Genomic DNA, 288358 nt, shown 5'->3' with positions numbered 1-288358 from the left:
GTGTCATGTATTCTGGTGTCTACCAAAATAAAGACATTGTATAGTGTTCATAACACTATTTTAATTTAATAAATAGCAATAAATAGCTAGTTAATATAATAAAATACACAGTAACAATACAATAATTATACATAACAACCAACCTGCAAATCAGGTGCATTTGATTTAAAATAAAAGTAATAAATAGAATTCAATATTTAAATGGTAACAAAAACAGTAACACTATGTATGATAAGAAAAAGACAACAAAGAAAGTGTTTTTTGTTTTTCCTTGTTCATGTTCATGTCCATAATGTTTCCCGTTGTGTAGCGTCCAGCCTTTCCCAATCTGGCCTGCATTTCTGTCTGTTGAAGCCACTTCTTGTAGCAAACTGAAAATAAATGTACAGATATAAGTACACTGTAAAAAGAAAACTTGACATTTACGTTAACATTTGAGCTGCTGTGGTTGCCAGAACTTGACCGTTAAAGTATAATACATTATAAATGACAGTTGGTTGGCATAGACGTTACAGTCAACAATTGCTTATGGTGAATTACAATGGCAAAAACAAATAGAGCTACTCTACACGGTGCAGCTGTATTATCTGGGAAATAGAAGAATCGGATCAGGATTCGGTATTGGCAGACAATCAATATCAAATTAATCGGATCATTATCAGCCCTTGATCACCTTTGTCGACTTACAACCTAAATAAAAAGATAACTCCACTCCTCTCCTACCACTCTTACCTCTAATGAGCCTTGGTAGAACTAGTGTCCGAGTCATAGGGTCCAGAACTGACTGAAGACATGTGGAACAAAGTCACAGGGTCCAGAACTGACTGAAGACATGTGGAACAAAGTCACAGGGTCCAGAACAGACTGAAGAGATGTGGAACAGAGGACAGGCATGGTTCCATGTACAGGAAACTGGAACTTTGAACAGGTGTTTTCATCTTTTCTGCCTGAAGATTCACAAGTTCTTGATCAGGTGTTTGATGTGGGTTGGCATGATGCTTTCTGCAGTGATGAATAAAGAAAACAAAGAAAACATTTTTAATAATAGTAATGATGGTAACAACAATAATATTAGTATAACTATTGATATAGCACTTACACAATTGCAAAGTGATTCTCTCAACAAAAATAAAGAACAACACAATATCAACAATAAAAAAACTAATTATTATAGGAATGTTAAGAGACAAAGAAATTATATACATTCTGAGAGGCCGACTACAAAAGGTAGACTCAATGGCTCTTGATGACATCAATGAGCAGTCCCAATAGATGCTGTTGTATAAAAATAAATAGAATAGGTCCAGATTTCTTCTATTTTGTGTTGGATGATTTGTTTTATTGATTGCTGATGGATGTTAAGATGTGTTTTACAATTATAACAAAAGGATTATTGTAATTAGAATCAAAAAGATTGCAAATCATAGTTTTAATAAAATCACTAGCAATATAGGGTTTATTCATCAGCAGTAAAGCATTAAGTTGCTAAATTAACGTACACTGAACTGTAAAACAACTTACCACTATTTAGGAAAGGCTCTGATCAGAAGGGTTGACAGCAAAGAGGTGGAGGAGGTCTATGTCATGTACAACCATTGGTAGACGTTACATCTGAAAGAAATATAAGGAAATAAGACAACACAGGAAGACAAACATCCTCTTAAGTAAAAGACCAAATCATGTCAAGCTTTAACCTGTTAAGCCTTGAGCCTGTTTCTTCCATCTTTACAATGCACTGTTGGAAAATACCTTCCAAAGGCTACATTCAAACTCAATACCATAAATAACTGGGTACCAAAGTGCTTTACCTGATAGAACACGTTCCACATGGAGCAGCAACCATCCTCTGGGCCTTTTGCTGCATATCATCTCCTCCCTCTCCACTGTTTCCAGTAGATCTCTACTGTCCAATAAAACTGAAATTCCCCAAAAAATCATATTAAAAAAAGTAAAAAACAATAACTTGCTTTTGGCATTGAAATGGATTAGAATCTCACCTTTTTCCTGGATGTCAGGAAGGCCAGGAAGTCGTTCCCTTCAAGTCCGCAACCAGTCATAGGAGTTCAAATGCAAAGCCTGAACGATGACAAGAGCGGGAGACTTACATTTTACAATTATATTTTTAATTAATACCAGAGCAGTGTGTATAGGCCCTGTACGACAAGCAGAGAACTGCAGTGGCTCAGTCAGTAGAGCTTGGACTGGGAGCTGTAGGGTTGCCGGTTCAAGTCCCCGACCAGACCTAAAATATGGAGTGTGGACTTGTGGTGCCCTTGAGCAAGGCACCGGACACCCCCCTTCCCCCCTCACTCCCATCGCTGTGCAATAGCTGCCCACTGCTCCTAGTACTGGGTTAAATGCAGAGGCCACATTTCACTGTGTGTGCTCTGTGCTCTGCATGTGTGACCATTAAAGAGGGTTTCATCCCTCTGATTCTATTAAAAACAGATCAAATCTCCTGACAGACTCACACACTTTGGTGATGTCCTCATAATGTTTCATTTTTTAGCAGCAAAGTAACATTACTCAAAGTATGTCGGACCCAACTCATTTACAGTGTGTTTTGCGTCTCCTCAACAATGGTCTGTATCATTGAGTAGAAAAAAACTGTCCCTACAATTTCAGGTAGATTAACACACATTTGTAAGAAAAGTTTACAATGAAGCACCCTCTTTGTATTAAGCGAGCTGCCACATAAAGTACAGCTTAACATGCTAACCTTTGGTAGAGTGAGCTACAGTTAGCTAACTTCATGTTCAACACAAAACCTCTAACGTGCATTACATTGACGATTTTAACCCATAAGAACCCGGATCTACTTTTGGGAAAATTAAGGGGAACATAATTTAGACTAAATAGACCACCTAGAACACAATTCTGACAAGAAACCCCCCCCCTAGTGTCAAATATCTGAAATGTGACATATATGTCACATTGGGCTTTAATGGTAAAATAAGAAGTTTTAACTTCATTAATGAGGATGATTTTTTGGTTTAAATTAGTTTGAACATTCTTTGAATTGAAGAATAAGAACATATTAACTCAATATAATTGAATCAGCTAAATTAACTGAGCAGATCATAATAATATTTCTAATTGTGCATATATGTCACTTTGGGTTTACTGTGAAAGTTTAGGGTTAAAGTCCCAATGTGACACCAGTGTCACAGCAATGTTTGTCTCATTTGTTTCATATCAATTTGATCAATACTTTAGCAACAAAAAAAAAGCTTTTGAAATGTAGCTCGTTATGTCATGTGTTAGTCTGGCACATGGACATCTTGGACATGTTGTTATGGGAACACAAAATTACATGTCCTGGACCATGACCCACCAGACTGTTCAGTGTGTGTCACTTAGGGACTTCATGAGATAAAATAAAGGCTAAAGCTGTATAAGGAACTTTCCAGAACATTTAAAGTTCATGTGACACCCGTGTCACGGTGGGTCCTTTTAAACAAAACTTAACTCTCTCAACTTGTGAGATAACGTTAAGTTAACTTACGCTTAAATAACTACATCACGTTTTTCAGGGGAAACACAAACTGCAGAAAACGTTAGCTCAACACCCCCATCTGCGAGGCTCCACTAGCACCCGCACCCCCAAACGCGGCGCACCTACAGTGTAAGCGCGCCACAGTTTTGCCGCTTGTGTGTGTGTGTGTGTGTGTGTGTGTGTGTGTGTGTGTGTGTGTGTGTGTGTGTGTGTGTGTGTGTGTGTGTGTGTGTGTGTGTGTTTCCGAGCACATACACACACAGCCTAATTCATGCGCTTTTATGACTGCACTGACAGCAGGGCACAAAGCAGTGCTGAAAGGCCCAAGGCCATGCAGGACTACACATGCTTACACACACACATGTACGCACGCACACACACACACACACACACACACACACACACACACACACACACACACACACACACACACACACACACACACACACACACACACACACACACACACACACACACACACACACACACACACACACACACACACACACACACACACACACACACTAGATTTTCCCTCCAAATGTTCTTACCATCACAGAACTGATAGTAATGTATTTCTACACTTGGTTTTCACAATCACACAATTTTGTTCACTCATTTACTAAGTATCTCACTATCACACAGACACATACAGACACACCCACACCCACACAAACACACACACTGGCTGAATTGCTGGTGCTATAAAAAGAAAGCAGTGTTTAACCTGTCCTTGAAACTGAACAGACTGCCAAAGGCGCACACATACACACACACCCCGTGTCACAGCTCCATTCCTACACACGGCCTATATTGAATACTGCTAAGTTTATGTTTAGAAATGACAGGTCTGTCTGGCCGAGCGTCCCGTATGTGGTGGGGATGTAAAGTGCCAGTGTCTACTGAAATGACCACTCAGGCGTAAACCATACACACAAATACACACGCTCACAGCTTCGCTCGTTTCCTACAATCCTTCTCTTCTCAGGGCAGTCTCCCATGCACTTCTCCAAAATAACTAACTAAAATGGAGTCGTTCAGAGAGACAAAACGCATTCAAAACAACCAAACGTGTTCACTTCACAGATGTTTGGCCCATTTCATGAAAAAACAACTATTCATAGACCTACATGCGCACACATACATATTCTCCCCGATGAAACAACCTCCAATTACTGCCACATTAGTGCCGCTATCACACACTTTAACTATGAAATAAACAGCACTAAATCCCTCCATACAAAAGCTGACTCTCCTATGACACTTTTTTCAATACTCCCCCCTCCCTTGTTTTTTTTCAATAATATGTATGACTTTATTATGAATATTGTTATTATTATCTTTTATTTAATTTATTCCACCATAAACACACATAAAACCTCTGTTAATTTGAACCGTTTCCCCATTGAACATAGTGTAGTTACACAAATTGAACTTCCAGTAACAATGCACTATGTTAGACTATTATTTCATCCTATTGTATTTCATTTTTTATGTTGATATTTATATATATGTATATATCAATATATGTAATATAGTGTACGTCGGAACTATATTGAGTTCTGTACGTCTCCACCAGTCAGTAATGTTGTTTTTGCAATTGTTCTTTAAAGAATTCTCAAGAAAAAATACATGTTAAATCAAGATAAAATATGAAAGGTTGCACATTTTAACTTAGTGTGTATTTAAATGTAGCAGTATCTGGTTTAGGCCTGATACTCCTCAAATGGCCATCCTCAGTTCATCCATTAAACTGTGTGTGTGTGTGTGTGTGTGTGTGTGTGTGTGTGTGTGTGTGTGTGTGTGTGTGTGTGTGTGTGTGTGTGTGTGTGTGTGTGTGTGTGTGTGTGTGTGTGTGTGTGTGTGTGTGTGTGTGTGTGTGCTCTCCATCTGGTTTCTTTACTTTCTCCATGTTGCTATGCGTAGGGCAGAACTTCACTTTTACTCAGCTTTGTCCTTCTGCTGTTGTTTAGTTAGCTGCTTAGTGTCTGTTAGTCTCTCTCTCAATCACTGTCACTCACGCACACACATGCATCACATTACATTAGCGGGCAACAACACTACAAACAAAAACATGTAGCTAGAAACAAAGAGTGAGGACCCTAGAAGCACACACATGGAAATTAAAGCAAGAGTGCTGCTCAGCTATGTTAATGAAGTGTGTCGTCCTCCCCTTGTGTGCCACACTCGTCTGTTTCTCTCATTTACCTCCTCAGTCATCTCTTTATCTCTCCATGTTCTTCTCATCTTCTCCTCATCCTCCCTGTGATGTTGTGACCTTTGACCTGCTGTTGACCCACACTAGTGGCATTCCAGTCATTTGCTGCTGCTTGATGTCTGGATGTTAGCACAGGTCATTAGATTGTATTTAATTACTTGGTTAGTCTTTGGGCTTTTGTAGAACTTCAAAAGTCACAGTTTAAGTTAATTCCACCTGAACTCATGTTTTTTGTGTATCCTTTCATCAAGACTTTGAAGGAATAGGTTTGGGAAATGCACTTACTCTCTTGTCAAGATGTTGATCAAAAGGTTGATACCACTCTGATATCTGACTAACAAATATGGACATACAGCCAGCTTTTGCTTAGCTTAGCTGGAAGCAGGGGGAACTGCTAGCCTGTTATTAAACTCAACTGAGCCAATACAAGAAAATATTGGATATGTGACAGTGGTTTCCTGACATTATAGCCAATGTGTAAAGGCACAAATGTAAATTTCTGCCACTAGGGGTCTCATTCAAAAATGTTCTTCTCACAGTAAGGATTCCACTCATCGTTCATGAGGTTTTATGGGAGCAGAATTATCCGAAGGGGTCTTCTACTGTCCAAAACAGACAGATATAGTGATTACAATTGGTAAAAATACCTAATAAAGCAGTTTCACTTTAAACATCAGTGTTTCTCCAAAGATCTTTTGCTGCAGCTAACGTTTTCTTGTCTGGTTTCTCTGATAACTCCAACCCAGTCTCACGGCATTTCGTGTTATAGTCACAACATTTAATCTATTGATTCGTATTCACCAACACGATTTCCCCCTTTTTTTTGTGTCACACAGAACGATTTTAAAAGCAATGTATTTCTATTGGTAGTATGTTTCGTGCCTGCAACACGTCTTTTTGTCGGGTCAGGTCTCGGAAGACCGGAAGCTGTGTGGTTCATAAAAACATGTTCTTACTCAATATCAAGCCACGATTATTGTTTTTATTTTAAATCGTATAATCTCGGGATTTTTTGCCATCCGTCAGGAACTGAATTTCAAAATAAAGTAACAGGAAACAGACGTAGGCCTATATGGGACATTTCGAGCATCGTTGCGATACACACCCACTGAACTGATTACCCAAGATCCTCAGCTATGGTTTAAACTCGGCGATTGGATGTTTTAGCTACAATGCACGTTGGGATATGGTGTTAATGCGATATGAAATCCGAAAAACATTTCGGAGTTTAGGATGGCCGAAGACACTACACTACCCATAATCCTCAGCTATCGTTTGGGACTACAGTCCCTTTTGCTTGACAAACCCCGTGATTAATCTTCAAGCTCTGGGATTGGATGTTGGAGTGGCAGTGCGCCAAGGTTACGCCGAGCGTCAAACAGCACTCACAAGGAACGAAATACGGCACATTTCTTATACTATCTACATACATAAGAGTATAATTCATATGTATATCAGTTAAAATAAGTGCTTCAACATAGGCAGGAAAGCCATATATTAGACGTTAAGTACTTTGTCAGGCTTAATATTTATCTGTAGATACCCCCAAAGCTTTTTTCTTATTTAAACGAAGACCTTAACCTAAAGTATTCTTTAATGTTTAAATAAAGGTTCATTAGTTTTTCTGTTTTGCACATCCTCATATTAATATCTTTGTACATCTGGCACTAAACTGTTTTATTGTAGAGATCACTTACAGTATCTTCTTGATTTTTTATATTCTATATTTCTATCATTGACCTTCTACTTTCCCCCTATGAAAGTATGTACTCTTAATATTCTTTTCATCAAATATAACATATTAAAACAATTATTCAATAACGTGCTTTAACCACTAGGCGGTGCACACAAGGTACACACAGCATACAATGCCATAATATATTTGTATTATTAGTGTAGGACACTTATGTATGTATGTATAACATCTGAAGATGTGTAGTTTTATTCATGTTTTAACATAATTTTACAGGATATTGCTATATTATTTCACATGTTTTACTTCTACACATTAATATCTGATTTGTAAAACAGACAGAAAGGTATATCCGTCATTTAACGGTAAGCTATTGAAATCCTGATTCCATAGATGTGTCTCCCATCACCCAAAACCCCTGACTATTCTCTCAACTCAGTATTTACATTCTTATATTCAAAGAAAATCAGTAATATCTTTAAAAACTACAAGTCCCTGTCTATCAGCTGTGCACCGTTATGGTGTAAATATAACCGATCTACCAATTGGATCAAATATAAAAGTCAGCCGAATTAATGTTGATACTACAAGGAGACATATTGTGTGAAAAGAAATGTAAGATGTTGTTTAATTGCTGATATATTTATGATCCACGTCACGTATTCAGTTTCGGTGGCAGTTCTTCCAGTTTGTCCAGAGGTCTTCTAATCAGGGCTCTATAAATAAAGAACTACGGCAGATGTGTAATATTTAATGCAGCCGAACCGTGTGTTACAATGCTGTTATGTGATGACTTCCAAAGAGAAAAGCAAGCACACTCGGAATAAAGTATTATTTTCTTTTTCTTTATAAATGTTTTTCGGATTTCATATCGCATATACACCATATCCCAACGTGCATTGCGGCTAAAACATCCAATCACCGAGTTTCAACCATAGCTGAGGATCTTGGGTAATCAGTTCACTGGGTGTGTATCTGTTTCCGGTTATTTTATTTTGAAATTCAGTTTCTGACGGACGGCAAAAAAGCCCGAGATTATAGAATTAAACAAATAAATAAAAACAAGGATAATTGTGTGTTATTGTTGAGTAAATAACAGTGTGTTATTTAGAAAAGAATAACAAATTAGAAGGAAAAAAAGATTTAAAAATACAGATTTCAGTATTCTGAGGCTCTGAGCCCCATTTCTTTTCCTCACGGACGGCAAAAAAAGTCCGACATTATACGATGTAACTTTCTTTACCCACACCCTAATCTCTATGCAAGCAAATGACAATCAAGTGTCAAGCCTTCGTCCGCCATGTTCTCACAATTCCAAAGGTTTAAATCCTTTGTATGCAATGCATCGCCTCTCTTCATCCCACTGTACATACAAAAATCATACATCATGGCCATATATGATAGCTATGACTTTTACAATAATGGAATCAACAGTGTCTGTACAGAACATGCTGTGACTAGACATGGAATTCACAATCAGACCTTTAAAAGTCAAGTGTGCTTTACATTTGTGTATGTTACTTAAAATCTGATTTGTGTTCCTCTTTGCAAGACAGGTATCTATTTAACGAAAATGTAAATCAGCAGTAAAACAATAAACTGAAACTAGTAAAAACGATATCCCCTGAAAGAACAATAAACAAAACTAAACAATATTATTTGGATAAAAGAAACTGACAAAGTTCAATAACGTTTTTCAGGTATAATATAATACTACTGAAAAAAAGACACTGCATGAATTTCCGTCAAATTGTGACATTTAACCACATACATTAAATTGACTTTGCAGACAAAGAGAGGATGTTGTGCTTCCAAATTAACATTAACTTGTTTACACGTAGTCTAGCCCTGTAGGATTAAATATCAATAGAAGTTGGTTGTAGAATGAATGCCATTTAACTTGTGCTTTTCAGCTGTCGTCTAATGTTTACCAGCAGGGGAGTGTGATCGTGAAAGAAGTGTTAATTTATATTTGTATAATTGAAACATTATGGTAATTTTACTAATTATGTATGTAGGTACATAGTTCTGAACCTTAACCTTCTGGCCTTAACCAAAACAAATTAACCCTGGTACAATAAGTAGAACATGCACTATTAAAACAATTTAGTAATACAAAATGCAAGCCTTTATGGTCAACAATTGCTGTGTGTGTGTGTGTGTGTGTGTGTGTGTGTGTGTGTGTGTGTGTGTGTGTGTGTGTGTGTGTGTGTGTGTGTGTGTGTGTGTGTGTGTGTGTGTGTGTGTGTGTGTGTGTTTGTGTTTTTTGTGTGTGTTAGAAGGCTGTAGATCATTTGTAAGTACAGGTCAATCTTCAATCCAGATGGCCTCCCAGACTCCTGGGCTGCATTCCAAACAGAAACAGACTTCACTATAATGTCACCTCGTTCACAACCTACATATAAACCAAGCAAATACCTAATAGTTATTTATATCCTTTACTTGAAAGTATTAACTGTTCTTAATTAGTCCAAAGTCTGTAGTGAACAAGGAACATTTTTAAGGATGCATGATTTTGAATTTGAATCTCGCCTTACGTACTGCCAATTCACAAGCAACAGCTAGCACACAGGGATCCATAAAGAAATACAACTTTATTAGCAATCAATATGGATTGTATCAGTCACACACACATACACATACACATACACAGCACACACACACTTAAGCTGAATGGATGACTGGCTGAGTTTAGCTTTTCTAAGAGCCACTATCTCCTTTATCAAACAACACCGCCAAGTATCTCTGCTGCGATAGCCTGTGTGTGTGTGTGTGTGTGTGTGTGTGTGTGTGTGTGTGTGTGTGTGTGTGTGTGTGTGTGTGTGTGTGTGTGTGTGTGTGTGTGTGTGTGTGTGTGTGTGTGTGTGTGCGTGTGTGTGCGTGCGTGCCCATGTCATGCTGTTAAGTGTTTATTGTGGCAGACGTCCTTGGCCACAATGGCTTAGCTATAATTAGCATATTGCCTATATCAGCCAGTGCTCTCTCCAAGGGCTGAGAGGAAGAATTGAGAAATAGACAAGCAAAATAAAACTCATGAGTGGGATAATAAGGCGACCTTCAGTTAAGCAATTGTTTTGCTCTCTCACTGGAATATGATGAATGAAAATGGAATGAAGGGAAATTAATGAGGAGGAGGGGAGTGCTGATCTAAATCAGAGACAAATGTCAGTTTTTGGCTCGTCCATCTCCTCTCATGAGTCAGCTGTGATGTTCTCAACATCTGTCATCGTCCTCATTTCTCTTTCCTCTATTTTCTTTTTTCCATACTTCCAGTCCAGCGCTGACTCCAGGACAGTTGTGGATGACAGCATGCGATGACAGCTCGCTTAAAACGAGTGCACAATTTATGACTAGAGGTTCACCAGCAGATATATCTCTGTGCAGTAGGAATTTATTTAGTCTCTAATGAACAAGCACCAAAAAGTTGATCAATCTGTGACAGTAAATATTTTTTTAAATGATGAAAAAATTGCTAAAAATAAAGGTATTGTCATGAAAAGAAACACAACATGCTTGAAGCCCCTGAGGTGCCGCTCTGCTTATGTAAATGAGGCACACTTTAGCATCTTCAATAAGAATTGTTTCCAATTGAATGATTAGTCCGTTGATTTTCCATTACCGTTGTTCATTAAACCTAAATAAGATTCCATCAAGGTACAACAATGACACTTAAAACAAAACAACTATCTAGCCAAACTTTACCTAAGCATAGTTGTGTAAATACGAAAGCACCATTGTTTTATATTCCATGGGCAGTCTATGGTTTATACACGTGGATATTTATCCCATTTCTGTGCAAATAGGAACTATCACAGAGCTCTGGCTGCTCACATTTGGCTATTTTTTCCTCCTGCTGCTTTAATAACATCAGGCCATCAATGACAGAGAGAGCCAATTGGCTTTGCAACACAGCGCCACTGAATTGTGTCTATTTGCCTCATTCCAGCCATGAATTTGCATCTATTTGCTTCTTTGCATAGACTTTGTATGTTATCTCACAATGCAAAAAGTTAATCAAAGTGTCATGAATGTGTACGGTACATTTCAGTGTGTTCCTATTGTACTCATCTTCCTCATAACAGGATATGGCAGACATGGAAAGACTGTTGGCCATCTCCCTGGCCGGGTTGCTCTTACTGACAAAAACACACACACATACACACACACCGAACACACAGGTCAGTCAGGTTACCACTGAGATCAGATGTCCACCTTTTCCATGTAAATGTCGCTTCACATCTGTCTTTTTTTCCATTAAATAAACCCTCACAGAACACGTCCGCACAGCAGTCAATACGGTTTGAGTTCCCTTTTCATCATCACACTGTAAAAAGTGGAAATGACTTTGACTTTTACAATGTCTAACAACCTTCAGTGAGACATGAACATGACAGGCAGGACAATGGGTAATATACTTTCAGGATCACAGGGCAGGATACCTCAGATAACAATAGCACAAATATGTATTGGTTCGTCGTTGGACATTTATATGAGAAAAGGTAGGTAAAGGCATCATTACCTTCTGATATGATGGTTCCTCGACCCTGCTGCTGAAGATTGATCAGATAGCACGCAAAAATGCAAAAAAGACAAAAAGAAAAACTACCCAACAGAAAATTAAACAACTTAACATGACTTTAAAGATATAATAATATATATTAATATTAATATAATAATAGGTAATTTGTCCCATACCCTTTTTTCTAACCTGTTGCCCCCATTTGTAAGATGAATATACACTAAATGTTATTTGCTTCAATTGGACCTACTTGTCATAACAAGACTTTACTTCAGATAGTCAGATAGGGCAAGAAACACTAGTAGTCTGATGACCATACCAGGTTATGCCCTTTCTCTTGTGCATTGCAACTCTGAGCTGATTGAGAATGGTCTGTTTAATGTTAGATAGAGAAGTAAATAAAGCTGCATGGGATTAGGAGACCATACTCTGAGCAAGTGGCCATGTTACTACACTGGCGCAGAACTGGAAGGAAAATAAATCCTTCATCAAATTCAAATTTCATTATTGTATTGATCGAGACCAAAATAAGAAATTACGCAAATGATATCTAATTGGGCCTCTGAAACAGATGTGAGGATAATCTGAGGATAAAGAAAAAGGGTCTTTAACATGAAGCTGAAGAGACGACGAGAGTTGGGAGCTTCTGTAAAAAATGGCGAAAATAACTTTGGTCTGGAAGAGCCTGAAGAACTCAGGAAGAACTTTGGGAACAAAATGTGTCATTGGTCTGGAAGAGCCGATGCTTTGAATCTTTAGACAAATTCAAGGAACGGCAGGAGACTTAGCTGGTAATGACCCAATTACGAACCGGCTTCATTATAACTGTGTCATGTCCAGTGTCATGTCTGCAAAACCAAACGCAGTATTTCCAATATGTGAGAATGCGTCTGACATGGACAATCATGGAGTTGTCCAGAGTTAATATGAGAAAAGGGCGACACTATTCACACATCACTAAGTTATTTTATCCATTGTTAGTGTAATAATATTGGTCATCTTTATAGAAGATATCCCACACCAATATAATCTATATTTAACCCACTCGGCCATGATGGAGAAAGAAGGGGGGGGCAGGCAGGGACGTCTGTACCCCGGCCTGCCCCCACAGCCCCCAGCAGGACCATGAAACAACACAAGCCTGTCAGCACCTTCAGTCGTCCAAATCACAGCCAGGACACAGCTTTCAGCACACACTGACGCACACACACTCATTCACATACCACCACCAAACCCACACAGACCCCCCCCCCCCCCCCCCCCCCCCCCCGCCTACACACACACAGCAACTGAGTGTTTGGTTAGCCTGTTTGTATGGCAAGCCATTTGAGTATTTATTCCATATCCTTGATATCAGACGGCAGCTGCCTCTTTGATTTCACTTGATAGATATATGGTCACACTAGTTTGGCACTCTGCTTTACTAGTTCAATGAAACATTATACTAGTCACTCTTTTTCAGCAACTAGTGGCACTTTTGTCCGACTAGTTACCACATAAGCCTTACTAGTGACGCCAGGAGCAGCACTAGTAGAGCCAAAGTACCAACATGTAAGCTTTTTGATGAACTAGTGGCCCTCTGACCGTACTAGTGACACTAAAAGTCTTACAAGTTACTAGTTACTAGTTACTAGTGCGCTGCAAAAGCTCTGACATGTTAACTAGTTACAAAAAAGAAGCAAAACTAGTTAACTAGTGGCATACATTTTTCTGCACTAGTTAACTAGTAGCACCCAGAATCACTCACTAGTTAACTAGTAAAGGCAAAGTTTCACTAGTTAACTAGTTGATGCCTCTTTTGACCTTACTAGTTAACTAGTGAGATACATTTAAATTCCACGAGTGAACTAGTGAGGCTTAACATGTTCACTAGTAGTACCAGTGGGTCCCAAATGCGCACTAGTCACACTAGTTGCACAGAATGCTAATGAGGAGGAGGGGAAAGAATGCATCAAGGTCTCCTATTGGCCCTAAGCTATAGAGCGCCACCCAGCCCAAATAGTATGGGAGTTCTTGTCCTCACGACAGGCCGTTTCTCAATCGCGAGGATGCTGGCTTGGTAGCACAGCCGAGCCGAGCATCTTGCTTCAGAAGCAAGGCAAGAATACTTCCTGGCATTCGGAAAACGAAGAGTGGAACAGGCTAGCAAGTGTGCAGGTGTGCGTCATATGAGAGGCCCCGCTTTACATCTTCCGCCACAGATTTGGGGAAATTGGTCCATGCGCAAAGCATTGTGGGGATTTTAAGGACGCGAAGTCTACCCATGTGCAGCCTCGAAATTTCCCCCAAACCAAGGACGCGGCCTCGGTGGAATTCCAAGTATGCTCGAGATTGGAACAGTCCTTCGGCGGCACTCGAAGCCAATATCCTCGCGATTGAGAAACGGCCAGACTGTGCTTAATCAGCGTTTCCCCGCTGGAGAAGGGGCTAAGAGGTGAGGCTAACATTTGCTTAGCTTGCTATTAATTACAGATCCAGATGTTTGGTGCATGTAAATGGTCTGCAAAGGCTAAAATGTCAAAGTTCACTCCAGACGGAGTTTCTCTCCCGCACTCCCCCGTGCCTGAAACATCGTGACATCACTACATGATACTTGCGCTTCTATTGGCTAGCTCTCCAACAAATTGGACGTGATAGGTTAAGGGGTGGGACATCTCTAAGCAGCCGACCAATCACAACAGACAGTATGAGAAAAATAAAGAGCTTTTTTAACATTAAAGCATGGAAACATGTCACAGTAGAGGTACAAAATACAAATATGAACCTGAAAATGATCAAAATGGTGCCCCTTTATACTACAGAGTTAAAAACAACCATTTTCTGAACATTATTTTGTTAAAATGTAGCCTTAAAACAAAGATCACAAAGGGGATACAACACCACACTACAGTTAACTTACTTAACATTATGGATTACTTCAGCATTGAAAAGTGCATATGTCTTAACATAAGTCTAGTTTCCATTTGCATACGTAAATTCCCAAGTTCATCTTTCCAACTGTTTTTTTCTAACGAATAAATTGCAATGTAGGACAGTTATGTGATCAGGTTCTGCAGTCTAAACCAAGGAGACTTCCCAATCTAAAATATGCACCTTTTTTAATAAACATGACTTGCTCACTTTTTCCAACTCAATGTATTCCATAAGTGTCCTTCCTGCCCCCTCACTCTATCCTTATCCATTACTCATACATGCATCTCTCCATCACTTCCATATTAACTACTGTGTGCTTTGCCTCCAGCCGGGTCCTTCAGTGGGAGCAGTCCACAGATGGTGCTGAATACTGGATGGAGGGGCAGTACCGGCAGGAGGGGGTTAGATCAGGCCAGTTTACCCTCCATGACCCCATTTTGCAGAGTTTTTATGATTCTGACTGGGGGTGCTGTCAGTTTGAAAAGGCTAATTATTGTTGCAAATGTAAAAATTGCTAACAGGAATGTTATTTTTATTCTCATTTTTAATATTCTTTTTACTTTATCTGTTTTATGGTTTGGTTGGTTTGTTGTCAGATGAAAGAACTACTGGCCTGCTTTTAATGAAGGGTGTTCCATGGGCCAAGTAAGAACCCATTAAATGTTTTTTTTTCCTCTAAAAGGAGATGTTCTGTGTTTTAACACGAATGAAGCAAAGGTTGAATTGTATGATGTTTTGTCGGAAGTGATTTCCCAAATTTCAGCTAATGAGGAATGACCACAAGTTCCAAACTACATACAAATAAGATATATATGAACTTAGAGAAAGAAATCTCACAAGTGCCTGAAGAATTTAAGAATTTCTCCCAAATATTGCCTCCATAAATACATTAAGATACTACTTTAATAAAAATGAATAGCCAGCAAGTCTTGCGATGACAATATCTGCTAAAACGAGGTGTGAATGTCCTCAGTGTGCAGTTCTCTATACCTTTCTTAAGTAATGGCGTTGTCACCTACTGATTGGCTGAGAGGGACAATGCACCAAGCTGTTCTCAATTCTTAATTAGGATCCAACAGGTGATCTGAATAACCATCAATCAACTCGGGGGAATTGTGACAGTCAGCTAAAATCAATTGAAATAGGGAAAGGTCAACAAGTACAACGAAATGAGGGACTGCAACAAGGTTTCGTACAATCATTTTAGAAAAATAAGACCTTTGACTTTGAGAAACTAGGACATTTATCGATATATTCTGGTATGTTAACCCAAAACACTAGCATTACTTAATCTAGAAGAAAAGGGCAGATTATTCTTTAATAAAAGTAATCATTAGTTGAAGTCATAGTACAATCTAACGTTTAAAAGCTTAACGCCCTTATTTCCTCAGCTCTGGACTCTGGACTGTAAGTGACCCTCCTTTCCCAGCTAACTTGCTCTAATATTCTTTCCCGGGTCACCTAATCACATCGTACTGTAAGTTCAGAAACAAGCTGCAAGCTCATAATATCTTTGCTCACTTGCTGGTAGTTAAGCAGGGTGAATAACTCTTATATCAGTCGGAAGTGTCACCTAGAACCAAATTGTTTGAATGGAAGAAATGGGTCTCCTCAACACGCCCAAAAATGTGTCTGAAAACGGCCCTTCAACTGCCACTGCTCTTATCAGCTGGCCTAGACTGAGACAAATCTGGATCAGTGTGCATCCATGTGCTCTGTGCAACCAGAACTAAAACTGAGGGGATATACAGTATAACGCTGATGAGTCTTGAGTATCCTGAAATGACTCAAAAACTATTTTTCCAAAACCTGTATTTGCAGAAGACGTGCCCGGCTGCACATTCACAAACAATTAAGAATGAGTAAAACTTTCCCCGATGCACACACACACAAAGTGTTAAATGAAGCATGAAGGCCGGTTTGTCCACGGGGACCGCTCATAAAGTGAGTCAGGCATGACTGAGAGGCCTGAGACGAGGAAGCAATCACATCAGGGAGGATAGAGTTTCCATAAACAGGCCGCGGATCAGGTATGCAGCAGCAGATTTAAAAAAGATGTAATATTAGATGCACACAGACAGACAGGCGGGCAGGTACACACCCACAGAGACAGCTGTCCGCCATATTAAATAGCATTAGCCAGAGTATTGTTTCATAACCTATTACCCCCCCGGGGCAGAGATGTTCCTCACGCTGAATTATGGGTTATGACTGGTCTGATGACCAGATACAGTTCTCCGACTTTTATTCCACACCCCCAGGGCGTCTGCCCCAAATGGGCCACAGTAGCCACAGACAGGCAAGTCATTGAGTCGGTGTCACAGCCATTCTTTCTGACTTCTGCTACTGTAATGCTACATTTGAGCTATTAAGATTGAATGCATCTTGTGGTCACTATTCAGCAAAAGTAGCAAAGGCTCAATTTTATAATGCCTCAGAATACATATGCTTATCAAGCTAGCTTTAATATAAACATAGTAGAATCAAAAATGCAATATGTTGTACTTAAATAATTTGGGGTCGCAGTATGAAGTAACATGAAATGCATAGACATGTATTTGTTTGGTCTTAACTACACGTAACTCAAAATTGTAAATCATGTACTTGAGTAATATATTTAATTTTCACTTAGCTAATACTTCCATACGTACAATGTGTCAACGATATGCAGGGATAAACATATATTATTATTTAATTAGTCATTTAAGTCTTTTTAGTTTTGGCTCCTTAGTCTGGGCTGATGAAACAGAGGATGTTTTAAATTAAGCATAAATGCACAGAAGCCATCTGCTTGGACAGGGATGATCACTATGAATTGTCCCATGCAAGCGAATGAGTAATAAACCAGAGTCTGAGTCATAGAGCAGTTCATCAGGGGATAGATAAGACTCAAACAGCCTACATCACAAGAGCCTTTTTCAGTTTCACTCTAATCTGAATACGGTTTCAAATAAATACTTTCAGAATCTTCTGAGAAGAGATAAATGGGTGTTTCTCGGTAGAGCAGCATGACAAAGCGACAGCTCCATGGTGGGCAAATATGAGTCGGTGCTTCGAGGGTTAAACTGTCCCAACATGGTTTCACATGCAAATGACGTGTCGATGAATCAGGCCACATGTTTAGAAATACTGGTCCTGTTGGGAATTAGGCCAAGTTGCCCTAATTGTTATTTGTGTATTTCTAAAAACCTGTGTTGCCATAATGCCTAAAGGCACTGACACATACTCAGTGTCTGACTAATGCCATCATATCAAAGTCAAAGTCAACTTTATTGTCAATCTTCCAGTTTGTGTGTACAGACAGAGAGATCAAAATACCGTTTCCCACAATCCCGAATATAAAAACAAATGTATATAAAAATATGAGTGCAAATATGTATATATATACACGGTCAAAGACACTTTTTTACACGTACACACATTAAGACCTAATTTATGATGCTACCAGCCTGTCCTCCTCCAAAAAACGACCAAATAGGTTGATTGTTCAGCAGCTTATTACGACCTATAGTCACGTCGTGTAATAAACAATAATTTGCGGAATATGGGCTGATGCTCCCGTTGATTGCAAACGCTCCGGAGGGTCGTATATTCACAAATAACCCTCTCTGGAAAATCCTAAATTGTAGAATAGTTTGTGTACAATGCTTTTGTGTTTTTAACCTTCGATTCAGAGAAACAAATAGTTTCTTGGGAGTTTAGGATGGCCGAAGACACTACACTACCCACAATCCTCAGCTATCGTTTTGGACGTTTGGACGTTTTGGACTACAACATCCGCTTTGCTTGACAAACCCCGTGATTAGTCCTCAAGCTCTGTGATTGGATGTTGGAGTGGCAGTGCGCCAAGGTTACGCCGAGCGTCAAACAGCACTTTGAAAGGGAATGAAACCACGGCAGACTATCCAAAACTGGATTCGAACGGATCCACCCCCACCACCCCACCCCCCAGAACTACACATGCTGGCTGATCATTTCCCAACCATGTTCGCAACATGTTCTATGGCACGTCTCTACTGGGAATTGTAGTTTTAAAAGACGTTTTCGTATTTCCCACAATTAGAAGTTGTCAGTATTAAACTGTGTACACCCCTGGAGGTTTAGGGGATACGAAACACAGTGGTGTTATCAAATTTAAAACATATAATTCATAAATGGGTGAAAATTGCTTGTGTCCATAATGGGCAGTATTAATATACCCACATGACAGCTAAGGTCAGAATAGCTTTATTTAACAGCTGGTCTTATGTCTGTGACCCCTCCTGTTGTCAATTGATAAGCCTGAAACATGCACTTGTCAAGGTTCAGAGGCAGATTTTGCAAATATGGCAGTAGCCATCGATCATCTTAAGATAAGATAAGATAAGATAAGATATACTTTATTGATCCCAAGTTGGGAAATGTTTTTGTTACAGCAGCATGTACAACATGCAATTTATTGTTACTTTGTAATTCTACTCCACTACAATTCAGAGGTTAACCTGGTATTTTTACATTTATTTTAGTTACTTTGCAGATTCTGATGAATGATGTCAAATATATACAAGTAAAATTCAGGGAAGGTGATTGTCAAGTGCCAAAATAAACTATGCAATATATTAGACGTTAAGTACTTTGTCAGGCTTAATATTTATCTGTAGATACCCCCAAAGTGTTTTTCTTATTCAAAAGAAGACCTTAACTTAAAGTATTCTTTAATGTTTAAATAAAGCCTTGTTAGTTTGTCTGTTTTGCACATCCTCCTATTAATATCTTTGGACGTCCTGCACTGAACTGTTATATTGTAGAGATCACTACAGTATCTTCTTGATATTTTCTATTCTATATTTATATCATTGACCTTCTACTTTCCCCCTATTTTTTATGTACTCTTAATATTTAGATTTTTTAATCAAATATAACATATTCAACAAAAATATGCGGGTTAAAAAATGGTCACGTTTACACTGTTAACACAATAAATTATACTTTCCAGTATAAGTTTCCAGTTTAGTTTATGACGGATTTATTTTGTTATCCACACTTATATTGTTTTGATATTTGTAACACCAAACCGACAGAAAAGATGGTCCCAGTGGTCTAGTTAATAAAACATAATAATATCAAACATAATATTACTATTAACTTTATTGTGAAATTAAAACAGAACGGTAAAGAAAAATACAGTTTCAGTCTCTCGATTTGAAGCTTGTGCATTGTACCATGAACCTGTATAGACCTGTAACAGTCAACTGGTGAGGAGTTGGAAAGGTAGTTTCTGAAGATGTTACAAATAACACACAGCATACAATGCCATAATAACTTTGTATTATTAGTGTAGGACACTTATGTATGTATAACATCTGAAGATGTGCATGCAGTTTTATTCATGCTTTCACATAATTTTACAGGATATTGCTATATTATTTCACATATTGCAGTTCTGCACATTAATATCTGATTTGTAAAACATCACAGACAGAAAGGTATATCCGTCATTTAACGGTAAGCTATTGAAATTCTGATTCCATAGATGTGTCTCCCATCACCCAAAACCCCTGACTATTCTCTCAACTCAGTATTTACATTCTTATATTCAAAGAAAATCAGTAACATCTTTAAAAACTACAAATCCCTGTCTATCAGCTGTGCACCGTTATGGTGTAAATATAACCTATCTACCAATTGGATCAAATATAAAAGTCAGCCGAATTAGTGTTGATACTGCAAGGAGACGTGTTGTGTGAAAAGAAATGTAAGATGTTGTTTAATTGCTGATATATTTATGATCCACATCACGTATTCAGTTTCGGTGGCAGTTCTTCCAGTTTGTCCAGAGGTCATCTAATCAGGGCTCTATAAATACAGAACTACGGCAGATGTGTAATATTTAATGCAGCCGAACCGTGTATTACAATGCCGTTATGTGATGACTTTCAAAGAGAAAAGCAAGCACAGTCGGAATAAAGTATTATTTTTTTTATTTTTTTATGTTTTCGGATTTCATATCGCATAAACACCATATCCAAACGTGCATTGCGGCTAAAATATCCAATCACCGAGCTTCAACGATAGCTGAGGATTATGGGTAGTTCGATGTTTTAGCCTATCAAAACCTCTGAAAAAAGAAATGTGTCTCAGAATCGAAAGGGAAAAATCCATGGGAAAAACACAAAAGCAGTGTACACAATGGATAAACTGATGTTTTTTAGTGGATGAGTAGTGCAGATATCACTTTAAAATCATTTGACAGTGAGGGGAATACGGTTTTATTATGAAAACTTCAAGACCGGAAATACTGTTTTCACCCCGTGAGGGTTGACGCTAACTTTACTTGGACGCTGCCGTCAATAGAAATGAATAGGGGGAAAGACGTAGTATATTCACGTTCTCCTGGCGAGACCTCAAATAATCTTCGTAATATCTATCAAACTATAGATCCTACACATCCACTGGACGTGGATTCTCAAAGTACAATATACACTTCTCGCTAGAAATCTAATCAAAAAGCATTTTAATGGCCAGTTGTAGGGTAGTTTACCCTACAATTTAGGATTTTCCAGAGAGGGTTATTTGTGAATATACGGCCCACCGGAGCGTTTGCAGTCAACGGGAGCACTAGAGGTCGAAAACTTTAAAACGTGATTATAGGTCGTAATAAGAGCTTGAACAGTCAACCTATTTGGTCGTAATAAGCGCTTGAACAATCAACCTATTTGGTCGTATGAGTTGGAGGACTTGTTGGATGCTACTAGCAAACACATAAACCCCAAATGACCCAAGATTGATGTTTTTCTTTTAAATTGTACACACACAGCTCATTTTGGCTAAGTTCCTTAGGTGTGTCCAGGGGCCATCCGGGGTCACGCTGAAGGTCACAGTGTGTGTTGTGTGTTTAGGTCTGGCCTGAAAATCACACATACACATCAGGTGAGCAGCTCAGCAGTACGAGATTATATCAGACTTCAACCAGGAGGGTCAGGTTAGCTAAGTTTGTCGGTCAAAAGGGCCAAAGATCATCGTTCTGACCTGGTGGTGACACATACTGTAATGACCGTAATGTCCTGACTGCTTGACAGTGTAATGCAGTGGTTCTCAAAGTGGGGGGCGCAGAGGCATGCCAGGGGGGGCACGAGAGACCAGGAGGAAAAATAGTTATTTAAAAAATAAAAATAAATAAAAATAAATAGATCATAATTTGAAAAATTATTGATTCGAAAATAATATGATACAGTACAGTACTATTACGTCTGGGTCTCTGTGTTTCATTAAAGCTCGGCTCTGTGTGTGTGTGGAACGAGCCATTTTGTGTGCGCGAGCGAGAGAGAGAGAGAGCGCACCGGTACCTGAGATCGTTGTTGTTAGCTTCTGGTGCTAGCGAGCTACGCTAACGGATATAAGGAGTTTTTTCAACAACAAAGTGGAGGAGAGTCCTCTCCTGTCAGACTGAGAGACTCAGTGAGCTAAAGGACTCTCTCAGTGTTATCTCAGTGGGTCTCAAATGTTTTGGTCACCATTAATGTAAACAATTATTTCCGAGGCACACGTTTATATGATCATTATAGTTATAAAAAAATAAGAGAATAAATGAAAAACAGGTATGTAATTCTATATATCAGTAAAACAAGAATGCAGTTTAAAAGGGTGATTTGCAAAATATCCATAAAGAAAAAGTAAATCTGCTTACAGTTCTGTTTCATATGGGTGTTGAGAGATGTATCCATAGATCTCTTCATTTTGCTCTCAAAGTGCACCAGATTGATGCTTTTAACTTCAATATTTAAAAATAAATCTTCCCGGGGGAGCTTGCCCCCGGACCCCCCTATGTGACGTCCACACACCACCTGTAGAAATAGCACTTTACCCCTGCTTACACCTATATGCCGTGAGCTGATTATCGAGCCTTCATTGTAACAGTCGCGGGTACACTGTGTATATGCGTGGGGATTGTTGCAGTAGAAAATTCCACTGTAGCGACCGGTACATTAATGGGAAACCCTAAATGTTTGAGCACCCTTTGAGTGCTAGTGGAATTACAAAGAAGGAACATTGTAAAATACCTACATTTATTTACGAGATAACCCAACATTGCAGAAGATATACTGTGAAAAAAACAGGTTCCTTTGCCTCCTCCAACTGCTTCTAACAGCATTTGCTAAGAGCGCCCCAAGGAAAACAACCAATCAGAGCCTAGGAGTCTCTGACAGTGTCAATCACTGCTTGTCAACTCATATCGACAGTAAAACTAGGCAGCGCTGATCAAATATCACATCACGATTTTCCGCCTTACAAACATATTTAAGTGTACTGTAGCTTTAAAGAAAATAATGCTTTCTCATGTTTTCAATATGGCCGCCAGGTCACACCCTGGCCGTTTCTCAATGTCGAGTATACCTGCTGCAGAGCCACTATTTCAAGTATACTACGTCATCGAGTGGCACCGAATGCTGGGCATTTAACATGCATTTAAACAGTCCTTCGGTGCCACTCGATGACGTAGTATACTTGAAATAGTGGCTCTGCAGCAGCTTTACTCGACATTGAGAAGACCATACACATAATGTATACTCTACTTGTTTTGAGTGAGGTTGTTTGTTTTGTTTTATTTAAAACTCGTAAAGCCTTTGGCCATATCTCTCTTATGTAGACCATTACACAACGCATCCCTACTGTGTCATGTGTTTCCCACTGAGCGTAACACATGGATGGAGCAGTATGTTATGGAAAGAGAGCTCCTTCGTAAAGTGATGAGTCACAGGATACTGTTTATCTGAAATTGAATAGTAACTCTCATATGAGCAGCATGCACTGTGGGGCAGACCGCAGGCAACACGTTGTAAACATACTCAGTAACATGGAGTGTGCTCTTCACTGTAGATCACAAGGAAACCCCGAGAAGAAACGGATGACCTTCTTATATCTCTTGGATTGGAACCATGAAAACCTCCTCTGTTAATATTATTTTATTTCATTTCCTAAAAAATAAAGAGCTTTTTATTAACTTTCTTGGAAATCCTTCGTTATCCATTCTTAAGCATTGCAAACTCACACACACACATGCACACAGAGTTAAGAAGCCATTTTCCCAAAAGTACTGGGCCCTAGTTTTCCTGGAAATGTAACAGTAATTGAAAAATTGTTGCCAAGTGTTATTTAATTAAAGTAAATTGACTCAAACCTAAGTGGTGGACTTTCCCTTCCCTCTCCATTTTTCTTTTTAACCTCTATTCAGTGTTACGTGTTTCATTTGTGTCTTCCTCTCTCCCTAGGTCTCTCTTCCTACCTCTTATGAGTTACCCTGGTCTCATGATCAATTAGCCTGCAACATGAAAAAAAGGGGGTGGAGTCAAAGTAGCCATGACGTCCAACTGTTGCCATTTTGACAGCGGGTGGGGCCTGAAGAGTCAAGAAAGAGGTGGTGTGATGTTTCCTAACCAGGGTTTGTGTGTTTGTGCGTGTGCCATAGATCATGTGGCTGTGTTTTTATAGTGCAGTGATCCGGTCATATGATGGTCAACACCTCAACACAATACGTGTCACACAGAGAGGAACATATGAACTAGTTTCAGCACGTACAGTATTTACATAGCCAGTCATAAGTGCACTATGCTGAGTGAAAATAAGAAATGCTGCTTTAACAATGCACCTTCTAAGTCGTGAAAAAAGTGTGAAATGTGAAGATATCACATTCAGTATATCATGTCAACTTTGATTTTTTTCTACAAAACGAGGGTATTCAAGACTTTTGGACTCCAATGAAATGGCCGTTTTGCACTATTTATTGACATTCAACAATTAATGGATTCATCATAAAGAACAACTGAGGAATTTACCAATACCAAAAATCGTTCTACTCTTATCTTTCTATAATGTACATTTTTTACATTATTAATTAAGATATAATTTACTTTCCTATGTAATTTTTTTTCTATTAATTTGCCAAAGCAATTTATGTAAAAAAAACACCTACTTGAATAAAAAAGGAATTCTGAGACGAATTAATTTCAAAAAGTAAAAATTGATATAGTACAGATAGGCTTTGCAGAAAAATAAAATATACTACAATACAATTTTTCTAAAATGTATGCACCTCCTGATAAGCAGAGCATTATTTCTTGCATGATGTTACCTTGAAAACTGCAAACATATAAAAGGCACTATTAGTAACCTGATCTAATTCTAACCTGATACAGATTTCATACAATTATGAGTGAAAATATGGACTTCTTTGATGCTTTTCAGAGCAAATCGTCCTTGACTGTGTGTACTTTTCTTAACATTGACTGAGTTTGACTCCGATCGTCCTGGCCTGCCCTGGTTTGAGTGACTCCGCCCCTTTAGTTTCCACACTTTAAAACAAACACAGCGCACTTTGCATAATACTGCTTGACCCACTTCCACACTGCAATGTCATGTGTGTGACAGAGCCCTGTGTCATTTGACCGCTCCGCCATTTTCCACCAGTACAGAGATAGACTAGCAGTGTTTGTTAGTGTGTGTGTGTGTGTGTGTGTGTGTGTGTGTGTGTGTGTGTGTGTGGTGTGTGTGTGTGTGTGTGTGTGTGTGTGTGTGTGTGTGTGTGTGTGTGTGTGTGTGTGTGGGTCTGCAGCTTAACAAGATATGAAAGGCCAGTCACACGCAACTTCTGATGGCTTTCAAGAAAGTCTATTTTTTGTTAACAGTGTTTTTAGTGTGTGTGTGTGTGTGTGTGTGTGTGTGTGTGTGTGTGTGTGTGTGTGTGTGTGTGTGTGTGTGTGTGTGTGTGTGTGTATACACTGGGGTAAACACTAATTACCATGTGCTGCGATCAGCTGTGGCCCTGAGGCCTGCAGGGAGAATTCCTCTGTGGTCAGCCGACCCCGGTCATTCCGTCTATCTCCACCTTCCTCCCTCTCTCTCTGTCTCACGCACACACTCACACACACACACACACAAAATCATATACACAGTGAACTCACTCACCCCGCTGCTGCCACTCACCCAGGCACATAATGTAGAGGCCGAGAGACTGCGGGAATGGAACACACATATATACACTTAGGCTGTTATTAAGTTCTGTGCTGAACAAGCACACAAAGACATCAAAAACACTATTGTGGGTAAAGTGCTGGGTCCTGCTTCTCCCTGTGTAGTAGATTAGTGGCCTACTGTACATAGTGGCACAGTAAAGTAAGTGTGTCTGTGAGTTTTAATTTGGATGCTCGCCAGGGAATTCAGATGTTATCTAAGACATGCATGGTGTATTACTAGAAGAGCAGAGTCTAGTGTCTCTTAGCTGGATACTTACGGCCCGTCCACACGGCGGCGTGCGTTGAAGCTTCAACGCTTCTGCCCATTCACTTTGAATGGGGTGACGTCACGCTTTGCCGAACTGCATTGTGGTTCCGTCGCTTCGCTATGCTCGCGTTGCTCGCTTCAAAAGTTGAGCAATGTTCAACTTTTGAAGCTTCGACGGAAGCGTCAGCCAATTAAATGATATGCCAGTACAAGCTCTAGCCAATCAAACCGCGTGCTTGTGTGTCCGGGGCGGGAGATTCATGTGATTGGTTGTTGGTCGAGTTTCAGACACGCCCACCGGCAAGCTTCAACGCACGCCGCCGTGTGGACGCTGCGTTACTATCAAGCATTTTCAGGTTGAAAACCCACGTAAACAAAATTACTACGTTATAACAAAATAACTACGTCTTTTGAAAGCAGAAAGTGTTTTGAAGTTGGAAACTAAGCCTAAAAACTAGTTTAAATCTTCAATATAATCAGAGGTAGGATTTTATTAATATGATCCCAGTTCCATTACACCCACAATCAGTTTTATTGGCTTTTTGACGAAGGAACCAGCGATGCTAACTTTCAGTTTGGCCTACCCTACAGCACTCTATTACCAACTTTATTATCCCCGAACGTCAACAAGCGCTCTGGTCCCAGTTGTGTGCGTCACTTTTTAATGGCCCCATTTCCGAGCTTCTTGCAACATTTTTGTATTTGCGGCACTTTGCATTTGCAGTGTGTTTTTCAAAATGTAAGGGTTTTGAGTCGTTTTAGCGTGTTTGCCTCTGTTGGCCCCCGTACTATTTAGATGCCAAGGGCTGCTATAAATTGTTTTTTCATTTATATTTTCTGTTGTTACAAAAGTGTCACGTCATACAACCCTTGGGAAAAATACCTAATCCATTTGTTGTTTTTTATTTGTTTTGTAATGTTTTTTGTTTTATTGATTCACATTAAAAAGGTACATGAGGCCATATCCACAGCTCAGGTTTCGGAAACACTTCTACTTGGTAAAGTAACTTCAGTTGTTGAGCCAACATGATGTAAGATGTCTGCATCTGTTCTGTGTATTTATCCTGTTGTTGACATTAGTCCACATAGATCATGTGACTTATCCCTCGCTACCTTAAGGGAAAAGCAAATATATCCCGGGGCTATTTAAGAGGACTTTGCTGTGTCAGCTTACTTAGTTAATGTTCAAGCATATGAAGGACACCATTTCACAAGCACACACAGGCATGTGCACATTCACCTCTATTTCCAGTCAGTCAGGTTGTCAGAGGGCTGTCGGGGCGAGAGATTAGCAGCTGTCACGGTTAAAAACACAGGGTCTGCAGCGACGAAGCAAAATACTAGCATGAAGGAATCCAGGCAACCACCCACTGACCCCACCGACCCCTAACACACGCACAAACACACACACACCAGGCCTCTTTCCCACCTGCTGGGAGTTACTGAGTGTGTCACCTCAGTAACCCTAAACCTGTTTGAGACTTGTCTGACTCGCTCTCTTTACCTCATATCGCATAGGTTTTTAGGTTGCCAACCTAAAAACTCCCTGAAACACTCAAGAACCAAAATGTACCCTTGAATGAAAAAAATAATAATAGGTAGTAGGGTTGCAAATAGCAAGACGTCCACCCTCAACCCATATACTGTAGCTCCTGAATGGTCTGAATGTCAGGTTTTTATGGAACAAGGTTACTAAAAGCAAGTCAAAACAGAGCTAACAAAACACGTTTTGTGTATTTCAGAAACATCTGTGGTTCTATATGGAGCTTTGATAATACTCAATACTTTATAAGAAAGACAAATCAAATAAATAACTTTTATAAACTGTTGACCTTTCTAAAAAGGCTCTTTAGAAACCGAAGACTGCTCTGCTTGAGGCCAAATAACTATGTTCTTGTGCTACATCAAACCTTTCTTTTTGCTGCTGTAGGGGAAGAATAGGAAGAAGTGAGACAGAGAGGGAAATATGATCGAGAGTACACAGGACAGAGAGGAAAGCCATGTGTTCCCCTGACTGTTGATGCCCTGATAAAGACTGAATGGAGGCGGTGTTGTTTTCACAGAGCAGTTGAATACACGGTGACGTGATTGAGCCGTAAGAGAGCTCAAGTGTGTGAACCAGCATGTGATACATGGAGACAATATTACTTCCCATGATACCTCTGCAAAGACAGCAGCCTGGTTGGATAATCAATTGAGTTAAAGTTAAAGAGTGTGGACAGGATTTAACGGGTTGTGCCAGTTTTCAAACAAATATTTACACATTGTGTTCCTTTCTACTACTTGGAAAGGTGCTTCAAGATCTTTTTTGTGAAAATAAAGTGTCAAAACAAACAAAAATGATAGAGCTGTTATGGGATACATCTTCTTCTGTGCTGGTTTGTTATTTACGTAACTGTGGATAACTACTGTAACCATGGTCACAAAGATTACGTGACAGGTTAAGGGAAAAGGAAACTTGTAGAAAAAAGTAACATCTCTGAAGTATCTCTATAGGTCAAAATATAACATATTTAACATTATATTGTTTAACCAAGAACTTCAATATTACAGAAACAATTTATAAAAAATAAATCAAAGGGAATTTTATAGGGGCAAACTATGAAAAAAAGAATACAATTTGGTATCATTATAAAATAATAAGCAACTTAGAGTTAGCTTTCCATTTTTCCATATCAATGTAATGCTTGCATGTTAGAATTGCTGTTTTAATTAAAGAAGATAATTATAGTTAAGATTTTTCATATAGAATAAGACATGAATAACGCAAAATATGGGATTACTAGGTATGGTAATATGCAGACATCCATGTACATTCGTCCAAAATTGTTGTGGGAAAGGACGTAAAGGAAGTGTTTAACAGTTATTAACAATAATTTGATGTGGAAATTATTTGACTAATTTATATTTTGTAGGATGGTCTAATAACATACAGTATATCTGAGAGAATAACTCACTGAATGCTTCTTCCTTCTGCCCGAAGCAGTGATGTTAGAACACAGGTAAAAATGTGGATGCAAACTGCTATGCAATAATACTTTTGGACATATTAGAGACAAGGAATTATTTGAGTGGCCAGTCTTATCAGAATCTTATCCACAACAAGGAGAATTATCTCATGCAAGCAGAAAAGTAAACACACTCCAGCTGATAACAGTATTATTGCCTTGTATGACTTTTACCCTGCGACCTCCGAGGGTCTTGCACTTGTGAGGCTCGGGTGGGGTAAGGAGCAAATGTCAACACTTGGCTCATACTGATTGGTGTACAGACATACACACACAAACACTCAGAAACCCTCGCAGACGGGACAAAGACAGTAGGTGTGTGTTTGACGCGACTGACAGATGTTGCCTTCTAGTTCCAGCTGTTTTTTACCTGGCTTCTACCGTGGGGTGGGGGGTGTTTAACGCTAATGACACACATACTCGCACACACTCATTTGCACACTCACTACCACAGTTATCACATCAGCTATCTGTGACTCACCAGATTTATGTGCTGAGCGCCAACACACACAAACAGCCGTATTTCAGCCTGTGTATGTGTTTGTGTGTGTGCAGGACGGGGACGTGTTTACCATTTGGAGGAATATACAGTATTTGGTGATGTGAAAAGCAGCCCTCAGTGGTCGGCAGTCGTACAAACACACTCTGTTTTATTGGATGGGCCTGAGATTCCTTTGTGTATACCCAGGGGCAGGAGCGAGGAATTTAAACGCTTTAACATGATGTCTCACTGTTGGGGCTACTATGTATGTGTTTGTTACGAAAGTGATAACACACAGATGTTTATCTGTGTTTTCCTGTTAGTCCTTAATACACATGTCACTGAGTCTATTCATAAGTCGTAGACTTTTTAACTAAAATATTATATGAGATATTTACGGAAGATTACTGGGGCGAAAATGACGATAAAATGTCCGAAGTAAAGTTAAAATGTCCAAGATAATGCAATTTTAAGTGCCAGGTATAAGAAAAATAAATATATATTCTTTTTTTCTTCTTTGTTTAAAGTGTTGTGATCAAGTTGGAATTATAATTTTTTCAAAGTCAGAAATATTAAGAATAAAGTAGAAATGTCTTGAATGAGGACAAACTTTTAGTATTCCAGGCATAAGGGAAAAAGAATGTCCTTGAATTTAAGCAAATGTTGATAATTAGCTGTATACCATGTCAGGAATTAAATGGAAATGTCAAGAATAACACCAAACTTTAATAAAACAATCTTTTAGCATTTGTTCATATACTGAAATTTAAACATTATTCTTGAAACTTAAAATTTAAAAACACTACACCTTTTTTTCCTGTATTTCTGGCACGAATGGTCTTCCGTATGTTTCTGATTCACTATCATATATAATTTGTCATCTTCTTTTCACTTCAATTAGTAACTGTTTTTCCATGTCACATGAGTAGTCTGTGCACGGTTTCTGTTTGCAGAGTAAAGGCTTATGGGTTTAGTGAGTCACAACGACAGTATAACATGTGTGTGTGTTTAAGAGTGTGAGGCTCAGTTGTAAAGTACTCTATGGTCTTATTTAACGTGCTTCAGGGCAACAATGTGACCACCTGTGTCTCTCATGATACATATATCCACACACACACACACACACACACACACACACACACACACACACACACACACACACACACACACACACACACACACACACACACACACACACACACACACACACACACACACACACACACACACACACACATATACCATGTATACATCACTTCAGGGGACATTACATTGACTTACATGCATTTCCTGGAGACTTATCCTAATCTTAACCATAACCAACACATGCCTAACCCTAACCCTAACCCTAACCAAGTCTTCACCCTAAAATTAATGATTCCCTCATGGGGACCTCCCTTATGTCCCCATAAGGGAGGCGAGTCCCCACACGTGACTGTGTAAACAGATTTAGGTCCCCACAAGGATAGTAATGCTAGGTCACACACACACACGCTCGTGCACGCACACACACACACACACACAGCAATCTTTATGTAAGAATCTAGGCCAGTATTGTAACGATGAGTCGAGCCGAGCAGCACTGAAATCCTGACATGAGGTCGAGCGAAACATACCCAGCTGCTACAATCATCCTCAAAGTTATGATGAGACTAGGGACTTTATTTTATTGTGTTTTCCTCCCAGACATGTTTTTTGTATGAAACTCCATTAACTCTAGCTTATACGTAGTTCTCTTCATTCCTGGAAAAATACACGGAAAAATAAACGTTTCCTTCTTTATAGACATCAATAAGGCTTATAATTTGTAAAATAATTGTAGCAGATTTAAGATTTTGAGTATCTCATCATGATATTTAGCCAAATGGTTACATTTAAATGCTAACATTTGGTTAATAAGTACATTTTAATTTTAATTTGAAACTTTATTCCGTAACACAAAGTCTAAGAGAACACGAAGAAATGTATGGCAACTGCTGTGATAGAAACTAAAAGTTGTAGGATGGAATGAAATCCCATCTGACATAAAACTCAACAGTGTGAAAGACTTGCTCGTAACACAGCTAGGTTTGTGTCCTCTTTAACTCTACTTACCTTAATTCTCTCATACAAAGTCTTCACACATTTTGCATCTTGGCCTCAGTTACTCGGACAACCTCACCTCTTCTGGAAAGACTTTTACAAGTAAGTAAAATAACCCGTCAGAAAAATTGTAACCTCAGTGCTGGAAACTACTTCGATGAATATGAATTCACATGCCAAGATGTTTGACAGGGAATTAATGCAGAGACCAGAAAGTGGCTAAAACACTCTGACTGGTAATGAATGACTTCATACACTTCCCCGGGAATGAAAAAAGAAAACAACTTGTTTTTCACAGTTTATCTAACGCTCCTCTAATAAGCAGCAGCAGAGGCAAAGAGGACTTAAATGGGAAGTTCTGGCCCGGCCAACGGCGCTGGGAAGCAGCGAGAACGTGCCGCTCTGTAAACACATGGTGACAGGTTTGCCACTTTATCAACGGAGCGATCTCAAACCTCTCATTTCCTCTGAAGAGCAGCAGTCCTTAGGGATTTCAGTGAGGTGAGGAGGGTATGATGTTCTCTCCCATCAATATTATTTTAGTGATAGGCTTATATGGTAGAAAATGCCTCCAGCTGGAACTGACCGTTCACTCAACTCCTCGGAACAGGTCCCTCATTTTGGACAGTGGTAAACGAAAGGTAGCTTAGCAACCGTTAGCAAAGGACTGTCAAGCTTTGGATTTCTCCACATGTTGGAGTGTGCATATAATGGGGATGTATCAGAGTGTGGAATTTACAATTGTTCAATATATTTCCAAAAGCCAGTAATAGCAAAGAATAGAGTAAACTGTCTTTGACGATAAAGACACAGTTTTATGAAAGAAGCAATTTTAAACAAGTCCGGATAACTAGTAGCCTACGTTAGCCACACTGCGCTGTCCTTTTTTTCATTTAGTAAAATATTTTACTCAAGCAAACCGAGCAATATTATAAGATAGATATTACACACATAATGCACGTTAACTAGTTCATATTGTAAAAGCAATTTCGCTTTTATTGTAAAAAATATCACAAAAGATTATCTCTACTAAGCAGCTTAACATTAAATAACAGTCAGATCTTTACTTGTACATTTTAAGACAGTTTAATTGTAATCTGTAATACATAAACAGTGCTTCTAATGTTTTTTCATGTCTCCTGTACATACAATCATAAACTAGTGAGGATGCTACACTTTGCCTGGTCTACTTAGCTTTAGCATCATTCCTTTATCTTGATATCATGCAATGTAGCTGTCAAGATTCTGGGTAAAATAAGAAACAATTAGCTGGAAACCATTAGAGCAGTGGCGAGCCGTGAGCTTTATACCTAGGCCCTCTGACCCCACCAATTCCCTCGAAAAAAAGAAAAAAAAAGAGTTATTACGTCACAGCGTATACTTCAGCGGAATATCAAAACAACGGCCCAGGGTGCAAAACGCATCAATGACAGCGACCCTCTACCACACAAAACAACACCTGGGAACCCCATTTGTGTTCTTTGACATTGAAAATGATATTGCATTGTGTTTGTTACTTTCGTTGCAGTTGTATGTCTTAAGTGTAATTTGGCATGCTTTTATTTTGAAGGCGAGTTCACGCTGTTGACAGGAAGTTGTTGTTGCTATGGAAACAAGAAAAGTTTCACAGCGGGCGGAACTTGTCATAAAGTCCGCGATAATAAAACCCACCCATTTAGAGGGAAGATATGATTGGTCAATTGTACTGTCATTTGACATTACTCTCTCGTTCAGTTACTATAGCGGGCCCTCTGTGAATCGCAGAGAGGGCCAGACGAGTTTCTTTCATGTAACCCTTCACATTCAACAGAGACTGAACAGGCAGATTCGAAGGATTTATTTCTTTGGAAATGTTATTTTAAATACAATTAAATCAAGTTTTTTTTCGGTAAAACTAATGAAAAATATAACAAAAATAATATTAAAAAAATATATATTTAAAAAATATATATATTTTTTAAATGTTTTTAAATATTATTTTTTAGAATATCTTAGGCCCTCACAGAGGGCCTAGAGGGCCCTGACGGCTCGCCACTGCATTAGAGTCATCCCAAGACAAGTTTTCCAATTCATGGAGCTAAATATTGCTAATAAGCTAGCTAACGGCAGCTAATAGAGTGGCGAAGTCCCTCCCTTTCCGGTGGACCTCCATGGGACCTTATTTCGGAAAAATTATGAATTGTCAATGGAGAGAGAAAGATTATCTTTCGATCCCGTTTGAATTGTGCCACGAATTACACATATGATGTTTGTCAATTTAAAAGATAATTTTGCAAGTCAAAAAAAAAAAAATGTGTCGTAAAACTGTGAAGTAACACATTTGTTTGTGTAAAACGCTCAATGAACTACATCTCTGGTCAACAACACACGTCACCAAGATGGCCGTCACTACTGTCTTGTCAACAAAACGATTGACTACCCTCATGATCACCACAATGAAACACGTCCTGAAGAATGTCATGCAAAGCTGCCTGCCTGCCTTCCTTTGATTCTCTCTGAACTGCCTGGTCGTTTTAATGTTTAATGTCAACCATTTGTGCAGATAGCATGAAGTAGAGAAGATCGTCGATGCTAGCGTTAGCGTTAGCATTTCTCCCCCGGGCTTAAATTGTGTATTATAGAATGATCACACCGGTGACAGTACTCTTCAAAGGGTTCACGAAATATGACTACTACTCTTACTGTTTAACATTTTGGGTTACTTAATGTTACTTCATGTTAAGGCTAATACAAATGACAAGGCTGTAATGCTAACTAACGTGCTAGCTAGTAGCTAGGTAGCTAACTTGATCAAGCCACTCCTGGTCCTTTCATCAGACGGGAAGCAAAAGAACGAGCAAGACCCATTGCCGGTATAATAACAACCTGGTACTAAGCACACAGGCATCTTGTTAAAGTTATCTTATCTTAGCCAGCGCCATATAGATAGATTATATCTATATGGCGCTGATCTTAGCTATCTCTTAGTGGAGGAAAACAATTGTGACATCACTTACTCTGGGATTTGTAGTCTTTCTAGTTACGTATTTTTCATAGTCTTATATTTCAACAGTTTTACGACAAACTGTGACTTTTTTGACATGGAAATTATTTTTTAAGATTGACAAACATCATATGTGTAATTCATGGCACAATTCAATCGGGATCGAAAGATAAGTTTTCTCTCTCCATTGACTTCAATACATTATTTTTCCGAAATAAGGTCCCATGGACCGGAAGTAGATGGGCGTGACTTCGCCACTCTATAAAGTCTGCTAGCTGTCAATAGAGCTGCCAAAACAGACAGTTGCCAGCTAGTAATGGGAAGCTTGCTTTTGTCGACCTCTGTTCAAAATTAAAGACCTGTTGAAACAATTACTAAGAACTACGAAGGATAAATCTACCACTGCTAGTTTTAATTCGCATTTGTGCTGTGGGAGAATGGAAAGCTTGAGAAGCACAGCAGTAAACTTAGGGGGGGCTAAGCTAACAGTCATTTACATAAGTGTGACTGGAGGGTTAGCATGGTTCAGTGGAAGGAGAGGAAATGCCTTCTTAAACTCAAAATATGAAATAATTAAAATCACTATTACATAAATGTGAAGAGAATAACTGTTATTTATTCACTTTCATTGAGTTTTTCTCATGAGATGCTTGGGATTTTGTGCAGGCCTTAATTTCATTAAATGGAAAAAAGTTTCCAAATTGGTCTCTCTTGGAAATGTTGCATAAGGTCTGCGTGAATACCTGACACACGCAGGAAAAAGAAAGACTGATTTTGATTTAAGTATAGCAGCCTTACCGCTGTAAGCATATGCCTGACCAGCTGTCATTATGTTCATTATTGCCATTTGCTTGAGTTCCAATATTTGTAGCAGTCACGCAATGCTTGAACTCTGCAATCAGGTGGCACTGGTTTCTGTTTTTCTTCAGAAATTGTAACATTTTGAGATCAGGTGAACAGTACTACAAGTGGGAGTGGAAATAGTCTTGTTTTGTTTCAGTTTAACATCTTAAATGAATGCAGATCTCTATGGTATATAACTTAAGAAGTATAAGTGAATGAATATGAATACAAAAAAAGAAGAAATCAGTTTGTACTTTACTTTAAACAAGAACAAAACCTTGATATTACCAGAGATTAAAGGGGTTGAATTTATGAGGGGAAAAATACAAATTTACCACAAGAAACCTCCAGTATTGATAATTACATTTGCAAAGGTATGAGAACAAAACTTGGAAGAATTGCTTGTTTTTTTTGTCATGGAACATCACTAAGATTTCTTGTTTATCTTGTATTATATTATTACCCTGCTCCCATGGCTTTAAAACGTTTTACTTTTAATATAATATAATGGCCCTCATATTCTGTTGAAACTTTTCTTGGTCAGATTTTTTACTTATAAGTAACATCCACTTTCCTGTTTAGTTTGGAATGGGTGATTCGAGGCCATTCTGGCTATGTTTAGAAGGTGACTCAACTGACTTAAATAAGATTATTGAGGTTAGGGTTAGGTGTGTGTGTGTGTGTGTGTGTGTGTGTGTGTGTGTGTGTGTGTGTGTGTGTGTGTGTGTGTGTGTGTGTGTGTGTGGGTGGGGGTGTGTGTGCGTGTGCGTGTGCGTGGGTAGGTGTGTGTGTGTGTGTGTGTGTGTGTGTGTGTCCAAATAAACTGTGAATATGTGCAGCAGTGGGTATGACTCATCTTTTAAATACTAATTCCCTAATTATTATAGTGAAAAGCACCATTCAGAAATCTGACAGTTGCTGTCCAAACTTCGTGAGAAGCAGACCAACGGCGTCTGCTGTTCATCCCGCAGAAGCTGCTGCTTGGTGCTCACCAAAGAAAACCTGAAAAGCTCCTAAATGGCTGCACAGAAGCTCAAGTTTGAGATTGATAATTCAAATAAACATGAATTGGTTTATAAGATGAAATCTATCTTTATTTACAGTAAACAGAGGTGTGTGTATGCAGAGTCCCAGATGCAAAACACACACAGATGCACATACGGAGTCTGCAAATGAGTGCAGGAGGTGTGTTTTCATGCTCCCCAATGGTGTTTGAGTAAGCAAGTACACACATACAGGCTTTGCTCAGTGTGTGTTTGCGTATATGTGTGTGTGTGTGTGTGTGTGTGTGTGTGTGTGTGTGTGTGTGTGTGTGTGTGTGTGTGTGTGTGTGTGTGTGTGTGTGTGTGTGTGTGTGTGTGTGTGTGTGGCTGCAGATAGCTCCCCCTCTCTGGTGTATGAATGAGTGTCCTGAGAGGGCTAGATAAAGGTGGTCTGTGCTGCCTCGCTGCTCCACTGACCCTTAAAGGGAGGCATTGATGGGAGGACAGGCCGGCTGCTGCAGCGCTGTACAGTAAGACTGTTAACAGTAAGTTTGTGAAAATGCCAGGGGGTGCCAAATATCAGTTCCGTCAACGTGCAAACACAGCCAGGACCTCCGGTGTGTAAGGCCACCGCTTGCTTGGGTGCACAGTTGAGGTACAGCCCAAATTGGATTATTAATGGCCAATTCAGATGGGAGGATTTTGTTACGGTATTTAACAACCATGCCATATTAGCCTGCGGGCCCCGGAAAACCGTTTAGCTCATTATACCCCCATTTATCCAGCAAAAGGTCCTACAGCGGGAATCAAAGGTGTGTACATTGCATGCTGTGCACTGTGAACACTGTGAATGTTGACGACGTAGTGTTATCTCATATTGCACAGGGACTGTTGTTAGCTACTGTAGCTAGCTAGCAACGATCGTTGGCGGTAACAAATTACTACTGCTCAATTAATTGGCTTCTTTTTAGTACAAGTGAGGTGGTAAGTTACTGAAATAGGGGGGAAAAAACAAATTTAATTTATATATTGCTGTCTTCAACTGTCTTCAACTGCAATCTCGGGTACATAACTTCCGTTAACTTCCGTGATGTAGCCAACATGGACTCAATGAACGCCATTTTGGCTACGTAAGGAGAGTAACACGAAATGGTGGTCAAGAGAGATTTTACCACAATGTGTGCACCACCTGGTCACTCAAAGGGTACTGCATTTTGACATACTTCGCATTGGGGCGTACTTATTTACTTAAAACAGCAAGTGTAAACACACGTGATTTGAAGACATTTACATTGATTTGGGAAGTAATCTTGCTGCGTCTGAAATGTTCTTCTTGTTTGTTTTGAACGCACCCCTTACTTTGGAGAATGACAGTGGCTAGCTGATATCACTGTTAATCACAAGGTCAATCAATTTTACCATGTATTTTTAAGGTACATTTTCAGAGAAGGTCACAGGTTTTATCCTTACTTAAGTCTAATGAAGTCACACATCTGTTCACAGTAACAAATGCATCACTCATGCTGAATCTTAGGACATGATTAGTCCAGAATGTCTTTGATCATCACATGAGTATATGTTGAAACTCTCTTAACAAAGAAGAATAGATTTGTGGGTATGTTGAGGAATGAAACTGGGTAATCTAATGAGCTCAGTGGAACAAACTGGATCGTATTAGAAAGAGAAACAGAAACATCATTAGTGAGCACAAACACTCATTTCCTCTGGCTGGCCAGCAGATCGTATCAACATACTGCTTTTGTTTGAAAGCCGCAGATATGAAATATGGACCTGTGTAGGAGCGCTGCAACTAGACCGAGAAGCCCCTCCTTCTCTGTTCACACACACACACACACACACACACACACACACACACACACACACACACACACACACACACACACACACACACACACACACACACACACACACACACACACACACACACACACACACACACACACACACACACACACACACACACACACACACACACACACACACACACACACACACACACACACACACACACACACACACACACACACACACACACACACACACACACACACACACACACACACACACACACACACACACACACACACACACACACACACACACACACACACACACACACACACACACACACACACACACACGGCCTTACCAGCACCACATCCGGGACTAGGTGACCCTTAGCCCCTTTTAACTCTCTGCCAGATGCAGGTCAAACCTCAAAGGAGCTCTGAACTCCCTACCTCTGAGAGCCAGAGCCATTATTATTTCAGATGTACTAATAAGCATTCATAATGTATTCATACTGCCTTATGGATACTAAGTGATGCATAACATCATCATAAGATGATCATCATAAAGATTAGAGGTACGAATGATAATCATCAAAAGGTTCTAAGTGCCTCAACATTCTACGAAAGTTGGACATTGACACTATTAGCTTGTTCCAAGAAAAACAAAGAGTCTAAAGCCATGCCAGCAGCTATGTGGGGTTGTTCTTGAGCAAATCAGAGCTTAACAACAAAAATGGACTACATATTTTTCATCTGAACACTAACAGCCTGAGACACAAACTGGCTGAACTCAGGCAACTGTTCATGAACGGTAAGGCAAGCATATTATGCTTTTCTGAGACCAAATTGGACAATTCCATTACAGATTCAGAGATTGAAATTGAAGATTATCTTGTAGTGAGAAGGGACAGGAACGTGAATGGAGGTGGTGTCTGCATGTACATACATAAAGACACCAATTTCAAAAACCGTACTGACCTGCATCATGAAAATATTGAATCTGTGTGGGTTGAAATTCTTTTTGACAATGCTAAATCTGTAATAGTCGGGACAATCTATAGACCACCGGAACAGAGTGACTTTTATGATACATTAGATGGGTGTTTGGCTGATGTGGGGGATGTAGAGACAATTATTATTGGAGACTGGAACACGGATATGCAACGTAAAGACACGTCCGTCTTCAAGTCCTTCAGTAGGATTTGTGATCTGCACGGCTTCAGCCAGCTAATCACCCAACCCACCCGGGTATGTGAAACAACACAAACTACCATTGATCTCATTCTGACCTCTGACAGGTCCAGGATCTCCAGTAAAGGGGTTATAGCATGCGGTTTAAGTGATCATTATATGATATTCTGTACCCGCAAAAAGCTAAAACAAAAGGCCGGCTGTCACAAAACAGTCATATCTAGAGACCTCAAAAACTACTCTAGCGAGGCCTTTAACCTAGAACTGGAGAGCCTGGACTGGTCAGATGAGCTCAGTGGTACACAAGTTGAAGAAACATGGCTTGGTTTCAAAAACAAATTCTCTGCAATACTCAATGATTTGGCCCCCCCTAAGAACAACCAGGGTAAAAAATCGCGCTGAGCCGTGGATGCACTCCGGCATACTGACCGCCATGAAAACCAGAGACAAAAAATGCTCTGAGTTTCATAAAAGTCAGTCAATGCTTTCCAAAAGCACGAGCAGTGAACTCCAGGCCCACGTGACTGAACTAAAAATTGAAAGAAACAGACTAAGAAATGACGTAAGCTCCATGATCAAAACTGCCAAAAAGAATTTCATCAATGACAAAACTGAGGAAAACAAAAATAAACCCCGTGAACTTTGGAAATTACTCAATAACCAGCTTGGCTGCAGTAAAAAACTCAAAACGAGATTTTCAAACGTAAACATAAAGACAGATAACAGGCTCATCACAGACAAACTGGATGTGGCCAAGTACTTGAACATTTTTTTCACAAACATAGCCACAACTCTTGTAAATAAATTACCCTCCCACTCAGGGCTTTTTGGAGTAGATCACATCATGACCTACTACAAAAACCTAGGGGTACGCAAAGATGATTTCAGTCTAGCAAGGGTAACAACAGCAGAGGTACTCATTAAACTGAGCGCCCTCAAACCTAACAAGGCCACTGGCCACGACAATATCCCCTCCAAATTCCTCAGAGACACAGCAACCGCCATCTCACCAGTCATAGCTCACATAATTAACCTCTCCATAAAACAGGGAAAAGTACCCAAAGACTTCAAAATTGCAAGAGTAACCCCCCTGCACAAAAAGGGCAGCAAATTGGACCCAGGCAACTACCGCCCTGTTTCTATACTTACCTCCATCTCGAAAGTCATGGAAAAAATAGTATATGAACAGGTCGAAAAGTACCTCGCAGAAAAGAAACTAATCTATGAATTTCAATCTGGCTTTAGAACATCCCACTCCACTGACACATGCCTTCTTTATTTGAACGACCACATCAAACAAGAGGTGGACGAGGGTAAATACTGCGGCATGGTGATGCTGGACCTACAAAAGGCTTTCGACACTGTCAATCACCCCATTCTGATTGACAAGCTAAAAGCAATTGGTTTTGATAAACTATCGGTGAGCTGGATGCAATCCTACCTGGAGGGGAGAGAACAGATGGTGGAGGTAAACGGTACTCTGTCCCCCCCCCTCCCAGTGAGCTGTGGTGTTCCACAAGGAAGCATATTAGGTCCGTTACTGTTCCTAATTTATGCAAATGACATGTCATCAGCATGTGACTGCAACTTGTTCCTGTTCGCGGACGACTCAGCCCTGCTGGTCTCTGACAGGAGCAGATTGCAGGTTGAAAAAACCCTCAGCTCCGAGCTCGGCAGAATCTGCACCTGGCTCGCCGATAATAAATTATCATTACACCTGGGTAAAACAGAGTCCATTCTCTTCGGTTCGAAACATAATCTCAGCAAATCCGACGACTTCTCAGTTGCAGTGGGTGACATTATTGTCACAAGTAAGAAGGAAATTACATACCTAGGATCTATTCTTGAGGCAAACCTCTCCTGTGACAAAATGGCATCCAATGTAATAAAAAAAGTCAATCAAAGAACTAGATTCCTATACCGGATCTCCTCTCTGGTAAACAAAAACACCCTGAAAACTCTGGCAGGAGCACTCATTCAAGGGTACTATGACTATGCTTGCACGTCATGGTACCATAGCACCTCCAAGGCGCTAAAAATAAAACTTCAAACATCGCAAAATAAACTGGTCAGACTACTGCTTGACCTTTCATCTAGAACCCACCTCACCTCTGCCCACTTTGACAACCTAGGATGGCTTAGAGTAGATGACAGAGTACAGCTACTTGCAATGGGCCTGGTCTACAAGATCCACTACACCTCTATGGTACCCATGTACATGTCAAAATTCTTCCCAAAGGTCAAGGAATACCATGATCATAACACCAGAGGGAGCTCCACAAATCATGTAAAACCCAGATTTGGCACAAAAAAAAGGGGAATACACGTTTCGCAATTATGCCACATCAAGGTGGAACGCTCTTCCCACAACTGTAAAGGAAAGTAAAACTATACTTACCTTCAAAACCTCTCTTAAAGAGCACCTTCGGGGGAAAGCATTGCAAAACTGGCCCCGGTAATGGTACAAATCTCAACCTGTCGTACAATGGACAGCTTCCCCCCCCCCATCTATGTATATACTGGCATTTTAGACTCTGTTACTAACTGTATATCTGTAGACTTGGTATGTCTTAAATGTCCGGTTAGGATGTATTAGAACGAAATCTAAAATGAAAATTGTAAATAAGCCATCTGTATGTAAAAAACCACCTGTATGTAAATTGTAAATAAGCCATCTGTATGTCAAATATGTCTTATATGTCTTAAATGATATGATGAATTGGAAATGGGGGACCCTGATGTAAACAAGACGAAAGTCTTTCTCTGGTCTGCATCCCCTTAACAATTGTATGTTTTGAGCTGTACTGTACTGTACCCAATATACAAGCTGTTAATAAACTTTTCAATCAATCAATCAAACATGTTGATGATTAGGTGATATATTCTAATTGTTCACCATCCTAGTTTAGCATGTTAGCATGCTAGCAAATCACCACTAAATAAAACAATTAAATTAAGGCTGATGGGAATGTCTCTAGGTCATAAACCCATGAATTGAATGACTTAAAGGCCCCGACACACCGAGCCGATTTCGGCCTCGATAGATGTCTGGCCGTCGATGAGCGTCCTGTCGCCCTACTCAGATTGGCACCGTCATGTCTTTTCGGCCGTGAATAATAAATAAATAAATCACTCTGATTGGCTGTTCAGCTTAGCGAATCAGTGCATGAGAAGCGAAACGGAAGTGAAGAAGGCACACACAGACGGCTATTATTTTTCATTTTCCAGTACTGCACTAAACATGTTTTCGATTATAAGTCGTTATGTGAAACAGTCTGTGAAACAGATTGTTTCACGAGAGTGAAAATGGAACGCACGCTATTTGTTGTTTGTATATATCACGCAGTCTGTCTTCCGGTTTCCTCTTTTGAATGATGAATACCGTCGCTTGCTGGTAAGGAGAGTTATTGCCACTCACGCATGCGCAGTTCGTACGTGCTACTTGGCCATCGGCTGAAGTCTGTGTGTTCCAGTGCGACTTTTTGGCCCAGACGCAGGAGACGTGAGGCGACACAACAATCGGGTCCGTCGGGATGTATTCTTTGGTGTCAGATCGTTTTGAAAAGAAACAGAACCAGATTTTGGTATCAGAAGTGCTCTGGTTTCCGTTATTAGTCACAGTGGCAATGCCCAATCACGATAAAGCAGGATTTGGTTGAATGCAAGTAAGCATTTCTTGTGGAGAGCAAGAATCATTGGCCGAAATGCAATCTCAATAGTGGCAATCGTCTGATTATTTATCTTAAAATAAGCCTAAAATTAGCTTGTCAATGTCATAGAAGTAAATCTATCAAATCCAACTTGATTCATTTTTCTCAAATTGATAGTCGGACTGTAAAGAATTGACTGGCAAAGGGACATCCGCTGGCAAAAACAGAACCCCAGGAATGAAGCCCCTTGCTACCAGAGACTTAATGACCTGTAATTGGCGCTAGATGACAATTCAGAGGGTCACCAAAGTCATTTTAATTAATCCTTTTGTGCCTTTTGATATCTGCACAAAATGTCAAGATAATCCATTCATTAGTGACTAAGCTATTTCCTTCTGGAGCAAAGTGATGGACCAATATTGCCCTTCCTACCTGTGGGCTTGTGTTGCTTAAAAAAACAAACCCATACTCAATCAGAAAGATCCAAAACCTTACCAAGTACCATGTATTTAATCCAAGAACAACATAGTTTCTCTGATTACATTTAAATAACACAAACCATAATGTTTCAGCCCAGGAAATTATACATCAGGCATTAATTAGCAAGGAAAACTCAGAAAGAGTCATACAATGACACGAAAGTACTGTACAGTGTTTCTGACATAAGATTTAACATGATTATTATCTGACAGGTGTTTATCAAAGCTGCGTTCAATAAGAAGCACAAGTTAAACAACGAATCAGTTGTGACTCGACTAATTGCAGAAACAGTTCTGTGGTTGAAGCATGTCGTGACGTATTCGCGAACACGGAACACTTCCTTCCCTTGGCCTTAAATATAAGCATTGCCATAAGGCCCAGTGATTACATTATACAGTATGTCTTTATGATATGTTGTATAGTGCGGTTTGGATATGGTGGTAATAAAAGAGTGTTAGCAGGCTCTGCATGACAATCAGAGCTTGGACCTGAGCCTCGGACTCATTCAAAACGAGAGCTAAACCCATCCAACACAGCCACTCACTCAGCATCGTGAGACTATTTGTACAGTATAAACATTTTAGATGATTATATATAATTTACCAGTGCAGCCCGGGTGCATGGACATTTAAATGAACTCATAAATGGATGGACTCGCACAAACGTCCACACACTGACCCCAAGTATTCTCCTCCAAGTGTACTGAGTAATAACGAAATTGAAGGAAGTCAGGGAGATGCCAAGGTCCTATCCAAACAAGCACTCCCCATTAAATATTCTCGAGTCAATCTCCCTACTTATTGCCATGCTCCATCATTTTACTCTCACTTTCTGACCGGGAAGCTTCATTCATAGCCTCTGAGATCTCATGTGTGGCTCTTTCTGTCTTTTACACCTTTGGTGTAGGCCAAAAGCACAGCAATGTCAACAAAGCATTTACGTCCACAGCGGTCCCGCCCTCTCACCTCACAGATACTTCCTTATCGGCCTCCATGCTCGGCTGCCAATCATGTGCTATGAGACCACGCCTGGTCTAAGTAAAGCCCCTTACTGAGCTAGATAGGACATGATACATTTTACAGCTGCTTCTCTCAAATACTCAGGCCTGAGACTATAACGCCTGCCCTCTGTCTCTTCCTCTCCACCTTGTGTGACTTTCAGATCGTGGTCATGTTTGCTGAGCGGATAGAGTGAGTGACACATATAGCACAGAGATAGTGATTGTTATTTCCAGGTTCCTCTCTTATGTGGGTACTTGAACTGCTTGCTAATCAGATCTGCTTTCAAAGCTGCTAGTTTACAAATCTGTAGATGCTGTGGACGTTTAGTGTTGAATTATTGGCTTCTTTTATAAAGCTGTCACCTCTTCAACTTAATTTAGGACTATATAAGTTTTAAAAGACGCAAAGACACACTGTTACTCTTATAAATAAAGGTAATGTCACTTCCAACAAAAAGGCAGCCTCGCTCAATTCAGAACTGTCAGCTGCTAAAGCCTTATGCCACATTTCCAATGCTTGACACGTCTTTACTCAACTTATCTTTTTGGTTTTCAATAAGCAAAGGTGGTTGAAAGTACTTGGTAGGGTGTCATGACATTGTTCCAAAGGCCATCTGTTCGGATATCCAACAGTCTGAAAAATGTCTCATTGTTCCGACGACCCATTGTCCAAAAATACACTCTGCCTGAACTTCACATGGCACATTTTAATGCAGAAGGACAATTAAAGCATGACCCGCCTTACCTCTTTCAGCTTACCCAGATATATTTTCCCGGAGCCTAACTAACCCAACCAGCAAAGGTTTTTGGTCAAGCCTTTCATGGTAGAAGAGTGTGCGTGTCTAGAGAAATGGGCCTTCAAAGCAATGAATGTCGCATTGGGGTTCCGCAATAATGAGCAGTTCCCAAGCCCCCAGGATGGGCACCGAACGTTGAAGGCAAGGCAAGGCAAGGCAAGGCAAGGCAAGGCAAGGCAAGGCAAGGCAAGGCCAGGCCAGGCAAGTTTATTTATATAGTACATTTCAACACAAGGCAATTCAAACTTTTTTATTTTTAAATGCACATAGTTAAGTTTACCTATTTTTGGTATCCTCCGTGAACCAGGGTCTTGAAACCAAAACGGATTCTTGTACCCCATGGTACCTTTTTAGTTTTCGCCAAAACTATTCCTCTTTTTTATAAATGCACATTAGTTCAGTTTAAGTTGCCTTTTCTAGGACTTTTTTGGTGTCGTCCGCGAACCAGGGTCTTGGAACGAAGGGACTTTAACCCCAATAATGACGTTAACTATCTACGGGGGGACTTTAACCCCAATACAAGTAGGGGACTTCAACCCTAAAGATAATAAGCCTGAATATATCAATTAAAACCAGCGGCAAAATGGCATTTAAAAACAGTCATTAAAAAGCCAAGATATTAAAAGAAACATTAAAAGAAAAAATACATGGATAAAAGTGACAGTGCAGTTTAAGATATGAATAGTTCAATTAAAAGCAACGGCAAAAAGAAAAGTCTTCAGCCTGGATTTAAAAGTAGTAAGAGTTGCTGCGGACCTGCAGGTTTCTGGGAGTTTCTTCCAGATATTTGGAGCATAATAACTGAACGCTGCTTCTCCATGTTTAGTTCTGACTCTGGGGACAGAAAGCTGCCCAGTCCCAGAAGACCTGAGAGTACTTTTGAAAAAAGTAATAACACATTTTTACTTTAACACATGACAACTCAAAGTAATACAATGCAACCTGGCTGGGTTCAGAACACTTAAACTATGACTTTGTCTGATATGTGCATAGAGTTGGCTTCATAATTATTTGTCAGCCTTATATGGAAGCATTTATTTTACTTCTTCACTCATTTATTCAGTTTTTTCCTTTAATGTCTCACCTTTCTGAATCTCTGCCACAAAGTAATTTGGAAAAAAAAGATCAGAACAACAAGAGCTCATGTAAGGTTTTATTTGACTACATTCTATTCAGTTTTTTATGAAGAAAGCACTCCATTCGTATTATATTATGTTATTGTCAAAACCTTCATTTCTCAAGGTATAACTAGCTTTTTCATGCATTGATTTGGAGCTTTTCTAAGTGTCTTATCTTGTAGTGTAAGTGTTTTTCTTTAGCAGATTAAAAGGCAGCCAAGAATGTTCTAAACCTCTTAAATAAAGTATCCAGAGACAAAATTAGACCCCGTCCAGGTTAGCATGTGCGTGTATAACCATACACACCACAGTGAAACTTCCACCCATGCCGGAGCTGAATGAATCTGGAAACATCCTTATACAGAACTGCTTGCCTAAAAACAACCCTTAACGGTATTTACACCCTCTGCATTATTTACATTGGGAAAGAAGTAAAGAAAACAAGTTTTATGAGAATGTTCCACCCGCAAAGACATGATGTCAGCGCCGCGGCCTCGTACACAGGGCGGCGCGAGGTAAACAAACATCTACCATCTTTCTCTCTCTCTCTGTCAGGGGTCAGGGAAGGTAGAGAGAGGTGCCTCTCTGCCCGCTGGCTCTCACTGTTGATTCATAGATGGAGCTCAAAGCCGGGGCCTGAACAAGAGCCAGGGGCCAGTGTTAGTAAACTGTGGAGAGACCAAGGGAAATGCCTCATCCGACACACACAGCTCAGGGTTTACACTGCGCGAGGACCAAGAGGAGCGTCTGCACTGCGCACACACACACACACACACACACACACACACACACACACACACACACACACACACACACACACACACACACACACACACACACACACACACACACTCACACACACACACACACACACACACACACACACACACACACACACACACACACACACACACACACACACACACACACACACACACACACACACACACACACACACACACACACACACACACACACACACACACACTGAGAAGCCATAAGCATTGGCAGTAAACACACACGCCTCTCACAAGATGCTCTGTAAATATTTACAGCTTTGCAGGCGTTGGAAAGAGAGGAACATGGCGGCCCGGGCAGCGCTATCCGAACGTGACCTGCATCAGGCAACTCCCTCATCTCCTGCCCCCCCCACCCACCCCCCATCGTCTCTGACCATCACTGGACTTCACATCCACTGTGCAAACACCATGACTCTATTCAGCATGTGCACTGTGGCTCACCTTGGCTTACCTTGCGGGAAGCTGTGGGGGGGTGTCACCTCAGCTGAGCGTGTGGCCGGAGGCTGCTTCCTGAAAATAAAGTGAAGATGATGATTTTAGCTCCTCACAACGAGAGGCAGTGGTGAACTGATGTAAACTGTGACCTGTCTGCAGTCTAAAGAGGTCAATGATTACATATCCAGAGGGTCAGAAGTGTTTCATTCTCTGAAGTAACATTAGAGATATTTGCATCACTGCTCATGCAATTATAAAGTGTTGATAAACACTTACTACTCCAATATTTTTTACTTATAAAAACATACCCAAATATGATACAAAGCAGCAGCTTGCAAACAACTTGACTTATTTTAGCCACTTACTGTGATGAGGGAAGAGGTCAAACTCATGGCAACGCCTCAATAGGGAGTGCAGGCCTGTCAAGAGGAAAGCAATATTGTATCAGACAGACTTCAGAGGTTAGGTCCAAAGTAAACCGGCGCACATACTTTAGGTAAAAAACGTAATTGAAAGACTATCGACTAACTTTTATCAGAGTGACACAGTGCAGAGACTCATGCTCTGAAACAAGCTCCCCTAATTAGCGACTAATTAAGCACAGGTTTGCAAAACAGGGAGGGCTGCATGTTAGCATGGTTCACAATGAAAAAAGGGAAAAGGAGAAATAAAGATATTTATGACTTTATTTGCATGTTTCCCAAATATAGATGTAAAAACTAAAGAAAACTTGAATCAGGGCCATATCAAATAATGCTTTTAAAAAAAAATCTGTTTATATTGGCAAAATGCTACAATATGTCCACCAGATAGTTGCTAACTTGGTCTGTCTGTACTTTGGTGCATGGTATGTACTGTTCAGTGACTTTATCAGAGAACAAGTGGCTAGACAGAACAGTGTGTTGCAGGCCACAAAGCAAGTGCTCGCTAAAAGAAGCTAACATATTGGAGAGTGGAACATTTCAGAGTCAGGTGATAACTATCATTGGGTTAGTCATTATAAAGTTACACCTTTGACATTACATTAAGTTAAATGATATTTTGTCAATATTAAATCGAGTATTATTATTATTTAATGACACTGACACTAAGTGAACAGACTGATGTCACCTGCCTTTCCTATTACATAAAGTTACAACAGTCATTAAATAAGGAACTTAGCAAGTCAACATTAGAATCGTTTTCATAGGATGCTGACAGATGTACATATGTGTTTGAACCTAAAGTAGAGCCAGTTGGGTGTGAATCCAAGCCAGATACACACACACACACACACACACACACACACACACACACACACACACACACACACACACACACACACACACACACACACACACACACACACACACACACACACACACACACACACACACACACACACACACACACACAACACACACACACACACACACACACACAGACACACATTGTTTTATATTGAAGCCAGAATGCTGTCAGAGAAAGTTGGCAATGGCAGTTAGACATTGTAGGGACTTTTAAGGGTTGGTGACTCAGGGACAGGAGGGATCTTTAGGGGGTTTCCCCATTACAATTAGACATTGTTTACTTCCACTTTTACTTATGAAGCAATTACACCTCATTAAAGAGAAATAGGTTTCACTCAAATCTCTGTAATCTTCTACATTATTACAAAATCAACAAAAACAAAACCTGGGGCTAGAATTTGATCAAATGGAAGGTTGAGGCCTTATCTTGCATTTGGGGGTTGTGGCACCAAAATGATAAACAACTTCACTTTCATTTTGGCAAAGCGCCACCCATCTGGCACCCATGTCGGCCTAAACAAAGTCTATAAAGCATTAGGATTTGACCCCGGGTCTGGGGCTGAGATGCCAAAACAATACCAGGACGAGGCGAGCTTCCCCGCGCAGGGGAACACAAATAGTAACTTCTAGAAGCCGCCACTACAGAGGAGAGGGGAAACTGAAGGAGGAGGAAAAACAGCAGGACGAAGAAGAGGTGGAAATGGGTGGTGGCCAGGAAGTTGGACTCTTCCTGCCCTAATCACAAGTCGGAGAGTTTCCTTTCATTGTAGGAGCTCCAGATCCATTAACCAGCGAGACCCTGCGCACACACACGGAACACCAACACATCCTTATATAGAAAGGCTTCATAGACACGTCTTTCTGTGACGTCGATTTCTATTCCCATTATAAACACACTTATAATGTGTTTTAATCTGTTATATGATTGTATAATTATTGTTGAAAGCACTTATAAACATTCATACTGCTTTAGAGCAATAATCGCAACACATTACAAATACTTTTTATCATCATACTTCATAAATGCCGGTCACTCATTCAAATGTTTTGCTAGGATCAAGGTGTTTTATCATTCTTATAGTTATAATACATTATAATCTTGTGAGAGTGATTTATAATGAGTAATAATGGATTAGAATGTGATTGTTATAAATTAAAAATAGCAAATATATGCATGAACAACACTCAAAATGTTATAAAAATTATATTTAGTTATCCAATGCTCAATTAGCGTAACTAATAATCGCATTTTAATGCTTTATTACAGTGATTATAATTCATTTTTAAATATTTTAATGTATTGAAGGAAAAAAACAAGTGATCAGCAAACATGAAGTATTATGATACTTAATATTAAGTGCCTATATCTATAATGTCACAGTGTTATAAGCTATTATATATTATAGGTGCGCATTATATAGACACTGTCATTTATATGCTGATACAGCATTCCATTCTTCTACGCACAAATTCTTTATTATTATTATTCAGCCGGGTTTTTTGCACCTCTTCTGCTCCCACATTCCACATCGCAGAAACTCCGTTCAAACATCAAAACTTTCAGCTCGATCGGGAATCAATGGCTATTACTTTTCTCATTCATAACTTTCATAATTCCCGAGATATATCCCATAATTCATCAATTTCTTTACATGGAAGTCAATGGAGAAACTCTTCAGACTTGACAAATCTTCATGCGACTTCAACTGCTAACTGTTCCTTCATACTTTCACTCAGAAACCTCATTCCAACTTTAAAATGTTACACATCTTTCTGACATTATTCATATTAAACAACTTTTAAAACAGATTCATACTTTTAGAAATATTAAACATTGTTCAGACCTTGGTAAAGAGGCCTTCTTCAGATTTTAACATTAGTGTGTATTGCGCAGCTCGTTAAGGCTAGAGTGCGTGATGTCACAGCTACTGTACAGTGGAGGACAGCTTGAAATTCGCCTTCATATATTTTTTTAAACCTGCCATAATTCTCAAACCCTACACTCCTGAGACATAATTATTCATGAAAAACGTAGGAAAACATCTCGTAGCTCGAAAAATAAAAATAAATTAAGCAAAATAATTAAACAAAATGCCTTTTGAGGGCATGAAGTGACAAAAACGTTCAACATGTCTCCATAAAGGCCCATTGTAAATTCAGGCTGATCTTTCCTCACAGCAGCAGCCGCACACCTTTAGTTAATCTGCCAAAAAGGCCACATTATTTACCCGAAAGTACACAAAAAGCACACTTCAGATGCTCAGGGTCCTTGAGATGCTTCACGCGTTGAAATTTCACTGTTATCTGTTACGGTTCTTCAACAAAACGTTCACATGTAAGAGGTTTATCTCTCATTCAGAACAATGGAAAAGCTCTCCTCTCACTGATTACTGCACATCACCATGGAAACCTTTGATCTCTGGGCTCAAGCACAGGTGTTTCATAACGTCATTAGCTCAAACATAAACACCTGTGTCATGAAACACGATGATGTCATAACTCCAACTCACATGCTCAGAACGCCACCAAACATCACATGATGGTTAACACTGTGGCCCTCAACAGCTCTACATACAATCTGATGTTACGTAAGGTGGTGTTACTATGGCAACGCATCCCTAGCCATAAAACACGATGTCGCTGTAACTCCAATGGACACGGTCCAATCGTCCCCCAATCTTCACTTGTATATCACCGGTCCATGCCTCAACAGCTGAGATCTCACCATATGCCGTTTCCATGGAAACGCATTCCTCGCCATAAAACACGATGTTGTCGTGATACCTATGCAAATGGTCAAAACAGCACCAGACTTCAGGTGACAGTTAATGGTCCGGCCCTCAACATGTCTATGTGCCATTAGTGAGTTTTCCTCAAAAGCTGTTGCCATGGCAACGCATCCCTCACCGTAAAACACGATGTTGCTGTAACTCCAATGGACACGGTCCGATCGTCCCCCAAACTTCGCTTGCATATCGCCGGTTCATGCCTCAACAGCTATACGACAAATCTGAGATCTCAACATAGGCTATTTCCATGGAAACGCATCCCTCGCCATAAAACACGATGTTGTTGTAACTCCTATGAAAATGGTCAAAACAGCATCAGACTTCAGATGATGGTTAACGGTCCGGCCCTCAACAGCTCTATGTCAATTATGGGGTGTCATCATATGCCGTTTCCATCGAAATGCATCCCTCGCCAAAAAACATGATGTTGTCGTAACTCATATGAAAATGGTCAAAACACCACCAGACTTCAGATGACAGTTAATGGTCCAGCCCTCAACATGTTTATGTGCCATTAGTGAGTTTTCCTCAAAAGCTGCCATGGCAACGCATCCCTCGCCGTAAAAACACGATATTGCTATAACTCCTATGAAAATGGTCAAAAAGTGCTCAAACTTCACATGTGTGCTAACAGTCCAGCCGTGAAGACATCTACGTGACAGTTTTGAAATTTCTTCAAATGCCGTTGTCATGGCAACACAATGCTCGCCATGAAACACGGTTTTCTCATAATTTCAGTGAAAATGCCAAAAACGGCCCAAAACTTCACAGGTTTGGTAACGATGCAGCCATCAACACATCTAAGCGTATTATGGGGTGTCATCAAATACCGTTGCCATGGTGACAGATCATTCGCCATCAAGTTAGTTCAAAAGTCTGCAGTTCAAATATTCTGCTGCTTTTCCAAGCCTTTTTACTTTCTTTTCTTCTCTTATCACACATTCAAGCCCCCAGTGTTCATGTATCATTTAAATCTAAACTCTTCACTTTCTTCTTACACATTACATTTCAGCATAGCGGTTTAGCGTCAGCTTTTCAGCATAAAGCATTCCCACTAGCAATTTCTTCAGGAATTGCATTCTCTAGTTGAAAATGCTACCCACATCTCATTTAAAGGGGACCTATCATGCAAAATGCACTTTTGTACGTCTTTTATACATGAATATGTGTCCCCGGTGTTCCAGGGAACTCACCAAGTGTCAGAAAACACAACCCTCTCTATTTTCCTCCATACCCAAATCTCTAAAAAAGGGGCTGCAACGGATCTGATAAAAACTGATCCAGATTTGAACACTGTCCTGACGTCAGGACGGTGGCGCTACGGCTATTGGGCCAACTCCACCAATCAGGAGGAGACAGCCACGGCCATTGCCGTTCGAAAGCGCTGGAGACGCTGTAGTACATATGCCAGGCCTGTAGATGGTGCTGTTCTCACTGAATCTGCCCTCGCAAAAACAGAGCAAAAAAATGTCAAATTGAGCAAAATGAGGCATGGCTAAAATGCATGATCTGTTTGGTATTTTGAAAAAAAAAAAGTATAAATATGCCTTATATAGGTATGGTCCTACACTATATTATTCAAATATAGCATGATAGGTCCACTTTAAGATATATTAATGTTAAAACAATCAAGCATTATATGAGGGTTTGTTGATTGACACACATAGCCACACACACTCATGTTCCCGCACAAACACACTGAGTCATAGGTACAATACGTGGATCCTTGTTGGCAGGGCCCGCTGCATTGTGCGGCCCTTTGGCTCTGCTCTGATAAACACTTCATTATGAAACCCTGAGGACACAGTAAATATTTGCCGGGGCCCTTATCAGCCGCCTTATCTTGGCGTGAACTCAAGGCACCACATGACTCCTGGGCCCTTTATTTTCTCACTGCCTTTGCCACCACTGATAACTTCACAGAACAGCCTGCAGAGAACAGGCGCTCTTTGAAAAGGTCCCTGGAAATGGCGGCACCACAATAACACCAACATGTAGGCCAGGGGCTTCGGTCTAGACATGAGCGAATATGACCCACCAATGAGGGTGAGGGTGGGTGTGTGCGGCGCTGCTTCACACAGCCACCTTCGTCCCTGGTTTACCTGCACACTGACTGATAGTAGACACACATTTACAGCTGCAGAGTTAATCAGTTACGGGTTCCTGTCTGTGTTCAGTTCCCAGACTGATACATCCATCTTCGCCTGTCTGACCTCAGGACACACTCATATCACTCACAGTAACACCACTGACGGATTACAGTGGAAGATTAATTAGTGAAGCAGCATATAGGATCATTGAGATGGGATTGAAGATCATTGATTTGTCACGCCGGTGAGCAATCACTCCAGCTGTAAGCCCGACAACACCGGCTTAGTGATCATCATTCACTCCTTAATCTCAGGGGTGGAAAGCACTTTTACTCAAGGACTGTCCTCAAAAGAATACTTCCCCCTAAAAAAAGACAGATTATACAGTATATCAAATACGCACCGTGTTACCTTGAATTCTTGTTTTTTTGCCTGCCTCCACATTGACATACAATCAAGAGAAGTCTTGATGGATGGAGGTAAATGGGGTAAAAGCTTACTATTCAAACTCATTCAGTATAAACTGTGTCACTGTTCCCGGATAAAAATGACCTGCCAAGATGACACTGCTCATGAGAAACTGTTTTTATTAATACAGTTTAAGTGAAAATACATGTGGAATTTACAAATGGATATGAGACGGTTATATTTTATGAATTGTTGAAGAATTCTGCTGTTGTTTATGATGGCCCCTATGTGTTTCAATTCAGATTCAGATTTGAAATATCCAATTGATGCCTAGAGGTAGAAACAATTGAACATATCACACAAAGGGAAAAAAAGAAATATTTTGCAGTTTTCTTCTTTTTCACAGCATGATTAATCTTACCACCCCTACATTGGGAACCACTGCCCTAAACTACTACATCAATGTCAATTAAGTGGATCAAAAAAGCTTTAACATAGCTACAACAACAAAATACTTATGTATATACAAACTATTAATAAGTAGCTTAGTTGAAAAAAATCAATTTGACTTTTGATACTTTAGGTACATGTTGATGATTATTCTCATTAACCTGCTATTCTGAATGCAGGACTTTGAATGTAGTACAGCCATATTTTTCTTTATATTACAGGGTTTTACTAAATTAAAGGCTCTGACTTCCTATTCCATCACTGGTTAATCTCCATATTTACAACAGGTGGCTGCTCTCTAGGGATGGGGATGTTTTGTGAGTGCCCGTGTCCATTATGTCAGAGAAAAGGGTCATAATGTATTAAAAGATTACAATCTTCTCCTGATGGCGAGGATCCAGACAGCCTCCCAGCCTGAGCCACAGACACATTCCGCTCACTTTCCTGTGAGCTCCTACACATTTTCCATTTTAAAATTCCTCAGACGGCGCGGACATATCGCTCATCGCGCTGTGTTTATAGCAGAGCATTACAGATGATGCAATATTACATACAGTTTGTTCAGTGTCTGTTGCCTGTCCATGTTCATAATGACCTCAGACAGTGCCAGAGCCCACCTGCAGCTCTTTTGCTTGACAGGCGATGGGCCTCAGGGTCAGGCCCCTATGTGGAAACTACAGGTCAATGCTTTCACTGTATACTGAGGAACAAGGGGCAGATGCTGGGGGCCCCAAGCCAAGCAGTAGCACAAGGGCCTCCAGGCTTTTATCCAAAGGAGGAGAGTTGTGGTGCTTTCTTGCGTAATGTCACATTTTCTCCTCTGAAACATCATGGTGTGAACACGTGTGCATATACCCAAAAGTAAAACAAAGTTTCTGTGAACGTAAGCTTTTTCAAAATGATTTTTATTGGGAGAACTACAATAAAATGTACAGTACAAAGTTAACAGTCTCACACTCAATTTGTAGTGAACTGACTCCCCAAAAAATATCACAACTCTCGTTGTCTTTTTGTCCGTTTTGTTACATTCAAAAAGCTTTACTTCTGATAAAGTAGTCAAAAGTACATAGTGCGCATCCCCCTGTACCTACTATGTACAAACCAAACGTGTTCATCCACTTCCCTCTCCAGCAAACTCAAGACTCAGACTAGATTTCAATATCAATAAAAAAAGAAACAGAGCTACAGGAAATAAGAGGAATGGGGATTTAGAACAGTTTCGGTTGTTGTTTTTTCAGAGTGTCTGAGTGGTAACAACCTTAAAAATATTCAGAATTCAACACTACATTCAGTTCAACCTGTGTATAAAAGATGCCATGTAGGAAAAATACTTTATTTGGTTAATTTTAAGGCATGTCAAGATGGTGAACCCCATAGGCACTACATCATAATAATACTGGGGCACAAGGGATGCTACATTCTTTAGCACGTGGCTGGAATCACAGTGTGACCTCGTGCAAACAGAGAAAAACAAAAATACTTTTTGGTTAATTTATTGACTTGGGTTCTTTGTCGCTGAAGTCTGATGTAGATCAACAAAAGAAGTAAGGTTTGGACGGTCTGTACAACCACATCGTTTATACATTCTACAGAAACATCTAAATAGGGATCCTCCACACAAAAAAGACAGAAAAAGCCTTCTACAGCACTGACACAACCTCAGGAGCAAACAGCAATCACGCAAACTTTTTTTAATAAACGTAAACAAGGAAACAAAATTAATGAAATAAATATCACATACGGTCTCTTAAATTAAGATTTTTTTTACTCATTTACAATAAAAATAACCAAGTGAAGTTACAAAAAAAGGAGAAAAAAAAAAACAAAATATATATATTACTGTGAAAAGAACATACACTCCACTTTATGCAGATTAATAATGGCGATCATAATTTAAACATAAAAGAATATAGATCTATTGCTTCATCATACTTGATAAATACAGTATGGACACAAATGACCAATGTAGCCTATACTTTTTTCACAAGATAATAAATAAGTTAAATAGTCCATAGCCAGTTATGCACAGCTATGTCAATCACTCAAAAACAGCTAAAAAAAAAAATATATATTCAACCATCAGCAGTGATTTCCCCAAACAAACCCAACTCAAGAGTGCTTTTTATCCAAGCAACAAACTAGACTAACCAAACAAACCACTGGGTGGCGCTGGGAAAAGACAGGTCTGGAATGGAAGTTGAAGCTTTCAGAGAAGAAAAAGAAGAAAAAAAACTTTGATAAAGAAAAAAATGTTACTTTGAGTCAAGGCATATTCTTGGCAGGATGGGAGGAAATCTGAAAACCGCTTACAGTCTCTTCTTCTTGTCAAGTCATGTTACCCACACATCTAATCCCAGGAAAAGTGTGGCTTGCCTGATAGAGCAAAAAGGGAGAGGGGCTGCCATGAGCCCTCGGGCAAGGCACTGATGGAATGCCTTCTGTTTGCTATCTAAGTTTTAATACAGCTATATTACATACAAGGAAAAAAAAGACTAACTAATGCCAGGTCAAGCACACTTTAAACTGTCTGAAGCTTTATTGATCCCTGTGGGTGACATTCTCTTCTCTTGCCTCCCTCCAGGGAGGTCAGAGCAGGGTCAGCACCCCTGGAGCTGGTAGGGAATCAATGTCTTACACTAAGGCACATCGGCAGGGTGGTTGTAGCTGAAATGGGATGGAGGGGGTTTAACCTGGTTCCTCTGCTTGAAGGACAGTCTAGCTCACTCACTGACACTCCCCGGGTCCTTTAACCACCCTGCCTGACCCGTCCATAAATCCATAAAAAAACAAAAAAACGATTAGTCATCTGAAATCGACAGCCTGCTGAAGATTGGCAAACGCCTTCCAGCGTCCAGACTCGGGGACTCGGAGCCGCTGAGGCTCCCGGAAGAGCTGAGGGACCCGCTCGCATAGCTTTCCCGGTCAGAGAGCGAGTTTGGTGGGCTGGGAGGAGGCTCGAACACCGGCGACCCGCTGAGGCGGCGCAGCGCCTGCAAGTGGCTCATGTTGTAGGTCGGAGGGGAGGGAGGGCACTGGCTGCTCTGCATGTTCCCGTAGTAGGCACTGGTGGAGTGGTTGTTGGCGTAGCCACTGGGGGTGTGCACAGCCAGGGGAGCCAGTAAGGCTTTTAAGTCCTGTCCAGGGAAAGAGAAGGCACTGTTGATGCAGGACATGGAGTTAGGAGACAACACGTCCTCGTAGAAGCTGGAGGTGGACGTGCAGGAGGAGGTGGTGGTAGGGGGTGGAGGGGTCCGGGACATGGGGCTGTCGAGCAGGGGAGACTCGAGTCCGTGGTGGGTGGAGAACCCGGAGAAACTGAGGCTGTGGTGAAGCTTTGGTCTGTCCCTCTGGGTGTAGCCGAGCTGCGGCGGCAGGATGTCCCTCTGCCCGTAGCCGCACAGCTCGCGGGCTGACCGGGACTCTCCCGCCTGCATGTTAGCGTTGGTGGGCGGAGGGGACCGGCGCTCTTCGGCGTTGTGTATAAAGTGACACCGGGGACCGTACGGGCAGAAGCCGATGGTGTGGAAGGTGCGGCACGGCTCTGTTTTGTACTTAGGGTGGCGGGACAAGCTCCTCAACTCATGGTAGCCGTGAGCGAACTGACATTTCTCCCCGTACTTGCAAGACCCGTTTTCCTCAAATGGCCTGCACAGCTCTGTCTTGTAGCGGGTGGAGTTGATCTGAGAGCCGGGCTTCTGCTGCAGCAGGCCCCGGTCTCCGTTGTCGCTGTAAGCGCGGTCGCGGAACTTGTTCTCCTTGTTCATAAGGGCCGTGGCGGTGCTGTTGCATGTTGGTATGTTCTCCTTCAGGCTGCTGTAGGAGCCCATGGAGTATTTGTTGCCGTTGTTCATTGCCTCCACGTTGCTGGTTGAGTTACTGCGGAAAAATCCCGGCGAGAACGGGCTACCGGAGCCCGGAGACGTGACCGGAGCCCCCACAGCTTTCTTGTCCAGCATGCTGTTAATGTGGAGGGCGTTCATGTTCATGCTTTTATCTTGCTGTAAAAAGAAAAGATACAAGTTAGCAATGCACGTCAGGCTCACATTTGGAAATTATTTTGACCACATGGCATGTTATTAACTACGTTTGCCTGCAACGTGACAACTTGTTGCACACAGAAAACTTGAAGCAGCTTATTCAACTCTTACGTTAAAGTGCTTCACCCTGAATGCAAAAAGGAAACACATTATTGTTGTATGATATAAACGTTTACCTTATAAAGCATGTCCATGTCGTAGAACGCAGACAAGACTGTCGCAGACATCTCGTTTCCCCAAGTTTGCTGCACTCCCTCTTTCATGGAGGACCGACCAGGATCCTTGAACGCTACGTGCGGAAACGGTAGTTTGTGCCACGACTGGTTTTGGTTGTGGAAAAAGTTTGTGTTCAGTTTAAGTCCGTAGAAAATGAAGGGAAAAAAGGGGGATAGGTTTGTATGGTGGAGTTGTAGGTGGCTTTATGTCCTCCCCTCGAGAAGCGCTGAGCCAGAGTGCTTCACTGTCCGCTCGAGCCTTTTTACATGGGTATAAATGCCTTGCGGTGGCCGGGGAGGGGCGAACTCAAGTCGGTGCAAAGTTTTGCGAGGAGCCGCCTCCTCCCTTCCTCCCCGAAAAAAACTTCCATTCACCGGTTGGTCGCCTATTCTACAACACCACGCCTTGAAATCCAACCCAGCAACGCCCCCCCCCCCCACCACCACCACCTTTAAACTTTTTTATTTTTTTATAACACAACCAATTTTGTGGAAGTTGGTTTTGCTTTTTTGGTTGACTCTCGCTGAGAAAGAATGTGGAAGCATCAAGGGACGTCTACTATGCATGCAAGCTAAAGCAAATTAACCATACACACATATCATTAATCAGTACGCCGCTCAAAAGCTCTACAACTGACAGCCTTAACTCCTCAGCAAAGATTTAAACCAACAGCCCGCCAGTGATAAGGCCACCCCTCTAGCCTCTGTGGACCACCATACTGTTGGGAGCTGACACATGTATTTGTAATGGAAGGAAACTCTGCCTCTCTCTCCCTGTGGATGGAGTGAAACCACAAGTATGAGCGGAGAGGAGTCCAGGCAGAGTGCAGCACACATTTTAGAATCCACTGGTTGCATAATCTACTTCCACAGCCTATTCCAGTCTACTACACATGGAACACATACAAGTTAAAGCCTGATGTGCTCACATGACCCACTTTTCTTTTGTCTTTAAATGTTGCCTTCACCTTAAGATCAGAAATGCCTAAAAAAAAGCACAACATGTCGAGTCACTCCAAGCACAAAATGGATTTACTTTGGTTAAATCTTTTAAAGCCACTCTCTAAATTCCTTCCCTGACTTGTTTTTCCCAATCTCAGCCCAGACTGCAGGAATGTGGTTTTCATGTGGTGCAGCGGAGCAACACTGCCCCCATGAGAGGAAAGGGAGAACTGAACATCAAGAATAGTGCGCCACCTGCTGAGAAGAGCTGGAGCAAGATTTTAACTGCACTCAGGATCATTTTGCAGCTATAAAGTCACTTCTTTGTGGATAAATTATATTTTTTCAGACAGGATACAGCATGTTTTAGTCATCCTCAGTCCTATCCTTTTGGTAACGTCAAAAAAAGCTGCCATAAGTATTTTTCAGCATGATGTAACCTTCTCAGCATGTCAGAATGTTCACATGAAAATGTCAAACTACTGCTGGAGTTTTGTCAAGTTTTTTTTAAAAAGAACCACAGTGGAAAGATTTCAGCGTTGGCAGCAGAGGACGGGACTCTATATCAAGAGCTCCACAGGACATATTTTGGTCAGGAGGGTGTAAAAACCTTGAGCGACACATATCACCAGAAATTGCCGGTTTCTGCGACAGTAACCATTAAGCCTTTCAACATAGGATCATAATTGGAAGAGTGGTTGAAAAGAAATGAATTTCTTTCGCTGACATGATTCAATATAAGTGCTGAATGGTTTGGTTGGAGAAGAAGGGAGGGAGATGAAAAAAAAAAATAGCAAAAGGCGAAAAACAAGTGACATAAGAGCTTGGAATCTACTACTACCAACCCTAAAATTAGTCTGAGGGCTGTCCCAGGACTATTTGCGCTTTGCAAGTAGTGATAAATAGTTTAATGTGAAGGACAGACACGGAGAGGCTCCTCCTGAGAAATCCCTAGAACATGTCCCTGTCCGCAGAAACCACTCTCCCATCACACAGCTCTGTTTTTATTGGGGGATGTTGAGCCGTTCCAAAACATTACATCAGTTTTACTGTAACAGGGAACACGGCTACCAGGGAGGGAGAAGGGTCCAGCTGTAAGAGAGGGCAGCATGAACACACACACACACACACACACACACACACACACACACACACACACACACACACACACACACACACACACACACACACACACACACCACACACACACACACACCACACACACACACACACACACACACACACACACACACACACACACACACACACACCACACACACCACACACACACACACACACACACACACCACACACACACACACACACCACACACACACACACCACACACACACACACACACACACACACACACAGCGAGAGAGGACAGTAGTCCATTGTGCCGTCCTCCTAATTACATAAGCAGGAAAAGTAGAGGGAAGCATAAAAACACCATCCAATGGGAAGAATCCTGCAGTAAATTAAATATCACAGGAAAATAACACCTCGTATAAACATACAGTAGAGACGAAGCGTATACTGAAATACAACTTTGGGAACGTGTCAGAGACTTGCTTTCAGAATCCCATGCTTAAAGCTTGTGTCGCCGCACAATTGCGCCATTGAAGTCAGAACTGGAAGCTTTAGGCGCAGAGTTGTTTTGATCCAACCTTAAATCCCTAGTAGACGTGGAGAAAGCAGAACGGCCTGTGTACTCAATACTGACACTGTTGAAGTCTGTCGTGTGACACATTCCCACTGATAGGGGAACAGAGCGGCGAGTGTTGTTTGTGCACATGCTCCTGCTGAGTTATTGTTATGGCTTCTGCACACAAATTCACACGGTGTTCATTTGATTTCTATGTTTTCTCTCTCCAGCCTCTTTGCGAATGTCTATCCCTTCAAGAAAAATACAACTTTGGCATACTTTGGTTTGTTTATTAAAAAAGACATCAGTGAACAGAAGAATTGAAAGACATTTGGTAAATTATGAGAACAACAATTTTAAGACAGACAATGACAGAATAATTAAAAAAAATGGTTCCTTCATTCCCTTGAAATGATAATAAAAAGATCACGTAGCCAGTCTGTGTCCCAGATTTGTTGAAGTATTTATCTGACAACTCTTCCTTTATTTCAACCCTAATTATCAAAATGTTCCCTTAAAACTAAAAAGTGTGCTATTTACTGGTCTACCTGAGCTTGTCCAGCACCTCCAGAGCCAGCGTGGCCCTCTGGAGCCGCAGCAGCAGCCGGGCGTGCTCCATGGTGAGGCAGAACTGCGGCAGAGCTGGGAGGGAGTCCAAGGCATTCTGGGAGCTCAGTGCCTGGGCCTGGGCCTGAGTTGACAGTGTTTGGATCTGGTGGACCTGGTCCTGACCCGGGACCCCTGGGGCCTGGGTCTGCCTGAAGCCCAGGAGGAGGGAGTGAACGTGTCGGTGGAGCAGCTTCACCCACTGGACAGGCTCCGCCCACAGGTTCAGACCCCCCTTCTCAAACAGGAAGTCCTCATCATCCTGGGCACAAGCAAAAGGAAATGTGATTACTGGGATGTTGATTTAAATCTGGTTGTATTTTTTCTGCAAAAGATCAAGTTGAAAACAATTCCTAAGTTGATATGATGGATGCGATAGCAAGTTGTTGCCTATATATACCTACACAAATAGAGCAACATTAGCATAGCGGTTGTGTTTCTGGACCCCTCCCTGATAAATGAGGTGTCAATATTCACTCTCTGTAAAATTGGTTTACATCAGAACATAAATAGGTGGACAGTAAATCAAACCAGTAAAGTTAAGTACCTGAAAAACTAAAACCATCAGCTCTAATACACAAAATGACTCTGTATAACTGAGAGGAACTCCAAAAAAAGGGGATAGTTCTCTGTAAGTTCATTTGTTTTTCAAGAGAATGAAGTCAAGAACTGGAATCCAAACCTAAAGAACAATTTAACTTAGCTAACAAACAAAGTTGAGGTGCTTTCATAGAAAATGATAGACAAATGAGAATTATAGAATCTTCATTAAAACTGTGCAAGTTGTTTGTTTAAATGAGCATTTCTCTCAAAAACAGCCCCAGGTACAATACAAATATTGACCTGTGCAGCAACTACTGCTGAAGATCATTAAGCAATCAGCCACAAGACACAATGATTTACTGTTAGTTAGATTTAAGTAGAAATTAAAAGTAACTCAACTGGAACAAACACTGAACAGACATCTTAGTAAAGTGTGGCCTGAAAGCAAAAACCTTGATGGATTAAAGCCTTTAGCTATTTTGACTACTACTATGACCAGAGAAAAACAAGGGCAAGGAAAATAAAATATAGTGCAGTCTGTCCCTGTGAATCCACACTTACGGACACCATCATAAACCAATCTGAAAAACTGTTTGTGATTTAATCGTTTGTGCATTAATGTCCTATAAGTACTCTACAGATATCTTGCATTGTTCCTTCGTACTGTTGATATGTGGTTGCTCTGATCTCGCTAAGACCAAGCTACTCTTACTGTTACGTGATGACTTCTTACCAGGCTGGAAGCTTCCTCTGCCACCGCTTCATAGTTAGCCTCTTCATCTCCCAGCAGCCACTCTGTCAGAGCGAGGGCCCCGGCTGGGACCTGTCCCCACAGCTCAAACAGCCGGCACAGGAGCCCCACACCGGCGTCCAGGGCCACCGGAGGACACACAGACGCACCCGTCACATCTGAGGACAGAAAGAGGAAACACGTTTATACAAAGTCTGTAAACAGTGTTTTGATGCATGTGACTTATGTGCCACTTTCCTATGGGCTCAGAACAGTCTCATAATACACACATGCACACAGAAGGATTCACACTTGTATTTCATGATCCGCAAAAGGATTCACACTTGTATTTCCGGATCCACACTTGTGTTTGTCAATGCACACACAAATGTGTTCCATTTCATATACATGTAAATAAAATCCAAATACAGAAAAAAGTTTTACATATGTATTTTTGATCCTCACATATTTGTTTTCCATTTAAATCCCCTGAACCTGCAAACACAAACCGCTTTCTGTGCATGGATCGCTGTGCATTCGTGTGTGGGTTTTTTGAGACTCCCCTGACGGCCACCCGATTCGTACTTGTAATTTTTTCTATCTATAGCCAATCAGATGTCTCCTTCATTCTAAGCCAATCACATGAGCGCGCCCCCACGAGGGTATGATTTATTGCGTTCACTTCATGACACTTCATATACGCATTTTGCGCTGTCCGGAGCAGGGTTTCCGCGGACAGAATTTATTTTACCGGACAAATTTGAAACTTACCGGTCATGTTTCAATAATAATAAGAAGAAGAAGAAGAATTGTGTAGCAGAGTTTCCGTTAGCAGGTAATTACCGGACTATGACCGGATATGGCTAATAACACGGGGATCATCTTTTTTCCTCTCTCCCTCCCTCTCTCCTGACAGCCCGTCAGTTTCTCATGCAGCTCGCTAAAACTTCACTCGCGTTTATGTCCATATCGATCAGATCCAGCTCTCCTGATCGGCCTTTATAGAGAGCACCGATCAAACTATTAAGAGTGAATATCGGCCGATAATGACCGGCGGGGCTCCCCCCGTTGACAGTTCACTGTCTAGCACTGGCTTCGTAGTGCACTGATCGCTTAGGCTAAGCTAACCTGTAGCTGCTCCCTCCACACTCACAACAACTTCATACAGACATAAATAAAGCAGCTGTATTCGCCATACAGGAAACACACATTTAAAACGGTTTTGCCTGCCGTTTTTGTGTACACAAGCATCTATTAATGGTTCGGAAAGTGGCACTGTACCTTAATAATATAAAGGCTTGTATTTGCGTGCATTTCCTGCTCGGAAAGTGGCAATGTACTGAGAGTGGAGGTGTCCTGAGATTAGCGCCTGCAGGCAGGCTCCATGGACCTGTCAGCTCCGGACAGCGCAAAATGCGTACATGAAGCGCTACGTCATGAACGCAAGAAATCTACCCTCGTGGGGGCGCGCTCATGTGATTGGCTTAGAATTGAGGAGACATCTGATTGGCTACAGCGGTTTTAAACGGAAAACAAATATGTGAGGATCAAAAATACATATGTAAAACTTTTTTCTGTATTTGGATTTTATTTACATGAATATGAAACGGAACACATTTGTGTGTGCATTGACAAACACAAGTGTGGATCCGGAAATACAAGTGTGAATCCTTTTGCGGATCATGAAATACAAGTGTGAATCCTTCTGTGTGCATGTGTGTATTATGAGACTGTTCTGAGCCCATACTTTCCCCCCACCCTTAGCCAATTTGTAGGACTTTCATTTCAGAGGCCATGTCATAGGTGACCGTGTCAGAAGAGCAGAGGCTGAACTTATGGTGGTTTCACCTTTAGTCTGAAGCTCAGCCTTGGAGGGACCAGAGGACCTCTGCCCTGGGTCTAAGGTTATACTCATAATAAGGGTTAGGGTCAGGGACAAAACCTAGGGAGAACAACAAAAACGGCTAAAATTGAACCCAAATTATCAAATGTCCAAAATCTATGCTTTATCTTAGGCCAACATACTACGTTGACCAAAACAGTAACTTAACCACGCAAAACAGAAACCCTGTCCACTGTAAGATAAATTATTTAATAATTATTTGCTAATTATTATAAGTTATAGGTAAAAAAATTCTATTCTGTTATCCTTTTCAAATGTAATTCGAAATCATCATGAAACTTTTTAATTAAATCTCAGGTCAAATGTCTTGACCATATCATTTTGTTATCTCTTATTAGTCTTTTAAAGTTAAGTTATGCCTGAAATATACTAAGTGTACATGTGTTTTAATTGATTGATGATTATATTCCATATAGAAATAAGCTTTTGTTACAGTATGACTAAGCTTAATATAACTTAAGCTAGGTTTTTACTTTGAGGCATATTAGTATGAATCACTTCTACTGACTCTGATAGTTATAGTATAGCGAGTCATAATCACTACAATACATGACATTTTTTGGATCCCAAAATGAAACCCTGGTTGGTGCACAACCAACACAGACAAACTAACAACTCAAACGGACCGAGTGAAGACCTTCTTGTTGATCTCTCAGTGTGTTTACAGTTAGTAACAGAGTTCTTTCTGACAGTCTGCAGTCTGCTGATGTTTAACGAGAGTCTGGTTTGTTCTTTTATGCTTAAAGTTGAAGGTAAATCTGGCGTCCACGGCTTGTTTTGTGATACAGAAACCAGATTTCTCTGCCCTGTACGGTATACACAGGTTTCTAACTGGGCTTCTACAAGAGCGGATGTGCGTGACGTAGATATAGCTAATGGAGTACTGTGTGATGGGTGGCAAGACAGGAAAAAACATTTCCCGAAGTGGTGTGTCCCTGTATCCAAAATAATTAAATCCAAAGTCAGACTAACTGAAATAAATCATTCTAAATAAGTTTGTTTCCACAGCTGAACTCTAGACGTTTTGTGTGTGTCAGTTACTGCGACGCAAGCCAAAAAACAAGGGAAAAAACATTGTCAAGCTGTTACATTATGAAATATAAAATAAAATATCCAAGTTTTTCTCAAACATATGACAGCAGGGAAGAAATGTAGTTACTAAGTACCTATATGTGGACGTTTCCCCATCGTAAAGGATTTGATGTGGGTATGTACCGTATTCGTTGCTGCATGTGGAGTTGCGGCGTTCAAATGAAGCAGGGCTGAGTGTACTGAATGATTCAAAGTTAATGTGAGTGAGTGTGTGTCTTCTCTGGGCTTGGACGTCCTTCTGGGAAACACAATTATAACTCATACAACCGACCACGATCAGGGTGTGTATGAGAGGATTCAAAAGGATTCCTCACCAACACACAGAAAGAGAAAACGCTGCCCATAACTTCCTGTAAACGTGTTAATTAATGGATGGCCTGCATATGCCAGTAGGATCTTCATGTGGATTTCTTTTTAGTGACAAAATAAATGATGTGTTCTTAGTCATCTTGCTAATTATAGTATTGTACAAATAGTCCTCTGTTGCCATAACGCTTGAACACACAGTATTTTCAAAGGCAGACCCTCCATGAGCCCGTACTCACAGTGTTGTATACAAGAGGAAGTGTGAATGCAAGGACACACACTTCAAACAGAGGGAAAACACAACGTATGACTTCATTTAATGACTCCAGTTGTCCACGCAGCAACTATCTGACCCAGAGGTTGTGTGTATGTGTGTGTGTGTGTGTGTGTGTGTGTTGTTGTTCTCCCACCTTGACCACCATCACCACAGCTGACACCAAGATAACACCAGAGACTTCAAAAGGCTTTGAGAGACACTAGCCAAAACACTACCACTATGGGAAGAGAGGAGGGAGGTATACAGACCCCCATCGGCACACATACAGTATATAACACACACACATACACACACAGGGTCGGGAACCCTGTTTTTCCGCTTCAGAGGAAGGCGTAAAATCGGAGCAGAGCCTGAAGTCTGAGCGGAGAGGGAAAGCGACTCTGAACATTAGAGGCTGCTGATTGTACCGTATTAGGAGGAGATTTAAGAGTTTAGAAGCTTGAGTGACAAATTCCTTTCTTTACCTCTCTCTGGGACAGCCCAGCCTCAGATGTCAAGTCTTTACAGCCCCCCCATTAACATTAAGGGACATAATATGAAATTTTAGCCGCATTCAATCTATCTACTTTTCCACAGAGGCTTCACACATCACTTAATGCGATTTCCCTCCTGGAGCTTTTGGCGCAAAATGCCCCGTTTCTCAAGGGGATTGTCTTTCACGCTGTTACTGGCATGTGTGTTGGGTGTGAGAGTACATGTGTGTGTGTTTGTGTGTGCGTGTGTGTGTGTGTGTGTGTGTGTGTGTGTGTGTGTTGGAATGAGTTAAGTCCTCAGTAGGTATTGTGTGCATTGAAAGAGTGTGTGTTTGTGTTTAGACAATCTCGCAAATGACAATATTAGTGCCATTTGGTGGATGAATTGGCTTGAGATGATAGTTAAGCCTGTGTGTGTGAATGTGTGTGTGTTGTGCCAATTGGCTTCCACTGGCACACACTCCATCCACTGGCATCCTATGGTACATTTGAGCTGGGCAGGGCAGGAGTGTAAGGGGAAAACTTAACCTTGTGCCACTTGTGGAAACTGTTTAACAGTTGTACCATTCTGAGCTATTTTAAACTCAACTGAGATCTTTGGTTGCCTTGTTAGAGACCCTGGTAACCATGTCAGAAAGTGCTTTATATGTAGATTTGCCGGAATTATAACAAGCCTTTTATATTTCACACACTATCTTCTTTTCTCAGTTACACTGCCACCATTACCTTATAGTTACATGCAAAGGCTCTAACTATGAGCTGTGTCTGTCCTGTTCTAAATGTTAATCTGTAGCAGGTTTTCCACATACTGAATCCACCTAAATTAACCTACCGCTTTATGTACCGCATGAAACCAAAACTCAATGTTGACTTATTTGATGTAACAACATAAAGGACATACTAAGTTATGTAACAAACATACTTGTAAACCCAAACATTGACCTTGTACTAATCTTGACCCCGTACAGAACTTTTGTTGCCTTAACTCAACCAAGTAGTTTTGTTTCTATTCACAAACCACATGTTGAAAACTCCAACCATTTCACAATATGTGATTGGTGCAGTTTGTCCCTTCTGATGCATTATAAGATAAGATAAGATGGACCTATAATAATCACCGTAGGGAAATTCACGATGATTATAATGTCGGTTGTAACAGCTAACAGCCATTTAATGGGCTGATACCATTTTAAATTACATAAACATTTTCATTGTTGTTGTGTAGACAGTTAGCATGCTAACATTTTCTACAGTGAACTTAGTGCAACATACAGCTAATATGAATCCGAAGGTTTTTAGTTTAGAAGGTATGAGTTATGAATTCCATCTGTTTATGAAGACTGATGTAAGTTTACTAGCCTTGATATAGCTAGTAACGTTGAGCTGTGTTAGTGTAGTCAAATTACTTTTTCTATGGCCAAAGGATGAACTTATTTTGCTTTCTCAATAAAGTTGAAATAGCATTGCAAGCCATATTTTGATTCATGTTCATAACTGCATGTTTTGTCATGTACCAAACAGGGAAGTGCATTGCTTTGTATACTGATAGCAGTATAATGTTAGTGTATTACATATGCACACAATTACAACTGTTTGTAGTATAAACTGGGATCAATTAAAGTGTTGTTATTGCCTTGACATGAACTCAGGCTGTTTGAGTCTGGCAGACTGTAAGACCGAACCGATGTCAACTCCATTTTAAACATAAATAAAAATATAAAAGGTGTATAATATTTTTCGTGTGACTTATGGCGCATTTCCACTGCAGCACGTAGCACGGTTTAAGCGTGCCGTGCCAAACCCGGCACGTTTTTTGTTGCGTTTCCACTAGGGGTAGTTCCGGCTAACGGGTACTGTTTCACAGTTTTTCTGGCCCTCCAAAATCCAGGTTCTTTCCGGGCCAACAACCGGGCTGAGTATGCTAAACTAGTGAGAGAATCGCTGGCAAGGGGGCTACAACTACAACAAAATGAACATATTTTACCGTGATTTAATTTTAATACACGTTTCAAAAATGATGCCGAAGTAACAACATACTGATACCGGTTAGTAAAAACCATGAATTAATGCTTTGACAAGTCTGCAGACAGACGGCAGGGGAAAAACCTTTTAAAATGCTTGTTTTCTAAATGGAGATTGGCTAAGCTAACGCAGTATATGCTCCGACCGTCCACACTCACAACAATGGCCTATACAGACATAAATAAAGCAGCGACTGTATTCACCATGACACAGACAGTCTGTGGTTTGTACTTGTTTAACTTTTGTCTAGTTTCTGAACAGATATGAGGAGCTGTGAGTTTGAGTGCTAACAGCTAACGGCTGATGTTGGTTTTCTGTGGTTCGCATTGAAGATGACATCACGGCTCCGCCTACACTGCGTTACTATAGTTACTGCCCCAGCTACTAAACTGTAATGGAAACGCAGCATAAAGTGAGCCTGGCCTACCAAGGCCTAACTATACCGTACTAAGCCGTGCGAGGCCGTGCAGTGGAAATGCGCCATAAATGTGCTGAATTGTGGAACCAATTATCAAAAGCAGTACAATATGATGACAATATCATTGGATAGGGCTGCTCGATTATGGCAAAAATCATAATCTCGATTATTTGGGTCAATAATTGATATCACGATTATTAAAAAACGATTATCCATTTACTTTGAAAACATCCATTTATTGGAGAAACAAAATGTGAACAGTATGTTTTTAACAGTTGATTACCCTGAACTTTAAGTATAATTCAACTGAAAAACCAATTAAAAAAATAATAATTAAAAAAAATATATATAATAATAATAATTAAAAAATAATCGTTTTATTTCGATTACGTTGTTTTCGCAATCGTTGCAAGCCATAATCGTAATTGCGATTAAAATACGATTAATTGAGCAGCCCTATCATTGGATGTCAGTTAGTTTTTAAACATCAAGGTTATGCAGCAGCCTCATTGTGTCTGAACAACAGTCGTGTCATTAAAGTCCCTGAATTAAATTAAGAGAGTGAAGAGACCTTTGCTGTTCGGTAAATCCCTGCTGAGCCTCTGCAGCTGGGGGGGTGTCAGATGTCTCATTGAGTGGGGGCGGAGCTGGAGGGGGAGGATGAGGGGGTGGTTGATTTTTTTTCGGCCGGCTGTCAGAGCATTGAAATGAAAGAAAACACTTCCCGCCCCACAATCTTCCACTGGCTGGTGCCATCATGTTCACTGTACTGGGAGTCCATTCCTCTGCTCAGTCACCCATATCTGAGGGATTTAGGTAAGAAGCCCCCGCCCCAACTAACTGCATCAACTACACCCATCCCACCTGGGGGCCGACAGACCACCGTACAGTTCCCTTAGCTACACCTGCTCCCCCCCACAGTCAGGTCTGTATTCCATAGAGGTGGACAAAGACTGCCTGTCCAATATGGTTGCAATGATCTGTATCAATCTATGAACAGATTTATTGATCGGAGCATCTGAAAAATCATTTTCAAAGCTTAAAAGTTCATTATGCTGGTGTAAAACCAACACTTTCAGTCTCAATTCATACTGTAAGATCACTAACCAACAATAGAGCTGCAAGGATCAGTTGATTTATTGAGTAATCAATCCCAAGTAACGTATTTTTTTATGATCGTTTCATTGTTAAAGTTATTTTTCATCCAACAAATGGCAGAAAATGCTGTTTCCTTCCTCTAAACTACAGTGATGTCATGCTTTTCTCTGTTTTATATCATATTAAACATAATATTTTGGACTGACAAATCAAGAAAATGTACTTTGTGGATGGCGAAACATGTTTTACCACTCGATTTTACAAATAAATAAAAAGATTTTTAAATATACTGCTACCTTTTTGTATCATGGTGTACTTATCTTTGTTTTTTGTGTTTTTATAAGTAATAACGTGTGCCTACTTTTTTTTATATAATATGTAAGTCTACTCTTTTTAATGTAATGCAATATACTCTCGCTGTTATACCGTAAATGTCCTCGTTGCAGGACAAATAAAGGAATCTGATTCTGAAAGTAATCATTAGTTGCATCCTTTCACAACAACAACAACAACACCCATGATTAAAGTTCAAAGAACCCCTCTTTCTTCCTGACACATGACACACACAGCTTCAGATGCTAGACTGGAGCCGAGACACCAGGAAGCATAGGTGTGAGATAGAGGGAGAGGTGTGAAATAAAAACACACACTTTACAGCTCTGACTTCCTCTGACGACTGACGAGAAACAGGGCGACAGAGAGCAACAACAACATCACCCACAGGAAACATTAGCATGAAAATGATAGCACAAAATGTAGCTAATGGTGAGTATTACCATAAAGATAATGGCTGGAGGATATGCTAGTTTTAGCCCACTGTAGCAGCATTTGTCATGAAGCACAGTCAGTGGTTAGCTCAGTGAAAGGATCAAAAAGAAGTGAATGGCTGCCTTGATGGGGAGACAACAGAGGCCGTCTCTGTCATGGAAACACCACCTGTGGTCCTTTCATTTCCTATGAGACACAAATCAAAGAGGAGCCAAAGCTAATGGTAATGTTCCGAAGGCTCCGACAGAATATATTGGTAAAAGTTGTTAACCGGTAATTTCTCTGGAGGCTTTAAAAAAATTCCTGCTGAAGTAGCATCTGAGTGGATTGAAGCAACATCGATAAACAATAAAGTGACACAACAACTGACCACTGTATTGGTTTGACATGGAATCTTGGGAGTGAGGAGTTTATTGCCCTTTTCAGACATGGAATATGCAGAAAAAAGGAAGGGCCCGAAGCCAATATACCCTGGCTCTTAATCCAAAGTACAGTATGGACCGCAATTCCCACCAGGGTTAGATATAGAAAATGTGAAAAGGCAAACTCCACCAGATCCACAAAATGAATGATATGACTCCAATATGCTTCGGCAAACCTTAGCACAACGAAAACAATAGAAAATGTCAGCAGTGCTGCAGTAGTCTTTTCACCATGTTCAGAGTATAGGTACAGAAATGTGTCTTAGGTCTGGTTCAGGTGAGATTGCATCAAGACTTTAACGCAAAAGTTGCAGGGGCTGATTCAGAGATGTGTACGTTAAACATCAGAAACACATTTTTTAAACCAAAGTGATTGATAGAACAGGGGAAAAGCAAACAAGACGGTTTCTGTTCAGTTTATTTTCTTTCTTTCAAGTTTGAATTAAATGTGTTTATCAATGATCACCAAGGTAAAATGACTGTTTCCCTCAATGTAGTCTTGTTGCTTTAAGGAGAGCATATTACATGTATGGTTTACATTTTAAACACTCCATTAATTGGTCAAATCTATGTTTCTTTTGTCTATTATATATTCACTTCAACACGTGTAAAGCATCGCAAAGGAAAAGGGGAACAAATAAGCGTCCGGTTTCCGTCACTGGTGATTACATCTGGAGTCGATAAATAACCCTGACTACTATAGAGTCATTTGTTGCCACTGAAGACAGAAGCCATATGTTATGAGTTTTGTCCAGTGAGGTAGGGGCTTTAGATTGGAAAATAGCCAGATCAAGATACTCTGCATTCCTAATTTATTTTTAAATCACATTATGTTCAAGTTTTACAACCCACAGCTCCAGACTCCAATGAATACAATGTATCTCAATGCTCTATGAGAGAGCCTGCAGACTGCAGACATTACTGCAGGCATGTGACCAATTCATATCACCAAATCTCTTTCCCTTTGCATTTATAAGTTCTTCTGAAGGGACCTGTGTGTTTCTTGTGTTGTATAAAGCAACATTATGGTTGAGTGAGTGCTGTGCTAAAGGAGGACGGGTGTGTTTACTGTGTGTCCTTCAGCCCCGTCAGGTCGTTCACTTCCAATCATGTGCGTCACCCTCTGCAAATGAGGGAACTGGGGGAAAGGACACATGACTGGCATGTTATGCATGGGTGTTTGTTGGCTTTACAGTAAGACAAGCAGGTTACTCCCGGCCTGTTTGGATGATAATGGTTCGCTAAGAATGGCCCGGAATACATTGTCATTTAAGCAGAGTGAGCGAGGCCACACAAAGAGAGTTCAAATACTTCAGATCGGTGGATAACACAGAGGAAATGATTGGGGACTGAAAACAATTCGATATTTAAAAATCAATGACAAATGTGCGTCATTTATTGGTATAGCGTTAAATTGTCTGAACTACGTTTTTTAATGTTCTGGCGAGATAGAAGAGATACCAAGGAAAACAGGGTGCCTTGGTGGCTACATGTAGTAAAATATGCCTACAAACACCTCTTAAGGTAATAAAGAATTATATAAATGCCTTTAAAGCCTCTTAATTGGAACACATTTGTTATGAATATATTGAATGTTAGTCTGTAAAGAACAGGAAGTTGGTATTTTAGAAAATACTTGGGTGTAGAGTTGGTTCAGTGTGAGGTAATAAATGGTAGATACTAGCTGGTACAATTTTAAGGCCATGTTAAGATAGAATAAAAATAGAGCTGTATTACTGTGTAGCTCTGTTTCCCTTTTGTCTTCCCAATCAGAATCCTAATCAGTGCCCTCTTACACACTGCTGTCCAACCACAAGCCCTCTGTGCTCTATATATAAAGTGATCCCTCTGTTCCTGCCCTGAGTCTGTCACAATGCTGGAGGTCCAGGGAGGGTGAGCGGAGTTTGATTTCAGACCCAATTAGCCTGGAGGTATTTGGGTGATGGTGGTGATGCTGCTGGTGGGGGGGTGGCGGTGTTGGAGGGTAGGATGGGGTTAAATTAGATTTGCTCTTCCTGTCCAGGACAATGGCGCCACTGTGGTTCACAGAAGAAGAGCTCCAACGCAACCTGATGTGAATCTACACAAGATTTCTCTCCCACACACTAAACAGGTTTATTTGGATACACCTGGATTTTCTGATTAAAAGAGAAACATTTAACTATATTGGAATGAGTTGCAAAGCATTCTCACCCTTAGATTAAAAGGCAATGCGAGTCCTACTCTTACTTATTGATGAAAGAATATCTGTTCTTTATTTTTAGCAGTGACACAAAATAGTCCTTCGCATTTATGAGAAAAGACACACAAAAGCTAATAAACGATGCTATGCTATACTAGCTTTACATATTACTGCTTGATACACATTTTAAAGCTGTCCCCCAACATTTTGATGGAAGAGTTTAACATTTTGAGAAACATGCTCAATCAAATTATCTCTGAGAGTTGGATGAGAATAAAGATATACTGACATAGCCAAGGCTAACTGTTTCCAGCCCTTATGCTAAACTAATCCTGCTGGATTTAGATTCAGGTTTAGTATACAGACATTGAAAGAAAGCTAGTAGGCATAATAGTGTCAAACTATTCTTGAAATGTGTTTAAGATATACTTGGTATATACACTGCATAGTCAACATGATTTTATTATTTGTCTGTTGAGCTGAATTACTTACTGGTTTCAGCAACAAAACACCATGTTAAAACATTTCAATTTCATTCAAATGTCTTTCCTTCCTAAAGGGGATGAGTGTTTAGCATTTTGTCATTGTGTGTGTTTGTGCTGCTGATCATGTCTCTGTTCCCACATCCCTGCCTGTCCTCCATATCAAAGGGCCAGGAGTCGTCACCTCCATCTGAAGAAGATAACACCTCAGATACTTGACTCTGCAACGGCAGGTCATAAAACACACACACAAACCCCACTATAGGCAGACTGACTGGCCTGCAGGGGATGGGAACACACACACACACACACACACACACACACACACACACACACACACACACACACACACACACACACACACACACACACACACACACACACACACACACACACACACACACACACACACACACACACACACACACACACACACACACACACACACACACACACACACACACACACACACACACACACACACACACACACACACACACACACACACACACACACACACACACACACACACACACACACACACACACACACACACACACACCAGTATACACACAAACACACAGTAGTGGAGTTTTTCCATTGGCACAGCATTGCACTATACATATAGCTATGGTGTGGAATAGCATGCCACTGAAGACAGAAGAACTTTATGTGCTGACCTGACACATTAAGCAGGTCACCAGGCTAAAGGTTTCACTACCGGAATCTAACCTTTCAGGCCAAAATAATTGCAATTCAAGATTTCAATCCCATTTATCATCAAAATATTCTAGCTAATAACTAGGACTTCATGATTAGGAAAAAATAACTAGTTGCGATTACGATGTTGGAGGGATTAAGCATTATTGCATCATAATTCTTATTGTTAATGATTAAAAAAGTGTTATTGAGTCTGTAAGATGCTATTTCTAGACCAGGATACCTCTGCAGCTCCGCAATACTTCATTCATAATGATATTTTAACACATATTTACTACATGTTGTGCTTACTGTGTTTTTTTTTTGTGCAGCCTTAACTACATTTCAGGGATTCCAGTATGTATAAGTTAGGAAATATCTTTTCGGACAAACTTTTTTTTTCTCACAAATACTTCTCAGTGAAAAACAATCAATTACACAACCCTAAATGAGGTTACACATTATAATGGCCCCTTGCAGAAAAAATGATAAATACATTCAAATAAAAATAATTACTCTTATTTTGACACTACTCTAACATGACAGCAAGCAAGACAGCTTTTTTTAAGTCACTCAATCTCAAAAATGGAATTCACCATGATCAATTTATTGTGAGTTTTTCTTTACGATCTATGATTTCATTTTATTTTAGAGATCATGAAAATGTTCTCTGAAATTTGACCAGCACTTCATTTGGGTGCTGACAGCATTACAAATGTATGAACATTTAAAAATAAATAAAACCTCTAACTTATGAACACATTGACAAACACTATGTCTGCCTCGTGATAGCAGTAATGCAATCCTGATGACTTCATTAAAAGCTCTCCGAGTACCAAAATGTCTCAGCAGCTTACTGTCGTGTATTTAATTTTAGCAACATCACTTAAGTTGAAGCACTGAAGTAGAAAGATGACATATTTATTTTAATTGAAGGGTGATGTTGTTTTTACAGTCGCTGGGATGTGATTTATTTTGGGTTTTTCTGTTGTTTTTCATTTACATCAGGAATTCAACTCTCCCGGCCAAGTGGCTCATTCATTTGAAACAAGCGGACCAATTTACCGTCTCATTTCTTTTTGTTTCGTGCGCTACATTCCTGCTGTGCGTACGACAAGTGTCCAAATAAAACAGGAATTTGCAAGACAGTTTTCATGAGTTTCAGCGAAAGCGGAGTGGCGTGGCCTGGAGAGGGAAGTCACACACAGGAATAAAACGAGTGTCCAGGAGGGAATGTGTGCCAGATTACTGTAAGTAAAATACAAAGTCTGTAAACTCCAAATGAGTAATAAATGTGTATTGACAAAGAAGGACCTCTTTTCTCCACACACATACACACACAGGACACCCACTCTGCATGTATGCCTATTGTGTTCTCTTCCTGTTGTAAAGAAAACCTCCACGTCTTAGTCATGTTGTTGAGCTCCAATCTGCTGACAGCTTATCAGCCCTGTCTGGCCTTATGTGCTTATGTACACATATAGATACATACATACACACAGCTTTTTGGATAAAATCCTTGTATCAAAACACTTTAAGGAATGTTTAAATGCGTTTCCTAGGCCTTGAGATAGTGAGACATTCTCTGCCTTTACAGGAAAAGGTTGGATTTCTCTCTAAATGGACAGTAAACATGTCTATTTTCACCGGAGTTGAGTCTTCCCCCATGACTCTGCCCTCCCATTCAAAAGGGGCTGCGGAGACTTTTGAGGAGGTGTTTTGCTGCCTTGTGTTATGTTATGAGATCCTATCAGTGGCGACAGACACAATAAGGGTGGCTCCGTGGAGGAAAGCTGGGAAAATACAGGAAGTGTGTGTTGTGAGGACAGGAAGTCGCACTGTGGTTGTTTGTGAGGGCCACTAGAGAGCTGGCAGCTGTCAGTCCTCTGATAGCAGGGCTCGGAGGGTTACTTGAAAATGTAAGGAGTAACCGTATCACAATAATAAAGTGTGTTATTACTTTCTGTTACTTGACGATAAACCCAATCGTAAATCTGTAAATAAAGACGAGCAAAGAAAAACTCGGCGTATTTTAACCTGCCATAGCACTATATTAAAGGGGCCCTATTATGCTTTTTGGGGTCTTCCCTTTCCTGTATTGTTATATAGGTTTTTGTGCATGTAAATGGTCTGCAGAGGCTAAAATCCCAAAGTTCCCTTCAGAGGGAGTTTCTCTCCCACACACTCCCCCCCCCCCTGCCTGAAACGCCTCCATTGGACTCCTTTGTTTACCTCTGTAACAAAATGACATCACCATGTAACACCTGTGCTTCTATTGGCTAGTGCTTTAACACATTGTACGTGATAGGCTAAGGGGCGAGACATCTCATAGCGGTTGACCAATCACAACAGAGCCGGCCAGCAAACCAATCAGAGCAGACTGGGCTCTGGTTTCAGACCGAGGGTGAAAAGAGGTGCTGCAGCACAGACAGTATGAGAAAAATAAAGAGCTTTTTGAACATTGAATCATGGAGAAACGTGCCAGTCGAGGCACAAAAATACAAATATGAATCTGAAAATGAGCATAACAGGGCCTCAAATTCTTAAGAATTGTATCGATAATCTGATAAACCTGTCTCAACGTGTGCAAGAGGTAGTATTGTAAGGGTGCTACCTTGGGGATAAAACTGTCATCAGTCTGAATACATGAGGGATTTGTGAGTGAATCTGAATTCCTGCTTTCATACAATCCTCAAAAAATAGACCTCACTTAACAATGACACATAACCGCCCGCACACGCACACTTTTCACTCTTGTGTCCCAATTACAATTAGCGCCCTTCATTCCGGGAATGCTCCCCAACCCTTAGCACGAAGTGATATCATCAACCCTTTTTAACATCAACATGCGTTTGTGGTGTTGTTATGTGTGCCAGAGTTTCCGTTAGAATCTTTTTTTGCCGGTCAACATGTCCGTTTAAGTTTAAATCTTCCGGTCAAAAGGTCTTCTTTGTTATGTATTGAACTTTAAAACAAATTGATATGATTCGATATTAAACAAATTAATTATAGTAGATTAACTACATTATTCAAAAGTGTACAGTAATTTATAACAACACGGGAATAATAAACGGAGCGCTCTCTCCTGACAGCCCGTCAGTATCCGTCTCATGCAGCTCGCGGATCTAGTAATGAGTGACCCAACAGTAAAAATAAACATATCTATAACTAGTTTAGGTAGTTTGAGAGGTAATTAAAATAGCTAAGTGTGATTTTCTAACCAGAAGTGTGTGTTTTGTTCCGCTCACCGCTGCAGGTGATCATGCAGAGCTGCGTGTCAACTCGTCAGCAGCAGCTGATCTCTCTCTCCCGTCAGATTAGACTTCACTCGTGTTTATGTCCATATCGATCAGATCTAGCTAGTTCTAGCTAATGATATGACTACCTGCTTATTAAAAGACACCTCAACAATAAGCGTTGCTATGCAACCGGGTGAGGCCGTAAAGTATAGCGCAGCATTATGCATTTGTTTACATGCCCACCGGAACCCCGAGGCATTGCCAACAGATCAACGCACAATCAACCCATACAGGACATCTCTTTCTCCACATTAAATGTTAGACATTAGAATTGACTATTCTTGTCTGTCACATACTCTTTTGTCTGTCACATACTATTATTGTCTGTCACATAAGTGGCGCAACTGATGCGGTATTGCGCTAAGGGGAAATGATTTTGACCGGACATTTTGACCGGAGAGATTTAGATTTGCCGGTCTTCAGCATATTTTACCGGTCATAGTCCGGTAATTACCGGCTAACGGAAACTCTGATGTGTGCGTGTGTCTGTTTATATATGTGTGTGTGTATACATTTCAGTAATTACCACTGTTGTCTTACACTGCTTTGGAATGCGTTTGAAACTAAGTGGGTGATCGCGCAAATCACAAGTAACATATGTACACCATGGTTGTATATTAATGTGTAATAATTGTGACTGTGTGTGTGTGTGTGTGTGTGTGTGTGTGTGTGTGTGTGTGTGTGTGTGTGTGTGTGTGTGTGTGTGTGTGTGTGTGTGTGTGTGTGTGTGTGTGTGTGTGTGTGTGTACCTGTGCTGAGCAGAGATGCTGGTACATTACAGATGAAGTCACAGGCAGAATCTCGGACATCCTCGTCTTCATCCTGCAGCAGCGTGAACAGACTCCTCCACAGAGAAACTGTTGTGGTCAGACCTGACACACACCCACACACACACACAGATGTAAAATTGCATTGCAGATCCACAAAATCTATTATTTGCCTTTATAAGGGTTCAACAAATAAAATGTATGAACATATTTTTTACTTTATCCTTTTAAAATTGCAGTATACATCTTGCCTGACTGAGGTAAATATCTCACCACGTGGTTCACATTTTGAGACTCACCAAGGGGCAGATGGGAGCTGGTCAGCACAGTGGCCGTACAGTTGACCAACACCTTGGCGGCCATTAGCTTCACCTCCACTGGCTGCTCCTCGCTGCAGCATGCGCACACCAGCGCCCCCCATTGACCTAAACAAGCCACTGCACTTGCACCCTAGATGACAAATGAATTAAATAAAGCATTTAATTAAAGTTTACAGAGGAATTCTTATTAATCAGTTCATTAACTAATGTCACTTCAGTTGCATAGAAGAGTATCCATGAAATGTCTTGTAGTAGAGTCATTACATCGTATGTTAAGCTAGCAGAAACAGTCCACACAAAACAGCATTGGACTGAGGTAATAACCGACATCTTTTTCCAGTGCATTTGTGAATTGTGATATGAAGCAAAGGCTGCTATACATTTATCTTTAACAGGTGAGAGATTACGAGTACAGTCCGTCTTTACCTGAGGGTTAGAGCTCACCAGTTGTACCACAAGTCGAGAGACCAGCGTCAGGGCAGCACAGTGGAGCTCCACACTGAAACACAAAATCAACACCTGATACCAGCTCCTAAATGACTAATAATAACTTGGTTAGTTTATTTTAAATGTCTGATCTGAAAGGGGGAATCTCTCCTCTGTAGCTCTTTATGACGTGAATCCCCCTTTGTTCCCCCAAATACAGTTTATATATAAACTGAAGGGGGTTCCTGCAAAAGAGTCTATTAGAAGCAGGCAAACTCCGGCTCTGAAAAGTGATGCCAATTTGTAAGTGCCTTAAACTGGCAACTTTGTATTGAATAGCAAGAGGCCATTTCACCAATTGCAAAAAGGAGTCTAATGGTATAGAAGTCTATGAGAAAATGACCCTACATCTAACTTGATTAAATACCCCATGAAACATTTTCCTGATGACTTTATGGTCTCATTGATTTATTTCAAGTCTTTTTCATTACAGCATAATGTTTATTTTGTAGATCATTTGGAGTCATATAGATAATAATGCTGGGTATGCAAGTTTAGAGTGTGGCTATGGTGATAGAAGAGGTCACTACAACTGCATCACTACCAAAGCTTTGTTCACCGTTGTACTAAAAGACACTCTAAGGAGTCTGGTGTACTTTTCTTTTGGTAAGTATATTTATTCTAAAGCATATAGCTAAAAAAAAAGAGGATAACATCATTTATTTTGGGCTGTTTGGAAGTACAGTTTGTTTTTTCTTGTGTTTTTGTTTTTTTAGCACTTGGGTGAACTAACCCTTTCATTTTATATTGGTGCAGTGACAGGGTCTGAAAAGAAAATGTTCTCCACGGGACGTTCTGTAAAAACGATTACGCACATTAAACACCGCGGCACCGTCAACTACACACACATCACTCAACTGTATTGACTTACAACCCACAAAAGAAGTGTGCTGGTGCTCACCACTACATTATGGATCACAATACCCAGAGGGTCATTCAACCACACGGCAGACAAGGGCAGCCAGCAACCCAATCTCGTCCTTCCCCGGCTCTAATCATAACCCTGGGGCCGCTCCAAAGGGAAAGTGGATCCTCGGGTCCAGAGATTGTGGCCAGGAAAAGACTTTACAGGGCTAAAAGCCTTTGTAATCCAATCCTCATTCAAGCCTGGATTCTCTTGTTGGGGTGAGAAAAGTACAGCGGTGGCTTGTCAAGGAAGGTGTGTGTGTCTGTCAATGCTTGTCAAAGGGCTTACAGTGTAAGCACACACACAAACACTGGGACAGTCTTTGCCAAATCACTTTGTGGTAAGAGGGGCCCAACGTTTCTCATAAACTCTTGCAAAAATACTGGTTGGAGCCTGACAGGTGTGAATAATCTAATGTAGGAATAATGCAGTAATGACGGCCTTTGAGAGCACAAATATCAGCTTTCATCTGCGTTTTTTACATTTTAAAACCACCAATCTCTGTTGCTGGTGGACAATTCGGTAATCTAAATACTGCAACGATACACAAAGACCCATGAAGAAAGGGGCCAGAAACTCCAGGTGTGCCCAGGTGCAGCCAGTGAACCTGTGAGCCCCTCCTCCATGGACTCTGGCTCTGAATGAAGGCTTGACAGCCAGGGCTCTTTCACAAATGGATGTTGCCAGAAAAAACAGGAAAATGGAGAAGGAGTGTGTGGTTGCATTTGAACATGTACTCCCTTCATGTCACTTCAATCCATCACAGCTAAAGGCTGCCCTGGGATGGTCCAGGGACTGTTTTTGACAGCTAGTGTTCAGGAGGTGGCAAAGTGTTTTGGAGTAACAACGTTGCCTCCCTTTTTCTGCACTTACCTTGAAATGAATTGATGATTCAAGTATTGGCTTGTTATATACAGTATTCCAAGGTATTCCATCAGATCTCTGTGGAGCGATGAGGAAACTGCCGCCTTTTTTTGTCTCTATAGTAGACCATTTCTGTTTTTCAGTTAATTGTCACAAAAGTGTTTTTGATGGATTGCCTTGCAGTTTGCTAAAGGTAACCATTGTCCTCAACTTTCCATTTGGGCAAACATCACCACCATGCATTTGTTCCCCACACCTGCAAAACTAATGACACCCCCTGGGCAGAAAAGCTGAGGTGTCTTCAATGTCCATGACACATTTGAAATACAGTTTTGCAGTGCTGTGAAACACTGTTTTATTTAGGTGCTTATTCCTGACTCACCTTGGTTGTTTTTATTGGTTGTAAAAAGGTGATCAGAATGGGGAAGAAAGGTGATTTAAGTGACTTTGAGCGTGGCATGGTTGGAGTATTTCAGAAACCGCTGATTGACTGGGATTTTCACGCACAACCGCACAAACCTCGGGTTCACAGACAATGGTCCGAAAAAGAGAAAATATCCAGAGAGCGGCAGTTCTCTGGGCGAAATGCCTTGTTGATGCCAGAGGTCAGAGGAGAATGGCCAGACTGGTTCAAGAAGATAGAAAGGTAACAGTAGCCCAAATAACCACTAGTTAGAACCAAGGTATGCAGAGGACCATCTCTGAACACACAACACGTGGAAACTTGAAGCAGAGGGGCTACAGCAGAGAAGACCACACCGGGGGCCACTCCTGTCAGCTAGGAACAGGAAACTGAGGCTACAATTTGCTCAGGCTCACTATAATTGGACAATAGAAGATTGGAAAGATGTTGCCTGGTCTGATGAGTCTCGATTTGTGCTGCGTCAGAATTTGCCGTAAACAACATGGATCCATCCTGCCTTGTATCAACGGTTCAGTCTGGTGGTGGTGGTGGTTAATGGTTTGGGGGATATATTTTCTTGGCATACTTTGGGCCCCTTGGTACCAATTGAGCATTGTTTAAAAACCACAGCCTATCTGAGTATTGTTTCTGACCACATTGTATGCATCCTCTGATGGCTACTTCCAGCAGGATGCCATGTCAAAAAGCTCAAATCATCTCAAACTGGTTTCTTGAACATGACAATGTTCAAATGGCCTCCACAGTCACCAGATCTCAATCCTATAGAGCACCTTTGGGATGTGGTGGAACGGGAGATTGGCATCATGGATGTGCAGCCGACAAATCAGCAGCAGCTGCGTGATGCTATCATGTCAATATGGACCAAAAAAGTTCTGAAGGCAAAAGGGGGTCCAACTCGGTACTAGCAAGCTGTACCTAATAAAGTGGCTGGTGAGTGTAGATGTCTGATTGTATAGAAGTCTATGAGAAAACTACCATACTTCTCACCTATTTATTACCTCAGTACAGATTGTTATAAGGATGTTTTGGTACCAATGGCTAGTGTTAAGTCTCCTTCGATAAATCATAATGATCATATTGGTCCCATTTTGAGTTAAATTGATGATAAAGAAGGATATGCTTCAGAGACAGGCTTCCTTGTGATTAGCAAGTCCAGAAATCTGGGTCATCATAGACAGCGATCTAAACTTCAAAAGCCATATTACTGTAATCATCTCACAAGATCAGCTTTCTCAAATCCTACTCTGAGAAATGAATGAAATGATCTATTAAAGGCAGACTACACTAATGTAATGGTCTGTATTCACCAGCATCCCAATCTCAGCTGTGCTAATTCTAAATGCTTCTGCAAGTGTTTTTCCTGGAAGTAAAACCTATAAGCACATTACACGTGAATTCTGCAATCCTTCCCTATCAAATCAAGGATTGGTTGTAACATTCTGCTACTTTCTCCTGTATTTATGCCCTGAGTAGAAGGTATTTAGACCTTCAAAAGCAGTTTTAAAGCAATGCTCTTTCAAAGTGTATTTATGTGTGGGTAAGGGTGTGTATTTCTGTGAACTTGTGGAAGTGTGTCTTTTTTCCTCTTGTACATTCTGCACTTGTTTTATTATTATATGTCAATTTGATATAAAGCACAGTGAGTTGCATGCTTTATAAATAAGGTTGAATTAGTTTGACTTTTGGGGGGGGGGAGAAGTCATTACAAGCATCATATTCTTTAAAATAAATATAAGTCAGAACTCTGTGTGCGCAGTTTCCAATGCTTTGAATGTTCGCTATGTGAACTCTAGCTGCTGGAATAAGGCAATAACTGTCTAATGCTTTGGCCCAAACAGAGGAAACATCAGGATTATTTGTACACGGACATGTATATGTGTCTTCTCTGACCTGTGAGTGGAGTTCTGAGCCAGAGCAAGAAGGTGCAGCAGGAGCTCCTCCTGGGACAACATCTTAACACCATCCGACCATGGGAGCTCAGTGGTGGTGCTCAACACACACAACACAGAGAGGACCTGAGAGGAGGAAAGAGACAAAGAGACTGTCAAAAGGAGTAAGAAGATATGAATGCAGTCACTGTTGTTCACCTCCATCCCACACACACTCAGAGCTACTGGTGAGGAAGTTGCTCAGGGCCATCCATCAACACAGCTTTGGTGTCCTCTCTGCAGCGCGGCTGGCAAGTTGCCCTGGAGGGTATTTTTACACACCGGTCAGATCCTCCCTACGCACACCCTAACCACGGGTACACAGCTGCCTCGCTCTCTCTTTCACACACACTGCAACACAAACACATGCATGAAGATGGGTGCAAAAGCACATGGGTGTATGTGAAGATGTACAGCATAGCAAGTGAGCTTTCATTTATATCTCCATCGTTCATTGAGGGAATAATCTAGGCCTCGTCTTTTGTTGACACCATTCAGTTTAAAGGGCCCCATTATACTTATTTTCAGGTTCATATCAGTATGTAGTGTCTCTACTGGGACATGTCTCCATGCTTTAATGTTCAAAAAGGTCTTCATTCTTCTCATACTGCCTGTGTTACAGCACCTCTTTTCACCCTCTGTCTGAAACCAGAGCCCAGTCTGCTCTGATTACAAGTGTTACATAGTGATGTCATTATGTCCAGGGAAGTAAATACGGAAGTATATAAGTATATATATATCTATATCTATAGAATACACAAAATAAAATATATGAAATTTGTCATGCATACCAGGACAAAAAATGTAAGCATTCGATAAAAGCAGGTTTAAAATGATTGTTTCATTTTGTTAACCTTTTAGAGTCAACCGTAATGAGGGATGTTTGGTTCTAGGCTTTGGATATATCTTTGTGTCGCTCTTTTCCATTAGAAAATATGATCAACAGCCAAATCAACATTTATTTTTTTATGTTTTTATGAATAACATGTTCTATAAATCTGGCTGTGAATGATATACAAACAAACTTCTCACAATATAAAAACCACTGTAAAATTCCATACATTTTGCAATGCTTCACAGATGATTAAAGATTTCTTAAAAGTAATACATATCATCAGGAAACTCCACTTCATTACTTATACAAAGACCATTTGATATGAAGTGTTCTGCAAAAACATGCACATGACCAACAACATCATCTCTGACCCAAAGCATGTTCTGAACAGTGAATATGAACTGCTACCATCTAATCGGAGATACAGGGTCCCACGATTCAATAAGGTCAGACTGAAGCACTCGTTTGTGCATCAGCCAATCCTCTCAGTAAACACAGAGCTGATCCCAGATCAAATGCACGCTGAAGGCTCTTTGAGCAGCTTTTCTCTCACTGATTGTGATTATGTGTTATGTTAAATGTTTGTGTTTCATGTATTTGTGTCTGGATATTTGTCTGTTGATGTTGGACATGGAGCTGCTGTGACGCAAGTCAAATTTCAGACTTGATCTGACAAATAAAGTAATATCGTATCGTATCGTATCGTACATGAGAAATGATGTAAGTTTGGGTGAATGTAGGAGGAATCTACAGACACAAGTGAAGTAAACATCTAAATGTGTCATTTGAATGCTTTATTTCCACGAGTCTGAAAGAAAACATGTTATGAAAGCAAAATAGCCCAAACTCTCAAAAACTGACCAATGCATGAAAATGATTTGTTTGCCTGGAGTGTCACGCGTTTACCTCCTTAACTCGATTTTCTGCTTCCTTCACTCCTCACTGCCCCCCCCCCCCCTCCTCTCCATCCTCTCCATGCTCCGTCACTCCTTCAGAGAGCGAGGCAGCTGACCGAGTCAGAGGAGGAAAAGTCGAGTTTTCCACCGCGTGAGGCCCCGTTAAAAACACACATCCAGCCGAGAACACATGTTGACATTCCTGCTGCATATCTCAATGATTATTATTTCTTTCAAGGCCCCAAACTGTTATTAGAGCTTTAAAATAAAGCTTACTTTATAGGATCTGTGTGGGTGGAGAGCTGGGCGAGCGGGCGCATGCAATGTCTGTGTGTAAACATGTGTGTGTGACTGTATATTTGTGAATGTGTAAAAAGTAAAAATGTGTAGCAGTAAAAAGGGACCTCCTACCTGCTGGTGTGTTGTTCTGACTGACTCTGAATGGCTCATATCAATACAAAGTGTTTATCATCATTAGATTAAACAAACAATAACAATAACTTGTATAAAAACACGGCTATTCCCTCGTCTGGAAGTTTGAGAACTGGTTTTTGATTAAAGGCCTAAAATGAGGCGTGGTGGTTAACACAAGATTAAGAGATTTTAATGTTTTGGTCTATGACATAAATTAAGTCAGTAAATAACCCACTGTGACATCAAAACTGTGCCTGCTAACAACTGAGAATACTAAACCTAATCCCTTCAGGTTGAATGCAACAACTTTATTATTTGATTTGATGTTAATGTTGTGTTTTTCCATTTCCATTAATGCAACTTTAAGCATCCTGCAAATGCATCGGCTAAAGACAGTTCGCCTATACTTGCTGACATAAGTCTATAGTGTTAAAACACAGCTAATGTCCATTATTCATACCATTGTAGACAAGTCATTTGAACATTTTCTAATGCACCATCAAGTAATCCAAAAAACCACAGCAGCCCATTACACTTGTGGTGTCTTTTTTTAGGCAATATTTCCCAAAGTCCATTGGCTACTCTCAACTCCACTGAGAATGAATCAATCACTGGAGCGCTCATGCCAAGCCAGTGTCCTTATTCATTCAGCCACTGAATTTCTCTGTCTTTATTGCACGACTTTAAATCCTGTGTGTGTCTGTGTGCCAGGTATTACGAGTGCGAGCTCCAACGCAGCTGCTCCGACCAACTCTGCTGCTTCTGACTTTAACAAGCTGCTTTAATGAGCTCCCGTCCTGCAACACACTCGGCTGCCCGCATACTCAAATATACACAGTCACAGGAAAACATGCCAACTCAGGCGAGGACGCGTACAGACTTTCATAGCTGTAACATGCAAATAAACAGTGATGCCCACCCTGCATGAACAGACGCACACACTAAGACGTTAACAAATAGAAAAAGTTACCCAGCATGCACGGCAGCTTAGTCTAGCCTTTAAGGACAGCCTCAAGGTGTTGCTGCTTTTCACTGGTGGTGTTAACTGTCATCTCTGGGCCAACGCAGACCCAAAGCCAAACCATGAAAGAGATTTTTAGTTTTATTCAAATGTCAAAAAATCATAATGATTCCAAGCCGCAAATTGTGTAAAAAGTTTTTTTAAAGTTTTACAGCAAAGGGACCTGACGACATCACCTGCCCCAGTCACAGTTTCTCTCAGTACCATCACGCAATCTCTTCCACAGGCCTCCTATTTCCTAAATAAGCACACACGTAAGCCTTGTAAATTAAATCCAAGAGATAACCAGCAGTTAAAGCAAGGGACAGAATGTTCAAGATACAAAAAAAGACGTCGGAAAATAAAAAAAAATGTGTGACGGTGAAAAAACAAACAGCTTTCTTCCGTGTGAGCAGTGAACGCAGCGCATGACAACTCATCCTTTTCAGTAATTGAAATTGAAATGAAATGTAGCACTTTCCTATGTTTTTACTTTTTAAAGAGAAAACACATGGTTTATTTTGTGAAATGACATTCAATTTAGCCAACAGCAAGTAGGAAACTCTCAGCTGCCTGGTGATGTCCATCCAACACACTTTTTGAGGGTTCTTGTTGTGAAATGAGAATCAGCCGTATCATACATGTTTTGTCTTTCTTAATTGTCTGTATTTTGTTTACTTTCTTAAACTTCGTCAATACGCCCTGCGCTCTGTGCATGTAAGAGCTTATAAGACCAGGTGTCATAGCCATAATGCGTAAAAAGAGATAATTGAATAGATCATTTTAACCTAACTTTTGGCCATTTTGACAGCCTTAGAACATGACAAGGCTTTAAAGCTACACTCTTTCCCAAATGACGCCTCTTTTGGAACCAGAAATGAGTTACCATTTTAGCACTTCAGGTTCCCTCATCTCAAAGTACTTAAAAAAAATTACTTTTTGATTAGATTCCCCAAATTAGGACTGCAGTTTAAAACAAACTTACAAGATTTTCCCGTTTTGTTGATCACCATAAAATACCTCAGTTAACAGGCACTGGAGAACGTCTGAAGCTTTCACGTGTGTTTAAAACATTGGTTGCTAATAAGTGGCTAAATGACCCGGAACATTAGCCTCCTTTAGCTTAGCGATGGTGACGTGAAGTCATGCGACCGTGATGTTATTCGTTTAAAGTATATTCCTTAAGCTTTTTACATCTGGGGATTGCATTTATGTGTGTTTTCCAAAGATCCTTTTTTCTACAATGTTGCAAATCTAATGGAAAAGATATTTTGTTGTCGAGGGGAGCTTACGAAACTAACTTCTGTCTCGGCTTGCAGAAAAACATAAAGATAACAGTCTCCTTCAGACTTTGAAAACAGAGTAGCAAACCAATTGTCCTTGTCCTACTGCTGCCCCTGCTCCTCTCCCAGAATGCTTCATTGCTATGACAACCGGCCCGTTGTGTTAGTGTGTCCTTGGCGCATGGGGAGGCTCCGCTTTAACAGGGCCGACACTTTAAACATTAACGGCTGGCCTGTGAAGCTGGCAAACAATGGACAACCAAACACATACATGCACACAAAGAACCTTAAAACACATAAAAAACACACACTATAGTCACACACACATACAGTCCCTGCAGTGCTGAGTCATATTTACAACAGGAGCAACAGAGCCGATCTGCCTGTCCTCGCTTTAAGAACCCACTGAAATACAACCCTCTGTCACCAAACAGGAAATAGGACTCATCCAAAGCCCTGGTAAGAGAGGAAGCCTACCAAACCTCTCCTTAGTGTAAGTGAGACAGAGTGAGACAGGGAGAGAGCCAGCTCACTGCCAGCTTGGCGTTTCCCCCTGCGGCTGATTAGCCTTTCACGCAAGCCTCTGCGAGATGGATTTGGACGTTTAATCAATTTGCTGCGAATGTCCCTGTGGTTCAGTGGAACAGGGATGAATAGGAAAAACTTATTTTTTTGGAAAAGGGTTTCTCGTTTTGTTTCTCTTAAGGCCCCTACACACCAATCTGACACCAAAGAACACGTCCCGACGGACCCGACTGTTGTGTCGCCTCACGTCTCCTGCGTCTTGGCCAACAGTCGCACTGGAACACACCGCAAAGACTTCAGCCGACGGCCAAGTAGCACGTACGAACTGCGCATGCGAGAGTGGCAATAACTCTCCTTACCAGCAGGCGGCGGTAGTGTGTATTCGTCATTCAAAAGAGGCAACAACCGGAAGACAGACTGCGTGATACACCGAGAGAAGAAGAACAGACTGCGTGATATAAACAAACAACAAATAGCGTGTGCGTTCCATTTTCACTTAAATGAAATCTCAGATTTGCCTTCTTAATAGTTTGTTTGGGTCCCTCACTTCCGTTTCGCTTCTCATGCACTGATTCGCTAAGCTGAACAGCCAATCAGAGTGATTTCTTTAGCCGACGGCCTTTTACCGACAGCCTACCGGCGAAAAGACACGACGGTGCGGGACACACCAATCTGAGTAGGGTAACACAACGCTCATCGACGGCCAGACATCTATCGATGCCGAAAATCGGCCCGGTGTGTAGGGGCCTTTAAGGCTTGTCCCAGATTCACACACAGGCACGAACAAGTTTATATACACACACACTTCCATAAAGTGACCCGACAAGCTTTCCAACAAACACACAACAAAGAAACGTGTGTGTGTGTGGTCTCACCTTAGCCAGACACTGGGGGTGTGTCTCGTGAAGAGCCAGGCTGGTCAGGTTGGACAGGGTGGTCTGGTCCAGCCACTGATGCCCCCTCTCCTCCTCATCCTCCTCATCCTCCTCTTCCTCCTGCAGCCTCCTCAGGACCCCCTCCAGAGCGAGCTCCCTCACCTCATACTGCGGTGCCTTAAGGAGGCACTGAAGGAGCTGGCTCTTCAACTGAGGGCCCCCCCACAGCTCAGGGATCTCCACGCTGGCACTGAGGGCCACCTGAGCCAGGCAGAGCAGGCACTGGGTGCTGCCGGGCCCCAGGGGGGGGGAGGAGGGGACGAGGTCTGAGGCCATGATGACGGAGAGAGCGTCCTGACGGAGATCACTGACCTCTGAATCTGAGAAGCACACACAGCTGAGTGTTAGCGATCTGCAGGAGGTGGTTAGTTATTTATGGCATGCTTCGGTATCTGTGTCTATAATGCATCCAAAGAAAACGTATGTGTTATAATTTGCTTACACCTACAGTTAGTAGCTCAAAATGCTTTATGAATTGTCATAACAGACTATACATTTTTTATAATGACTTATAAGGTCAACTTCATAATTGCTGGTCCCATACTGACATGTTTATCATCCATTTGAATATGATGCAATAATACTCCAAGTTGTCATCGCTAAAATACATTTTTTATGTTTACATGTTGTTCTTGCATAGATTTAAAGATATTTTTCTCATAATTTATTGCAAACAATGACAACTTACTGTAACTGATAATGACATTCTAAAGCATTAAAACAATATAATAATGCATTACAAGTATGTAAAATTATAATACACAATGATCCTTGCAAAATAAGAATAATTGGTTAACAGTTATGAAGCATTATAACCCTGAAATCGTATATGTAATGATGAAATGCTTTATAATATGCTGTGTAGTTATGTTTAGGATTATTGTTATGAAGCAATATGAACATTTATGAGCGCTTATAATGATAATTATACAGTGCTGAAATCAGAGGCAGTTTAGACATCCACATCAGCATAGGAAGTGTTCTGGCAACACTTGTGTTACACATTTTTGAGAATCTTAACTTTTTCGGAACAAAAGTTGAAAACAAACTTATGAAAGATTGCAAACAGTAAAAATCTCCTGTATTCATTAAGAATAATTTCTGTTATGCATTAATGTTATTTTAGCATTATTTTGTTGACACTGCACATCTTTAAATCTTTGCCTTTTAACGATATCAAAGACTATATATTTTAAAGTATACTCTAAGTTTACTTATTGCAAAGGCCATTTAAACCAGTGTAATTATTCAGAGTACATTGTCACTAAAAGTCTCCAATGCAACCCCCCTGGACGGGTCCAATGTGTGACATTTCCAAGACACTTTCACTTCCAACTGTCTGAACTAAATGGCGTCACATGAACATACAGCAGAGCAAGGCTATTGCGATAATGTGAAGTCTGGCCTACCTTTTGGGAAAACTATAATACATCGCACCTGCTTCCATTCAGGATTAATAACGTTTTCGCTTATTTTGGCTCTATTATGTCTGGCGATGTACGTTAAAACAACATCTTCATCAAGTTTATATAATGAAATCCCAGCGGCTTAATTTCTTCAGACGTGTCCACTGTCCAGTCCAACAAAACACACACACACACACAGACACACAGCGGCTTTGTGCAGCGGACAACAGGCCGGGCTCCTGTGTTCCTTTCTATTTTCACTTTTATAGGAAAGGCTGCGTCAGTGTCTGTTTGGAAATGCCCATGTCCGTGCCAACCCCACCACCTGTGAACATACAGTCTCATAGAGTGATAAACACACACACACACACACTTCCTCTGAAACACAAGTATTGTCCATGAGGCAGGGCAGCTATAGAGTAACCCAATGCCATTCTAAAGCTGTGCTCCTCCCTACAGTATTGCTCCACACAGACCCTGCTTTGACAGCCAACTCAATTAGTTTAACACACACACACACACACACACACACACACACACACACACACACACACACACACACACACACACACACACACACACACACACACACACACACACACACACACACACACACACACACACACAACACACACACACACACACACACACCACACACACACACACACACACACACACACACACACACACACACACACACACACACACACACACACACACACACACACACACACACACACACACACACACACACACACACACACACCTTATGAAACCCGGTGCAACTCAATCTGGCCCTACAGCGGCACTCAAAACGTGGCCCTTGACAAAAGAGCGGGAAATGCCGCATTCCTCCAGAGATGGGCCGGGTTACTGTGGAGACGGGCCAGGTTACTATGGAACCTGATCCTCAAAGGGGGGTCCGGGGCCAAATAAGCATACCCTAATGGTTATAATGGGGGGGCAGGGGCACAGTAATGACACCGATGATGAAGGGAGGAGGATGACTGAAGGAGAATGGGAGCGTGTCAAAGAGAGAGCGTCTGTCTCTGTCACGGTAAAACGTCAAGTGTGTGTGTGTGTCAAAGAGTTGTAGAAACAGCATGCTACCATTAGCTTGTCACACACTGGTACAGTTAAATGTAATGCTACGGTTCTGATTCATACCTGATGATGATGTGTGTCAGACAAAGCATTACACACAAGAAAAACACTTAAAGGGAGCAGATCAAGAAAGGAGGCCCAAGAAATACTTTCTTTCAACTGAGTCCAACTGCACTCATTAGAGAGGGAAGGGAAGACAAGTTGAATAAAAGACAGGGAAAAAACCGAAGGAAATGGGGGAGGGAATAAGATAGTTAAAAAAAGGAAAAACATTATTAGTCAGGATGCAAAGCTGTTTTTTTATGATGTCTTTATTGAAATAGTATGTGGAGAAAGGGGGGTTCCTTTAGTAAATGAGAGGCGTTCCTGTGGGGGTCGATTCTATGTGATTCTGATCATAAACAGCCATTGTTCTTCCACAGCTGTGTTTATTTAAATCTGTGTGTACAACACTTGTGTCTCTTAATGCTGCTCGTGTGCGAACCTGCACCTGGAGCGCGTCCACACTCCATTAAGTTGTGATTACTGTTTGATATTTCGGGATACTGGGAGGATGAGGGCTGGCTCGGTGGATTACTGTGCCAGCAGAGAGTTGAGATCTTGGAGAAATGTTTGTGTAGCTGCACGTCTCAGTGGGGGGGGGGTTACATATAGCGGGGGAAAGGCTGTTGCACAGATTTATAGACTGCTAAGAACACAGCTGATCTCTCTCTAGGCCAACATTTAGGCTTTACATTTTTGGTCAGGACTGAAATATCTCCACAATTATTGGATGGATTGCCGTTAAAATGTAGTCCCTACATTCATGCTACCCTTAGGATAAACTGCCCTGTTTTTATTGAATAAGTTTAGAGCCTCCAACAAACTGTTCATTCCTTATTGATGAACCAGCCCACAAAGGGTATAATAATGACAACCACACTGTACTACCAACAGTCCAGAACGCAAACACATTCAGAAATAATAATGATAAATATTCACCAATAATTCAAAGAAACGCCAAATAATGTTCCGATGATTGACAAATTATAGCATTTTAAAAGTTAGCAGGTTGATGTTAGCATTTAGCTCAAAACACCAATGTGCCTCAGTGCAGCCTCAAAGAACTTCCTCTACATTATTTTGAATGTTAATGCTAAACATCCCATGCTGCCAAACCTTGATACAATCATGTAATCACATTACTAAAACTGAGCCAATGCATGATTAAATAGAATGTACAGTGATTAAAGCACTGACATGGTTTACATGAACCTGAATTCGAGATGTTCAGAGGGTAAGTGAGGTAACGTACAGGAAACTTCTTCTAGTTCCACAAAGTGAGAGGACAGTAAAAGAGAATTCTGCTAGAATGCTCTTGATTATACACACAACTATTCATCAGGTTCATTGTGCAACCTCCCTGGAATCAAAACATGGAAATAGGTCAGACTTTGGGTGGAAACATGCCTCATTAAACTAAAACATTTGTCAAGGTCTGTGGATGTGTTCATTTCACCGTGCAGTTTTCCTGTTTTAGTAAAGAAACCTGAGACTTGAAAGAGACAGCCTCAACCTGGTGTTGTTGGCCTGGGTAGATGTCCACAATGAAAACAGTACAGTACAACTGCATTCTGTAATGACATCTATAAAGCACACAATTAAGATAACAATTCTTTCTATAAAGTAATGCTTTAGAGATTTAGATGCATATCATCTGTGGGTCACATGTTCAGGGGAGATTAGCACTTACCTTCCTCTAAAGGTAACTATGACATCTGGTTTGAATGAACTTGGTCCACATTTAAAGTTAGTGGTTTAAGATGGTCACTGAACTAAGTTTGGATGGAGGATGGAAAGTGAACACGCTGGTCCAGAGAACACTTAGTAGGCCAAAATAAACGGTCACTTAACAGCCAAGTCCATTTATTTTAACACCTTGCTTTTTGAAGAAATGTCACTGGGAATTGAGTAAAAGACCATGTGCGATGCTTGAACATGTAATATGGTTTATGTGATTGTGTTGTATTGAGTGAATAACGAGGTACCTAAACACAAGTTGGTGCTAAACTCAGACAAAAACAAATGGATTCTCTTCATTGGGGATAATCATGCAAAAACATTTGACATACATTCTGCTAATGGCATTATCCATAGAAAATGTGCCATAGTAGAATGACCTTATCTGGCTGGACAATAATAACTTTAAGCTTCATATTAAAACTCTATTTACGAAACTGAGAACAAAAACTACTGTCCTGATTTTATGGTGGAAGTTTGTAGCTTTACACAATGAAAGAAGCCATACACAAATAATGTTTCACTTTTTTTAACATAGAGAGGGTTAGAATAGAGTTAGGGTTAGAATCTGGTTAGGGTTAGGGATAGAATCTGGCATCTGTGCCCCTTTCCCGGGGTCGACCAAAAAACACTTTGTCAGATCCATTTTCTTCACCAATTGCAACTTAAAGCAAATGAATGCACCAAAGTTGAAATAACAACTTCCCAAATTGGGATAGGGGACCATCCAAGGAGCACAGGATGGAGAATTGGATTTGGCGCAGGTCTATCATTGTTAGTTTTATCTGTTTTGGATTGCTTGTGTCTAATATATGGAAAAGCTAGCGACTCTAGATTAAAATCATTGGGAGCTGTCTCTCGCTCAGCCCTAACTGTTTATCCTTTCAGTATGTGCCACTGCCATCTTCCAAAAGGTCGGCTGGCCATTGTTGCCAATGAGTCGGAGCCAGCATTGCTTTTTATTCATCTATAAATCTTTAATACAGTTGGTTCACATACTCTTGGAAATGTTCCACTTTCCACCATCCAATACTAAATAGGAAAAATGTCATTCTCTTACGATGCACTTTATAAATGTAATCTACCAAAATCATGAACGTGGACTCTGTGACACCACCACAGCTGTTCAAAGGCCTTATTTCAGATACTGTTTGAACAGATTGTGAATTAATTTAACTGCCTTTTTCCCTGGTGTATTCTACCTATTTGTTTTTATACCTCACTGTATTATCTCTGTTTTATTATCTACCCCATAGGTAGATTACTCCATTAGGCTATGATCCATTGTTTTTATTGTTAGCTTTTTTGTTTGCAACATCCTTTTAAATGAGAATACCTCCTCAATGGTCTTTCGAGGTAAAATAAATAAATGAATATGTTTGTATTGTAAAGGAAAAGTATTCTGGGTGAGTACTTGGGTGTAAGTGTGTTTGTGTATCAGAAAGGTCACTGTTTCTCCATCTGTAGCGTCCACAGTGCACTCAGAGCTGGCAGTAAAGACACTTTGCTGCGTCAAGCTAGAACCTTGGCGAGACGCTTACATGCGCTCTCACACGCAAGCACACAGCTGGATTTCACATCAGCTTCCACCTTCATTACCCAAACTGTGAAAAACAAGCCCCAGACGCTAAGTGTGTGAGTGTGTGTGTCTGACAGTGTGACCTGCTTCTCATGATGATTGAGCTTTACAATATGCAACAAGGTCCCTCCCTTCCATTAGCCCAAAAGCTCTTTGCCTCCATATATCCTTAATATATATATGACTGTACATGTGTTTGTGGGTTACTCGTTGTCCTAAAAGAGATATAAATAACAGCAAGCTAAAAAATGACGACTTTCTCTTACAGTAGCTGCAAGATTCCTAAATTAATGGGGACGTTTTACGACTCAAGTGGCCACATTAATGTTAAATGATACTGCAGATTGTCTGACAGAGGCAGACATCCACAGTGTTTAAATTAAAAGTGTTTAACCTGTTAAGCCCTGAGCCTGTTTTTCAGGTCTCAGGCTCGAAAATGACATTCCCAGAACAAATGACCATATCTTCCCTTCTAAAAGGGTTAAATGAATAATCTTTCTTCTCAAAGTAATGATAAACCTGTGAGTTGGATGTAGAAAAGTCAGAATCAATATAGATGTTTTTTATTTTAAAGAAAATTCAGATTTTACATAGTAAAAAACTGTAAATTATAGTGTCCGTCCAGAAATTCTTTTTTACTTATAGTGAAAACTACCCTTGGATGATGGTAAGGTAGACTAAAAGCTTTAGGAATCCAAAGTACAACATATAATAAGTACCCTATATCAAGGTTGATGCAAAACAAGTGACATTTGACCTTTTTAGAGAGATTTAGCAAAAAGAAACCACTTCTGGGGTCATTTGGGTGGATTTTCCATATCTCTGGCCCCCCTTGCTCGATTTTGATGGTTGACACCTCTTTCTGACCGTTAGAGCCAATAGAATCGAAGGGGGAGTCCCCCACACACACTCATTGTGAAAGAAAAGGTGGAGGCTTTGCGCATGTAATTTTGCATTAGAGTGAAGCTACAGTCTAGCTCTGACATCTAGAAACGTAAAAGCATGGATTATCCGTCTGTTTGCTCATGGATGATCAGAAATCATTTAAAAGGGACACAGACACATTGGATTAACCTATGGATTAACTTCAGCAGCGTTTTTATCGTTTTAATGCCATTGAAGACCACTTTGGAGAGACTACAGAGCCAAGGTAAAAATGTTAGCATTTTTAGCTACCTAGCGTCACCTGTTTTGATGTCTGTTTTTGTTTATAACGTCGCAAATTCGTATAATTCAGTGATAATGTGGGTACCCATCGATTCTGTGTCACCTCACGATGTGAATCGATGTCATGGATGTGGAGAAGAGATAAATAATAAGGTTTTGTGAGTGATTTTCGGTGCAGTAATCTGTTTTTCGCTCGTTGCTAATTCAGAGGCTCAGTGTTAGCATTGTGGGTTTTCTTTTGAAAAAAAAAAAAAAGATCAGTTAGATGAGTTTCTTCCTGTTACATGGATATAAAACATTCATAGTTTATTAAATGAACATGCCCTCAGACACTGTTTCCTGCAAGATGTTGCGGCAGTGCCCCGGTACCGGGGTCTCTCGGGCTTAACAGGTTAAGCAGATAACTCCTATTTGGCACCTGTTGCTCTGGAGTAATCTACCAATCAGAGGTTCAGTGGTCCGATTCTTAGACCGTGCAGTAAAGATTTCACAGTGTCCTTGGGCAAAATACCTAACCCAGATAAGTGTATAAAAGTTGCTATGTATAAAAAGCATCAGCTGAATGACATGTAATACCTTATTTATATGAATTATACATTTGATAAACTCAGCACTTTCTTCAGATGAAAGTCTGTTTTACGGGGTTGTGTTTTTCCCCAAAGGGAGTAGTATCCTGTAGTATTTCATAGAGGAAGGAGTTACTCTCTTGACATCACATAACAGCGGTTTGTGCTTAATTTCCCCAAAAAGAAAGCGCACAATTTATTTTGTGTGAGTTTCCAAATATGGAACTACATGGTTTACCAAGCTGCCAGCGAACATTAATCTCATGTTGTTAATTATGGTAATACGCTCTTTTTTGTGTACTAGGACAGATTTAAGTTAAAGGATACAGTTGGATATTTTCAAGTCCATCTATTTATTTTGTTGTTATTTTCTCCACTTGATCACGCCAACACAAATTCCTAAAAATAACTTTTACAGTAAGGTTTGACTTTCTAGTCCGTCGTAATCTATTTATTACCCATCATTTTTTTAACAACAAGACCTATTTCAAAGCATTACATTGTTAAATTAAATTATAAATATAGAGAACAAGCTTTTACTTTATAAGGGAATGGCGATAATATACAAACAGACTTTGCACTAATCTTCATGTCAACACAAACGAAGCAGATGAATGATTTTTTTCCTGCTGTGAGGGTTAGGCCATGCTAGAAGACGATTCAAGACAATTTATCTTCCTTATTATACGAAGTCTTCAGCCCTAATCAAAGCTGACTAAAGTGACATGACATTCAATAAATGAAGCAACATTTACAATATGAAATTTCTGATTACAAGTGTTCTTCAGCACAATAAACTTTGCAAAAAGACATTAACCAGGAAATGAAATGCCTGAGAACATAATATTTTAACATCACTATCACGCTATTGAAGATTCCAGCAAATATACCAATACTTTAAACATTTGTGTGTGATTCTTCCCTTTCTACTTGCGTCTACTTTTTGCTACTCTCCTCCTCAGGCCAGCTCTTTTTACTGGCATGACTGAAAAGCAGAGAAACGGAAGACTGGCGGAGGTGGAGATTAAGCAATGGACGGTGGGGGATTTTTTATGAGTCCGCGTGGATCAAAGGGGCTGAGGCAGAGAAATGCACACATGCACACACAAAGACCTGTGTTCAGGCCGACAGGAATTGGCTGCTGAATGCAAAGTTCCTACTTGATGCAGGGTGCCCGTTGAAAAAGGGAAAAAAGAGGTTGAAAAAGCTGATTGTTCACCTCCTTTACCCCGGGTGCCAAGCCCTCTTAAGAAACGGCTGTTTTCGTATGAACTCGCCCAACCTGTGGCTTTTTAACTCGACATCTGATTTGTTTGAAAAGTGCAATTACACAAGAGGAAAAAGGGTGAGGGATTGGAAATGAGGGAGGGAAAAAAATGGCCTCAAAGAGCGCTGGAGAGAGGGTGAGAAGTGACGCCAAAGACAGACTTATGATAATAATAGAGAGCATTAGAGGTGTGTGAGCTACAGGGTGCTTATTTAGTTATGTAAGGCCGGGCGCTCAATCTGCAGGCTTGTTTTGAGAAATCCTCGGTATTTCCACTGTCAAGACCGACATGTGTTCAGCACATGGCCGACTGAAAACACAAGTGCCCCCCCCCCCCCCCCCCCCCCTCTCTTTTTTTCCCCCTCCGAGTACAGCACTCCCGACACAAACTGGGTCATAGGCACAATCCCACCATCTGTCAGACATCGCTTGCCTTCGGTTTCACATTCCTGCACCGCGGAGACCCCCGCCGGTCTGCGCACATGTGCACACAACCACACCATGTCCACACACAACCACACCATGTCCACACACACACACACACACACACACACACACACACACACACACACACACACACACACACACACACACACACACACACACACACACACACACACACACACACACACACACACACACACACACACACACACACACACACACACACACACCACACACACACACACACACACACACACACACACACACACACACACACACACACACACACACACACACATCACACACACACACACACTCACACACACACACACACACACACACACACACACCAGGGGGATGAAGCTGCCTTCTGTCAACAATCAGTCTAAATGGAGAGCGCAGCGGACAGCCTCGCCACCAAACGTTGTGGGGTCGTCTGTTCAGACTGTTTCAAAGTCCGCCTCACAGCAGATGGAGGGCTCACAGTTGCTGATCAAGTCCCCGGCAACTGGCTGACATCAGCAAAAGATCAACAAAATCAAACTCAAGACTGGTACAAGAGTGAGGACGAACCTTTTAGAGGTACAATCGTTTTCACTCTTTGACAGACTTAAAGGTCACCTATCATGCTATTATTAGGCAATAGCACAGGTCTCAGATATATACAAATATATAAAAAACATGTCTATGAAGTGTTTTGCTCAAAATACCAAACAGATCACCCATTCTAGCCATGCCTCATATCCCTCTATTTCACTTCCTGTTTCAAAAGGGCTGATTTGGGGTATAAAGCTTTAAAAAAAAAGAAGAAAATTGATTTAAAAAAAAAAAAAGGAGGGGGCTGAGCTCATGCGGGAGAAGCGACCGGCAGATACTGCGGTGATGAAACGCCATATCATGGATTATCAAGGATTATTTCTGAAACAGTATGGAGCTCAAAGGCTTTCTCTCTTGCCGGTTATACTACAAGGTGAGTTCCTTTTTATTTCCTGCTTCTTCACACACATGCTCTCCAGTACAGGTTAGCTCTGAGTGTTAGCGATGCTAATGTAAACATGCACCGACCATATTATGTCCCAAACAGTCGGGCATTGTTTCTGATAGCAACGTTTCTGATAGGGCCGTGGGTGTAAAGCCAGCCTACATTTCCAATATTACGTCATATCGGACGCAAATCTGGATCAGCTCCGTTGTAGCCCCGTTTTTAGAGATTTGGGTACGGAGGAAAAGAGAGAGGGTTTTATTTTCTGACGCTGCGTGAGTTCCCTGACACACCGGGGACACATATTTATGTATAAAAGACATCAAAAAGTGCATTTTGCATGATAGGTCCCCTTTAAATACACAGTCAAGTTTTCACAAATAAAATAACAAATAAGGTAATTGTTAAGTATTCATTTTTTTGGAATTTATGTAAGTTTTACCTTTAGAGATATCCTGATCACATTCTTTTATAAAACATATATCGTTTTTTTAACTACTTTTTACTTTGCTAGTGTCATCTGTAGTGTTTATTTTTTGCATAAAACAAATTCAAATGATTAGGAAAAAGATGATTAAACTTTAATTTAGATATTTGTTTTGATGAAAAGTCATCTTGGCATTATTACTTTCCATTATGCGTCATAAGCTTTTGTCCTAATTTAGGTCATAATACTCTTTTTTATATTGTTGTGAAAACAACCACATTCATTTTACGAATCATGATTCGTGATTCATGATTTTTTGTTTTTTTCTTGCTCATTTTTAATGAATAGAGTTTGGACAAACCAGCCAAGCAGGGCTCTGCTGCCCACAGGCTGCTAATGACTAACAGCCAACCTGCACTCCACCTGCCAATTTAAACACTGATCTTATGTTAACAATGTAAATTGGCAACTAGAAAAACGATCTGTGGTGTGTAGAAATAAGGTCCATCGAGAGTAAGATGCCTAAAAATGAATATCACATGAAATTCATGTACAGTGGCTATTCATGGCTTTCAGCACTTGCCTGGGAAATGTCACAAATCGCTCCAATAATAGCGTAATGCACATGTATACCATGCTAGCACAGATAACAAGGACAGCACCACCTGTAATTCTTCATCCATGTTCATAAAACACTGCTAGAGAAGGCTGATGGGGCGATAAGACCCAATGAGGGAGCGAAGGTGGTTCAAAATCAGTGTCCGCCTGAAAAGACCTATACCCGGTCGCGGAGTTTTCAAACTAGAACAGGAACAGCGATGTTTTCAAAAGTCAGAAGTGTGGAGGCTTCTAGGTAAACTCTGGTGCTGTTTTCTTCTGGTTAGTAAAACAACGAACCAATAAAAGCACTTTATGAAAGTAAATGTCTGATTTTAGCATGAATTCATAACATAACTACAACCTAAAACCATGTGCTGATATTGAATATGCAATGTGAAATTAAGCCATCTGTATTGGCTATGGTATGACAAATTCAGCTAGAAACCATGTGAGACAGCGCATGTCAAAAAAAGGGCGGACTCTCCATAGTTTTCAGATATTCAAAAAGAGTTGTATTTGTTTCCTGCTGTCTTAAAGCATGAGTCTCAGGATCTACTCACCATTCAGAATACTGATCTTCGTTCCACACAAACACACCAACACATCCAGAAAGGCTGCTCTGGTCACCGCACAGCCATTTTGTCTAGAAAGAGGAGAATGACCTTAAGCTTTTTCATTAAACAAATGTTCCCTGGATGATTCATTCTGCTTTGATCTAGCACAGGACATTAAATATAAAATCTCCCTTTTATTAAGTAAGACCCTTAAAATGTTCCTAAACCTTTTATCGAGTTAAAAAGATAACACTACAGTCATTGATATTGTCATTGTTTGCGGTGAGTCATTGACTCATGTCTAACCGCAAACAGTTCAATTAGACCATTTAAATGAAAGTATTAGCTTTGGTTTGATCTCAAGGGCTGACGTCTTTTCGCCATTTCATATCTGACCTTCCCTTGTGGCTTTAATGGTTCCTGTTATGACGTTAAAAAAGTTTAACAAGCATAAAGCGCTTATAAATTATAAAAGGATTTGAACTAATGCTACATTCATTAGCATTCTAAAGCAAGGTTAATGCATTGTTTGTATCTCTTGTTATCCATTCTTTTGTGTGCTATCTAGTGAGCCTGACTCTTTAGTTTAATAGTTTTTTAATTCACTTGTAAATGGTTTACAATTCAAAACTCGAAAAATGAAATACGACACAAAAATTAAACAACTGTATATGCAGTCAATTGCCTGTTCATAACTTTTATCTCATGATTTGTAATGTAATATCTGTTTCATTATAATCATTTGTTACCTTTCTTTGCTGAAGGCTTTACAAACCTTTAACCTTAAAGTTGACATTGGAACTTTTTTTTTGGATGATTTCTAATTATTGAAATCCCGATATTTTACAGATAAAGATTAAGCTACATCTATTTTTATTAATTTCATGTTCTTTGAGGAATTGTATTCTAGTGGTGGCTGCGTATGATTGTTTCCGACTCAAGTGATGCAAGCATTTCCTATAACTCCAACTCCTTGTGAATTCCAAAAGTTAGAAATGAATGAAAAAAACAAAAACAGAATGAATTATAAATATTCCACCTTAATCTATATTTGTTGGCATTTAGTCTTTTAAAAACATAATTTGTACCAAACTATTTGCTCCCCCGATTCCACCGATAAAGAAACACACCCTCCTATATTTTCAGGGTTGCCTAGAAGCAACATAAACAACATTTCAATTGTTCTATATTTTTAGGACGAGGACGTCATAAATGATGACTAGAGACAATTGTCAAGTTCAGGACACTTGTGAAAAGAGATCCTTAATCCCCATGAGTCGTTCATGGTTAATTAAAGGTATTATTCATACAAAAGTACAGTAACATAAAAAATAAATGTACCAAATATTGGCTTCAGCCCGTTTCCTGTTGGTTACAGCATGTGGTATTGATTGGATAACAGATAAGAGTTTAAGCTTTACATGTGTACCACAAAAACAAAACGTTACTGTAAAGTCTGGCTGAGCAGAGTCGATGCCGAACAGGACAGCATTTAGTTGTTCTGTTTGTTTTTGTTTGTGGTCCGTCCTCAATGTGGAACCATCACATGAGAAGACCCCAGCGGCACCATCGCAGATTTGATTAATTCACTCATATTTCACACGCATATGACCAATCAAAGGCTCCTTTTCATAATTTCCTCCAAAAATATCAATGTTGAATAATTGATTCACCATAAAACCTATGACTATTTTGGCTTAATCATGATATAAAGGTATTGTTGTGATAATATTATTTGCTATAAAGTGTTATACATCAGGTTAAGTGGAGCAGCGTGTGTGCGCAGTGCGAAGTGGGTTCGGTTCAGTGTGCGTTCAATCAAGGGTGCGTTCCAACAGCGCTGTGAAAGCCCACAAGTGTGTGTGTGTGAAAACAAGGGACACTGTGTGTGAGCTTGACGTCAGATTTTTTAAAGTCTGATATTAATAAAACACACACATTCACGTGATGAAGCATGGGGTGTGTGAAAATATGTTGGGCACGGATGAGTCCTGTGAAGCGTGTTCATCTATGTATAAATGTGAGGAAACATTATTTATATTATGTAGCCCCGCCCCTTTTCCTACTTCCGGTTCAAATGCATATCTATCTATCCATCCATCTATCTAGCGAAAGTTAGCTTTGTACTTTACAGGCTAGCTAATATTTGATCTCTATCTAACAAACTAGCGAATGTTAGATATCTAGCTAGCCGTTGGGAAATTGGTGGCTCTCGACATTTAAATATAAATTGTTAGTTTCCCACCTTAAAAGGTGTTTTTAATTTAAAGCAATTTTTTCAAAAGCATAAAAACTATTTCCTTTGCAGGTAAAGGTGCATAAAGCTGCTGTGCTGATGCTAAACAAAGTTATAGCAATCACACAGAGGATAGATAATTAGGTGCTATCCAGAGCATATAACGATTATATATTCAAAAATGTTAAATTAAAATGTGTTAAATTCATAACATGTAGCGTAGGGACACTGACGGGTAAAAAAGCCTACTATATTAATCAAAGGTTGAGGATTACATTTTCCATAGCTCCGACTTTACTGAACCTAACTGGTCACTATTGGGGCAATTGTTGCGCAGGTGGTCAATATGTTTAAACTAATGAGAAGGTCAGCGGTTCGACTCCACCCCCTGTAATGAACAAATCAAAGTGTCCTTGGGCAAGTTACCAAATTGCTCCCGTAGGCCTGTCTACACTTTGCAAGTGCATGAAAGTTTGGGATAAATGCGTCAGCTAAATAACATGTAATGTAATATATGGATTTAGTGGATATAGCTGACATCCTCTTGGAGCCATAAAAAGTCCAAAATGACACAACACAGAGACGGTGTGAGGCCAAAACCCAACACTGACTCAGAGCAGACGAACAATGCATTCCGAAACTTTTTGGAAGGTGGCCGTTTCAAATTAGTGGTGTTCTGGACGAGACGAGAGGTTTTTCTATAAAAAACAGAGATCCTCTGACCTGCGTTGTCCTTAGATCTGGGCTCTGTGGTGCAGCATGATCAAACGGACAGACGCCGGGCTCGCTCCGGTGAGCAAGAATTCACCTCGTCATCTTAATAAAGGCTCATCAGTGCAGCCAAGCGGAGCTAGCGGGGCTAGTGTTGCTAACCTAGCGACCTTGTGTTATCTGCTGAGGGCCGCAGCACAGGGGAGGCCAGAGACCCCGGCCTGACCTGGGCCGGGCAGGAGGGGGTAATCTGTGCCCCATCTTGAGGTCTCGATGTTGGCCAGGAGGGGCAGGGGTACAAGGCGGGGGAGGGGAGGAAGGAGGGATGGGGGGTCTGCGGATGGGACAGCAGGCGGTTCGCTTTGAAATGGAAGCCTGGGCAGGACATGAAGCGGACACGGCAAGGGAGGGGATGAACGGTGAGACAAGGAGCTATTCTTCTGGTTAGAGAGTTGGGAAGGCGGGAGGGATGCTTATCTGTGCATGCGTGTGTGTGTGTGTGTGTGTGTGTGTGTGTGTGTGTGTGTGTGTGTGTGTGTGTGTGTGTGTGTGTGTGTGTGTGTGTGTGTGTGTGTGTGTGTGTGTGCGTCTAGGATTACCGAGAAGCAAGCCACATGCGCTGACGGAGGCCTCGGGTGATGCCATTTCCTGCTGGCAGGGGTCTGTGAGAGTCAGTCTGGTAGGAGCGCAGCAGAAACACCACCTGCATACACACAAATACACACATTCTTGAATTGATATACATGTGAGAATTATGACCTATTACATTTATACATGAGCCATGATTGGAACTGCTAGATATGTTGATCCACAGATGATATTTTGATAATATATCATCATTAAAGTGATTTCCCATGCAAAAATGGCAGAATATTACGATTTCAGACACTCAAATGGGGATATTTTCTACTTTTCTCTGTTTTAAATCATATCAAGGTGACATTTTCATTACTAAATGTTAGATCGATCAATGGACAAAAAAATAATCGATAATGAAGACTCAAATGTCTTCATTATCGATTATTTTTTCGAGTCTGTCAGATCGCTTCTCTCGAAAACTGACCCTGCAAAATCCTGTTTCAAAACATACAGTTGGATCAAACAGCCAAAGGCATGAACATTTTAATACTAAACATTAATCTCACAAACTGTTGGTCACTATCATTTCACCAGACAATAAACATGCCACCCCCCCCCCCCACCCTCTAGACAACCATCCTTCCCGTCACTTGACTTCTGGCCCCTGTGGTGCAAACAGGCGGGTACGTAAACACCAGCAGTGACTGCGCAGTGACTAACAGTGACAGGGAATGTTAAAGAATTCCCAAGAAGAATGTTTCCCATTGAAGACCAAATCATTCTTCTCATTGTGGCCGATGTGACAGTGTGTGACTGAGCCAGTTTGCAGCAGGTGGACTGGTAGTGGGGAGTGTTACGGAGGCCGGGACACAGGCTGGCTGGCTGGCTGGGGTGTGTATTCTGGGCCTTGGTAAGTATACTCTTTTAAGCCGGGGCCACGGCCACAGACCAGTAGGAAGCCATTCATTACGCAGTGCAGGGAAGGAAACGTGGGGAAAAACCAGGCCGACCACGTAGCACCAAGCCTGGCCACCGAGTCCTGGCCTGCCCCTTCTCTCCTCCTGCCGTCTCCACGCCCGGGCTACACCCACTGGCTGCAAACAGCTCCTACACCCCTGGGTCCTTCTTCTGTCTGCTGTCATTCTCTGAGGGATGTTCCACCAACAGGAGCCAGTGCTGGAGCATATTCCCAAACCAAATGTTTAATCTTTCCAAGTAAAACTGGTTCTAGAGGATCAGTCACACTTGAAAAGGTCTTTGCAAATATTTGCTGAGCTGCTTACTGACCTCCTTAAATCTCATGTTACTTAAATCTAACAATCTCCAATTGTAATGCAAGCTCCAACCAGTTTTGGCAGACGGCCAGGTTACGGCTCACCTGAGTACAACTTTAAATGTTTGATGAATAGAAACAATTATCTCTTGATAATTGTTGTCTTTCAAAAAACATAGTAATAAGTGATTCAAGCACTTTCCTATTAAACACACAATATGTAATTTTCTACCAATTGGGATTCCTTCATTGTTCCTTGTCCAAAGGTTTCTACCTGGAAATCAAACCCAGTGTTTAAAAACTGTTAAAAATGCTGAATTAGACTGCTTCATGTTTAATGCTTCCCCAGTCTCAGCCTGTTTCTCTGATAACTTAAAGGGGACCTATTATGCAAAATCCACTTTTTCATATATGTTATACATAAACATGTGTACCCTCTGTGTAAAGAGATTCTGAAAGTCTCAGGAAAAAGGATTCACTCACTTTTTGTCCTGATCCATTTTTATATAAAAACCTGTCTGAGAATGAGCTGATCAGATTTTGGCCACTTTATGATGTCATAACGATTTTTTGGCTTGTGTAACCATTAGCCAATAACCAACCAAGGTAACACCCGACCACCTTATCACCTGAATCTCCTCTAGAGCACCATTGTGTTCTTTTTAACCAAATATCTCTCAGAGGGGCGTGGGGAGTGGCTCCTTATTTTCATCTAAAGTAATAGACTCAGAATCAGCACTTTTGAAACAGGGCTGAAACAGAGGGGATTATGGGATGCTGCAACGCACGATCTGTTTGGTGTTTCGAGCCAAACACTTCAGAGACATGTTTTGTATATCTGAGACCGATAATATATTGATGAAAAACAGTATAATAAGGGACCTTTAAGATTCAGGGGACCCGTTCCTGAAATCCTTCATCTGGATAAAATATGTGGTTAAAAATGTAAAAGATCGAAAGAGTGTATGCTCAAAATGTGGCTTTAAAAAGGCTATTACCTGGGACCAAATAAAACTAAAAAACATGCCGTTTAAAATAAAACATGTTTCTCTGGGTTTGAACATTTTCTCAAAACAGCCTTTGCACTAGGTCCCGCAACATTAGTTGTCTCCAAGAGCAATGACACAGACTTACAAGGGGAAAATCAGCGTCACTGTCAGCGTGATTTAAAAAGGTTTATGTTTTTATATAATACCTTTTAACTTTTTGGCCTCTTACACTTGTTTATCACCTGCGGCCTACAACAGTGTGGTTATATGAAGGCTGAACATTTGAAGATCTTGGTGGTAAAGGAATCGTTTGACGTGGCGTTGAACCCAACATAAATCGTGTTTGAGGTGTCATGACGGTTTCTGGTTTCTCAGAATTGTCAAACTTGTTTGTTTTTTTGCTTTCAGGCTGTTCAAACAAACCAAAGAATGCTGTAATTGGTTGTTGGTATGCCTTGTGAAATCGGTAAACTCATTCACAGGGCGGCAGATTAAAAGGTTGCAGCACCGGTCCCAGCTCTGGTTGCAGAGTCAGTGACAGAGCCCTCTGTCTTTATTCCATCTCCATTCAGTCCACAGCTACACCTCAGTCAGCGGGTGGGGAAGTCCCTGCATGGGAGGCTCAACCGGCTCAATCCAGAGAAAACTGGAATATTTATAGAAAATGCAGCCTCCCTGTTCCTCCTCCCAAAGACAGAGCAGAACTACACCCCATGTGCGAGGAGATGCTGGGACTGGATCGAGCTCAGATGAATGGGAAAATGTAAGACAGCAGCACAGAGACTTCGTGCAGGCTCATTTCTTTCCGCACATGTCAGGATTTTTTCTTTGGCCTTTTTTGTTCAATTAGTCCTACTACACCTGTAGGGAAATGTTTCTATCAATTATTACTTATTCAGACCCAACTACTGCACAGTATCTACAAGTGAATTGAATTTAAGAAGGTTTCAATCTTATATTGAATTATTGTGTTATTTTGGTAAACAAGCAGCATTCATCGTCATGGGTGTGCAACCGAACAGGGACCCACATTTAAAAATATGAGGTCAAAAACTTAACAGGGTAACTTGAGATCATTTTGGATCAGATACTTTTTAAATTTCAAATAAAAATGAGAAAGAAAGCCCTTGTAGCTACCATATTCTATTAAATCGTAACTGTTTGTGAACGTAATTTTAATATGCCGGTTACCTAATTGTGTATGTGTTGAAGAAGTTTAAAGGCCCAACCATAGTTCTGACTGTTTAAAAGTAAGGTGTGTTTCTCTGAATTTCTCAAATACTTTTTCGTGAAAAGTTCTTCATTTTTAACTCAGCTCTTATGGGAGATAATTGTTCCAATGTAATAGTTATTTATTTTCAATTTAAAGAAAACGTAGTAGCTTATATCTGGCTCCGGATGTTGATGTACCGAAACAATGAACAGAAAAACATTAAAGCACTAAAAGAAGGTGAGGTAAACTGCAGAGCTGCGTTAACTGGGAGCAACACCTTGTTACATTAGACACATTCATTTGATCCATTATCAATACAAATATTTGTTTGTATTTATTTCCCAAATATCCTTCCTTCTTTATGATCGTAAACCCCCCTCGAGCTTTGAGTTGCAAATTTAAAGAGCAAGAAATACTTGGTGTGGCAGTGCTAAATATGAAAAATATCAAAAACCTATTTGTACGCCTTGTTTTCTAACTGAGGCGTTTTACTGCTTGTGTGTGTGTTGTTTTCTGTGTGAGTGTGTGTTGCAATAAGCCTTGCTCCTCTTTTGGGTCCGGTAAAAATAGTGGTGGTGGATGTGAGGTCCCTTCAGACTCTGTTATCAGCCTGCCCTGCCGTCCCTCCCACTGCCGCAACCACAGACTGACCACACGCTGCAGCGAGCACAGACACACACTCATACACACACACAGCAAGTGCAAATAATTGCACGCCAATTCATGCCCCAGTCCAGTAAAACACATGCACAAAGAAACATATAAATCGACATTCACATAAAACCAGATAGAGGTTAGGCGAAGTGTGGACGCGCCCAATTAGACAAAAAGAGATCCCAATAAAGTCGGGCTAAATATAAAAAAGAAATAAACACACTCTCTTGCTCTATATAGCCGTACTCTTGCACAAACAAAGCTTAAATATGCACTGTAGATATACTCCCTCACACATGCAATATACACACGGGCGTGACAACCAAGTCATTTCGTGGTGTATGTCTGTGCGTGCATGCTAGAACTGTGTTACTACATTTTGTCAAAAAATATTACAGCAGTGTATCTCAACTAGCAGCCAAGAGAGATGTTTGTTAATTCCATTATGTCCAGAGAGCAGTAAATATTAGTTTACTGGCAGAATGAGCTGTGTGTGGTAGGGTGAAGTTCAGTAGCCCATTGCTATAATTCCTGCAGTAAAACGTGAGTAACTTCCAACACAACTGCTAAAACCCAAGTCAGCTTTTTACTTTTGATCATACATTCAAATAGGTACGTTTTACATATTTGCTTCAGATTGCCCAACTCCATGGTCCACAACTTAAGTACCTCTTTTTTAATCATATAATAAGATTAAATTGCAAAAACATTATATATTTGTTTAATTAAGTAATTAAATATTTATAAAAATGTTTTCATATTATTAAAATTAAGAGCTAAGAGCTTTAACAAATGCCTATTCCGCTCAGATTAATACTAACCAGGGTAAAAGTAAACGTTTAATCTACTACTTAATACAATAAAGAAAGGTCCAAATGAAACTCGTTAGAGCTGGCAGCCCATATACAGGGGCTTAGTCCCAATGCAGAGGACCCAGGTTCAAATCTGGCCTGCGACCATTTGCCGCGTGTCATCCCATCTGTCTCCCACATTTAACAATTTCCCTTCAATAAAGGCACTGGTGGCCCAAAAACATCTTTAAAAGAAAAAAGAAAACTGTCCAACCATAAAGTTGTTTTAATGTTTCAATGTCACACCTTCATGGCTAATATCCGGCACCAGAATCAGACATTTGGGATTCCCTCTGTATTAGACACATCTCATGTCACTAAAAGAAAGCTGGCTGGGTTTCAGGCCCACGCACTTTTTCACTGGTTCAACCCTGAGGGTTTTCTCAGAAAGTCCAGGCAGACTACTGGCCAAAGGCATCCGTTGTGAAAGCGGACCAAAATAAACGTATTGGAAGAGAGCAAGGAAGAATGCATCTGGGAAAACAACACCAACACGGCTGCTGCCAAAGGAAAGGAGGCTGTGATTCCCATCCTTCTTCTGTCTCACTCTCATTTAGCCTCTGTTGTGGAAATACACAAAGGATTACATCCGTCGACTTGGCCCTCCTCAAACCACCAAAGGCCGCAGCTTTAATACGTCTGGCCTGTACCGGGCATTGTGGGCCAGGGCTGTTGCTGGCGCGTGTCAAGGGCAGAGTCCAGTGTCGAGTTGGGTTAGTGCCGGCCTGTGCGATGGGCTTGTTAAGCTCGGTTCTGGTTGTGTCAACAGAGGCTTGGGCCCGCTGGAGTCGACTGAAGTAATTCCACCAGACCTTTAGAAGCCTTATCAAAGACTAGGACCCCACTCAGGCCACCCACAGTATAATGCTGCCTTAAGTTAAACCAATCAATCAGGCTTTCATTCAAAATCTGATATCAGTCAGTTAGTTGTATCTTATATGGTTGAAACTTCAATATGTTATTATAAACCTAAGTTTAATGGAAAACCTAATGTAAGTGTTCTTTTGCCAATTGTTGTCATAAGACTTTTTCTCCCATGTGAACAGTGCAGGGTTTGTTTGTACCGTCTGAGCAAATCAGGATTTTTAAATGACATTTCATGGCCAAATCATTTTATTCCAAATGATTCTCTTTGATCGGCACATTTGTCCGTAGGGAAGTGAGCGCACGTGATTCTTTCACATCAAGCCTGAAAGCTGTGTTGTACCATCACTTTTGAATAAGTGTGCTTTATCAGAATACAAACTGCCACACAATAAAGACTGGTCTGTCTCTAGGGATGCTCCGATCGATCGGCCACCGTTCGTTATCGGCCGATATTCACTCTCGGCCGATCGATCGGTGCTCTCTATAAAGGCCGATCAGGAGAGCCGATCACATGACCTAAAATACATGACACTTTTCTCTGTGCGCAGCAAAAGAAGCTCGCCAAAATGGCTTCACCGGTCTGGCAGTATTTTAAGGTGTGCAACGTGTGTGAAGCAGAAATCCTGCAGCTCCACCCGCAGTGACGGACCGGTGAGCGGAGCAAAACACACACTAAGAGTTAGACCTAACACACTTAGCTACGGATACTGATGGGCTGTCAGGGGAGGGAGAGAGGGAGAGAGGAAAAGAGAGCGCTTCCGCTAATTTCTCCCGTGTTATTATCCAAAGTTAATGTAAACTTGAATAATGTATAGAGTTCCACAGTGACGCGTCCTAAAACCCGGAAATAAACTCCTTCCGGTTCCTTCGACAAAAAAGCAATGCAATTTCTCCATAGGATTTTGAAAAATAGCTCGAAATAAGGTCTGTGGTTGACACACATTTAAGAGACGGATCACGTTTTGTTCAGCCGGATAATATCCACATGTCTACCCTACTTTTATAATTTTCGAATCATAAATCTAGTCGCCAGAAGCAAAATGCTAACGTTATGCTATAAACGAACTACAGCAGGGTCGCTGCTTCAACGTCACGCCAACTTAAGATCCATATTCAAAAATACAGATTCAAAATTGTACAAGTTGAAGCGTTTGTTTTAACAGTTTGCAGGAGGCAGGTACTTGCTTTCAAGCAGAACAGGGCAAACAAACTTAGCGGGAGTGTTTACGTGTTCGGTGTAATGACGTAAAACGGCCTCGACAACTTCTGTAGTCCTATTCAGCCACATGTTAACAACCATCGTTTTTCAGACACGTAAACTCTTCAAAAATCACCAGTGCTACACTGCTGATGTATTTAATGTCGTAGAACAAAACGTGATCTGTCTCTCCAATTTGTGTCAACCACAGACCTTATTTCAGCTATTTTCCAAAATCCTATGGAGAAATTGCATTGCTTTTTGGCGAAGGAACCGGAAGTGGTAAAATGCTAACTTACTTCCGGGTTTTAGGACGCGTCACTGTGGCACTCTATTTCATTTGAATGTAATAATTATGTTGGTTGTTGTTTGTGGAAGCGCATCATGTATTGAAAAATTAATCTGAACTTTTCGATCCGTTACGATTATAAACTGAAGCAATATAAAAATGAGCCCCATTAACTGAGTTTTAAACATCACTTTAAATGGAAGATCCCCATAGCCCCCACCCACCCTATGATCGGTATCGGCCTATACTGCATCCCTACTGGTCTCTATTTGATTTGTTCCAACCGGTTACCATGTTAGTGGTTAGTTTACGGCTACAGTAGTTCACCAACTAGTCGTGCAACAATCACAACATAAGCTACTTTTTCTCATGTACGTATGGATGAAAATCACTTTTTGTTTTGCACCATGCCTTTTAAATATAATTTGGGCAATAGACTCAGCCCATACAGTAAGATAGGCGAGTGATAATCACAGCTGAGTGTAACAAATGAAAACTTAATAGACCGATCATTTTTGGCTAGCATAACATACCATAAACTATAATGGTACTTGGAGAGCCCAGATCAAGGCCAATGGGGCATTTACATGCTCCTTAGATGGTCCCATTTCCAAAGGTGGGAATTGGTTCTTCCATCTTTGGTGTGTTCATGAGCTTTAAATCCTAAAGCTAGAACATGCTTTAATCAACATTTCCCAGTTGGCCATTTAGGTTTACGATTAATCCGACCCCACATGAATGCCGCACAAATGCCTTACCTCGCAATGTTAAGGAAAGGGAAACTTGTTTGTGTATTGGCCTGTGATTTGGATCCATTCCAAAATGTAGTGGGTTCTTCCTTGACTCATGCTACACCCTTCCACGAAGTTACACTTAAAAACATAGCCAGTAGTTTTTTTGCGAAACGAAAGATGAACAACAACAACCTTGCCGGAGGTAAAAAGTGACAATGTGTAATGTAACTGGAATTTGAGACATTTTTATACATATTCAAATGTTTTTTCTGCTAAGAAGTTTGGGTTTATTTGATTTATTTGCTTCCATTTGCATCCCTGAATATTACAATAGCTTCAAGCCTAAGTAAGTCAAGAATGGAGGTCTAACTGTAAAGGTTTATACTGTTTAATTCAGCATAACACTTTGGAAGAATGGAGATTCGTAGGAAGAATGGACTAAGGGCTGTAAGTAAGGTTGGATGGAAACATTTTCTTGAGAGGTTATCAGACCTCTTCACTGTGTGCGTGTGAGAAAGTCAGCAGGGTGGTACAGCTGGCCTCAGTAGCTGTGATGGTTCCCAGCTCCACACTTGGCTCACTAACAGTTGTTCTTTGACAATAACAGAGGAAGTCATTTCTCCCTCGAGCAAAAACATCTGCAACCTGTTAAGGCCCTGACACACCAAGCCGATTTCGGCCGTCGATAGATGTCGATAGATGTCTGGCCGTCGATGAGCATCCTGTCACCCTACTCAGATTGGTGTGTCCCGCACCGTAGTGTCTTTTCGGCAGTGCCAACACCTTCCGCTCCCGATTCGACATGTTGAATGAGCTGTCGGCAAAAGGCTGTAGGCAAAATAAATCACTCTGATTGGCTGTTCAGCTTAGCGAATCAGTGCATGAGAAGCGAAACGGAAGTGAAGAAGGCACACACAGACGGCTATTATTTTTCATTTTCATCTCACCTGGACGCAAGAATTTATTTTACATCATGGGGATCTGGAATGAAGAAACCGAAGACCAACTCAGTTGCCACGTAATTTGCTGCCACACTTCCTGCATGAGGTGGACAATAGCTTCTTCAAGTATTTAACGGACAGGACCCTGGACGATGTGGCTATTTTTTTATTTATTGTAGGCCTATTACTTACTATTTGTATCTTATTGTATTTTAGTCGATTGTTTACATTGTACAGTTCTACATTTGATAAACCACTTTTTACCGGTACTGCAAAATACAAAACTTTATTTCGTACCTTCATACTACAGCCATTAGATAACACAACATTAGAATGAGGATCAAATTAGCTATACTACAATAAAAGTCAGAAGATACAGATGTACATGATGATACCTCTTTTGCCTGTCAGTGTTATGATGTTGTATATTTATATAATCTTGGATTATAATTACTGATGCATGGAATGTGGTAGCAGCAGTACTTTAAGGCCTGCTGGTAAGGACAGTTATTGCCACTCACGCATGCGCAGTTCGTACGTGCTACTTGGCCGTCGGCTGAAGTCTTTGCGGTGTGTTCCAGTGCGACTGTTGGCCAAGACGCAGGAGACGTGAGGCGACACAACAGTCGTGTTCCGTCGGGACGTGTTCTTTGGTGTCAGCATATGAAGCATATTAGCATACATAAGGCATCTCCCAAGGCCAAACACTATGTCCTCTGCATAAACAACAACCAGTGTCTGGTGTACTGGCACACGCAGTAGTTCACACACACTCCTCTTCCCTCTTTGTGTGAATTTTTCTGTGATCTCAACATCTCAGTTACCTATCGTACAGAACACTTTATACACTTGCCGTGGACTGCATGGCTACTATCTCCTCTATCTGTGTTTCTATGTGTGTGATGCTTCCCTCCACACGTACGCTACAGGCCTCTAACTCCGCTTTACTATGTTTAGAACACTTCAAGGTTCAAGGTTCAAGGTTCAAGGTTCTTTATTGTCAATCTGACATAGCTACAGAGTAATTATGCAGTTGAAAATCTTATGTCACAGGCTTCTCCAACAATGCAACATAATAACATAACATAATAACAATAAGAGCAAGAGCAATACAAAAATAATAATAGTTATAAAAATGAAATAAAGTTATGATGTGGAATAGTGCAGTATGAGTCTATATACAAGTTATTGGAATGATATATATATATACCTGCATGCAGCTCTAAAGCCTACTATGACAGTCCAATCAGTCCCGCTCCCCAGCCCACAGCTCCTTATCTGCCTTCATCATCTCCATAATGACTTCCAACACACATGCTATCTTTAGCCTGGTTACAGATTGCCCCTGAGATATATACAATATAATGAAGAGAACTGTCAACTCTGGATAACCCTTCAATCAAATGTGTATGGCCCCTGTTATACAACGTAATGTTAAAAACCCTGGCTCTCGAGTTTGTGCCAGGAGGTTTTCCATTATACCACAGTTGGACTATTTCAAAGGAATTGCATTGCTAGGCAACGACTTCTGTCCATGAATACATTCTGTCAGCAGATGTCATAAAATGTGCACTTTGGTTAACGTAGCCATCTGAAAATCTGTGAAACTAGTATTCTTCATCATTTAAGACAGATATACATAGCCAACAACATGATTCAAAATGCAAAACAGCTGCTTGTTTTTATCAGGGCTGGGCGATTTGGAGAAAATCTAATTTTGTGAGATCTTTCATCAAATGGATCGGTATCAAAAGGGCAACGGTATTGAAGGATCGATCATTGGTGCCATAAAAACAACATATGAGCTATGTGAAATAATCATAAGTCATGAACTTAAAAAAATATTAGAATGATGTATACTTCTGTTGGGTTTTTACTTATATTGTGCAGCAGAAGAAATGACTCGACATATTCAGAGAACGGACAGTGGTGAGTGATGATAGTCTGGTGTGCTTTTTGTGGTAGGAAAAAGGAAATGAAAAGGCAAAGAAAGAGCTCGAGGCATCAGCTGTGCTACATCCCATACAGACATGTCTGTGTCTGTGAGCTGTCACTGTATATAACAGCTATAGTCCTGTCCAAAATAAATTATAAAATAATAGGTGTGTGACATAGGTGAAGACATGTTTATACTGTTGGACAAAATGCCCAATATCTTACAAAGCAACAGTAACTAAAGGGGGCGTGACTTGGAATGTGCCAATTGTGGGTGTGGTTGTCTAGGTTCAGAACAATGAATGAAATGCTTAGATCCTAAATGCCAAAGGTGTATTTTCAGTGACTAATAAAAACAGGATTTGTTAAGTGTAATGGAAAGCTATTCAAGCTCATTTTAGGGATTAAACTAAATCAGAAGTAATCCAAAAAGAGCATCATGTTGTCAGATTTAAGTCAACATTGACAAATTTAAGTCAACATTGACAAAAAAAGGCCCGTTTGCTATCCTGGCTCCAAAATAATGGGACAAGCTCCCCATTGATATAAGAACAGCAGAGAGTCTAAACACTTTCAGTCTGTTTCAAAAGCACCCTGGCCAATAAAAAAAACACTTTTGTACCAACTTGGAAAGGTTAGGCTTCCTTGAAGTCATTGCAGTAGCACTTAAAATATTGCTTGGCTTATTGAAAGCTAATGTCTTGCAGGATTCTCGCTTTTTGAGTTTGTGACTTCATGGTTAGTAACTAATAAACGTCATCACGCCGAATTGGCCTTTAGCTTAGCGTTGGTAATGCTGTAAATATGTGGAGATAATACTGTAGTGGATGGAGATGGAGCAGAAGAGAACCAACGTTAAAACAGATCTGGAGACATCTGGGGAAGCTCCCCCCTCTTCACCCTCTCCTCCTCCTCGCTATCCTTCTTTCATCCCACAGCGGACCTCCATGCAGTGCAGACCGCTATCTAACCATACAGTAAGTGATGAAGAAATCGGTGCAGTTTTCATCCTTGGTGTCGACCCCCCCGGCACCGGTTCTTGCCGCACTGCACCCCCCCCCTGCTCCCGCAACGACCTCAACAGTGGCGTTCAGTAATAAAAGGCTGGGGGGGGAACTCCCGCTCCCCCTTTTCCCTCTGCGTGTGTTGATATTACCGGCAGAATGTTTGGTTGTGTTTGTCAGAGTGTGATGACAGAATTAAACACTGGTATTTACTCTGTGATAACCGCCTTGTCTGGACAGGCTTGGTGTGGAAACTGTGTGTGTGTGTGTGTGTGTGTGTGTGTGTGTGTGTGTGTGTGTGTGTGTGTGTGTGTGTGTGTGTGTGTGTGTGTGTGTGTGTTGAGGTTTGATGCTCCACATTTATAATCTCTGTGTGGGTGTGCACATTCACATGTTATGATAAGCGCTTAGGTTATTGAATTTTATATTTTGTCTTTGTTGAATACAAACCTTTAAGTCCAATTGTGAAGATTTTCATGCTTTAACTTGAATTTGTGGATTCAAAACTCATTCATTTATGGATGGTAGATATTAAACCCTGAGAATGGTTGTAAACCAAATACAGTACAAGGCTGCTTTTATTAGTTCGACAAGATCTGCAAGATATGGGTTTATCAGTAACTCATGAGTATCATACGGGATTGTCAAATAAAATATGTGATGTGCATATCTCCATATTTTGTCAGCTATAATGGACAATTTTATCACTGTACACCGCGTCTATTTCACCAGCTAGGGGTTTTCAGATCATTTTAACATCATGGCCTGAAACAATATGTGATGATGTTAAGAACATGTTTTGAAAATCAAGACATGTACATTGATTCAACTAATTATTTTCCTTTTTTGGTAAAAAAACGAAGTCTTAACTGTCCTCACAACCCTGTTTACACTGACATTAATAGTTGTTAACTCTTTGTCTAACCTTTACATCTGACAGTGAATATGGTTGACACTTTTCTACCTCCTTCCACTGTACAAAAGTAGAGCAAACATATCCCGATACAGACCCTACCATCTTGCACTTTTGACGTGATTTGGAGCCAGATTCTGCACAGTAGTGACCTGGAGACTGGGGTCAAAGTAATAATGTCCTGTCCAGCCCAATAGTGAGCAAAGCACGGCTACAGCTTGTTAGCGTGCGCTACCTAGCTGCTTCATTAGCAGCACCCTAGTTGTTTAGCTAAAAAGACACAATAACTAACACTTGTTTTTTCTACAATTACATTGATGATCAAATCGACCCATGTCTTATTGATAGTGATTAGTATCTCAGAAATCCTCTGCATGTCTACCGTAAACACACGACGGTCCAACAGCCAGTGACATGATGAGTGACACAATGATTAATAGTTCTTTATGTTTGAAACATACAGTAACAGTTATGGAAAGTTAAGCTAACCCAGTGGTTCTCAAACTTTTTCTGTCATTCCCCACTTTGAACAGGTGGGCCTTTTCAAGCCCCACCTGTTCCTCATCACTCCAATCAAATGGTAGGCCAAGCTTAAAATTGTCTTAAAAATGTATCGTTCTATAACAGGGGTCTTCCAACCTTTTTTAGGATGAGAGCTACTTTCACAAAATAAAACAAGTCGTGAGCTACTTTTACTCCTCTTTTTTTGTTTTTTTGCAGTGTATATATTTAGCACATTTTAACATTATTATATGCTGACCTTTAACCTTTGTGTGCTGTTTGGGTCTGTGGGACCCGTTTTCAGTGTTTACTAAAGTAAAATGTATGCAATCTAATTATTTTAACCTGCTTTATTTGGGGGTGGACCTCACATGCTCTAGGGGGGTCCGGGGGCATGCACCCCTGTGAAGATGTTTTTTTAAATGTTGAAGTGAAAGCATCAATCTGGTGCACTTTGAGCACAAAATGAATTGATGGAAACAGCTCTCAACACTCAGATGAAAGGGAGCTGTATACTTTTCAATAATCCAAACATCTTTAGAATATGATCACAACCAATAACAAATCTTTTAAACTGGTTTATTCTTATCTTATGTTACCTAGTTAGCATTCTTTCTTTTTATTTATGCATATTTTACTAATCACTCCCCTTTTAAACGTTTTTTTTTACTGTCCTATAGTACACATTGGAATGATTTCTTACATTATTTTTTACAACTAGGCTATATTAAATAGATAAAGGTGTGCTCTCTCGCTCTTTCTCTGTCTCGCTCGCTCACAGAGGCTGTGTGCTCCTCCGTGGCGATGACGGCTTGCGTTAAAAAATTATAATAAACATATGCCTATTTGTAAAGTGGGGGGACACAAACGGGATTTCGAAAAGTGTCACGGTTAAACTCCTTATGAAGTGGTGAGGTGCCGCTCCACATTGCTTTTCTTCCCGACTGCAACGCTGTTGTGTGTGAGAGAGCGTTTCACATGTGTGTATGAGAGATTTTTACATACGTCTGTAAATGATTTTGGTTTCAGTTGTGTGTGTGTGAGCAGGCTCGGATTGGCCATCGGTGGGCCGCTGCCGTTGGTGGGCTGCATGCCTTCGGTGGGCTGCTGGCTCTGGCATAGGTGGGCCGTGGACTTTCACAACGCCGCTGCGCCGGTACCGCATCCGCCGCCGCAAACACCCGCCGTTGCGAGGCTCCGACGGGTCCGGCGCAGCGGCGCTGTGAAAGTCCACCGCCGTTGCGAGTCTCCAGCTGTAACAGTCCACTACCGCCCGCGAGGACCCAGGTTCGATTCCGGCCTGAGGTCCAAAACATTTATTTAAAAAATAAATAATAAATAAAATAAAAAAATCTCCCGTTCATCGCGTCCATTCGCGACCCACCTATCACATCTCTGCGCCCCACACTTTGAGAAATGCTGAGCTAACCCTTACTAACCTCTTGACATTCCTACATTTTCCAAGCTTCTAGCTCCGTGAATACTTTACAAAGAGAAGTCTATCCCAGCTGTCTCAACCCCTTTTTATAGTATGAAATAATTATTTCAACCAAACTTAGAGGAAAATTAAACACTTGAACATACATCTGCTTAAATAGAATAAACTTAAAACTATTTTGCAGGAAAAATGTATTTGACGTATACGTGTATATTTCGTTTAAAACTACTTTTTCTATTGAATTTAAAATGATAAAAAACGGCGAAAAGCAGCAAATCTTCACATTTGAGAAGCTTTGTGTGTAATAAGCACTTTAGTTTTTTTAGGGCACTTGTGATTACAGACCCCACTGAATGTTATGGCATATGTTATGTATATACGAGTGTATTGGTTTGTGTTGGTGTGTGCGTGGGTGCAGACCTGCAGCAGCGTCCCGTGGATGTGGTTGTGTTGGGTTGTGGGTCCAGGCTCAGCAGGGAGCTCCTGCAGCAGCGTGTGCACGGTGGAGGGGACCTGGGTCACCAACACGAAGGGGACCAGGGCCCGGGCCGCCATCTCTCTGGTCCGATACACTGCTGAGCGCCCGCATCTGCAACACACGAGGCTGCACCATTAGTGTCATTCAAAGATATTTACATCATGTTACACGGATAGCTGCAATGTTATCTTTTAGTCTTGTGTTACGTAAGATTGTATTTTTGAGTTAATGGAGGAAGTTATATCGTCCTTCATTTTTTCCAGTTGGTGGTCCAGTTGATTTATTTCCCAGGAGTAACTTTTGAATGAAAAATGATTTAATGACTGCATGTATTGTGATTATCTGTTAAAATAGTTATTTTGTTCTGCAGCCACATTATGTCATGGACAAATGAGATTCATTTGGAAGTATTTATTTTGGACATTTGGTCACTATTACTGCATACATTATGTAACATCCCCCTGTTTTCCCTCCATTTGTCGTGCTTCTATTGCTAAAGCAAAGGATCGGAACATTAAATTGCTCCCAGAGGACACACTTAAAATCAAACTTATTGAAACTATCATGGAAATAATCAATATTGTGTTGTTTTACCCACATATGTTCCTCTCCCTCCTATTTTCTTTCTTTCAGTAAGCACACATCACACACAGTCTCCACCGGTGATGGTGAATGTGGCCAGTTACCCCGAGTGCAGGCTAAAATTAACCTTGTTTACAAGCTGATAGTCTTTCCTTATCCAATGTCATAACACTGCTGTAGCCGACATGAGGGAAGGACATGACCAAAAGGACCTGAATGAGATGAGAGGGACGAAGGGGGGGTGGGGGTGTGTGTGTTAGTGCTAGTGAAGGAAAGAGGAAGAATTGATGTGCTAACAAACGGATAGCTGTAGTTCAAGGTAAATCCGCAAAAATCCTGACGGCCATTATTGCTGTTACTGTACCAGCTGTCTTCACCAGAGATAGTTAGCAAGAAGGCTAACATTACAACTGATCATTACAAATATGAACTGACTGCCAATGTGAATACTGTCTTTAAAAGACATTAAGGATATACACACCCAGGAGTTTCAAGAACATACAAGAAAAACAATTAAGAGACGACGGCAATTATAATAGTTTTTGTGGTTTGACTATTTATAGGCAGTAAACTAGTGAAATTTCTCCTAAATAAAAAATATATATACATTTTCTGTCAATATATTCTCTAAATGACAACAGGTCAGAAACCACAAAAAGTGGTTCATATACATTGTAAGGCACCAATACTAATGTTTTTACTTAGGAAGTTAAAACTTAGATATTGGTGGTCACATAGCTGTTGGGTGACAAAAATGTAAACAACGCAGCTTGGTTTTAGGGCTTCTTGTTAATCACTTGACTTATACCAATAAATAGTAAGTACAGATAAACTGATCATTTTGCAGCGGTGTCTTAATTTTTTTCTGGAGCTGTATATGTCCAAGATTATGCTTGTGTGGAGGGGCCTTGAAGCTGTATTTGGCACAAAAGAACATTGCCTGAAATCCTAAATGTATGCAGATGTAAAAAAGATACACAAATAGAGCTATGTACATTCTTCATGAGGGCGAGAAACAAGTCAAAACTTACTGCAGCTAATAATGACAAGCTTTTAATTATCTGTAAAATAATTTCTCCAAAAAAACAAACCACTGTTAATGTAAAAGACGAGGGAAAATAAAAGAGGTTCAACAAAGAAAGGACTGTTTGAAGCAACAAGTCAACAAATGCTTTTCCACCTGCTGTGAGCAAGCCACACACACAAGAAATCAAAGACAGACAGCAGTTTGCAATCCTGAGCTCTACACGCCTGTAAATGATATGCCTGACACGCACGCACGCACGCACACACACACACACCACACACCACACACACACACACACACACACACACACACACACCCACACACCACCACACACACACACACACACACACACACACACACACAGCACACACACACACACACACACACACACACACACACACACACACACACACACACACACACACACACACACACACACACACACACACACACACACACACACACACACACACACACACACACCACACACACACACACACACACACACACACACACACACACACACACACACACACACACACACACCACACACACACACACACACACACACACACACACACACACCACACACACACACACACACACACACACACACACACACACACACACACACACACACACACACACACACACACACACACACACACTACAGAATGGGTTTAATGACCAAATTCTGTCCATTCTCCACTTTCCACCCCTCCCAGGCCCATATGCTAACTATCTGCGCTAATGTGTCCCATTGAAACACTTTAGCAAAAGGAAATGACAGTTTGGAAGGGTGTAATTTTAGCAACAGGGCTGTCTCCTGTGGGGTCACAGACTGTTGGACTGGCATTGGACGAGACTCATCTGGGGCTCATTTTGGAGAACTGAGAGAGTCATTTGCACCACAGACACTGTAGCATGCTGATGAAACAACACAAAACAGCATGTCTGTCACTGAAGAATGTTAGGAAAGGAAGTGGTGACATAATTAGGATGATTTGTCTTATTTTGCATGGAAATGATGTTGCTGAAGACAACCGTTCTTTACTTTGTTTGACATTTTAATTGTTTCATTTTTAGTCAATCTACCGTGTGGAGTATTTGAAAATGTCCTTGGTGCCCCCAGTGGCAGTATTAATAAGATACTATTGGAAATGTCCATAAATTAGCATTTAACCAGACAACATACTGTATGCGAGTTATATATACCCCATACATGCGTCTTGAATCTTTAACGCGTCTTAAAAAAGCGGTTGCTAACAATTGGCTAAATGAGACTGCTACGCTAACTCACGGGTTGAGCTAAAAAAATATGGCAATGCTCCAGCACTCTTTGATTCTGTTCATTATGGATTTATCTCTTTAAAAAAAAATTAAATGTATCAATCATGACAGTAAAACATCAGGAATTTTGCAAAGCAAGGGTGAGGTCTTTAAATTGCTTAAAGGTTTTTAGGCTGAAATGGTTTAAAAAAACTGAAGAAATTGCTCATGTTCGAGAAACTGTAGAATGAGGAACATTTGGTATTTGTGTTCGTAAAATGGCTTTACCAAGGAATCTATCAAGAAATGTTGAACGAGTATTTGACTTATTGTATCAGAAAAAAGATCTGATAGTAACGCTTGTATTAAAAACCTTTTTCAACAGATTGAATTATTTGTATATTTAACTACTTTTGAAAGATGTATACAGTAGATCCTTGGGTAGTTAGGAGTGAATATAAAAGCATGAATAACAATACTTTAAAAATGCTTGCAAGTTGCTGGTTTTAGGTCTTAACTTGTTCTTGTAGATAGATATGTTCAATAGAACATAAATACAACTTTAGGACGACCATACCTTAGACCCTATTACAAAAAAAGTATATTCTAATAAGTATCTTCTTTTAGAATGACCCAGAATGCAACACAAGGTACAGTATCAGTTAACATTTAGAAATTTGATCGGGGAATACAAAAGTTCAGCAACGAAAAGAGCAACGAAAAGAGCATCCAGAGAGCGCCGACATCTGCCAAGGCTGTTTCCAAAAGATACAAACAAATGCGTGTGTCCGCCCCGTGATCAGGATTCTAATACTAACTTGTATAGGCTCTAATTTGGCCTTTCATCAAATCGTTTTAAAATTCTGCGAGTTGTAATCCTGATGACAAACGGAACCAAAGAGACGGCAGGGTTTGTGAGGTAAAATGAACTGAATCTTTGTTGGAAAGTAGACTTTTGAAGCCTTTCTTTGGTTTATGGGCATAACCTTGACCAAGAAAATGAGTTACGACTCAGTGAAGACAAGAAAGGAAAGAAAGGGAGTGAGGCAGGTTAGGTGAGGGGAGATGCCTGGACTGGATATCACAGGACATCAATCTCTTATCTCAGCACTCTCAGATGCTTTAGATTAAGGGCAAAGAGAGAACACTCCCCCCTCTTTTTCGTCATCTTCAGCTCTTCGTTATTACCCAGGCAGGTGTGACGCATGCAGAGGCCACGCAGCGCAGATATGTCAACAATCTTGCGGGGGTGTTTGGAGGATATAAGGATGCCGTGTGATGGAAAGGTATAGGGGGAGGATTACGAGACGTGATGCTCAGACCTGTCAACAGAAGAGAAGCAACATCTGATCCTTGGAGGTGGCGGGTCAGATCATTTGAGGAGAGGGAGGTAGAAGAAGAAGACGGGGGGGGGGGGGGGGGGTGACAGTCGCCGACCTCGTCAGACACGTCCCAACACGCCTCGGGAAGATGAGTTGGGGGGGGATGGTGAAGAGAAACCCGGCTGGAGCCAAAGAAGTTACTGCGTGGCTATATTTAACATTTTCAACATGTGGGCTTCATTTGGGTGGATGTGTGCTCAGCATACCTTCTCTGACAGGAAGCGTCTGCCAGCAAGTCAGCACTCAAGCTATCCACCAGTTAAAGACTTCACTTAACGACTGATTATTTCAAATAAAGAGTCTGGTGAACGAGACCATCAGTAACTTGGAGGAGCTGATTTCTAAGAGTTTACGGGTTCTTGAGGAAACGTTGCAAATGGTTCATGTTTATAGCCCCTTTGTTATCCCACTTCACTCTCCATTTGTCACCGTCTGACCAGCATGCATTGAGGCAAACAGGATGACCATTTGGTGTCTCACTGACAGTGGAGCTGTCTAGCCCAAGTCATCATTAAGGCATAAAACACTTCAAATAAGTAGCATCATATACATGGATGTATTAGCCCTGATGATGAGCCTTGGTCTACTTGTCTACTTGTCTACTTGTCTACTTGTCTACTGGGATATATTGGACTGTTTATACAGATTTAGTTGCTAATATCCACGCATTAGATTGATGGGGGACAAAAAACCCAAAGACCTTGCCACAATAAATATCAAAGCTTATCTGATGCTTGAGATTCAAACAGACTGAGTTTGTTTGTTCAGGTGGATTCCTCGAAAGTTACGGTTATATTTTGTTTAAAATCTCCTCTGGGTTTCCTTGGACGAGCTACAGTAGTTGTTGGGATTGTAACATGGAGAAGCAATTTCTGATAAAAAGACTGTACATTTTTTTCGATTCCACCGGGTCCGTCTGCGTCTGCGTTTTGGTCCGGCCTCCTCCGGTGTCATACCCTACCGGGCTCGCAGTTTTGTTGATTTGGGCATATTTCCTGGACAGGCTACTTTGTACAGACAAAGTTAATAATAACTGTAATATTCCAGTTATAAACAACATGAATCAAAGATGTGTTGCTGTATTTTAGTGGTAAAAAAAAAATGCATTCATCATCATAATTATTCTATATATATATAATTTACACAGTGCCTGTAAACCGGAGGAGAACGCTGGCATTTCTCCTCCTACTTGAAAGACTACGGAGGGATAGGGTCTGCAAAATTAATTTATTTTGGGGATGGGCCGGATGCTCTGACCGGTCCACTTCCTGCCCGGCGCCTCTGCAACGCCTTGCGTCGCGTCGAAAAATAGACTTGAATCCTATTTTGAGCGGAGCCCTGCGCCGAGACGCTTCTGGGACGCTTCTGAGACGTAACGCGGCGCGTCTGGTGGAATAGCACCCATTGACTAGAGTGGCCGCGACCTTTGCGAACGCCGCGGCTAAGCCGTAACGCGACCGTAACGTGACCGTAACGCGACGCAGACGGACCCGGTGGAATCTAGGGGTGACATACAGCAGAAGCCTCATATTAACTTCAGAGTAGCTCTAGAATCCGTGTTTACAGGGTGCAGATCTATTCAAGTCAAAATTACTACAATTCATCCTGGGGTGTTGAGCATGAACCCAGTAGTACCCATTCATATTAAGATATCCCAAAATCCCAAAACACAACCTCATGGTGGCATAGATTCCCAAAGTTCATTATTCTCTGGGTTCCAGGAAGTTCTGTAAAACATCATGGAAATACATCAAGTAGTTGTTGAGTCTGGACCACGGCTGATAACACAATCCCTAGAGCAGTGCTGCTCCAGTGGATGAAAACCTCTTGAGAAACAATCATTGTGTATAAACAGCTAAGGAGCTGAATCTAATAAGTTCAGTCAGCTGTGATGGAGCAGCAGACAACACGGATGAACAAATACCCACAAGTGCTGTTATCAAAACCGTCAACAGAGCATTCTTACCTCAAGGTCTTAACCTCACCCTCATCTCCTCCAAACACACACTCAGTGACACAAACACACAACTCTGACTTACAGCTGTAATAACTCTTATCATCATAGCCTTACTTGAACCTAAAGAAAGTAAGCGGTAATATTTCACCATGTGAAAACTTGTCTGGACACATAGAGCTATATATTTTATATTTTTGGGAAGGGTGTTTTCGCTGATATCTTTTGAGAGGGTTAGGGTTCACCTGAGAGCCCGGAGCGTAACATGTGCAGTAAATCACCAACATTCCTGGCAGCTACAAAAATGCTGCATGTGTGTGATGTCCTCCACACTCCACCATAAAATATGTTTCTTTTTGTTTTTCTTTGGCTTTTCTTATGTAGCATAGTGGAGGGCTACAACTGTATCTCATGTTGTAACTGTTTTGTTGTACAATGACAATAAATGAACCTTGAAATGATCGTTCCCAGTTACCAATTTCCATCCACAAAACATAATCAGCTGTGGGAAAGTGTTTTCGCCTCACCGTTTAGACTACCATGGTTTCATTCATATACACAAAGCACTTATAGGTTTTACAATTTAAGTTTTTGAAATAGAAGACCAACTCGGAAATACTTTAATTCATATTTCAGAGCTGTAGATGAAGGACTTATGGCACTTTTCCACTGCAGCACGTAGCATGGTTTAGCAGGCCAAACCCGGCCCACTTTCATTTGCTTTTCCACTAGGGCTAGTTCCGGCTCAGGGCTACCTTTTCACCTTTTTTCTGGCCCTCCAAAATCGAGGTTCTTACCGGGCCAACAACCGGGCTGAATATGCTAAACTAGTGACGTAAACACTCCCGACTGCTGAATGGAGAGAATCGCTGGCAAGGGGGCTACAACTACAACAAAATGCACATATTTTACACGTTTGTAATTTGTAATACACGTTTCAAAATGATGCCGAAGTAACAACATACTGATACCGGTCTGCAGACAAGACGGCAGGCGAAAAACCTTTTAAAATGCGTGTTTTCTGAATGGAGATCGGATCGATCAGGCTAAGCTAACGTTGTATATGCTCCGTCCGTCCACACTCACAACAACGGCCTACAGACATAAATAAAGCAGCGACTGTATTCGCCATGACACAGACAGTCTGTGGTTTGTACTTGTTTAACTTTTGTCTAGTTTCTGAACAGATATGAGGAGCTGTGAGCTCCGAGTGCTAACAGCTAACGGCTGATGTTGGTTTTCTGTGGTTCGCATTGAAGATGACGTCACGGCTCCGTCTACACTGCGTTACTATAGTTACTACCCCAGTTCCTAAACTGTAATGGAAAGGCAGCATAAAGTGAGCCTGGCCTACCAAGGCCTAACTACACCGTACTACGCCGTGCTAGGTCCTGCAGTGGAAAAGCGCCATTAGTTTAAGGTAACAATAAAGATAAATGGTTACTTAAGGCAAGGTGTGCTGATGGAAATGCAATAGGTCTAAAAGAGTAGGTCAAAGAGTAATACGATAAATGTAGGAGGCACAATCTGCAGGTGCAGTAGATGAACTTGTACTAATAACATTTGTAGCGCTCTCCAACTCGGTAACGTAACAAATGCAGGCTATAACCACAGTTTCCCATTCGCCTGTTAGCTTCACTCCCCAGTGAAAAGCGAGGGAAGTTACGATAAAACGGTTACAATCTAATCAACCGCTGACACACGAGACAGAACAAGCAACAAAACAGCAACTTTCTGGTGGTTTGTCTTGGTGTGCAGATATCTAAAATCAGACAAAATGTTTCTTATTTTTTAGCTAATTACCTCTATGGCCTCATGGACAGGGTTTTTGGTTCGGCTGAATGTGTGGTAAATAACAGCAATGAAATTATGTAAGACACAAGTTCACAAAGATGCACCTGTGAAAACAACATCAACAAACACACACACCTAGAGAGTTTAGACTGCAGGTGTTTTGTCTTGCTGATTGTTCTATACTTAGGAGTAGTTGTGGTTCAGAGAAATGTTTGAGAGGTTTTTCATGGCTGAGAGAGCAGGTGCGTGACCCTCTTGGATTTGATAAGAGTCCACACGCTAATGTATCTTTCTAACCTCTACGAGTGTTCCAGCTGATTGGAAATACTTTCTTGTTGATAGTGATTACACAAGGGAGGTGAGCTCTGCTGGAGAGAGCGCTTTACACTCATTGTAATACTGCTGCTCATGGAGAAGAGTCGCTGCACAGGTAACTAGGAGTTGGATGCATGATACATATCGGACTGCTCACATTATCTCCAAGAGCATTGAAGGTGGTAAGCACCTTTAAAGCTTTATTTTGATCCGTTAATAAACACGCCAAAGGAGAAGAACAAGAGCAATATGCAGTAGTGAGCTAAACATGTCACAGTGTGGACTTTCTGTCAGTTTCGGAGGAAGTACTATGTTTTTTAGTAGAACTCATTGTAAAATCACTTGAATATGTTTAGGTTACAGCTATGGAATATGAAATACTAATGCTAACCTTCAGGTGTAAATAAACTACAGGTTATGAAATTATTTTAATACAAATAATTTGGAATAACGGGGATCAGAAAAAAAAAAAAGATAATATTTTGTGTGTGTGTGTGTGTGTGTGTAGCACGGACCTGATGATGAAGGGCATGAACGGAGCGAGTCCCAGAGGTGAAGAAGATCCATCCATGGGAGAGGGGTAGAGTCGGCTGAGCACCAGCAGCAGCAGGAACAGACTGGGGTGAAGCTTCACCTGACCGCTGTCACTAAACACACACAAACACACACAGTCAGGGTTTCTGAGTGCAACATTAATATGACCTTAAAAGAGCGGGGTGCAAAACCTGCAGTCATAGATAGAGGCGAGGTGAGACATGATAAAATACAAAACATACAGATGTCAGCGTAAATCTAACGCAGCTCTGGAAAAATGAGGTTTAGCATCTGGTCCTTTTTCTCCATTTAAGGATACATGGGAGAGATCCAGCCATACATGTTTGATTCTGAGAGGAGTATGTCGAATACCAAAACCATCAACTAGCAAACATTTGAGATTGTTAGGTGTAGTATGCCTCCGTTTGTTTATGTTGTTTGTTAGCTTGTTAACTTGAAACTGGCAGTGGGTGACACAGCCTTACAATATATCTTTTGATTGATAGTGGAAGAAAGCTCTTGCTTGCATCCAAAAACTGCACACTATCCAAACGTCCACTATGCTAATGCTAAATCTCAATACTGACAAGTACCCTCAGCTATGGAGAGTTCATCGTTCCTGGCAGATGAGGAATACAATATTGTTTTTAAGATGGTTTGCAGTCTCTATATGTCAGCATTGGCTTATTATACAGCTTTTAGTTTATTTCAAAGTAGCATTTAAAGAAAATATTCAAGTTAATTAGAAGTTACTTGGATTAGTATTTGATTACATCACTTGAGTAAATTTGCTCGGATACATTCATCTGATAATTGACAAATTGTATAGTATGTGATATTTAGATAAACAACAAAATAGCTGTTATAAACAACTGGGAAGAGAAAGGTTTTTGGATTAATTCTCAGATTGAAAGAGAGTGTATTTTCCATAGGGATCACATACATTCAACGTTTCAATCCCACATATAACAGGGAGGAATTCCCCTAAACCACCCACATTATAATAAAGTTATCTCCTCATCAGTCCCTGAGCTGAGCTTTTATACTTCCCTCTTTTTCCTCCATCCAAATCTCATCCCTGCCAACTGAGTCAGAATGGAAACTGTCTGTGTCTGCCAGCGGTTTCACAGTTTCACTCTGAAACACTCGCAGTGGAGCAAGAAGGGAGAGAGATTGAGAAACAGACAAGAAGTCCAATTACACTACAAAGTAAGGAAAATTACTGTTTGAATATCAAGTATCTAAAATGGAGAAGGGCCATGCTTTGCCTTCAGAACAGTTGTTTTACTTCATGTTCTGGTTTAAGAGTCCAGCTGTTTGTGGGATAAATAAAGCGGGAATCAACTCCCCAAAGGCTCAGTGAGTTTTATTATCCTGGAGTAAGATTGTTTACTTTATCTTGGTTATCTTCAAACATTTTTTGAATTAACAGCATTACTTTAAGACTGTGGGCGGCAGTGGCTCAGTCTGTAGGGACTTGGTCTTGGAACCGTAGGGTCACGTCACGATCGGACAAAAAAAAAAAAATGGAGTCAGCTGGTACCTGGAGAGGTGCCAGCTCACCTCCAAGGCCACTGCCGAGGTGCCCTTGAGCAAGGCACCTAACCTCGAATCTGCTTCCTTGGCGCCGGGCACCCTCTCTGCTCTGCCACCTCTCCTATCTGCATGTGGTTGCGTGTGTGCATGTATATATCCTCTGTGTTTGTGCATGTATATCCTCCCCTGTGTGTGTAATGTGTGTAAACACAAGTGGGGAAAGAAATGTCCCTGTAAGGGATTCATAAAGTATATCTTCTTCTTCTTTATCATTTTATAATCGAAAATGGTAAGAAGCAGACCTAGTCCTGTGATGCCAGTAAATGGTTCATGGATTACGGATTTGGAGCTTTCAGTTTTGTAAATTGGCTGTTTCCACTTTGTTTTTTGAAATGACGAGGGTGCAAGTATAACCAAACAGGACATTTTAGTGCGACCAAAATGTTGCAATCATTTTTACTGTACTGTAGAAGTGTTCATCTTTAGGAGGGAAACACAGACAACACCACAGCGGGACACTGTGGTAGCCAGCTGTCAATCATAAGGTAGCCCCGCCCAAAAGAATGTCATGCTTTATTTTCTAACTAAATGTGACCTTGATTTACAAAATGAACATCATGCTGTATTGAAGAAGACTTGAAACACGATAATGTTTACTAAGGTAATAAATTAAGTTATAAGTAGGTTCATTTTCTCATAGACTTCTATAAAATCACACTTCTTTTCGCAACTGGTGGGTCTGCTGGCCATTTGAAAGAAAGCATGTTCTGCACTGGCTTTACTTACTGTATAGAACAGGAAATTGATGCTTGTGTATATGTAATGGAGAATAATTCAAACTAGCTAATGTTTACCGAGGTAATAAATCAAGTGAGAATTGTCATTTTCTCGCTGACTTCTATAAAATTGGGCTTCTTTCGGCAACAAGTAGTCACCCCTGCTGGCCATTAGGAAGAAAGCAGGTTTGAGGCCCCACAAGGCTTCACTTTATATAACCAAAGATTGCTGCTTGCTTAAAACAGCGGAACATCATGGGGAAACTATGTTTACATTGAAGGAAGCGCCTGCAGTTTTGCAGGTCTGCAAGTATGGAAGGTCTGCTTTTATGAGTGTGTGTGTGTGTGTGTGTGTGTGTGTGTGTGTGTGTGTGTGTGTGTGTGTGTGTGTGTGTGTGTGTGTGTGTGTGTGTGTCAGCAGAGCGATATGTCCTCCGGGCTCTGTCATTAGTCATGAGGATCTCTTAGAGCGAGACAGAACAACGGACCCCCTGCAAAAACAACTTGTGCTTTTCATTACTTCATTCAACAGCACACACACACAGAACCATCCGCTGGGACTGACGTGGATCGGCAAGATGGGAAAGATAATAGCAGACCAATTAGTAAGTGGTCTAATTTGTTTAGGGTCACAGACAGGATGTGATGTCAGAGCTGTGGTGGGGGTTGGATAGAGAGGAGTATTGCAAACATATTATGCCTTGTTGGGATACAGCTGGAGGCAGGGACATTGATGTTACGTGAGAGAGAGAGAGAGTCTGTGGCATTTAATTTCTCTGAGCTCATCTATTAATGTCTGCCCTCTCTCCCTAAAGTCCTCAATCATCTCTAGTACCCGGGTGTTTGATGAATGGTTATTTTTGTTTGACTTCTTTTAAAGAGAGTGGAAACAGAACACTGACCTTAGGTGGTTTTATTCTTCGTTTGGAACGTAAAGAACAGGACACAGTAGCAGAGACTCAAAAGAAGTTCCAAAGTAAACTAAAGCTTTAGACAGATAAATCAGCAGTTTTGTTTAAAAAATTAGGGGAAAGTACTTGGAGTATGATTTGAAAACGGTTTTCTTTGGAAGTAAAAGCAGTGGCAGATAAGACTGTTTGTAGTTCAACAAATCACTGCCCATCACTTTAAAATGTGGGAACTGACCTGCAATAGTTTCAGATATAAATCAGGTTTGCGTGCTACACTGAGGTAAAGCCATTGGGAATATACTAAAGGGAAAGTCTCCTTAGCTCTATGCTAGGAGATGCAGCATATTGAGGTTACATCTTCATTTGGTGTTTGGAAATAGCGGCCAAATATAAAAGCAGGTGGATATACAAGTTAACACGGTGCGATTGGAGGACTTCCCATCGTGGCCACAGAATGGAGTTTGATCAAGTTACCAAAATCCCAACAATGACAAAAGACACACTCGGCTTGTCTCAAAAGTTCCAGCCACTAATGCAGGGGCAAGAAGATCAATCAGAACTTATACTGGTAGAAACATAGGAAGGAGATGTTAGATCTTTTGCCACTTAAACTTACAAAGAATTAGGAGAGTTATCATGTCTTGCAATGATCAGGTATGGCATTATTATTGCCAGTAAAATGACTTTCTGTCATAGTCTGTCATAGTCTGGTGGCTAAAGGCCCGGACACACCAAGCTGACACCAAAGAACGGACACAGACGGACCCCGACTGTTGTGTCGCCTCACGTCTCCTGCGTCTTGGCCATGTTTCGCACTGGAACACACCGCAAAGACTTCAGCCGACGGCCAAGTAGCACGTACGAACTGCGCATGTGTGAGTGGCAATAACTCTCCTTACCAGCAGGCGGCGGTAGTGTGTATTCGTCATTCAAAAGAGGCAACAACCGGAAAACAGACTGTGTGATACACCGAGAGAAGAAGAACAGACTGCGTGATATAAACAAACAACAAATAGCGTGTGCGTTCCATTTTCACTCTACAGCGAGAAGCTCATGGGGCTTTCCCCAACCTGTGTCGAGAGCTGGAGTTAAAGGAAATCTCAGATTTGCCTTCTTAATAGTTTGTTTGGGTCCCTCACTTCCGTTTCGCTTCTCATGCACTGATTCGCTAGCTGAACAGCCAATCAGAGTGATTTCTTTTGCCGCCTTTTTCGGCTGAAAAGGCGTCGGCACGGCTGAAAAGACACGACGGTGCGGGACACACCAATCTGAGTAGGGCGTGTCGACGCTCATCGACGGACAAAATCGGCTTGGTGTGTCCGGGCCTTAAAATTTAAGCATATAACAGTTTCTTTAAGACTAGGATTAACTTTATTAATCCCTGAAGGGCAAATTGGATTGAAATCATAAATAAAGACCCAAAATACACATTAACAAAGACAATATTCTCCTTGACCAAACTCCTTGTTTAAACAGAAGAAAGAAAGAGTTGTGTTCCTGTTGAGCTTGTAAAGGTTGTATTACTGATTCTTTGAATGGAGCCTGGTGGCTTCGATAAGAGAATATTAAATGCATGTTTTGTGCATAAATAACTTTGTCCAGATCTCATTTATATATGTATGACTGTGTCCACCTGGGTGTCATGTTTCCATTCATGTTCATTGAGCTGGAGCTAATAAATACCTTTGACTATTGTCCATCATTTTCTGGAAATTACTGTCAATTCTAACCTTTATTATTGAAGAGAGAAACCAATTGTGAGTGGGTGTTGGTGAGCTAATTTTGTCCAGGGAAAAAAGGGTCTAGTAAAAACAATCGAATGGTTTTATGTCAAGAAAATGTATGTGAGCATTCTTGTGTTACTTTAGTGAATTGCTTCCTCATTATCATCTTGCATAAAGAACTTCAAACTGAGTTATTCACTTAAAAGTACGTAGTGTATGTGTGTACAAGTATGCCTATCATGAACATAACCGGCATCTTTTGGGGACTTTTGTTGCCGTTTGGGTTTTAATGCTATCTCTAAACACAAGATTTTATTCTTAACCGACATGTATTTGTTTGGGGAGAACATGGAGGAAAGATGGATTACATAGTACATAATGAATAATGATGTCTACACTTAGTCCTCTTTCTGCTTCATGATCTCATTTCTGTAATCTTTCGTGAATTGTGACCTATTTTGAAAATGCACTTGTGCTCCATAGGACTCTGAAGCCACTAACAGCAGCTCTGTGTCTGTGTCCTGCTGGGTATTGCTTCATGGTGCGGTCGCTGTGTTTGGGTGGCTGATGTGGGAAGTCAGACAACCGGGATCTGGTTCCGTGGGAAATTTGCGAATGTTTTAACAAGGGTCGGAATGGAGTTAGGGGAATTGTGAAAGAGCTGGTCAATTAATTGGATCCATATTAAGATAAGGCCGTCTGGGGAGCTGTTGGAAGGCTGCGATGCTTTTAAAGAGGGAGTTCAGGCTGACAAAGATAAGGCCAATGAACCTCCCCACTGCAAAAACTAAATCTCGACAAGACATTTACTTTATTTGCTTGTAAAGTCTTGGTGTGCAAATGATATCTTGAGAAAGAGAAGCCCACACAAGAACCTAATCTAGGGCAATATTGCTTGATTAGAGAAAATAGCTTAAGAGTTCAGAGTTCATGTTTCCATAATCTAGCATTAAGACTGATGGAAAAGTTGCACCCACTTGTTAGTCCAACAAGAAAAAAACATCGCTGCTTAATCAGCTTCAGAAAACAAAAAGAACGCTTCCGAGTATGGCTTAAGTGCAAGTCAAATGAAAGCTATAATGGGATCAGGGGAGTGTGAAAAGCCATAGCAAGGGGCTGCATGTGTGTGGATTAAAGAGGAGGACCACCTCACCTCTCCACCGTGCCGGCAGCCGCCTCCAGCTGGGTCAGCAGGAAGGGATAGAGAGCGGGAAAGCGAGTGAAGAACTCCCGGCCCGTCATCCTGAAGGGAAATATACATTTGTTAAACAGTAATAATAGAAGAGCCATTATATGTATACTTTCAAAAACAAGGATTCTCACCACTAAAGCCCAGAAGCTCTGTTTTTAAGGCTTGTAGAACTCCCACTATAGTCGATGTTGTAAGGTGAAATATAATATATTAAGGATGTTTACTGACCGTTGGCCATCTTGATGTACAGAACAATCACACAAAAAACAATAATGAGAAATGTATTCAGAAACACTTCCACTGTACACCAACGCAGTGAGGATGAAGCAGCTAGTTATCCCCCGTATAACAAATGATAGAAAAAAAAACTGTTTTGTATGGATGTCTTCTGAAACCTTCAACAGAATAGGAACATCTAACGTGATAGAGGGATCTCGTTTGGTACACGAGTAGCCAACAGTTGTTGTTTTTTTGTTGGAAGTGTCCGGCCGGTTGTATTAGGGATCATACGCTCAAACATGTAGGCAGGAGCTTGGCAATGGAGTGCCTCACTAAGTAAGTGATTACATAGTGAAGCATGTTCAGCTCAATACTGAACTTTATTGGCCTCCAGCAAGTCTAAAGAAAATAAATAATGTTTACTAGTCAAACATGGGCCAGGGCAGTTTGGCTAAGACGAGTGAAAAGGGGCATAGCAGGAGTCGAGATGGGACAAATGTAACGCTTAACATCATACTGTAACACAATCATTATTTATCCTGATTTTTGCATATTTTCCCGGTTGAAAAAAAAACGGATTGAAAATTGATAATGACAAGATAAATGGAGTCAGGTTTGAAATGGGGAGCAGGAGGGCTTATATCGAGGAAAATGTCATTGTTTTCATGTTTTTTATTGCACTAATTCTACTTCCTTATTTCTTTTATGCTTTTCCTTTATTGTCCACTGTTGGAGGAGAATGGGATTTAAGATTTTCATTAACTATTATATTGTATGACAATAAAGTCATATATTGTTATTAAAACACAGGCATAGTATTCGAACACAGCCTGAAGTCCACTGTATCAAAAAGCAACACATCTCTGCAGCGTAAAACTAATTGATAACATGAATCAATGTCAGAGAGTCGAATTAATCAGGAGTACTGGTGGTTGATCCAACTTCAATTACAGTTCATTCAATTACCTCATTAGTTGTGATTGAATTCATATGTTTCGAATACTCTGTCCAAAAAAGTGACATAAGGAGAAGCAGCAGAGGGGGGGGTTGCTGCTGATAAGGCGTTTTCTTGTGCCAAAAACTCTACCTAAACACATCCAGCCTTTATGTTTGCTTACCCTGAAATACAGCCAGAAATAAACTGTGTGTATGTACATATGCTACGCCGTGTGTTACCGTGTGCTTATGTATGTATTCTCTCACACAACTGTAGATAAATTGACAAACTTTATATTTAACGCTGGCGGTCTCACTGCGGCAACCGCCATTCAGCCTCAGGGCCAATAAAATGTTTTTATTTAACTCTGCGCGTCTAAATCCAGCCGTTGCTAAAGGGAAGAGCTCTGGTCTGCTGAGCACATGATCTCAGGCCGGGAGCGCACGCACGCACGCACGAACGCACGCACGCACGAACGCACGCACGCACGAACGCACGCACGCACGAACGCATGCACAAGTCCTGCATTCATATTTTCTTGTGGGTTTAATAATTATTCAGGCAGTTTCTTATATTATTATTTTTAAATGTAGGCTCTATGTGTGAATGTAGGTGTTTTAATAAAAAAATGTAGGTCATATTTTCCATCCACATAATAAATAAAAAAATTGACTAAAGTACCAAAATGAAAAGTACTTGTTAAGTGTACAGGCCCATTTTGGAATTATATTTATGAAATTATTGGATAATATATGCTAGATATTTCAGCCTATAATTATAAATAATTATTTATTTATTCGTTGATTCATATTTTGCGTTAGCTAATAATCTCATTCTTTAAAGTAACTAAAGCTGTCAGATAAAAGTAGTGGAGTAAAAAGTACAATATTGGCTTCTATATTGTAGGGGAGCAGAAGAATGAAGTAGCATAAAATGAAAATACTGAGTTAAAGTACCTCAAAATTGTGCAATACTTCAGTAAATGACATCCCACCACTGGATACCTGCAGATTTACACTGCATATGGGAACAAATACAGGACACAACATTGTGTGTGCTCCCCCCCCCCCCCCCCCACCCTCCTCTGAGGGTGGGGGGGGGGACTCTGAGACTCTGCTGCCTGGAGGACAAAGGTCAGAGGTCGTGTTGGAGCAGATTAGATGGGGGTAAAAGGGGTGAGGGTCACAGAGCAGGACAGAGCAGAGGGGAAAGGCCTGCTCATGTTTGTGGGCTCACAGCTGTGGCTGTATTAGCTTTAAGGCAAATGGCACAACAAGTGTGTTGGAGATTAGTGTGCAGTTTCTTTCAGAATCCAAACATATCATAATGAAAGTAATACATTCCCCCCGTCTCAGATGGTTTTAAATAACTTCAAGACACCAAAGAGGTACAACAATCTAATATTTCACAATAAATAAGAGTCCAAAAGCAGAATACACTCTTCATTTGCTGTGTACTGTTAGCCCAATTTCAATTATGAACCAAACTACTAAACCTAAAGTAAGGTGGGGTTAAAAATAGCTCATGATTCATCAGTATAAAGATTTTATGAATGTATACATTGATTTATCAAAGACAGACATCCCTTTGCTCTACTTAAACATGTGTTCCTTTATCACCACCGTTTGATGATACTACTTTGACTTTCTGTAGGACTTTGACTTCTAAAGAGTGCTGTATCGGTATGATTGCTTAAGTTACTAAGAAGGAGAACGGGAGAGCCCAACACTCGACTTGGATTTGATTATTTTAGCCTTGACTTAGAGTTCTTAAATGCAATCTTTATAAGTTCTGAGAGTGTAGCTTTCCCATTCTATTTGTATTCAAAACACCAAGGTCATATAAATATGGAGATGTTTGCATGTACAATAGTGCAAAGTGAGGAGTTGAAGCAGGAGGAAGATACAGCTTGGAAGTCGGAATGCAGAGAGCAATCCTCGCTCGGTCAGCTTTGTTTACAGTTACATTTATCTCATAAACGATATCAGATCAACATGGATGCACCGTGATGGAGCGGAGGAGTCTGAGCTGAGTGGAACGATAATCCAACAGCGAACAATATGCCTGGAATCATGTAACTATGTTACATAGTTACATGATTCCAGGCATATTGTTTGTTTGTAAAATACTCCCACAGACAGCAAGACTTCCCAGATGCACTAACTGCTGCAAATCAACTAGTTTGTGCATAAGGGAACTATTCATGCTCCATAAAGGCTTCTTATGAACACACGGCCATGTATTCGAGTGGACAAGCTGTCACAAAGCGTTTTCTGCTGCTGGACATCACAACCGTAAAATCATGGTAATGGCAGAAACCAGAATTATAGCCGAAGGAAAAGACAGACGTCCACGATTAAGAATGAGTTGCAGCTTCGTGGCTCCTGCACGCACACTTCTGTATTCCAGGACGAAACAATAACATTTACTGCCATGACAACAAACATGCTACAAGGGCACGGTTGCAAACCCTTTCTCTGCTTATCAGAGCTCACGAACCCTGCCAAAGTTATAATAAAGAGAGGAGCAGGCCAGAAGAGTGAAAATAACTGACAGCAGCACAAAGGGAAACACAGCAGACTGAAAACACAAGTGAAAACAGACAAGATAAACAGCAGCAGCCTTGGCTTGGTCAGGAGGATTCAGAGGCCTTCAGCAGCCAATAGAAACACAACAAAGGGAACCAGACCACTTCCTGGAAAAGGGTCCGAGTCGTGTGAAACTTCACCAAGGATGATCTGTTGCTCAACAACTCACCTCTGAGCTCGATATAGACCTCATTACAACTATCATAGTACATGTACATTATGCTTGTTGCTGATCTGGATACAAGATGGAACTTGTCTGATGTTTATACTATAAGCTCACGGTGCACAGGGCTATTGCATCTTCATATGTCCAAATAGAGTGCTGCTTGGAGGATGCTTTTGTAGGCAGATCTGAAAGTTAGTATATCTCTAGTTCCCTCGCAAATGGAATTTTTCCATTCGATTTTTTAATAACTCTGTGGCAAAACTGTTCTTCAGTGGTTTCATCTTAACAAATGACCACCAATGTTATGTTTTTTTATAGCATTCATTACATTTCTAGATGGTCTGAACTTGACCCCTAACATGTATGCATCTCTGAGAGTGTGTGTCTCTTTCTCAAACCAGCTGAATGTCAACGTCAGCATGCTAACATACTAGTGTGAGGAACATAGAATGTTTACTATGTTCACCATCTGCGTATAAGCATGCAAACATATGCTCACTAGAAGAAGAAAAAAAAGGAGTATGTCAGAGGCTTTTCAATATCAGTTATTTGGTAATGCACAGAAATGTTGGAAAAATGTAACATTTTTAACAACATTAAGAATTTCTTGAGCTCCTGGCAACAAACATGGTTTTGTAAAAATTAAAAAATGTAATTGTCAAATTGTTTGTTGTTTGACATATCTAAAACACAAACCACATTTGTCAAACAACCCTTAACAGCTCATAACCCTCTACACTTAAACCTCATTTGCACAACTATTGTTGTGTCTCAACTAAGTTGCCCTGTGACTCAGATGTCCCTCCCTTTGTGTTGTTACAGCAGCAGAGGAGAAGATCAGCTCCACAGACACTCATGAGCAGTGGCTTTGAGTCAAATGTGAATTTGGGCAAAGTGGTGTTACAACAGTGTCCCCCAGTGGTCAAACAACCACCATTTTAATGCATGAATTTGTATTACCATGGCTTCAAATGATTTACGGTTGCTTTTTTTGTTTTTGATGCAAAACACAAATATATCATTTATGTACATCTTTTGCTATGCAGTCTTGCGTTTCTAAACTATTTTAGTTCTTAAAACGACAAGAAATGACAGTTTCATTTACAGTTCAAGATGACTTGCTTACCAAACTTTAACCAAAGGCTTTCCAGAGGTCGTTTAAAATGTGATTATTATACTTCTGCAACTCTTACAGCATCAACTGTATTTACAAAGTCGATTTTAACAACCTTATATCTCTTTTGTGAACAGTCTACCTTTCTGTTTGTCCATTTCATTTCCTCTTGTGTGTTAATGATTATGTATAGCACTGGTCTGAAATGCACCATTAAAAAAACAAAAGGAACTTAATCTTTGACACAAGTTACACTACACTGTATAAAAGTGGAATCACCTCAAGGTATTTCATATGTTGTGTTATATAAGGGCCACATCATCATTTCTTGTTGCTAAGAACTTTTGTTGCACTATTAATTTTGCCTATTTGACCTTGGTTGCAAATACATGTCTGATAACCACTGGCTATGATGTAGTTTGTATTCATGGGGAGAATCCCATTGTAATGGTGGAGCGGTTTGAGAGAGGGAGAAGCAGCAGACCTGTTCTTTTTCGAGTGCTCGTCCTTCCCCTTCTTCACTCCGAAGATCCTCGTGATCAGAGTGCTGAAGAGCAGAGTGGAGGAGTTCCTCACCTGGGCAACACAAAAGGGGACAAGTCAAGGGAGGATAGGAGACAGGAAGAGAGAGTGTATGTGTGAATGGCTAAGTGAATCCAGTCTAAGCCCCTTCTCTGTAAACATGAGCTGGCCTCTCCATTACAGCAGGGCTACCGGCTTCAAGGTGTAACCATGGCGGTGACCAATGGTCAAAGGAGCGGCTGTTAAATGGTGGATCATGACACATTTTCTTTGTGTGTCTTTATCTGTTTTGTCTCTGTTTTTTTAGTATGTTTTGTCTTAATTGTATGTATTTGCATTGTATCATATGACTTCTCGCTGCAGAACAAGTAGACTTGTTGTTGTTGACTTTAATTCTTACTGGACTTTAATTGAAGAAAATAAATGCTCTGCTAATTCAGTGTATTGATATCATTTCAATTCTTCAAAATAGTCCCTTGTTTGTAACCTAGAAGACCTTATAATGTAGGAGCATATCACGAAAATGCAGTTTTTTTTTATTGGTAGTAATTCAACATTACTCTTATAAAAATATAAACTAAGACAATTATGAAATGTTATCGAGATCGCAATATGGGCTTAATATTTCTTAAAGGTTAAATATGTGTTCAAACACCATAATGAATGAAGTATTGTGGGGCTTTAGAGCCTTGATATTGTGTTCTATAAATAGAGACTTTTGAACATATTTCTTTGGTACAGATCCTCTTCAAAAGTCAATAAGAACATATCTTGAATCATATTGCACTTAGAATATCAGCCAAAATAATTGACTACGGGTGAGAAGGTGGCTCGTCGCGGGTTTTATCAGAAGCTGGCAAGATGTCCCTAAACCTGCTTAGCACAACTTGGCGCGCTAAAACGTATAATGGAAACACAAATCAGTGCAGCATGATTTGACTCAACACAGGCAAAAGGGCCAATGTAAAAGACGTAATAGTGGATATTCTGTGATAATGTTAAACTTGGAAGTGGAAACTCACTGCCCAAACAGGAGAGGTGAAGCCCAGAACAGCAGCCTGCATTCCGTCTGAGACGAAGGGAATGATGTTCTCCCCCAGACGGGTGTCCCGGTACAGAGCCCTGAGGATGTTCAGAGCGTGGACCTGTGGAGAGGTAAACGGATCATTTAACCAATATTCAACAGCATCTTGAAAGCACCACTTGATTTAACATTTGAATCTTGTTTCCATGCTATTTGGTTACAGAACATGTTGAACTGTTAAGCCCCGAGCCTGTTTTCCAGGCTCGAAAATGACATTCCCAGAACAAATTACCATAACTTCACTTCTAAAAGGGGTACATTAATAATCCTTTTTCTCAAAGCAATGATAAACCTGTGAGTTGGATGTAGAAGAGTCAGAATCAATATAGATTTTTTTTAATTTAAAGTACATTCAGATTGAACATATTAAAAAAATGTAAATGATTGTGTCCGTCCAAAAGAAATACATTACTTATAGTGAAAACCACCCTTGAATGATGGGATAGTATACTACAAGCTTTAGGAATCCAAAAGGGGTCAGACCTGAGGCACGGTGGAGCTGTCGGTGGTCCTGTTGGTGGAGGGCATGGCCAGAGCAATCAGTTCTCTCATGGTCAGTTTCAGCAGACTGCAACTGGACAACTTGGGCTCCGAGGAGAGCAGGGCCTGCAGAGGGAAAAAGAAACACAATATTTTCAGTAATTACCTTGTAACACTCCTGAATTTTCAAAACAATAAAGCAGAGCATCATTGCATTATCTTTCCTTATCAAAATCTGGTGCTCTTTTACCAACAATGCAATTCTGAGATTTGGATGAAGTCTTCAGCCTCAACCAATGATGCCTGAAGTGGAATAAATATTCATTTTGAGATTTAAGTGCCATTCCATTTTATTAAACCCAAACTACACAATTCCGTGAACTCAAAGTTTTGTTTTACTTGAGGATATAATTGTCTTTTTATGACAGTAAGCAGTTTGAGCAATGTTACATAATGTGATATACCCTTTGTTAACAGTTATTACCATATACTGTATGGTTTGCCATTCATTTATATTTGTATTCCCATTAGCCTCAATACTTTAAGTTACTTCTTACTTTTGTTCTTAACTTGGAAGAGTAGACCTCTAATCTCAACTGAATCAGGCCCATCAGTGTACAGTGGTATTTTACAACATAAAGTCACAACTATATGATTACATAAGTTTGCTTATGCTAAAGGCTCCCCTGAATGACATCATCTGGATGTGCCGGCTGGGAGTTGAGAATGTGGCAGGAGAAGGTGACAGCAGTTGGCTGCTGTGTGAGAGGAGTCAGTGAGGGGGGGTGATGGGAGCCAGCTGTGTGTCTGGCCTGGGTTATGGTTAGGCCTGGGAGGGATGCAGGAGATGGAGCAGGAGGAGGCACAGTCTGGATCTGATGAACTCTCGTGTGGAGGAAGGTGAGCGAGCGGGAGCCAGCTTTCCCGGATCTCACTCCGTCTCTCTGTGTGAAGGAATGCAGCCGACGCTCCGCCAAGTTCAAATCCTGCTTCTCCACAAACTCTTTCCTCTCTCCCTCCCTGTTATCTTCTGTCCCCCTTCACCCCCCTCTTAAAACCCCCATATGGGTTTTCCAGAGGTGGGAAGTAACCAAGTGCATTTACTCAAGTATTGTACTTAGGTACAATTTTGAGATATTTGTACTTTAATTGAGTATTTCCATTTTATGCTGCTTTGAATTTCTACTCCACTACATGTATTTAATACCTTTAGTTACTTTACAGATGTGGATGAATGATGTGAAAAATAATCAAGTGTTAAATCAGACTTTAGTTCCACCTGGAGTAAACTCACAAGCTACCCTGCAGTATACAAAGTCATTCAAACTAGCTGCACCTTTACCAGCTTTGAGAACACTTTAATGATCAATCATTATAAAACATATCATATATATTATTCTGAAATGGACCAATCTGCACAATGAATACTTTTACTTTTGGTACTTTAAGTATATTTAGATGCCAATACTTCTGTACTTTTACCTGAGTAACCTTTTGAATGCAGGACTTTTACTTGTAATATTCCTACACTTGGGTACTTCTACTTTTACTTAAAGGTGGGGTAGGTAATTTTGGAGAAACCGGCTCGAGATCGCTAGAATTTGAAAATACACAACCGGAAAAAATCTGCCACTTCCTTACAGAGCCCCTCCTCCAACACACACGAACGCGCACATGACCAATGAGGGCACGAGATAAGTTTGTGCACAGATGGAAGGCTGACAGGCAGGTAGGCCATCCAGTTATTTAAGCCGGGCCGGCTAAAATGATTGGTCGTGCTTTTTACAGTATTACGGCTTCCACAGATGACATTTTGTTATGGATTTTTTGTCAAAGCACTTAAGATATTCATTGCTATCGGGATGTTAAGAGCATTCCATGGAATATAACAAAAAGTGTATCTCGAGCCGGTTTCTCAAACTTACCTACCCCACCTTTAAGTACAATATCTGAGTACTTTTCTGTGTTCTGCTTTACTACTCTTCTTCTTTACTTTGACTTTGCAATATTTCCAGCTAGACAACAGGGATGTTTAAGGTTTTTATTAAGCAGAGAAACTTTTAACAAGTCAGCCATTTAAATTCTGATTTACAGAAGATATTTATATATTTTCTTACTTGTTTTATATTTATATTTATTTGTAATACTTATTTATTGTATTTGTGTTTAAATAGTTATATTGTTGCTCTTATTTTCAACTTAATCCCTCTTGCTGTGTTTATGTATTACACATCAGAGCAAATTCCTTGAATTAGCGAACCTACTTGGCAATACACTTGATTATTAATTGCATAATGTTTCAGAAATAATCCAGAAAAGCGTGTTGCTGAAGTTTTCAAGTTTCAGACAGGTACAGACTTTTCAAATCAAAATCAAGACCCAAATCTGGCTAAGCAGAAGGGTCAGTGATGTCAGCGGTGCCGCCATCATACCTTTAACCACTAGAAAGAGCCGCCCAGCTCTGAAATGACTGCTATTATAAAACATGAACTCACGTCTACTTTAATATCAGTAATCAGGGGAGGGGGGGGGGGGGGAGCAGCAGCTGAACAACAGTCTGAGTCAGTGGAGTGTTGAGGTAGTCACAGAATACAGCACATTGTTAGATGTGAGCGGGACTGGTGACTACTATGAGGGGGTCAAGCAAAGGACAGTGTGTGTGTGTGTGTGTGTGTGTGTGTGTGTGTGTGTGTGTGTGTGTGTGTGTGTTTCCTTGTTTTACCGTGTGAGTGTTGTCTACTTGTGTCTTGCTTTTTAATTTCTGATGTAGACTCAGTGCTATAGCTAGCAATAACTGCTGGCTAACATTAGTCCTAGCATACAGTAATATTACATTTAACCAAGGTAAAGTAAAATATGCAACGACCGCGTGACGTGTCCACAAGTGTGTGTGTGTGTGTGTGTGTGTGTGTGTGTGTGTGTGTGTGTGTGTGTGTGTGTGTGTGTGTGTGTCTGAGAAAAGAAGGCAGTTGGATTAAGAAACTCCATGTTCTTCCAGGATGAGTGCACCAGTGGCATGCCAAGAACCGTTGATTGCACTTCTTGTAGAAGTAAACAGGAACACAAACAGTATTTATATTACTAAACTTGAGAACTATCCAACATTCCTTCATTAACCCTAACCCTCACTATGTCCGTGTAACACATTCCAATCCATGCCTTCACTTCATTTTGATCTCATTTGAACAATTTCAATGGTGGCATGACCTCATGTTACAGTTCAGACTGGATAAGAATTTCTCCTAAATCCAGTGACAACATAATAAACATAAAGCTGGCAACACTATATTTTTCTAATTATCAGGTTCGTATTTAGTCGTCTATTGTGACATGTCTCCATGCTGTAGTGTTCAAAAAGCTCTTTATTTTCCTCATACTGCGTGTGCTGCAGCACCTCTTTTCACCCTCTGTCTGAAACCAGAGCCCAGTCTGCTCTGATTGGTTAGCTGGCCAGCTCTGTTGTGATTGTTTAACTGCCTAGAGATGTGTCAGAAATGTCACGCCCCATAGCCTATTATGTACAATGTGTTTTAGCGATAGCCAATAGAGGCGCTACTGCTATATTGTGATGTCACTGTGTGACGAGAGTAAACAAAGGAGTCCAATGGAGGCGTTTCAGGCAGGGGGGGGGGGGGGGGGGGGGGGGGGGGGGGGGGGGAGTGTGTGGGAGAGAAAACCCCTCTGGCATGAACATTGGGTTTTTAGCCTTTGCAGATCATTTACATGCACACAAACCTATAACACATTGCAGGAAATAGAAAACCCCACAATGCATAGAGCCTCTTTAATGTCACAGGCCTACTGTAGTAACAAATAAGGCAGCAACCAAGAAATTAAGAAAAAAAATGTGTGTCTTAAACATCACCACAAGATCACAAACAGCAACAAAGCATCACTGTGTGCAGATGGTTAGATTCACCAACAGTGAGCAAACCAATGTGACCGTCACTCCTACTCTGAAGAGACTGGATCAGAGGAATGTGCTTTCCACTGGCAAGAGTCTGCATCTCCAGCGTTCTGAAGTGTTTACAAAAAAACTATATCCCCTTGCACCTCTTCAAAATCCACAGCGTGAGTTCACTTTCAAAGCGCAGATACTTCCTCCAGTTGTGAAGCTTACACTTTTAAAACCATGTTTACCCACCTGGATGTAGAAGGGTATCCCCGCGCTGCGTCGTGTGGCACACAGCTTTGACGACGGGTCGCTGGATTTAACTTCCTCCAGAACCTCCGAGAGCCAGCGGGCCGGGAGCTGCTGCAGGGCCGGACTCCCACTCCTGACACACACATATATAGATAAGAGAGTCATTTTACACATACTTGCATTCAAAATGTTTTTTTCTTAATGATCACATTAGAAGACTCACTATGAATTCACGCACTCAGGTTATAAATAGACTTATTCAATAAAAGAAATTGAGCCATGGTAGCAGCTATTATTTTGTGCATTATCATACACGAGTGCCCTTTTTAAATATATAATGTAACACTTCTGAATTATAATGTTACTTTGTTAGATGTTTCGCCCAGAAACAGAAATAAACATCATTTGATTGAAGGTCTTTAACGGCTTCATATGGTCACCTGTAATGGTTTTGTATTCCCTCCCTGTACATAGCGTTCAGGTTCTCTGCCAGAAGCTTTCACACCTTTATATCCAGAATGTGGTGCTGTGAACTGGATGAAGATTTTTAGTTCGCGTTTGAATCTTAAATTATAAAAAAAAAAGCTGAGCTAACGTTAGCAACAGTTTGGCTTGCAGCTCTTCAGGAACTTTGTTCATCCACTAAGCAGCGTCGGAGAAACACACATTTTTTTTTTTTCAAACTGCTTTTTTTGTGTTTTTACCAGTTTTATTCCCCTTGTCATTTTGGTTTACAGAGGAGAGCATTGTGGATCATTTGTCTCCCAGTAAACGTATAGATAGATCTAACAGTAGGTTTCCATAAAAAGAATGCTGCAGTTTAGAAAGTGTCAGATTCATTATGAAAGGCATTGCAATTCACTCGATTAGCTTTCACTTCGATGAACAGACAGAAGTTTCCTGATTCTGATGTTACCATCACGTATTCAATCCCTGCTGTGAACTTTGTTACACATTTCCACTGTTACTCTATGGCATCTTAAAGACAAAGCTGTGTGGCTTTGGTCTGGCCAACACACAGCCACACCTGCCAGAAACAGCTCTGCGCTGTTCTGTAGGAAGCAGCTGTTTAACAAGAGCCAGTGGAGCGGAGAGGACAAATTAAAACAATCCAACGTGGAGGAAAGAGCGAGGGGGGCCGCGCTGCCACACACACACTCCAGGGTACTTCACGTGTACTTCATCACACACACTTGACATAACAGGGACGCCACACACACACACACAAGAGACTTCCCCATTGACAAACACCAGTTATTTACAACAAGGGGTACTTTAACCCCGCAGGGTACTTCTGTAGTCACAAATAACTGGTGGAAACAGCTAAAAGTCATGGATAAATGGTTAGAATAGTTATCTAAAACTAACAACAAAAGTGGTTGAAAAAAGAAAACTAAAAGTAAATAATAAATGGTTTTAGATAAAGTGAGAAAAAGACACACAGTGAGAGTGCAAAAACAGTGGAACACATTAGAGCCAGATCTCGAGGCAGAGCATCAAACGGGCCGCAGTTAAGCACCCCGCAATCAACACCCCATAACCCAGCACACGGCCTGCATACCGAGCACACACTGCTCTTCCCCTCCTGAAAACAACACACTCACATCCACACATGCCCGGAGCAGGACACACACACTGCCTGTGCTGCTCCACACAACCACCAGAATGTCGTCTCGTTTCACAACACACCGCCAGACTGGTTTCTGTTGGACAACAAAACAAGAGAGTTTTGTTTTAACTGCTCAGCGCTGGGTGGTTCAAAGTCCACACGTGTGGCTGTGACGGTTGTGTGGTTCGTCACCTGCCGCGGGGCCGAAGACATCTTCCGCAACCCGGCGGTGAGGAGGGAGAAACAGGGAGGTGCGGGAGAGTGAGAGATTCTTTCATGTTGTTGTCAATTAAAAGATTGTTTTTTTCTCTTGCCCTCAGGAGGATAGTAGTAGGATTCTTTCCATCAATAGCACATGGATGGGGAGTGTGAATTGGAATGTGTATGAGACTAAAGTCACGTTTAATGTGGAAATGAAATCATGAAATATTAGTGTTTTACGGTGTTTTTTTTCTTTCTTTTTCCACAAACCAATAAATCTGACTGAATATTTCAAAATTAGAATATTTTAGTATTTTTTTTTTCAAGATTCTGATAACATTATTAATATCAATCTTATCTGTGTTCAACAATTATGAAGCCACGGCCTGTGTGCTGGCTAAATTAGCCTAGCACAAAACAGTTAGCCTGTCCTTGCCTAAATAGTGATGTCACAAAAAGACTATAGTTTACGAATACTACTATACTTTGGCATGTACGATACCTAGTTGATTGACTTATTCATTTGTGTTATACAGCCTCAGTATAAAGGAAACAAAACTTGAGGTAATGCGTAGCGTAAGCTTTTTACTTCTTGCAATTGCATTCATGTTCAAAAGTGGTGTCAATATATGGAGATTACCCTGCTGAACGAAACATGTAAGTATCATAAATGTGTGTTAGCCAAGGATCTTATTTCCTGCAATATTCTAAAATCCAATGAAAAAAATCCCAGAGTTTTTAGTCAAGGGAATCCTTGCGATGCCAACTACAAAAAGTTTGTCATCACTGTACCACTCTATTTTATCAGCTGGTTAATTCTTCTCATGCCGTGCGTCTGTGTTGGCCGTCCAGAGAGCTCCGTATGATGAATAACACCTATTACAAAGTCTTGACATAATTAAGTAAATTATCCCTGAAGAGTGATACTGACAGGACCCGCCTACGTGCTAATAACAAGGCACACTGACACTCTGTCATGATGGGAGCTAATGCCCTCAGCCATTCAGCAGTATTACCTTTCAGCCCTTTGCCCGAAATGTGAACACACACACACACACACACACACACCTGCAGAGCATCTCGGTGAGGCGTACAAAGCCCACATAAGCCAGTTCAAAGGCGCCACGATGACGGGACTGCAGGAGCTGCTGACGGAAGTACAGACCGACCCCCTCCACCTGTAACAGAGACACAGAGAGGGAATCAGAAACTCAACTACAACAAGAGCAATACTGTCCAAGGGCATTTTACCCAAACATCTAAATACATTACCTCTTACCTGTAGTGTGATGCATATATTTGTATTGTTTAGGTGTGAGTTGCAGAGGAATAATAGAGATATTCGCCTTGAAATATCTGCCTCGTCTCCACTATATTGAAACTAGACAGCATCGGCTTATCGTGTTTGAAGGGTCAAAAGAAAGCATGATCCTACTTATGGACAAGAGGCTCTCCTGAGCTAGCAAACGTTTAGCCGAGGAGGATGTCCGTAATGTTTACATCCTGTGCCATCACAAGCCTCCTGTCCATGAGTAGATGCATGCTTCCTGTTAAAAGATCATGACATATTTTTTGTGGGAATTCTTCCACTAGTACAATGAAAACAAAGCAGTAACATCTCAAATAAACCACTCTTTGTAGCCTTTGAGTTAGTGTGTGAATCATTTTGTAAAGTCAAGCAATTCAATCTAAACACATGCAATAAACTTAATGCAAAAACAAATCCCCACCCCCCTGTAAATGACCTCATTCCATTCATGGTCAGTCAAATGCATACAGTAGTAAAAGTGAACAACTTCCCTTAGCAGCTTAGTCATTAAGACATAAAATGGTTCATTGTCTCCAACTCCTAAATTCCAACTAAAAGCAGAGCAGTGGTGTGTGTAAAAGATACTCAGAAGAACTGCATCATCTAATCCCACTATGGCCTTTTCTCTATTTGGCAAGAGAAGTGAAGCTGTAGCCCCGGAGACACTCGTGTTTTAGAGACACAACTTACGTTTTCAGCCAGTAAGCATCGAGCATGTCAAGCGTGAGAGCGGCATGTCAGTAGCGTGACAAGTGTGTTCAAAAAAGGATGCTGAGACATCCACATAATGGCCACTGTCAGTAAAACCATCACGTTAGTAACAGTGTTAGCGACATTATTCTAACTATACACACACACATACACAACTCAGAGTGTAAACTGGTGAGTGTGTTGCAGGTGAGGCGGCAGGGCGAGGCGGACGCAGAGCTTCAGTGCCCTGTCATTTGGGCTGTGGTTTCACCGCCACCACAGAGGCGGCCAAGCCTCGTCTTAGTCAGGGGTGGCATGGAGGGCAAAGGGAGGGGTGGCACGGCCCAGATGCAGAAGAACCCCAGTGTTAAAGAAGAAAAAAATCCCCAAAACAGCCCCTTAGGGGATGTGGGGTTAGACACAACATCTAAACATACACAGGCCCGCAGATGAACCGGGAGCCAGTCACTGGAACACTCAGCCAGGAGCCCTGATGTCACTGGGTGATAGAACAAGGATGCGTGACAGGGACTTTATAACATGGTTGTGTAAAGAGAGCTTGATACGGCGTTGGAAGTGGGGTCTGGTTCATTCATACGAAAGTTGCTCACTGGCACATGAAGCCAAAATGGCCTTTCTATCAAGAACAATAATATCCGGAGTGGCGATATCTCGCATCTTTGGGCCCATAGAGCATGCGCACTTTAAGCCCCGCCTCAAATCTGCTCCGTCATGGCAGTCTGGTCTGGTCTGTAAGTCAAGTCTTTTTGGGCCCCAATGACTTCACGGACTGACACAAAGTGATGTTCCAGTATATGGAAATTAAGACAATTTGCTTGAAATGTTCTTACTAAATACATTGGTTTATTTGAAGAAAGGAGAATGTGCTAAAACAGAAAGAAAATAATGAAAATAATGTGTAAACTAAAAATAGAAAAGTAAAAGAATAAACTAAAACGTAGGGCTTAGGCAGCCTGTTTCTGGCCACATGACTGGTCAATAAACTCGACTGACCCAGCAGACTTAAATTACACTAACTTTAACACCAAAGTATGGCTTAAGTAAACCACAGCCATACCAAGCCCAATGACTTATCACATTGGTGGACAGAGTGGACTCCCAGCACAGGCCTGACCTCACCAGGGTAAAAATGGCAGCGACAGTCACCGTTAGATGGCCCGTGGCTGCCGGGCTTCAGACCACTGCGGTGCTGAGCTGGGCCGAGCCGGGCCTATTTAAAGCCTCCCCTTCAGAAGGTTGCCGTCTGTGTAACTGTTTAAAAAGGGCCGAGCAAGCTTCCTGGGGGAGGTTACAGGGGGGCTTTATTTAGACGTCAACTTCCTGTTTGCAAACGTGCCTGTTTCCCAGAAAAAACTGTGCAGAGAGGGAAGTTTTCCCAAGTCTAATTACATGTATGTGTATGGCTTGGGGTCATGATCATAATAGTTCACTTCTGGCTGACAGACAGGGTTAGACAGCTCGGATCATGTCTGTTGTTGTTGCTGCAATTTGAATTGTGAAGCTCTATAAATGGTTTATCAACTTTTCTAGACTAAGTTTGGTAAATATGTTGATGTGTAAAATGAAATGTATTGACAGTTAATTGGAGTTAAAGTATATGTATTTCATCATGACTTGCAACTGTTATTTTTCTGATATATACAAATCAGTCATATTCACTTATTTAAGACTTGATTAACCTTCACCTGTTGGAAGCAAGTCACGCATCAGTAAAAGGTTGTGGATGAGTTTCTTTAAACCAATACAACAGAGGGTTACAGATCCAAGTGTCAATGTTTCTTCAAGAAGAAAATACAGTAAGTACGGAGTGCTGCTATAACAACGCAAACTTCCAGACATGTTTACATTTTTATAAATATGGGCATTTTCTCTTATAAGTCAAATTGGTAAAGGGAAATAGATGCTTTGCCTGATATCACTTCTAATTTGCTACCTAATTATCTTATTTTTGTCTTTAGTTGTAAAGACCCCACATTTTATTAGATGTAGGGTCTATCTTGTATGAATCACCATCATTTTGCGCAATCTTTATTTTTTATTTTGAATATATTCTTTCTAGTCTTTCATTTGCAAATACAACCATACACACATGTGTATATTGCTTTTAGGTAAACCCATTTTTAAATCTGCAGCCACGCTGAAATCATTTTGTCCAATGATGACGGATTGATAAACCATGATGTAAATTGCATCCTTTTAAGGGGTTAGGGGGAAATATGCTCCATCTTTATAGATTATTTTAACACAGAGTAGAATACACAATATAAACAATCCTTTTTTACACTGTGAGAACCTTAGACAGTTATCTTAGGGGCCATAAAACTCGCTTTTAGACATGGAACACTGAAATAAAATGGTCTAAATATTGTGCACTAGAAAGCAAACACAGAGCTATGTGAGACAAAGCATTCCTATTGTGTTCATAGCAGTGTGTGTGTGTGTGTGTGTGTGTGTGTGTGTGTGTGTGTGTGTGTGTGTGTGTGTGTGTGTGTGTGTGTGTGTGTGTGTGTTTATGTGGGTGTGTTTCTCTCTTAGTCACCTCTGTGTAACCAAGGCTCCAACCGACCCAGGCCGAGCTATGCCAAATAAAAAACCAAGCTGTCAAAATCAAGCTGACCAGCCACTCTGGTGGTCTGTCCCACTCGTACAGTACTCTCACACACACACACACACTAGTATTGTCCTTTCAGGATTTCAACGTGTTTTTCCTTCCTTTTATCTCAGCCGGTGTCCCTAAATTGTATGGTCAACAACAGACGACTGAAGTCATGAAATAAAGAAATCAAATATAACCATTTACACCCACCCACAACTGTAGAGTGATGCCGTGATGAGGACTTTTTGTAGGCAAGGGCTTATTGGAAACATATTGCATGTCACAGTTAGGAACCTTTTGTCAGTATCACTCTGAAGTGATTATTTACTTAATTACATCACGACTTGATAATGATGATATTCATCATATGGAGCCTTCTGGAATGCCAACAGAGACGCGTGGCATGAGAAAAATTAACCCGATGATATAAGAGGTACAGTGATGACGTATTTTTTTTAGGCCTACACTGAAGTTACGGGCCGTCTCCACGGCAGCGTTAAAAAATCTTGAAACGCTTCTGCCCATTCACTTTGAATGGGGTGACGTCACTTTTTTTCGCTTTCGCCGAAATGCATTGTGGGCAGGCGAGCGGAGATTCTCAGGATTTTCAAGATCCAAAGTTGAACAATGTTCAACTTTTGAAGCTGAGGAGGAAGCGTCAGCCAATCAAATCCCGTGTACGCAAATCTGACAGTTCAAGCTCTAGCCAATCAAACGGCGTGTATGCTGGGAGAGACATACCGCAGGTCATTTCCTCATATTCCAAAAAATGGAGGAGAAATTAGCAGTAGCGAATCAATCACCCGGTGCTTTATGACCAGACCTACCGGGATATAAACCGGAGGGGCCAGGCATGGAGGGAGGTGGCAGAGACAGTGGTATGTTTTCGCCTGTTTTGGGGAGTTTATATCCAGTTTACTTCAGGCTTTTTGGCTTCGTATGTCGCGGGCGGGAGATTCATGTGATTGGTTGATCGCAAAAAAATCCCCAAGCCTCAGATACGCCCACCTCCAAGATTTTTTTAACGCTGCCGTGGAGACGGTCCGTTAGCCTTGACAAAAAACAATGCAATTTTTCCTTTCTGAAGTATGGCAGAAAATAAGATCTTTGGCAAACAAACATTTATGGTAATTAGACGGTTTGTTCAGCAAAATAATCTTAACAATTAACAATTCCAAATTGGTTCACGTCACCACCGCTAAGCTAATGGCAGCTAATGTTTGGTTGTTGACGAATAGTAGTTTTATTCAGACACTTGTTAGCAACTGTTGTTTTTAAAAGACCAAAAGCTTCTGATATTCATGAGTGGGCTGTTAACTGTATGTTGTAGAACAAAACTTCAGACATCTAACCAAAAACGTGTTAAAAAGAACTGTTGGCTTAGTAGACAAGGTAAGGAGAAGTTTTAAAACGGCAACTGATTTCTGGGTTTTAAGACTCATTCCTGCACCACTCTATTCCTGTTGCCTTGGTGCTACCCAGTGACAGAGACATCTGCACGGTTGCCAGGCCAACAAGGATGTAAAACAGGATGCTAGCTGTGGGCCGCAGAAGATGTTGTGCTCCCACACGTTAAGGAAAGACATGTGTTATGGACTCACACACACACACACACACGTTTGCCCATGCATGTCATCACTGTGGTAGGGCAGAATGACTGTGTCCGCAGAAGCCTCGCCAGACCCAACTTTCCAAACACTATTGGAATCACCCCACTGAACGTTAATGCGAACACACACATAAACACACACACTTCTTGCACATTCTTACAGAGCGTGGAACCGATGACAAGTAAAAGAAATAGAGATGCGGTAAAGAAGGAGAGGACGGGAGTTCACAGTTTCCTCCCGTCCACGTGGTCCTCAGCTTGAGTTTATTAAATCATCGGTTATGTAGGGAAGTCGATCGCCATAGTTACCACAGCTGACATCCATAATATCACCGTCAATTATCTCTGCAGGACGCTGCAGGAAAGGAGTCAATACTGATGCCACAACCACACTGACAGTGTTTTATAGGGCCCGATTACATTCAGCGTATTATTGTGTCCAACTGCTTTATAGGGTATAATGAACAAATTGAGGACATTTTATGGAGCATGAAACTGAAAAACTCATTAACAAGTGTAATGTGCATAACTGAGGCCTATGGGTTTCACATTCATGCACTTAAGCCAGTTTAAATGACGAATGACAGACAAAAATGAGTAAAATATGGATTTGTGGTTGAAATGTAGCAGCAATATAGCTGAGAACATGGAAAGAGAAGTACAAAAGTACTGTGTGCTGCAGCACCTCTTTTCACCCTCTGTCTGAAACCAGAAACCAGTCTGCTCTGATTGGTTAGCTGGCCAGCTCTGTTGTGATTGGTCAACAGCTTAGAGATGTCCCACCCCTTAGCCAATCAGGTACAATGTGTTGAAGCTGTAGCCAATACAAGCACGACTGTTTAGTCGTGATGTCACTATGTAACCAAAGTAAACAAAGGAGTCCAATGGAGGCGTTTCAGGCAGGGAGGGAGTATGTGGGAGAGAAACTCAGCCTTGGAAGACCATTTACATGCACAAAAAGCTTTATAACACACTACAGGAAAGGGAGAACCAGAAAAAGCCTAATAGGGCCTCTTTAATCCAGCCAATTGTACAACAGTGCTTTGTTTGTACACAAAAGCTATTTTTATAAAAATCTAAATGAATGTCAGTCGTTCCAAATACGAACAGGAAATAATGTGAAAGCCATTTTATGAATAAGAAAAACAATACAATGCTCAGCCTGCTGCTTATCTTCTAGTAAACAGTGTCTTTGCACACATTCCTGATTGCTTCATCACACAAAACAGACATTCAGTACAGTGTGATACTTTCTCTCTGACAAGTGTAAATACATGCTCAACAGGCAAACACATTTACACAAACACCCCCTACGCAGACAAACACAGCCTATGTCTGGTGCCCTTGTTATTATGGACGTTCACATGCTGAAGCACTCAGACAAGTATTCCTGTGTGAGTCTGTCTGTGTGTCAGTCTGTGTGTCAGTCTATGTGTGTATGTGTATGTGTATGTGTATGTGTGTGTGTGTGTGTGTGTGTGTGTGTGTGTGTGTGTGTGTGTGTGTGTGTGTGTGTGGTTTTAAAGCGCCCAGTGTTTTCTTGCTGGTGGTGGAAGTGATTTGGAAAGAATGCAGTGGAAAGGGAGGGGCATCGCGGCCGTTAAACCAGCAGGGTCGGGCCTCAAATGAAAGCGCAGCGCTAACGAGGGCGGATGCTAATTGAAGAGCCTCCCAGCGTGGTGTCACAAACACACAACCACACATACACACACACACACATTCACATCATTCTCTGCAACAGAACAGACACATACGGTCAAATGAATGACGGTTTAAAAAAAAATAAAATGGGAATACTAGGTTTGTGTGTGGATATAAACAAATCTCTTTATCTCATGCCAGTTTTTTCTGTCTGATTGTCTTTGGATGAGATCCCTCAATATGGTCAAGGTGGGGGGGCCAGCTTAGCTTCTTAGCAGCAAACTGCCACAGCCCAGCTGTCATACTTTGGTTAGCCTTGTTAGCCATCCTATTCCCAAAATGTGACTTCAAAGCAGCCAACACGACCAACATACAAACATACAGAGCTGGGGCTATTTTATGTTTTAGAGCCTAATTTAACATATTACTGTGTGGATTATTTTTTGAAAGTAACATGAGGCCAGGGCACTAAAACTGAGTCGTTGCCCTGATGTGACAGGATTTTACGATGACAGTGATGAAATAAGCTATTTCTATATAGATCCATCACATGTGGACAAAACATGTTGCTTTAAATGAGGACAGTTTTAAGCTAGTGAATTGTGACATCCCTATTATACAAATACTGAATACAAGATAACAATATCCAGCCATTTTACAACATTATCGGGTAGAAATATATATTGCTTATCCAAAGTAAATGGGTGCAGTGATACGAACAGCGCTTTAGTAAAAATGTTTTTGTACCAAATTAGCATTAATAACGCAACATTTTGTCTTAAAGGGGCCCTATTATGCAAATGTTCAGGTTCATATTTGTATTTTGTTCCTCTACTGAGACATGTTTCCATGCTTTAATGTTCAAAAAAACCTCTATTTTCTCATACTGTGCTGCAGCACCTTTTTTCTCCCTCTGTCTGAAACCAGAGCCCAGTCTGCTCTGATTGGTTAGCTGGCCGGCTCTGTTGTGATTGGTCAACCGATGTCCCAACCCTTAGCCTATCACGTACAATGTGTTGGCGCGATAGCCAATAGAAGCGTGAGTGTTACATAGTTATGTCACTATGTTATGGAAGTAAACAAAGGAGTCCAATGGAGGCGTTTCAGGCAGGGATTCTAGCCTTTGTGGACCATTCAAATGCACAACAATATATATAACACACTACAGGGAAGGGAAACCCCCAAAAAGCATAATTGGGCCCTTTTAAGTTTGCCTTTGTGTGTTTACTTTATTGCATTCAGTTTATATAACATATTTAAAATGAAATCTCCATAATTATAACCATTTATCACTATTATATACAACTATTTGTTTTAGTGTACGGAGGACTGGATTGCATCCACCACTATTAAAAGAATCCAGAATACATTTGAAATCGAATTGTTAGATACTGAAAGACTCACACAACAGTAGATCTCAGGCTCAACACACACACACACACACTGGGCTGGATGCTACTGTATATGTGGCAACAGCAGCTTTGTGAGAGTGTTTGGTATGTCAGGAGCTCACCTGTTCTTCAGTGATGAGTCCAGCGTGTGTGTCGTCGGCGCAGTGCAGAGGCAGACTCTGACACAGCTGTCCCAGCAGCATGGCCACTTCCTTCATGCTCCGCCAGCAGCACACCAGCACCATCTGGGCTGTCACTCTGTAGCCCTCCCCGCCTGAAGCCAACACACACACACACACAGTCACACACACATGCAGAAAGTGACATGGAAAAAGTTTGATCATTTTTATTACCTCATAACTTCAACTAAAAGATGTGTTTGTTTTATTATGCAATATGCCATGTCAAAGCGTTGTTTTCAATGGAAACTGAAGACGTCCAGAGTAACGTCTTGTGCTAGTTTTTGTGGTTTATGACATACAGAAAACACACATTACACAGAGCCATTTGACTTTCTTTATCACTGTACAGTCACAGTGGCTTAGGTAATCATGTATTATGATTCATTGAAGTATTGGACTGTGGTCTGTATAAATATACCACACAAAACGAGGTCAAACACCACCCCCATCAGGACATTAGGAATACTGTACTCACAAGCAGAAAGGTTGATGGGTGAGTGTACGAAGTCTGAGGACCACAAAGAAAATAATATGTGTTCGTAAACTGCCTTTGTTTAAGAGACAGCAAGGACATGGGACACCAACTTTGACAGAGCAACAAATCTAGACCAAAATGTAGTTAAAGAAAAACAAAAATCTCTCATTATTTAGTTCACCTTCCAACTTCTCTTTCCCTCCCTATCTCAAAGATACAGGCTTGGCACGCTGTCTACATCTGTCATTGTCTTTGTCCACAGTTCTAACGATAGTGATACTAATGCATACAGCTTGATGGTTGTGTCTGGTTAGGGAGGTTATCAACTGCATATTTCTGCATGTTTGCCGGTGGGATTGGCTCTTAAAAAAGGGCCTAGGAGAAGCAACATTTGAGTTTTTCCTCCAACTGACACAAAATAAGAATCTTCGGAAAAATGAAACGTAAGCAAATGCTTAAATAAACCTCAATTGCCTGTGTCAACTGTTAAATATGTTGACAAAATCGTCAATCTACTTGTTTTCTTTAGAACACTGGCATTTTCCTGTCACTTTTCCCTTATGCAGTATATTTACTGGTATTTTGATGTAACTGGAATCAGTACAATGATCTCTATCTCACCTGTGTTCAGTGACGGTGTGTGTGTGGTCTGTGTTTGATCATCTCCAGTGTGTGTGTCCAGCTCTCTGGCGCTGGTGAAGAAGTCGTTGCTGTCTCTGGGCTGAATCTCCTGCAGGATCCTCTGCAGACCCGCTGACGTCTCTGTCCAAACACACACAGAAAAGATGCTATATTCCAGTTGAAACGCAGCATCATCTGAGGCCAGGCTGAGAAATGGGATTACCTGAGTCTGTATCCATGGGAATGAGTCCCTCTGGGGAGGAGCTCTGGACTACAGGGGACACCACGTCAGACATCCTGTAGCACACAGCGATCAGCTCTGACACCACACACCTCCACTGCTCCGTCTGGATTAAAGTCCTAAACACACACAAACATTTAACAATAAAGTATGTAACAGGGTGAGCAGAGGGGTCTTCAATCAGTCTGAAGGGGGTTATTTTGCCATTATGAGCAGCTCACTGCATATTATCCCAGCTACTGATTGAATACATCAATAATTTGACTCAACATACTAATTTAAACATGATTTTAATTAAAAAGGGATCATATTGCATACGCTAAGAAAGTTGTCTGTTCTACGGCACAGCAATGGTTACAAATCAGAATCTACAACGGTAACTCAAAATGACGGCAGCACTGATTGTGTAACTGTCCAAGTCTGTTCACATGTTCTTTTCCATGAACCAGTCTTTAATACTACGAGAGCCCATACTGTGTTCCTGTAGGTGTTTACTTCCTGTATGTCTTCTGCTGGTCTATTGTCCAGCTCTCTGAGTCTCTTAACCTCTTATCTTCTCTTGCGCTGGTTTCTTGTTTTCTTTTTATGTCATTTTCCAGTAATATAAAATGAATATTCTAAAAGTATTCCACAGTGTTTTCTGATGGAGGAAAGCTCAGAGCGTCCTCAGCAAAGGCCTGCTATCCCTAGGTCAAATTGTATAGCAGAACATCCAATCAGAATCGAGTATTCAACTAAGCTGCGGAATAAGGTTGTGTATGTGTTTGTGATTCGTGTGCTCACTCGAAGTTGAGAGGCTGCAGGACAGCAGTGATGCAGTGGGCTCTGCCGTAGAGAGGATAGGAAGCAGCTGCCTGCAAGAGAGAAGCCTCCGCCCTGGGAACCTCCGACTGCAGACAGCACAGCAACAACTGCACCACTGAGGACAGAAGAACAAAGAAATATTATTCTTTTTTTTTAATTCAGTGAAAACACACAGATATGTATTAGGGCAATGCATCTTGATCTTACCAGACAGGGTGTTGAGCTCCAAGATGACTGCCTCAGACGCGTTAGGTAAGGGTGAGGGGGGGTGGAAAGGGAGGCCCTGCTGCTGGGCGCAGTGCAGCAGAGCCTCGGTGAGGTGGGGCTGGGGGAGCAGCAGGTGGAGGAGGTGTGCTGCTGAGACGCTGTCAAAAGGCTTGGTGCTGGTGCTGAGGTCCAGAGCAGCCTGGAGCACCCTGCGCATCCTCTCCGGCACCTCACAGCATCAAGACCAAGGTGGAGTTAGTCAAAACAGTTTCAAATACAACACAGAAGAAGTTGGTCATTGGGTTTCACCGACACAACCACTGGAATGTGATTTCTACCAGTTACTGTAGTTGGAACAGTAGAAACATTGCAGATATATTCAATCAAGGACACTAGCGACGTTGCCCTTGTTTGAAATGCAATATGATTGTAATCATCATGCATTATCATATTTGTACTGTACTGTAAGAACTCAAATACTTTTAGTACTTTCATAATATTTTAAGTTACTGGTCATAGCTTCAAGTAATTAATACAAAATATCTTAAAATCTATGCAAAAACAAAACTGTGCCAATTAGAATAACTTATATATATATAACAATGATTATAGTGCAATATATATAGTATTACAATTAGTGAAATGATAATACACCTGCAAAACAATCAACAATGGTGAATTATTGACCTGATAATATATTATGAAATGCTCTATACTGTAATTATTTGTATAAAGCATTATGAAATATGAGTTATATAACTATAATTAACCATAAACAGTGCTATAACAAGATTTGAAAGCATTATAAGTATGTTATATAATGCATTTTAGATATGGGTGTGACCAACCAAAACAAACTAAAAGTATTCTATAACAACAAACAAATGTCATCACATTATAAGATATAATTAAATATAGTGACTGAGCATGGTCCTCATACTAACCTGTAATCCAACAGCTGATGGTGGGAGTTGCCGTAGTAACGTTGAGGCCAGTTGTTTGACTTCCAGGAAGTTGCTGGCTACGCTGTAGAGGACGTTCTGAGCGTGGGCGGAGGTCACGACTTCACCGAGGGCAAACACACCTGAGTCTGAGGGGAAAACAGAGGCGGAGGCGACACTATTATTTAAAAAGTTGCCAGGCATCATCGTCAATAAGTTGTCCCTGAACAAAGCACTGAAAGTCAGACTGATCTGCGTGTGCAATGCATGTTATTGAGAAATCTCTTCATTGTGTATGAAACCTGGTATTTGTGCACAGTTGCAGATAAAGATTAGGCAAGACAGATATTATAAGGATTATACTATATGCAGAATATACTTGTTTTAATGTGTTAGGAGAACAATTCAAAATAACACAAGAGCATTGTAAAGTCCAAAAGACAACATTTATGGAAAAAAGAATGGGACATTGTCCACAAATGTTCTTGTAGCAATGCACACATGTTGGCCCTGTATCGTAATGTGCATATTGAACCAGAAAAGGTGGATCTAAAACTGCCAAATTGAAACAAAACAGAAATCTGTTTTAGTAGATGATGTATGTTCTGCATTTGATATGCTTCTTTAGTATGTTTAAGAATAAATATGACTGGAATTACTACAGAAAATTGCAGATAAACAGTTCGTATACAGAGATTAAAGTAGACTATCCCTCTCCCAATTTAGACACAATGTACAGTAGCATATTTAAAGGGGACCTATCATGCAAAATGCACTTTTGTACGTCTTTTATACATGAATATGTGTCCCCGGTGTTCCAGGGAACTCACCAAGTGTCAGAAAACACAACCCTCTCTATTTTCCTCCATACCCAAATCTCTAAAAAAGGGGCTGCAACGGATCTGATAAAAACTGATCCAGATTTGAACACTGTCCTGACGTCAGGACGGTGGCGCTACGGCTATTGGGCCAACTCCACCAATCAGGAGGAGACAGCCACGGACATTGCCGTTCGAAAGCGCTGGAGACGCTGTAATACAGGCCAGGCCTGTAGGTGGTGCTGTTCTCACAGAATCAGCCCTTGCAAAAACAGAGCTAAAAAAAGTCAAATTGAGCGAAATGAGGCATGGCTAAAATGCATGATCTGTTTGGTATTTTGAAAAAAAAAAAGTATAAATATGCCTTATATAGGTATGGTCCTACACTATATTATTCAAATATAGCATGATAGGTCCACTTTAACATTCAATGTTATGTTACCCGTAGTAATACTTTCACCTTCTTTTAAACCCTGTTCTTATTGCTTGCATGCAATATCATTGAATTGAATTACTTGATAATCTTTCATAACAGTGACAAGCATTTGCTTTTGTGACAATGATAATAATATATATTGTATATGCTGTAACAACTGTCATAATTAGTGAACTTTAGTAAGTCATGTACGAGTGCTGCTGATGAAGAGTAGACGTACCGGAGCTGAAGGTGAAGAGCTCGCCCAGGAGACACAGCAGCTGGAGGGCCATGAGGCACTTAGAGAAGGACGCTCCAGGAAGCAGAACCTCCAGCAGGCTCACACACAGCCAGCGCAGGAACTCCTACACACAACAAGCCTTTTAGTTCTTTCAAAAGAGGAAAAAAAGACTGTGTGCTCTGCTGTGTTCATGAGTGTGGTTCACCTCGTACTGATGTAGTGTGTGTTGGTCTGCGTCTCTCTTGGCCGGATCTCTCTCCTGGCTCATTCTCTTCTGCAGCAGCAGAGCGCTGTCCTTCAATCTACACAGCAGCTGGACAGGAGAGGATTTCAAGCTCCATTTAGTGATAGAAGTTTTTATTTCATCATACAATTGTGTCATCGATTGGGCCTTGCAAGAGAAAAGGGTTGTTAGCACTGAGGATCCCTTTGAATATATATATATATATATGTCCTTGTATAGACTGCTCCTAGCTCATAAAATGACTGTAGGTTGCCATCTGAGCCTTGAAATGAGCTGAGAAACTTAAATCCATGTTTAAAGAAATATTATGCAACAGCCAAAGTCAATGCATGTAAATGTCTGACCTTCTTCAGCAGGCTGACTGTCTGCTGTCTGACGCCTGGTGCCTGACTGTTGAGATTATGCGGCAGGAAGTAACGGATCAGGTCCATTTCCTGAGGGGTCAGGGCTTCGGTGCTGCGGAGGGTCTCACACACCAACCCCAAGGCGTCCATCCTCACCTGAGGGAACAATTGTATATTTACATTAGATACTGAAAATGTAAATAAAGAGTCATTTTTTCTTAAATAAAGTCATTTTAACCAAAATGTAGACATATTTAGAAAAGCGTAGCTTGTGTGAGTGATTGTTGCAGTTTTAAATAATAGGATTTTTCAGAGATAGAGTCATTTTCCAAAAAAATGAATGTGATTTGTTGAAAAATAAGTCATATTTGATCAGAGGGGTTATTTCAATAGGATATCTACTATATAACACTTCAGTGAGAACAAAGGTTTTACACATGAGGGCTCAGACACTCACTTGATCATGTTTGTGTACCAGTGCTTGTTGGAGCAGGGAGAGGGGCACCAGGCCCCCCCACAGACCCTCCTTTGAGGACGGAACGACACCCTGGGCCCGGGCCGCCCGCAGGCACGTCATGAGAGCGCCCAGTGCTCCTCTGCTGCCCGAAGGGCCTGTGAGGACAGAAACACAGCGTTCAGAGAGCGGCCATTCATTTGATTGATGATGCTGTTAGAGAATGCTGCCTGTAGCTGTGGAGAGGACGTGTTCACAATGTGTATACCACAATAGGATGCTTTGTGGAGCTAAGAGATGTTCATATGCAGCTGATGTAATCAAAACAGAAGAAATAAAGAAAAGTGTGTCAGATAAATTAAAATGTTATGAGACAGAAAGGCCTATGTGTATTTTGGTTTGTGTTTTTTTTATTCAGTTTTATTTTATTTAAGAATATGTAGGCCTAAAGCTCAGGGAAATTATTTGTCTTAAAATATAAGCCTTGAGTAATATTTATTTATATATTAAATATGTATTTATTTAATAAATATTCATTTATTTTAATATTTATACGGCTTTAAAAACAAAAATATATATTTGTTTAACTTCTAATTTGTTTGCATTATGTGCAAGTTTATTAATTATATGTATATCCCATACTTCTTTATGTATCATAAATCTTCATGCTTTGATGATATCATTGTTCATATAGCCTGTCTATAGGATATAGGTTTTCAAGTTCAATAATAAAAACAAACAATATTTCCGGAGTTTCCCCAAACGTCCCTCACGGACACGTTGACCATCAGCACACATTTGAATGTAATAATAGCAGAAATGCTGGAGCAGACGTCTGAATATTTGAGTCTTCACCTGTGCTGCAGGGCGGGGTGTCCTGCAGGGCCTGCACCATGTGCGTCAGACTGGACGGGCTGCAGCGGAGCAGCTTGGGCAGGAAGTAGTCCAGGATGTACGTGGTCTGGTCCAGCTTGGCCCGGCACAGCACCAGCAGCAGGGGGGTCACCCACGTCTTGTGCCAAACCTCCATCCAGGCCTCTGAGCCCGTGGTGTCCACTGCACCCACCTCACTGCCCAGCTGCGCCTTGTGGCTGACGAACAGCCTCTCCAGGAGGTCGCTGGCGTACGGAGCCAGGTTCTGGTCCCCCATCAGGCCCAGGAGACTAACAGGCAGCTGGGGCTGGACGTCCAGCAGGTGCCTCGCCCCGTAGAGCTCCACCAGGCAGCTCAGGGAGCCGTACTTCCCCCTCATGTGCCACTCCAGCCCCAGCAGGCTGAGGGTGAGCTCTGTGATGTAGGAGTCCTCGGTTGGATCAAAGATGGAGGAACATGTGTGCTGGTGGAGGAGGAGGAGGTTGCGGAACAGCGCGCGGGTTTGGTGGCGGACGCCGTCCAGCGGGTGCTCCCAGTGGGAGTAGATGTGCTCCAGCAGGCGTTGCTGCAGCTCAGAGCCTCCGCTGAGGGATTGTTGGAGGCGGGGGGGGCAGACCTGCCTCTCCCCCTGCAGGCAGTCCAGAGCAGCGCTGCTCCACAGGGTCAGCACCCGAGACACCACCATGGCTGTACTGGACTCCTTTATACTACAGCAGAGGGGTACAAATTGTTTACACGTCAGAAAAACGTGGAACTTTCAAAGAAGGTTCACACAAGTAGCCACTCTCAATATTACTGGTTTATTGTTTGTATCTGCTACATTTTATATCTACATGCATGTTTTGCAAGCAAGTTTTGAGTAGGAATGCGATATTATTTGTGATATTTTTCATTACGTTTTTTTTTTGTCCTTTAAATTCAAATGTTGTACTGTTTTTTGGAAGAAATTAAAAGTATATAACGTGTTTAAATATTGAATTTATGGCAATGAAACATTAACTCACTATGGGCGCCCAAGTGTACCTTGTTTGATACAGATCTTCTTAAAAAGATGATCATTTTAATTTATTTTTCAAGGATAATGAAAATAATGCTTAAAAATGACCATTCCCTTTAATATCTCAAATCATTTTTGCAATTGCAACATAAGTCAAAAGGATCGCAATAACTAATCGTTTCCAAATTGCAGCCATTGTGGGCAGCATTATAAATTGTTGCTTTAAATGACTTTTGATTCTACTTGGGAACCTTCTGATATAAGCAGAAGAGCAGTCAGTACTGATTGGGGATCAGTGTACCTGACGTCCAGATCCAGCAGAGTGTTGGGAACCAGCAGCAGCAGCTGTTCCCACTGCGGCCCGGGCAGAGCGCCCTTCCAGCTCAACATGGCCAGAGCCCCGTGACACAGATACAGAGAGACCCCGGGGGGGCGAGCGCTGCTGCACAGACCCTCACACCTCTGCTGCAGCCACCGAGGGGCGGAGTCTAAACCCTGTGCTGAGCCACGCAGCAGACTGCACACCTGAGGAACAGTTCAACAGAATGAATATTATATTAGCAGCTTTAAACATGCACCATTATAAATATGTATATCTTATGCTATTTAATTTGTACATCATTTACTTATTCCTGCATTTTATTAACAACATCATGTCACATGCACTATTTCATGTATTTTTCTTTTTATGCCGTAAGTGTATTGTATGTTGCAATGTTGGAAGAGCCCTAGAAATACGCTTTTTTAAATTTATTTGACATGTATTTCAAAGATACACAAGTCAGAAAGAAATAGTAATTGTTCTGAAACATTTGTGTGAACATGTGAACAATCCAGAATTCTAAACAACTACCACAACTCACCACAGAGGCAACTTCATCTCCACCCCCCATGGCAGAGCGGATCAGTAACACTATAGCCATGCCCGCTGTACTCTGGACTGACTGGATAAACTCCTCTATGAAAGGAAAAGGAACAGGGGGGGGGGAAGTGAGAGGAGAGTGTGTCCACACAGGTATTTCTGATTTCAAGTTCTGGAGCAATGGGAAAGTTCATGACTCCATCTGCTCCTAAGAAGCTGCTTCCAACAGTCCTTTGTTCCCTGAGTTAATGACTTCTTCTGAGAAGTTGTAATAAATGCTTAGTAAGGATGGATCTTGACAGATGTCTCTGCGTTGAAATGAAGGCAGATCTTCATGTCTACTTCCATCAGCTGGGTCACTGTACATGTCACGTGTTTCCACCATTTACCAGACACAATAGCGACACTGGTTTTGTTTTTTCCACAGTTTTGAACAGAAATACATTGACTAAGTTATGGTTAGGACTGTACATCAGTAAAGTGTTCAGGTACTACAAGCATTTCCCTCATGCTGCTTTTTACTTCTACTCCATAACTCTAACACTTTTTACATAGTTATTTGTTTAGTCTAGTTAGTTTTGAAGATTCAGATTCATATTAACAAAACACAATATAATAAACAAATGTATCATGCATTAATATAGGTAAATATCTCTTTAACTGTATTCATCCCTTGGAGAAAGTAACAAGCTACCCAGCATTTTATAGATAAAAAAGATAAAATCAAATACAAAGACTCATCTTAATTATACCAGCTGAAACAGGTAAGTATAACACAATAATGCATCAGTCATTATAATTCAATATCATTTTATAGGATATTATTTGATGGATTGTTTTGGTCAATTTGATGCTTATACTTTTGGACTTTTACCATTTTCAAAGGTTGAATGCAGGTCCTTTTTTTTTGAGTACTTCTAAATTCTGGTAGTTGTATGAGAGGTGGTTGTGTGATCCCCAGAGGGTCTCTAGTTTTGCCCTGGTTCTTACCATCAGTGAGGATGTGTGTGTAGCAGCCCAGCAGGCTGCTCAGTGTGTCCTCCAGCTTGGTGTGTGTGTGTTCAGCCTGCAGTGAGGAGCCGATGGTCTCCTGGGATCTCTGCATCACCAGCATGGAGGCCTTCACTGTCGCCAGGCAACAATACATCAGCTGGGCCTGGGCGATGTGACGTCCTGCGAGACCACTGGGACAACAGCAGGGGGCGACAACAAGGTATATACAGTATATTCAGAATCACAATAAGATGATTTGTATTTATCCTGAGGAAAATAATTATGACAGTAGAATCGTTTTAGAATAAAAAAAGATAAAATACAATTATATTAAAAATATATATCTATATATTTAATGAAACATAAAAAATTGCATTACGATTGAATTAAATAGAATATTTATATTAGCATAAGAAGTTAAGTATAAATGTGCACATTGTACTTCATTATATTAGAACAATCGTTACGTAATATGTGTATATTACAAAGTATGCAGTGGTGTATAACTATTAATAAAGATATACATATATAAAAACACTGAGACATGTGGAAAGATATGGAACACAGGATATGCCTGTATACCTGTTCTGATGAAGATATTCACTCAATCCCTTGTGAAGAAACTGCATCACTAAATAGAGGAGAAAGATAGTTCATGACTGGCTTCTTTAGAAAAAGAAAAAAGGGAGACATTTCTAATTCCTCGGACACTAACCTTCAGGCAGCAGTTTGTTAATGCATCTCTCACCTGGAGGGAAGGTAATGTAGTTATTCTACAGTACAAAATAAGGTTGATTTGATAACCGTTATCTCAAAAGTAGAACAATTCTGGAGTAAAGGTAAAGACGACCCCCCCCCCCCCTTACCGAGAGCGAAGCCATCCAGACAGGCAGTGATGGTGTCGGTGATGTGTGGGTACTGCTCTGAGGTTGGGTTGGACAGACAGTCGGACAGACAGGCGGACAAACTGTTGACAGTCTGCTCCTGTAGCCAGGCTGGTACTGAACCTAAAGCACTGAGGATATCAAAACAGAGACATGGTAATAATCAGGTTATCAAAATTATGTTTGTGATATTTAAGTTTGAATTCAATGGTTGTAATTTAATAAAGATTCAAAAGATGCATTGTTCAATTGGAAACTTGGGATGTAAAATGGTAAATAGACCAAAAGATATTTACTTTTTTATACAGAAAATATGACTTTCATGATTAACTGATAATAATGAAAACAAATTGATAACACTGGAGATGACAGTTTGCACTAGTCTGAAAACTGATATGGAATTGACATTGCTGTTACGGTGAGGATTTAGATTTATATACGGTTTATTGATTAGAAACGTTTCTTGCTGTTTGCCATTTGAAAGAAGAATAAAATCAGCCAAACAAATACTGGTTTTCCCACTAGCATCATGTGAAATCACCTTATAGTCTCAATCTTATTTACTTGTAGAGATGCGTTTCAAATAAAAATCCTAAAATGTAGCATTGTACCTGGCGATGGTTCTTCGCAGGGGGTTCTTAGCCTGCAGGGAGGTGTAGACCAGAGACAGGGTGTGCAGACAGGACTCCAGAAGAGCTCCATCAGAGGGCTCTTCACTCAGGGCCTCCAGCTGGGACCCCGCCTGGTGAAGTATGGACACACAAAGGTCTGTTAAAGGGCCCATGTCATGCTTTTCCGGTTATTACCCGTCCCCTTGTGTGTTATGAAGGTTTTTATGCATGTAAACGGTCTGCAGAGTCAAAACCCTCAAAGTACACCCTGTAGCGAGTAAAACTCTAACACAGAAAAGACCTGTCTATGCTGCCCCAGAACGCCTCGTTGGAGATTTCTCTTTTTCCATTGTTTTCTTCTTATAGTGTAGTAAGTACAGTGACGTATTGGGTATAGTGACGTAACGTCTCTATACCCAATAGAGTACACACACACACTCAATCTTTTCTCAGCTGCAGCTCCGCTGATTTCTCAGCCTGAACTCAGCCGGAACTCAGCCTGAACTCAGCCTGGGACGGCGAGACGCGGCGGGGCTCGGCCTGGGCTCGTTCTGAGCACACACGTAGACTCACAGCCAGGCTGCAGGTGTGTGTGTGTGTGTGAGGAAGTCCGGTTCAGGCTGGGTTTCACTGTGTCTCGCTGTCTCGCAGATCCCCCGCAGCAAGCCAGCTCACACTGTCCGCTCCAGCAGCGAGCCCCGCAACATCCCGCCAACACGGCACCCAGACCCCACGCAGCATTCTCATCTGTTTGTCATTACTGGTGTTATTTTCTGGTTGCTAACGCCATTGTAAAACATAATCACTGATGTTCCGCTGTAACGGTGGTGGACTAATCAGAACAGAGTGGGCGAGCTGACCAATCAGAGCACAGTGGGCTCACAGGGAGGGGGGAGGCAGGAGCTCCAACAAGCCGTTTAGGACAGAGAGTGAATACACATACTATACAGAGATGCTGTATGAGAAACCAATGTGAGTTTGGAACATTGCACAATGTAAATCTATTCTAGTAGACCTCAACAATGGAATTATGATCAGTAGAAATGGCCATGAAATGGGACCTTTAAGTTATTTCCCACTTTTATTTATCTTGCATTCATGTTGAAGATTACATTTCTCTGTAAACCAACCTTTATAACAAGCTGGATCTGCTGCACCGGCTCCGTCAGCTCCAGGCAGGACTGCAGGGTCTGTGCCACCTCCCTGACTCCATCCTCTCCTCCACCCACAGAGAGGGATGCTGGAAAAATCACAAAGAATACAAATTAACCCAATTACATTTATATTAGTAATAAATACTCCTTATGTGCACATGAATAAACACATGTGTATACAACTCAAGTGTGCATTTTTTTCCATTATGTAATAGTTTTTCTAATTATTAAAAACACATTTGAACTATTATTGTCTGTATTTATGTGTGTATTTACAAAGAAAAGCTATTTTTTATTTTAAAAATAGTTTCCTTTACATATCGTTTTATAGTATTAATTTGTTATCATTTAGTTGCTTGAATAAATATTTAAAATTATGCATTATTTATATGTTTATAACTGCTTGTTTACTTTTCCTTCGTTTAAATGTACTTTTTCAAAAATATGTTTTTAAATGTTGTCATTTGTATATTGCACCTGCAATGGTAATTATATATAGTGTACTCAAATTAATTAATATTTAAATGAGAAAACTACTCTATAATGTTTCGTATTGTTTACGTCTGTAGTTAATATATTATATGCAGGTTCTTCTACCTGCATAGTGTTTTCAATAGTTATACTAATGTTCAGAGGGTTTACTTAACACTACAGTATACTAGTTCACTTGTTGATATCTTTCATATGTACCTACCTATACAATACACTGCACACGACTGCTTATTTTTTACCTCTGGTTAGATGATAACTGCATTTTCAGTCTTTTTTTTCAATTAAATATATCTTAACAAACTATGAAGGGGTGTGTGGTACACACACCTGTGCTCTACTTCAGTCCTTTGGTCACATTACCTATCAGCTTGTGTAGTTTCTCCTCATCCAAAACCACAGCCTCTACTTTGGGGCTCTTCCTCTTCTTCACCACCATGGCTGTTCCCTGTATGAAGTGAGGAGCAATAATAGTTCATTCATTCACATGACTGTTTATCCAAAAATATGCAATTTACAAAAGTTAGAACTCCACCATGTCAGTCTATTTGTTCAGTCTCTCTATTTGTCACACACACACACACACACACACACACACACACACACACACACACACACACACACACACACACACACACACACACACACACACACACACACACACACACACACACACACACACACACACACACACACACACACACACGTGGACAAGTCACGCGGTCGTTGCATATTTTACTTTACCTTGGTTAAATGTAATATTACTGTATGCTAGGACTAATGTTAGCCAGCAGTTATTGCTAGCTATAGCACTGAGTCTACGTCAGAAATTAAAAAGCGAGACACAAGTAGACAACACTCACACGGTAAAACAAGGAAACGCTCACAAAGAAAAGAAAAGAAAAGGAACAACGATATAAAAGTTATTTGTTTGCTAGCATTTACCTCAATTCAGCATAAGGTTTACTTGGTTTCAGCTGGTAGGCAACTCAAATTCATGTAAAGTCACTTCCGGTAAGGATTTTCAGAATAAAACTTCATTTAAAACATGCCTAATAATAACAAATTAAATTGCAATTTATATGGAACTTTTTGAGTTTCTCTATTCTTCATTTAATTACATGACAAACATACATTGTGTTGTGCGACATTAGCCGCTGTTTCAACTACTTGAGTATCATACAACTTTACATTTGAAGCTACACTTTTAGCTTCCTGTATTGTTATTACAAGCTTGACCAATCCATGGTCCATGCTGCACATGTGAGACGTCACTTCCGACAAATCGTTACACGCCGCCCTCAGAAGTTTGTCTGTCCATAAAATAGCGCTCCAGCTATTCATTGGTGGAAAACACACGTAAATATAACCCATACTTCGTTGTTGTACACTGCTGAGAAAACGCCTACCAAAAATATGATTGGACGTAATTGTGCGAAACCCCGCCCTCTACATCCAACCCGTCTCCAACTTTTGCCTGAGCTTGAAATGAAATCCTTTGGGCACGAGAAAAATGCACAGTTTTACTCATGAATTAAGACTTTCACAACAGGAATAACAAGAAATGTGTTGATGCTGGAGTCGACATGGCGTGAAGTCCTTTGAGTAGTAAATAACCATCAAATATTCTCAAAGGTAAGTCGAGAATTTGGAAGAAAATTGCAGTGTTTTAATTTAGTTATAATAGGAAACGACAGAAAGTTGTCTTTGGCAGTCTTTTTGCTGAGTTTAGTTTATACGGTGATGTTAGCAATTAATCTTTCTCGGAAATCCGCTAATATTTGAAATTATGAATAGACACAATGTCTCTTCTGTTTGCCATTACTCACACATTCACTGTATATGAAAAAATAAACTGCTATTTGCGTCTTTTGCTTGCTGGTGTTCACTCTTATGTTATGTAAACAATATCTCGTAAAAAATGAAGACCCCAAAGTACGGTTTTATGGTAAATTAAATTAAAAAAAGATTGTGACATCACAGAAAACAAACATACATGAGCTATAATGTGTCATAGTCTGTGTACATTATATTTAAAGTACCACAAACGTTTTGAAGTTACAGTTTTTACTCAGAGTTGCTCACTGTTACTGTATTAATCCATAAATCCTGAAATGATTTGAGGGAAGTTTGCAGCATTAACAAAATTCACAAACACCTTTTTAATACATATTAACCCAATGTTTAGGGTGCTTTTTATTCCAGTCTGTACTTTGTAATCCCAGTTAGGGCTTTTTATGGCTCGATACATCATTATTCCAGCCAAAAATCCCAGGGAATCACTCTGATGAATGCTCCACTATCTCATTACACTGACACAGGCTTTACTCAACAGGAAGTGAGACAGAGAGAGAGACAAAAAGAAACTCAGAGTCAGGGTTCAGGGGTTAAATTGCCTTCAATGTTTTCCACCACCCACATCCTTTCATTATCATCGTTAAATACTGCTTGGATAAAAACAATTATATATGTCCTCAATTATAGAAAATGTATTAATATCCTAACATAATCGTATAAGACATGTATTTGGCAGTACATTTAAGTGAATCAACTTCTCAACTGAATCACAGCAATATCAAAGAATAAAAGAAAGGAAAAGTTGATTGTAACAATGGCACTTTTTGTTGCATAATTAGGAAATTACTATGATTTCGATGATTTTTTTAATCTTTAACAATAAACTAGATTACAAACATGCTGAGAAAATCATGTGATTCTTTAAATTACATATTATTATTTGTTTGAATTGATATGTATAATACAAACCAGATACCACAATTCCTTAGTCGTATCGCTCTGTTGATCTGCATGCAGTATATTATATATTATAGTAATTTATTTTTGTTTTGTTCTGTGGGATCAGGGCTCTTTTTTCCCTTGCCTTATTCAGTGTTTACCACAGCAAACAGGCGGCAGAAATAAGCCTGTGGAAAGCAGTTTATTGCCTTCCTCCACACATGTTTGCAGTCTCTTTGTGCGGAGGCCAGGCTGGTAATGAGAGGTTATTACTTGGAAGAGAAACCCGGGCTTTCTTTCTTCCTCCTCCTGCTGCCCTCCTCCATCAGAGATCCTCATCTGACTCTCTGTATGTACAACTGTTTTCCTATGATAGCGTCTGGAAAACATGATGCAAGTCCCAGGGAGGGCGTCAAGGTGTTTTGGAGAAAAAGTTGTGTTTTTCTGTTTGGCTAAGCTAAATGATACGCCCACTGCCCACACTGGTCCAGCTGGGCTCTGCACTGGAACATTTCAGGTGCTGCCTAGTGGCAAAACATCTGCACAACACACCCTCTCTGTCTGTTTGTCTGTCTCTTTACACATGTTTGTGGGGATATATTAAAGTTTGAGATGTGTGGTAAATGGATTTGCAAGTAGAGATGGACATAATGACATTGTATTTTGGATTAATAAACGCTCACAAAAGTTTAATTGTGGTGAATTTCCATTGTTGGCAATTAATGAATATTCGGAAGTAACCATCTTGAAAAAGCTGTCATGGTAGAATAGTGAAAACATAGCCTGATTTTCTAAAATACAGGAATTATCTTGTAAGAAAAAACAGACTCCCACTATTTGAGAGAAAACATCATTCCTTCACGGGGCCATTATAATTTATGATTACAAATTCCACAAAAACGGCTATTGGAAGAGTTAAACGTATATTTAGATTATAATCAGGATAATATCATCAGTGCAAAATGAAAAGGACATTTTCATATCTGTCATTTAGTGGAAATCAGATATGGTTCAGTTACTTTTTACCTTTCATTTAATGTTAAATATGTTTGATTGATTTCATAATATTTAAAGAACTGACGAATGCAGCATATCGTGCCTAATGCAATATTGACATTAGTGAGCATCAACCCTTGTGAGTCTTCAGTGCTGTTTTCGAGAAACTCTGACATAAATGAAGTTCTTGGGAAAACACAATTTTTATGAAGAACTTTTGGAACTAAATTGTTAATTGACCTCTCTGCTATCAACAACATTAAAGACATAACATGCCCAAAAAGATCCCAACTTTCGTTTCCAGGTCAGCAATCGTCTGCTGCCCTTGAGAAAGACACTTAACCCTTGTATGGTGTTCGGGTCTGTGGGACCCGTTTTCATTATTTAGCTAAAGAAAAATGATATGATAAATTATTTTTTCAAACCCACACTCAATGGCCTTGGCTCATTTTCTGTGAAGAACATATATCAGAACACATTTTCAATGACCACCCACTGTACCCCCCCCCCCCCTACACATTTATATGACATACAGGATGTTCAGGTCCACTGGACCCGGGGCTAGCAGAAGTGTGGAAATTGTAGGTCCTGTGCACCTGTCGTGTGTGTGTGTGTGTGTGTGTGTGTGTGTGTGTGTGTGTGTGTGTGTGTGTGTGTGTGTGTGTGTGTGTGTGTGTGTGTGTGTGTGTGTGTGTGTGTGTGTGTGTGTGTGTGTGTGTGTGTGTGTGTGTGTGTGTGTGTGTGTGTGTGTGTGTGTGTGTGTGTGTGTGTGTGTGTGTGTGTGTGTGTGTGTGTGTGTGTGTGTGTGTGTGTGTGTGTGTGTTTATATTGCTTGTAATTGAGATTAAGTAAACATCTGTTGAGTATTTTAACATAAAATAGTTTGATTGTGTTGACTTGAAGCCCAAAAAGGCAGCGGGTCCACCAGACCCACGAACACTGGCTGAGTAACAACAATATGAACACCATACAAGGGTTAATCCAAACCAGCTTCATAGAAAGACAATATTTCCCACAGGAAACATATAGCGGTTCACTGTATTTTTCTCACCACTGTGTGTTTGTCTGTGTGTTCTCTTTCAGAGGGCCGGGCGTGATGGCGGAGGGTGAGGAGGCCATGAGCCAGGAGGACTGGAAGGACAAGTGCGTAGTCCTGGAGGCGCTGCTGATGAAGTTCAGAGTGCAGATCATCAAGATCAGAGAACTCACCGCTGACAAGGTTTGTGAAAGTAGTGGCCACCTGTTCGACATATCCTCAAAGAATGGTTTGCATGATCTCTGAGGAAAGTTGTCTTGTCATTTTTTGTGCGATTACCTATTAATATCCAGAAACACAAGCGGTCAGCTTCAGGGCAAACCCTTGCAGTGCAGAACCTGTTAAGGCAAAAAACGATATGTTTAGTGAAAATTGTATGGTTTGGGCTAAAATAACAACTGGAATCATGTAACGTAAATATCATTGTAGAGGTTAAAATAACTTTAGGTTCGTGCGTGCGTGCGTGCGTGCGTGGGGGGGGGGTTGTTGATCAGAGTTTGAAAGCTAGAGTGAATAAGTGAGTTTTGAGAGATTTTGTGAAGGATTCAAGAGTATTGGACTTTTGGATGTGACTGGGAAGGTGACTAGGTTAAATACTGTAACTTAGGAAGTGGCCTTACTTAAGTTTGAAAGTTACATAACAAATATGTCAACGTTTGGGTTAAAATAGCTACGGAAGTGGCGTTACTGAAGTACGGAAGTTAAGTTGGCCAAATTAAAAAGTAATTGCTGACCGCTGGTTTCAGACAGCACCCTATCAGCAGCCTGCATTGTTTGGTAGGGGATGTATTGAACGTTTATCGAAGACGATATCAAAGATGTAAAGTGGTCAACATGTCACCCTCAAGAGGAGGACATCCACTCTGAAACGGAGAGCTGTGGTGTGTCTGGTGCATTGGGCCGGCCCAAACTGCTCAGTGGCCTAGATCTGAAGCTGCTCTCCAGGGAGGCTGATTAGAGCTCTAATGTAAACAGCAGCCTTACCACAGGGCTCCGCCACGCACTGCATGATGGGACTGACCCAGCTCCAGTCAATTACAGAGTCAGAGTAAGCTCAGCTGGACAGCAAAACAAACTCCCGGAGAGTTGGAAGAAAGATTGGTTTTGGTGGGTTTTTTGGAGCCCACGTAACATATGTGAAAGTCTCTGCTGTTTATTTGTAGTCTTATCCATTCTGCTTGACAGATTTGTCTTAAGCATTTTTTCCACTCAACATCATAAAACACACCATTAAACTCAGAATAACACACAGTTTGTTTTCAAGAAGCGTCTGTGCAACTTTAATTCACTGTTTACTTTTTCTCTGACATTCAGAGCTTAGTAGCTTTTCTGTAGTTTTCTCCTGTTAACTTGGCTTGTTTACACTGGGTCACCACTTTGTAGCCCCTATCCTGTATTCAACTGTTAAGCTCAGTGCTCTGTAATAATGTCTTTGAGTTTGTTGTAAATCTGATAGCAGTGATCCTTTTATTTACCCCATACGGAAGAACACTGATTTATTTCACAGGGATCCAGAGTTAAACCTGAGTTTAACAGTTTTGCTAAATCTTTCATTTGACAAAAATGCTTTTGGACCACGAATACTGTGTGCTTGAGTTCAATACATTTTATTTATGATAACTTCCATTCCACGGTTTGAAAAGATACAAAGATTAAGGGAACCTGCCTCGATTTTAGTTGGGTAGTAACATTTGTAAACATAAACTAATAACATTATTGCCATCATAACAAAGATGATTTAACCTTATTGGCAAATTCCAGAATTGTAATAAAAGACAAGAATCAGAACTATTTAGCCAATTCAGGCAGATACAACTTTCACATTTAAATGTAGTTATTTTACTGCTGTAGATGTATTGTAGAATGACCCATCACTGTGTGCTCCCCGGCCTGCTGATGCAATAAGCTCATCATGTTAACATGCAGACCCCTGCTGATGCTTTTTTTCTCTACTGTGGCTCCCATCGCCTCAGCCAGAGCTTGTTGTTTTAAAGCTGTGCGGGGGCGCAAGCACGTCACTGCAAAATCCCCCTAATATCTCATTGTGGAGGTGGGCTGATAAAAGTCATTTGAGTGGTGAGTCACTCTGTTGTTATGGCCTCTGGTCCAGAACAAACTGCAGGTTTGTCTTCATTCAATGATGCAACTGAAGCATTCTGGGTTGTTCTGTACTACTCAAATTAGATTTAAAAAGTACGTTATGCTAATTTCCAGGTTGATATTTTTATTTTGTGCCTCTACTGTAACCATAGGCGGCGCGTGAGTCTCAGGTTTGGGAAGGCTAAATAACTTTTTTTTACCTGATGCTGCCCGCCTCCGGCGTCTAGAAAAGAGATCAACTCAATGAAAGCACCGCCTGCTGACCAATCAGAGCTCAGTGTGCGGAGTTTAAATCTATCAAGTCATGGATTACATTACATTACATGACATACTTTACAGGATAAAGGAAATACAGTTTAAACTGCCGTATGCAGAGAAGACGCCGCCGTGTCACACTTATCATATCACATCATCAATCAGATCATCGATCATATAATATCATAATATATCATATATTTCCTTATCTGAGTCAGCTTCTCGAGCCGTATCTGGCCGTGCATCACTCACATACTGTATGCAGAAGTATTATTTTAAGCAACACATTAAGTTGACGAAACACTCAACTCAAATGTAATTAATTAGTCCAGTCTGCTCTGATTGGTTAGCTGGCCAGCTCTGTTTTGATTGATCAACTTCTTAGAGATGTCCCACCCCTTAGCAAATCACGTACAATATATTGTGCAGACCATTTCCATGCGCAAAAACCTAAATAACACACTATAGGAATGGAAAAACGCAATAAAGCTTAAAAGGGCCTCTTTAATAAAAAGAGACTGGAGTATTTCTTGAGATGGCTCCCAAAACTCGTAAAAAACATTCAAACTGACTTAAAAAACAAACTGAACCTAATCCATTGTTCAAGTTGTAAACTTTTTTTAATTTTATATACACACCGGTGTCATCGATCTCCTTACTTAAACATAACCATTAAACCAATCACATACTTAAATGTTCATGTTTATCATACTGCTTAATATCAATATGTTTTCTTCATTCATTTATCTAGCAATAACCTTTACCTCTTGTTTTGTGATGGCTCTAATATCTAAGTTGTTTGTAAGTCACAGAACACTTCTTCTAATGTGTCTGGTTCCTTGGCCAGGTTAGTGTAAGGCGAATCTGGGTAGGCAAATTGTTAAAGTCCAAGAAAGCCTGTATGAGTGGATGAAGGGGGGATGAGGAGAGAAAAAGAAAGAGGAAAAAATGAAGGCTGTGTGTAAAGATTGAGCTGCCCATGGGAGGAAATACCCAGTTTGGTAAACAGTATGCGTGTGTGTGTTGCTCAAGAATTGAGTTAGCAAGTTGACGCAGTCAGTTATACTGTGTCCACGTGTTTGTATGAAGGTCGGGTCAAATTCGTTTATGAACTGGGTTTTTAACTTGACTTTGCACAAAAATTAGAACTGGCGTAGTGTGTGTGGGTGAAGCTTTTTGGGAGGGACGTTATAGTTTTGGCCTGCGGGGCCTCCAGCTGTAACAGTAGGCTACACATCTCATGAAGGAGACAAAGAGCCCAAGTGTGTTCATTTTCTGTCAGAGTCCTGCCTTCAGACTAACACGCACACTGATCGTTTTTATTCTTTCTCTCTGCCTCTTAACCTCAACTTTACAAAGAACGTATCAGCATTTGAAATTATGTAAAATGCAAATGAGGTGGAGTTCTAGGAGTATTTTAAACTGCAGGATTGTGTATGTGGGATTGGCTCAATGTAAACCACTATACAGGTTGGCATAATGAAGGAACATGTCACCTCGTTCCAGGATGTGACTCATTAATGTGTTTGTATTTGTTTCCAGGCATCAATGGAGCTCTGTGGCACATAGAAATAAGATGAAATTACTCTTTGGACACACACACACACACACACACACAATATTAGTAGCATCAATTATTTGTTGTTTGAGATATTTTTGTTGGATTTGTCTTGTTTATTTATGGATTTCATGTTATTTCATTTAATTTTAATGAAATACCCTCTAAAAACCTTATCTAACATGCTAACATGCTAACCTACCATTATATTAGTCGATTAACCATAAAGAGACTGTAGCTAATGCTATGTGGTAAATTCAATCAAGGGGTAGCCCAGTGCTGTTATTTGTGGTCCAAACTATACTCAAAAAAACTTTACAAGCCTGTTGAACCTTATCGTAACATTATCGTAGCGTTATCATACGTGTTAGCTTGGTGGCTGGCATGAGCCACTAGTCATACTGTAGTAGCATATCATCGTGATACTGTGTCATCATCATCATCATCATCATAAGTGTGCAATACAAACAGAAGAGCTAGACTCCTTCCTCACTCTTCACATACGTTAACATAATAGTGTTCCCCTGGAAGTTGTACTGTTGCATTAAAGGGTATATGGCGCCAAAGCTACAAAATGAAGTACACCATTAAGGCGTTAAATTAAGGCGTAGGCTCCACGGGGACGAAAACGGGTTGAATCCGCATATTTCTCATGCGTATAGCCCTTTAAGCTCGACGACGCCGTAACGGAAACGTAGAAACAGACTCCGCAAACGACAACGGGTCCAAAGGTGGATAGATCTGGGAACGGAGCGCTCTGGGGGGTCCAACGGGGCCGTGGGGTCGCCTATACGGTCATCCGTTTCATAGCCACGCCTCTCCCCGCCTCTCCCCACCTCTGCTGCTCACCCCCGCAAAAGTACACTGCACACTGAATTCAGATTATTTATCTTTATCTCGATATGAACATAAACGCGAGTGAAGTCTAATCTGACAGGACGGAGACACGCAGCTCCTGCAAAACACACACTTAAAGTCAGATCACCACCCTTAGCTATTTTAATTACCTCTCAAACTACCTAAACTAGTTATAAATATGTTTATTTTTACTGTCGGGTTTACTTACTGGATCAGCTGCTGCATGAGGAAGCATGAAGATTTAAACTTTAACACACATTGACCGGCGAAAAACTCTGCGCGGTTCCCTCGGCCCCCACCCATGGATGTGCCCCCACCGCGGAGAATAAACAGAAGTGCAGCCATGACAACCATTCTTCTTCGCTGCTTTTGTGGAGGAAGTTGCTGCTTTTGTGGAGGAAGTTACAGCGCCACGTACAGGTTCGGCATATGTACTGCAGCTTTTCCAGCGGTTGGATGTAAACGGAGCCGTCTCGTGGAGCTTGACACAATCCGGTGTATATTGCGTGTGGGCGGAAGGTTTTTTGCGGTTGCGTTTGCGTTACTCCGATGCGTTTTGCCGTATGGGTTCCCGTGGAGCTGGGGCCTAAAGAACCGACTCAACGTTTAAAGAAAACATTATTTGTATTTGTTTTCGTTTTTGCATTGAATTTAACGTATTATAACCTTTGAAAGGGAAACTACTCCCAAACACAGACCAAACAGGGTGAATTGGCACCACTTTATAGTTTGGTCTTCAAATGTATATAATTAGTCAACCCCATGAATTGTTTACACATCAAAACATCTGCTTTTACACCTCTACCTGCCTAGTCACCGCCACATAGATGCCAACGGATGACTTTAAGTTATTCAGACTTGCCCTCACAGACGTTGACTCTCTTCATGTGTGTGCATCCTCATTTGCTTGTGTTTATGTGTTACCCACTGCTGTCTGCTTGAATGCCTGCCTTGTTTGTCACAGAAAGCTAGTTTATGAGGTGAGTTTATCCGTCTATTTGTCTCCAGTTTCCATTTTATTGGTCCGAAATAACAATTATAACATTAGAAATGTAGTGTAAGAGTGTTGGATAGCATATGTGCGTGAGATGAAGTTCTAAATGTAACTATATTTGGTCAGCCTTTTTGGTATAAAACCTGTAGGTCAGCTCTGTGAGTCGTAGTGTCTACAGAAAGAGGCTTTGTGAGCTGGCTGTGGATGGAGCGATGGGGGGGTGGATGGAGTTCAGGGGGAGGTTGGCCACAGAGCGCCAGACGCCAGTTGTGGAATTTCAGGAATGGAAGTTGAGCTGGAGTTTGGATCTGAAGAGAGAATTTACTGCAGAGGTGATAGAGCGTTTTACGAAGGTTACGGAGGCTGAGGGAGAGGCGAGGGGGTCACGGCCACGCGTGTGTGTGTTTGGGAGGTAGCAGCAATACTTATATTTTTTGTGAGTACATTAGGGGCTGTAAATCATAAAATCACCATCATGTAAAAAGTGATACTCAACCAATGCGCCAATAGGGTGCCAAGTGGCACACACCCACCATTTTGTATTTACAAAGAACACTGGAAATGTCTATGTCCATAAGAAGTCAATTAGGTGGCAAAGAGTGCATAGAAAGCATCACAATAGTGCATTTTTCAGATCTTAGAAATGCCCCACATCAGTTAATTTAAAACTGAAGAATTCTAAAGAAAGCTAAATTATGGGCCTTTTAATATTTAGTTATTCTAATTTATACATATTATCGTTTTCAGCTGCGTTAGTTTATCTTTTTTTTCAGCAGGATTACAGAAAAACTGCTTACCGAAATAGTTTTTAACAAATCCGAGTTACTAGGTTGGAGGAGTTGGCTTCAATTGAATTCACATGTTTAAACATTGCAGCATACGGCATTTGTGCTACATTCATGTGGTGTCCGAATATCCGACAACTGTAAAAAATGTATTACAAAATTAAGTGAAGACATAAGACTTTTGAAAAATAACGTTAAGATTTCTACATTTCCAGGACAGATATCTTGCATTTACAAAACGTACACATTTATTTTGGTCCTACCCTTTTTACTAGAAGTAACTCTAAGATTCCATAGTAATGTGACTTAGTAGTGTTTTAGAAGTGGAAAAGGACTTACAGCCAACACACAAATGTCATATGTCCTATGTCGTTGCCAACTATTTTGTTTCCACAGTGGTTCTGTTAAATGCAATGAAATAAACAAATTAGCACTCCTAATGACTTAAAGCAGCTGCCGTTCTGTTCCATAACCAAACTTTGTGTAAACTACCGTGAAGAGTGATAACTACTAAGCTGCAGCTGGTGGAGACTGGCATGGCTGTGCTCCAGCTTTCCCCTGCTGCTGTTCATTCCAAAATACCAGTAGAAGTGGACCCAGCGCCGTCCAAAAGCAGCCACACCCTGCCAGAGCCACTCAGTATTTCCACTGCACAGTGTTCTGGACCAGAGTGGAACCAAGGCCGGTACATCACCACTGTTCCAATTGTCATTTAAGTGGAGGATTGGTTCTAGGCCTGGAAATTAAACATCTACTGTGGGTTCTTTTTGACAGTGGAACCTGTGGTACCTTCACATCTGGTTTGGACATATGGTGATCATATTATGTCTGACAAATAAGACAATAATATAGAAACATGCCTAAATTCCCGCGATCGATTTCTTTGGTTACTATCACTTCACTGGTCCTACTTCTTTGTTACAATTACATTAAAAAGATTAATATATATGTCACAAAAGCGCACCCTTTATATAGATCCTCTGCTGTACCACAAACCACATGTGCCTCTCTCAATACAGATATAGCATGTGGCGGAGGATAGCATGTTAATTACAGGGCATGTATTCTGTATGCTGTAGCTGGAGACGACACACACACAATCTCGCACGCACACCAGACATAACAACATATAAAACCCTATAAACATATGTCTGAAATCACAGAAGTGGAGTTTGTTCTGCTGAACAAAACATGTAAGTATCATAAAAGTGTGCTAACCAAAAATCGAAATGTTTGCAATACTGCCAAATCCAATCGAAAAAATCCCATTGCTTTTTGTTAAGGGATCCCTTGTAGCGCTAATTTCTTGGTCGGCGTAGAAAGAAAAAAAGGGCATAACTACACCACTCTTTAAAACAAAGATTGACGAGAATGGCACTCATGGAGAGCAGACTGCCAAACTCAACGGTGCATCCATTAGCTCCTCTGATGATCCCATTTCCCGAGTTGGAAAGTCATTCATAATCATAATGCAAACTTTCTTTGTAAAATGTATAATACTGATCATATTGATTCCAGAGTTGATGATTGTTGAAATTGAACATACATTAAACCAATCAGTATCATATCATTTTAGTTGATAAATCAATATACTTAATTTTTAACAAAACATCCAGTGTTTCGGTAGTGACCACAGTATTTTGTTCTCAAGGTTGTATCATATTCCCTCAACCTTATTGCTTAATCTTAATTCATAACATGCCTTATGTTGAAGTGTGAATGTTTGAAGCTACTGACCCAGAATCAGCACTTTAGTAACAGGCTGAAATAGAGGGGAATGAATGAGGCTAGAATGCATGATCTGTTTGGTATTTTGAGCAAAACACTTCATAGACATGTTTTTTATATATATCTGAGACCTATAATATATGTCTAACAATAGTATAATAAGAGACCTTTAAAGTAACACACTGATTTTCAGACTTTAAAACACATTTATTTCAAAACTATGGGATTTACCTGCTTACCATTCCATTTTGTCACTACCGAAACGATCATGTCAATTACCGAAACGTAACCATATGTTTCGGTAGTGACTGTTTCGGTATTGACTGTTTCGGTAGTGACGATTCTAGCTAAGTTTGAGCATAACTAAAGAATGCTAGCAAGTACATGGCTAGCATACACGTCTTTGAAGACGTTTACACACATAAAAACCTAATACTTTGCATAAAACCCTGAAAAAGTTGAAGATAATATGTGTTCGGTAGGTTACACGCCGATTTTCAGATTTTGGAACAGATTTATATCAAAAGTATGGGATATAGCTAATTGCCATCCAGCCATGAGGGACAGGGATGCAGTGTCACTGCCTAGTCAAAAATGCAGGGGTGTGGCTAAAAACCAGGCTCAGCCATTGGACTAAAACCCCTTGTGTTTCGATAGTGACATGAAAACTGGGGACAGATTTTTTTAGTATTGTTTTTTATATTAAAAAATTAAACCCACAATAAATCTAAATATTCCAACTTCTGTTTGAATGTAATCATAAAGATCTTCTAAATACACCATTGAACAAAATAAAATAAAATGTTTTAAGTGTTATTTACAGAAATTGAAATGTAGATGTCAGGGTTGGGGACAGCTACTTCCCAAAAGTACCCTATAAATGATGTTTTTGTATATATTAAGCTTATCACTATATAATGTAATGCCTTATGTTTAAATAGACCATAACATATTCTTAGTAAATATCTATGTCTGAATACTTAATTGTTTTGTTTGTTTGTACTAATTCGGTAGAATGCCCCATATACTGTATGTGCACATGGAGCAAAAATATTCTAACCACGATGGTTGCAGAGTTGCTAAGCAGAGAATTCCCATTGAGATTCTGGCATATTTTCCTTCACAAAGCCACTGAGGTTTGAGAAGAGTCTCCTCGTGCTGATTCCACCACTTTCAGCTGAGGAATTTCGGAGGAATGTTGCTCATAAAGTCATCTCTCCCTTCCCCTCCCTCAGGGTTTTTCATCCTTGTGTGTGTGCGCTTCCAGTCCATCCACATGTGTGTATCCAGGCTGTGTGACCTTTTGGTGTTGCAGCAGCTTTTAACACACTCATACCAGGTTCCACAGGCTCTGCTCTGATCTTAGCAAACAAAGAGCTGGCTGTACCTTTTTAGAAGTGACACCTCATTATTATTATGTAGCTGGTTAAAGGTGCTATATGTAGCACTTCTGCAGGAATAAAACTGCCTTATCAATTCTGAGATATAAGTAACAGTGTTGTAAACATACCGAAACATTGCCAAAAAGAATTGGCAGCCTAATCTTGGCATTGAAGTCTGCAATACATTTCACAGTTAGTGCTAAAGGTTTTGTTTTTGATATAGTAAGTTTTCTTAGAGCACAAACAGAGCCAAAGGTTTATGTAATTTCCACAAAAATAGCCAATGGAATGAATCTGTTATATATTCCAAATGGTTACAGATCATTGTAGTGACACAGAGGAGGAAAAGGAGCTATTACATTTGAGAAATACCCAAGAAAGAAAGCATGTTAATGAACCAAAATAATTGATTTTGTTATATTATAGAGTAAATCCAAATATAAAGCGAATACATGGATGACATTTTACTTTTGTCTGCACCGGAAGAACTTGTGGTTTCCAAATAATGAGAAAAATAACTTTTTGATTTGCAAAATTCACCTGAATGCCACCTCAAATCAGAACAACAACTTGGGAACATTTTTTATTTAAACTCAATAAAATTCAACACATTGTCTTTGTAGCATCCATGGAGTTTCCACCTGAACACTTAAAGCGCAAAAATAAACTACATTTGGAAGAATGACTTCCAAAGTCCAAGAAAGAGACCATCCAAGGTGCTCATGAATGCACCATGGGCCTTGGCGGAGCTCTGCTTTCTCCAAGTGCTATTCTAGTTGACAACATTACATTATTTCCATGTAGCTAACAATAGTAAACAATACCAGAAATGAAATACAAATGAGCAGCTACTAATTAAAGTAATTAGATATGGATTTCATCTGAAGAACAAATCCATGTATGTGCATAGGACTTTGAGTATGCCTATTGTGATTACCTTCTTGATTGCCCAATGAACAGCGGCAAAGCATCTGTTGCTTTGCAACATATTTGCATTATCTGGAGCTCATTCAGCTTCAGCATGCAGCACTTGCTTTGTCTTTATTTGGTGCTGTGGTGCTTGACTCAGGACTTACAGTACATAGAATATTTTCTCTCTGAGGTGAAGCTGAGGGGAAATATCAAAGAGTTTCTGATCAGATGGTGCACGTGAAGGAAGTGTTCATATGTGTATGTGCTGGTATAGGATGCAATATGTATTATATCAGTTTTAAGATCAAAAGAGAAAGATAATAGAAGAATAAAATATTCAAACAAAAATAGCGCAAATGAGGAATGAAAACTAATATTGTGCTCTTCCTTTCCCAGATTCAACAGTTGGAGACGCAGGTGATCGATGCGGAAAAACGGGCCTTCACCGCTCACCAGCAGGTAAGGATCCATTCAAAAGTGTGTATACCTCTCCTGTCAGTGTGTGTATCATGCGTACACATGTGTATTTACAGTGTGAACATGTACTTTCAGGTGCAGTGGATGGAGGAGAAGCTGAAGGCTCCAGACAGTCAGTCCGGAGACTCGGAGGTGCGTTTGTTCCAGCGGTGCCAGGAGCTGCAGGCCGTGGTGCAGGAGAAGGAGGACGTCATCGCACAGCTGGAGCAGCAGCTGGAGGAGCAGGTAACACTCATCACATGGAGAGCTTCTTCATAGCAACAGCCAGGGGATTTTTTTTTTAACAGTTTTTAAAGGTGCCAAATAATGTAGACTGAGGAAGATACAGGCATGCAGTCAGTCGACACAGAAAGCTAAACATGACAAATACTCAGTCCCTTGTAAAAAGCTTTCTTATGATCCCTAAATAAGAACATTGAAAATGCAAAAAGAGCAACCTACATTCTTAGTTTTCAATTCTACTAATAATCATGATCAAAGGTTTAAGTTCAAAGCCACTACAAATAATGAATATGTTGTTTTAACTTTGGCGCCCCCTGTGGACAAAGGTGATAGAGTTTCCCATAGCGTTAGCTTTGTTGCTGTAAATTCATTTATTAAGGGGTGTAAAACCACGTGGAGCATTGTGTTTCATAAATACAACAGGTATACTACATTCAATTATTTTAAATCTCACTATTGCATAGATCTGTTATTGAACCCAGGTTAACATGTTTTGTTTTTTGCCATATCGTTGTCTATTCTAGCTTCTTTTTGTTGCTCTTCGAACAGTTATCTTTTTCTTCTCTAAACAGATCCTTACCCAGTGTCATAGCTATAGCCACGAAATATGATATTAATTAATTAAATTAAATTATTAAATTAAAATGTAAAACTGTAAAGAAAGATTTCCTGCTTTTTTTTTAAATAGCTTATACTTATCTTTCACTTTCACCAATCTGACTTGTACAAGTCCTTTTAGTAATGTTGATACTTCTTTAATGTCAGTTTTTGGGTTTAATTTGGCATTTCCCACTATTTCATCTGCATTAACACAATCCATTTGCTTGAAATACCATGAGTGACTTTTATGTTCTCTCTTCAAAGTCTCTCTACCCATTGTTTGTGTCTCAAATATTCTGAGTACCAAGGTCAACAAGATTTTGCCTCTTTTCCTATATTTCCGAAACAGAAACAGATCCGACTTCAGGACTCCAAAACAGTGGAGGAGAAAGCAGCCAAAATCAAGGAATGGGTGATGCTGAAGTTATCAGAGGTAAAGTAAATTATAGCTCTAGATATAAAGTTGGATGGAAAAGGCAACATGTGTGTTGGGATGTGCTTTTATGTTGAAACATATTTTTTTCAGTTTGAGGTGGAGAACGCTGCGCTAAGAGAAACCAACAAGCAACAGGAGGCTCAGATTCTGGAGTTACAGAAACAAGTGCTGGGTAAGAGCCTTTTCTGTCCTGTTGGAATATATCTAATCTAGCTTGATAACACCTTCATGGTGACACTATAGCAAGTATCAAGTGCATGCATGTGCATACACACACACACACACGCACGCACGCACGCATACACACACACACACACGCACGCACGCGCACACACACACACACACACACTTTTGCATACTAATGTTGAAACATGTTTTTGTGTGCAGCCTTTGAGCAGAAGTGTGGTGCGGGAAGAGGAGTCCTGTGCAGACAAGGGGAGGCCCAGCGGCTCAGCAGCCTGACGTTCGGCTGTTTCCAGGTGAGGGGGAAGAGCCCCCAGGTCCTTACTGGACCAGCACCCTGCCAGAGGACCCTCAGCACCCAGGGAGAGGCTGAGGACATAGAAGAAAACGGTAAGTCCCTGCAGATTCACAGATGTTGTTAAGGAACGAGATGAGCAGTAGTAGGCACTTATCATAGAGGATTAACGAAGAGACTCAGAAGACTTTTTTAGCCATTTGGTTACATTCATGGTGTCTTGGGCAATTGTTCCCACAACCATACTATTTTACCGCTGACTTTAATTAATTACTGGTAGTTGTTGGTCTTATTTGACTAGAGAAACAGAGCATTCATGGAAAAATAAACACCTTTCCTTCCATGAACTTTATTTAAAAATTGGACGTATTCATAAGGTTTTGAAGACTCAAGTTCTCTATCTTATTTTTTAGAGCCAAAAGTAGCACAAAGGGCCTAGCTTAATACAACTGACTGTGGAACAATACATTTTGAAATGCCCAACAAATGGTTTTAAGATGAAAACACAACCTAGCAACGACAGGTAGCGACCTCTCACAAGGTAGCCATGAATCATTCACTGCTTTATCACTTACTTTGTCTATCGTACTCTTAATGAGACCAGCTATAATCAAAATAATTAAAAAACGTACAAAGAAAATGTTATATACAGTGATACATGAAGTGAGAAAGCAGGTCATTTTTCCTAGACTTCCATACAATTGGACTTCTTTCTCAATAGTTTTAGTAGCTGCTGACTTTGTTATTGGTGTGATAGTTTGTATTTACAAAGACTACAGCATAAGATCTTAGAGGCTGTGAAGGGTTATTAAATAATTAGTAATGTAGGCCGGTCCCAAACCATTAAGAACCTCATAAACAAGTAGAAAATAACTTTAAAATCAATAATGATAGGCAAAGATATACAGAGCAAATGAAGTTTAGATTTAATCCTTTATGTGAACTCTGCTATAAGACGTTTACTTATTATAAATCAACACTGAGGGGGTTTCATGATCCCCACCTTAATTAAAACAAACATTCTTAACAGTTATTAGATATATTTCCTCATGTTTGCTTTGACAGAGATTAGCGGTGAGCAAGCAGCCTCCTCGGGGACAAACGGTGAGATCCAGACCCCTGACCCCACCGGACATCTGGGGGACGACAGTGCGTCTGAGAGCCTGGGAGATCCTACTCGTGGCCCCGAGTCCCGCGGCGTTTCCTCCGTGCTCTCCAGCGCTGCCTCAGAGGGGGAGTTGGGAGGGGGGGGCTCGAGCGGTGTGGAGTTCAGCCGCCCCGGCAGTGAGACCTACCTGACTGCCTCGGACGACAGCAGCTCTCTGTTCGACGATGACATGCAGCGCGCCGAGCGGCCCCGCTTCAGCCTGCTGGGGTCCTCGGATGGGCCCCTGGGAGGGTGTAAGGAAGAGGAGGAGGAGGAGGGGGGGGCCAAACTGGAAGACTACACCTCTGAGGAGCTAAACAAACGCTTTCAATCACAGAGACTCGACTCCTCATCGTCTTCCAGCGAGCCCAACACCCCCAGCCCCATCCTCACGCCCGCTCTCACCCCCAAACGTCCAAACCCGCCCCAGGACCCGAGGGACAACCCCGCCTCCCCCAAACAGCCCCGCCTGCGGACCCCGGCAGGATTCAGGCTGATGAACGTAACTCTGGCTAAGAAACACCTGAGCCAGCCCCCCATCAGCAGTGAGGCCGCACACGGACACACGCGTAACGCCCTCAGCATGCTGCGCCCCCTCCGCCCGCAGGAAACAGACCTCGACCAGGAGCAGGAGGTCGGCATGGAGACCGGAAGGGACATGCCTGGGCCTCCTGAATCAGAGGTCATCCCAGGGGAGGACAGTGACAGCTCCGTGCCCCCCACACCCCCGCTACACAGGCTGCCCTCCTGGGTAAGATCATCTAAAGCCTATTTCCCACTGCACACAAAAAAAAACACTAACCCACATTAACATATTCAATGTACAATCAATAACAGACAATCAAATGAATACGCTCTTTTCCAGGCCAGCAGACTCCCAGCTTCCTGTTAGTGGATACTGCAGTGTTTACTGACAATATCAAAGGAATCTATCGCATCATTTTCAAAGGTTCTCCCGCATTAAAAAAAAAAAAAGTGCATATATGCGCTTATTTTGGTGAATAGGATATTATGTTTTATTTGATCTCATTATGGGTTATAAAAGTGTACACCAGTATTAAGCTCTTTAATAATGAAAATTAATTAGTAGTGCGAAAGTTGTTCCATTCAATATTATTATTAGGGGCTACATGGTTTTCATCACATGCCTGTCATTTCAGGTCGATGCGCTACTATTTGTATTTCTAGTACTCACAGTGCCATCTGCTGCAGCCCCTGTAGAAGTGTCAGTGTGTCTTTTTGACTATCGACCGTTAATCCTGCCAGTTTCTGTCCACAGGAGAGTCGTATATATGCTGTGGCCAAATCAGGGATCCGACTGTCTGAGACTTCCTGCACAGACCCTGCTAGCAAAGGTAAGATGGGGGGGGGGGGGGGGGGGAAGGGGGAGACGTGCACCTTCTCGCTCAAACTCAGACTCTGGCTAACTGATCTGTGATCTGTGTTGCAGACCACTCACTCAAGTCCTCCTACCCTGCCTTTGTAATGTACACCTCCCTCATCTACAGAAACATGACTACTCCAGTTTATACGACTCTGAAGGGGGTGAGTCCAACTTTACATCAAAATAAGACTGTAATGCATTCAGCGAACATTTAGACATTATATCTGACCTAAACCCAATCTAAACCTTAACCCCAATTTATATACGTCTTACAGCGGGGACATTTACAATTTGACAGCGAAGGGACAGTGCAGATAAAACGCAAAATAAGTTGAGTAGAGCAGTAGAGTAATATATGATATAAAGAGGCAAGCACACATTAATACAATCAGATCAAGTACACATCTATGGTTAAAAAAAAGTAGCTGCATTTAAAAAAAGAAAGTGAGCAAATAAAATCAATGAAATAGCAGCCAGTTACAATATGAATAGCTTAGCACCGTTTTCTCTCAACAGTGGTGTTACAGTCTGAGTGGTGAGGTTAATTGATATACAGTATTATGGCTTGATCGCTGCCCCACCTTCCTGCAGAAAGCCACCCTGCTGAGCAGCAGTCCGTTCTCAGACGAGTCGTCCAGCTCCGAGGAGTCGTCCAGCTCCGGAGAGGAGGACGCCTCCATCTGCAGCTCTCACACCTCCTCCAGCTCCCGCAAGGACAGCAGCCCCGGCAGCCCGCGCTCGCTCAAGAGAGGTACGGGACCACACACATGCTGGAAGCGTGTTTAATACTTTCACTCTGGGAATAGTACCATCTCATCAACTTCTTCACTTTTTCCTTTCCTCCAGCTGTGTCCATGTCTTCCATGACATCAGAGAGCGACTACGCCATCCCCCCTGACGCCTACTCCACCGACACGGAGTGCTCTGAACCGGAGCAGAAACTCCCCAAGACCTGCTCCACAGTCAGTGACAACGGCAAGAGTGTGAGTCCCTCAGAAATATCTCAAATTAAGATTTCAAGCTCCTTTGGTAATATGCAATAACACACCAGTAGTTCTACCAGGTTTCTTCGACAATAAAGTATTTTATTATATATATTTGGCAACGTCCTTTTAATGAATTTTTTTTAAACTCATTTTTAAATTAGTGTAAATTGCAGCAGGTAGTTTGTATTGTACTGTACTGTACTACATCAAACTGAACAGTGTTGTGTCTCTGTAGGAACCAATGGAGAAGTCCGGCTACCTGTTAAAAATGGTGAAGACGTGGAAGAAGACTTGGAAGAGACGCTGGTTTGTCCTCAAAGACGGAGAGCTGCTATACTACAACTCACCTGTGGGTTTCTTACAACAATTATTGTCGAAGTTATATTATTTGAACCTAAGTGCTTTTTTTTCTTAAATGTTTTTTGTTTTTGTTTACTTAAGTACGTGTATGTTCATCATTACTCCACTGCATTCATCTCTATGGTATAGCTTCAAATAGTTGTCATTAAATGTGGTTTAATTAGTATAAATCCATTGTGTTGTTGACAGATGATTTGTATTCATCGAGCTAAGTGGATATACGCTGTTGCCCCTAAAGTTTGAATAAAACATGTTAGACCTCTTCTCATGATTATGTGTGTAAATAGGAATAAAAACAGCAATATGTCTCAAAACTAAATTATTCCAACTTTATGGGCAACCGTGTATGTCTGTATTTCTTCAATGTGCCACTGTAAAAGTCTATTCCTCTCTCATAGAGTGATGTGATCAGGAAACCTCAGGGTCAGATCGAGGTCAACGCCACCAGCAGCATCGCCCGTGGTGACGGTAAACAAGTCCTCCAGGTATGTTTGTCCATTATTGAACATCTACTCCAAATCCCAATACAATAACACAATTAAAACAGATTCCCTTCCTCGTCCTCACCCCTCCATGGGGGTCTGTCCTGTGTCCTGCAGGTGGTGACAGGTAAGCGTGTGTACTACCTGAAGGCGGACTCCCCCAACCTGCTGGAGGAGTGGCTGCGGGTGCTGCAGAGCGTGCTCCGGCTGAAGGCTGCCAGTCCTCTCTTCACTCAGCCCGACATCCGGCCCGGCATGAAGGGACTGCTCATCAAGGTACCATGACCTCAAAATTAGACTTCAAATCTCTTCATATAATGCATGTATAGCAGAGATGTTGACTTGAGTCACATGATTTCAAATCAGATTCAAATCACACATTGGACTTTAAACTTCACTTGATAAACTCAACAAAATGAATCTCCACTTTACACTGAGGACTTGCCAAGTCATTTAGACTTGATCCTTTTCATTTGAAAATACTTGATACCTTCGCCGAAGCCCAATACTTACAGAGTATGTTATTTAAACAGTTTGCCATCAATCAATTCATCTCCCTTGATTTCCTTCACTCCTTTATCGCTAAGTCAACGCTCAGTTTGTTTAAATGAGTCAAAAGCGTCCAATCAAGAGGCAGGAATGAACCATGGCAACTTTTCAAAAAACACAATATGCAGAAATTGGTGAAGAGCGCAATATGACTTGTTTAGGACTTGCTTATGATAAGTTTAGGACTTAAATCAAGACCTGCCTGTCTACAGTTAAGACAATCTAGATTTGGAACTTTAATCTGGCCTTGAACGCAAAGACTTGAGACTTGCAAAACAATGATTTTGATCACTTCTGATATTTCCCCCATGTCTTTCATATGAGGTTGTCAGTGTGGTGTGATTTGTGACATCAGTTTGCTCCATTGCAGGTGAAGCACGGCTACTCCAAGCGGGTTTGGTGTGCTCTCATTGGAAAAACCTTGTACTACTTCCGCAGCCAAGAGGACAAGGTATGATTGAACATCAAATCTCTGTACGGGATGTAGAGACAAAGCTGTAACGCTCGTTAGGGTCATATTTTTGAGGTTTTCTATAAGTGGTTGGACAAAAAAATCTATATTAAAGTGGACCTATCATGCTATATTTTAATAATATAGTGTAGGACCATACCTATATAAGGCATATTTATACTTTCTTTTTTTCAAAATACCAAACAGATCATGCATTTTAGCCATGCCTCATTTCGCTCAATTTGCACTTTTTTAGCCCTGTTTTTGCAAGGGCTGATTCTGTGAGAACAGCACCATCTACAGGCCTGGCATATGTACTACAGCGTCTCCAGCGCTTTCAAACGGCAATGGCCGTGGCTGTCTCCTCCTGATTGGTGGAGTTGGCCCAATAGCCGTAGCGCCACCGTCCTGACGTCAGGACAGTGTTCAAATCTGGATCAGTTTTTATCAGATCCGTTGCAGCCCCTTTTTTAGAGATTTGGGTATGGAGGAAAATAGAGAGAGTTGTGTTTTCTGACACTTGGTGAGTTCCCTGGAACACCGGGGACACATATTCATGTATAAAAGACGTACAAAAGTGCATTTTGCATGATAGGTCCCCTTTAAATTGTAAATGACTCAGCAGAAAGGAGCTTCATTATTATAGGACAAAAGGTGTTCCCTGTTATTTCAGTGTGTGTGTGGGATCATGTGTATTTTTCCAGTTCCCCCTGGGTCAGATCAAGCTGTGGGAGGCCAAGGTGGAGGAGGTGGACAGGTCAAGAGATTCTGATGACGAACTGAAGGCATGTGGGCGGGGCTTACAGGCGGCACCTTTTACCATCACCATCCACCCTCAGGAGCAGGGGCCCACCTACCTGCTCATCGAGTCCCGCCACCAGAAGGTCAGCAGCACTTATAAAAGCTTTTTTTGTCTTTTTTGATCACATGATCTGTCCCGCTCGTTCTATGGGAAGTCGAGTCAATTTCATTTATATACTGTGGCCCAATATCACAGACCAATTTAAACAGTTTTCCTTTCTTTTTGTTGTCTTTTCTATTGCTTGAATTGGAGTTTCTATATGCAATGTTTTTTTTTTTTATCATGAACAATTCAAAACTAAATTACCTCTGATGCATCACATTGTTCACGTCAAAGGTATTCCAAAATGTTTTAATAATAATAACAAAGTAGCTCAAAGTGCTTTATACAAATAACAATAAAAACTCAGTTAATGCTCAAATATATCGTGTGAAATAAAGACAATACTAATAGAATAATATATAATATACAAATAATAATAGGAAGAATAAGAATGATAATAATTATAAAGACAAACTAATTAAAAGGTTTTCAGCTGTTCAAAAAGATGTATCTCTCATAGCTCTTGGTAAGATATTCCATGATGAATGATGACTATTTTTATATGTGTTTATTTGCGTGTAAATGCTATTATAAATGTTATGGAGAACGGTTCATTTAGGATCCTTAATTCTTTATCATTCAAACTGAAAACTTGTCAATCAGGACTAATTCTGTTCTCAATAAGAATACAAAACATGCCTTTTGGTGTTCATTCCCATTATCACTGACGTTAACATGTGTGCCTCCGTAGGATGCGTGGCTGTACCATCTCTCTATGGCAGCGGGCACCACCGTGGGGAAAGTCGGCACGGAGTTCGAACAACTGGTGGGAAAACTCTTCCAGCTGGATGGAGATTCAAGTAAGAAGTGACCACCAATTATTTTCTTTAATTCTGATTAAATATCAGCTGACCACAACACATCTGCAGTCATATTCACCTGATGGGTGATGATCCATGGAAGATTTGGATGATGATGATCAGCATCAACATGAAATGGATGGAATCAGTACATTTACCATGCAAAATAATATGTTGAAAAAGGTAGTGAAACATATATTTTTCTTTCGAATTTTTGTATGGAGCACATTGTATTTATCCATTTGTATGATTTTATGATTGCATTCAGCTAGCATTCAGTTTTTCTGCCTTCAGACTCTCAGCTCTGGAGACACCCCATGTTGTGTTTCAGTAAGGAAGCTCTGTTATCTCCTCTGACCACGCTGCCTTCACAAGCTCTGCAGACAGAGGCCGTTAAACTCTTCAAGGTACACACACACACACACACACACACACACACACACACACACACACACACACACACACACACACACACACACACACACACACACACACACACACACACACACACTGTAACCAATGCAGTTTTGTCCCTATTGTTCCTGCTCTTTAAACTCCACCTATTGTCTCTCCTCAGACGTGTCAGCTCTTCATCAACGTGGCCATCGATGCTCCGGCCATCGACTACCATGTCTCGCTGGCCCAGAGTGCATTGCAGGTGTGTCTGGCCCACCCTGAGCTGCAGAACGAGTTCTTCTGCCAGCTCATAAAGCAGACCTGCAGGAGGCAGCCACACGGCCACCCAGCACCCCTGCAGGTAAGCACTCTCACCACAAGGGGGAAGCAGTTACATGAGTTGTAAACAGGAAATGCTGACATTTCACAGTATGAAAAGGTTGGATTCATTGCTGAGTAAATCTATGACACTAATGTCCATAGTGGATTATAGACAAACCAACTATGTGTTATAATCTGCTTGTAGCAAGGTATAGTTATGTTTATATTACTATTCATATAAATAATGCTTTATAACAATGATTATAACCAGTTGTGGAAAGTGCATTTACTTAAGTACTGTACTTAATATACCATAGTCTACATCATACTTTTACCCGAATACATTTTGTAGGCACATTTTGTTTTTGATTCCACTATATTCATTTTACAGCATTAGATATTAGCTACTTTGCAGATTAGGTTATTAATACACAATTGTAAATAACTATTACATTGTGACATACAACCCCAGTACCCAGTAACCTGGCAGTATATAAAGTAATTCAAATAAACCACACCCACCGAATTGCACATTTAAACACATGTAATGCATACATAATTATAATGCAATAATGTAACATACATGATTTTGGCATGGTTCATACTAGATAATAAGTACTTTTACTTTTGGTATTTAAAATATTTTCTTTAAATAAAAATAAACCCTTTTGAAGAGCAGAACCCCTCCTTTAATCATGTGATGTTTTGTAACCAATAACCAGATATACCTGTAGCACCAGCAGAGGGCAGACAGTATGTTTACCTGTTTGGAAGAGTTGTACAATTCCATAGAATGATTATGTCTGAGATAACAGACAACAGACTGAGTCATCAGTCAGCTCCTTTGTGAGAGTAAAGGAGCCTATTGTCTGATCATTCACTGAAACTAGTTACACTTGAGGCACATAGTTCCACATTAAGCTGTATCAAAAAGAAGAAGCTGCAGTTTTCTGTCACCTTCTGCACGTATGCTTCTGTACAGTTTCTGTCATGTTTGTTTACAGAGTGTGTGTTTGCCTGTTGTTGTTCTTCAGGGATGGCAGTTTCTGGCTCTGTGTGTGGGACTGTTTCTGCCTCAGCATCCGTTCCTCTGGCTGCTGCAGGTTCACCTGAAGAGACACGGAGACTCCAGGTGAGGAAACAACCAGGGGCCGAACGTTAGCATGAGGAACCAAGGCACAGCATTTAATAAATCAAATCAAATCAAATCAAGTTTTATTTATATAGCACATTTTAAAAACGATTTTTGGTCAAGCCAAAGTGCTGCACATGCAACAAAAACACTTCCCCACAACAGCAAACAGAGGACAACAAATCACAACAGCAAAAATAAAATCACACACAGGGGAATGTCAGGAGTCGTGCTCCGCTCTGACTAGAAGGCCAGAGAGAAGAAGTGTGTCTTAAGTGTAGATTTAAAAACCCCTAGGGTCTGGGTCTAATAAGGGACAACAATAAGCCCATTAAACACACCTCTACAAGCTTCCCTGTGAAACTCCTTAACCCCAACTCATGACTCTGCAGCAACTCTGCTTTCTGTCAAAAGTTGTTTTTATTATAATTATTTCAATGCAAAATGATTGTTATTATTATTATTATTACTGTTATGATCATTACTATTATTATTTAACAACACCCAACAAATAATAATAGATAAATATCATAAAGTCTTGAATCTTGTATTAAAAATGTTAACCTACATGTTTTTATTTATATTAACGCTTAGAATTGAATCTGCCCAATATGTCCTCATTATTTGATTGACTTATTGAGCCCAGTTCTTCACATATCTCTCGTTATGCACAAGACTTTATTTGCACACTGAGCATAAATTCCTATGTTGAACTTAAGATAGTTTCAAGCTTGAGCAGACATTCAAATGAATCGATTATCAAATGAGGTGCCTTTTGTTCTTTGTTATTTGTTGGTTAAAGACTTTTCATCCTTTTATAATTAGTAACTCACTTCTGTGGAAGCCTTTGGAGTGCTAAACCACAACTTGATCTCAGCTAAGTGAAATATAGTTATTTATGTTTGATGTCATTTATGTCAGATCTTAAAGTTGACTCAAACAAAGGGGCACGCCACCAATTATGCAAATACAAACACACTCCTAATGAATAACAGTATATATCAGAATCAGAATCAGAATCAGGTTTATTGCCAGGTTGGTTCGCACATACTAGGAATTTGACTTGATGTCATGGTGCATACATAAAATATAAAAAACAAGAAATCTAATATAAAACACAAAATCTTTTACACCGTAATAAAATATAGTTAAATAGCAATAAAATTAAAATAAAATAAAGCAGTAATTTACATGGAAATAGAATGCTATGAATGGATTTTTGCATATAAACTATGAAATGTGAAATCAGAATATGTGCAGAAAGGAGTATGACATTGTGTGCATTAATGTAATGCATAATAGTCTATGATGTGGCAGAGGTAAAGTGTCAGCGGGGGGGCCGGGCCTTGTTTAAGAGGCCGGTAGCGGAGGGGAAGAAACTGTTTAGGTGGCGAGAGGTTCTGGTCCCGATGGAGCGCAGCCTCCTGCCAGAGGGGAGGGGGGCGAACACTTTGTGTCCAGGGTGGGAGGGGTCGGCCACTATCTTCCCTGCCCGCCTCAGGGTCCTGGAGGCATGCAGGTCGTGGAGGGATGGCAGATTGCAGCCGATCACCTTCTCTGCAGAGCGGATGACCCGCTGCAGCCTGCCCTTATCCTTGGCTGTGGCTGCGGCGTACCAGATGGTGATGGAGGAGGTGAGGATGGACTCCATGATGGAGGTGTAGAAGTTCACCATCATCGTCTTTGGCAGGTTGAATTTCTTCAACTGCCTCAGGAAGAACATCCTCTGCTGTGCTTTTTTAGTGAGGGAGCAGATGTTCTGCTCCCATTTGAGGTCCTGGGCGATGATGGTGCCCAGGAAGCGGAAAGACTTCACAGCAGTGACTGGGGAGTCACACAGAGTGATGGGGGCGGGTGGGGCTGCATTCTTCCTAAAGTCCACAACCATCTCCACTGTCTTGAGAGCGTTGAGCTCCAGGTGGTTGTCCCTACACCAGGTCACCAGATGGTCCATCTCCCACCTGTAGGCAGACTCGTCCCCACCAGAGATGAGTCCGATGAGGGTGGTGTCGTCTGCGAACTTCAGGAGCTTGACAGACTGGTGACTGGAGGTGCAGCTGTTGGTGTACAGGGAGAAGAGCAGAGGTGAAAGAACGCAGCCTTGAGGGGAACCGGTGTTGATGGTCCGGGGGTCAGAGACGTGTTTCCCCAGCCTCACGTGCTGCTTCCTGTCAGACAGGAAGTCTGTGATCCACCTGCAGCTGGGAGAGCTTGTCCTGCAGCAGAGCCGGGATGATGGTGTTGAAGGCGGAGCTGAAGTCCACAAACAGGATCCTGGCGTAGTTTCCTGGTGTGTCCAGGTGCTGGAGGAGGAAGTGAAGGGCCATGTTGACAGCGTCGTCCACAGACCTGTTGGCTCTGTAGGCGAACTGCAGGGGGTCCAGGAGTGGGTCTGTGATGGATTTCAGGTGGGACAGGACAAGGCGCTCAAAGGACTTCATAACCACAGAGGTCAGGCCGACGGGTCTGTAGTCATTTGGTCCTGTGATCCTTGCTTTCTTGGGAACCGGGATGATTGTTGAGGTTTTGAAGCATGCTGGGACGTGGCATGTCTCCAGTGAGGTGTTAAAGATGTCAGTAAACACAGGAGACAGCTGATCAGCACAGAGCTTCAGGGTGGAGGGGGAGACATTGTCAGGGCCAGCCGCTTTTCTGGTATTGAGTTTTCTGAAAAGTCTGTTTACATCCCTTTCATTGATTGAGAGAGAGTCTGATGTGTCGGGGGAGGTCAGTGGTGTAGGAGAGTGGGACACTGAGGCCCCGGCTCCAAGGGAACGCATACGGCAAAACGCATCGGAGTAACGCAAATGCAACCGCAAAAAACCTTCCGCCCACACGCAATATACACCGGATTGTGTCAAGCTCCACGAGACGGCTCCGTTTACATCCAACCGCTGGAAAAGCTGCAGTACATATGCCGAACCTGTACGTGGCGCTGTAACTTCCTCCACAAAAGCAGCAACTTCCTCCACAAAAGCAGCGAAGAAGAATGGTTGTCATGGCTGCACTTCTGTTTATTCTCCGCGGTGGGGGCGGAGGGAACCGCGCAGAGTTTTTCGCCGGTCAATGTGTGTTAAAGTTTAAATCTTCATGCTTCCTCATGCAGCAGCTGATCCAGTAAGTAAACCCGACAGTAAAAATAAACATATTTATAACTAGTTTAGGTAGTTTGAGAGGTAATTAAAATAGCTAAGGGTGGTGATCTGACTTTAAGTGTGTGTTTTGCAGGAGCTGCGTGTCTCCGTCCTGTCAGATTAGACTTCACTCGCGTTTATGTTCATATCGAGATAAAGATAAATAATCTGAATTCAGTGTGCAGTGTACTTTTGCGGGGGTGAGCAGCAGAGGTGGGGAGAGGCGGGGAGAGGCGGGGCTATGAAACGCATGACCGTATAGGCGACCCCACGGCCCCGTTGGACCCCCCAGAGCGCTCCGTTCCCAGATCTATCCACCTTTGGACCCGTTGTCGTTTGCGGGGTCTGTTTCTACGTTTCTGTTACGGCGTCGTCGAGCTTAAAGGGCTATACGCATGAGAAATATGCGGATTCAACCCGTTTTCGTCCTCGTGGAGCCTACGCCTCAAGGGGAGGGGGATGTGGAGGTGTGAGACTGAAGCTGTTGAGAGGTGTCATGGGGGATAGTGTCAGGACTGAACTCTCTGGCGTTGTGCACACGGGAACGTTTGCGTTTATGCACAGTATGCGTTTTCAAAAAAGTCTTCCGTTCACATGCATTCGTTTCATTTAACGTGTCTGTTCAAACGAGACCGCTGGAAACGCTGGACACGCTGTAGTACATATGCCGGGACTGTAAGTGGCGCTGTAACTTCCGCCACAAAATACACCAAAAGCAGCGAAGAAGACTCCGGAGCAGCCCCGCAGCAATGTTGCCATGGCTACCCTTCTGTTTATGCCCCGCGGTGGATTTAGCAACATGTAGTTCATGTAATTCTCCATGTCCACTTGTTGCTGATGGTTGTGGTAGAGGAGCTGTAGATTTTGCACTAATATCTGTAGCATGGTCAGTAGCAGTAGGACTAGCAGTAGCTACTGACAGGAGGAAGTGTGTGTGGCGATTGCTGGTATTCAGCGGGATATAGTAATTTCCTCAGCATGTAAATATATGGATAAATGCAACGGGGAAGTTAACTGAAAGAAACCAAATCTGTGGATATTGCATCGACCGACCAAGAAGCACGTCTCCGTGGAGAGGATGCGCTCAGAAAGAGAGATATTCTCTACAAACACCGGGTGAGATCGCTCCTCTGGGACACGCCGGTCCTGTGTTTCCTTTTTTTGTGTGGATTATAGCCTGAATAGGCCTACAAACATTTCTCTTTTTGCCGCCGACGGGCGCAGGAGCAATGAACAATAATGGCCTGGATTAGGCAGTAAAGACAATTTTGGTGTATCGCAGAGCGGACTGTTTAATTTTGTTTGTGTTGTTTGGCTGGAAAATTGTCAATATAATGGATCAATGCATGAAATCTGACTCGGTTTATTTTGTTTACGGAGTAAATTTAAGCAATAGCTCACGACAGGCCGTGGTATATGCTCATTATATCACAGCTAAGGGGCGTGGTTCGGCCCGACGCGAAGCGGAGGGTCGACAACCCCCTTAGCTGTGATATAATGAGCATATATCACGGCCTGAAGTGAGCTATTGCTTTTATAAAACGGTTACCAAGTGTGGCAATATGAAAGAAAAATACACACTCTAATTTAAATAGTTTTTATTAGTAAATAATGATGTTCAAAATAAAATAGTCCCTCTGTTGCCTTCTGCACGAAACATAGTGCGAGGTGGTTGCTATGCAACAACACTAACAACAGCTAGCGAACATATTAGACAGAGAGCGTTGATCCATTATTTGGCTATTTATTTACATTAATGTGTATGTTGCCGTTTATTGTGCACCCACTGAAAAACTGTCCAGCATCAGTAGCATGGCTTACGTGGTTACTTGTATAGGCTGAGGTTGTTCTAGGCTGTTGCTTGGCGTGGCGAGAATATTGCTCCACTTTCTCCGGTCCCAGAGAGTCGGCTTCCAGTAGCTCTGGAGAGAGCTTTCGCACCTGTGGCCACTAACGGTCATCATTTCTCTGCTTTGTTTCAAGACCCGCATCAGAAAGCTTTTGAATGGTGATACTTTTCCAGTTGGTCGACCTGCTCTTCACGTAGCTCTACATGTCGTCGTTTGCGGACCTTTTTGATTACAGATTTGAAAACATCGTTGCTTGCTTTAAAAGTAGCACAATTCATTATGTCAAACCTTGGAAAGTATCTAAATATCCCTGCCCTAATGCCAAAGGAACTGCACACTGAATATGTTTTTGCCGTTTGATGTCTATGTCTGGACCGTTGCGTAAAAAGGAGGGTTTCTGCCCCGTTACTTCTCCGCTGCTTTCTTGTTCCAGTTTGCAGCCCAACTGTATACTGTTTATCTCAGACGCGGAGGGATACTGACTTGTTGTGAAAAGTAACTTACAATTCTACCCGTGGTATACGCTCAGTATACCACGGCTAAGAACCAATCAGATTGCTTGATTTTACTTGTCCGTTTTATAATGGGCGTTAACAATTCTGGTTTGCCTTTTATAATATTATTTCATTCAAGAACCCCTTGTGCGTTTAATTAACACAGCTATTTTTGATAGTTGATCGTTACAGATGGCTACTGGCCATGCTACAGCAGTGATCAGCAGAGGTGGGCAGAGGTGGGGAGAGGTGGGGCTATCGTTATTTTTTCAGGAAATATTCGTATAGAGGCGATTACACGGACTCGTTTGACCCCCCAGAGAGTTTCGTTTGCAAATCTATCCACCTTGGGACCCGTTATCGTTTGTGGGGTCCGTTTCTATCGGCCTCATGTAAATAATAGGGCTATACGCAAGAGAAACTATGCAGATACAAGCAGTTTTGTCCTCGTGTAAACGGCACCTCTGTCTTCAAATCTGCAGTAGAACTGATTCAGATCGTTTGCAAGGCGTCGGTCGTTCATGGAGAGGGAGGCTTTTGGCTTGTAGTTTGTGACCACGCCAAACCGAAGCAGAGTCGTTTGCTGAGAGCTGATGTTGAAGTTTCTCAGAGTATTGTCGTTTAGCATCTCTCACCGCCTTAAAACGTGCCTTATCGCCAGTCCTAAACGCCTCCTCCTTTTGCAATCTTAGCTGTTTCAGTTTTGGTGTGAACCAGGGCTTGTTGTTGTTGAAACTCACCCTGGTGCGTGTTGGTACACAGCTGTCCTCGCGGGAAAGCTGATGTATGACGTCACAGCCTCTGCATATTCATCCAGACTTTGCGTTGCAGTCCTAAACATGTCCCAGTCAGTACAGTCCAAACACGCCTGAAGTTCCTCCTTAGCTTTACTGCTCCACTGCCTGAATGTCCTCACTACAGGTTTACACAGCTTGAGTTTCTGCCTGTATGCAGGAATCAGGTGAACCATGGTGTGGTCAGAGTGGCCCAATGCAACGCGGGGGATGGCGTGATAGGCTCCCTTGATGGTGGTGTAGCAGTGATCCAATATGTTCCCCTGTCTGGTGGGGCATTTAATAAATTGTTGATATTTTGGGAGTTCGTGGCTGAGGTTGCCTTTGTTAAAGTCACCAAGAACAATAACTAGGCAGTCCGGATAAGTCCTCTCCACACACAGTATCTGGTCGGCGAGTGTGCTCTGTGCCTCCTGCACATTAGCATGCGGTGGAATGTACACACCAACCAGTATGAATGAGGAGAACTCTCGGGGGGGAATAAAAGGGTTTGCAGTTGATATTAAAGGTTTCCAGAATGGGAGAACAGTGCTGCAGAATCACTGTCACATCGTTGCACCAGCCAATGTTTGTGTAAAAACATATTCCTCCACCTTTTGATTTGCCAGAGAGCTCCGCGTCGCGATCCGCTCTGAGCAGCTGGAAGCCTCCCAGCTGCAGCGCCAAGTCAGGAATCGATCCACACAGCCAGGTCTCAGTGAAGCACAAAACACAAAGTCAAAGTCAGCTTTATTGTCAAGAATTCTACATGTTGTAACATCCAGAAATCTCGAAATATCGTTTCCCGCAGTCCTACAGTGTGACATATATACATTAAACAAAACAAAGGGCCTAGATAACCGGGGTATACAGTTTAAAATGCTAATAATATATTTAAGTACCGTTTCAGTGCAGTAGCAGCGGAGATGGGCAGTGACTGGTGCTGGATGAGGGAGGTTGGGTGTGTGTGTGTGTGTGTGTGTGTGTGTGTGTGTGTGTGTGTGTGTGTGTGTGTGTGTGTGTGTGTGTGTGTGTGTGTGTGTGTGTGTGTGTGTGTGTGGTGTGTGTGTGTGTGTGTGTGTGTGTGTGTGTGTGTGTGTGTGTGTGTGTGTGTGTGTGTGTGTGTGTGTGTGTGTGTGAGCGCGGAAGAGATGAAGAGATGAAGAGATGAAGAGATGAAGAGATGAAGAGATGAAGAGAAGTCCCTGTTTCTACTAGCTGAAGCTCGTCCAGTTTATTGCTTATGGAACGCACGTTGGAGAGAAATATTCCGGGTAGCGGCGTGCGAAGTCCGCGGCTCCGGAGGCGCACCAGTGTCCCGGCCATTTTCCCTCTCCTGTGGCGTTTGAGTGCTCGAATGCAGGTGAGGGAACCTTTTACGAGAATGTCCAGTAATTCCACGGAAGAACAGAGAAAAGTGGGAAAGTAATCCGCTGGAGTTGTTTCTCTAATGTTTAGGAGCTCTTCCCTAGTGAAAGAGTTCGGTGTACAGTATGTAAACACTGAATTAACGCACAAAACAAGACAAAACAAAGCGCACCGTAACATCGAAGTAGCCATCCGCGGCGCCATCTTTTTATCATAGTATATAGTATAATTATAGAAATAAAATATTCAAAACAAACAAACAAATCAAATCAAATAAGAACACATTGAATGTAGAATAAAAAGTAAACAAATAAAATATTAATAAAAAATATAACATTTACCAATAATTGGTCTATTTACATTTTTCCATGAAAGTGCTATCATCTAAATAGATTTGCTAAGTTTTTCTTATGTTATTTTTTTTATAACAACCAATACAAATAAAGAAACTTGGGCTCCATGATTAATTGTATTAATAAAATCTCTCATCTTAAATTTGACATCTTCTTCCTATACACTTATGGCGCATTTCGACTACACGGCCTCGCTCGGTATGGCTAGGCCTCGTTAGGACTGACTCACTTTTTATGGCGCATTTCCATTACAGTTTAGGAACTGGGGTAGTAACTATAGTAACGCAGTGTAGGCGGAGCCGTGACGTCATCTTCAATGAGAACCACAGAAAAACAACATCAACCGTTAGCTGTTAGCACTCAAGCTCACAGCTCCTCATATCTGTTCAGAAACTAGACAAAAGTTAAACAAGTACAAACCACAGACTGTCTGTGTCATGGTGAATACAGTCGCTGGTTTATTTATGTCTGTATAGGCCGTTGTTGTGAGTGTGGACTGTCGGAGTATATACTGCGTTAGCTTAGCCAATCTCCATTTAGAAAACACGCATTTTAAAAGGTTTTCCGCCTGCCGTCTGTCTGCAGACTTGTCAAAGCATTAATTCATGGTTTTTACTAACCGGTATCAGTATGTTGTTACTTCGGCATCATTTTGAAACGTGTATTACAATTAAATCACGGTCAAATATGTTCATCTTGTTGTAGTTGTAGCCCCCTTGCCAGCGATTCTCTCTCTAGTTTAGCATACTCAGCCCGACTCAGCCTGGTTGTTCCTGGCCCTAGAACCACGATTTTATGGGGCCAGAAAAACTGTGAATTAAGACCCGCTAGCCGGTACTAGGCCAAGTGGAAACGCAACCAAAAACGGGCCGCTGACGTCACAGCTCTCTTAAACGGGGCTCCGCGCTGCAGTGGAAACGCGCCATTAGAAAACAATACCGGCTTTCATTGTTCACAAAAAACGGACATATTAGCACAAACATTTGTAATTGTACTTGTAGTAAAACCAGTCACAGTATAAACCACTGTCTCCTCAGGACGGAGGCGGGGAAGTATGCTGTGTACTGCCAGCGCTCCATGGAGAGGACGCAGCAGAAGGGAGAGAGGCAGGCCAGGCCGTCCCGAATGGAGATCCTGTCCATCCTCCTGAGGAACCCCTACCATCACTCCCTGCCCTTCAGCGTGCCTGTTCACTTCCTCAATAACACCTACCAGGTAGGAGCAGATCACACAGGAAGACACATGACCATAACAACCACAGGGAAGCCAACAGGTGGAATCATGCTGCCAGATACTCATATCTCCATCCCTAACATACCATCGTGAAGATTCAGTGTGTTTAACGTGCATATCATGCATCGCTCACATGCTTCACTGACACCCCCCCCAATCATCCACCTGTACGCTCTGAGTCAGGTTTCTCTTCAGGGCGTGTTTGTTTTTGTCACTCCTTGCTCCCTCTCTGTGTATGCTTGGAGAAACTGATTACATCACAGCCTAGTATCAGCTGTTGATGATAAAAATAAATCTGCTTCACACTGTCGGTTCCAGCAAGTTTAATATAAGACATTTAAGGCCACATCAAAATAACTTCAATACTTGTATGAGATTTTATGATAAAACAAGTACTAATGACTTCCACAACACACACGTATTGGCATACAATAGTAATATTAGCCAGTCAAAAATATATATTAGGTTTAGACGATACATGAAAGCGTAGATGTTTTGATGCGAACACCTTTGCTGTCAGAATTCTTTTTTTTATGTTTTCATAAAAATCCTCAATATACCTATGGAAAGCCTTAATGGTTTCAACAGTGGTCAAAACCAAACTGACCTACAATCACATGTCAGTCAGGAAAAATGTAATCAAATGTAAATAACCAAACATTTTGGCAATGGTATTTTGATCAAAAGCAAAAAAATGTAGACAACCATTCTGATAGTTTGCAGTTAACTCAACAGTAGAGGGTCAATTGATACCTATACAATTACATTAAAGACCATTTCGATTTTTTTTTTGGGCTAAAATAATTGGACTTATGACTGTTTACCGACCCATGGAAACCATGTTGGGACGTCTGATTTTAATACGATAACAAAGAAAATATTGTAGTATTCAAGTAGTATTGTATGTATATTGTTTCAAAGACAATTTTAAAAGGTCCCAAAGGGGCAGAATTAAGAAAAGTCGAAAAGAAATACATGCATGACAGGAATCCGTTTTTAAATATGTTTTTGACGATTTTTTGCATGTACCTCTTACAGATAACGTTGGACACAAAACAAACGTTTAAATGTTTAGACTAAAATACTTTAGCATGACATTGATCATATGGTCAGACAGATCATGATCATGATAATAACTGATGTGATGTATTTCATTGCATTTCCTCAGGTGGTGAGCTTCGATGCTTCGACCACAGTGGACGAGTTCCAGTGTCGCCTGAACCAGGACACCGGCATCAGGAAGACGGGTCTGTCTGGGTTCAGCCTGTTCACTGATGACCCGACGGGACGAGAGCTGGAGCACTGTCTGCAGGGAGCCATCAAGGTGCTGCTTCCATTCATGTGATCAGAGGAACTGTTTCGTTTTTATACCTGGATTGAAAACAATTGAACAGATTAACGATAAACATCTGTATTTCTACTTCGCTGTTTGACTCAAATCTGACTTCCTCGAGGTGATTTGAGCTGAGTTGCAACTAATGCATCCTCAGCTTTTCCTCTGATAACTTAAAATCCAGATACTTAGGAGGTTTTTAACGTCAGCCGTATTATCCACAGTGGTCTGCTCCTCTTCTAAACAATCAGACCAAATGATTAAATTGGTAAAATGTTGAATTGAGCATTTTCACATTAAAATCGGTGTTTTTCCAATGCTGTTTGGTTGCCGCTAACGTTTCCTCAGCTTGTGTTTCTGATACTTTAAGATCCAGACAGCCAATGACTAAAATCTATCACTTGGCTAAACAGCACAAAAAAAAACTCAACCACAAATGTACAAAGAGAATATGTTGCCATTACAGGCGACCAAATGAAACAGGCCGTAACCTTGATTACATTTCTGTTTGAACATTTCTGAAAATATTTTAAATAATGTAAGCAAACAAGTCAACACAAATTTGTTAACAAAGGTCCAATCAAAGCGTTTGTATATCTCCTGCAGATTTGTGACATTATCTCCAAATGGGAGCAAGCTTCGAAGGAGCAGCACACTGGCAAGTCTGAAAACACCAGGACTGTCCGCCTCACCTACAAGAACAGGTAGAGAAGGACCCTACCAAGAAAAACACTTACATACATCTATGCTTACACCAGGTTCAACAAATCTATGTGTAGATTCAGCCTCAAGATATCTAGGAATTTTGATTAGGGTTCACTTTAAGGGAATACATCAGAACGTATTTCAACATCTACGCAGTAGTTGTATTTTGATTGAATGCAATCTTTTAAAAGCTCAACTGGAGTGAAGACTAAATTGATTCAGTCTTGAGAAATACAACACAAACATTTGAAAATACATGTCTGTATTTGTTCATTTCTCTCCATCTTTTTTCACTTTTACCATGTCTGACCCCACTCGCAGGCTGTACTCCTCTCTCCAGGTCAGGGGGGAGTCAGAGAGGGAGAGGTTGCTGCTGGCCTATCAGACAAATGAGGCTATTGTAGCAGGACACTTCCCTGTCAACAAGGAACTGGCTCTGGAAATGGCTGCCCTGCTGGCCCAGGTCTGGAAGTTATAGAAACATTTTTAATGAATTTCTCCTGAACATTTTCTTTTTAATTTGTACTTGTGTAACATGTTTGTGTCTGTGTTCAGGTGGAGTTTGGAGACTTTGAGCGTCCCTTCTCTGCTCCTGGATCAGCACAGACCAAGTCCAACCAAACCCTCAAACAGGTTCTGGACAGATTTTATCCCAAACATTACCGGAGAACCACATCTGAAGAGCAGCTCAGGTACCAGATCACACTGAAAACGACACATACTTCCCACTTTTATTTTGGTTGTGTCGATTTATTAAGTTGGCAATATACTTTAGATATTGCCTCTTTTGTATGCTCACTTCACATTTTCATAATCTGTTGTTACAGCCATAAAGTGTAGGTTTTCTTTAAAGGGAAGTTGCTCCCTGGCATTTAACCCCTCAATTTCCTGATGCTATGAACATACAGTATTTGTTATAGATGTTTGCATCATTCATACTAATCCAGTCCAATCAGATCTCTGTGAAACGTTTTTTTTTTAATTAAATATTGCTTTAATGGTATTTTTATTTGTTCGATTTTAAACCTGTCTTGTACTGTAGAAACGTAACTGCCATTTATTTAAACTTATATTTACTTTGTTTTGCTTGCAATACACTTTAAATGACCTCAGTGTTTGATAAGGTGCTGTGTAAATAAACATGCCATATCAGCACAAAGGAGGTCCTAAAGCTCCAACAAAGGGACAATAGAGCTATTTCAAGTTATGCAGCAACACCTTTTCCAAAATCAGGTTGTGGCAATCAAAAGAGTATAATGGATGTCTGTCTCCCCCCCCCCCCGTCAGACAACTGCTGCAGCGCCTCTCCGCCCGCTGGGCCTCCCTCAGGGGGCGAAGTCCATCGGAGTGTGTCAGGATCTACCTGACCGTTGCCAGGAAGTGGCCTTTCTTTGGAGCCAGGTTATTTGAAGCAGAGGTAAGAGAGAGAGTGTGTGTGTGTGTGTGTGTGTGTGTGTGTGTGTGTGTGTGTGTGTGTGTGTGTGTGTGTGTGTGTGTGTGTGTGTGTGTGTGTGTGTGTGTGTGTGTGTGTGTGTGTGTGTGTGTGTGTGTGTGTGTGTGTGTGTGTGTGTGTGTGTGTGTGTGTGTGTGTGTGTGTGTGTGTGTGTGTGTGTGTGTGTGTGTGTGTGTGGTCTTATCATCAGGATTTGATATAAACAATGTCTGAGTGTGATGAACAAATAAAGGCTAACATGAATGAAGTAAACTGATATTGTGCACTACCCAAGCAATATCAAATGAAGGTAAATTAGCCTTGCGCTGAAACCGCATCAGCAAAACTGATTCCACTATTCATACAGGGGGTTTCTAATGTTTTGGTCACTGATTAAACATACAGTGATGTCACAGCTGTGACTGTGGTGTGTTCACAGTGTTGTTCAGTGTATTACATTCAGAAAGCAAAAGTACTCCTAGAAAAAGCATAGGTACTGATAAATAAGTACACATCAAAGTGTTTTAGTTTGATGAACCAGAATCTGGGGAAACTTTTGTTTTTACCATTGTTTACACTCAGTTGCCTTCTGGTTTAGATTCAAATATAATATATTACGTCAAATTAATCATAACCAGATTGAGTGTAAATTGTCATCGTACATTATTGATTAAATACTGACAATTTAACATACATAAGTGCAAAAAAAAAACATCTTTGATTAGGTTTTTATTTGAATTTAAAGAATACTTTCTCAAACACCGAAAGAAGTACATTTTTAATCATTATATTTTTATATTTATTTATTTATACATTATTTTATTCTATATTGCAATTACCTTATACCATTATAATTAAATAAATAATTAAATAAGATAATGTAATAAATAAGTAACTAAATTGGATTCATATCCATTAAAAGCAGTATGCATCTACATATCTATACATCTTCTATGTATACTGTAGGTACACTGTAAAATGTTTGGCTGTAAAATTACAGTAAATTACTGGCTACTAGTTGCATGGATTTCACAGTAATTTACTGTAAATATTTCACAGTAATTGACTGTAAATATTTCACAGTAATTTACTGTACATATTTTACAGTAAATTAGAATAAAAGTACAACTAAATACTGTGACTTTACAGTTGCCATGCCCATGGAATTACTGTGATATAGCAGTACAGAGCTGTGGTATTATGGTACCTTGCTGTACATAAATTACAGTAATTACCTGTATTTGTAATGCAACACAGTAGCCAGTAATTTACTGTAAATATAAAAATGTAAATAATACAATAATATATTGTAAATGTGACTAGTTAACTGGGATTTTACCATAACTACACAATTCAATCAGCTCAATCAACAAAGAAAAACAAAGAAAATGCCCATTTTAACTTTGTATTACTCCATTGAAGTGCAAAGTACATTTCACAGTGTCTTGGACATGTTGTTACGGCCCCAACTTCTACTCCGCGGTAGTGGCTCGTGCTGAGACCCGCAACATGAAAGAATACACGCAATAACCGGTACGAGCATTTATTGATAATCAGCCGTTTGCTCGCGAAACGGGAAACAAAAAGAGGTCTGGAGGACTGGCCAAAAGGAACAAACAGAAGGAGGGAACCCGAGCCAGCCACACCACGGGCCGTAGGACCCAGAGCTCCCCCCCCTCTAACCAGAAATCAATTATAAACCCTATATGGGAAACAAAATAAAGCCGCGAAAACTGGACTACCAGGTCCTCAGGCTAAACATAAACACATCTGCAAAAATATGGCCTACAGCTCAAAATGGCAAAATGTCTCCCGGCGTTAGAATAAGCGACACTGTGAAATTCAAAATTACAGTATTATATTGTGAACATTACAGGTAAAGACTGTAAAGTGGTAAAACAGTAATTTATTGTAAAATATTACAGCTAAATATTGTGAAATCATGGTAATATTTTACAGTGTAAGATAAAGTTATCGTAATTTAATTCAATCAATTTTTATTTAAATGCATAAGATTCAGATTGATTAAAAAGTGGTACACTGTACAGACTGCTGATGATTCATCTTAATCACACAGCGTATCTACATGTGGCATTGCATACTGTTTGTATCTATTCTCAGTGTATCACCTTGTAGTTTATTATGACATTTTAACTCTCTTCATGTTTCTCTCTGTTTTAAGGCCATCCCTCCCTCTCCGGAGCAGGGGGCTCGTGTTTGGCTGGCGGTGCATGAAGATGGTGTCAGCGTTCTGGAGCACAACTCTGTCGTAAGCGTCTCTGTTTTATCTCCTTGCAACTGTGTGACATGATGTCTACTTGATCCCCTGATAAAGAGAATCTAAACAGGAAACCTGTATGATGTGTTGGGTCTTGAAGCTACAATTTTGAAATGAGGTTACACAAGGTAGCCTGACCATAGAGAAACAAGCAGGAGTACACACATAATATGTGCTATTGTGAAAGGGGATAGCAGCAAAATGTATTTTAGCCATAAATTAATCAGTTCAAGTCTAGGCTATGTTTACGAGAACTAAAGTCTTTTTTTATGCTTCGTCCAAAGCCACCAGATTCCATTATAATTACTTAGCCAAACACAATAGGTCACTTTGGTGTTTTAAGGGAGTAACAACAAACAAACTAACCCATTGAGGCAGTAGAACAGTATATACCTTCTATGTTTCCTGCGGTAAAATTCATGGTTTTGTTAATGGAGTCTGGTGGTTCTAAAGAGAGCATAGCAAAATGCTTTAGTTCCCATTTGGAAAGTGCTGTCTCACGACTTAAGCAGTTAACATTTCTAGGTGGGTAATTTGTACTTTGCCACTGCCCCCGTCCACAGAAGTACAGCATTGCGTAGCTAATGTATGCTAGCTCCTGTTAGCTTCTGCAGAATGAGGGTGTGTCGATCGCCATTTATGTAATAATACACTGTCTATTGATAAGTTCCTCATACAATCTTACTCCAAAAAAATCAGAACTATCACTTTAAGAGTCAGTCATTTTCCATGGGGTACCTGTGGTCTAAAATAACTTGATTATATTAGCACAGTTAAGCACTAGCTTAACATGATTTTGTCACATAAGTTGGACTAAAGCACAGCAAAAATGCTAATGAGTAAGCTTGCTTACAGAAAGTGATATGTAGGTCATATATGAAGATTCTTCCAGGAATTGGGGTAATAATGTTGTGTTATGTAGCGTTCCTAATCTCCACATGGATTTAGTTTCCACATTGTTTTCTATCTTTCTTATCAGAATCCTGTCATAACATGAATATCTGTACATCTGTGTCTTCAGAAGCCGCTGGTGTCCCACCCTTATAAGACCTTGGTGACGTTTGGCGGCTGCAAACAGGACTTCATGCTGGTTGTGGGACAGAGCAAAGACAAACCTACAGAGAAACATCTGTTTTCTATGGACGCCTCAAAGGTTAATGAGCGATCAGGCTGTTTTACAATAACCTTGGTGTCCATCATGACCATTCAGACACTCAAGTAGGGTTAGACAATCAATCAACCTTATTACGCGCATGCAGCTTTAAAGCAATTTCCTTTCATTTTTATTACATAAATGAAAAGGTTTTAATCAGCTTTGACAGTTGAACCATTACTAATTGAATATTTACCTTGGCCAACTGAGAATCCTGAGAGAGTGGTTTAAGGGATTCATCTTGACATGTTTTGGGCTTTACTAACTTGCTAAGAATTGTCTGAGCAGGCGTCTCAATATGAGGAGACTGTTAGCATTAGCCATTTTCTCATATAAACTCTGGAAACCAGGGATTTCCACTTCCTGTTAAGTCTAACCTGCAAAATGCTATATTAAATGAAAACAGCTGATAAAACCCCCCAAAAGCTTGAATTTTAATTGTAATTTAGCATGAAAATTGTGAACTCGTGGAAGTTTAAGTTGTTCAATAGCAAAACAATTCTGTCTGTAACTTCTTAACTTATCAATTTTGTTGAAAAACCACTTCGTATAACCCTAAACTTTTCTAAATGCTCTCAACAATAGTTACTAGCATTATATTGCAACTCCTAAAGAGCCTTCACTTGCCGAAGCAGACCCTTAAACGATTTCATGAAGTGAATTTTGTCCATGGAGGCACCATCAAAACTACACGCTGACAGGCCTTTTTGTTGTGTTTTGCCATCAGATAAGGGAGATCACCCTGCTCATCTCAGGTTACATCAACAGCGCTCATCAGCAGAAGGCGGCGGCGCACCACCTCTCCGCCCCGGCGCTGATGGTGGCGCAGCCCATCAGCCTGAAGAGCAAAGAGCTGAGGAGCAAATCCCCCCCGACTCTGGGACGCCCCAGCAAGACTCCCACGCTGCTGTGACGACACAAACATAACTCACCCTGAGAAATATCAACCCTTTTACTTCATTTATATAACAAAAATGAAGGATTTACCTACAGTACAGGTTTAGTTGCACTAGGCCAGAATCCTTTCTGTCCTGTAGATGTGACTCATTGGCCCGAACTAATTTCTGGAATGTGGAATGGTCATTTAGCGTAATTGCCCCATCCAGACGAGTTTGGACTTGTCTCCTGTTTGGTAAGTTGTATTATGAAAGAGCAGCTGAGGTTGCAGCAGTTTACCCACATCATCACTCAGGATTTCTGGAATGTCCTGTCCTTTCATTTCAAGCATATAAAAGGTGATTTATAAACCTGGAGCAGTGTGTTGTAATACCTTCAAAAGTGTCTTAAAACAACATTCTTCTAAGACATTGTTTGTCACTGATGAATGTGTTGCATTCAAGTGCCGACTCCAAAGAAAAGTCAACACTCTTTATTGACAGACTGAGCTAGCGTTTTGCGGTCTCATTATTAATCTACCTGTACCTTGTGCAACATTTCCTTGTTCAAAGATGCTGTTTGAAGTAAATTATTGTATTCTGGCTTTAACCAAATAAGAGGCAATGACTCTTTGTTAGGGAATAATTAAGACAGTGTTTTTTAATTTTTCCTTCCCCCTGTAGGGTACTGAAACCCTACCAGGAAGTGAAACCCAGACAGAGTTAGATATAATGATACTGAACGATAGGATGAAAGCAGAAGGAAAGACTGAAGAACACTGTTCAAAAAGTGAAGTGCAATCGATGAGTTGGCGGTTTGTCTAACTTAAAAAAGGACACCAGTTTAGACCCTGTGTGCTCTTAGTTACTGAACAGCCAGGAGAGTGGTGGAACTTTAATCAAATACTTCAAGCCTTTCTGGTGAAGAGTAACTGAAACCAGCTAGATGCCTTCATTTAAAGGGCCCTATTATGGTTTTTGGGGTTTTCCCTTTCCTGTAGTGTGTTATATAGGTTTTTGAGCATGGACATGGTCTGCAAAGGCTAAAATCCCAAAGACTCCCCCCTGCTTGAAATGCCTAAATTGGACTCCTTTGTTTACTTCCATGACATAATGACATCACTACGTAACACTCGCGCTTCACTTGGCTAGCGCTCCGACTTATTGTACATGATGGGCTAAGGGGGCGGGACATCTCTAAGCAGTTTACCAATCACAACAGAGCCGGCCAGCTAACCAATCAGAGCAGACTGGGCTCTGGTTTCAGACAAGGGGGTGAAAAGAGGTGCTGCAGCACAGGCAGTATGAGAAAAGTAAAGAGCTTTTTGAACATTGAAGCATGTAATCGTGTCACAGTAGAGGTACAAAATACAAATTTGAACCGCAAATTGAGCATAATAGGAACCCTTTAACAATACATTTTTCAGAGAGGAAACGCAGGTACGTTTAGAGGAAGATGGTAAGAGGATGTGGCAGTGTGGGTTAAAGAGAAATAGAGTGTTGTCTGTACTGTTTTGTGTGTAATAGAATCATTTAACCCTCTAAAGCTTTTTGTACAGGAATATATCCTAATATGACTCGCTGGAAAAGGAGACAAACTTTCACCCAAACCATAAACAAAGGCTAGCTCCCATCGAATCATATGAACACACAAGAGGTGTCACATGAACGGCTAAAGTTACCCATGTCATAAAGGTGTAAACAGGTACTTTGAAGTATTATTCCAAGCTTGTACAGAAAAGTATCATCAGTTTTATATTTATTTGTCATAAAAGTAATCATCCTTGGAATAACTCTTATAATTACTGTACATGTAATGCCTGAATAAACAAAACTACAGCAAAGTGGTGTATGCAGTCATCTCTCATATTAACAATCCACCGGAAACCATAACACTAGTTTTTTTCATTTGTGCAAAAATAAAACTGACGTGTTGATACCTGCAGCAGGTGACTGACCGCAAGACACACCTTCATTCCTGTAGTTTCAAAGAGAGGTGGGGGAGGGGAGGAGGAAATACATACCCAACCTGTCTGAACTAGTTAGAGACATGCTTTTGTCCCTGTGTTGCTATGGAGACAAGTGGGGGGAAGGCATGGGGTTGAAAAACTAGGCGAGGCAAGAGAACTATAGACAAATCAATTGTAATACTCTGCTGGTTAATATACAGTATTCAAACTAGGAGCACAATTACACAAAATAAGGTCAACTATCTGATGTTTTGTGTACTTTCAAGATAAAATACATTTGGCTGCTTACAGCTTTTTTTGGCACAGCTTTTACTTTGTGTCCCTTGAAAAATAGAGACTACATTGTGAGACAAAGGTTAAACAAGGACTGCTTCTTAGAGTGCTGCCTTCAGCTGGAGCACACCCAACCCAAACACAGAGGTCATGTGACAGGATACAAATGCCATTTTTAACACAGTTTCACCAAAATGTAGGTTTGCTGCAACACCTGTTTCAAGAGGATTGTGCAACAAATTCCCAACTCAGTCTTCGGTTAGGTCTCCTGTTTTGACAAATGAATAAAGGCTGCCATAAGTCATTTTAAACTCCTTTTTGTGTAGATACTGCACTAGTTCCTTTTTTATGATAGTTACAGAACCTGACTGACAGGTTGAACGCTTTGCAACAGTTTGAGGTGAGAGAAGTGACTAACCAGCTCCCTTTAACAAGGTAGTCTCAGTCAGACAGTATCACTAAACAGCACACTTACATTCCACACACCTGAGCTCAAACACTCAATAAACTACATTCAGGCATGGATGAGACATGTACAGGTGTATTGTTAGTCAGATGTAAGCCAAGGACAATGGAAAGCAGAGATTAAAGTGTCCTTTAAGGATTCAAAACAGGTAGCCACACCCTTTAAAAAAACATTTCAACATGGTAGAAACCTGCCCTGTGTAAATCTACATTACAGTAAGCAGCCATTTCATGCGACACTAAAGGGAGGGAATAAACAATGACCACAAAATGCAAAATGGTGCCCAGAGTGTTTGCCTCTAGCTTCATCACTTCCCCCCATATGATCCTCTGTACTTTTCCACTGTGTCCGAGGCACAAAGCTTCTTACACAAACCCTTAGTTTTAAAATAAGAAACCTGCATCACATGAAGTCTTTAAAAAAAAATGTTTTTATTAAAAACAATCCATAAAACACACATAAGTAACAAACTGTACAATCTATGGCGCAACATTTAAACCCTTCAAATGTGTTCTAAACATAAAACTGCATACGGTCTAGGCTAATTTTTGAAAAATTCTTTATGGCATATAGATTTGAAAGTTGTGTCAAGACTTTAGACAGTTTATAAATAAAAATGGCGGTACGGGCAGTGCCAACATAAAAAAAAATCAACACAAGCAAGTTAATTCCTTTACAATCCATATTCCTCAAGTAAATTGGTCAAAATGGCACCCTCCCACTGCAATTAAAAGTGAATCCTAAACAGGTGATGTACAAGCAGACTCTTCATAGACTCCTGAAGAATTTACATGGTCTCCAGCTCTCTTGACTGAATTAGAAAAAAGAAAAGAGCACAAAAAAAAGTTGTTAAAAACATTCTATGGGGCAAAGATCTTTTTTACTGAGATTGTGAAAATGTCAAAGATGTTCATCTCACCTGGGCTTTGTTGTATCTCTGGTTCTGTCGCCTTCTGGCGAAGAACTAAACACAAAAACAGAGGGTTGGGATTTGTAAACTCAAAAGATATGCATGCTGAAGAAAAGACATGTTCCATGAGTAGATAAATGCACTCACCAGGACCAGCAGGCCGGCGACCACAGCCAGCACCACCACCACGATGACGGCGATGATCCCACCAGACAGGTGCTTCATGGTGAACGTCGGGGGCTCCTCATCCACGTAGTACACCAGGATGTTCTCCATCTCCACCTGCTGGCCTCCCATAGTGGCCGCAAACTTTTCCTGGTTCTTGAAGAGGGGCAGCACCTTGACCTGCAGGAGAGGAGATTATAATAGGGTCAATGGATTTCTCTTTTGGATATATACACATATATAAAAAAATAAAAACAAACATTTAACATACATCTTTCTCCATGTAGTAGGCCATGTTGGTCAGGTCATTCTTGCGGTCTCCCTTGGGTTTCTTCACATCCACCACAATCATGCGAGAATCAGCATCATACTGCAGAAGAACAGACAGGAAATTAGTAGTGTTCCTGTAATGCTGCTCTGATAATAAATTGTTCTCAAAGAAGTCCCTATGAAGTTGACTAATGTAACAAACAGAAATAAAATGTGGGAGTACACCAGATAAGACACTTACCTCAACTTCTTCCACCATGGCCTTGTTAAAGTTGCCATAACGCTTGTGAATGGCATCGGCAATGGCACTGTATTAAAAGGGAATACATTAGAATTATAAAAAAACTCAAAATCTAATGTCAGTGTTTTTTTAATTAATTTTAAACAAACTTACGCTTTCAAATTATCTTTATTCAGTGGAGTTTTCACAGGTTTGTGTGTCAGTTGAAGACGGACCCAGCTAAAAGAAAAGAAAACAAGCGGTTAATATATAGTGTTGGAACACTAACTTTGAACGCAGTCCTCTGAAATGATGTTGATATCACTTACTTGGTCTCCACCAGCTTCTCACACTTCAAGGTTTTGTCTCCCTTGTCAGTTCTACGAACACCAGCACTGTTGACACACCAGCACTCCTCTGTGTTGTTGCACTGCTTGGCCTTGAATATGCCGGTGTTCTCACACTCTGGGTCGTAGATGCCATCGTTGTCCACAAAGGCAGACTCAACTGGTTTTCCTCCAGTACGGGTGTCAAGGTTCTTTCTAGATCTGTACATCTCACCCTTCATCAAGAAGCACTTAGGAATCACTGAAGGTGGGGGGAAAAGGGGGTAAATCACAAGCGAAAAAAGTAAGGAAATCTACATACTTTACTTCATCAATTATGTTTTACTTACTTTTGGTGCAGTCAAGGACTTGCTTCGTGTTGTCAGCAACCAACAAAGTACAGGCACAGGGAGTTCCATCACAGGTGGCCCATTTCATAGTTTCACATGTACCTAATTAGGAAACACAATTAATAAAAAAGGAAGAACGTGTTAGTGATCCAAAGCATGAACTAGATCGCATGTAAAGTAAATGTATATTTCTGAAGAAAAAAACAAATCTAAATGGCACTTCACTAAACTAGGATTGTTTTACAGCATTCTACATATTTGGACAGAGGCAGACAGTATGATAAAGTTGATATTAAAGTTTGCAAAATGTCTCATAGGCTTGGTGGAAGCCTTATTCATAAGGGATGTATTGTATTGTCAGTTATACAGCACTATACACAGAGGGCAAAGCAGGTAGACCAGCAGGTTTATATGGGCGTTGGTTTCTCCAAACAGAGAAGTCCCCAGGGAGCGGGACAAATCCTCCCAACCCCCACTCAACAGCGAAACTATCTGCGTTTGATATTTAACTAGCTTTTACTTCAGTTTTCCATCTTTTCTTGCTTATTAAAAGACCTCATACAATGCAAACATTACGCGTAAGGAAAGAAACGTATTAAAATATAAAACTGCCACCTGTTAAAACACACCCTATTAAAAAGTTAACATTTTTAAATGTTTACTTTTTCGTATCTAAAGCTATTGAGAAAATATACTGACTATTAAATAATTTCATCACAATTAAGCAGCATGTTAGCGAGACGTTATTTAGATAAATACAGTTTAAGAATTCAAAAGACTTACAGCTTTGAGCTGACGCCGTCGCTGCGAAGGCAACGAGCACGAGAGCAATCCACATTTTCATCATGGTGGAATTAATTAAACCTTAAAAACGAATTAATGTGAATCTAAGTTTCCCTCTTCTGCTTTCTATCCGTCTGTCGTCCTCAGAGGTCAGTGAAGTAAAGAATGGCGTCCCGAGTACACAAGGCTCCTTTTTGTCCCTGCAGGTGTGTCCTGGTCGAACCTGTTTGGAGAGAAACTCTAGAAGCGCGCACACGCCAAAGGTAAGGTCTCAAAAAAGCACGAGCACTGAGATATTGTTGATTTCCGGTAGGCCTATCCCTTTTGGAGGTTGTTGTTCAACTTACAAGGAGCTTTATAAGAAAGTAGTCTATTGACGTCACCCTCATTTGCATAGTCGAAAGAGTGGGGGTCAAACGTACCTTTTTCCCGGTGTGACCATATTTGGTCTTGTCGCCTTTAATTATCCAGGTAGGGAGACCTGCCGTTTATCTCGCGCGCGCTCTCTCACTCTCTGTTGACACATTTTACTCTTTTATCTTGTCGATACATGCAAGATTTCTTAATATTCTATGACTTTTAGCCAACAAAAATAAGTAACACATATCCCAACGAAAGGAAATATCTATATTTGTGTCAAGTCAGGGTACTTTTTTGGTTCTCCTGAACATATTCTGCCTCAATTATTATCGTGAAACTGTTTTCTACTAGTCTGTGGCTTACAGTTACCTTCATACTTAAAGACTCGCTATTATTATATACAGAATGTTGATAATTACAGTGTTTTTTTTGTTTTTTTCATGTAAAGTCCTTTACTTATTCTGATGTATCATTAAAATATTCCTGTAGGATAAAATATATCTCTTCTGACAGTTTAACCTACTACACCAATGTAATGCTTTTCATATATTTTCAATATGTTAAAGTAACATTAAAACAATGAGATTTGTATCACTTTGTGGAAACAGTTCCTTCATAGCCATAATATATCGAATTGTGTGCTATATTCAAACTATTTTGCTGTATCCAGAGATGTGTTCATATTATTAACACAAACATCCCAATATGTGCCTAAAATGCACAGTGTTTAGGACATCATTCTGAATATGTTACTTGTTTATTATAAACAGAGGCACACAGTTTGACATGATGACATCATCAACTCTCCCTGCAGGTATCTAACCTGACTGAAACCAGAGGCTGGGAAAACATTTCCCAGCTGTTGTTGTGAGTCACGCTCTGTTTGGATGACATGGCTGAGTCACAGTTTAGAGATGATCTATGAGAGAAATATTCTCATAAGCATTGAACCCAATATTTTCATCTGTATTCTGTATTTTAAAAAAGATGGCAAAGCAGAGAAGGAAAGAGAAAAACATCTGTCTTATAAATTGCTTATTTACTAAAGGCAAAGGACTATCAATCAAAGGGATTTTCCGAGAGTGGCCCCTGAAGAATGACGGTGCTGTGTTCTAGTATTCACATATGCACTTCTGATGTGCCATTTAAAGGTCCCATGTCATGCTTTTCCGGTTATTACCCGTCCCCTTGTGTGTTATGAAGGTTTTTATGCATGTAAACGGTCTGCAGAGTCAAAAACACTCAAAGTACACCCTGTAGCGAGTACAACACAGTCTATGCTGCCCCAAAACGCCTCGTTGGAGATTTCTCATTTTCCATTGTTTACTTCCTGGGTAATCTGATGTGGGGATACCCAGAGGCCACACCCTCTGCCAGCCTTTCACGAAACAAAGCTTCCCAAAACCTTTCAGCGATTCATGCCGGATATGTACAGCGTAGGGCATTGAAGAACGATGCTGTTCCTACTTTGTTTGGACCAGCGGGAGATTCGGGTACACAACCTGTAAGTATTCATTGTTGTTTGTGTATTTATGATGTTTAAAACAAACAAGGTATCTACCACGACTGTTTAAATGGGTAAACGTTTTTCGGGCTACTACGTTGGGATCGCGGAGAAATGCTCTCCGCAGACCCATGCTCACAGCGTTATAAACCTTTTTCTTACTCAATATCAAGCCACACTTATTGTTTTTACTTCGGCTGTGAGTGTTTGTGTGTGCTCAGGATGAGTTTCGCTTGTTCTCGCTGTATCGCCGACACGGAAGCCTGTCTGCTCCTCGCAGCGGCTGCGAGCAGCAACGAGCCTCTCAACGTCCCGACCAATCAGAGCACACTGGGCTCACAGGGAGGGGGGGGGGGGCAGGAGCTCCAACAAGCCGGTTAGGACGGAGAGTGAATACCGGTGAATACACATACTATACAGAGATGCTGTATGAGAAACCAATGTGAGTTTGGAAAATTGCACAGTATAAATCTATTTTAGTATACCTCAACAATGGAATTATGATCAGTAGAAATGGCCATGACATGGGACCTTTAAAAAAAAAAAATGTCCAGGAAGGTTGGATTTTGCAAAGGTGATTAAAACACCAAAAAATGGCAAGTAGCCTATGTAAACATTTTTCACTGCATTTCGTATCGCAAGCATTAACTAAGGACAGAGTTATTTATCACATTGAATTCCTTTATTAAGCGTGAAATGCATTTGGAATACATTGACATAGGTAGGAGAAGTACTCACATATTGTACTTGAGTAAACGTAGAAGTACCCGAGTGTAGGAATACTCTGTTACAACTAAAAATCCTGCAATCAAAATGTTACTCAAGGAAAAGTACAAAAGTATTGGCATCAAAATATAGAAAGTACCTATTATGCAGACTGCCTATTTCAGAATAATATATATTATATATTTTAATTATAATTAATTATGCATTAAAGTGTTATCAAAGCTGGTAAAGGTGCAGCTAGTTTTAATGACTTTGTATACTGCAGGGTAGCCAGGGCCTCCCTCCCTACAGGTCGATCATGCAGACTGCGTGGGGCCTCACCTTGCGCAGGGGGCCTCATCTTGAGGAGGGTGAGCCGAAAATGCGGTGCACCTATGCGCTTATGCGGCGCAATTAGTGTGGCGCGGCAAGGTTTCGGAAAATCCTAAATTGTAAGATAGTTTGGCCATTCAGTCATTTCTTGCGAGAAGTTTATATTGTACTTTAAGAATCTAGACTGGACGTGTAGAATCTATAGTTTGATAGATATTACAAAGATTATTTGAGCTCCATGTTTTTCTTTACAAAATATTGTATCCATATCACGTCTTGAGAGGGTTATTTGTGAATATACTACGTTTTGCCCTGTCGACCAACGTAGCTATTACACATTTTTTTGTGAGACTGGGGCTTGTGAATGTTACTCGAGGTATAACTAAAGTCTTATTTAAAGGAAACCTATCATGCTATATTTAAATGATATATTGTAGGGCCATACCTATATAAGGTATATTTATACGTTTCTGTTTTCGAAATACCAAACAGATCATGCATTTTAGCCATGCCTCATTTCGCTCTATGTGTTGTTTGCTGTCAACGGGTCTGATTTTGTGAGCTGCAGCTGACCACGCCCCCCTGCAGGAGAGGGGAGCCGCTCTGATCAGCTGCTGGGCTGTCAGAAGAGGGGGAGAAAAAGAGATCTCCGTCCTCCGTGTTTTATTATAGCCTATATAGAGTCGTTATTCATTTGTTTTAAAGCTCAATAAATAACAAAGAAGACCTTTGACCGGCACTTTTCTAATTTTGTCCGGAAGATTTAAACTTTAACGGACATCTTGACCGGCGAAAGAAACTGAAACTGAAACTCTGCCGCACGGTCCCCTCGTTCCTTGGAAGAGGCGGAGAGGTGGGTGTTTGTCATCTGCTGGTGGACTAACCGGAGAGAATTACCAACCCAGTCTCACATCTAAACGTGTAATAACTACGTTGGTCCACAACTTGGGACGTAGTATTTCTACAAAAACGCCTCTGAAATTGTAAGATCCCTACGTTTTTTTTCACCATTCATTTCCAATGGCTGGCGTCTATGTCACGTGATCTTCAACTTTCTCTCCGCAGAAATAAAAAAACATGGCCGACCTTCGTTTTATTCTCGTTAGAAAATGCCTATTTTAAGGTTAGTTTGGCCATTAAAATGCGTTTCGATGTCATTTGATGCGAGAAATATGAGTTGTTATTTCAGATTATGTGTGCAGTGGATGTACATGATCTTTAGTTTGCTAGTTATTACGAAGAATACTTCAGGAAATTGTGTAAATACAACGTTTTCATTGTTACCAAGGTGGTTGCTAGGGACGCTGCTATCGATATTATGTCTGTTATGTTGTGTAACTGTTTAATGGTGTTATCTTTATTGCTACCCCCTTCCCCGTTAATTTATAGTAAACAGTGTCTCGGGCTTTGGCTATAGGGCGGCTCAAAGTATTTTGTCCGGCCGTTGTGAAGACTGGTTTGTTTATTGTCCTTGTTTTAGTTTTAAATAAAGCATATTCAATCGAGACATGCCAAACATGTGACGTCATATGACGCGTCGCATCTGCGCACAGGGAGCAGGGAGGGAGACCCCAAGATCCGTATTCCCCGTATTAATAATACAATTATAAAATGCAATAACGTGCTTTAACCAGTAGGTGTCCCTTTCTATCAGCTGTGCACCGTTATGGCGTAAATACAGCCTATCTACCAATTGGATCAAATATAAAAGTCAGCCGAATTAGTGTTGATACTGCAAGGAGACGTATTGTGTGAAAAGAAATGTAAGATGTTGTTTAATTGCTTATATATTTAAGATCCACGTCAAGTTTTCAGTTTTGGCGGCAGTTCCTGTTTGTCTAGAAGTCTTGTCATCAGGGCTCTATAAATAGAGTTAACTACGGCAGATATGTCATATTTAATGCAGCCGAAACGTGTATTACAATGCCGTTATGTGATGACTTTCAAAGAGAAAAGCAAGCACACTCGGAATAATGTATTATTTAATTTTTTTATACAGTCTATGGTTGCTACAGAGGATTGTGGGTAATGTCCGTCAAACTTCCGGGTTCTTCCATGGGATCTTATTTCGGAAAAAGTATGCATTGAAGTCAATGGAGAGAGAAAGATTATCTTTCGATCCCGTTTGAATTGTGCCACGAATTACACATATGATGTTTGTCAATCTTAAATAATAATTTCCATGTCAAAAAAGTCACAGTTTGTCGTAAAACTGTTGAAATATAAGACTATGAAATGTGTGTGTATGTACAGCTCTCAACATGCCCAGACTTGTAGTGATTTTCACTTCTTTTAATACTTTTAATACCACATTACGTCACACGTTTGATGCGCGCCCTTGATTGAAAATCTCTTTATTTAAAAAATACGGGGAATACGGATCTTGGGGTCTCCCTCCCTGCTCCCTGTGCGCAGATGCGACGCGTCATATGACGTCACATGTTTGGCATGTCTCGATTGAATATGCTTTATTTAAAACAAAAACAAGGACAATAAACAAACCAGTCTTCACAACGGCCGGACAAAATACTTTGAGCCGCCCTATAGCCAAAGCCCGAGACACTGTTTACTATAAATTGACGGGGAAGGGGGTAGCAATAAAGATAACACCATTAAACAGTTACACAACATAACAGACATAATATTGATAGCAGCGTCCCGAGCAACCACCTTGGTAACAATGAAAACGTTGTATTTACACAATTTCCTGAAGTATTCTTCGTAATAACTAGCAAACTAAAGATCATGTACATCCACTGCACACATAATCTGAAATAACAACTCATATTTCTCGCATCAAATGACATCGAAACGCATTTTAATGGCCAAACTAACCTTAAAATAGGCATTTTCTAACAAGAATAAAACGAAGGTCAGCCATGTTTTTTTATTTCTGCGGAGAAAAAGTTGAAGATCACGTGACATAGACGCCAGCCATTGGAAATGGCCGACTCCCGCCCGCCCCTTTCCCGTAAGGGGGCCCCGCCGACTCCTGCTCCGTCGGAGGCTCCTGCTCCGTCTGGGGCTCCTGCTCCGTCGGGGCCTCCCGTTCCGTCGGGGGTCCGTCCGACTCCTGATCCCTCAGCCCCTCCCGTCCAGTCGCCCCCCCGGTCGACTCCTGCTCCCAGTGCCTGTCCCACCGCTCTCCAGGCCGTCCTCCAGAGGGGTCTCGCCGCCCTCCAGCCCGGCCCCCAGAGTCTCCCCGCAGCGGACTCTGCCCGTGCTCAGCCTCTGCCTTGCCCCCCGGCCATCTGCCCCAGATTCCCTGCCAGAATCCCTCATCTGTACCCCCTCCACCCTCCCTTTTGGCCCTGGTCAGTGCCATTGAAACCGTTTTTTAAAATAATGATGAAATAAAAGAACAAAGAAAGAAAATAACATACAATTATTGCTCAACATTTGTAGAGCAACAGCTGCACAGGGCCCTAAACATCCTGCCGAAGAACTTCCTGATTCTTTTTCCAGGACTGTTTCTGGTTGAGACTCCATCCGAGCCAATGTGGGTGTCAGTGGAGTCAAACGTTAAGGGTGGAGCAGGATTATCAGCTGTGACTGTGCCTTGGTCAGCCGACACGGCATCATACAGGACAGTTGTTGCTCTGTGTGGATCTCCACCACCTTTTTCTACACCCAAGCTACTGACGAAAGAATCTGTTGATTCATTGTCAGCGCAGGCTACGTCTGTTGAGCTCATGTTGGATGAAGCACCCTCTGAGGTGTCCGTTGCAGAACAATAACCATCATCAGCGTAACTGTTATCTTCTTCAGATGATTCCTCTACTATAGAGTCATCAGCATCCAGTCCAGTTATGAACGGGTGAAGCAGAGCGTCACTGGGTGTTATTCTGTTCTCAGGATTCAGGTGCAGCATCTTACGAAGGAGGTTGGCAAATCTTTGCTCATTCTCTGAATTGTTACCCATCATCTTAACTTCGGTTTTCATCTGGATAACAGAAATCGATTAGCCAAAACGCTTCTATTTGGGTTTTCAAGATAAACACCTAAATCTGATTGTGTTTAGATTACTTACTTGATAAATCATGCATCTCTGAGGGAATAACGGGCTGCCAAGGTACATGGTTGCCAAAACACCACCCAAAGACCACATGTCTACTGCCTCTGTGATGGGAAGGCCCAGAATAACTTCAGGAGACCTGAGGGTGGAAAACAAGCATTTTCATTTTAGAATGTTTTACATATCAATGGTGTGATTTGAATACAAAAAAACTAACAACTAATGATAACTGGAACACAAATACCCACCTGAATGCAGCAGCCTGCATGACGACACCGCGTTTCACTTTCGCAGATACAACGGCTGAACCAAAGTCGATGATCTTGACTCTGAGTTGGTCGTTTTCAATCGTCAGCATGATATTTTGCGGGTTGATATCAGTGTGAGTTACACCAACAGTCTTCAGAGACTTCAGTGCACTGAGCAGCTGCAGAGACAGAAGATAAATAAAGTTGCTGCAGTTGAAAATTGACCATTTTGAACGTATTGGTGTACACAATTCATCATGCGATCGCTACCCGGTTAGATCACATCCACATACATGTTGTGCTATGGGTTTGATTTCCTCCAGAGAGAGCGGGTCGCCAGGTCTGTCGTTGAGCAGCTCGTGCAGATTCATGTCCAACCTTTCAAAGGCCAGACATGAGTACCCTTTGTGTACAAAGCTCTCCACGAATCGAACAAGGTTGTTCGGATCAAGACCATGGATCATTTTCAGCATGGCCAGCTGGAGAGAAAACACAAAAATGAAGGCATCTAAGTAACAGTTATTAATAAATGGCATTAAATGAAATGTGATCATTTAGACTCAGATGATGTATACCTCTGTGTGGTGCTTCTGGGACTCCTCCTTATAGATCTTGATGGCCACAGATTCTTTTGTTTGTGTGTTGTTGCACTCAGCGACTGAACTGAAGGTGCCCGTGGAGGTGAATTCCAGTAGCTGGTACACACTGTGCAGCACGTCCAATATTTGGATCTCAGCCTCAGGTCCTGAGACAGATACATGGAGAGAACATGTGTTTAGTCACTACATTCAGTCAATACGAAGCAATACAGATGATTCTCCGGTCATTTAAATGAGGAGCATTCAACAATATTAAACACGCCACTCGAAAGCAAATGATTGAAAAAATATCAATCAACTCAACGTTTATTAATTATATAACTGTACTTTCTCATTGTGTCTGTGTACTTTCTTCTTGATCTCACAGTTTTCCTTGTATTTATCTAACTGAATGAATTATTGCTTCTCTTCTAACTCCATCACAAAAAAATTACCTTTTCAACATTTTCAGTGGGATCAGGACTTTTTGCAGATTTATACAGATTACACATGAGGAAGAAAATGTTGTGTGTCTCACCTGTGGAGCTCCCTGGGAGCTGCAGGTTTTTCTTTCTCAGAGTTGAAAGGGACATGTTTGTTATGTCAAGTTTTGTAAATTCAAAGCACTTGAAGAGCAATGGTTTTCCTGTGTTCCCTGTCTGAGCAGGTGATACTGAATGACTTCTGACTGAGTCCTAGCATAAATATCTGTTCCAACGGAATTGTCTTTGATGTGGAAGGATTCTGGAATCATGGAGTGTGGTTTCCTTTAGAACTCTCATCTGATTATCATGGTTGAACAATAGAGACATGGTTTGGGTATAGGATTATATTACACAGCTATCAATGTTTATTCAGAAGCAAAATCAATATAATTTAGGCTTAATCCAAATAAAAGAGAAAACAAATATCAATAAGATGTTTTTTCATTATTTAAAATGTATTGTAACATTGTAATCCTGTGAGTAATCCCCATTTAAAAAAATGTAACAGCAATATGATGACGTAATTGTTAAACGTAACTGTAAGGGAATACTTTTATGTATCCTGATTACGTAATCTGGTTACATGTTTTATTACACAGTTCACCACTGCCTATAAGGAGCAAACACACACACACACACACACACACACACACACACACACACACACACACACACACACACACACACACACACACACACACATTTGATTGTTTAAATATCAATCACATGTCATTGTTTAATATATCCCAACAAAAATCCAACAATAACAAAATAGATAATAATCCAGGTATTGCAAAAAAGGGGTACCAAGAGTGTTTCCCATTTACGTTGACATTTAAAATGATTAGCTTGAAGTCTCTGAGTTGATGACTTCCGGTATTTACAAATATGTTTTTTTGCATGAATCATGCCCATCTCTTAGAATATGAGAGGGGAGAGTTGAGGAGCATCCTCTGAGCATAAAGGAGAGCTACGTCTCTCAGGAGTGAGAGGCATATGATGCATCCCAGAAAAATAAAGAACACTTTTTTTTACCAAAATAATAGACTGGACAGTTGAAAAATATGCAATAATATACCCTCATTTGATCTACATTAATCAAAGGTGAAAAACAGCTGCAGTTACAGTCTTTGTAACCTGATTTCATGCAAACAAATACGTTGAATCTGTTGACAAATTACGTTGAATTCAAGTCAACAATTTAATATTTTGAGTGAGTCTAATTGTTGTAATTGGAATGTGTTGTTTTTTCTTTGACAGAAACTCTAAAAGCACAACATGTCCCTTATGTCAATGCCTTTCCTTGTATAAGTCACATAGCCTCACATTCTCCTCACAATATCACTAGTCCATACCATGCACTGCTAATTGTTAAAAAGAGTAAAGAAAAAGACATGAACTAAGCACAAAGCCACTTTAATTTGACCCACCCCTTGTAAAACACCTCATGTTTTAGATAAATAATGTACCCGTATTTCCCCATTATGACTTTCTTTAAACTGTTGTGGTGTTTCAGAGGGAGGAGATATGATGTTTAACTGAAACCAGGTTTGTAAATATTCCAGAAATGTGTATCGCGGAGAACAGGCGCTTCCAAGGGATTTGGAGTATCACCTTGGAAATAATACCTGCCCCTGAACCACTTATTTTCTAAAATCGTCAAAATTATACAATTATTCCTTATAAACTTTAAAAACGATTGAATGATAGCATATAAAGATAAGCATAATGGTGCGCCCAGCAGTAACTAGCCAGCTCACCTGTAAACATATATTTTCAGTTCATTATTAAACTGTGGCAGGACGAATGACACTATAAAAAGACTAATAATGGGAAAAAGTTGAGTAGCTAATTTTGGCTTTTTTAATATTGTGACTACAAGATTAATTAGCAGATGTAGGTAACTATCTTGTATCCCTTGTGCATGCAAAACACAGCTGAAAGTACATACTGAAGTACCTATAGACCTTTTATAAGGCAAATAATAGTGGTAAACACAGGTGTAACTGCAATGATGCATTCATGTGCCCATGGAAAAGTGTATGCTCCTTCCCTGGAATGCAGCCTTTGCTAACGTGAACAGTGACACCTGTGGTTCAAAAGTTGTTGCTGTGATCTAAACTCACAATGTATAATTTGAACATATACTTTACAATTAAATTACAATTTTCTTATGTAACATTTGTGGACAAACGACAAAGGATTCTTGATTTTGCCACCTTTCCCTAACAGAGTTTGAAGACTAACAAAGGACTGTTAGATGCTCTAATGCTCATGAGCTTTTCTTTGTTAAATGTTAACTTTCTTATGAAAACGTTTTTGTTAATGACACTGGTTGCCCCTGTCAGAATGTACGTTGTAAGAGAGCTCTGTAGCAAAGTCATTAAAGGTACACTGAAAGTGCAAACAAAATATATATAAAAAAAGATAATCCCCAGAGTTGTATTTGAGAAGTTTTATGTTGGAACCATTTTCCTGAATGCTAAATCAAGATAGTAAATTGAGTCACATTTTTTATTTAAATCTGTGTTGATCACAGTGCAGAAGGGGCGGACTACTAAAAATTGGGCTCAGTCCAGTTTCAGCTCTTGAACCAGAAAAGTTTTCAGCCTTCCAGTTATCTAGACAAATGGCGAGAGCAACTTCTGCTAACATTTATACTTCTGCGGATAATTCGTATCATAGCAACCATGCGCAACCAAAGCATCTCAGCTTATAAAACGCTGAGCCTCCAAAGCGTTTACAGCTGTGTTTTCAGATTAGCATCTGTCATTTTCCGACGGGAAACATCATTATTTGGTGGACAAAGGCATTATTTGGCAATACTTAAATCTAAGAAGTAGCCCTATTGCTCTCTACCCTTCAGGAAGCTCTTAGTGGCAGAAAACGCCATGACACTTTCTTTCACCAACTGCTTATTTTACCTGCTAGACTAGAGAGTAGCTCCACAGAGGGTTCATGGTCAGTGCAAAACTGAAAACTGTGTTTGTTACAGCCACTGACTGATAAGCAATATACAACCCAGACCCTCACTGATTTGAAAGTAAAGTGTAACAAAGGTAAACAGCCTGTAGTGATCATAAACTGAAATCTTTACAACAGTTCCACTTCTCCCACTTGTGGATAGAGCTGATAAACCAGCTCGATATCTGTCGCTCCAGTAGCTGCTGCCAAGGATTTATGACTTTGTGTGTCACATACAGTATTGTACACAGGGCTCAATGGCAGGTCAACTATGTCACTGCACAAATGAAGTCTTATATTAGATGGTAGAACTCGCCCTGGAATAATAGCAACAATTTGGTTTTATTTTACATGAATCCCATATGGATTACCATATGGATCTTTTAATAATTAAAGCTTACACTATGTGCAGCTTGCAACAGTTTGGTGGCTCATAAAAAAAATATTTAACATCTAAATAGGTCAATACAGGAATATTTCACCCACAAAATCATAATTTCTTTATCATATGACCCCAATGTTACTTTAATTTCTTAAACCTTATTATTTTGAACAATAAAATGTACAGTTTCACACTTCCAAACAAGCTTTTTTTCAGTGTGTAAATAGTGAAATGATGGGGAGAGAAACTCCCTCTGGAGGGAACTTTGGGATTTTAGCATTTGCAGACCATTTACTTGTACAAAAACCTATAACACACTAAAGCATTATAGGGCCTCTTAAGGACTTTTCTCAATTTTTGGATTTCTTGTTCGTCATGGAGGCATGCAAAACATGTTTAAACATGGGGTGAGTTATTGTTATACAGATGGTCCTTTTGTGGTTGAAGTATTCCTTTACATTCTCATATTATTCTGGTATCAATAGTGATTGCAATATGATCCACATGTTTTTAACACGCCTTTTTGATGAAAAACTGATATCTCTGCCAAACACAGGGAAATTGTACAAATTACACAAATCCCAACTCCCTAATGGACATATTGGTGTCCTTACCTTTGACACAGTGATGGGGACAAACAAAGGCCTCGGGGCACGGGTCTCTTATTGTACGAGAGCCGACACATAAGCAGGGTGATATGGGTGTTCCCTTTCCCAGAGGTTTAAAATGTCAGGGCAGTGCAGGGTTCGGTGGGCCATTGTTGAGGTTCAACTCTGCGGGAATAGACGTAGAAAAAGGAAGAGACTCAAAGTCCACAAGGAGACGGGGAAACATGCGGTGAGTGATATGCTACTCTATTCTGTATTATTTATCTTGCCTTTTGTGTTTATGGTATAAGGTCCACTTTAAGATGTAGTTTAAGAATTGTATGTTTCTTTTATGGTTTATAGCAAGTGTTATTTCAGCCATTTCATGTGACCCTTACCAAATTGTTATTTTTCTTACTGTAATATTGGAACACATATATTAATCGACATTATCACCATACATGAACTTAAACATAAAAACTGTGTATTATTATCTTAGTGACATACATGTTCATCCATGTTCAACTTATTAGTTTATTTCTAAATATTAAAAAAAACTGAATACATGATTTCTTTAATAATCCAAAAGGGAAATCACAAGACACAGTAAATAAAAGACAAATCAGGTCTATGCTCATAATAATATTTAAAAAATCTATATATTAACAAATAGAACTAGATTATAGCTGAGAATAGCCTCAAAATGACAATACTTTATTAATCTCTAATATGTATTGAATACATAGCCAAAATCAGTGATGCAAGTCAGTAATTGTATGTATGAAAATGATTCAACCAAAAGATAGTTTGATTGGATCAGATTGGATTAGTGATTTTAGCAAAAACTCCAGAAAGTTAATGTTTAATATTTCAGTTTTAGTTTTTTAACCTTGTGTTTTCAAAGTTTTCTGAAGGCTACAGGTGGTGATGGACATTATGGCATCTGTCATAGCCATCGTGTCGTGGTTGTCGTTCTTCAGGGTGGATTGATGAGATATACATACAGTAGACAGTTCTGCATTTATGTAATAGGAGTGCCACAGTACTGTCTCTGTCCACACAGAGCCTTCCCCTGAGACACAGACAATAATCTTGCATGGCCTCGAGGGAATATTGACATTTAGATGTTAAAATAATAAGAATAAACCGGGATTGATGTCATTATTCTCACAATTTAGCTCAATTCCTTTCTCGGCCATTGCCTTAAAAAAAAGATTGGGATGAGGCAAAGATGGCAGAAGATGTTGGAGATTTCCTGCATTACTCTGTTATTTATCAAATTAGATCGGATATCTTCTGCAGGTCTCCCTTGAAAAAGAGATCTATGATCTCAAGGGACCAATCTGGTTAAATAAAGGTTTGAAAATCTTTGGGGACAAAGCAAGATATATATGTACAATTTTCAAGTTCAGAGCTGAATGATGCTCCTCACCAATATGTCTCTAGTAGTTGATAAACTACTTTGTTTCTGAAAAACAGGCTACGATTAAACACTCATCACACTTTATCTTTGCCATTACAGGTTTCCACTCTTTTGGCTGATCAGTCTATTTGCAGGGCTGGAACACTGCTGTGCAGGTACGTTTCCTTTAATGGCACTGTCTTTACCCATCACACAGACAGTACACACCAGATTACATAAGCCACCTAGTAGTAGTAGTAGTAGTAGTAGTAGAACCTTTATTTAGCCAGGAAAATCAATTAAGAACAAATTCTTATTTTCAATGATGACCTGACAGGAGGCAAAAGGCTTCCTGAGGGGATGGGGGTTGGGAGGAAGAAAAATAAAAAGACAGACTCCGGGCACTACAGAACCCAGGAGACAACACAATGACACAGAGCAGAGATGCAGGCATAGCAGTTAAACATATAACATATTTAAAATAATACTGCTGTGGTTCAATCAGTCATTAAAATAATATAGAACATTCATCCATTCATTCCTTCATGGCAATGCATACTATAGGAGAGGTCAAGACATTGGTAGTGAGCATCAGGCAAAGCAGCTGCATGTGTGTACCAGGGTGTTTGTAATAGTGTCCCTGAAGGTGCGGGGGGAGATAAAGGTCTTCATTTTCAAGGTTTTTTGTATGATATTCCAGCTATCAGCTGCTGCAAACTGAAAGGTGGAGCGGCCAAAGGATGTATGGGCTTTGGGGATCTTTAGCAGGATGTTTGTAGCTGACCGGGTGTTGTGTGTCGGGGGTGGGCGGAGTTGCAGTAATTGTGTGAGGTAGAAGGGGGTGAGGCCTAGGAGTGTTTTATAAACAAGCATCAGCCAGTGGATGTTGCGCCTGGTCTCAAGAGAGGGCCAGTTAGCCAGAGAGTACAGATCACAGTGATGTGTCCTGTAGGGGGCATTGGTGGCGAAGCGGATGGCGGAGTGATACAGAACGTCTAAATGATCGAGGGCTCCTTTACACGCCGAGCGGTAGATGGTATCACCGTAGTCTAATAGAGGAAGGACAGTCATCTGGACCAGAGAGAGTTTAGCAGATGAAGTGAATGAGGAGCGATTCCTATATAGAAAGCTGAGTCTAGCTTTAACCTTGGTCTGAATTTTGGAGAGATGTTCTGAGAATGACAGATTACTGTCAATCCAAAATCCAAGGTATTTATAAAATTGAACTATTTCGAGGTCCCGGCCATCGGCGGTCACAATAGTGCCAGTTTGGGAGGCACCACTTGGGCGGCCAAGCCACATGATCTTGGTTTCGGTGGTGTTCAGGACCAGGCCAAGGGCAGAGAGATGTGACTGGATTCTCTGAAAACTATCCTGAAGAGTTTTCAGGACAGTATCTGGGGAAGGGCCAGCAGTGTACAGAATCGTGTCATCGGCATATAGGTGGATAGAGGAGTTGCCCACTGATTTCTCCATGTCATTTATATATATTGAGAATAGGATGGGTGGTAGGATAGAGCCTTGTGGTACTCCCTTAGAGATGGATAGGGGCTGTGTCATCAGATTTTCAGATTTTACACACTGGGTGCGCATAGACAGGTATTTTTCAAACCAGGCTATCGATTGGTTAGTGACACCAATGCATCTAAGCTTTCCCAGAAGCAGTTGGTGATCTATAGTGTCGAAGGCTTTGGCAAGATCGATGAAAATGGCAGCACAGTATTGTCTGGAGTCAAGGGCATTGATGATATCATTTAGGACTTTAAGAGTCGCCGTCTCACACCCATGACCTGCACGGAACCCAGACTGCATGTCAGATAGTATGTTGTAAGTCTTCAGAAACCATGTTAGCTGTTTGCAAACTAACTTTTCTAACACTTTCGCTATACAGGGTAGAATGGATATTGGATGATAGCAGTTGGGGTCAGCTTGGTTTCCCCCTTTAAACAAAGGTTGCACTGAGGCTGCCTTCCAGGCAGAAGGTAGCACTGCTGTCTGTATGGACAGATTACAAAGGTGGGAGATAGCTTCTGCAATAATTGGGGCTGCAACTTTAAAAAAGAAGGGGTCTAGCCCATCAAGACCTGCAGGTTTGTTGGGGTCAAGTTTACTAAGGACCTCCAGAACATCGTTCTCACTAACTTCCTGCAGGCAGAAGCTGTGACATGGGGCTGCGCTAGAGGGGCTGGGTGGCTAAACACATCTGTGTAAAAATTGTGTTGACCCATAATCACATTCAGCAGTTCTCAATCTCCTCTCTCTCCCTCTTGTTATTTTCAGTTGCCACCCTGAAGGACTGCGAGGCAGCTGGCAGCAAGTGCCATGCTGGGGCCGATTGTCTGCAGGTCAGAAACAACTTCACCTGTGAGTGCCGCATGGGCTACCAGGGCAATGGTCTGCTGTGCAACGACATTGATGAGTGCCTCAGCGGTTTGCATGGCTGTCACTCCAAGGCTCGCTGTAACAACAACCTTGGCAGCTACAGCTGTGTCTGTATAAATGGATATGTTGGAGATGGCACTAACTGCCAGGACATCAACGAGTGCCAGAAAGACAACGGGGGATGCCATGCCAGTGCCACCTGTAGTAATTTGGAGGGTGGGAGACAGTGCCGGTGTAAAAATGGCTTTAGGGGCGGCGGCTTTCAGTGTGAGGATATAAATGAATGCGCAAACTCACGGATCTGCCATTGGAACGCCTCATGCACTAACAACCCTGGTTCTTATGTTTGCACCTGTAATGCTGGATTTAAAGGAAATGGAAACTACCTGTGTCTTGACATAGATGAATGTTCAGAGACTCCTCGTGTGTGTTCTTCTTCACTTGGCTACAAAGGCTGTCAAAACCTGCTTGGCTCATACCGCTGTTCTTGCAAGAGTGGCTTCCAAAGCAATGGGAAGAGCTGTGTGGACATCGACGAATGCGCAAGCAACACCTGCAGTCTGTATGCAGACTGTGTTAACACACTGGGGTCATACCGCTGCACCTGCAATAGTGGTTTTGACGGAAACGGACTGACCTGTGTAGACCTCAATGAATGCAATGGAATCAATGAATGCGACCCAAGTGCAACTTGTATAAACAGGCTTGGGAGTTACGAGTGCTCCTGTTTGGGAGGTTTTTTAGGAGATGGTCGTCTGTGTGAAGACATTGATGAGTGCGCAACACCAAACATCTGCCCTTCTATCACTAACTGCGTCAACACTGGGGGGTCATATTACTGCAACTGTGGTAGAGGATATACCTTCAATAACTCCAAGTGCAATGACAAGGATGAGTGTTTGGAGGACCCCTGCAGCCCTTATGCAAACTGCACAAATTCACCTGGCTCTTACTCTTGTCAGTGTGCAGCAGGATACAGGGGGGATGGCTTCACTTGTGTGGATGTGGATGAGTGCTCACTGGCTAAGCAGTGCCACTCCAATGCCCTTTGCAGGAATGTCCCTGGCTCCTACAACTGCACCTGTCAGGTGGGTTATTCTGGAGAGGGGGTGATCCAGTGCATAGACGTAAACGAGTGTCTGCTGGACAATGGAGGTTGCCGGAACAAGGCTTCATGCGTCAACAACCAGGGTTCCTTTTATTGCCTGTGCCAACCAGGATACATCTTGGTCAACCGGACTCTTTGTCAGGATATAAATGAGTGTGAACCAAACAATCCATGTGGAGTGAATGAAAAGTGCAAGAACATTGATGGGTCATACAAGTGCCCTTGCCAGGTCGGATACTACCGCCCGGCCAGCAACATGGACTGCGTTGATATGGACGAGTGTAAAGATAACTCGTGCCATGTTAACGCAACCTGCCTCAACACCATTGGGTCCTTCACTTGCACCTGTAAGCGAGGTTTTGCAGGAAATGGCACCCAGTGTGAGGATATAAATGAGTGTTCTGTGGAAAGTACATGCCACACACGTGCAATATGCAACAATGTCATGGGGGACTTCTTTTGCTCCTGTCAGCTGGGTTTCAAAGGTGATGGCTTTTCATGTGAAGATGTGGACGAGTGCATCCTCTCTGATCCTCTTTGCCCAGATTTCTCAAAGTGTATAAACTCCCCTGGTGCTCATGTATGTTCATGTTTGAATGGAACATTGGCCTCCAATGGCACCTGCGTGATACCCAGTCCTTTGTGTGACCCTGTCTGCCACAGTCGTGGACTGTGCCACCAATCACCTTCTGGATACCAGTGTGTGTGTGACGTTGGTTACGTGGGCGACGGGCTGGCTTGCTCTGACATAGATGAGTGTGAGAGGGAAAACATTTGCCCTCAAGATGAAACGGAGTGTATGAATACCCCAGGATTGTATTCATGTGTCTGCAAAGAAGGCTACACTCTCAACGGAACACAGTGTGACGGTAAGGCAGTTATTCTATAGACTGTACAAAATAAAACCAATCCTTTCTCTAGAAACCATCCCCCTTTATTGTATTCTTGTTTCCAATGAATACCAATATCAAAGTAGAAGATAAAGATACTGAAAAGCAGTTTTAATTAGAATTTGTGGGACAAAAAAGATGTGGACTCTGCAATGAATGAATCTTGCATCTAGAGTATATATTCATGTAATATCAGAAAGCTATCGCCAAATTCCAACAGTACGAGTAAATACTCATTCTAGAATTGAAAACAAAGTAGGCTTATGTATATCACAGTGACTTAGCCTTAAAATGAATCTACTATGTCAAAACCTAATATTGTAAAAGCTGTTTTTTGTTTATTTTGGAATATAATAAAGGGATTCTGTTAAGCTTAATTATCTTCCTCCCTATTTGTCCATTCCTTTTCTAGATGTAAACGAGTGTGAGTCAGGACAGCAAGAGTGCAGTGAGTTTGCCCAGTGTGTCAACACAATTGGCAACTATTCCTGCTTCTGTCTCAGCGGTTTCTCGGGTGACGGGAAGAACTGCTCTGGTAAGTATCAATTCCTAATTTGTAAGCATCCATTATCCCCATAAGTAGACTCATCGTTAGCCCCATTTGGGACTGTTTCCCTGACACTGTCCCATTTTGGATGAATTATAGACATTGATGAGTGCCAAGTCCAAAACGGAAGATGCGATCCAGTTGCCAGCTGCACTAACACTCCTGGATCTTTCTACTGTGCCTGCCCACCTGGCACGATGGGCAATGGCTCCGACTGCCAGGATGTGGATGAATGTGAGCAGAACTCGACCCTGACACACAACTGCAGCTCCCATGCATTGTGCCAAAACACAAACGGGTCCTACACCTGCCAGTGCCAGGATGGATACCAGGGTGACGGCTTTGTTTGTGAGGATGTTGATGAATGTCAGTTGGCCACAACCTGTAGCAGCAACATGACATGCAGCAACACACCTGGTTCCTACACATGTTCATGTATCTTGGGCCTGGTGTATGATGATGGCACATGTGTGAGTGAAGACACCTGCCTGAATGCTAGTAGCGTCTGTCACCCACTTGCCAAGTGCTACCCACACAAGGGTTCCTTCTACTGCCATTGCGAAAATGGCTATGAGGGAAGTGGTATCGGATGCTATGATGTTGATGAATGCAACACATCGCAAGATCAAGTCTGCCCTGCCTTCTCCTACTGCTTTAACACAAATGGCTCCTACATATGTGACTGCTGGGAAGGGTTTCTGAACAATGGGACACATTGTCAGGACATGGATGAATGTTTGACCGGTAACTTCTCCTGCCCTGACAACAGCACCTGTACTAACATAGACGGGAGCTATGAATGTACCTGCGACCCTGGCTTCGTAGGCAACAGCTCCCTGTGTTTAGACGTAGATGAGTGTTCCATTGGCTTCATCCAGTGCCCTGAATTCTCAAACTGTCTAAACACAGTTGGATCTTTCGTCTGTGACTGCTGGGAAGGTTACAAAGGAAACAACACTGACTGCGAGGATATTGATGAATGCCAAGACAACTCTACCTGCCCTGAGCATAGCACATGCATTAATGTCAACGGAAGCCATCTGTGTAGTTGTGACTTTGGATTTTCCAGCGTGGATGATTTGTGTGTGGACATCGACGAATGCAGTGACATGGAGTTGGGTGAGCTTTGCACCAATGGCACGTGCAAGAATGCTATCGGTTCATTTTACTGTGAATGCTTCAAAGGATTTTTGAGTAATGGGACAGAGTGCATGGATGTAGATGAATGCTCAGATTTCCTCAACCCATCAGTGTGTCAGCATCATTCAACATGCATCAACATCCCTGGGTCTTACCGTTGCCCCTGTAATGAGGGGTTTATTCTGAATGGTACAGAGTGTGAGGATGTGGATGAGTGTAACGACCCAGATGGCACCCCTTGCCCTGAGTACGCAATATGCAACAACACAGCAGGGTCCTTCTTCTGCCTGTGTTCCCCTGGGTACAAACCCAGTAGCACAGGCTGTGAGGATATCGACGAGTGCATGGACAACACCACTTGCCGCTTCGACCAGGTGTGCGCCAACCTGCCTGGAGGGTACAACTGCTCATGTCCATTGGGGTACCATGAGGAGCAGCAGGCATGTGTCGACACCAATGAGTGTGAGGATTCACCGTGCCATTCCTCTGCGCGGTGCTGGAACACACTTGGTTCCTTTTCATGCCACTGTCCTTTAGGCTCCACTGGAAATGGCTCCTGGTGCAAAGACGTAGATGAGTGTGTCGCCCTGACTATACCGTGCCACTCTTCTGCAAGGTGTCACAACAGCCCAGGGTCCTTCGTATGTGTGTGTATGCCCGGCTTTGTGAGTATCGGACCACTGTGTGTAGACTTTGATGAGTGCCAACAGGCCAATGGGCAGTGTCACCCAGCTGCCACCTGCTCCAACTATGCAGGAGGCTTTAAGTGCTCTTGCAGTCAGGGCTGGAATGCTACCAAAGACAACGGTCATGGAAAAGGAGGATGTGTGGACTTTGATGAGTGTGTTTTACCCACGGCCTGTCCTGGGCAGACATCCTGCACCAACCTGCCAGGGTCTTTCAACTGTTCATGTCCCAAAAACAGCGCATTGTGCAGAATGATGACTCGGGAGGGTTGGTTTTGCCTTTGTTAATCATATGTTGATGTTCTTTTTTATTCATCAGCCTTTTTTTTTTACTTTTCTTTTAGTGGAAAATGTATTTCAGGCATTATTGAAATGTCACTCAGTAAATTACATCAAACTGTAGAAACAAGGTCTTCAAAATGCAACTTTAAGAAGTCAGAGTGAATTGGGGGAGCAACCAATATCATTTTAAATTTGAGGTTCTATTAATTCTCTCATCACACACATCACTCTGAGTGGCATTTTACAAAGTCTACAAGAACCTTGCCTCTTTTGATTATTTTTTCCATGTATGTTGTGAAAAGGAATCTAACTTCGATACAACCAATGTTAATATCTAGGCCGTCTTCAATACCGAACTCTGGTGCTGAATAGGCTCCGGTGAACGGCCGTCCAATCTTTTTAGGACTAAACCCCCCAGAATCTACACGCAAGATCAACGTAATATGCTTAGGGGGGCGCTTACAGCATGGCCTCTAACACCATGCTGCCCGTCGTATCACTTCAGGCACTAAAGCGTCGGTCTGCGGCCGCCAGGATAGCAAAACGGAGTGTATAGTGTAGTAGGTGTTGGTGGGATGGTAGAACCCCAGAGCAGTATCTAAACTGCCCATGGAGGAGAAACCCTGTGTCGTTGGGAGACCCCTTGGTAATTAGGGCAGCTTCAGGACCCACAATCCCTAACCCCTAATTTTGATCCCCAGTTATACCAATCAAAACAATGCAAATGTAATATCAAACACAGCCAGACTCAAACATTAATATCACAGCAGTTACATTACCAGCCAGAGTAAAATATTGATATCACAGCAGTAATATTATACTACATCAGCAGAGCATATGTCATATTTCAACATTCATCAAAACCACATCAACCACAGTAACCAATGTGAAACTATAGTTTAACCTTAGCAGGGTTTCTATTCCCCTTAAACAATTTCAAATCCGAATGATCAACTACTGTCAGCCTTGTCCAAGGAAGGGTGTTCTTACCTCACTCTAAGACCAAGCAGATGCCTTCAGAGACCACGAGAGAGACCAGGAATTGGATCGAAATGTACAAAGTACAAACCGGTTTTATTAAGGTTTTAACAAAAATATAGGATTTACAAGAATCCAAAAAATAACAAAGACACAAAGTCAAAATACAAAAGCAACAGGTTCACAAGTCAAATAGAGTGGCGAAGTCCCTCCCCTTCCGGTGGACCTCCATGGGACCTTATTTCGGAAAAATTATGTCTTGAAGTCAATGGAGAGAGAAAGATTATCTTTCGATCCCGTTTGAATTGTGCCACGAATTACACATATGATGTTTGTCAATTTAAAAGATAATTTTGCAAGTCAAAAAAATATATATATGTCGTAAAACTGTGAAGTAACACATTTGTTTGTGTGAAACGCTCAATGAACTACATCTCCGGTCTCGCACAATAACACACGTCACCAAGATGGCCGTCACTGCTGTCTTGTCAAAAAAAGGATTGACTACCCTCACTATGAATGTCATGCAAAGCTGCCTGCCTGCCTTCCTTTGATTCTCTTTGAACTGCCTGGTCTTTTTAATGTTTAATGTCAACCATTTGTGCAGATAGCATGAAGTGCAAAAGATCGCCGATGCTAATGTAGCGTTAGCGTTAGCCTTTCTCCCCTGGGCTTAAATTGTGTATTATAGAATGATCACACCGGTGTGACAGTACTCTTCAAAGGGTTCACGAAATATGACTACTACTCTTACTGTTTAACATTTTGGGTTACTTAATGTTACTTCATGTTAAGGCTAATACAAATGACAAGGCTGTAATGCTAACTAACGTGCTAGCTACTAGCTATGTAGCTAACTTGATCAAGCCACTCCTGGTCCTTTCATCAGACGGGAAGCGAAAGAACGAGCAAGACCCATTGCTGGTATGATAACAACCTGGTACTAAGCACACAGGCATCTTGTTAAAGTTATCTTATCTTAGCCAGCGCCATATAGATAGATTCTATCTATATGGCGCTGATCTTAGCTATCTCTTAGTGGAGGAAAACAATTGTGACATCACTTACGCGACTCTGGGATTTGTAGTCTTTCTAGTTGCGTATTTTTCATAGTCTTATATTTCAACAGTTTTACGACAAACTGTGACTTTTTTGACATGGAAATGATTTTTTAAGATTGACAAACATCATATGTGTAATTCATGGCACAATTCAAACGGGATCGAAAGATACGTTTTCTCTCCCCATTGACTTCAATGCATAATTTTTCCGAAATAAGGTCCCATGGACCGGAAGTAGATGGGCGTGACTTCGCCACTCTATGTCCTAAAGCCGTCTAAAAGAGCCCAAGCCCAGGCCCAGGGCCCAAGGCCCAAGGCCCAAGGCCCAAGGCCCAAGAGCCAAGACCCAGAATGAAGCCTCAGAAAAGTCCCCCCAAGCTCTCAAGCCTAAAAAGCCCCAGCCTCTCTTTACACATCATCTTTTATAGTCTCTTGCCTCCTCCCTCTCTGCATCAGGTGGTTTCCCCTTTTCTATCTTTGAGGGAGAAGGAGGTCACATATGTTCAACTTTTACTTAATGAACAATTAAAAATGTAAAGTTAAAATTAAAGTGGACCTATCATGCTATATTTGAATAATATAGGGTAGGACCATACCTATATAAGGCATATTTATACTTTTTTTTTTTTCAAAATACCAAACAGATCATGCATTTTAGCCATGCCTCATTTTGCTCAATTTGACATTTTTTAGATCTGTTTTAGCAAGGGTTGATTATGTGAGCAACAGCACCATCTAGAGGCCTGGCATATGTACTACAACGTCTCCAGCGCTTTCGAACGGCAATGCCGTGGTTGTCTCCTCCTGATTGGTGGAGTTGGCCCAATAGCCGTAGCGCCACTGTCCTGACGTCAGGAAAGTGTTCAAATCTGGATCAGTTTTTATCAGATCCGTTGCAGCCCCTTTTTTTAGAGATTTGGGTATGGAGGAAAATAGAGAGGGTTGTGTTTTCTGACACTTGGTGAGTTCCCTGGAACACCGGGGACACATATTCATGTATAAAAGACGTACAAAAGTGCATTTTGCATGATAGGTCCGCTTTAAAACAAATAAAGACTTATAGTAATAATATGCAATTTTAACAAGAGGGAATATGAAAATTTTTCATGAAAGCAGAACACATTGTCAATGTCATGTTTAGAATCAAGTTTTTTCTTTAAACATTTAATTTCAAATATGCAAACTTTATACTTTAATTTATTAACAGAGACAGCTTGTCTCTAAGATTCGCTGGCCCAGGAAGTTGGTTCAAATCTTTTACGTAGTCCGTCTGCATCCTGACTCATGTTCTTCGTAACCGTTGTAACCGCTGTCAAGGTGTCAAAAACCACAACGCCTACTCAGAATTGTGGTTGGAACTTTTGCGCTTTTATTGCACCTTCTAGAATGCATAGTGTGCATAGGTCAAAAGTTCAGGATGTTCTATCTAGTTTCACATGTCTGGTTTCATATGTCTGAAAAGACATTATGGAAACATACATCCTTTCCATTTACAGCCAATTTAGCATTTTTTATCAATGGTAAGCTTAATATAGGTAGGTGAGGTAAAGGTCAGGGGCCTCATTTATAAAGGGATATACGCTCAAAAAATGGCGTACGCCAGTTTCTACGCAATGTTTGCGATTTATAAAATACTAACTTGACGGGAAAATGTGCGGTCCTCCACGCAAACTCTAACCCATGCGTACGCACTAAGCACAACAACGGAAGAGACGAGAAACTGCGACACCGTTGGCAGAAGGAAGAATGGAGAGAAATATGTGGAAATAATACCATAAATAAAATGTTACCTCTCATCTATCAAATATGAAGAATTCATTTTCAAACATTGATTAAAGCCAATCTTAAAATGATTAAACAAACGCCTGTTTGCGACTCCTCAGTGCACACAAAAACATAACTTGGAGAAATAAATAAATACGGATATGTTATTTAAAACCACCTCGAATATGTTGTGTTAATGTTATGAAATGTTTTCTCATAAATGATGCGGTAAGCAGGAGGACAGAATTATGTCTAAACTGACGCCGTTTTGCATTTCTATAGGTTGTAGATACGAGCATGGTTTTATATTTTCACGTTTAATCGTGTTTTATGCCTTTTGCCAAGACTTGATAAGTCGCTCGTAAAACACAGGAGGTATGGAAACTAAGAACACCATATGTGGTCAATTGTACAGCTAATATAACACAACCCATTAGTTGTATTTCCTTTAACTGGTGGATTATGGATATACAGTTGCTGATCGAAAACTGGAACACAAACCACCAAATACAAAAAAATAATTCAGATCCAGTCGTCATGACTCCACTCCGGAGGGATTCCCCGATCATTTGAGTTTCTCATCAAGGGGGTGTCTCCTGTCCCCGGTACAAACACACTGCCTGAGGAAGGTTATGTGTATTTTTTTTGTCATTAATCTTTTTCGGACCACTTATTTATTTATTTTGGTGACGATCCGACCTCCATGCTGCTACTCTGGTTCAAACTGCATCCACCAAACAATATGATTTATCTCGACCTCCCCAAAATAACCTAAATCTGACACGGTGTGAGATGTCTTTTTTAGCTGTTCTGTCCTCATTTCCTGCGATCTTCTTCATGCAGTCAGTCAAAATGAATGAATGAATGGGCGTTTCTTTGACTATTTATAGGCAAATATGGGCGTTACGTGAAGCCCGCAAAAGCTGCGCCGCATTTCGAGTCGATTGTGATTTATAAAGGGAAACAGGCGTAGGAAGTGCCGTACGCACTTCCCTCGCCGGTACGCAATATTTTGTGAATCGGAAAATGTCGAAAAATGTCTGTACCTATTTTTTTGCTTTGTACTACGTAAGACTCATTACAACATTTTTTATAATTTTTTTTCCAAAGTTCGAATGCAAACTGTTTTGTTTGATTAATGGAAGTATAATGTATTTGTGTTGAGTTTTGCCACTGATTAAATGTCTTCTTTTAACAAATAGAGAGCAGCCTGTACCCCTTTGGAGATGAGGTTGGTGATAAAGGCGTACATATGGACTCAGCAGATGGAAATTCACCATACATCACCCCACCTATTGGTTTCCCCTTCATGGGGAAATTGTACAACAGGGTTTATGTGAGTTTCAAGCATTTATATACAACCAGTGATGGCTCTAGTCTAGAGCATTTAATGGCTGGGAATGGGAGTATTGAGAAGCCTGGGTCTTGTTAGGCTTTAAGGTACAATATTTATTTAGCAAAACTGCTACTTACCACCACCCCCATAAGGTTGGTTCTTGGAAAAACTAACAATACTAACTTTTTCTTCATCACTTCCTGTGAATAATCACAATTTCCCCTTTGGACAGAGAACTGTATACTAATATTATTCCCCAGAGTAAGGGGGATCCACAGAGGTTTTGAGTTTTGTGGGGGCATTGGCCATTATTGCACCTAATTAGAACTGCCATTGTCCACAACACTCTGCAAAAGTTGTAATCTTCTAAAACTGATTTTTTTATTATGGAAATATTTAGAAATGTTTGCATCTTAATCCAGGTCATGTCTCATATTATTCATACATTCCTGTATCCACACCAACAAAGGATTCTCTCCTTAACAGCAAATGTAATTAAATCTTACCAGCACATTTAATTAGCAAGCTAAATATTAAAGCAAAGCCTCATCGCAGAGATAACAGTAATTCTCATTAGAATATAAATACGTTTCATTAGTGTGATATGTGATAGCAATACACATACATTAATCATGACTTACTACAATCTACAATGTGTAAATGGCAGCATAAATTACATAATATGTATGGGGTTAACATGTTTTGCTCAAGGTTTTACTGTGAAATTAAATTAAAAATGGAGTTACATGTTGCAATTACTACTTAAATATTAGCAATACTGTTAGGATTTTATTTTAAACTCAGTCTGATATGATATCTGTATCTCTCCTTCCTTTCTCAGTTTTCAGACAATGGCCTTGTCCAGTTTCAATCTGTCACTGAGAACGAGCAGTACCTGCTCCCGGCTCCATTGGCCTATGGTTTCCCCGACAACATGACAGTGGGCCTGCTGGCGGCATTTTGGGATGATGCTGACCTCACCCATGGGGACGGAAGGCTGCTCTATCAGGTTAGAAGTGTTAATGTGATTGTTTTCTATTACTTTTTTTTCTATTACTTTAGGTTTTCTTTTTCCAGTTATTTGACATTTTTGTTGTCTGTCTTTTTATCATGTAAAGGACTTTTTCTCACATTTTAAATTATTATTATTATTTTTGTATTCATTATTTTGTTTGTTATTGTTGTTATTATTATCGTTATTTTTGTATTATTTATTTTTTCTTATCATATTGGTTAGGGTCTGGCATTTTTTGTAACTTGTGCATTATATATCTCCTTATTTTCTTTTTCTAATCTTTCAGGAATACCATGGCCTGGATATGTCAGATGTCTACTCCCAGATAGTGTTTAACCGTACGGCAGATGATGTGACGAAATTCGAGCAGCGGAGGAACAAACCTGCCTTCACCCCTGCATGGATCCTCAAGATCACCTGGGACCATGTGATGCCCGTCGCCTATCAGAAAATCAACTTCTCAGAGGTAAAGAGATTTAAAACTAAACAGATTTATTTTCTTTCGTTCTTCCTTTCTTTTATCTCTGAACATCAGTTGGTATTTAAGTGTGGTTGTATGTAACTAAGTACAAGTGTTAAACTGAAGTACTATTTTGGCATACTTGTACTTTAATTTTCTATTACTATATATTGAGCTTTTAACATTATCGTACAAATGTAACATTAATAGTTTCAAGCTACCTTTTTCAAATAAGACTGATTATATGCTTGTATGATATGCAGCAGAACTGTATTTTCTTATATGTTATTTCTTTAAGTATTTATAATTGCCTCAACATGACGAACTTCAAGATAAAAATGCCCTTAAATGCAATTGTTAGTGATAAAAACTAAATAATTCTGTTCTATAATAACATTCTATTGAAATAATATTTGGCAGGGAGTGCTTGTCCTACTTTATTTGCTATTGTTTTGTGCAATATGAAACCTTTAACCATCTCCTCAATGAAAGCTCATAACACTTGGGCTGTTTTGTTTAACTTTGGTGCCACCTTGGGGCTGTTTCAGCTACAGGGCGTAAAAGCAGAGCTGCCACCTGTCTATGTTATTACTTCTTACAATGGCATTTTGGCATAGTAAGTGCATTCTTGCTGCTCTTTTATGATGGGAATGTATTACAATTTAGAGTAGTGTAGTGACACACGGATGTTTTACAATCAGGGATACATTATGACAATCAATTTGGGATTACAGTAATGGTTTTTTTTCAGGCTGCATAAAAAAATATATATTTTTAATATTTCTATAGCTTAACACACTATGTAGTGTTGTTATTTGCTAAATGTATCAAACTATACCATGCAAGGTAGACTGCAACATTGGCTGAAGAATATTTTTAAATGTATACCTCTATATCTATAATATTACAATGGGCAATCCCCACAGGAGCAATTTGGGGTGAAGTGTCTTGCCCAGGGACACAACTGTGGGGGAAACTTCTGAAGCAATTGGAAACAGGACTCAGAGAGGCACGAGGAGAGCTGGAGCTTTGATGGCAAACACTGACGGTTTATTTGGAGTTACGGCGGGAGAATTGACAAAACAGGTGGTGTGTCACCAGTTGACACAGCGGTTGCCAAACCAATTCTGAAGAACTCTTCTGCAGCTCGTTGTTTTAACTAGTTCGGAGTGTCAACATTCTTTATCAGTGAGACTAAAGCAATATGGACCCTGAATCTAACTAGTGCTCTCGTCCATAGAAAAGAATGTGCGCCAGGGAACCTACGTCCCTGAACAGTAAACTACCTCATGGCGGCTTGTGCTCTGTCATAGACTGGCAACAACAATGCGCCCACGCTGCCCCTCCTTAAGAGAGATAGCAGCAATACCCAAGGCTGTATACATATGCCATGGGAAAGGAGACAGTGAGAGGAGAAAACGATGAACTGGGTCGAAGGTTGAATACCTAAGCAAATGATTCCCTAACAACAACGACATGCTGACTGCAGTGGGACTCAAACTTGCTATCCTCTGATTCGAAGATCAGCGCACTAAACCACTGAGCCAAAGCCTCCCACCGACCCCCTTGTTAAAAGACCCCATCTTCTTATTTTAGGATCAATGCAATTTCTTTAGTAATCAGCTTGTTTTCTTGTTGAATGTATTATTATTATCTTTATTATATATATATTTTGTATGTATTCTTATTATTAATTACATTAAAAAGATGTAAAGGACCATGCTTTAAAAAAGAATTCATTTCAAAAAGAGAAGAACATTTTTTATTTAGCTATTTAATTTTCATCCATGGGCAGATTAAACACAGAAACATATCTCAAGGGAATGACACTTAAAATACCTTTTTTAATATTTTGTTGTAATTCATGAAAACGGGCAAAAAAAACGAAGTAAGTAATAAGTGTTTATGTAAAAACATCTACAACAGAACTTACTTTTCATTTTCAGACTAACACTTTCCAGTGTATCCTGACCACTGATGGAGTGCGCTCCTTCGCCCTCCTGCGGTACGGGGACATGCTCTGGGGTCCCGGCCAGAGGCAATACCATGACGCTATCATCGGCTACACGGATGGAAAATCCTCCTACAGGGAGCCCACTGTACCCCCAGACAACCTTTTCGGGCCTGGGGGCAGATACAGGCCCCAGCAGGTGAAGGGGGTCATGGGGAAGCTGGGTCAGCTGGTGTATGATTTTACAGCACCAAGGGGCTCAGACCTAGATTCCCGGCTCAGGTGCCAGGCGTGGGCGATGGAGCAGCCGGAACCCGCTCAGTGGACAACAGGGCTGCCTCCATGTCCCTGCACACGCATCCAGGCTCGGGAGGACTTGTCCTTCATGCAGGACACCACTGATCCGGGTTCCATGGTGAAGACGCTGAGGGGTCTGCGGTGGGGGGGCGCAGGGGGGCACGTCTTCCAGTCGGTCTTGTCCAACAGGCACGGTTCAGGGAAGAGGTGTGTGTATGACCCTGATGGCCCGCTGCTGACTGGGTACAACGAACGATACTTCTATGGAAACAGCGTGCAAAAACATATTGGTATTATGATTTAAATAATTTTCCAACATTAAATAAGGAGTTCAAGTCTCAATCGTCATCAGTGAATGTTTTTAATCCAGTTTTTCAATACAATAATAATGATGTCAAAGTCAAAAACTGCTTGAGACAGTGCAAATGAAGCTGTATTCAAGTCAATTATATGCATTTGGATTGAAAAGGAGAAAACATGGACTTTAAAAGTATATACAGACATGTATATGTATCTAAAGGAGCTTTGTACTGTACCCTTCAGGATACCAGCATTTATTTACACATAAAGTTCCTATTTATCACTTTGTTTCAATTGATTTGAATGCCAAGCTCAAGGAGAAAGTAAGACACCTGTCCTTGGCAGTGTATTTAATATTTAATCAACTTTCTCTCTCCAGACGAGGATCTCCTGCCGTTCCAGTGGTGTTGTATCGAGTCTCCTCTGTGCCACCTTTACCTCAACAAGAGACCGCTGGACCGCTGCCAAGGTTACAGCTGGGCAAGCCTTCACCGGTTCAGTCTAACCAAGAAGGCGACACCGGGTGTAGGTGAGGGATCACAGACTGTACAGTGATTCATCAAATGTTATTTTGATGTATGCAACTAGTCCTTATGGTCAGCAATAGGCAGCAGAGAAGATGCTGTACCATCAATTAAAAAAGACTATGTTGTAAGAAGAAAGCAAATATGATACCAGGGGAGGAGCTAATATCAAGTTTCAAAGCTTAAAATGAATACATTAAAATCACAAATTCACAAGAAAAAAATAACTTTTTAGTATAGAAATAGAGAATAATTCACTTTTTTCTCTCAATATGTGAGTTTTCTTTTTTGTAAATGTACCACTGAAATGTAAAACTATAAGGTTTTGTTCTGAAAAAAGCCCACACCTTAGTCTTTTTTTAATTTGTATATTGTTTCTAATACACCCCCCTCTTAAGTATGATGAATGTCAATAATATGCCAGAAAACCCCCCTTGTCGATGTTCCCTTGCAGCGATGGTGTACGGCAGCCTCCATTTCATCACCTTCGATGGGACGGAGTTCTCCTTCAAGGCCCTCGGAGAGTTTGTGATATTACGTCTCTCCTCCTCCAGCGGCTCTAATATCTTCACCCTGCAAGGACAGACTGACAAGCTACACACAGACGCAAAGGGGATCATTGAGGTCCCAGTGGTGGTGCGCATGGCTGCCTTCCACCAGGGCATTGGCAAGGTCAGGGTGTGTGTGTGTGTGTGTGTGTGTAGAGAGAAGACAAAGTTACGGTGTCTATTCCACAGAGGGATAGTTTGTGCCTCTTGAATAAATGGTTACATTTTGGAAAATTAAGTCTAATAATGTTCTTTCTGAGAGGAAGGTAATGAGACAGATGGTGATGGCATTCCCATTTTTGTGCATCAAGTATAGTTGGCTGGGAGATGATTAGCCTAGCTTAGCATAACGACGCAGGAGGGGAGCAGCTAGCCTACTTTTGTCCAACGTTTAAATAAAGACCCACCAACAATCAACAATTGTTGGATTAATCCTTACACAAACAGATATCCAAAAGTAAATACAGTACTCAAAATTGTAGGGAGAAATTATGCTAACCTCTTAAGCCCTGAGCCTGTTTTTCAGGTCTCAGGCTCGAAAATGACATTCCCAGAACAAATGACCATATCTTCCCTTCTAAAAGGATTAAATTAATAATCTTTATTCTCAAAGTAATGTTAAACCTGTGAGTTGGATGTAGAAAAGTCAGAATCAATATAGATGTTTTTTATTTGAAAGAAAATTCAGATTTTACATAGTAAAAAACTGTAAATTATAGTGTCCGTCCAAAAATTATTTTTTACTTATAGTGAAAACTACCCTTGGATGATGGGTTAGTAGACTAAAAGCTGTAGGAATCCAAAGTACAACATATAATAAGTACCCTGTATCAAGATTGATGCAAAACAAGTGAAATTTGACCTTTTTAGAGAGATTTAGCCAAAAACCCCCACTTCTGGAGTCATTTGGGTGGATTTGACCTATCTCTGGCCCCCCTTGGTCGATTTTGATGAATGAAATCTCTTTATAACCGCTAGAGCCAAAACGTTAACAAATAAGGAGTGAGAGTGACGCGTTACCAAAACCGGAAGCTGCATACACTCTGGTGGCTACCATTAGCAGCTAACTTTTCCGCTCCGATTTTTACATAAAAAATGGAATTATGGATTATAAATAATTTTTTAAAAGGCACAGGTACATTATCAACCTATGGATCAACAGTTGTAGACATTTTATTTTTCGTTTTAATGCCATTGAACACGTCTTTTGACCTAATTGACAGCTACGGTGAGACGATCTGCCGTAAAAGCTCCGTAAAGGTACGTGTTGTGATGTCTGTGTTTGCTTCCCCTGTCGCAAGTTCGGATCGCTCAGTGATGATACTATACCTAAATAATCAGTGGAGTCTCAGCTTTAATAGGCTATATTATATGTGCAGCTACGATAAGTAATAAGGGTATCTTTATCTTGAATTGTGTGCCGCAGTGCGTTCGAATTTTTTCGCTCAAGGGGTCATTTAGACGCTTCTTATGAGACTTGTGTTTTGTTTTGGTAAAAATGGTTCATATCTTCAGTTAGCTGAGATTCTTCCCGTTAATCTGGTGCTACACATTAATAGTTTCACAAATGTTAAGAAGCCCTGAGACATTATCTCGAAAACAAAAAGGTGGGAGGGGTCCAATGGGGGGATCGCCGTGCTTAAGAGGCTAAACTAATTGGCTCAAGCTTCGCTCAAAGTGAGCAAATGGGTACCGGTAGGCCTACATATATTATAACAGTCACACAATCATTTTTCGATAATAGGTAAAGTACCAAAGTATTCCCTCCGCAAAATCCACTCATCCAATTGTAAAAGCAGACTGGAATGAATATTTAAAAAATAATGGTAAGTCCTACTTTGACCTCTAATATTCACATAATTATTTTCAGATTGAATGGAGATGTGCAGAGAAAGGAGATGGACTGCAGCTTTTTGTAGATGATGCCAAGGTCCCAGTCACAGTTGGTAATGGTCCCCACACACATTACATTAAACAATACGGTTTTACAGTTAACATCAAGACTAATATTATACCCAACCTGCCTTGTATCCAATGTTTTCAATGTCAAATCACCACTGTCCTTTCAGGTGTAGTGCACATGGGTGAGAGGGACTTTGCTGTGCGCTGTGTGTCAGTGAGTCGTTGTGCGGCGGTGTACGCCGGTGGTCTCCATGTGGTGGTGTGGAGGGAAGCCCACAATCAGCTGGCGGCCATGGTGGAGGTTCCTCAGACTTTCTACAACCGCACTGTGGGCCTCATGGGTCAGTGGAGCTCCAACCGCTCCGACGATTTCCTCATGTCCGACGGCAGGCTTGTCCCCTCACTGGACCTCAACCCCCCTTCAGAGGCCAAGCTGCATGACTTTGGCTTGTCCTGTAAGTGGACCATAGATTCATAATGTTATTGTAAGTGAATAGTAAGCAAGGCTAAGAAGGGGACTACAGGTGGTCCTCTACCCCACTTAGGTGCTCTGTTGCATCAAATCTTAAAAATAGAGTATTCCCTCCATGTTGTGGTGAGCTTTTGAAGACGCTATAATCAATATTTATGTCTTAACATTGGGTCAAAAGAATATGTGTAAAGAGAAGGGGACTATTTGTAGTGATTAAGAGAATTTACAGAAAGCTAAGTCTTTTAGAATCTTTCACCTAATTGTCTTGGTTTAATATCCCTCAACTTCAATACATTCAAAGTGATATTGTAAACATGAACAACATGTTCTGGTTTTGGCTCTTTAAACATTTAAAAGCTATGTGCATAGTTATTTTACGTAAAGCCTACTGCTACGCTTTTTAAAGAACGTTTGAAAAACCTTTCGATATCTTAGTCTTTTATTAGGTTTAATGCTACTTTTTTTTCTCCTTATGAACACAAATGTGGGCTTTTCATTAACAACTCACAGCCTCTTGCCACTTTGGTACATCTTTGTTAGTTGTCAAAGAAAGCCCACATGCAATTTGCTGTAAGAAAACAAAAAAACTCAATTGTGACGCTTATTCCAAATGCACTTACATCATAAGAAAGCTCTTAAAACCAGAATAATGTTTGAATGTCTGACTTTTTTTTAATCAGAAAAACCCAAATTGAATATGATGAATTTGTTTCTAGTAAAAAAAATTGCAATAATGTCACATTTGAAGCAAAAGTGGAATATAAGTGTGCATGTAAACATGAATAGTGGGCCCTCCATACATGACATTTAACAATATTGGGACACCCTGCACTAACCTTGTATTTTGTCAAGGAAATAATGGGTGAGTCATGCTTCTCCGAGATTATAACTCCCCAAGTTTGGTTTCCAGTTCTCTGGGGTGTTGTGCTCAGCTCCAACTGTCTGCCTGTGTGTTTCCAGGGGCAGTTCCCGTCCCAGAGAGCCTGCTGTTCTCTCCACCTCCACTTGCTCCACTGCAGCCTGCCTCCTCTCAGCAGCTCCTGGAGAGCCTCAGTCCTGCGGAAGTGGAGGAGCTGAGGAGAACCTGTAAAGGCAGCATGCAGTGCGTCCACGACACCATAGCAACCGGCAGCTCTGACCTGGGTCAGCGCACTCTGGCTGCCAAGAACCAATATCAAAATCTGGCTCTCGTATACGGTAAGGACTTTTAATTTGAAATGTTTTGTGTTTCCCCCATTGACCTGTTCTAATTTAATGTGGTCTGCTAGGTAACATGCCCCCCATAGTGACGGAGCCCACAGTGATTGGCTGTAAGGTCAACTCCACTGTCAACGTTCAGTTTGTTGCTCAGGACCCGAATGGAGACCCCATCACCTACTCACTGCTCCACCCCAGGCCTCCCCGGACCTCCATTGGCAGCAGTAAGACACATACACACAACACACACACACACACACACACACACACACACACACACACACACACACACACACACACACACACACACACACACACACACACACACACACACACACACACACACACACACACACACACACACACCTTTCCCCTTAAAATGTTTTTCCAAAAACAGCCCCCCCGCCCCCTCCTCCATCAGGGTTACACATGACGTTCCTCTTGAGATTTGTCATTGGGTTTGTGAGCCTTATTTTTGCCAGATGGGACATTTCAGAGCTGAGTCAGTGGATGGGTCACACTGACAGACACGCACAGGGAAACAGAAGGCTCAAAAAGTAACAGTCATGTTTGAAATTGTGTTTTTTTTATTACAAATCTATGATTATTTTTACAAAAAAGTGGATACGTACAGCAGAATTGTGCACCTGTTATAAAGTGTCAATTATTTTTAAATGTAATTTAACATACCTTACTGCTTTCTGTCCTATTGACTGCTCCTTCTGGGAAGATTAATTCCAATATTTTAACAATTGCTCATAACAATTTACAAAAATAACAAATGATTCTTCCAGACCTTTTTTTGAGGATTACCAAGAACATTAATGCAACTAAAAAAAAATATTTCCATGTCTAATATTAAACACTCAGCATAGGCTCTAAAATAAAAATGTTTTATCAGTTTTTCTACTGTCAATATGTTAATATGTTAAAATGTTTGTATTTTAAGTTCAGGGGAAAACTAATCTGAATCTAACTTTCCCCCAAAAAAATACATTGCAATCCAATTGTTGGAAAATATAATTGCAAAAAAACCTTTTCAAAATAGCACCAACTCAACAGGATTGATCTTGCTCTAGTGAAGCAAGATATTTGACTTTTATTTTCATTTTATTTGGTATGTTGTAATATTTATTTTCTTTTTGTTATGTTTTTGTGTTGATTTTTTTATTATTATGAGGTTATATTTTTGTCATCATATTCGCGTTTGTGTAATTTTTGCCTGTATAAAATAAAATACAATAATAACAAAAAGTAATGTTGTAAGTGTAAATAGTTTTTTTTTTTTTAATTGTCTAAAGTTTTTCAACATTGTTTCCCTGCCATTATTATGCAAATGACCATTCATATACATACTGTATATAGGTTTCTGTTATGAAGGCTTTCCCCTATGCTATACCTTTGTGCTTGTTGCTCCAGGGGACGGCTTCCTGACCTGGATGCCCCTCACCACACAGCCAGTCCAGCTGACCATCAGAGTCAGTGACGGGCTCTCCAGCTCCCTGTTCACCCCCATCCTGCACGTTTGCAACTGCCTCAACGGAGGGACCTGCCAGTATGAGAGTGTCACTGAAAACCTCCAGCAGGGGACTTTTCAGGTACATCTTTGATATGCAACAGTTTTTCTCATGACATGTTAAGGTTGATTTCCCTCAACAGAAGGTTCTCTGATTAAAGAGGACAAATTATTCTCATTTTTATGTTCATATTAGTATTTAGTGCCTCTACTGTGACATGTCTCCATGCTTTAATGTTCAAAAAGCACCTCTTTTCACCTTCTGTCTAAAACCAGAGCCCAGTCTGCTCTGATTGGTTAGCTGGCTCTGTTGTGATTGGTCAACCGCTTAGAGAAGTCCCTCCCCTAAGCCTATCCCTTTCAATGTGTTGGAGTGCTATTCAATGGAAATGCATTGGTTACACAGTGATGTCACTATGTTTCTGAGGTAAACAAAAGAGTCAAAACGAGGCTTTACAAGTGGGGGGGGGGGGGGGGGGGGGGGAGAAACCACCTCTGCAGGGATCTTTGGGAATTTAGGCTTTGCAGAACATTTACAAGTAAACAAAAAACTATAAAACACACTACAGGAAAGGGAAAACCCAAAGAGCATAATAGGGCCTCTTTAAGTGACCATATCTATCTACCCCAATTATTCAAGTGGCTAGCATTATAATAACTCATTGAACCCTTTCAATTCTAACAAAAAAAAGCTTTCCTTTTTAGAAATGCATGAGCATATTGCCGTCCCACAACTCCTTGCTCCACCAATGGACAATTCACATTTCACATCATTTAATTTGACCCATATACCCAGTGAATTTAATCCCAAATTTAGCAATCCCCAGTGCCAGGGGTCTGATCCCTGGGGTGCTGCCCCAACTCCCCGCCAGATCTGCAAACTTTCTGTTGCTTCCGGTACCCAGGTTTGACCCAGCTCATGCTGCTGGCCTAATTGGAGTTATATGAAAAAGTGTGGGACAAGTATTATTTTCTATTTATGCAATATGTTATTTTGTCTATCCCTCTTCCTTTCTGTTCATATCTCTTTCCTCCCAGGTGGTGGGGTGCCTGTGCCCAAAGGGGTTCAGTGGAAAGTTCTGTGAGAAAACTGCAGACGTATGTAAAGGCAAACCCTGTTTCCGAGGCGTTCAGTGTCAGTCAGAGACAGAGCCCGGACAGTTTACCTGTGGAGAGTGTCCCAAAGATGCTGTCTCTGGAGCAAAACAGGGATACAAGTGCTTTGAGCATGGTCTGTAGTGCTTTGTGCAGTCATATTATCAGATGTGTCCCATCCCGTATATTAATATTGATCTCACTCTTGCTTCTCTGTATTCCTTTCAGACATGTGCAGCCCTCCTTTCCCCTTCCCCTGCCACAAAGATGCCGACTGCCTCAGCACCCAACAAAACTTCACCTGCACATGTAAGCCTGGCTTTACGGGAGACGGACGCAACTGCACAGGTACTGCACAGCAAAGGCTATGTCATGCTATGAAAGAGCATTGTCTTGACTTGGGACTTGACTTGGGACTTGACTTGGGACTTGTCGGTCTTGATTTGGAAATGTATTTGGGACTTGTTTGTCTTGAGTTATGACTTGACTCGGGACTTGTCAGTGTTGATTTGGGACTGGTAAATCTTGGTTTGGGACTTTACTTGGGATGTGTCAGTTTTGACTTTGTTGTTTATTGAGACAAGTTGTTTTTAATTTGGGATTTAATTTGGGAGATGTTAGTCTTAACTTGGGATTTGACTTGACTTGTAAATCTTGACCTCTGACTTGTCAGTTTTGATTTGGGAATCGACTTATGACTTGTTTGTCTTGACTTACACCAGTCTTCACTTGGGACTTGGGAGTGGTTACTCTTGACTTGGGATTTGACTTGGGACTTGTAAATCTTGACTTGAGGCTTGTCAGTTTTGATTTGGGAATTGACTTTAGACTTGTTTGTCTTGGCTAACAACTTGACTCAGGACTTATCAGTCTTGACTTGGGACTTGGAAGTGGTTAGTCTTGACTTTGGGTTTGACTTGGGACTTCTACATTTTGACTTAGAACTAGACTGGGGACTTGTCGGTGTTGAAGTTGGATTTAACTTGGCACTTGTTAGTCTTGATTTGGGATTTAACGTGAGACTCATACATTTTGACTTTAGCATTGAATCAGGATTTGTCAATGTTGACTTTGGAATTGAACTCAGGAATTGTTAGTATCAAGTTGGGATTTGACTTGGGACTTATCGGTATTGACTTGGGACTTGTACGTTTTGACTTGGACTTGACTAGTGTATGGAGTACAAAGATTGAGTTGTGATTTGAAATCAATGACTTGTAGCCACCCCTGCTATTCAGCCAACATTTGAGTATGAATACCAGCACATGTATTTTACATGTTTGACCTGTCTCTGTCTGTGTCCTAGATGTAGATGAGTGTGCAGAGCTGGCCACCTGCCCCAATGCTAAGTTTGAGTGTAAGAACACGCCGGGCTCTGTCGAGTGCTTCTGTCGATACAAGAAGACCAGGGACACTGATGGATGTGGTATGTGCATGTTTGCCTTTCTGTGTTTAAGTGTATTACCAGCAACACACACAAGTAAAATATAATGTATTCACTGAGAGAACACCTTAATTACTGCATCATATTTTAGGAATCATGTCTTAACCCTCCTGTTATCCTCAGATTTACTTTACACCCGTTATCCTCTGGGGTCAATTTGACCCCAGTAGTTTAAAACTCAAGACAATGATCATATTCCAACATGTATGTCTCTGGTGCTTTAGGTATCTTAGTTGACTACCTAAATAACCATTTAAATAAAACATTACCCCAACCTTCCCCCCTACAGACCCCTTTATACATCCAGAATTCCTATTATGTGACTATCGACAAATATATAAATCACCATCAAATCTGATGTTGTTAAAGGACCAATAATAGAGGGTAGGTTTTTTTTACAATGATACATTTGCATGGAATAGTCACCTCAATATCATCCTACACAATCAACACAAATATGTGTAAAATATTGACATTTGTATATTCAATTCAATTCAATTCAAGTTTATTTATATAGCCCAATATCACAAATCATATTTGTCTCAGAGGGCTTCACAAATCAACAAACACAATTGACAATGTAAACACAATGTAAAAACAACAAATGTATCTTACAAGATCAATGTGAAAATACCTATTTAAAGAGGAACATAACACAATGACACAAATACAGTTAGAGTACAATAATTAAAATTCCATAAAACGAAGGGTCCATGAGGATGTATAAAAGGGGGTTTAAAACCAGTCTTAACTGTATGCTGTACCAAAGAAGAAAGTCTTCAACCTACTCTTAAATGTGTGGACACTGTCTGCCTCCCTAATCGTCACTGGAAGTTGGTTCCAGAGGAACGGAGCTTGGTAGCCGAAAGCTCTAGCACCTGATCTTATTTTGTGGACTCTGGGAACCACCAACAGACCTGCACTCTGGGATCTTAATGCCCTGGAGGGGCAATAGGAGATTAAAAGATCCTGTAGGTAGGATGGTCCCTGACCATTGAGCGCTTTGTATGTGAGTAAAAGTATTTTAAAATCAATCCTGGACTTAACTGGTAGCCAGTGCAATGCTGCTAAAAAAGGAGTGATGTGGTCCATCTTCTTTGTTCCTGTTAAAACCCGTGCTGCAGCATTTTGTATTAATGGAAGGGTTTTTAATGATGAGTTTGGACAGCCTAATAAAAGGGAATTGCAATAATCCAGCCTGGAGGTGATAAAAGCATGGATTAGTGTTTCTGCATTGTTGTGATTTAGGATGTGCCTGATTTTTGCAATATTCCGTAGATGGAAGTAGGCAGTCCTTGAAATTTGCTTTATATGGGATTTAAAAGACAAATTCTCGTCAAAGATAACACCAAGATTTTTTACAGTGGTGCTGGAGGTCAAGGTAATACCATCCGAATAAATTATGTTGTTGGACAGTTTGTTCCGAAGGTGCTGGGGGCCTAGTATAATGACTTCTGTTTTGTCAGAGTTTAATAATAAAAAGTTGCAGGTCATCCATGTCTTTATGTCTGTGAGGCATTCTTGCAGTTTAACTAATGGAAATTGTTCACCTGGTTTAATTGATAGATACAATTGTGTATCATCAGCATAACAATGAAAATTGATGGAGTTATTCATTGCCCAATGGTAGCATATATAAGATGAATAGGATGGGTCCAAGTACAGACCCTTGCGGTACTCCATGACTGACTGTAGTTTGTATTGAGGATTCATCGTTGACAGATACAAACTGAGACCGTTTTGATAGATATGACCTGAACCAGCTTAGTGCAGTTCCCCTTATACCTATTAAAAGTTATAATCTTTGTAGTAGTATTTTATGGTCAATAGTGTCAAAGGCAGCACTCAGATCTAACAGAACCAGGATAGAGGCAAGTATATGTATATGTTTTATACTACTAAAACAGCCTGGGGTCAAATTGACCCTAAGGAACACCGATGCGTACAAAGTGTGTACAGGACATTTAAAAAAGATCTTCATGTTCATTTCATGTTTACCCATTAGTCCTCACTAAATTAGGAAAAGTAATGAAATACTAAGCAAAACAATTATTGTGAACCATTTTTTTAGATACGTTAACGGTTAAATATTGAATGGGGTCAAATTGACCCCAAGGATACTTTTTTGAATATTTCAACTAAATTATTTTGAGAATATGGAGGTTTATTCACAAATTGTTCCATGTACTCCTTAGGAAATATGTTAAACATCAAAAGACAAAGTGAAACAGTTCAATGTCAACTAATAAGCTGTTGAAATGTTAATAAAACTCTATAGACTATCCAAATAAATTGTTACCACATTATAAAATATATACAAATATCAGCAGAAATGATAATAATATATAATCAACCAGAATAACGGAAATTGCCAATGTGATTTTCTAAGCACTGATACAGCAATTGATGTATCAGGAACTCCACAAATAGATAAGCCTATATTATAAGGCAGGCCAAATCCGGCACGCCAACCATATTCTAATCAACAATTAAATTAAATTGATTGAAAATAGAAATTATTTGTTTTTGTATGGTAACTAAGGTGCTTCCTGTCGTTTAGCAAAAGTGGCCCCAGAGCAAAGCAAGTTAATCAGGAAAGAATCTCTTACTGCAGTGCCAGTTTGCACATTTCTGAAAACAATGATGCTCTACAACAGATAGCAGTGTGTCATCTGTGTAAGGAACGCACTTCTGAATGATGTGTTTGTGTGTGTTTCTCTGCAGGTGACCTTACCAATCCTCCAGGTAAAGCCTCCCTCTTTGTCTTCATTAACATTATTATGGCTCTGCTCTTCCTTTGCTGTTACCATGGTAAACATGCCCATATATTGTATTGAGCTTGTATAAAGCTGTGGATACTGTTCTGTTTCTGCAGGGGGAAATGTGTTCAACGTCTCTGTGGGCTGGGTGCCGAACAGATCTGATGGACTCAAACAGGTGTGTGTGTGTGTGTGTGTGTGTGTGTGTGTGTGTGTGTGTGTGTGTGTGTGTGTGTGTGTGTGTGTGTGTGTGTGTGTGTGTGTGTGTGTGTGTGTGTGTGTGTGTGTGTGTGTGTGTGTGTGTGTGTGTGTGTGTGTGTGTGTGCATGCCAGTGTTTGCTGCTAATACATAGATTTGTACTAAATAATTAAATATATAAAAACAAATTCCTACACTGCATAATGCTAATCTGTTTCTGCGTCTTTCCCAGCTGGTGGACATTCTGTCCATGGGTTTCCAGAACAAATTCTACAACGCCAGCAAGAAGGATCCAGCGCAGGGCTACCCGCCAGGTGTAGCAGAGTATCGTATCAACATGTCCAGTGACACGCCGCACTGGTACATCAGAGACTACATGGCCAGAGTCAGCAGCCACTATAACATGAGAGGCATAGAAGTTGATGGTAAACTACCAATCCTTTAACCCTTGTTTGGTGTTCATATTTTTGTTACTCAGCCAGTGTTCGTGGGTCTGGTGGACCGACCCGCTGCCTTTTTGGGTTTCAAGTCAACACAATCAAACTATTTTATGTTAAAATACTCAACAGATGTTTACTTAATCTCAATTACAAGCGATATAAACAGCATATATTGTTAATATTTGGCCATTTACATTTGTTAGATCACATTAATTAATTAAATTGCTACTCGTTTTTTGCCCGCTGACCGGCTGGTCCCGTGGCTCGTCTTTTTTTTGTAACTAGCTGATGCTAACACACACACACACACACACACACACACACACACACACACACACACACACACACACCTGTTTGAGTCCATCAGATCTGTTCGGCACCCAGCCCACAGAGACGTTGAACACATTTCCCCCTGCAGAAACAGAACAGTATCCACAGCTTTATACAAGCTCAATACAATATATGGGCATGTTTACCATGGTAACAGCAAAGGAAGAGCAGAGCCATAATAATGTTAATGAAGACAAAGAGGGAGGCTTTACCTGGAGGATTGGTAAGGTCACCTGCAGAGAAACACACACAAACACATCATTCAGAAGTGCGTTCCTTACACAGATGACACACTGCTATCTGTTGTAGAGCATCATTGTTTTCAGAAATGTGCAAACTGGCACTGCAGTAAGAGATTCTTTCCTGATTAACTTGCTTTGCTCTGGGGCCACTTTTGCTAAACGACAGGAAGCACCTTAGTTACCATACAAAAACAAATCATTTCTATTTTCAATCAATTTAATTTAATTGTTGATTAGAATATGGTTGGCGTGCCGGATTTGGCCTGCCTTATCATATAGGCTTCTCTGTACACACACACACACACACACACACACACACACACACACACACACACACACACACACACACACACACACACACACACACACACACACACACACACACACACACACACACACACACACCACACACACACACACACACACACACACACACACACACACACACACACACACACACACACACACACACACACACACAAACACACACACACACACACGGGACCTACAATTTCCACACTTGTGCTAGCCCCTGGACCCGAACATCCTGTATGTCATATAAATGTGTAGGGGGGGTGTACAGTGGGTGGTCATTGAAAATGTGTTCTAATATATGTTCTTCACATAAGATGAGCCAAGGCCATTGAGTGTGAGTTTGAAAAAATAATTTATCATATCATTTTTCTTTAGCTAAATAATGAAAACGGGTCCCACAGACCCGAACACCATACGTGATTTTCATCGATGTTTAACTTCAGCAAAATTATGAATTAAGATTATATATTGTAGCGGACTCTTTGTCTGTGCTTAATCACTGGCAATCAACTAATGTGCCTTGTGATGTTTCACCTTCACCATAACACAGTAACTTTCGGACCTTTTCTTAACCTTTTTTCCCCAATTTGGGATTAATCAAGTCTATTTTATTTTATCTTAATAGGATCTGTGTTCACACAAGGTTAAGAGATTTTAATGTTTTGTTCTACAACATAAAATATGCCAGTAAATTCCAAAATTGTGAATGTCTGAGGCTCCCATGTGACATACAAATGATGGTTTCTAGGAAGTGACTAAATGAGACGACAAAATACTTCTGCTGTTTTCATTCGCACTCTAAAAATCATTAAAAAGTAATTATATGTGGAGATTATCCTGCTGAAAAAAAATCATAAACATGTTTTTGCAAAGTATCTTATTCTCTACAATATTCCAAGATCCAATGGAAACTATCATTGCCTTTTGCTCACTTGGTTGGCCTACAAAATTACATCATCACTGCACCACATATGTAAAGCGGTTAAAATATTCTAAATATAGCGTACACCTAAACTGATATGGGTTTGTTTAGGTAGGCCTTTCTTCTAGGGGGCTAAAATATGCTTTGCTTCTGGTGCTACTATCTGTTTCTCAAAACTGGGGGCATGCTGACCACCATCTCCTGGTATTACAGTGACTTTGGACAGCTAACTCATACAACCCCACTCTAAAACATCCAAGCTATCACTTTAAGCAATCCAAAATACTGCAGCACTTTGTTATAAAATATATAATTGTTTTTAAAGCTCGGTTGGATGCTACTCAATCGGATGCTGTTGGTACCTGTTCATGTGGATAGTTATGTAAATTGTAATCCCTGTAATGATGCTGTATGATGTCCTTTTTGTTGTTCTGTTTATGTTTTAATGTTTCATGTGGAACCTACTTGAGCAGGTCTCCCTTGAAAAAGAGAGCAATGATCTCAATGGGATACACCTGGATAAATAAAGGTTTGAAATGAAATGAAATAAACTAAACTTCTTTTTCCACTTGCTGTTGGACTGTCCACACTTACAGATCTGGATGAGTGTAAGGCCAAGGAGGCGGTGTGTGTCTATCCTGCCCTCTGCGCCAACACGTACGGAGGCTATAGGTGTATTTGCAACGGCACGACGGACGTTGAGAAGAGCCAGTCCTGTATATTAGGTGAGGGTCTTGAGCATACTTTGCATCCAAAGTCCTATAGAGGGAGAGGACGCTGGTGCTTGTTTGTTCGCCGCTTCTCCTGTGCCCCAGAGTTTTTATCTGCTTTTAAGCTATTTTATCTGCTTTTAAGCTATAGTTACATGGCTAAACTTTTATTCTGTTTTAAAAGTGTTTTTATATCTTAAACCTCGTGATCATTGACGGTTTTGGACCTGACGGCTGTCGGGACTCACCTGCTGCATCGCCCAAATTCGCCGACTATCTTCAGCTGACTGCTTGCCTCTCTCCCGCTACTAGTGGGATAGCAGGCAGACTCCCAAGCCTCTGTTTCATTGCTGGACGTGAGGTATACTAACGGGACAGCCTTCCAGCTGTCTCATTGCTGTTAGCCCTCGCTGCTAAGGACCGCCACCAAACTTCTTCGGCGCCCGACCTGTTGACATGTTGAGGTTTTCCATTCCCCAACTTCTGAGTTTCAACCACTCCAACGCTCCAACCTGCACCTCAGTCATTAAACACCTTGGACTTCTTCGTCGGCATCGCTATATCCACCGAAGCCAAAGAAGAAGGAAAACTGTATATTCCCAGCACCGGCCACCCAAACCCAATTCAGCTTTCATCCCAGAGATACAAGACCTTCTCACTACACTATGCAACCTCTGCCAATATTATCATACTTGGAGATATTAATATTCACGTCGACTCCCCCTCCTGCCAATCTGCCACTGAGTTTCTACTACTTCTGGACTGCCTCAATCTCACACAACATGTTGATGTTGTGGCCACAGGCCAAGGGCCACACGCTCGACCTGGTCATCACAAACTCCGCCCCCATCAGCAATCTGCTAGTGTATAATCTGGGGGTGTCTGACCACAAGACCATCTGAATGGAGCTGTCTTTCCAGTCCCCACTCAGCAAGCCCAAGCGCCAAATCCGCTTCAAGGAACCTGAGGAACATCAACCCGGACACCATGACCTTGGACCTCCAGCAGCTCTCTTCCGCCAACTTCTCATCAGTAAATGAGTCAGTGGAATATTACAACCAGTCCCTTAACAGTCTTCTTGATCTGCACGCCCCCCTCAAAACCAGGATTGTCACTTTCTCGCGCTCAGCCCCATGGTACACTGGCGAGCTGCGGAGAATGAAGACAGCTGGGCGTGTCCTTGAGCGGCGGCTCAAGGCCTCAGGACTCACTGTTCACCGGTTAGCTTATCATGAACACCAGAAGGCCTACGCACAGTCCCTCCGAGATGCACGGTCCCAGTACTACTCCTCCATCATCAACAACAGTACTGGAAACTCCAAGCAACTTTTCTCCACCATAAACCACCTCCTCAAAGTCCTCTACACTCCGACTCCACTGAGAAGCAGTGTAGCAGCTTTGCCACCTTCTTCAAAAACAAAGTTGACACCCTCCGCTCCCTCCTCTCTAGCCCCTCTGCACCTCCAGTTCCAACTGCCGACCCACAGCCTGGGACAACCCAGCCTCTCCGCTGTTTCTCAGACATCTCTCAGCGAGAGGTTGAGGGCATCGTTAGGAGGATGAAGCCCTCCACCTGTGTCCTGGACCCCCTTCCGTCAGTTCTGGTGAAATCCTACATCTGTACCAAAAACCCTAGCTCCTCTGCAGCCCTGCCTTCACCCACACTTACTGCCTGCCTGGAGGAGATACAGGCGTGGATGAAGCAAAACTTCCTGAAACTCACAGCTCCAAAACCGAAGCCATTATAGTTGGCACCACACACCAGGTTTGGTCATCCACTCTCACCACCATCCCCTTCTCCGGCCAGGACATTACCCTCTCCTCGACAGTCACCAACCTAGGTGTGAAAATGGACGCCCATCTGACCTTTGAGGCTCACATTAAACAGCTGTGCAAGAACTCCTTTGATCACCTCAGGAATATCGCCAAACTCCGCCCCACACTCACTCTGTCTGACGCCGAAAAGCCTTTGTCTCCTCCAGGCTGGACTACTGCAATGCACTCCTCATCGGGATCCCTAAAAAAGCATCCAGAACTGCCCCTCCCTACCTCAAGGAACTCCTCACCCCTCTTCCTTGCAGACAACCCGCTCCTGCAAATCCAACCTCCTCAAACCCCCAAGGACCAAGCTCCGTACTATGGGAGACCGGGCCTTCTGCTCGCCTGCTCCCAGTCTGTGGAATGCTCTCCCCGACCACATGAGAGCACCACAGACCGTGGACGCTTTTAAAAAAGGCCTCAATACCCATCTGTTCAATAGAGCCTTTTCCTAGACCTTTTATTTATTACTACCCTTTTATCTATTTTTTATTGTTTGTTTTTACTGCTTTTTATTCATTCTACCGTGTTGTGTACTGTTTTTATTTTGTTCCATGCCCACTGCTTGTCGCACTTCGGGATTTGAACTCAAATATGAAGTGCGTTATAAATGAAACCCATTATTATTATTATTATCCACCCTGCAGGTAATGGCTCCAGTGTAAATAAACTGTGTGTGCCCCATCCATAAAACATTTACTAGATGAAAGACCTTACCTTAACCCTGTAATGTCTTAGTATAGAAGTGTAGCCATAGTTAAATTCCATATTTTGTAGGAAATGATTGTGTTCACTAACTTCCAAATGACTTTCTAGCATTTTAGGAACATTTTTGGTAATGACTTGACCCTTTTCAGACAGAGAACCGGTGAAACAGGTGGAAACGGACCTTGTTCTGGGCCTGGTGCTGGGGATCGGCATCCCTCTGCTGCTGCTGCTACTCCTGGCTGCTCTGGCCTGCTTCTGCTGCAGAAAGAAGACTGCGACCGGGGAGTGAGTAACACCAGAGCACCATTCAGTAGATTCTACACACCATTTGACTTAGCACACAGAATGCATGACTAATTCAATTATACACATTAGGGTTTTTGATGTATTCTTTCATTTTTCTGTGCTGACAATAATTATATATCAACCAAAGAATATGTATATTTTAAGTGCCAAACATTCCTGAAGGCTTGAAAGATGTTTCTTAAATGTTTGTAGATTGGTCCGTTTAGATTCACAATGGTTTGAAGTGGTAGACCAATTTTCAAAGATCCATAGAAAATTCAAAAAAATAATAATGTTCTACTCTTTGAAACCATATAGCCTTTATTCTTATGATCATAATTTTGCCTAGATATGTGTCTATCTTTTTTAATTTGCAGTACATAACTACGCTTTACTGTATTTTATACACAATCACAGGCCATTCCTCATCACCCACTTCTCCATGACTGGTCACATAATCCATTTCCTAATATGAACAATATGAATATTGTCTTGAGAATTAAGTCTAACAAATCTTTAGTACCGGTTGCGATAGAAACGTCAACAACAATTTCACTTTAGATTAATTTTCTGAATATATTTTATGTTGCATACAGCTTCTCCTGGTTATTCTAGATCCTTTCATGGTTGCAGTGCATGTGTGAAGAAGCTAAGACTATCAGCCAGAGACCCTTCGTGCTTTTTTCTTTTGGCACCACCCTTCTGCCATACTAAATGTTTTTTGCCTCACTAGAGTTCTAAGAATAGCAAGGTACTCTCTTCATATTTCATCCATACAACAATCATCTTCCGGTGTGCATAACTCATGTACATGTATTCTGGTATGTAATGAGCATTACTGCCTCACTACAGCCATGCTAAGAATATCTCCATAGTCAAGCTTTTTAAATCAATGGCCATTGTGGTGCATTTAAACTCTCATGAATAAAAAAACGGGATAGATAGGTCAGCAGCTTCTATTCTAGGGTTCATTTCAGGTAAGCACAACATGTAGTGCTGGTGAGGAAGACTGCACACACACACACAGTTTGACAGCCAGTGTTTTAAGGTACATTATCAAGTAGGTCTGCCCAGAGACAATCCTTTATAGCAGCTTGAAGGCTTTAAATCTTGTCCTCTGCACTGCTGCTGCAGCACTGCCTTCTCGTATTAACTTCTCAGATGGAGGACGGACTGCCCACTCTCTTACTATATTAAACAAAAAACACTTCCTACTAACAGCTTTGGTCCGAGTTATGAAACTGCATTTCGGTAACACTGAAAAAAAATCTGAATTTAACCAGTATAAGTAACGACGAGGGGAACACATCTACAGATTAGAGCTACTGTTTTCTCACACACAAAAAAGGTAAAAACAGCATACTCATCCAATTATATATTTTAAAGGAATAGATTTAAAAAAACATTTACTTCTATGTTGATGAGTGTCAGATCAGATGATTGATATCACATTTATGTCTGTATTTAAATAATGAAACTACAGCTAGCAGCCGCATGCATCATTAGCTTAGCTTAGCACAAAGACTTGTATGGGAAGCAGCTAGCGTGGCTATCTCCAAAGGTTACAAAATCTGCCTTCAAGCACCCTTAAAATATATGAATGTCTTGTTTGATTAGTCCTTACAAAAAATGAAAAGCTAGGAGATGCTATGTGAGTAAGCACATTTCAGTCAGACAACTCACGTGTTTCTTAATATGTTCATTAGAAGCAGCATATAGTTTGAGTTTGGCGTCTAGGCTCGGGCCTCATCACTCCACAGATGTACATAGAACATTGAGTGATGATTAGATAATTATCCCCCGAGCCTACAGGTGGAAGCTGGGATGGAAGCTGGGGTGGTGGTGGGGCAGGCAAGCAGCAGCAACATGAAACACAACAGCAGGAACATGAACATGACTTGCAGCAGTAGCAAGTGAACACAGCAGTGGCAGCAGCAGCATAGCGAGGCAGAGGCAGGCAGATCTGGCAGCTTAAATAGAGCGGCAAGTTAAGGAGATTGTGTTTGGTTGGTTGTAAGAGGGACGAGGCGCGTCACGTGTTAATGTATCATTGGTGCTCGAGTTGACTGCCTGAACTAGCTCGCAGGCTTGGCCCCATTTATGAGCTTAAGAGGTTCATATTGTTTCTTGGCTTTTTCCAGCTAGCTAAACTATACGGCACTTGAATATATTATTACTCTAGTATATGAGAATTGTATCAATCTTCTTATCCCACTCCTGGAAAGAAATGTCAAACTATTCCTTTAAATAATTCTAATCAGAACTCGCCTGAAAGATAACATGCATTTAGTCCTATACAGTGCTATAGGAATGATTTCTAAAACCAGAAATGAGTTAGCATTTTAGCACATCCAGTTCCCTCGTCTCAAAGTCAATGGTTTTTCGAACATATTTTTGGTTAGATCTCTGAAATAGCGTAATACAGGCTTAGGAAATGTTCATGTTTAGTTAATCGACATAAAATATGGCAGTAAATAAAATGGAAAAAAACAATTGACCCCTTTTGGTGCTAGGCTTAGTCTACAAAAACAAGTCACTTCTGTGCCACTCTATTTCGAACATGGGGTAGTGGTGCCTCTTGTGGCTGAAAAATAGTATTACAGCAACAAAGTCGCAAAAAACAACAATTTTTGCAGATGAAAAAACAACAACTTTAAAACATTTTTTTTAGCAACGTCTTTTATATCGCCTTTTAAGTCATACATATAGGAAAGAAAACCATTTAGATCAGAACTAGAAAGAAAAAAAACACTAGATTGTTTCTCACTTGCCTCTCAGGGCTTCCATAACACTCTCTGGTGTATATATATAATATCATATCACTGTAGCATAGTAAACAAAATGGATTGTACCATTTGGAATGAAAATCTGCTGTAACTGCTAAAGAACAACTCATATCCAGATGCATGTGTGCGTGTGAATGTGCATAGCAGTGCATTATAATGCTCATGAGTCCTTGGCCACAGCGTGTGTACAGATGTATGGCATCTGGACCAGGTGTTAGTGGGCCATAGAGACACATAATCCCCCTGGTGACTGGCCTGCTTTCTCTGCTATTAGCAAAGTAGACCCTATGGATATAACGGCCCTGGTCGGCAGCAGCATTGTGGGATTATGTTGTTAGATTAGAGTGAATAGGCAAAAGACAGGGAGGAGGTAATGCTGTTGTCCTTCAATAAAAAGGAATGATAGCAATACTTGGATTATGTTGTAATATAAAAACGGTCCCAGATGTAAAGTGGTGGGTTTTCAATGTTCCTTTTTTACTTCCCACCATCAAATGTAGGTCTTTAAATGGGTTTCCAGAATTGTATCTATAGATTATTATAAAATCAGCATTATAGATAACTATTTCGTTTTTTGTTGTTGTTTTTTCATTATCGTTTTTTTACAGTGGATGCCAAATGTATTGACAAAACAAAAAGTATTTACAACAAACATATGTAATATGGTCACATGCAAAGAAAATAAGGAAAAATACAAAAAAGGGTAAATAAAAAAAGGAGACAAGGAGAGGAGAGAAGGAAGTTTATTGTACTATTTGATCATGTTAATTTGTTCCATTGTAGAGGGGAGTCTCTAGCCAAGCTGATATGAAGAGGAATCAGCACGATAAACTGCAAAAAAGGAGACCAACAGATTGTATTGTCTTTTGAGGTTAAAGAAAGTTGTTCAAGGGTTGCATGATCTGTTAAAAGATTGCGCCAATGATTTATTGATCATTTGGTTCTGTCTTTCCAATGGATTCAAATAGTTTTCTTTGCCAAAGTTATTGCAATAAGGATGAATGTTTGGAGAAGTTGTGGGAGGGTTCAATTGAAGAGATCTCCTAAAAGAGTGATGAGGGGGAGGGGGGATGGAGGATCTCTAACTATCTAACTATTTTGTTTTTAAAAACTGTGGGGGCACTTTTTTCAGATAAAAAATACACAGCCTACATTACTATTGCGCGTACCCCGCAAAATATTAATATATTTACCTGTAATTTTAATCAAATAGGGCTTTCACCATATCACACATCCTGGCATAGACACAATGATACAATGGACTACTGTTTAAAAAATAAACGACTTGGTGGCAAGAACTAATAAGCCTACCTTATGCGATAATACAAATATTTCACGATATCACAGTTGTGCGTCCCACTAACATTCAATTGTTGAGTCATCCCATTAATATATTTCATACTTAGGTTCAGGTTGTTGGGGTTTTCTCGAGATAAGTTACCCTTTCATTTTTTCCGAAGTAGCATGTCCTTTTATCCTTTAGTTTTTTTTTCATCCATGCTTGAGCTACTGCCTCTTATGTCCTTCTTTAACACTGCCACTATCCAATTGCCAAGGTCAGAACATTTTTAGCAAATTATACTTTTGAAAAATATGTCCCAGCGTCCCCAGCCTAAATGACGCTCATTTGACCTAGCTGGACCTTGACTAAGCGTCAGTGAGTCTAAATATTTCACAAAATGAACTGTGATCAATGTCCAAACAAAGGATCTTTAATATTTTATTGGCAAGAATTGTGTTTTTCCCCCCTTTTATTCATAGAATGAGTCACGGCACACCAGGTTGCACAGTCTGTACCTCATTATCAGAGAGGATAGATATAATTGCACAGGGAACAACCATAATAATATACAATCCAAAACATCTGAACTGCAAATCTGCAAGTCTGGAGAAGCATTTGGGATATGCATGTTTCATATTTTTGAATCAGCTTTAAATCCAGATTTCAGCGTCTTTCAACACTCAACACAATATCTAGGCTAGAGCCCACCTGAATATTCATGAGTCACTGAGTACAACAACTGCTGCCCATTCAAACATTTCCATAAATTGCCTGAAATGATCGTCTACACTACAGAATAGAGAAATATAGACATCACTAATCAAAGCCAGAAATTCATTGAAAAGGGTACAAAATGTTCCCATTTGTAACTCCTGGCTTTAATGGAGATACATCAACAGTTACAGTTTCACAGAACATAATGATCCACATGATACAGGCTAAAGAGAAACTGCTGCAGCCAAAGCACTGTTTTTGTAGGCATTGGTCATAGTAAGAATTTGGGCTATTTTACCTCCCTATCACATCTATGCATATTTATAATGTGCTTGAAGTGTCTTGCCTGTGCAGGACATGATATGGACACTGTTCTAAATGATATGCTACTTTACAGCATACTGAAAGGTTGACTGAGGTGAGTTCTTGTTTATTCCTGCATTCTGATTGGCTTATCTGTTTTCCTCCAGGCTCCCTCACATGGTGCCAAACCACATCCAGGAGCAGTACAACCCCCCGCCCTTCAACTACTCGGACCCCGCCCTGCACTACATAACCCACTGCAGCCCCCGGATCCTGGACAACTACACACCCAGGCAACGCTACAGATAACACACACCTAAACCACACACACACAGACATAGCTGCAAATCACAAACTTACAAACAAAGCATTTTGAGAGCCACTGTTTTATAAAGACAAGATGAATGACTCTTATTTATATGGTAACAAACAAATAATTAAGCCTGAGTGACTTTTAAAGTCCATTATTTCCATCCTCTCTGCTGAGCAATGGACCTGCCAAGTTGGAGCAGGACGTTTTTCTTTCTGCCAGGACGACAGTTTACGGTCCGAGTCTGACCCAGCAACAATCTCTTGGCTGGAGACAGTGATGAAAAAGTAAACCACTGCAGTGCAGCTGATAGTAGGCCAAGCCTCCATTATAGCAACATTAGCGTCCGCCAGAAAGCCTAGCATCAGGCTCCTCCTGCCCTCTGTTCATAATTAAGTTGAGTTCATTATGGTTCCAGTCCCAAAAAGTACAGTAAGCCTTCTTTATTTGCATCACTCATAATCACCCGAACATAGTTGATTCAATTTTGATTTCATATTTATAGAGAGAAGGTGACACGTTTTTTTATAAAAGCCTTCGTCCCACTTTGGGATAACACTCTAAATATTGTTCACCGCTGGATTGTGTCCCAGTTAATTATACACAGCAGAGTAATTCAGTGCAGCTGTCTTTTGTAAAGCTGGACTATCACTGCAAGTTAAAAAAAGATGTGTGAATATAATGTTAACCATTAAAAGTGTCAATTAGAAGTGATACAAAAAAATTAAACACAAATATTTTCCCTATTAACTGGAGAGCTATTCATTAATCTAGATTGGTTTGGTTTGAGATGCCAAGTGTTTGACTGTAGTAATTTATACCTTCACTTAAAATGAAAGAACTACATTGCACTCTGCTTGTGTCAAATATATTTGAAAAACTCAACAGAAATGTGTCTTACCAGAAATCCTGACCCTTCTTATGATCAGTTTCTTGAGGAATTATTGTCTTAATCACCGCGCAGAGGGAAGAGTGCATCTACTCTGCTGTCCTTAGTGAAAAGGGGAAAAGAAAATAGTTTGTTGGCACTTTTATCCCCGGAAGCACAGTGCTATCAAATTCAAATAGCTTTATTGGCATGACCATAATGACATACAACATTGCCAAAGCTATATACAATCACAATATCTATACATGAATATACATTTGGAATGTATTGTTATGTTCATATACATTTTGAACAGAATCAAGAATTACAGGTTTTCTTCACAAGGAAAATAATGTGCTTTTTGGAACATGAAGTAGAAAAATAAATCAATTGAATTATTGTGCTGGATAATGCTGATAATAAATTATGATAACTTGATGTAATACATTAATAAGAAAGAAAAAAAGCAGTAAAAAAGGAGAAAATAATAATAGAAATGAAAAAGACGTGAGATGTGAGACCTGGTGTGGATGTAGCAGGCAGGCTAATTCTATCATGCTGTAGTTATATTATATTTAAGATAAGGTAGACATCTCTACAGCTTTTATTTCCAACATTTGGCAACTCACACCAGAACAATCTAGATTGATAAACAGATAAGAAAAAAAACATACATTTTTTATTCCGGGGTTAGTCGTCCCTTTAATATGCATAGCAGAGGCTGTGCCAAGAAGCAACAGATATCTGACTGCGTGTAGTCAGCAGAAAAAAGCTCTAACACGAAACTGTTCTAAGATTGAGCCTCCAGGGAAAAGATCATTGTTGAGATTTTCCGGGATATCTCTTCAATGGAAAAGCTGACATACTAATTTAGAAAATGCCTACGAGTAACTGAACTGTTATCGATCAACTGAGATTGTACACATGTCTGAACGGCTCCTGACTTTTTTTTTCGTCGTATATGTTCAAAGTTTTGTATCGTTTGGGCTGGTTTGTATGGATGTTGTCATGTTCAGTCCAGAGCTGAAACGTAAACAATTAAAATAATGAAAAGAAGTGACGCTTTTCAAACACTGAAGCATAAAAGAGATTTGTTCTTTTGTTTTTATTGACAATCAGGAGAACATTTATCAATCTATACAGTCGAATAAACTTCAATAAGAGCATCGAAATTGAAGTTTACTTGCCAAGGTTTTAAATAAAAAATTTGTTTTTTATTTATTCACGGCTGGAAGAAGTTCTCGGCCTCATGACGTAAGTAAACGTTAGAATCCGACTGTGTAAAAATACTTAATTACAAGTTCTGTTAGGAATTTTAACGCATGATAATGCGTCATATATATATTTTAAAATAACTATTGTAATCAAAGTAAAATAACAAATGTAATGCAGTTAAAATAACAAGACTTGAAGTAGTGGAACAAAGTCATGCTTTGATGATTAAAAGTAAGTAATACATGCAAATGTATTTTTAAAACATGCATCCTACTCATTCAATGCATGAGAGTTTGACTCACAGTAAATTCAAAGATAAGAGGTATTACCAGAAAAATACTTTATCAAAAGACATCAGAATGCAGAAAGGCCCCTATCAGAGTCTCAAATGATTATGTGCATTCAAGTTTTAGAGGTATTGGTCTGAAAACCCAAAAATAAGTTTGCATTGTTCATTAATTATTGATGTATTTACATGTAAACAGTATTTTAATTGTTGAGGTGGTTCTAGTTTCATAGTTTAATCATAAAAATGCATGGTATTATATGTGATGATCCTGTTTTGGATCCTTTTGAATCTGCAAGTTCCAAGTAACGATGGCTGTGTATATACTAGTAGAATGAAATGGAAATATTAAAGCCAAGTAAAACTATTTCAGAGTTGTACTTGATTAAAAGTACTTCACTTAATGTATTTACCCCCTCAATGCATTAACAACAATTAAAGTTGTACTGTTTTCACATCTCTCTGCAATCTCTTCTCCAGCCACCAGGTGTCACAGCTGAGTCTTCCACACAAGTCAGATCCATCACATTTGCTTATGAGTATAGTTTGAGCAGAAACGCAGCACTCTCACAGCCCCTAACGCACCCACAGTCACACACACAGGCACAGCCGACGAGACGCCCGCTCTGCAGCCTGGATTCATCTGGAAGTGGCCTCAGCATGCGGTGGATCTGCCCCCCCTGCAGGATGAGATCATCTGAGAGAGAGGCGCGGAGCGAAGGCAGCAGCCCTGCAGGTCCCTGCCACTGCAGAGACAGACCTGGCCTACACTGCAGACAGGGTCAAGGACAGGGCGCTGCTAAAAAACCCTGCGCCTGTCACTTCCCTATTGTAGTTACGCACTAAAGTACCCCTGCATCACCCTCTGCAGTGCGTCTCCATTGCACTGGTTTTACTTTCTACATGACTGATTGACAAAGTGAACTGAGACACATTATTTGTAGAGGGAACTTCTGGGAAATAATACAAATCCATAGCTAGTACAGCTCCTGACACCTGTTTTCGACAAAAGCACAGCTAACGGTGAAAAACAGCCACTGAGGATGAAATCACCTTAGCTTTTGTAGTGCCACACTTCTGGAAGGTTCCAAGTAGCACCGTTTCATGCGCCGAAGGCTGCAGTGTTTGAACTCCAGCCTCACACTGACTGCAGCAGACAACCTGGAGGCGAGCCAGTGAGGGAAGGATAGAGGGAGAAAGGGAGAGGGACAGAGTTAGAAGGAGAGACAGGAGGGTAATGAAAAGTGAGGCAGAGCGGCGATCAACAGCGGGAGATTCTATTTGACAGCCAGTAAATGGTTTTGTCCCTCCGATCCCCTCAAATAAAGCGACTGGTTTAGAGATGTTAGATGATCTAGTACCACGGTCACAAACAGAAACACGTTAAGAGGGGGGATAGAAAGCTAAGTGCATGCCTAACACTGTATCCATTTCATCACAACATGATTGAAATAGGCAGAGGATAGCAGGCCCCCGACCAAATCCTCTTATCCGATTTGAGGCCATTAATCATTTCTGCCTCATGATGTAATTTTGGGAAACATGTCATTTCTCAGTAACAGGTACGACAGAATGGGATTGGCTCATTCAGACTGTTGTGTGCCATTATTGCATGGCTGTAAAACCATTCACGCTTAGTGGTTTGCTGTCATCAACTTTGTCCGATAGACTCGGTCTTTGGCCCCTGTTTGCTGGGAAGCATTACAGGTAATCAAGGATTCTTCTTGGAAGCTGGTCAGATGTGGTCGAAATTGCCTTAGGTCATAACAAATAAATGAACAGCTCCTTCCCTCTCGTATGCAGAGAATACAGAAGATTTGCAAAGTGGCATATAGGCTAATCTCACACATGCTCTGCACGCGCAGATGTTGAAACACACTCGACAAACAGATGACACGCACACAATGTAAAGGTCTTTTCACTCATAGTAGCTTTGACATCCATGAGGCACAAACAACTGCCATGGTTGCCCATGAAAGGTGATCCACTCCCTTGGCAAGGAACCAGCAGGTGCATTACAAAAACCTCATTCATTAATAATGCCGTCCGCGTCTTTCAGTTACACAGTAAACATCTCATATTTGTCACTGGCGCCCCATCCCTCAAAGTCCTCGCAAGCCACTTATGTTCTCAAATTGGCTTTATCTTTAAGCTTTTTGCTCGAAAGCTGCTTTATTTTACAACATGATTGCGCTTAACACCACACCGCTCACAGGGCTATACCACATTCTGTACCTCACGTGCCGTGTGACAACCCGTAGCCAAATATTGAACTTTTCCTACAAAGGTAACAAAGCTAACTGCTATCAGCGGGAGTGATGCTACGGGCCGTTGGGGGAGGGTGACATTAATGAAGATGGAGGGGTGCATTCAGCCTTGCCTCTGCCGAACGAGAGGGACCTTTCGATCCCTGTGGCATGGAAATAAAAGCTGCTGGTTTAGAAATGTTCTGGGAAGGGCTGCGGCCGATAAGGGTAATTATGCGAGGCAGTTACATATTCACAAAACTGATAAGAGAAGGAGAATAGTTAGCACAGTGCGTAAGTGCATGCACACCATAGACTGATGCACACACACGGATTAATCTACATAAAAAAAGAATAAGTTACCATAGAGAAACACACTGTAACACAAACTGTGCTCTGCTTCCTATTGTGAGGAAGTCTTATATCACGGAGATTGATTTCAGGCTTTATAGACCGTTAAGTCACAGCTCCTGGGTTCCAATATTCCCTATCCTTATTAACCTCCAACCTAAAATCACCTTTGACCTGGATCAGGTCCTCGGGACCTCATTGAAGGGCATGTCATCACCCAATCAAACAGCTGATTCTGCAAATTGGGTGGAGGGCGGCTATAGAAATTAGGCAGGAGGACAAAAGTAGAAATGTTAAGGAGTATTTATGATGCAATAGCAAACCACTGTAGGTTCTTCTAAATTAAGCCTTAGCCTGTGATTGCCAGAAGAAATGCATTTAAGTATTCAGAGGCCATATGAGCTTCTTACAGTGTTTGAAAAGTGTTTATGCATAAAGGTGGAAATCTATACACTACACTATACACATTCTTCAGCTTATCAGGTTCTTGTGACAGCCCTTTCTGTCGTCACCTTTGACATTACATAATCTGCACGCTGATAAAAACCCTGTAGCAGAAAACAGATTTAAATTAAAGGAATCCAATGTGCTCCAGATTAGGTAGGTTGGGGGAAAAAAGCATGGCTGATGCTAAAGCTGCTCAGCAGATCACATGGCACAGGCAGCATCACCTCTGCAAGCAGCGCAGATGGAAGTGGGAACCACTTTGGATCCTCATTTTTTTCTTACAGCTACGTGTGAGATATTGAGCTTTTCACAATCCCCTCTCTCTTCTTATAGTGTGACATCCATGTCTAATAATAAGAGAGGCAGTGGAATTGGAAATAAGTGGGGGCTGCTTTTTGTGGGACATGGAGATTCTAGTACATTCTCTGCGTGGTGCTTCAAATCCTTCTTGCACATCCCTGTCCACCCTCCTCCTCCTCAGCATCTCCCATGGGAGCAGGCCAGAGACAGGTGGTCAGTGTGGGAGATCAGTCAGGCATAAGCAATCAGGCTATCAGATACTCCCATCCACACCAGCAGCTCAATTAGAACTGAGAATCCACAGTCACCCATGACAGCAACACCAGCAACAGACCCAGTCGCATATCAAACATCTAAACGTGCGTGCACTAACCCAACACACACACATGCACGGACTTATTACCAACTATTACACTCAAACACTTCAGGCTTGACACTGCATCTCATTATGTATAACATTTGAAGTGATGGAGATTTGCACAGCCAACAAGATAATTTATTAACTATCCGAGTATGTGATAACCTTGTAACAGCAATACAAAATAAAAAAGCATGGGTGTTAATATGCTTATAAAAACACAAAACAATGTTCTCAGAAAATGAGAAAACTGCAGCAACAGGAAATGCATGTAAGCACAAACTGGGTCAGTAATATCACAATAATAACATATGCTCCTGGTAGCTAATTGCTTATCAAAACGATCTTGTTGGGTCCCCCTAAAGATGATGCCCATATGTATACACACTGTGCAACAAGCTTGTCTGCTATGCCTGTGGCACTGGCTGGGATGTCTATGGACAAGATGCAGCGGCAGCGCAGACCATGGGAGTGACGCATTGCAGGTACAAACACACCAATCAGAGAGCGCGATTTCTTTCAGCTACGTCTTGTGCCGCATCACAGACTAGCAGAAAGTATTCATACGCCGTCATTTAGACCACCAGCAATACACGATATAATGTATAATATCGACGACGAAACCTTCACAACAACCATACGAGGCAAATTATGATTATTTTCCATTTTTATAGATATTTTATAATTTCTTTAAAAGTGTTTTCAAATAATTTAATATCCGAGGAAAAGGGAAGATGGCGGAGGGATATTGAAAAGAGGAGGAGTTTAGGATAGCCGTTAAAGGCGAGTCCTGCTGCCTCTTCCTCAGTGTGTTCATAGAGATTGTCAGTCCGTTTAGGCTTTGTGTTGGCTTTGGCTTGTTACGGATTTTGTCGTGAACCAGCCGCTGCACCTACATCGAAATGGTAAGGAAAACAAGATTATGTTCTTACTCTTGTCTTAAATAGCTTGACAGTCCCGTAACTGCTATCATTATTTATATGTGAAATTATGTAAATAAAACTTAACGTCACCAGCTGAATCCATTTGAACTACCGCAGTGCTGGCCGAATAAATGACAGCTTGCTAGTTGCTAGGTAGACTATCCTATTAGACAGAGCTAGCGTTGGCTAAAGCTGCGTTTGCCTGAATACATGTATTAAGATATCACCCGTGTAGCAGACGTTTGCGCAGTAACACTTGGAAAATAGTCCACCATAGTTAACGTTAGATACGTTCACTTCTAATGCCTTTATACACGCCCATCATAAGTCTTTGTATCGTTGACGCTGGCTTGGCTTTGCCGTACATTTGTCAAATAACCATACTTGTCCCACTTAGTTACAGGCGCAAATTTAGATGTAAAGTTAGGGTTGTTACGCGCAAACTGATGCTTTGCTTGTGACTTCTGCTGTATGAGTGTGCTACTGTCTAAGTGTGCAACGGTGGGTTTTCTCAAAGGTGTGTAACGTTAACTGTGAGCCGGTATCGGTAGCTAGCTAACTTTAGCGCGTCCTAGCTAACATTTACCGCCAAATTGTAAGTCGTCTATTGTCTATGGTGAAGTTGGCGTCATCGAACATTCGAATGTGGATAGATCTGACGTTTGTGCAAGTCTACGTTTTTCCGATATTTTTGCAGTCTCCGAAGATTAACTAAGCGACAGGAAAACGCCTTATTTTAAACCGTTGTAACGTTTGCAATGCTGACAACGCAATTTTAACTTCCCGAATAATTACCAGAAAGATGTGTTTGCAACATATACAGTCAATGGGCGGCTTTGCGGCCATCCAGTTTGCTCTTCGATTATACAACTAATTATGTATATTTTTGTTTCATCTTGTGTTTTACAGGCTGATCAGCTTACAGAAGAGCAGATTGCTGGTAAGACTTCGCTGCATTGATCTACTTCCTTCCTCACATCCTGCGAAATGGCCTGCGTTATGGACCCTTGCATCCCCTTCAGTGGATTTATACTTTTGCCTTTTAAGGCGTTCCACAGGGCAGCCTACTGGTCATAAAACAGGAATGAATGAAACGGCTGTTGCTTGCTGCCTCTGGAGTGCAGAAGGACTCCCTCGTGGAAAACTTTTGCATTTTCATGGTTGCCATGTAATATGATGTAATCTGAAAGGCCTGTGTATTCTTGTGCGGTGTTGGCAGTCACCTTTTTACACGCTCTGCATGATGTGTCCTTTGCCCTGGGTGTGTTCTCAATAGATTGAATGATACAATTGTAGTAGCAACATGGGCTTAGTATACTGGCATCTGGAAATGAAACATAGATATTATAATCTAAATATTGCAGGAGAGGTGTGTTAAAAGCCAGACTGGGCCATACTGTGACACTTGCTCTACTGTATACAGTGAATGTATGAAATGTGGCACAATTGTTGTCCTTTCCTGATAACATCTTTCAGCTTCTGTTTACCTAAATCAGCATAGGTCTCAGGTTTCACAATGTTGTACCATACACTTGTATACATAGTATCAGCTTTTAGTTGCTCGTTGTTATGCTAATAGGCCAGTTTTTAGATTTGTACAAATGACGTGACAGTGCACCAGCATGTTGCCTGGGTCAATTAACATTCCTTTAAATTACAGTGATAGTTTCAATGGTATGTTCCAAAGGAATTAGACACTCCCTGCAACATTATCTGCAGTAGACGGCAGGCCTTTCTCCATAACAACAAAAAGGGTGTTGCCCTGTGTGTTTGACCTTACAAATGGTCTGACCAGTTGTAGTTTTACTGATGCTGATGACTTGCTGCATCATTACACATTTTCCCCCCCCACTTGATGAGTGTCATCGGCCCTCAAGGCTCCACCTAAACACACGACTGTCCTTTGCTGCAGATGTAGCTCACCAGCCTGCTGCTTGGTCTCATGGCCGTTGCCCTTGTTTAGCCAGACACAACTGCAGTTGGAACTCAAAACAGAAGGGCTCGTCATTATTCTGTAGTTAGTTTATAAATGAAACATCGGTGATGTAATGCCCTTTTAAGTCTAGAGCTAACTGTTAGGATAAGAGTTTTTTTACCATTTGTATTCAAAGTGGTTTAACTGCATTGGCATGACTTTTTAAAACTGTATATTTTTTGTCACACTTTCCAATAAAAAATATTACAGCCAATGTTTTGCTGTATATATCTAGATATAGGTATTACATCTCTGCCTAACTAAATACCATCTACTTTTTTTTTTTCTTTTTCTTCAGAGTTCAAGGAGGCATTTTCGCTCTTTGACAAGGATGGCGATGGCACCATCACCACCAAAGAGCTGGGCACAGTGATGCGCTCTCTGGGCCAGAACCCCACAGAGGCAGAGCTGCAGGACATGATCAATGAAGTGGATGCTGATGGTGAGAACTCAATCTGGCATAAAATCATCCTAACAACACACACTGTTTATGTTCTTGTAGGATTTCCCTGTCATTTATTTATTTATGTTTTGTTTTTTCTTCAGGAAATGGAACGATAGACTTCCCAGAGTTCCTCACCATGATGGCCAGGAAGATGAAGGACACAGACAGTGAGGAGGAGATCAGAGAAGCATTCCGTGTCTTTGACAAGGTAAATACCGTCTGCACTCCCACACACGCATATGTGCAGCAGTCTTTTCAAATGTGCTCACTGATTAATGTCATGTTCAGGATGGCAATGGATACATCAGTGCTGCTGAGCTGCGCCATGTGATGACAAACCTGGGGGAGAAGCTGACTGACGAGGAAGTGGACGAGATGATCAGAGAAGCAGACATTGACGGAGATGGTCAGGTCAACTATGAAGGTTGGTAGATGTTGTATTTTTTCTTTTTTGTACGTTTGGGTCACTCATGGGATACTGAGTCGCAACATTCTTTTTTTTTTCTTCCCCGCAGAGTTCGTACAAATGATGACGGCGAAGTGATGGCCTTGTACAGATTTCGTATATATAAATAATTTGCCTTTTTCTTTGTGTAATTTATCTGTAAAATCTTAATAGCCCCCCTTCGTCCCTGCCCCTTCTGCTGTCCAAAGGAACTGCATGTAAACTGCATAGGCTCTTGTCCCCATGTCCCTTTCTTTTGCTGTCATGGTGTTTTGGAGTGACGGAATGGTCATACAACCAGAAGCCTGTGGAGGCCCCTGGGAGCCGGAGAACTTCAAATCTTCCCGTATTGTGTGCTCGGGGCCCCTCCACGCATGGCGACATTGGAAACCTGTCAGCTGGTTGTCACTTGGCAACACTGTTGGCATGGAAACAATGTAGAGGAGTTTAAAACTCTGCATGGACTACGGACAAAGTATATATGGAAATCTCTCAGCATTGCACTACTGCAAAAAAATGACACGGGTGTATCTCCTAGGTACTCGTACAAACTCTTTTTGTATCTGCTGTTCTATAACCAGAAAGCAACTAATCTTACCATGCTTTTTAATGTTTTACTCAGTACTTTTACTTTTTTGTTTATTTTTATGACCTCTGGTCATGCCTCAAATAATCCATTCCAAGTTGTATATTTTTGTTTTCCAATAAAAATTACAATCTACCCAGTTTTGAAAATTGTCTTGTTTTCTCAGTTATAATGGATCATTGAGTTTGTATACCCTGTAATAATTCCCATTTTTGTATTGAGGACAGGATGCTCCGTTTTTGATAGAATATTTTTTTCTTGTTGCTTAGAATACATATGAAATGTTTACCATTTTTAAATTAAGTGTCCCCTGTTAATTTCCAAAAGCACTGAGGAGCATCAGCCAATGCCTCTTAATGTTCAGATAAGCTCAGCTCAAATCTGTATTGTCATTAAAATAAAAGCACTGAGTGGGATCAAAGGCTTCTATTTTGAAGTGCACACAATGGTACTCGACATTGGATTAGCCTTGTACTGTCCGGGTCCCACACTGACTACATAGGCCATGTGTTGTCTGCTACTGTTGGCACAGCACCATGTAGAAGCTGACTGCCTCATGTCTTACTTGGCATTTGCCCCCACTCCCGAGGTGCAGGTGATTGAGCGTACATCAGAGATCATGCTGTAAATAGAGGTGTACCTGTTTGTTTTTTTGTTTAATTTCTGATTATTGAGTTTGTTACAGTAGCTTGCAGAGATACTAAGTTTGTTATTTTGATGAATGACAAAATAAAGCTCTATTGTGGACCTCAGCTCTGCCTCGTGTGTGTGAATTCTATGCTAGCTGATTTTAGTTCGTGCCCTTGATCCTATACAGTGGCATTACGAAGACTTAAGTAATACTAAACTAGGGGGGGGGGGAAAGTATTAGAGTTTTGTGATTTTTCTCTCTATTGGGAGTAGTAAGTACTGCAGTTGTTTTTGGCTTGGTCAGTCATGCATGTGCAGTGGTCCCTGTGGAGGCTCATTCAAACATTTAGGGCCTTACAAATGCTACTTTAGCAATAGCTCGCACCAAAAAACACTGATGTAATTTATAGTACCCCTGAGAAGATTTTGTTCAATCTTCTTTGTGTAGCTAGTACAATATCTCTATCTGCGTAGCAACAGCTTGAGTTCCAAAAAGAATGAACACCACGATCCAAACAACTTCAGGTGTGAAATGATGACATGAGTTGTTCTCATCTTGTCAAAATGAAATATCGCACGACTTAAAAAAAACTCCCTGCTGAAGTGTCATCACAGTCTACTTATAAAGAGCTGTTAATTACATAGCACATGCAACGTGAGTCCTGGCTCTCTCTGCTTTTCCTAATTGGGTGTGAATGTGCATCAGGTAGGATACAAAGGTGATGTTTCCTGGATCAGACAGCAGCCTATGTGTGTTTTATTGTCCCTTCATATACTCTCCTTGACAAGCAGTGTAAACATAAATTCTTGTTTAATTTGAACCATGTGTACTATGTAGCCTAGCAACAAGGCTTTATGTTGAGCTTTTGCTCCCAGAGCGAGATTTTTACTTCAGGTGATGCTCTTTACTTCTGATGTAGCCTACTGATATATAAAGGGTGTGTGTGTGTGTGCACTTCAGCCAAGAGGTTAGATACTAAAATAAGAGGATTAGTTTGACATTTCTATTGTACTTTAAAAAACCTGCAGTGTACCTTAATTGCCTCAATTCAAGGAGCCACTCTTCATAAATAGCATCCAGGGGCGGATTATAACACAATGGGCCCCTGGGCACAAACACACAGAAGGCCCCGCCACCTGTACAATGTAAGAACAAGGCACAGACATAAAAGTTGTTTAGCCTGTTTTTGTTGTTGTTTTGAGTCCCCTTGTAGTCATTCTTTGTCTCTTGATGGACATTTATTTTGTATCACTTCATAATTTCTTTGGTCCTTTTGTAGTTATATTTGCTGTGGTTGTTTTGCCCCTTTGAATGTCTGTGTCTTTGTAGTTATTTTGTGTCATTTTGAATATCTTTGTAGTTGCTTTGTGTCTTTTTGTAATCATTTATGTCTGTGGTGCGTTTTCCCCTTTAATAGTCTTTGTGAGAGTCTTTGAGTATCTTTGCAGCTGTTATGCATTTCTTCTTAGTCTTTTTGGCGTCTTTTTCTAGTCTTTTTGTGTGGGTCATTTTGAGTGTCTTTCTGGTTGTCACGTGTCTCTGAGATATTTAGTGCCACTGAAATTGTTGGTCCCTGTGCAGGGGCGGACTGGCCATCGGGACGAATCCCGATGGGCCGGTACTGAAGTGGGCCGGTCGGACGATGTGGGCCGGTCGGATAAGTCACTAGCACCCCCCCCCCCCCATTTAGTTAATATATCCAAGCACCTGCACTGTATGGGGAAACATTCCTCAAAAGACGCCGATGTTCAAAATAATAGTTATCATTACCTTGTTTAACATCAAAGTATGGAAAAGTTGCATAATTATAATAGTTCTCATTTGATTGGTCCTCAGATTGTATTGGAAACCAGTGCTTGCTACCATCCTTGGCTCTAAAAGACATTTGGGTAACACTTTACAATAAGGTACACAAATGTGCTTAGTTACTGAGTAGTGAATAAGGAACGACTAGATAGTTAATGGTTAGTTAATGAGGAGTTCCTGAGTGACTGCGATTGAAGAACTGATGGTTAGTTACTGGTAAACAGACTGGGGGGTACTGTATTAATGAAGGATTCATTAATGGTTAGTTATGAGTTACTTTGATTGAAGAACTGATGGTTAGTTACTGGTTAACAGACTTGGGGGTACTGAGTTTCCTGTCTTCGGTTTATGTAGGGATGTGACGTGCAACGTGGATGTTAAAGGACCTTGTGTGTTTGTTGTCCTCAGGTATGTTTGTATTATATTTGATGACTCAAAGACACCATATTTTCCGGACTATTAGTCGCGTTTTTTTTACCTGTCCGGCTGTATCCTGCAACTTATACTCCGAAGCGATTTATTTATTGAATTTTGTCTGACTGCGTTCAATTTCCGGCCAATATGGCACTGTATACAATCGTGACAACTGAAAACTGCTGTACCACCGAAGAAGAAAACAGTCACGGCAACTGGGAGGATCTTATTCTTATTATACTTCTTATAATAGATCTTATTAACTTCTTATTAAGGATCTTGTTCTTATTATACATCCATGGGGAGGATGCGTCACGTAACTTTCCAGGATGTTGTGGGATGGATGGACACATTTTTTCTTTTCTTTTTTTATGTTCCTCATGTAAACAGTATATAATCATATATGACTTTTTTCAAAACGTTTAAAAAGTTGTTTCAATTCAAATGTAAACTTGAGTGGCTGTAGATCCGTCATTGTCATCAACAGTTTTTGTTTGTTAAACTGCTTAACTAATGATAAGATAATGGTGAAGAAATCATTAGGTAACTACTCTTTTTGATGCGTTACTTGAGTTTACGGTACCCAAACTGCCTAATGGTGAGGTAAGTAATGATGACTTAAGCAGTAACACGTGAGTCGGATCCCCCTCCACCAGTCGATCCAGTGTGGGACCCAAGACAGCCGAAGATGGCAGGTTTAAAAGAGCCCTGCTGCAGCGGACCATAGAGTGCCACAGTGACGCGTCCTAAAACCTGGAAGTAAGTTAGCATTTTACCACTTCCGGTTCCTTCGACAAAAACCAATGCAATTTCTCCATAGGATTTTGGAAAATAGCTCGAAATAAGGTCTGTGGTTGACACAAATTGAAGAGACAGATCACGTTTTGTTCAGCCGGATAATATCCACATGTCTACCCTACTTTTATAATTTTCTAATCATAAATCGAATCGATAGATTTATGATTAGAAAATTATAAATATTGTCGAAGGAACCGGAAGGAGTTTATTTCCGGGTTTTAGGACGCGTCACTGTGGCACTCTATTGCTTCACCCCTGTATTCCACCGGGTCCGTCTGCGCGGCGGCGTTCACAGCGATCGCGGCCACTCTAGTCAATGGGTGTTATTCTACCAGACGCGCCGCGTTACGGCTAGAAGCGTCCCAGAAGCGTCTTGGCGCTGGGCTCCGCAAAAAATACGCGGCTGGTCTATTTTCGACGCGAGACGCGAGGCGTTGCATAGCGCCGGGCAGGAAGTGGACCGGTCAGAGCATCCAGTCAATCCCCAAAATAAACTAATTTTGCAGACCCTATCCCTCCGTAGTCTTTCAAGTAAAATAAATGCCAGCGTTCTCCTCCGGTTTACAGGCACTGTGTAAATTATATTTATAGAATAATTATGATGATGAATGCATTTTTTTTACCACTAAAATACAGCAACATATCTTTGATTCATGTCGTTTATAACTGGATTATTGAAATTATTATTAAATTTGTCTGTACAAAGTAGCCTGTCCAGGAAATATGCCCAAATCAACAAAAACTGCGAGCCGGCACGCAAGACGCTCCGCTTCTGAAACGCGCCCGGTGGGGTTTGACGCTGTAGGAGGTCGGAACAAAACCTCGGCGCAGCCGTAACGCGGCACAGACGGACCCGGTGGAATCCCGGGGTAAAAGTCACCCAGGAACTCCTCATTAACTAACCATTAACGAAGGATTCATTAATACAGTACCCCCCATTCTGTTTACCAGTAACTAACCATCAGTTCTTCAATCGCAGTCACTCAGGAACTCACCATTAACTATCTAGTCGTTCCTTATTCACTACTCAGTAACTAAGCACATTTGTGTACCTTATTGTAAAGTTTTACCAACATGGGATAGAATTGCCATGTAGTCATGTTTTGCCTTGTACTGGATTGTAATTTGCACT

At 40.9% G+C, this 288358-nt stretch overlaps 7 protein-coding genes across 9 annotated transcripts; 4 read left to right on the top strand and 3 right to left on the bottom strand.

Annotated features, from left to right (window-relative positions):
• Positions 1-55669: 55669 nt before the first annotated feature.
• zfp36l2 (zinc finger protein 36, C3H type-like 2) lies at positions 55670-59291 on the bottom strand. Its single transcript, XM_034122619.1, has 2 exons — positions 58997-59291; positions 55670-58781 (listed from the first exon to the last, which is right to left on the bottom strand). Exons 1-2 carry the CDS (start codon positions 59081-59083, stop codon positions 57582-57584), a joined length of 1287 nt encoding a protein of 428 aa, XP_033978510.1. The 5' UTR covers positions 59084-59291; the 3' UTR covers positions 55670-57581.
• A 2605-nt stretch (positions 59292-61896) lies between these two features.
• thada (THADA armadillo repeat containing) lies at positions 61897-172370 on the bottom strand. Of its 2 annotated transcripts, XM_034122636.1 has the most exons (39): positions 172318-172370; positions 171736-171820; positions 170860-170969; positions 169730-169860; positions 169101-169249; positions 168950-168982; positions 168817-168865; positions 168232-168425; positions 167243-167337; positions 166681-166904; positions 165365-166089; positions 164513-164667; positions 164056-164211; positions 163673-163780; positions 163468-163591; positions 161997-162142; positions 161053-161281; positions 160825-160960; positions 160024-160160; positions 159801-159941; positions 159180-159212; positions 158645-158796; positions 150334-150443; positions 147456-147588; positions 143315-143437; positions 142770-142892; positions 141710-141801; positions 136163-136252; positions 130044-130175; positions 121148-121316; positions 105948-106051; positions 102408-102490; positions 90467-90846; positions 84601-84725; positions 80456-80528; positions 80009-80159; positions 79692-79814; positions 63505-63680; positions 61897-62490 (listed from the first exon to the last, which is right to left on the bottom strand). In XM_034122636.1, exons 2-39 carry the CDS (start codon positions 171809-171811, stop codon positions 62167-62169), a joined length of 5814 nt encoding a protein of 1937 aa, XP_033978527.1. In that variant the 5' UTR covers positions 171812-171820; positions 172318-172370; the 3' UTR covers positions 61897-62166. The 2 variants fall into 2 exon arrangements, with proteins under 2 accessions (XP_033978527.1, XP_033978528.1); XM_034122637.1 differs by lacking the exon at positions 159180-159212.
• Positions 172371-172845: 475 nt separating this feature from the next.
• On the top strand, positions 172846-216657 carry plekhh2 (pleckstrin homology domain containing, family H (with MyTH4 domain) member 2). Its single transcript, XM_034122639.1, has 30 exons — positions 172846-173007; positions 176188-176323; positions 187109-187171; positions 187265-187414; positions 188361-188444; positions 188538-188619; positions 188835-189020; positions 189991-190823; positions 191352-191427; positions 191523-191617; positions 192048-192207; positions 192303-192439; positions 192678-192791; positions 193201-193287; positions 193402-193560; positions 194204-194284; positions 194989-195168; positions 195880-195988; positions 196283-196395; positions 196566-196745; positions 197740-197837; positions 206847-207024; positions 208211-208366; positions 208982-209079; positions 209402-209543; positions 209636-209772; positions 210368-210497; positions 212695-212781; positions 213812-213943; positions 214671-216657. The coding sequence occupies exons 2-30, from the start codon at positions 176201-176203 to the stop codon at positions 214854-214856; spliced, it is 4356 nt and encodes a 1451-aa protein (XP_033978530.1). The 5' UTR covers positions 172846-173007; positions 176188-176200; the 3' UTR covers positions 214857-216657.
• A 1279-nt stretch (positions 216658-217936) lies between these two features.
• On the bottom strand, positions 217937-220886 carry epcam (epithelial cell adhesion molecule). The gene is made up of 9 exons (XM_034122638.1): positions 220552-220886; positions 219769-219870; positions 219422-219680; positions 219267-219332; positions 219114-219180; positions 218874-218972; positions 218585-218782; positions 218447-218491; positions 217937-218338 (listed from the first exon to the last, which is right to left on the bottom strand). Exons 1-9 carry the CDS (start codon positions 220613-220615, stop codon positions 218315-218317), a joined length of 924 nt encoding a protein of 307 aa, XP_033978529.1. The 5' UTR covers positions 220616-220886; the 3' UTR covers positions 217937-218314.
• A 14729-nt stretch (positions 220887-235615) lies between these two features.
• LOC117476239 (fibrillin-1-like) lies at positions 235616-241155 on the top strand. Its single transcript, XM_034122627.1, has 4 exons — positions 235616-235622; positions 236395-238473; positions 238907-239029; positions 239141-241155. The coding sequence occupies exons 1-4, from the start codon at positions 235616-235618 to the stop codon at positions 241153-241155; spliced, it is 4224 nt and encodes a 1407-aa protein (XP_033978518.1).
• A 5074-nt stretch (positions 241156-246229) lies between these two features.
• On the top strand, positions 246230-275073 carry si:ch73-105b23.6 (mucin-4). 2 transcript variants are annotated; one of them, XM_034122614.1, is made up of 20 exons: positions 246230-246288; positions 247130-247297; positions 247590-247769; positions 249710-250301; positions 250691-250840; positions 251290-251507; positions 253254-253329; positions 253453-253740; positions 254718-254954; positions 255026-255178; positions 256374-256552; positions 257509-257701; positions 257794-257913; positions 258872-258991; positions 261734-261754; positions 261885-261946; positions 262200-262392; positions 264813-264941; positions 267602-267737; positions 272990-275073. In XM_034122614.1, the coding sequence occupies exons 1-20, from the start codon at positions 246262-246264 to the stop codon at positions 273129-273131; spliced, it is 3384 nt and encodes a 1127-aa protein (XP_033978505.1). In that variant the 5' UTR covers positions 246230-246261; the 3' UTR covers positions 273132-275073. The 2 variants fall into 2 exon arrangements, with proteins under 2 accessions (XP_033978505.1, XP_033978507.1); XM_034122616.1 differs by lacking the exon at positions 272990-275073 and having other exon boundaries at positions 267606-267653.
• A 4909-nt stretch (positions 275074-279982) lies between these two features.
• On the top strand, positions 279983-284329 carry calm2a (calmodulin 2a (phosphorylase kinase, delta)). The gene is made up of 6 exons (XM_034122617.1): positions 279983-280108; positions 281036-281066; positions 282400-282543; positions 282648-282754; positions 282835-282970; positions 283062-284329. The coding sequence occupies exons 1-6, from the start codon at positions 280106-280108 to the stop codon at positions 283088-283090; spliced, it is 450 nt and encodes a 149-aa protein (XP_033978508.1). The 5' UTR covers positions 279983-280105; the 3' UTR covers positions 283091-284329.
• The last annotated feature ends 4029 nt before the right edge of the window (positions 284330-288358 follow it).

The sequence above is a fragment of the Trematomus bernacchii genome, unplaced genomic scaffold (assembly GCF_902827165.1).
Source record: "Trematomus bernacchii unplaced genomic scaffold, fTreBer1.1, whole genome shotgun sequence".
NCBI lineage: Eukaryota > Metazoa > Chordata > Actinopteri > Perciformes > Nototheniidae > Trematomus > Trematomus bernacchii.
This window is presented reverse-complemented; position numbering and strand designations above follow the sequence as displayed.

Coding starts and splice junctions, on each gene's coding strand:
- zfp36l2 (XM_034122619.1), bottom strand. CDS start 59,083: ATGAAAGAGGGAGTGCAGCAAACTTGGGGAAACGAGATGTCTGCGACA. Junction 58,782..58,996: donor ACATGGACATGCTTTATAAG/GTAAACGTTTAT, acceptor TTCTTTTTACAG/CAAGATAAAAGCATGAACAT.
- calm2a (XM_034122617.1), top strand. Junction 281,067..282,399: donor TACAGAAGAGCAGATTGCTG/GTAAGACTTCGC, acceptor CTTTTTCTTCAG/AGTTCAAGGAGGCATTTTCG. Junction 282,755..282,834: donor CATTCCGTGTCTTTGACAAG/GTAAATACCGTC, acceptor TGTCATGTTCAG/GATGGCAATGGATACATCAG.
- si:ch73-105b23.6 (XM_034122614.1), top strand. CDS start 246,262: ATGGGGAAATTGTACAACAGGGTTTAT. Junction 253,330..253,452: donor CAAGGTCCCAGTCACAGTTG/GTAATGGTCCCC, acceptor CTGTCCTTTCAG/GTGTAGTGCACATGGGTGAG. Junction 255,179..256,373: donor CCGGACCTCCATTGGCAGCA/GTAAGACACATA, acceptor TTGTTGCTCCAG/GGGACGGCTTCCTGACCTGG.
- epcam (XM_034122638.1), bottom strand. CDS start 220,615: ATGATGAAAATGTGGATTGCTCTCGTGCTCGTTGCCTTCGCAGCGACG. Junction 219,871..220,551: donor GACGGCGTCAGCTCAAAGCT/GTAAGTCTTTTG, acceptor TTTCCTAATTAG/GTACATGTGAAACTATGAAA. Junction 218,973..219,113: donor CCATGGTGGAAGAAGTTGAG/GTAAGTGTCTTA, acceptor GTTCTTCTGCAG/TATGATGCTGATTCTCGCAT.
- plekhh2 (XM_034122639.1), top strand. CDS start 176,201: ATGGCGGAGGGTGAGGAGGCCATGAGCCAGGAGGACTGGAAGGACAAG. Junction 193,561..194,203: donor TGAAGGGACTGCTCATCAAG/GTACCATGACCT, acceptor GCTCCATTGCAG/GTGAAGCACGGCTACTCCAA. Junction 213,944..214,670: donor TTTCTATGGACGCCTCAAAG/GTTAATGAGCGA, acceptor TTTTGCCATCAG/ATAAGGGAGATCACCCTGCT.
- thada (XM_034122636.1), bottom strand. CDS start 171,811: ATGGTGGTGAAGAAGAGGAAGAGCCCCAAAGTAGAGGCTGTGGTTTTG. Junction 168,983..169,100: donor TCTGGATGGCTTCGCTCTCG/GTAAGGGGGGGG, acceptor CCTTCCCTCCAG/GTGAGAGATGCATTAACAAA. Junction 90,847..102,407: donor GAAGATCAGTATTCTGAATG/GTGAGTAGATCC, acceptor TGTGCTTCTCAG/ATTCAGAGGTCAGTGATCTC.
- LOC117476239 (XM_034122627.1), top strand. Junction 238,474..238,906: donor CAACGGAACACAGTGTGACG/GTAAGGCAGTTA, acceptor TTCCTTTTCTAG/ATGTAAACGAGTGTGAGTCA. Junction 239,030..239,140: donor TGACGGGAAGAACTGCTCTG/GTAAGTATCAAT, acceptor GATGAATTATAG/ACATTGATGAGTGCCAAGTC.